Source organism: Gasterosteus aculeatus, chromosome 14 (genome assembly GCF_964276395.1).
Source record: "Gasterosteus aculeatus chromosome 14, fGasAcu3.hap1.1, whole genome shotgun sequence".
In the NCBI taxonomy this organism is placed as follows: Eukaryota; Metazoa; Chordata; class Actinopteri; order Perciformes; family Gasterosteidae; genus Gasterosteus; species Gasterosteus aculeatus.
The window spans coordinates 2253820-2533227 of record NC_135702.1 but is presented as its reverse complement, the minus strand read 5'-3'; the positions used below and the strand labels follow the sequence as shown (position 1 = coordinate 2533227).

Sequence of the window (279408 nt, the reverse complement as noted above, 5' to 3'; positions counted from 1 at the left end):
CACCTGCGGGAGCACTTTGGCGCTCTTGGGTGGATGGATTGAGGGGCGGGCGGCAAGACACAAACCCTGAATCACTTTTTTACCCACGCACACGCACGCACACGCACGCCACTCAGTCAAACAAAGTTGAAGTGTACCTTGCTGGTTTCAGTCCTCCGGTTTACAGATAACAACAGGGTCACAGGAATAATCGCCTACTCTGTAAATACACACAGATAAATACATGTACATTTCATACACGTGTTTACGTGAATGACCCGTGTGACAGTCCACACGCACACACACACACACACACACACACACACACACACACTGGACTGTCTGCGTGCCTCCTCCCAAGTTACTGCGTGCCTATTTTAAGTAAGCGACAAAAAGGCCCACTTAGATCTGGTTGGCTGGAAAGTCGGCCTCTTCCACAGAGCGCTTCTTGTTAAGTGAGGCCTGCTTCGAGTTTCTAAGGCCACTCTCACCCCACCCCACCCGTCCTCGTCCTCCCTGCCTCAAAGTGCCCAGCTCAGCAAATATTTGAAACTTTGCAAGTTAATCATATGACTGAACCCCCCCCCCCCTCCTCCTTTACAAACACAGAGAGAGAGAGAGAGAGAGAGAGTGACCAACAAAAAGAGGCGCACACCCACACACAGCTAACACGAGGGGCTGGTCTCAGAACAGGCAGCAGTGACACCAGCGCAGCAGCCGCTAATCATTAACTTCACAGAGCGAGACGCACACAGCAGGAAGTCAGTCAGACACCTGCCTCACGCCGAGCGGATTACCTGGATCTCTTTTTAAGGGGCACATAAAGCCGTTACCTTTTTTTAATTTTTCAAATCAACGATGACATGGAGCTTTACTGGAGGACTTGAAAGTGACTCTGTTGGATTTAATTCACATGTTGGGACTAAAACAGAAGCTACACGAAACATGCACAGCTTGCAACGTAAGTGAGATGTTCTGCATCTTTATTCACTCATTTCATTCGTCACACTGGCGCCTTTCTTCAAGACACAAAATACCACAGCTCACAGAAAGGCTGCTTTTTGTTTCCTCATACCGGGCGTGTTGTATTCTCACAGGCCAACTCTAAAACTGGGCGGGTTCTGCGCCGTTTAAGTGGGATTTATTTTTAGTGTGGACTTGAATGTGTCCGGCCTCTGTGCCAATAGGAGAGTTTCATCTGCTGGACCCTCAAGTGGATCCTTCAGGTCACTTTAACTGGAAATCACTGCATTTAGAGAAATAATCTGTTGCGTTGAATGCAGCACGCAGAGGCCGCCCCCGAGTTGAACCTAGAAAGGACTTTCACCTCTACCAAGAACCGCGTCCGTTCTAATTTCACTCAGGACGGGGGGAGCGTTATCTCCGTCACGCTGGGGGATTACCGGCGTATTTCGGAGCTCTGGGTGCCGCTGACCGGGGGCCAAGCATTAGAATTCAGCTGCGTACGTGCTGCTGCAGCAGAGCTGGCTTTGTCCTGAGTGCCAGCAGTGGGCCGGGCTAAAGCGCCGCACGACGAGGGGGAGGGGCCTGGCAACCTGCAGGGGGAGGGGGGGGGAGGGAGAGACGAGGGAGAGACGAGGGAGAGCAGCGCAGCTCGGCAGAGAGCGAGAGGACGACCGAGGAGAAGCATGGAAACAGACTGCAGGTGCTCTTCTTCTGCACGGACGCTTCTGGAATGGACGCCTGCTTGGACGCATCGCGTGACGCTGAGCTGCAGCGCGGTTAACAATTGAACGGGGGGGTTTAAAAAAAAAAAAGCGTTGAGAATGACCTCATCACTCTCGGGAAAGGAAAGATGCAGGAGTGGTTGGTGACGAAGCCCCCCTGCGATTGGCTGTGGTGAGTGATGTAACACGTTACTGAGCAGGCTTTTCAAATGGCTGTTTAGGCGGTTGTATCGGGAACTTCAGCACTTCTGTGGAACTGTTCAGAAGGAGCGTCCACGTATCGGGGGTTAAGAATCGCACATTTCTTGCAATCTGGAGAGGAAACGCGATGAGACTGGAAGGAAAGCTGCTGAGAAGTGCAGCGGAAACCGTGAGCTGTGGTCGAGACGGCAGTTTGCATTTTGCACAGATTGTGACGCTTTTGCATTTTCTTCTGCCGTGTAGCAACGTGGGACGCCGGCTGCGGTCTGATTGAGTCCGGCAGCGTCCGTTGTAGCAGAGAGGGTGGTCATGCAGGCGGGGGGGGGGGTGAACAAAGGCAGTGCAGATTTGTGGGTTAAAAATAGCCGGCGACCTGAGCTCTGCTACAGCTGCTGATCATCCACTGCAGATGTTAGATGACTATTTGAGGCGTCAAAATGTTCCATTTTCCACTTGACTTGCTTATCGGCTGGAAATTATCGTCGATGCAAATCTGAATGCAGCTTTGAGGCAGGACTAGGAAAAGGAGATCTGGTGGTCAGATTGTAAGTACGGAGCTGATGTTAGTTATCTAACAGAATGTGGTTATTCGGGATTAAAGCCGGCATTAGATCCATTTCCAACCCTTTTGATCCCTTCCAGTATTCACAGCGCAGCGTTTATTACGTGATCTTTTTATTCCTCCACAGAGAAATCTCCTTTCCCTGAATGAAATTCATTCCCCTGACTCATGCTTCATTTCCCCTCCCACCGGGGGCGGCGATTTTTCATTCCCATTTAATCAATGGGAGGCGGGGGCAGGGGGCGGGGCTTGTGTTCGTGATTCACGGCATCTGCAGGATGCCGGACTGAACTGGACTCAGTGGAGTCCAAAACCGGCCTCCGGTTGCTGCTGAGCTCGACTCGAAGCGTTTATTTACGTTCTCTGTTTATTCCTCTCACAGCTCTACCTCCAAAGCCCCCCAAGCCCGCCCCCGCCCCTGCGCCCGCGACTAACAACGGTATGAACAACAACATGGCGCTGCAGGACGCCGAGTGGTACTGGGGAGACATCTCCAGGGAGGAGGTCAACGAGAAGCTGAGGGACACGGCGGACGGCACTTTTCTGGTGCGAGACGCGTCTACGAAGATGCACGGCGACTACACGCTGACTCTGAGGTACGTGTGTGACATCGCTTCCTGTCGTCAAGGCGCTCTGCCGGCGGGGACGTGGTTTTAACGGGCTTCGCTTCCTTTTGGTCTGCAGGAAAGGAGGCAACAACAAGCTCATCAAGATATTCCACCGGGACGGGAAGTACGGCTTCTCGGACCCGCTGACCTTCAGCTCGGTGGTCGAGCTCATCAACCACTATCGCAACGAGTCACTGGCTCAGTACAACCCCAAGCTGGACGTCAAGCTGCAGTTCCCCGTCTCCAAGCACCAGCAGGTGAGACCTTCCCGCCCGCGGTCACCGCCGGCAACGCAAGCGCCCCGCTCACATTCCAGCGATTTAACCGCAACCGCGTTCCCATTTCTTTCCCCGCAGGATCAGGTGGTGAAGGAAGACAACATCGAGGCGGTGGGGAGGAAGCTGTGCGAGTACCACCAGCAGTTCCAGGAGAAGAACAAGGAGTACGACCGCCTGTATGAGGAGTACACCAGAACGTCACAGGTGAGTACCGGCCGAGAGGCCCGGCCGCCGCCCAGAGCCGCCCGCGCACGACACAATCTCACGCTGCGCTCTGCTTCCAGGAGATCCAAATGAAGAGGACGGCCATCGAGGCTTTTAACGAAACCATAAAGATATTTGAGGAGCAATGTCAGACGCAGGAGCGCTACAGCAAGGAGTACATCGAGAAGTTCAGGAGAGAAGGCAACGACAAGGAGATCCAGAGGTAACGACGCGCAAAAAAGAAAAGCGCCGTCAGCGGAGAGTGAAAACCGACGTGGAAACTAAACGTCTGTGTTGCGTTTCAGGATCATGGGCAACTACGAGAAGCTCAAGTCCCGGATCAGCGAGATCGTGGACAGCAAGCGGCGCCTGGAGGAAGACCTGAAGAAGCAGGCGGCCGACTACAGGGAGATCGACAAGAGGATGAACAGCATCAAGCCCGACCTCATCCAGCTCCGCAAGACCAGAGACCAGTACCTCACGTGAGTCCCAGAACCTAACGGGGGGGTTAAATCCGATTGGATCCGCCCTGGTTTCTAACGGCTGCTCTCCTGCAGGTGGTTGACCCAGAAGGGAGTCCGACAGAAGAAGCTCAACGAGTGGCTGGGAATCAAGAACGAGAACACCGAAGAGTGAGTATCTTCCTCCTATGAACCCTTCCAACAAATAAGCGCCCGTCCCCCCCCCCGTCCCCCATGACGCTAACGCCCGCGTTGCCTTTGTGCCTTCCAGTCAATATTCTATGGTGGACGATGACGAAGACCTCCCCCACCACGACGAGCGGTCCTGGAAACTGGGCAACATCAACCGGCCGCAGGCGGAGGCGCTGCTCCAGGGCAAGAGGGACGGAACATTCCTGGTCCGAGACAGCAGCAAAGCCGGCTGCTACGCCTGCAGCGTCGTGTACGTATCCGCCGACGTGGCGTCCGTCTCCCCGTCCAGTGTGACGGCACGGTGCGGTTTGCTGCGAGCGGCCCGTGACCCTTCTTCTTCTTCTCTCCTCTGCAGCGTGGAGGGCGAGGTGAAGCACTGCGTCATCAACAAGACCTCCTCGGGTTTGGGCTTCGCCGAGCCGTACAACCTGTACGGCTCCCTGAAGGAGCTGGTGCTCCACTACCAGCACACGTCTCTGGTGCAGCACAATGACTCTCTGAACGTGACGCTAGCGTACCCGGTGTACACCCAGCAGAGACGGTGAGCCCCCCCCCCACGCCCCCACGGCGCGTTTTCCTCCCCACGCGGACACAAAGGAAAAGGTCCTCCGACGCCACGATTACAGCGATGGGCGCCGTTTGTCGTCCCCCGCCCCCTCCCCCCCCACTGGGACTTTGAAGACGGAACATTTCAGTGACTTTGCCTGACCACGAGCCTGAATGTGCATCTTTCTCTTGCTTTTTGAGCGGAGGGGGGGTGAGTGAGGGGGGGGGGGAGGCTGCCGCAGTGGAGGACGTCAGAGGCCTTTTCCCAACGGTGCTCGTTCTTCGCCAAAGCTTTACCGGCCGGGAATGTTTAATCGCATCAGATTAAGTCTTCAAATGGAACTGTGCTCACCGGCCACAACGCTGTTCAAACCCCCCCCGCCCCTCTTAATGTGTTTCTGCACAAGTGTTTGTGTGTGTGTGTGTGTGTTTGTGTGAGAGAGTGTGAGCGAGAGATTGTCCATGTGACCAAAACCCATAGAATCAGGAAAATGTGAGATCTCTGGGCAGGTTGTGTAACACATCTGCTTGTGTTGACTGTTCAGTAGCAGACCATGGATCAGCTGATAAATGTAGCAAAATGGCACTTTTTAAGACAAAGTTTTAATTTCTTTTTTGGGGAAAAGACTTTTAAGAGAAAGGCAGAGACTTCCGCATCCTGCCTTCGTACTGTTGAGCATTAGAGTGCAGGTGAAACTATGAATGGACTCACTATTTCATGTACATATGTGAAAAATGTGCACCGTCAGGACTCAAAGTGCACCGTACCAAAAAGGATCCGTTCCTGTTTAGTTCTGATCTGCTATGCAATTCTGTTTCCTTCTGTTGCAACCCACAATATAAGCTTGTGTTATTGCTATTTCCTGTGTAAATATCCAAAAGGATACGGAGTCAAAATGCCACGAAACACGAAAAAAAATCAGATTTTTAAAAGTTAATAATAGCAACATACACTTTATTATAGATTACTTTAACAACTGGTATAAAGATGGAGATTTTTTTTTTTTTTTGCTTCAAACTAATGTTCTCAGGCGGAGCCTTTTGAGCTGCTTGTCACAAAAGTACTATTTTCCAGAGCTACATGCTACATGCTACACGCTACATGCGGCTCTCTGAGGGGAAGCGATGGTGGGATTGTGACTCATGTGTAGCGTCACCGTGGAAACCACAGGTATAGATTTATTTTGTTATAAAATATATACGTTCCCACAAGAATATATCAAAGCAGACCGATGTTTAACTGATGGATACTATTAAAAGAGCATTATCCTTTTTCCACTTAGTATTTTTCTGTATCAGAAATTCACTGTTCACGCAGGCGATCGGCTCATTTCAGTCTTTAATTTCACAATCCAACCGCAGCTCCACTTCTCCCACATCTTTTAACGGTACGAGTGTGAACATTTTAATAAAAGCCCATCATGCTTATCGAGTAATAATAACATACTTTGATCATAGATCAGCCTGTTGAACATTTAGATCTATTTTATTCCCAAACTAAAATGTAATCATGCTCAGCACAGCTGTTAAATATATCTTAGCATAACAAGTTAGTTGTAAAATGAAAACATTAACATGACTAAATATTGATTAGTTCTTTTCAAACTGGCCTCTGAAGTCTCTCCCTCTATTTGTGTTAAAACGATAATTGATCTTCTAGTCTAGTGCAGCTTGAGCGACCGACTAAGATGTTTTCAGATGTATTTGACCAGAATACTTAATCTGTCATGACGTTTATTTTATTAGGAGACTTTCACGCCCCATCAACTCCTTTTTAATAAATGTTTGACATCATGCACCATTATCTCTGCCCCGGGTTGTACGGTCTTTTTCCATTTGAAGCTCATTTTTGTGGGTGTCCCAGACATGATTAGATTGAGATCTACCAGTGTTCCCCAAATTATGCTTCAAATCTGTATTGGGCTTTTAAAAAAAAGAAATAAACACTTCTTTTTAAGCAATGAGTCTTTCTACTTGCTTTACGGTCTTTTATCCACTTATGAGGCTTCTACAATCACGACACGCTCGGTTTCTACATCCGAATGCGGATTATCAGCCTTCTGCTGTGAATCTTTTCGGGTTTTAAACGAAAAGTAGTTCCTTGCGCCTCTTAAGATTAGTTGGACTTTCGCTGCCTGCACACGGGAGACGGTACAACTGATACATAACCAGTTTTTTGAGTGACAGCTGGAAGCCCTCAACATCTTTAAAGTGTCGGATTTGCAACATAACAAACTTGTTTCCCTCCAGAGATCGTATTCACTGTGAAGAATTTATAATGGATGTATTGCTGTACATAACTTCTTTCCACTGGATTAATGAAGCAATAAGAGTTGGGGGGGAACCACATCTGCTCCGGACGCATTTGTGGTGAAAGGAGACCCTGCGGATCAATAAATAACACACGGTAAATTACAGCCCCATGAATATTTTGTATTTCCTGTAACGGATTATTGGGCGTAATCTGCAGGGATTATTTAATGGCGGGTTTGCATTAGTTTAGAGTTTAACTAAAAGGACAGAGCCAGTCGGTCGAGGTATTTAAACTGAATCATACAGGAAACAGTCGATTACAGTGAAGTCCAACAATTCCCATCACTGGAAAAGCACCTTTGTCTTTAACGCCTCGCTGCCGCTGGCGCTCGAAGAGGAGGAACTCGCCGTCCTCTGGGTCCACCGACTGTAATGCCGTCGGACCAGTTAAGAGCTGTGAGGGGAAGAGGTCTGAAGATAAGCGGTGAACTCGTTGCCTTATCTCCACCAAGATAGAGCCGGTTAATGTTCAACAGGTCTATCCGGAGCCTCTCGTGAAGAGGTTTCGGGGAACAAAGTCCGTCAAGTGTTGCCCTACAAAGAACCGACAGAAACAAACATAACACATGATGCTCTTCTGTCTGAGGGAACAATCCTGTCATTCTCAGGCACAGCGCTTTGATGGGGACGTTAGATTCGCGTGCCAGGACATTCTCGCATGAAACAAAAAGGTTTTACGCTGAATGCAATCTAATCTTTTTGGAAACTGACGGGTTCCAGGAAGCAGGTTTACGTAGCGATCCTGATAACCGCCACGAGGAACGCCAAGAGTCCCGCCTTAAATCTGGAACACCTGCTGATGTACAGAGACAGAAATAGGAGCAAGTAGCCTTTAAAGGAACGAGGGCAATTACAGGGAAAAACAAACTGGGAACATTCCAAGTAGGCCAGACAGCGCGAAACCTCCACGTGTGCATCTGAATGGAGATGCAACCTCTGAGAAAAAAAGAAAAACTACCTCAGCCTCCCCCACTCACAGGATGTCTCAAACTAAAGAAGAAGACCTGTGGTCACATGCTGCTGAGCGCACGCACCTGCATGCACCAGATGGTTAATCAATAAATCACAGCCTGCAGCCCGACGCAGCAGGTCTCCACAGTATGAGGCGTCTGCCATCAAGATGGACCCCCTGCTGTCATACATCAGTCATTTAAACTGTTTTAAATAAAGATTGCAGCAATTGATGTTGGATGAACAAGGAGTAGCGGTTTTCCGCGGCTGTGACCACAGGACGGTGAATCCAGCGCGCCGTCTCCGGTGTTCAGGCCCGATAACCTAATTGCTGATGTTTTAAGGGCCTGTCAATAATTGAAGAGGCGGCGTCCACTCGGCCCCGCGATGACATCAGCTGTGATCAGTAGACGTGTGCGGATCGAAGTCAAAGTGCTGAGGGAAGTGGGCTGTGATTCCATTACTGTGCGGCTTCATCTATGGACGCGGCCCAGCGAGGTCGCACGCGTCAACAACGGGATGACGAGACGCCGCCTCGACAACAGATGAAGAACAATGTACAACACCGGAATACAAAAATAAATTAGCGTCAAAATATGTTTATAATACAAAGTACATCTTCAGAATAATGTATGTTATTGAGTTATATATATTAATGTGCTCAGAGACGTTAATGTCACCACTACTATTTCACAAAGTGCTAATTCAAGTCTTTCGTCCTCGCTGTGTGTTTGACCTCCAGGGGGCGGAGCCTCCCTCGAGCCACTGAGGCCCCTTCAGCCGTCGCCGTGGAAACGCGTCGCCGCGCTGCAACGCTCGCTCGAGCGCGCCGCCGTTAACAAACTGCGGTTCGAGCAGTTTCAGAGAGGAAACCGGTGGGCGCAGGTCGGCGTTCTTTCTCTGAGCTCCTATTTTAAAACGCACTGCGCCGTCGTGCTTTTGTTTGTTTGTGTTCTGTATTTGTTTTATCACATCGGACCGCATGTTCTTTCCATCGACCTTTGACCCATTTATTTTTCGCAGTTCAAAGCTTCGGTTTTCATCAAAGACATTTGATCAAATCGTTGTCACTTAGTGTGATTTGCATTGAACGAGCGTCCGGCCCTTAAACTTCAGCGGAGATGTTAATAAAAGTTTGTGCACAAGGGAAGAGCTTTTTAAATAAGTTGGAATCATTATTACAGATATTAGAGGTGTGATGTTTATTTTTGCTCCTTCCTTCTCCACAGTTCCTCAGAGAACTTCGTCCAGTAGAAAAAGAAAAAAAAAGGAGCTCGAAATCTTTTCGTTTAACAACCAATCGAATGCGCGGCGCTGCAGCTGATGCGATGTTCAGCCGTCGCAACACAGACGGGGATTCAGAAACATTTCAAATGTCAAAGGGTCGCGGAGGAGCCGACCTCGGGGTCAGAAGGGGGGCGGGCTTCGTGGCGACGCTAATCCTGCTTCATCCATTCGGACCCTAAAATAAACCGAGCGCTCCGAAGAATGAGCCGTAATCCCCGTCACCTACGTGCTGCTGCGCTGAGCCGCTACGTCACAGCCGGTGCTGCAGAGCTGAAAGCATCATCAAATGGGGGGGGGGGGGGGGCAGATGTCATAGAGGTATTTATGCAACATAATTGAAATACGACTGCATGCACACACACACAAACCCACGGCAGCAGGAAAGCTTTCAAATGTAAAAAGGAACGGTGGAACATTGTGGGATGTGTGTTAATAACTTTCATACGGAGAATTATGCAATGCTACGCTTAGTTTAGCATAAAGTCGAGGGTGCAAACAGCTCGCCTACCTCTGTTGAAATGTAAAATAAATTCACCCGCCTTCACTTCTGCACCCAAATTAGGAGCTGGTTAATAATAATAATAATATTTAACGTGCAGCTCGTTTTGTGTGCAGATTAAATAAAGTGTAAAAACCAGAGCTAGGCTAGCAGTTTGCCTCTGTTTCCAGTCTCTATGCTAAGCTACGCTAACTGGCAAGGAGTTGATACAAATGTCATAAATGCAAAGGCAAAGACATATTTAGACTAAGCATGTTTCTAAATGAAATCAAGCAACATACATGTCATTTCGTTACAGGCTCTAATCAGGATTACGCCTCACAAATCTATGCAGACTATACCTTCACAAATGGGGTTTTTTGTGAGCTTTGGACCCAAAAATACCTGGAAAGTCCAGATGGCAACTTGATGAGGTAAAGAAACTGGGATTGGGTTCTGTGTGCGTGTTGTGGCAGCGATAAAGCAGTTTAAACCGGTCATGTGAGGTATCCGACATGCATGCTTTCAAACACGGCTGCAATCCTCTTAGGCCGACTCGACGTACATCTGCAGCGGCGTGATGAAATGTGCTTCTCCTTGATGCTCTGAATGCAGATCATTGAGGCGCCATCGCAGGAACAAAGAAACGCGTCTGTTGGCGATGAAGATGAAGCGACTCTCGGACGTCGGACATCCGGCTTCATGTGATCACGTCGACGCGTTTTGATCAAATCCCCAGTGATTAACTAAACCAGCGCTTCATGACACAGGGATCCATTAGAGGAGATTACTCGCCCTTTGGTAGCCCGTGAACCCACTGCACGTATGTGACACGCGTGTGCACGACGCGCCGGATGCCTGCAGCTGAAGGCCGCAGATGTCGGGAGATGATCACAATGATTAACGGGCATGATGGGAGATCGCTGACCGCCGTCCTGTGACACTCTGGAACAAACTTCTTCCAACCCAAACATATATTTTAAAAACATTTTACAAAACCATTTTAATTATTCCTATTAAATCCACGGGCTTGAATGCAATATTAAAAAGTGTAAATAATAAATATTCATAATAAGAGGAGCGGACGGGGATTTAAGGACGCCAATTCAAACATAGCACCGACTCTCGGGAGGAAGTTTCCTTGAAAACGACGAATGCAAACAGGGGTTTTCTTTTTAAGTAACGAAGAAGGTTTCGTATTTTGGCTCCCGTTTGACCTCAGCGCTGCTTTACACCCCCCCCCCCCACGACCCCCCCGTCATTCCAACGCTGATAAACGTATCTTTGGCTAATAAAATGTAATTTAGCTGAAGGGACATTGGAGGAGGCGCGTTGAGCAAACTGATAAAATGTTGTGCAAACACACGGTGTCGCAACGTGGAGCCGTTCACAGAACTGTTGGCTAATTTTGGTTCCCTTGTACTGAAGTGGGTCCGTGGTGACCCCCCCAGCGCCCCCCCCCCCCCCAGACAGGCAGCAGGCCTCTACCCTTAGTTACTCTCTAGTGAAGATACATGAAATGCTTCAGGGGCCACGGCTATGCTAACTGTTAGCAGCTAACAGTGAGGTTTTATTTACCTGTCATTTTATTTTATTATTTTCTAATAGAAACATTCATAAATATCCGTGTGTATGCTGGAACTTACTTCGTACTCACTTGTGTTGTAAAATCATAAATATTATGTATATTTAGTCATAAACCAAACGTAACAGCTTCCACTTGATAAAAGTGTTCCCAACGTCATCGGGGTCGATAAAACCTCCCAAGAACGTGATTGCAGTCCGTTCAGCAGATAAACATCTGGATTGGGGCTTATTTTGAGCCCAACAGAACGACGTTCTCGTTATCCGTCCTCCTGCCAACAGGAAAGAATTGTAGCGGGAAAATGTGAAGCTGCTGATTTTTTTTTTTGCCAAACAAAAACAAACAAAAAGGTGCCAGTCAACCGGATGAACGAATCCCCTCAAGATCGAGGGGCAGGATTTCACGGTTCCTCTCGGGCGTCACAACGGCACTCGCGTCGCGACCCCCCCCCCGAGGCCTCGTTCAAAAACATCTCGGGGAGAAATTCGAGCTCGGCACTTTGCATTTGTGGAAATCCAGTCGGAGAGTTCTTTCTAAAACGGGGAGAAGTCCCGGCTCTCTGCCAGCCGACGTCCAGCATCTCCTCGTTCCTCCGTGTAAACACTCGACCCTGGACAGCCGAGCCCAACAGCACGGAACGTTCTGAGAAACCTTCCGCCCGGCTCGACCTCGAGGAAGACCGGACGCACGAGGAGGCCGGAGCGTACTCGTTGACGAGGGCCTCAAAACTAAACACGCGGTACGAAGAAACATCACGCAGGGAGGTCACGGAGGTCGGTGACGCGGGGTCGGATCGGTGGAATGAACGACAGCTCAGGACCAGGACGTGCACGTACGTGCCTCACTTCAAAGCGTTATCTCCAAGAAGCTCGTTAGAGTTCACGGCTGGAAGCTCAGCTAATGGATCCCGCGACTCGTGCAGAGCGCATTGATTTGTGTAAACCTGCCGTGTGCACAAAAAGGCCCCGAAGGGCCACGGAACAAAGATATCGGCGCCTTCAGCCGGAGCGGCGGAACGTTTCTCCGATACATGAATAGGAGCCAGGAAGTGGCTTTAGTTTTTGTGGTTTTTATGTTAATAAAAGTCAAGTCAGCGTCAAGATGATTGACTATGAGCTTCATGACGCCACCTGCACCCGCAACTCTTTTAATAACCCTTTTAACCCCCATTAAAATATATACGGCTTTTCAAAACTAAAGGCCTTTTTACAGGAAATTAAAATGTATATTTTTCCATATTTTTTGACCAACTCTTTTTTTTTTAAATTACATTCTTCCGACTAAACATTTGGACTTTTTTTTCAAATATCTACTTTTTTTTTTTTTTTTACCAAATATTTGATGAAATGATTATTCTGAACATTTTTGATAGAAGTTCATCTCAGTTTCACATTCAGAGGCGACGCTGCCACCAAGTGGTACAAACGTGTACAACAACTAAACATCTGCTGACTTTTGTTACTTCTCTTAAAGAGCTCACACACAAATATCCAACTAATATCTTTTATTTGTATTGAAGGTTACAAAAAAAAAAATTAAAATAGGACTTCAGTGGCATTAGTGGTCTGCAAATGGCCTCTTTGTAAACACACTTCATGGAGTTATTTTATTATATCCATTAAAATGTGTCATTGTTTGAACATGAACACTGAATTAACTTTCACTTATTTTAGGGGGTGTGACGCCCTCTGACTATGTGCCCGTTGACATGTTACTGCTTCAGTGGATACACAATTCTACAAGGACCCCCCCCCCCCCCCCTGTATGACAGATGTTTGGCCCCAAAGACACTCGTGTCCACTTGGGCTCAAACTCTTAAATATACGAGTTCCAGATTGGGACGCTACACTGTTTCGTGTGTATTTGACAGAATCATTATTAGACGAGGGGAAACCGGAGGTTATTGATGGGCTGGGGGTGTGTTGGAGGTGGGGAGGGGTTTAAGGTGGGGGGGGGAGGGGGTTAAAGAGGGTTCACGGGTCTACGATCGCTTTTTTCTGCTTTCAAATTTTCCGAAGTCGGCCGGCCTGATCTTCATCTCGGCGAACGGGATGGAGTGCTCGTGGGCCTTCCAGTGGAACCAGTTGATCCCCTGAGGAGCAAACGGGGAGACATTCAGCTTCTCCCAAACGTCCCACAGACGCGCCGGGGGAGAGAGGGGGGATTCTGACGAGGGGGGTTTTTTAAGCAGCTAAACGGTAATCTTCTCTTCCCCCGACAAACGGCGCCGCGGCGGCGGACGTACGCACCTTGCTGTGGCTGTCGTCGCCGTATTTCCCCATGAGGTTGACGCGATGGCAGTTCTTGTACCAAAAGGCTCCTTTGTACGACAGCGCGCAGTTGGTGACGGCGATGTCGTTGTCGTTGTCGTAGGTGGAGAAGGGTCGGCCCTGGTGGTACGACATGGAGTCGCCTGGGGGGGGGGGGGAGACGTTCAGGAGGGACATTACGTCAAAAGGTCGACAGGTCGCGTTGATGCGGCTTTAAGTGCGCTTAGTGTTTAGCTAAAGCCGGGAGATAATTAGCTTAGCTTAGCTTAGCATGAACGGCTATCCCAACTCTACTAAAGCTCAGACGCGTCACCCCATCGAACGCCAAGGCGGCATAAAGGGAGACGCGTGTCGGCCTTGAAGGTCCCGTGAGTCCTACCGGCGGTCCCGCTGTACGAGCCCACGGAGACTTTGTAGCGCGTCTTCGGTTCGGCGACGGTGAACCGGTCGTACTGGGCGTAGGCCGACTCCCCGCTGTCCCTCAGGTCCACTCGCAGCTCGTAGTGGCCAGAATTGGTGATTTTATGGAGGTTGGAGAGACCTGAGGAGAGTCAACGTGTGTGTGTGTGAGTCGCCAGAGGAGATGACGGGAGGGAACAAAACAAAACGCCGTGGCGCTCTCACCCAGCCAGAACTCATCGTTCATGTTGCCGAAGCCGACCGTGTAGTTCTTCCAGTTCCTGAAGAAATCCAACTTTCCATTCTGCCGTCGGAGGAAAACCTGCAGAGCGCCGAGTGTCACCGATGGCCCGTCGCCTTTTTTTTATATGAGATGGACCTGAGGCGGCTCGATTCACTCACCATCCAACCCCCGCCGTCCGTGGTCATGTCACAGTACACCTGGACGGGCGGTCCCTGCTCCCCCCCCACGTACACGGTGTGCAGGCCGGAGCTCGTCTCGCCGTTCAGCAGGACCTGCGCGCAGTCCTTCGGCCGTCTGTGCAGCTGTCCGACTGGAAGCAAACGCCCGCAGTGAATAAGTGAAGCAGGGGGACGCGGCCTGCGGCGCCGCGCGCCGCGTCCTTACCGGTGGTGAAGGCGGCGTCCGCGTGGCGGCTCCTCTGCGCCCCGGCGATGGCCTGCAGTCTCACGCTGTACTCGGTGGAGCGGGTCAGCTCGGCCATGACGTAGGAGGACGCCGTGGGGCTGAGCACCACCTCCTGCATCCACCCACACGAGGCATTTACAAAACGCAGCCCCCCCATTTCATTTTAAATTTGGTATGAAGCACCACGGCCTTCGTACCCTGACTGCGGCGCCGGCCGGGTAGAAGCTGAGCGTGTAGCCGCTCACGGCCGCCTGCGGAGGTTTCCACGTGAGCGTCGCGCTGTCCGCTCCGATGTTTACCGCCGTGACATCACGGGGAGGATCCACGTCTGAAACAACAACAACAACAACAACAACACGCAGCTTTACCGATAACCAAACTGCAGAGAGGATCAGTAAACGCCGAGCATCTCTCCGTCCCGGCGAGCCTACCGGTGGTGAACTCCGTGCCGGCGGAGTCGCTCCTGCGAGATTCCTTCGTGGCGTGAACTCCGACGGTGTAGCGGGTTCCCGGAACCAAGGAGCCCATCTGGAACGCCGCCGTGTCCCCAGAAACGTGCTCCACCACGTGGGACACTGCGAGGTGAGGGCGAGGCCACATGTCACACTAGTTGCGCGTCAATCACACACACACACACACACACACTGGGGATGTTTTACCACCTGATGTTCTGTACGAACGCAGCGTCTCTACCTGCTTACATCTGGAGCGAGATCTTAAAGTGTAATCGATCAAATAAAGACACACCGGAATCCGCGCTGTAGGTGATGACGTAGCCATCGACGGTTGCCACGGAGGGTTGCCACAGCAACAGGGCCGAGGTGTCGGTGACATTGGCCACGCTCAGACCCCGAGGCCTGTCCAACGCTGGAGGACACGAGACATACAGACGAGGAGGATTACAGTCAGAAGTGTTGCGTGATGGAGGAAGAGGAGGAAGAGTGACGCCCACCTGTGATCACGTTGTCTGTGGTCGGGTCGCTCTCCTCGAGGCCCTTCACGGCGCTCACGGTCACTTGGTACGTTTTGCCGGGGATCATGTCGGGCAGCAGCGCCTCGAACACGTCTCCGTCCACGGTGACGGACAGGGGGCTTCCTGTGGGGGCGCAGAGGAGACGGTGGGTCCCATCACTGAAAAACTTACTTATCATCATCAATAATAATAAAGTAAAATAAATACAGATCATTACTCACGTCAGTGGAATATTGTTAGTGACAGTTGAATTAAACTAAACCGTATTGATCAAATCCACTGATTGACCTCCTACCTCCTTCAGAGGGCACGTAGGTGATGCGGTAGTTATCCACCGGAGAGCGCGGCGTGGACCAGTGAACCACGGCGGAGGAGCCCGTCACGTGGGAGAAGCGGAGTCCTCTCGGAGTGCTCAGGGCTGCGGGGCGAAGGAACATGCGCCGGGAAAAGAAAAAAAAGGTGAATTAAAGTGAGGAAAATATGTCCTGAAATATCCAGAGGACACGAGGCCCTCGGAGGCCCTGACGGGGCGGGCGAGGCCTGAAGCGGAGGGATGAGGAGGATTGGTTAGTTCACGGCTCACCTTGCCGCGTTGACCTTTGACACGCGAGCATGTACCTGTCTGAGCGACCCCACTGACCGGTTGGGAGCGCTGGTCCAGCGAGACGCCGTAAAGCTCGATTTCGTACTCTGTGCCGCTCGCGAGTCCCGTTAAGACTTTGGTGCGCTCGGCCCCCCCGGCGGCGTACTCCCGCGGGCGGGCCGCCCGCTTGGCGTCGCGTATCCGGATCACGTACCGGTCGAACAGATCGCCGTCGGCCGCCCACGACAGACGGAAACCGTCGGCCGTGACGTCCGAGACGAAGAGATGCTCCACCTCCGGCTCGGCCTCTGGTTAGACAAGGGGGACACAGCGGGGAGGGGAGGGGTTTGTCTCTTTGTCCCTCCCCCAGTCGGCAGGCTTCCAGGTGGAGGTCGGAGGTTGTTACGCTCAGGCGCCCGTTAGTGTCAATCAAGAGAGTCAAGATGCTTTTGTATTGTAAATGTTTATTGCACATTCTTTAGAAGAGGCTGGAAGGCCCCCATGCGTCCCACGAGGCATTCAGTGCATTCAGAGGCAATGAAACAAAGGAGGTTAGAGGTCAGATCGACGGACACGTCATGCTCAGAATGTCTGGTTGTTGTCAGTGTTTTCCAGCGTCTGATCGTTTAGGTTTTTTCTCCCCTTGACCCAGATTCATAATCCAGCACGAAGGGAAAACGAATGAGGAAGCAGCTTGGTGAGTAACTTTAAAAAAATATAAAAGAATCAGATCTGAAGGAAAACACATTTTAAAATATGAAAACAAACAAAAGACTGCTTGCTCATATTTTGGGGAGGTACAAGAGAAACATTCACATCTCGTCCTCGGCTTGAAAAGGAAAGATCGAAAGAAAGTGAGATCGTTCTGGAGAAAGAGCCGTAGTTTAAATCCGAGTTCGGGTCACAGAACCGAGCCTCACCATCCAAACGTGGCGGGGGCAAACTTTATTCCCGTTTATTTTAAATCACTAGACGAAGCATCAAAAGCCACCTATGGACCAGCCAGGTTGTGATGGTGAAACTTCAGTTGAGCGATGACGCATTCGGGGGGCCGCGAGCGGTACCTGTCGCAGCCACTGTGGTCAGAGGCCGAGAGAGGAGGCCCGACTCGGTCACGCCGGTCAGCCGGACCTCGTAGCCTATGCCGGTGATGAGGCCCCACACGTCCAGGTGGCTTTGGTTTCCTGGCACGGTGAACTCCTGAGGCTCCAGCAGCCAGCCGGAGTCAGTCACCGCTACGTGAAAGTGCCTGAAGCCGCCACTAGAGGGGGCCGATTCCTCCTCCTGCTCCTCCTGCCGCCGCTGCACCGCCCACGACACGCGGAAGCCGAACGGCGTTACGTTGGAAATAGTCAAGTTCTCCACTTTAGGCAAAGGTGCTGGAGAGGGTTTGATTGTGTTTTGTGTGGGAGGGGGGGACAAGAATCCGTCAGGAGGACAACGTGTGCAAAGACCGCAAAAGCAAATCCCAACTTGTGTGTTATGAGCAGCCCAAAGATCTGATTATCCACCGAATTTAAAAGGCCCAAAACACAATAAAGGGTAAGTTGCGCATGCATCCTCAAGTTCCGTAGAACTGTGGAAAATGGATGCAACCTCATATTTTGAAGCTTGGATTTAATATCTGGGTGAGAAAGAGGATGTGACGAATCCTTTGCGGCTGGGATTTATAACAATACGACTCCCAAGAAGAAAAGACTGAAAGATCTTGTACAAAAGTGACACTGTTTAAGTCATGAGCTGCATCTAGTGGCCATCAGTGGAACTGCAGCTTTTGGCCCGAATTATAAAAGTTTAATCAATATTTAGTAAAGTAATAAACAACATTTACTCAAGTAGGTTCAAGCTTGAACTTCTTCCACTTATTACACTTTTAATTTAGTCTAAATTGACAGAAAACTGCACGCAGTACCTGTGACGGCGTGGGCCAACACGGAGGGAGTGTGGCGCCCGTGAGAGATACCGTACAGTTCGATATCGTAGCCCGTGGCGTCCGCCAGGTCAGTGAGGGTAACGTTACGGGCTTCGCCGGGCAGTCTGAGCTCCAGCGGATCGGACCGCTGCTCGGCGTCGCTGACCCGGACAACAAAGCCGTCGAAGTGGCCCGACACGGCGCTCCAGGACAAGCTCAGGTTATGTGGGCTCACGGGGGACGCGGCTACGGGCCCCAACTGTGGGACGTCCTCTGAGCAGAAGATAAATAAAAGGGTTTGAATCACAACGTGGTCGGCGAATTAAAAAAAAACGAAAGTAAAGCGTGAGGTACCTGTCGTGGCCACGTCGAACAGGGGCCGCGTGCTCCGGCCGCCGGCGCTGGCGTAGAGCTTTATGTCGTAGCTCGTGCGCGCTTTGAGCCCGGCCATGACCGTGGAGCGCGCCCCCCCCGGCAGAGCGCGCCCCATCGCCTGCGAGGGCAAAGCGGACTCTCTGACTTCCACTATGAAGTTATCAAACGCCTTGGCGCCGGCCCGCCACGACAGGGAGAATCTGTCTGAGGTAACGTTAGATACGAGCAGCCCGGACAAATCGGGCTCTTCGGCTACAAGTGGGAGGGAGGGAGAGAAAAATATAAAATGCGTTTCATTCGTCGAGCCTGCAGGCCCGAGCCGGGTCCACGCTGCAGATGTTCCAATAAGTGACCCCACGCCTTGGAGATACCTGTTGATGCGACAATACTGACGGGGCTCGTCCGGGATCCCTTGTACGTCCCGGAGACGTAGGCTACGTAGTCGGTGCCGGGCCGCAGCCCCGTCACCTCGAGGGACTCCACGCCGCGGGACACGTTATATTCCTTCTGCTCCGTCAGCCAATCAGAATCAATTAGCTCCAGGGTAAAACCATCAAATTCTCCTTCAGTGCCGTTCCAGGAGATTGAAAAGCTCTCGGACGTTATGTTTGAAATATATAGTTCGCCAACCACTGGTTGACTCACTGAAGGGAGAAATCGTCGTTAGATTTTCATTAAAAAACAATTTGCAGAAGACATTCTTAAAGAGGTAATAAAAGACTGGATGCCGACTGGTTTGATTCATCACATTAAAACGTGTGACTCACCAGCACAAACTGCAAAATCCTGTCTGAGCAGCTTAAAATATTAATTTCATGCAGATGTTTTTGCATAGTTTTACATGTCGACTTGACTTTTAAAAAATTATACAAACTATAATAATATATGTGAAAAGAGTACTGGCCGGCAAGGGTTTATTTTAATGTGAAAGATGGGGCAAAGAAATATAACCCGTATATAAAATATCTCTTTCATGCTCGTCATGCAGTTGATCAGAGATAAATTCTGCAAACTGGTACAAAGCAGAAGAGCAAATAAACAGTTAATGCGAAACATGCAGATAAATTGAGCGTCACTCGGATGTAAAAACATCGTTTTTTACCTCGATAACGGAGATTTAATCATTTGTTAAAAAGGGAAAGGAGGATATTTTGAATCGGAATCGACAAACTGATCTCGGAGACTGACGGAGCTCAATTGTCACTGAACTCTGAGGCGTGCGAGCGCGTCGGCGAGCGAACGCTCCCTCGAGGTCAATCAATGACTCCTGAGCGAGTGGTGAAGGGATGAAATGAGACGGTCACGCTGTGAGTGATCGCTTTTGCTTCTGCAGTCGTTGCTGCACATCAGCGTCAAACCCCCGACCACGATGCGGGGGGGGGGTGTCGGGGGGCTTCATGCACTTCGTAACGCGTCCCCGTCACCCGGCCCTCTCTCAGCTGGACAGAAGCAGCGGCCGGAGGGTAAAAAAAACGGCTCGGGGCCAAACAGAAACGAGGTTATTATGTCGCTCTGGCTTTCATGCAGCGGCGCGCGGCGTGCTTGGCAGACACCGACTGAAAGTTACATTTTAAAGAAAGGGAGGCGGGGGGGGGGGGGGGGGGGTGGCAGGGAGGATAGAAGAGTTAAAAGGGGTCAAGAGCCCCCTCCTGCCCCCCCAAAGAGCAGCTGCAACGGTGCAAGTTGCAGGTACCTGTGGTGGCTTGGGTGTACACGGGCTGGAGGAGGGAGCCCCGGTACATCGCGTACAGGCCCACCAGGTAGCCGGTGTGGGGGCGGAGCCCGGAGAGGCCCAGGCTCCGAGCGTCCCCCGACAGGCTGAGGCTCCGGCTCTCCTCCGCGTTCTCCAGGTTCGTCACCTCAATGACGAAGCTTTCAAAGTCCCCCCCGGCGGGAAGCCAGGAGGCGGTGAAGCCGTCCCACGTGACGTCAGAGGTGGAGAGGTTCACCGCCAGGGGCCTCGGCTCCTCTGGTAGATAGACAGATCAGAGTGTGTGGGAGGGGGGGGGGGTCAACCGGGATGGACGGCAGACACGAGTCTGTTAACCTCGCGGTGAGTACGGCTGAGAAGTTGGGCCACAGTAAAAGGAAAAATAGCCACGGAATTTAGGATTAAAGTGTGAATAGCAACAACATAACGGGGAAAAAGTAACATTGAAGAAAAAAAACTAATATTTTAGGGTAAAACCCCCCCACTTTTGACTCTAATCTACATCCTTAATTTTGAAGAAATGATATTTTGACTTACAACTTTACAAAATGTTATAACGCAAACATCAAAGAACTATAAGAGATGAGAAAAGATCTTTTATGATGAAACCTCCTGAAATATGTAGAACATAAAGTAAAATGATGATGATGATGATGAGGACGTGTTGTGACGAAGGCCGACAAACAGGGGAAAGGAAACATCTGCTCCGTGTACCTGTGGTGGGAAACACTAAAGACCGCTCCCCTTGCACTGTGACATCATATCGCGTGGAGGGGGACAAACCCCCCACGCCCGGTAGTGAGTTCACATGATCCCCCAAAACGTCCACCGCGCCAGCGCTCTCGGGCTCGGCGCCCGAGCCCGTCACCCCGGAATCGGGGGGGTTTGGGAGAAGGGGGGGGTCTGGGCTTTGAGCTGCAGCCAGAGCAGCTGTTGTGGCATCTTCGATGCTCAGCATGAGAACATCTGGAGAGGTGGGCTCGGGTGCTGGTGTGAATAAAAAGTCAGGTTAAATTATTGAATCTGGTCGACTGGAAAGACGAGACCGGTGAAGAAGAAACTGGGTTAAAAAGAAGAACACGTCTTATGCTCAATCCAAATGACTCGGCCCTTAATAACCTCATTCTCTTATTTCCTCGCTCCGTTATTTCGGACTTTGACAACTTTGTCGTCAAGCGACAGCTCGGGCGTTAATGGCTCTGGAGTCAGCGCCATTAACTTTTGAAGCCTCTGGGTAGTCCGCCGGAGCGGAAGTACACCGTGCTCTTCAAATACATGTTGAAGCCATGCACAGCCGTTCTAGAGGCCCGAGTCACTTTTCCTTCATGCGAGCGACGTACGTGGTCCTCTTCTGCCGGACGACCGTTAATTCGGAAATGGAAATGCAGACGATGAACGATGCACATGGAATTGGCTTTAGGAGAACAAAGTGGTTGCTTTTAAACGCTCAGATGCGGGCGGAATTCTCGTATTTCGGGAGGCAACATTCTGCTGGTGAGACGAGCTCGGGTGAGTCGGTCTGTTAGGTTTGTCTTCATCACGTCATGCCAAATAGATAAAATACCCGCATGCAAATCATATCCAGAACACCCCCCCTCAAAAAGGGGACAAAGCGTCCCTAACCTAAAAGACGAGCTTATACCTGTGACTGCGACAGCTTCAAGTAGCGCAGATCTTTGGCTACCAGTGATCCCATAAAGTTTTATTTGATATTCTGTGGATGCATTCAGGCCCCGGATGCGAGAGCCAGCGGCATCTCCGGGCAGCTGGGCCTCTCTCGCATCCCGTAACGGCCGAGCGTCTTTATACGCCACTGTCAGACTATCGTAGACGCCGTGAGCCTTTAGCGTCCATGTGAGGTCAAATCCGTCAGGCGTGACGCCCGAGACTGTCAGCTCGTCCTCGGGCTCCGTCCCGACCGAGATCTGGGACTCGGAGGGGTCTAAGTGCGCGAAGCTAACGACATTGTCCTCCGAGCCTTTGGGAGACGGGAGCTCGCGGTCGTCTGAGTCAGCTAAATAAAACGTGAAAGAGGCTACAAGAAAAAACAAAGAGGCACAAATCAAGAGAGAGCGTCATTCAGACGGAGGCAGCTTTAAATCTCTGAATACGACGGAAGGCAGACTTACAAATAATATAAACTGTTGAGCAGTATTTTACAGAATAACTGAACGTCATTTTCGTTCATCTAAACCTCTGAAGAAGAGATTGTCTGCTTTCCTCCTTTGCGCGGCATGCGTTATTATTCCCACCAGCATAATGCGGGGGAATCGATCCGTACCCACCTGTGGACGCAGACACGGTGACCGGTGCGCTCCTGCTCAGCCCCCTCTCAGCGGACAGAGTCAGGGTGTAGCTCATTCCCGGGGTCAGGTCGGACAGGACGTAGCTGGTGGCCGCGCCCGGGATCTCCGCCTCGCCGACGCGGCCGTCCTCGGAGGAGTACTCCAGCCGGTAGGCGCCCACCCTGGCCCGAGGTCTCTGCCAGCTCAGGGCGAGGGAGGTCTCCGTGGACTCCGTTCCTTCCAGGTCTGTGGGGGGGTCGATATCTGACGAGAAAACACGTACGCGTGAGAACGTCCTGGTGTGTCTGCGTATGGAGGCGCGTGACGGAGGGGGGAGGGGCGGTTCTCACCGGTTGCGGCGTTTGTGGTGGCGGGGAGGCTCTGCCTCTCGTTCTTCGTGGCGGTCACGCCGATCCCGTACTCGGTGCCCGGGTGTAGCCCTGTGACGCAGAGGGATGGAAGGAGGGTTAGCGAGGCGGGGGTCGCCCCGTCGACGCGGCGAAGCCTTACCGGTGATGGTGGCTCTGGTGGTTTGCCCCGGGCCTCGTGGGAACAGCTCCTCTCCGTGGCTCGCTCCGGAGATGGGGCTGTACTTCACCAGATAGCCTCCGACGTCGGCTTGGCTGTTGGTCCACTCCAGTGTGACGCTGTCGTCAGTCTGGGACAGGCTCTGAAGGTCCAGGGGGGCGTCCAGGGCTACCGAGGGGAAATGCGTTCACTGTCACATCAGGGGATTTCGGGGTTCTGCCCAACCACGCATGTAGCTGCAGCTTTAAGGTAAATACGAATAAGCCCCGCCCAGCCTACCGGTGGTGAAGGTGGCCACGGCGGGGGCGCTGGCGAGCCCTCCGCTCCTGGAGACCAGCGACACCTTGTACTCGGTGTCGGGCCTCAGAGCGCCGAGGCTGTGCTGCTTGTCCGAGGGGGAGATGTCCACTCTGGTTTTGTCCGAGGGGTCGGCGCTGGGACCGTAGACCATGGAGAGTCCGTCCGTGGGAGACGCCGGCTGAAACCAGACGACCAGAGCGGAGGAGTCCGTCACGTCCTTCACCTCCAACTGCCGGGGGCCGTCGATCTCTGCGGGGGAGGGTGCACACGGTGATCGGGTGAGGGAATGAAAGTATAAACATCTTTAAAGTGCAGAGGAAATGATATCAGTATTAAGCAAGACAAATTCCTTGGATGTCGAAACGTCTTTTGGCAATAAATGTTGCTGATTCCTGAAGGTGATGATTTACGGATTAAGAAAAAGCAGCATTTCTTATCTGTTTTTTCTCTAGAAATAAAAGTATTCCAGCCTTGATGCTAAGCTAACCAGCTGCATATACAGCATAAAAGACACGAGTCCAGTCTAATTGTCAGCAAAGCGCTGCGCTTTCGTTCCGTTTTTCGACGGAAAAGTCTGCAACGGTTGTTTTTTTTAGCTGTAAATCGCTTTTTTCCCGTCTCTGAAGGAATGACGTAGTTTCTAAATAGTGACATTCACAAATCAAGAAAAGTCTCAGCCTGACATTAACTCTTCTGCCAGTTCTTTACCCTTTGTACATAGAAACAGCGCTCATAAGAGTCGCGTCTGCTCTCTCATAACAGAAAGCAATAACTTGCATCAACAAGGGAAATGCGATCATGAAATATAATGTGGGTTCCGCACGCACTCGTTCTCATGTGGAGGAGACACATTTTGTCCCTGTAAAAAGGACCTCTGAGGATCTAAAGGTCACGTAAGGTTCATAATCACCACCATCCTTCAAGGCCATGTCTAGTTTTCAACTTGGACAAATAAATTACACCAGCAATGAGAGCGGCTTAACGGCTTTTCCATGCACGATAAAACCGGTTTGTCCGACTGCAGAAGCAACTGGAGGCGATTCCGACACGGTAACGTGTGGTCACGCAGGAGAGAGTTGTTGCTCTTCTGTTGGATGGAGCTGTGGGGAGCCAGCAGAGATTTATCACTCTTCATTATGGAATTTCGTGGCATTGATTTTTTTTTTTTGTTTTAGTTTTTTAAATATCTGGCAAATGCAGCAGGAAAATAATGTAGCACCTGATCATCCAGGTAGAAACTGGGTCATTTTAAACACAATCTCACAGGTTCATTCTCAATAATACAAAGTGCTGAGAAAGTGTGAGACTCACTGGTAGTGACTCTTTTGGACGTTCGGGGACCTCTGGTGTCGTTCTTGATGATGTTGATGGAGACTTCGTACTCCTGACCCGGCCCCAGGCCCGACTGGACAAACCAGTTTTGAGATGGTGGAAGTGTGCTCACCACCTCTCCGTTTTCTTCTTTCTGCAAGAACACAAATGTAAAAATATCCAGTTGAGGACGTGAGAACACAAGACCAGATTAAAAAGGACAGAGGGCTTCATCAGCCCATTAGCACGAGGGTCCGCAAAGGACATTCATGAAGCCTCTGCAGTATAATTTTAAAAAGCCTCCCATTTATCAACTGGCAGAGTAATTTATTTCCTAAGCATGAATTCCAGACTTCGCCGTCACTGGGTTTTTTTTCTCCCCATGTCAAAGCAATTTGAAATGGTTAGCACTGAAATAAATCCATGTTTCCAATAAGCCGGCTCGGCTTTAACACTTCTCACTTTTTGCCGCATCGCTTAATAAAATCCCGGGCGAGCCTTCAGAAGAGACGATCAGACTGACCGGGTTGCGGAAATAGATCTCCCAGCCATCAAAGGGGATGTCCAGCTGGTCCCACATCACCCTCACCGAGCTCTCTCGCGGTTTGAATATCACTCCCTGCGGCTTGGGAAGCTCTGGGAGGAGGGAAACAGAAATAGCCGTCGTCAGCTGAGCCACGTCGACTCACGGTAATCAACATTGAACTGCGACGTACCCGTGGCCACCCTGGCGCCGACAGGCACGCTCGTCGCGTTGCTCAGAACGGCGTAGACGTTGATCTGGTACTCGATGCCGGGTTCCAGCTCTTTGACGGTGGCCGCCGCTTTGTCCCCCGACACGGTGAACTCCGCGTGGAGACCACCGGGGCTGGTGGGCACGTAGGTGACGAGGTACTCCGTCACCAGCATGTCGTTGCTCCACGACAGCTCCACCGTGTCAGGGGTCACCTCGCCAACGGTCAGGTCCTTTGGAGGAGACACTGGAGAGGAGGGTGGGGGGGCAAAGGGGCTGTTATCTTGGACGTGTCCTCGTGCCTTTAAACCACTACAGAGCGAATGCAAACTCCAGACACACATCTGGCAGCGGTGTGAAGAGCCGCCAAAACGGCGAAGCGGATGCGGCCTCGACTGACCTGGTTTCTCTCAAGATGAGTTTTGAGAAGAAATGACTTCACACCGCGTGAGATTTCTAGTGAACACATGGAACACGCTACCAGCCTCTCACCTCCTGAGCAGTCGTCGCCGATGAACCCTTCGTCGCAGACGCAGCGGCCGCTTTCGCAGCGGCCTTTGTCCCGGCAGCCGTTGAGGCAGCTGAGCGGCGCGCAGCTCTCTCCCTCGTGCCCGCTGTCACAGGCGCACCGCCCGTCCACGCAGCGGCCCCTGCCGTTGCAGTTCGCCGGGCAGGCGAGCGCCGAGCAGTCGTCTCCCGAGTAGCCGTCGCGGCAGACGCACGCGCCGTCGACGCAGCGGCCCCGCGCCAGGCAGTCGTTGGGACACGCCCTGCGGCCGCAGTCCTCGCCGGAGAAGCCCTCGTCGCAGACGCACTGCCCGTCCACGCAGCGGCCGCGGCTCCGGCAGTCGCCGGGGCAGCTCAGCTCGCCGCAGTCCAACCCGGCGAAGCCCACGCGGCACTCGCAGCGGCCCTCCACGCACTCGCCGCGGCCGTGGCAGTTGGAGGGGCAGGTCCTGCCGCCGCAGTCCTCCCCGACGAAGCCCTCCTCGCACACGCACTGCCCGTTGAGGCAGCGGCCCCGCCGCAGGCAGTCGCTGGGGCAGGAGAGCTCGGCGCAGTCGTCCCCCTGGAAGCCGACGTCGCAGGCGCAGCGCCCGTTGACGCACTGGCCTCGGCCGTTGCAGTCGTTCAGACACGCCAGCTGGCTGCAGTCGGCGCCCTGGTAGCCCGGTTGGCAGATGCACACGCCGTTGAAGCAGGCTCCCCGGTCGCTGCAGCCGTTGAGGCAGGTGAGCCGAGAGCAGTCGTCTCCGCTGAAGCCGGCGGCGCAGACGCACGCGCCGTCAGCGCAGAAGCCGTTGCCGTGGCAGTTGTTGGCGCAGGTGCGCCCGCCGCAGTCCTCCCCGGCGTAGCCCGCGTCGCAGCGGCAGGTGCCGTTCTGGCAGAGGCCGCGGCCGTGGCAGTCTTTGGGGCAGGGCAGCTCGGAGCAGTCGGAGCCCGTCCAGGGTCGGTCGCACACGCAGCTCCCGTCGACGCAGCGGCCTCGCTTCCGGCAGTTCCCGGGACACTCCGGTCTGGTGCAGTTGGGTCCCTTCCAGCCCGGCTCGCAGACGCAGCCGCAGGTTTCAGCGCTGTAGTTTCCGTGACCGTGGCAGTAAGGTTTGGTTGCCACCTCACCTTTGAGAAGATAAGAAATAACCAATTACATTTTTGTGTTGTATGTCAGTAATTATCTTTTCAAGAACCGCGCTTTCCACTGCAGCGGCAGAGAAACAAAAAAGGATTATTTAATGTGCCGAATACGAGACAATTGAGACCTACCGGTGACTTGAGCCCCGCAGCAGGCGCCGCCGCCGCCGCCGTGGCACTGATCTCTCAGCGCCGAAACCTCTCCCTCCAGCATCTCCAGGCGGCTCATGAGTTCCTTCAGGCCGGGCAGGTCCTCGCTGCAGCCACATGCCCGCCGGGGAACGTTGATGCGGTGGGTGAAGACGATCTGGTTCTCCCCGTCCACCGTGTGCTCGGCGGCGTGCTCGTCCGGAGGGACGCCCGCGTCCCGGGTTTGTAGCCTCGCGCTCTCCGGGGCGTCCAGGTCCACCGAGCACAGCGAGCTGGCGGGAACGTTGATGTTGTAGACGTGGCTGAAGACCACGGGGCGCTCGCCGCTCGGCAGCGTGAGGTTGTGTTCTTCGGCGGGTTGCGGAGTCTGTCGCCGGTGCCGTAGGATTTTCTTCACGAGCCCGGCGTCCGATGAGCTGAGCAAAGCGGCGAGGAGGAAGCAGCTCAGAGCGCGTTGCGTACCCATGCTAATAGATATCGGTTTGAACCTCTGACCGAAGGAGAGAGTTCTGGAAAACAGAATGAAAGGATTTCATCACTCACGCATGCAACGATTTGTTAATTCATCAATAAATAATTAATGAAACCAACCGTCCTGAGTCGATGTGAGAAATCCTTCCCAAAACCAAAGCTAAACCAAAGCCAGCCGTTTAGCTACGAAGCCATTGTGTTTTCTTTTACCTCACGGTTGCAAAGGTTTTACTGCAGTTTAACTCAACATCGCAGCAAATGACGTGTAACATTAACGGTGTTGGTTGGAACAAGAAGCAGAGCAGCTCTTCACACTCTGCAAACTGACTCCAGGCGTCTGCGGCCCACCCAAGTCTTTCCCTTCGTCTAATTATTATTTACAGTTTGTGCTACATTTCTAACTGACAACACCACAAGCCACCGTGGGTAAAGAGAAAAGCTGTTAAAACACAGGCATCCACAGCTGTGCTGGCACGTCCACGCTCCTTCATAGTGCACATACGTGTGGAGTCTCTGCCCGTGTATGAAGAGACTCGGCTGTTTAGCATGTGCACGGCATACAGGACGTATCGGACGGAGTGCATCCCGCCTCCAGCGCCCACCCCCCCCCCGATGAGGTCATCAGGTGGGCATTAAGAACGCTGTAATTTGCGGGAGCCGGAGGAGAACTAATGACAACCTTCTTGCTCGGCGTGGGAAAGCCTGCCTGGAGTCTCCTGGCGGTCTGAGGACGCATGCTGAAAATCAATTGAACAGACTGAGTGAGTGGGTCTGTGCCGCGGGTCCACATGCCTGCCAAATGTCTATAAAGAGGGGGAGTTTCTGTTCTGTCAATGATGCAGGATTTCCTTTGGATCTTAGTAGCATCTGACATGCTCAAGTTCTGAGACGATGACGGGTCCAAAAATATACACACTAGCCTCTCCATTCTCAATAATAAGCCCCCCCTTCCACCTCCGACCCCCAAACCGGCGTTTGTGTTATTGACTTATAGCCGCGTCAAATAAACCCAACTTCACGTGCAAACCGTCACCGTGAGAATCTCTACCATCCATCCCAAACAACCCAACACCTTCTAGAATACTCGAATAGAAAAATAGATTAATGTGCAGATTGCAGCCTGTGTGAAATCCCCTTTAGTTCCAAAATATGAAGGAGCTCTTCACAGGCAGTGATGCATTTCTCTGTTTTTTGGGGGCGAAAAGCAGCAGAAACAGAAGCAGGAAGACAAATACTTTCCTTCGCTGTCACCACAGTGTCTAAAGCCCTTCCCTCTGCTTTCCTTCCCTGACCTTTGAGCCAACCTTTCCTTCTCCTCTCCAGCGGTTCTGCACCCCGACACCAAAGACCCAGATGTAAACCTGAGCTTGAGTTTCACGAGTCCTCGCACATCTGGCCAGTGGTGGGATAAAAGGTGAGCCGGGGCTGGTGTTGTAAATCAGGAAACCGTTTGTATGTTTCTGATCTTCTAAAGGAACCTTACAAGACACCAGGAGACATAATTTGCAGTCTAGGAGGTCAAAGGTGAATGCTATAAAAACTGCTCAGCACCTTTCCGCTGAAGATGGTCTTCAAAGCGGCTTTTGTTGAAGTATGATTTACTTGCAACGTTTCATATTGTCGCCGTAATGTCTCCGGTAAACAGCCAGCTTAACATCTTTTGAAGTAGACTAGGGACAGAGGACGTCTCATGTGACTACGGAAAATGGGAAGACAAGAGAGATAAATTGAAATAAATATAAGCTGTTCTCTAAGCTATAATCCAGAATTGCTGTAGCTTTAAACCTCTTCCCGCATGCTGGCAGTCGGAGGGGAACTTTTCAGCGTGAAAAAGAGAAACTGGAAATGTTGGCTCCAGACTGAGGACATCTGCTCAGTCCAAGAAAAAATAATTCCTTCTTAGAAAACTGCACCGAGGTTCGTATTTGGTGTGCAGGTGAAAAGCGGAGGTGAGCCGCGCACGGACTCCGATCATCTCCGCCAGCTGAAGAAGAAGAAGCTGGCGCTTCTGGTGAGGGGGGGGGGGGGGGGACGTCGCCAGAAGCGTCCGCTCGTTTGTTCATCTGTGATATTTGAGCTTTTTTCTTACTGGTCTGGTGGTGACGGCACCTGGAGCAGCTACAAGGCTTCTTCTGAAGGAAAGTGAAGTAGTGCTGGGACGAGGACGGAAATGGCACCAGCTCACTGCGCTTTCAACAGATGAAGTGAGCGGTTCCTTTACGGTTAATAAACCGGAGCGTTATGCGAGTGAGCCGAGCGGGATGAAGACTTCACTTTCAATTAGCAATCACAGGGTCGCTCCTCCGTCGAGGACTAAAGTCATTAAAGATGTGGAAAAAGGAGACTGGTGTTCCTTTGGTACAGAAACAATATAAATGCAAAATTAAACAATTTCAATGGTGTTATTAAAGCCTCAAAACCAGCTGGTTCAGCTTTACAAATGTGATGATTTGCTTCTTTTCTTCATACAACTACTTTAATATGTCACCATTCGCACATTTTATTGACAAAACGATCAATTAAAAGTGACCTAAACAAAGGTCCTCGTCACATATTTGCAAGCCAGATTTTGTAAGTACTTTTAGTTGTTTACATCTGTGCTCACTAGCTTGTAGTCTTTTTTGGCACGTTGCCGCGTACTTCACCGTCTTACTACGGTTATCAATAGAGTGATGTAACACTAGAAGGGCAGCGCAGCGCGTTACCGCTCCAGACAGCTTCTACCGGCCTTAAACTCCACAGGGAACCTTCAATAGATTGTTTCATACATTTTCATTACATGAAAAACATTATGGAGTCACAGAATTAGTCAAATATATTTTATAGATCCACATGAAACTTGAGAAGAGGAACAGTCATGTATGATGGAGACAATAAGATATAGCGTATCGGAATGTCTGATATCATTCAAAATATTTGCAATCCGATACTTAGAAAACAGCCAAACTGATCAACACGCCTGATTCTAGACGCAGACCTGTTACATCATCCTCCAACATACTTATCCAGGATATTCTGTGAATAAACCTCGTGGCTCAGCCGATTGCACCGGAGATGGCGAGCGGAGCGGCGGCGCCGAGGTCACGCGGAGGGAAACGGAGGTTTTTGTTTCAGGCAGAGACCGATCTCGCTCGGAGCGGCGTGAACGCGGCCGCGATGAGAAGCTGCCGATGGGACACGATGTGCACGGAGATACCAAGACGAGAGAGGAACTAAAGGATTATCGTCCTCCTCAGCCGAGAAACATCCGCAGGCTAAAACCACCGAGAGCCCGGCTTGGATCGCCATTAAGCAGAGCTAATGGACTGCGTGGATGCCGCGGGTTTTTCCCTCCTTGCCCACAGCGCCGGTTGCCGCCATCCACTTTTCCCTTCAATCGAATCTCAGTGATGGAAAAAAACGACACGCGATGAAAACAGAACTGCATTGCAGAAGGTTAGTTGAAGCTGCACATCTGCACCAGAGAACGCAGACACACAGTTTGCCCTCAATACACAGGCACAGTATATTATTATTGACCCAAAACAGCAATTTGAGAGAATATATTTGGCTGCCGATTAAAGCTTCCACAAGTTCTCCTCCCTCAGCAGTCCTGCGTTGTCTGCTCTGTGTGAGGAGTCAGTTGCAGTACACACTAAGAATGTACTTCCAATAAGCACTAATCAATGCCTTATGGTGTCTTCGTAACCTGCAGAACCCTCCTAAACAAAAAGGTATGCAACCACTACTGAACACACCTCAATTAGGAAGTCAAGAAAATGGACTTTTTGTCACACGAAAGCCCAAAGAGATTATATGCACACATCTGTACATCCGCCCACCTGTCAGCAGCACGCGCAGCTCGGATGAGGCGTCCTCAAGAGTCGCCGCACACTCGTTGAAGTCAAGAAAAATAGATGTGACCGCAGCTTCTCCAGCGAGGAGGCAGCTCCCGTCAGTCAGCCAGCTGCCCTTATCTTCCCCTCACGGCTCGGACGGGAGTTCGGCTCTTTTACTGAGAGAGAAAGAGAGCGAGAAAGAGAGAAAATGTCTTTTAAAGTGTGTGCGGTAGTTTAGGTCAGACCCCCATTTGCTTTAACTCCAACCCTTAAATAGCCATCACTCTCCCTCCCTCCGCTGCTCCTCTTCCCTCCCTCTGCTGGAACTAATCAGGGCCGCCGCCTCCAAATGAGACGCCGCTTGTTACTGCGAGTCGTGACGCAGCGAGCAGCGGTTGGGCAGGAACATTAAAAGAGGCAAGCCGGGGGAATGAGAGGAAAGTCTGAATGCAGACAGACGGACATTTTCCTTCAATGGCTTTGCAAAAAAAGTGAGATATTTCATTTGAGGAAATCCCTAGTGAAGACTACTCCTCGTTTCCACACTTTGCAGGAATCCCTCCCGTGTCTCTGCAGCGCTGTCACAGTGATGGATGCCTACAGCGGAAACCACATTTTACCATCCTAGTGCATGGAAGCAATGTTAATCCAATGAATCTGTGGCGCATTCTCCCATTGAAGAGTTCCAGGGATCGTCCAGCTGGTGATGAGTTAATAAAAAGTGAACAAAAAGAAAAACACATGTACATTCTACAAGCTGTAGGGGAGTATGTGGATTCAGTTACTTTACCCTGGATGTAAACCTGCAGGAATCCAAGGAGCTCAGTGTGTGAAACGGGCACCATACGGAGGCCCTTTGCACACAGTTTACACTTAATACGATTAGGTGAGGATTTAATCTCCTGCGAGAGCTTAGGTGTACATGAATCCTTTTGATTGAGCAGAACAATTCAGATTAGGCAACTGATTCTATTTTTGTTGTTGAGTAACGCACCAATGTGTGTTCATTCAATTCCTACAAAATGCTACAATCTCAAAATGTATCGGCCTGCTTTTTCAATGCTTGTTTTGATCGGCCGAGTCTCAAACCCAAAGATTATTTGCTAGTTACCACATAAGAGGAAGATAAATGTGGAGAACTTAAATCTGACCTTAAACTTTGTAAATTTTGGTAAATAAACCACGGAAATAAGGTTGAAATGGGCCAAAAAAAAATCCCATCAGAAAAGTTCTGAGCTTGTTTTTGAACGGACAAAGCGGAGGATCATCAAACCAAAACAATAAGTCCAGACTAATCCCAGCAAAGTAGATTTGTCACTTTTCATTGCAGGACGTTCGGGTCGACCCGAAAGAAAACAAGCGTCTTTGCTTCCTTTACTGCGAACCAAGAACTCCTGAAATCTGCCCCCATCCATTAGTCCACCGACTCTTCCATCCGAACCCTGCGGACCTCGTGTGTGGAACCGAGTGAACGGCTCCACGTTGCCACAGCAACCAGAGACAAAATGTTCGACGCCTGCAGCAAAGCGTTGATGTTCGCCTTAGCGAGACGCCAACGCAGGAATCCTGAGCTACAGAAATGTATAAATCAAGCATCCACCAATTAAACTCAGGCACAACAAACACAAGTCCGACACCTTCGTGAGTAAATGTACCAACCGGACGTTTCTGGGGAGACTCGTCCTAATATTAGAATATATATATTAGAATATTAGAATATTTTTCCATATTTTCAAAATGTTTTTATTGATCAAAACGTTTATTAATGGAAAAAAATAATCCATAAATAAAAAGAAAAATGTTTGAGGCATTTAATTTCTTTTCATGAAAGTCAGAAATCACTTTTTCTTGCGTTCATGTGCACTAAAATCAAATTTACTCTCCAAAGAATAAACACAACGTGGAAGTTTATACGGTAGAATTCTTTCCTTAGAAATTAGGGCCAATCCAACAGTTGCCTTCGTGCTCCTCGGTCCAGACGTCTGTAATCTCAACAGGATGAAAGTGGCATAAAGAAAGCAAAGTGTCTCCAGTCTGCACGGGGCTGTAATAAACGGGCGCAAAGGCTCATGGGTAGTTTGGGCCCAACCGTGCAGTTAAAACGAAACACTAGGTCAGTAAATTGTTTATTTTTTCTCATTTATGGGAAAAATATGCCAAAACATGCAATGTTTATGTAAATAGTCAATATGCAACAACGTGGAAAATATCAGTCATTTTTTCATGCAGAAGTGGATCGAAATATTTGCATTTAAAGTTACATGTTGAATTATAAAGTTCTATAATTACAGAGTGTTTGCTGTAAGTGGGAGTAAATTAACGCTTTGATCTTTTCTTAGTTAAAGAGCGAAGAGAAGAAGAATGGAGACATGAAGCTGAAATGTTTTAACTCTATAAATAGTTATTTTTGTTTAGTGGTGAAAGTCGGTTTCAGGTTTTTCTCAAACGAATCGATAATTGATAATGGAGAATTGCACATGAGATTTCCTTTAGTGAACTTCGGGGCTACATGAGCGGTTTAGATGAACCATCACTTCCGTATAATTTATGTGATTGTACTTCGGGGAACGTCTTGTATCAACATCTCGCTCCGTTCTCATTCGGATATTTTTACAGTTGTTGGAAATGTTCCTCCGGCTCGACGGTGGAGGTTCTGTCTCTGTGTTAAACATATTTAAATCTTTGTAAAGATGTTATAGATGTTTTGTACTGCAATTAACTAAACACTGCACTCCTTGACATACACATTCTATTAGAAAGGAGGCGAGTTACGTGTTCTGACAGTTTGTAGACTAATTGAGTCTTTGTTAAATAATCAGTTTCCACATAAATGATGTTTGTGTTTGTTCAATGTTGTCACACAACTTGAAGACTACTCAGACTTAATCCTCCGTAAACAGTCGCGTTGCATCACGTCTCGTTCTCCAGACTTTTACATTGTGAGGTTTTTTTTCCCCAGATTTATTATCAACAAAGCGTCGGTGACGCAGCGAGAAGCTACTTGTCTGATGACCTCATTACTCTTATTGACCTCGTAAAGGTCGTGAAACCCGATCCGCCCGGCAGACACTTGGTTCCGTGACCACAGCTGCTGGTCGAATGCTCGCCGGGTCACGTGATGAAACAACAACAACAACAACGACGACAGAAGGCTGTTGTTGCAAACACACTTTAGCTTATCAAACACTTTTGAACGAATGAAGGACATTGCTGCAGAGAGCGAGCGTCCCGCAGGCGTCGTCTCCGGGACGCTGAGCAGACCTGCAGACGTCCCGGCTCACACAAACATGAACTAATATGGTCTCTGAAAGCGCACGGCGAGCCCCTCCCCCCAGGAGCGACCACGGACCCCCCCCGCCCGTGCAGGGACGTCCGTCGGGCCGACTCGGCTCTAATGAGCTGGTGCGCTCCGCAGATTAGAGGATTCAGCGCACGCCGGCATTCGTGGGAGGATTATGGCGAATGATACCGGACGGGAGCCTTTTGTTGAGGAGGATTACACAAATACTTCATATCATAAACGCATTAGACGGGACGATGTTTGGCCACAAGCATCAAAACTACACAGGCCGCATTGGCTTCAGAGCAAGTATTGTTATATAGGAGAATATATTCACCTTTGCACTGGGATGCCATCAATTAACTAACGGTTTGAGCAAAAAGAATTTGTCCGTCTCAGCTGCTTAACGGAGGCATTAACCACGATTGAATTTACCGCTTTTTTACTGACATCGACTGTCCGTGTTTAATAAGTCAGGCAGAGGAACGAGATGATTACACCCACATTTATTGTTCGGATTCAACGCTTTTGTGGGAGAACGTGATGGAGAGGAAGGAATAAGTCAGCGGGGTTCACCCTCTGGAGACCAAGAACCTCAGAGCAATAGACCCAAAAGCGGTGGAGATATTTCAGTGGAGAACAAAGTGGTGGACGAACCAACGTCCCTCCCAATAAATGAGCATGTTATCTTAATTCATATCGTATCCTTAATTAAACACAAGCCCCGGCTTTGAAGCTACAAAGGAGACGCATGTCTGGAGTTGTAGTCCAACGCGATCCAATTTGCAGAGTTTAATGGTTTCATTGAGTTGGAAGAAGTTATGATTGTCAATTAAAAAACAGACAAAGGAATATAAAAGACATGAAATCGAGCGCATCCGAAGTCTTTTGTCGGCGCTTTACGCTCCAGTGAGTCCAGTGTTGTAAAGGGAAGATGCTCCCTGACCACAATAATAAGAGCAGATAAAGAGTTTGGAACGAACCATTCATCTCTGTCTGCGCCACTCGATTATAAATGACCTCAAACCCCAAAACGAGCACGTAACTCCACAGCTCAGAGTCACAACGACGACGCTGCGGCGCTGGCGTCCGCTCAGACGCAGCCCAGTACCATGTGGACCGGTTGATGCCGCCGTCTGTCTGCGGTTTACATCTCTGCGCTGGACCAGAATCCTCCCCGACGGTGACATTCGGGCCGACGGCCGTCCTGCCGGGTGTCTGCTTGTGTTTGGGATATTTTCTATAAACAATAAAGCTTCTCGCTGATGAATAACAGCCCGGGCGGATTTCCAATATCCCCGGATTTATTTAGACTAAAGTGTTTTATTGCATTTTTTAATTGTGACACAGCGGTGCGACGGCCTTTGTGTGTCAGAAAGTTGCATAACCGTTTTAAATCCTTTTCATAGTACAAGTAATTATCTTTCCATCGATTTAAACGGCAACAAATGTGGATAGATGCACAAAAGTGAGTGAGTGACAAAGGTGTTGAGCTTTTATAGGATTCTATACTTTGTTTTTTTCTTTTCAATAACTTTAAATAACATTCGTGGCAATGTTTGGATCCCAAAGCCCCTGCTGGTAGAATTTAATTCTATAAATAATAACTACTAATAAGTGCAGCGTGATCTTTTTCTGCAGGGTTACGGTTATTTTTTATAGCGCCTGACTGTAAACGCTGAAACTGGTCCCGGGCGTGTTCGTGCATCACCGCCGCCGCCTGCTGAGCTGCAGCCTTCTACCTGGTTTCCAGGCAATCCCCTTATTCCATCCACCCCCCCATCCCCTCTCCTCCCTCTCTCCCCCCTCTCACTGTGGGCCATGGCTGGCCTTCAGAGGCTCCCCGGTCTGGCCCTAGTTAGCAGCTACTCAGAGCCTCCATGCACACAGCTGCAGGAACTCTGCGGTCTCGGGCCGGACGAGGACAAGTGGAAAATGTGTGGGAGCACGAAGCGACGTAGTTTTAGAGACTAATAATAAAAACCTCTGGAAATGTTAAAAACGTGTGACTAAACCCCGGTACTACTTCAATACTAAACCCCATATTGAATCTCTTTATCTCATTATTGATCTAAAGCTGGACTGAGGAACCACAGCGTGTCAGATTTTTTTATTAGAAGTTCTATCTTATATAAAGCTTTGGGTTTTTTAATCTGACCCGTTAAAAGTTACAGTATTAAAAAGACGCTTTGTAGCCCCGTAAAAAGAATTGGTTTGTATCTGAGATTCGACCCGTTGACTTGATCCCTGAACAAAAAACAAAAAAGTAGGAGCCGTGTTGCAGATCGTATGCACGCATCCGAGGGGAAGCTAACATATTTTGCTCGTGATTCTATTTGTATAAAACGTGGTAGGAAACGATAACGAATACACACAAGGCCCAACCAAATATTTACCACATGAGGTCATGTTATTTACAGGACTGTTTCGGACCAATTTGGAAAACGGGGTGAAAAGAAAATTAGGTGCGTTTCCATGGCAACCCCATCCAAAGGTTCGTCCCTCTAGTGAGGCTCGGTCCTCGTATTTTCTACAAAGAATGTTTGTGAGCTCCACAAAAAAGGCAAAAGCACAAGTTATTAACAATAATTCAATATTTCTAAGTAATTCTTAATGTGGAAACTAGACAAAATACCTAAATACTTGCTAATTAGCGATCCTTGCTTACTAACGGACGCATTTAATTCCATTCAAAAGCAACCCTGGGTGATGATGACCAAGAACGTGTGGAAAGGTCGTGACGGACAGATGAGCGGCTCGTTGACTGCGAGATGGAACGGTGCTCCCTGCTCTACACCAGATGGAACATCAGCTACTTGGCTACAACCTCCACTAATCCGTCTGAAAACGCTCCAAACAACTCCAACAAGTTAGCAAATGTGTTATGCAAATCAGTCCAGATAATTAGCATAAGATGTCTGTTTGTTAAATCTTTTTTTTTGGTTACGCGAGCATCGCGTCTCTTGAAGAGCGGATTCATGCACAAAACAAGCGGCGGCCAGACGCCTCCGATCCTTCCCGTCGCCAGACGTTGAGAGGAATCGGAGAGGAATCCACGGAGCTCAAGCAGCTGCTTCGTGATCCAAACAAGAGGAGAGGACGCGCTCATCGGGCTACCGGGAACATTAGTTCAAGTCAAACTACTGGATAAACATGTCCAAACACCACAGTGCCAAGGGTCCATTCATCGGAATCATTGCTGGAAATCAAATGGAATGTAATCAAAACTCAAAAACCCAGCAAATATCAAACTGCCGTCATTTAGAAGGATGGAATAAACATTTCTTATTTCACTTTGGAGTGATCCGTGTTCACTCTTCCCCTCCACGCCGGCCTTCTATCAAGCTGTTCCAGAGTATTAGACGTACAAAACCTGCTGTTATGAAGCCGCTCACATGGCTGAATTTCTGCTTTTCTTTTTCAATATCACTTCTAAAGTAAATATTTGGGTTTCAGACGTAGTACAAAATATTAAAATGTATATAATGCCCCTCAGAACTTGTTAAATACACTTTGATCAAAGCAGACTGTGGCGAGCCGCTGAGGCTGCAGCGTGATGGATGGAGTCATTTCACAGGTGATGGAGGCTGTATTGATGTACTATTTCTGCAACAATTACTAACCGGCAGTGATAAAAAGGTAATGCAGGATAACTGCTGCCGTCATTAAATACAGATGAAGCTGGTGGGAATGTCAATTATTTTTGCAGGTATTTTGTCTTCAACCAAAGTATTTGAAAAAAAACATTTTTTGACCCCGATGGAAGAACAGTTGATGTTGGCATTAACTACCAGAAGGAATCTACATCCTCGTGCTTCCTGCGTTGCATTTAGCGTCCGCTTGCGTTTGTTGAACTGCCCTCCCTCTGCAGGAGAAGGTGAGCGCAGTCTCTAAAACCATGGTGAGGGAGACACAAACATCGCAAACAGTGAGAGTGATGGGGGGGGGCTGTGTTAAACCAGATGTGCCAACACATCAGCCAACTGCTGTTTCCTCTAAACAGCAGAGTTAAATTACAGCTGTGGGCTTCCGAAGCAACTTTCCTTAATAGCGACGACAAAGTAAAATACGTTTTGTTTTCAATATCCCACTAAATCTTTAATAAACAGATATTTTAAATAATTACTGGTATTGGATAACATTGGGTTTCTTCTTTCCAGTCTTTGTTTCACAACTTGGTAATTTACTTACATTATTAAAAATTTGTGTATGTACTTTAAAACGTTGCTAAAGAACTGCTTTGAATGGAGCACTCAAAAATAAATACATTGCATTTCCAACCTCCAACCCAAGACAAATTGTGGTGAATGTCAACATATACAGGCTAAAAAGAAGGAATATGCAGAATACATTATAATTTATTAATCAATATATAGCACTTGAGTAAATGTACCGATATGTACTAGATATAAATATATACATACATGCATACATTATTTAATAATTTGTAAATACTCACCAAATGCATTCGCTCAGATCAATGACATGAACTGTGCCTATGATTGTGAATAAATAATGTCATTTGCACTAAAAGTCTTAACACTCACATAAAAAGACGTTTCGTCCACCGGTTCAAGTGGAGCGAACGAAATCAAGTCCTCGAGAAGCGTCCTCCTGCACGCAGGTTACCGTTACATCCCGGAGCATCACCGCACGCCATCCAGCGCCACCGCGTCCCAGTGCCCACCGATACTGAACACTAAAACAATTGGTGTCATGCAAAGCGCCGTTAAATGTGTGGCGTTCGTTGGCCGATACGTGCGCGGGTCATTTGCCTTCCCCGCAGGGAAAAATACAAAAGGAGCCAAAATCAATACCGGTAATAAGCCATCAAGCGAACAAAAGAGGTCAGTGCTTCCAGACGGAGACGAATTAGAGCTGGCGTGCTCCACTGCGCGCAGCGGCTCGCCGCCGCCTCCGTCCGGCACCGGGAGGGAAGTTTTACTACACGTCTTCTTTTATGGGACGTCTCCGTGAGCCGACCGACGCTCTGAAGAGACGCCACTATAAAATTAACGTCAAAGACATCGCGTGATCACGGTCAGCGGGCGAGAGGTACAGCTGACACCTCCGACTTCCTTGAGGACGAGACGAGGGAATTCTTGGAAAGTTGACCTTTGGCCCCTCAGATTTGTGTTTCTGGTTCGAAGAGTCAAAAACAACAACAACAACACAGCGTCTGAGATCCTCGGCTTGTTTTCCAGTTATGAAACTACCGGGACCCACAGTGAGAATCCTCCTCTCCTGTGCAATGATGCGTGTTACTCCACCTCGGGGGTCATTTGGAGTAAATCTTGTGTCACCGGTTCCTCTGTGAGGGTGTAAAGTGTTACCTCAGGAGTACCCGCAGTAGACTCAATCTCCCAAAAGGGGAGAGATTTAACTGCTTTTCCCTGTGCATGAGTCACAACGCCCACTACAGACGTCAATGACTCCTCCATCACCGCAGCGAATACCACGGAGGCCTAGAACGATCAGAGCCATCTGCTAAATCAGCACTAATTGCAGATGTTTATCGAGGCTCAGACAAAGAGCTGACAAACGCTTTTCTCTGCTTAGCACCTTCGTAAATTAAAGTCATTTGATTGTAAATTGGACAAAAGGAAAAACGCTAATTTGAAATCGTGACCCACATTTACAATAAGACAATCCGTACCAGTGCTGACAGGAGTTCTTACTCTTACAACAATAAATCTGCACGCTTTGGAAGAGATTAACGAACTGTACCAGATGACGCGGAGCCGTTTGCGATGGCCGTCAGTTTATTCTAATCCCACGTGCACAATTCATTGGCATCGCATTGCAGACGTGTACTTTGGCACTGAAATCAAACGCCTGTGATTTATAACGTGGGACCGGACAGAGACAACAGAGTAGACGAAGACAGATGGGTCAGCAGACTTTTAAGGAAGGTTGATGAGATTACATCATCGCTGCAGGACGACAGTGAGCCAATTCTGATGGATTACCAGTTACTCCTGGTGTTTTATAGATCAGCTATAAGCCATATCCAAGGACACAAATAAAACAAACCCGATCCGAGAAGCTTTTCTTGCTCCAGAGGCAGACGGCTACTGAGAGATACTGTGACTGATTAAGTAACATGTGAGTTACAATAAAATAAACTCCCCGTGAGCTTTAAAAGAACTGCTGATGTGAAGGTCATGATCTATTCGCAGGTTGTTCCTCTTAAACAGTTCAAAATAATCATCAGCTGAGTTTTTTCCGTATGTTTTGCAACACCTTTAAAAGAAGGGGGGTTTTCCCAAATGGAGTTTGGTTTATTTGATATAGCTGCTAGTTCTGGAAAACAAAAAGGATTTGACTTTTTAAGCAAATGAGTAGCAGATGGGGGCGGGGCTTAGCCGAGCCTAAATTAAACCACACTGGTAATTTAGCTGTGATGACCAACAGCATTTACTTGGCATTTGGGTCTCTACTAATATTTACTTTGATTAATAATATTAAAACATCTCAGTTTTCATTTAGAAAAAAGTGGCACAATACAAATGCGATCTAAAGCTTTTATACTTTTTACTTTTTAGATTTGATGGTCTAAAGAAAGATTATCTGAACATCTTGGACTGGTGAAGGGACCCATGTGTGGAGTCTTCAGACAAGATTACCTCTCCTACAGAGGCCTCCTGTCGGGCCACACAGAGGTTCACGAGGTGCAGAGCTCCACAGAGGCGTGACTGTGTCCTGCCTTTTTAATTACGTATTGACAAGACCCCGGGGAGTGACCTCATTTCAATGCTAACCAGTGTTCAGTCGGCCGATGTGGGGCAATAAGCTAGAACGTGATACAAACACACACATATATATATAAACCGTCATCAGAGCGCTCTTGATGATATGTGATTGTATTATAAGCAGCCCACTCGTCAAAATATAATTCCTTCAAGTATTGAAAGTTAAAGCATAATTGGATTAATGTGGCCTTCTAACCTTTGAGAAGAGTGTCCATGTGCATCGACTCCGCCACTGAGGGTCAATCGGCCCCCAACAGAACATAAAGCAAGTCCGTTTAAAGGGATTAAACCCGGCCTGCATCCCCGTGTTTGAAAAACCCAAAGCGAGCGCGTCCCTGAGCGCGTTCTTGGCACCTGCCGAGGATGAAGCCACCCACACTTTGGTAGTGTGGGACGCTGTTGTTCGTGGCTTGACTCTCACGCGAATGATCCGTCATTTTCACACATACGCAAATAGCAGCCCGGGCGTTTTTTCTTTGCCTGGATTCATGCCACTAAACTCCAGCCGCGGATCCCCCACCTGAAGCTCATCCAGAAGACGGAAATGGAAAATCCAGGCGGAACGGTTACACTGTGAACTCCCAACATATCACCATTTGACTTGGTTTTGTGTTTGTTGACTCAGCTGCTGTAGTTGCTGGGCCTCCACAGACACGTAGATGTGCAGTGGGGTCTGCAGTAACCCGACTGCGAGGCGGTTTCTCAGGGCTTCCTGGCAGCTACAGGCTGTCCCGTGATTTAAAGACGAGGTCTTGGAGTAGGACGTTCGAAAGTATGACGACTAAATAAACAGAGGAACTGCAGGTGTTCCTTCTAATCCGCTTTGACTAACCGCCAACAAACCGTCGAGACCAGGCATGCCATCACCATCGCCGCTATGAAGATACATCTCGATCTCGAAAGGGGGGGGGATACATCAGCCATGACAGCACAAGTAAATGTTTAGAATACAGAGGACAGTTAATACTGTCAACAAGGGCAGTGGAGTCTTATTTCAAAAGTGCATGCAATTGTGAGAAAAAACAAGACTGAAGCGTCTACAACCATGCTACCAAGAGGCATGCTAACGTGCTAACAAGAGGCGTGCTACCAAGAGGCATGCTAACGTGCTAACAAGAGGCATGTTAACGTGCTAACAAGAGGCATGCTGATGTGCTAACAAGAGGCATGCTGACATGTTGGTGCGTTTCAGCTTTAATGTTCAGCGTCGTAGTTTCCCCGTGTTAGCATACAGCCGTTGGCAGCAGAGAGGATGCAGCTTTAAAGGTACGTTCCATTGCAACAGAAAATTGGCAAACGTCCCCCCCTGCTGCCGCCTCTGGAGAAAATGTGATGACAAAGAGTATTCGGATTCATCCCGTGGGCACCATGAATATAAAAAGGCAGACGAAAACTCAACACGTCATCCACCATCCTCCCCTAAAATAGCCCGACTGCGCTCCTTCCTGCACAGCACCTCACTTTAAATGAATGCGCCTCATTAACTTTAACGTCAGTCTCCAGCCACAATCTTTCAAACAGACACATATCTGAGGAGTGAGACGAGCCGCTCGCATCGTGTATTCAACACGGTGACATCATCAGACCTCAGCTGTTAGTATGACCGAGTAGAGCGTTGCCTGCTTGACCTGAATCACTAAGAAGATCATAAAACTGAGCCGTTTATCAGGGGAAACAACTAATTCTGGCAAGCGAAGACTGAAAGTATTGTTGAGGATACCCTGTGTGCACTAAACAAACAGACGGACGCTGAGATGTAAAATGGCTTGTAAATGTTTAATGAGGAATGGAAATGGGTTTCATGAAGCACCGTTTTGGTGGGAAACTACATTTCAGTTCCTATTCAATATAAGAAGGAATTGAAAATGAGGTGTATTAAAAAAGTAATGTTTCTCCAAACATTTTGGGGTATTTCTGGAGATCATAGTGCATGGTTAGCATATTCTCAGTGTGACCTGACCGGAAACAGAAGGACAAGTGTAGATTTTCAGCCAGAAGTTCAGTGATCTCCTCGTACAGAGGAGGAATTTTAGGTGCTAAAACTACATTTTACAAAATATTTCCACCTTATGCATCAATGCAGGTGCAACTCATACCGTAATACAAGAAACAAAAGCCATGCAATGGACGCACAATTTATCTAAAAATAACACTGACGGAACGGCCGATCCAAACAACAGTCAACATCCTCCCGACAGAAAGGACCACAGTGGAAAACATCTGTGTAGATTCAACTGTGTGTTTATCTCCTGCTCCGCCGTGACGGCCTGTTTTAAGAGAGGAGCTCTACAAGAAAACAAGAACAGGGAGAGACAAAAAAGAAGAAACCTTTAGGAGAACGGAGGAGGGATCGCTCTACGAGGATGGACAGAAGTGAAACAGATGTGTAGAGAATGAAGAACATAACAGAGCTTCCGGAGAGAAGCCTTTGTATCTCAACTTGCATTCTCTGTAGCGACCAGCAGGGGGCGACTCCTTTTATCCCATGAGAGTCTATGAGAAAATGACTACTTCGCTCAAACAGACCATGACGCGGTGGATGCTTTAGGGCGGGGCTTACTTTGATTGACAGGTGTATAGAACTACTGTATGCAGCTTCTCCACATCACTCCGAAAGCAACAAATTGATCTCCAATTATATAACGTTAAATACTTGATCATCTCAAATTAACTTAATTTGGCCGGGCTCCATTAAAAGAATAAATGGACACCCACAAAAAAAGTACTTATCTTGATGAAGTGACGCAGTTCAGCTCCAGGTGTCCGCTTCAACATGGTGTCCGGTAGCAGCGATGCTACTAGCTAGCTCAGGCTAACGACCAACGGGCGGAGGGAAAATACGGGAGCCGGCGGCGCGCAGACGCGGTTATTCCGTCTTCATAACGGTCCTTCAAAGGTGTCTGAGGCGTTTGCTCTCGAGTTTAACTGTTTTATGAAACATGTATTCGAGGTAGCGGAAGCTGCGCGTCTCCTCCGGTGACACAACGCGCGGCAACAGGTGAGGCTTCAATTAGCCGCGCCGCGGAGAAGGGGGCGCTCGATTTTGAGAGGCGGAACGTGGAGTTCGGAGTCACGTGGGGGATACGCTAGCACCGCACTGACGTTTTTCTTTTTTGTAAAATAATAATAATGTAATATATATAAAACATATTTCTATAATAATGAGAATAAACGCTAAATAAATTAAAATTTAAATAAAATATTCTGCTTTCTGAAGCAGTTAAATAAATGAATGTTGACAGTTACAACTTACAACACTTACTATCTTTCCCACACATGGCATTTTTATGTTTTCTTTGAGTCAGCGTGTCTTTTAACCACCACCTTGTAATTATTTTACATCTGCAGATCTTATCATGAATACAATCTTCAGAAGTTGTCCAAATTTTGTTGTCAAAAACAAAGAGGTCATGGGAAAAGGTTTCTCACTCTCAGCTGAAAACATAGTGTTGTTTTGGGGCCCAAACTGCCCACTCTATCATTCCAGTAAATCAAAGGGCTTTTATTTTTTTAAATTGCAGATTAATCTAAATGACTCTGGACAGAGTAACTGCACTCAGATGCTGTTCATTTGGTGCCTTCCTGTGGGCACAGATGGAAAGTAACTGTGTACAACTTCGAGGTACTTTAGTTGATCCAATATTTCACCAAAGCAGCCGAGGATTAAAGATACACAAAAATAAATACCCATTTGTGTGACAGAAATGTTTTTTCCATTGTGCTGACGAGGGTCCGTTTCGATGCTTCAAGTACATTCAGCTGATAATACTTATAAATATTTAAATCAAGCTTTCTACAGAGAAATACATTGAAATTACTCAACAAGCTGAAACCAGCAAACTTTATTACATACTGCATGTCCTCTTTAAACCATAACACATCAATATTATCAACGCCAGAATATATATGTATGTATATATGGCATTGATTTCAAGGTACATAAATCATAATGAAATACCCTGTTTGTACAAACAACCGATACAAAGTGCACAAATAAAGTTGTTTCAAGTCGACTGCGTCACATTTACAGAACTGCTGTTTTGCGTTTAGAAAATAAAATAAATCTATGAAAGCTTACATTCAAAAACCTCATGGGGCGGTAATTGTTTTTTCAGAGAGGCGGTGACCCATGCATCTTATTAAAACGTAACACATATTTAAATATAAATATATTTGGCACCATATTTTAGCATAGAACATGAATATGACTTTTGAACGCAGTATAGTTAGTACACAGAGGTAATATTTGATTTTGGCACGATACAAGACCACTTTAAAAAATCACCCTAGTTATTACATGCTGTAACCATCATCACTGAAAAGTAGATTTTCGCTAAGAATAGAAACCACGCTTATAGCGCGAGTTCCTCACCATCAAAAACGTCTCTCTAAAACCTCACTTTTACCTCATGAATAAAAACTATGCTCAAAGCCGAGGGAATTTCTTCCCTTTGAAAAGTTCGGAATCGGAAGCAGTTCTTCGGCGCCGCGACGAGTGATGTGAACAAACAAGTCGAGTGCGACTTCTGTAAACTCTTAAAGCTGCCACGCTGTCGTCAAATCATAGCCGGCGTGATCATATAAATATAAATATTGCACTCAGAAAAGCAGAAAAAGTCCTTACTGCACAAAGGGGGGGTGGGGGGTCGGGGGTCCTGGCCTGTTCGAACCATCTTGACAAACAAAAGGCTGGTATATAGATATAGAATTAATAAGGTATTCAGTAATACTATGTTTATTATAACATCTCGCGTATATTAACATCGATATATAGACTATTTCAACATTATGATATGAAAGATACATATTTATAAATTGCTATGAATATAGGCGGCTGCTGCTGTTGAACAGACGCAGCGCCAGATATAACATAATAACTATTCTATGGTTATTTTGGTCCGAGCAAATCCCAAATAAACGCTTTGACACGTGGCCCCGTGGGTGGGGGGGAGCGGGGGAGGGGGGGGTGGGTGGGGTCACCCGGCCAAACTCCATAGTGAACGATGGACTGAAGCCTCCCATGCACAGAGAGGTTTCAATACAGGCCGAGACGGTCTCCAAACAGGCCAGCGGGGAACCTTAAAGGACCTCAGCATGCATGCTAAGTGAGCACAGCAATCTCTGGTGGACACGCGGAAGAGTTACACGTTGTGATGTGGATGCATGTGCAGGGAGAACACGCTGAAGAGTTAACTGGGGGGGGGGGGGGGGGTCTGAACGTTACTTCCATCTGCAGTAAACTACGTCAATCAATTGTGACGTAGTGTCACCATCACCTCAAACTAACGCACACACACGCACATCTAGATCCAATCTGAAGAGCAGCAGAAACACACACACACACACTCGTGTGGAACAGAAAAGCGTGACCGCGGCGTTCCCGTGTGGACCTCGTGTCTGTGGTGGGGGCACAGTACTATGTGTTGAGATGCGAGCTGGAGAGCGCGTCCCGCCAAGTGGGACCAAACTCCAGCCATGTGATGTTTTTTTGCAAGAGTTTTAATGCCTCGCGTTTGACCGGCAAGCTGCCCTGACTCCTTGGTAACTCCACTGTATCTTCCACAGATGTACCAAACCACCAATCAGAACCACCAGAAGCAGTTTAAAAAAAAGCCCTGACAGGAACAAATACGCGACACTGACGTTACATGTTAAAAAGTAGCCTGGCTCCAAAGGCGTGCAGGCAATGTCCACCATCACGGATGGCTAATTCACTTCAACAGGTTCAACAGCAGACGGGGAAGCTTTCGTAAAGCTCGGTCGGAAATGAGGAGCCATTTTATACTTAAAACGCCAGCGGCATGCCCAAAGAAATCAAATGAAAAGGGCAAAGAAATGCCTGAAATCTTATTCATAACATAACTCCACGTTTGTCTATGCAAATTCACTCAACACTGGAATTGAGAAGCTCACAATATCCACAATCTGCAAGGAAAACAAAGGCTGCAGGGACGCTCTAACTCTACTATAAGTCATCAGAATGATCACATCAAACATCTGTAATCTACAACCCGGTTCTCACAATCATCCCTTCAAAAGTAGGGGATTCAAAGGAGATGCTGACTCGCTCTTTTTCGTCAACTTTGACCTCTCTCACCTCGCTGCGCCGGTGCTCCTTTTTTAATCCTTTTAAGAAAAAGTAACGGATGAAACGTACTGTGCGCAACTGAAGCAGAACTCTGTGACGCCTTTAGGAAGAAAAGGAGAAGAGGCAAAACGGCTCTTCGCACCCCGGAATGCACGGCCACGCGCGGCGGTTCTCGCAGAAGTACGACGATGGCGGTGACGGCGGCCGGACGCAGCGGCCACACTGCGGCGGGCCCTTAAAGGACCACGATTGAGCCCAATGAAGCTTGATATTGGGGAGAAGAAGGAGGGTGAAGTGGGTGGGAGGGAGGGGGGCGTGGCGGTCGTCTAGAGGCCCGTGAGGTCCACGATGGCCTTGATGAAGATGGTGTCGTCGCGGATGTACGAGTTCTTGGCGTCCAGCTTGGAGAGCGGGCAGAAGAGCGGGCAGCCGCTGGCGATGTTCATCTCGCTCACCGGCCGCTGGAAGGAGGAGGAGGTGACGTCGGGCCGGAAGGCGTCGATGATGTGCTCCCGGTTGCTCTGGTCCAGCAGCATCAGGGTCACCTGAGGGGGGGGGAGGGGACACAGACCCCCGATGGGGAGGCGGCGTTGGAACGGCGACCACCACGTTTGTCGCCTCCGCGCCCCTGAATCTACGACGGGACTGAACGTACCTTCTGGTTGAAAGGCCACTTGAGCAGCGCGTCGCTGAGCCCCCTCATCACCACAAAGAACAGGGACAAGTGGCTGCCGCGCCCCGTCCCGTCTCCGTTCAGGTAGATGCGCAGACACATCTTATAGCCGTACTTACTGGTGTAGAAGGCTGGAGGGGAAGCAGGGGAAGCTTTATTAATAATAATAATAATAATAATTTTAGTTTTTCTATGACTTCCTAACTGTGTCAAAGGACCACGTCACCTGGCGAAAACATGGCGGGGGCTCGACCCGCGATCGCATCCTGCCTCTTTTTGGCGAAATCCGAGATCCGCCAGACGAAGACGCCGTCGAAGGTGGTGGCGGACATCTCCCTCAGGCGGCCCTCCATCTCCGCCACCGTCAGGTCCTTCAGCCCCACCGTCCTCTCCAGCTGTCGCACCTGCACAACCGGCGCACACTGTGCTCTCAACTCAACTCGTCAAATACACAGTCAACATCTGCCACATGCGACTGAAAGATGCTTCAAATAATAACTTCCTCATATATATATATATATATATATATATATTATTTTTTATGGCCGTTTATTCGTGATCTGTCTGTCAGCTGCAGCCCCGACCTTGTTGCTCAGCGCCTCGATCTTGTCCTGGTCCAGTTTGTGCTGCCGGTTGCTGGCCTCCATGGCGGTGGCGAACCTCTCCACCTCTCTGTTCAGCACACACACCACGTTCTCGAAGGTGCCGGCTTTGACCTCCAGCTCCGTGCACCTGCGACCCAGCTCCGCCACTTTGGTCTTCTCGCTGTGCAGCTGCAGCTCCAGCGCCGCGCCCACCGAGCTGGGCAGAGGCGTGAAGGAGGTGGACACGGACAGGGCGGGGGCCAGAGCGGGCGGCGGCGGGAGCGGGGCGGAGGCCGGCGGGCCGGCGGGGCCGGAGCTGGAGGATGAGGATGAGGAGGCGGCGGCGGCTCCCTGCACGGGAGGCCCAGAGGAGGTGGTGCTGAGCTGGGAGACTCTGGCCTCCAGCTCCCGCAGGGCCTGTTGGAGCTCCAGCAGCTTGTGGCCGGCGAGTTCCAGTCCCTGCGGCTGCAGGCCCTCCATGCTCACCTTCATGCCCATGATGTAGTGCAGCAGCAGGTTGAGGTGCTCGTAGGCGAAGGCGCGCTCGTGGTCGTGGATCTTTTCCTTCTCCACCTGCGGGGAAGGAGCGAGACGGGCGGTCAATGAAACGGAAACTAAATGCTTAAGGGTGAAAGTCATTGGGCGGCAAAAGAAAATGTAAATGTTCTGAAAGATGGTGACTTTTGAAGAAGAGGACACTCGGGCCACTCACAGACATATCACATCCCACGACGTGGAATCGACACGGAGTTCTGAATTTGCTGCAGAACTTAATATGGTCCACATACTGAAAAATACAACAATCGTTATTTGCAAAAACATTGACAGACATGTGAAGATTCTCTGTAAGGATGGCAAAATGTTCCCCACAAAAATACCCACCAAAGTGGATTTCTATTATAAACTTGTTTCATATTTTCATACAAAAATACCACATTTATAACAAGCAGCGAAACGTGTTGAAATCTTTTGTAATCTCTCCACCTGGACAGAATATCCCTACATGCACACTGAGGCAGTAAATAGCCTGGGGTGGTCTCGTCTACACACTCACCTTTTCTCTGGGTATTTTCTTCTTGGCGCAGCCTTCACAGATCATCGGGTACTTGGGGCAGATCTCATCGTGGGCCTGGAGTTTAAAGTATAAAAAAAAAACAGCAGTGTTGCTTTTTAAGACGGGCGGAGACGAGCCTCAGCGGCTCAGGCCGCGCCGACTTTAAATAAACCATTGCCGACCTTGATGTTTTTGAAGTGGAACGGCTCCTTGCAGTACTTGCAGTTGAGCGTTCTCTCCGGGCACTCGCGCTCGTTGTGGCGCTCCTGTTCGTTGAAGCGGATTCGCTCTTTGCAGGAAGGGCACGGGATGATCATGAACTCACACTTCCCCTCGTGGGTCAGCTGGGGAGGAAATGAATGAACAAAAAGCTTCAAAAAGCACCGAGAAGGACAAAGCAAAGACAAATACTATGGAGAACAACGCTCACCTCGTAGTCTTTAATGCTGCCCTTCCACGAGCAATGTTCATGGATGCAAACGGCCGAAAGGTTTTCCACTTCCCGGCGCACGGCGTTGTCAGGAAAAGCCTGAAAAAACAAGCCAAAACAAAAGGTTACGGCTTATTTTTTTTCTGCTCCTGGTCGGAGATGTCGGCTTGGAGCGAGACGGACGGGTTCATTCTCCAAACAAAATGGATCAAAATGTATTTATACTCACACATCCTGGTTTCAGAATGGATGTAGGATCCTCAAAGAGATCCTCTTTGATGCAGGCGCTGCATTTCTGAGGTCCATTGCTGCAATAATAAAATAAATGAGCAATTACACAGTGATTTAGAGGAACATTCAATAGTTTTTACTCCACTACATGTTGTAGTTATTCAGATTCACACTAAATGTATTTAGCTCATAAGTTGTTTTACTATTATTTTTAATATTGCTACTTTCCCCTCAAGTAAATAATCAGGGTACTTTTAGTAACTGCTGATACTCGCAAAAATACAACTACATATTAAACATCCTTACTTTGTTGTCATTGAGTGTATTTTCCATACTTTTATGAGAATAAAAGTGTAAATACGCACTGTGATATTACTATTTTTACTGCAGATACCCCCTAAAACCACATAACCCCTCTGAAATGCCCCCCCCCCGGCCTCCCCTCACCTCACGGTCCTGTTGAAGCAGTACGAGCAGAAGCGATGGCCGCACTGTGCCTGGAACGGCCTCCTGAGGATGTTGTGGCAGCAGTTGCACAGGTGTTTGTCCTCCAGCTGGTTGCCCAGGATCTTCTTGGGGAAGCCGGGCTTGTTGCTCTCCATGGAGGAGGGGGGGGACGGCTCCTGCGTGGCCATGGTGTCTTGTTTCACACGTCACACCTGGAGGGACACGGAGAGGACTTCATCTCGATGCAACAGTCGAGAGGAAATGAGTATTTCCTGTCTGTTTTTTTAATTTTTTAGCACTGACAGCTTTTAAAAAAACGGCAGCTTCTGAAAGCCGATCCTGCCTTAATACCCCCTCCCTGCCCCTGCCCCTCCCTCACTGCTTCCTTCCTCCCTCCTCCTCATCACAGGCCAGCTGGAAGGCCCACACCTTTTGTTTACATTTCGGGTATGCATCCTGCCTCCTTCCTGGGGCCCGACCCCCCCCCTCCTGCCCCCCACAAAAAAGCAACAACGTCCCAACAAATAGTCCGCCCAGCCTGCCCAGCAACGAGGCCGCCCGACACATCCGCCGTCGCTCCTCCGCGCTCCTCCTCCCTCCCCTCCTTGTTGCTAAGCTATCAGCATCCTTCTGGTCAGAAGTGGTACCCAGCGCGCCGCCACGCCCCTTTCAAACCCCGACGCCCCGGCAGGCAGGAAGCGAGGAAATTAAACATGAAAAAAAGGCTTATGTTGAAATGGCTAGTTTGCACTTACCAGCGTTTTATTTTGGGTTGTTTTTTTTTTCCAGTCTAAGCTGTCATCGCGCGCAGAGGCGGCGGGTCGCAGGTAGTCGCTCGCGCACCTTGCCGATGTCACCTGTGGTCTCGCGGCCCGGCTGGAAGGTGTCCTCCTCAGCCCGAGCCACATAATACAGACGCGCTGCCCCGGACGCGACGGCTGTTATTGTCCAATATCGCCATTGCACTCCCAGGCTGGCCGATGACGTCACGCGGAGGGCCGCGCGTGCCATTGGTTGAAAACCCCAAAGAGTGGGCGGGCTCTCTTTGACGTGAAATAAACATCCAGATAACGCTCCCTCTTTTCTCCCTCTTCCAAATGAATGTTCCTGATTTAATGAAACTATTCAGCTTTTGCCTGCAGCCCTCCGCAAATGTTAATTGATATGCATTTATTCATGTGTGTGTTGGTGTAATTTATATTAAATATAAATATATTTATATTAAATATAGACACACGCATTTATTCATGTGTGTTGTTACATATTTGAAATATTTTTTTAATATATATATAAAAGTGTGTGCATATATATATATATATATATATATATATATATATATATATATAGTGTGTGCTTTTATATATAAGTGTGTGCCTATATTTATATATAATAAATGGCTCAAATAAAATATATATATATAAATATAGGCACACACTTTTATGTATGAGTCACAGACACATAAATAAATGTGTGCTTGCATTAACATTCATTAGTGTGCGTTCAAACTCCCACATTCACTCTGACAGAAAGTGTATCACAGACGTTTATTGAAACCAGTTAAAGGCGGTTTGTGATCTAGATGTAAACAAAGCACAATCCTTTTCTTCTCCTTGCTCCTGAAATGATTGAGAGGTCTGTTGCTACACACTCGACAAAAAGAAGTTTCTGTTGAAAAGCACAGGACGATGAATTTTAAACTATCAGCTACTGAGACGCTCTGAAATAAACTAAGAGGATCAAACTAAAATTTACATGGTTAAAAAAACCATTTAAAATAAAAAACAACTATCACACGTTTCACCTAAGAAACTTCTACTCACACAAGCAGCTCACTTTCTATCTTCTGCTACAACACCCTGTAACAGGAAGTTGTCTTGAAATGTCATTCAAAGATATTGTACTATCATCCATATCGGAGTGATTTTTACACATGATATAAATATAATAGAATTGACCTTTTAAGACATGTTTGGAAAACATGGAAATGTGACCTTTGGACCTTAAAAAAAACCCACGTTGTGAAATACAAAATAAAAGGTCCCCTGATAAATACTGCACACATGCCTAGAGGTCCTCCTCACCAACGCGTGGACCCAGTTAACGCTTGCGCACAACATTGTGTTTTAAAAAAGTAATAAAATAGTCCTGAGTGGAACGAGGAATGAAGCTATTATTGCACAAAGTTAAAGTTCAATCTGTTTTAAGAAAGCTTTCTGAATCAGCCGGCCACCAAACGTGATCTCTGCTGATCTTCAGTGATAAACCAACATCTCTATCAGGAAAGAACAGACGGACACACGTCTTCTTTCAGGTCTCTTCAAGTAGCTTCCGAAGGTTTCTTTGAATCTAGGATTTAGAAAGAAAAACATTATAAAACAGCTCACATCAGTTTAGTGTAGAGTTCCGAATTTAGTTTCTTGCCGAGAGTTGGACGAGGAGATCAACACGACTCCCGCATCTGTCATCTGACACGGGATTAGCTTAGCTTAGCACAATGACTGATGACTTTACAAACTCTCTGGCACGCAATCGGTGAGGTACAATCCATGTTTTAAATATGGAGCAAGTAACACGGGCGAGTTACTGAAGTTGCACAAACCGTTTCTAGCTTGAGCAAGTTGGAGGACAGCTCTCCGTAGATCTCAGCGTTCACGTCCTCCGGAGGCCGCTGGCCCACCGCGTCCCTGCAACACGCACCAGAATCATTCACCCAAACCAATGTGAGACGTGGGTTGGGAAAAAAAAAGAAACGGGCCCGAGTGCATTGGTCCAACGTCCAGGTGGCCGTGACGCCTGCATCGCCGCGGTAACGGTCCGGCTCTTACGCGCCACGGACGTGCCGGCCCACAGAGACCAGGGAGTTCAGCCGGTGCTCCAGAGCCACGATCTTGAAAGCCATGTAACAGGAGGACAGGACGAGGACAGCGACCCTGTGAGGAGGCGAGACAGACACAGTCAGGACCACCGTAACAACTGTAACAACCGTAACGACGGTCGCCTGGTATCCATGGTGACCACGTCTACTGACAGAAACAAATAGAGGAGGAGGATGGCTTGCAGGGACGCTGGCTGCGAGGATTTGTCTTTGAGCTTCGTGGACCCTGCGAAGGGAAAATAAAGCAATATTCACTTGGAAATAGAAGAATAGAAGTAACGCAACTTAAAAAAAGGAGTATTTTTACATTTTTGGGGAAATATACCTCATGCATTTATCTCGCGTCTGTACAGTAAACCATTAAACTCCAGGAGACAGTTAGCGTAGCTTAGCATAAAGACCGGAAACGCGGGGATTGCGTGTAAACTTCTCATCATATTATTGACAACTAAAGATAATATATTTTTTGCCATTTATTTAAGTTATTTTCATCTATCATACTCCCTCCAATAAACAGGTTATCTTGTAATGACGCCTGGCAGAATCAGGCTAGCGGTTTGCTCCTGTTTCCAGTCATTATGCTAAGCTAAGCTAATCAGCTGTAGCTGGCACAGGCACGAGAGTGGTCTCCTTCTTTTCATGTAACGCTCAGCAGGACAGCAAATAAAGAGTATTCTCCATTATTACTGATGTGTTCGATCTGTATTTCCTCCTCAAAGGTAAGAAGCACCAAACTACCGTTGTTCAGGGCGGCTCCGTGTTTTTGGCTCGGAGTCTGAAGGTGAACGTCGGCGTGGACCGACACCTCGGCGCTCTTCACGGCACTCAGAAACGTGTCCGGGAAGTCTGCTCAAACACAATAAAAAGAGAACCCGTGACTGCGGCGCCCTGAGTCAATACTACTACGTTTACGTTTTAGCGGGTCGCCTGCGGGACGACCAAGTCTTAAGATGTCGTTCATCGTGCGAAGGGATAAAACCATGTGAAACCACGTGTTATAACACAAATAAAAGCCTCCGCGGCTCAAGTTTCACTCGGCTTCCCTCCAGCTATTTGTAAACCAAAGACTGTCCGAGCCACAGCGACACCCGACACCCAGAAGGGAGGGAACCGAACGCAGTTAAATGGAAAGAAGCGAGTGCGGTAGAATGAAGTATGTGTAGGGAACACGTGAGGACGGAAGAAAACGCACCAGATATTTTGTCATAATCTGGAGTCCGAGAGCCGGAGCTGCTGCTCTCCATCATCTCCTGTCGCCTCTGCTGCACCACTCCACCCAGGTGGGAGAAGTCTGCAGAAAAGTCCTGCGGTGCACACACAAAAACCAATGCAAAATGTAGGATGGGTGCCACACACCGAGGAGGTATTGTGCAACATGAGAACAAGGTTGTTTGCTAATACACAATGTGCATCCTGACTGACCAAAGGAAGCGACGTGGGGCATTTCCCCCTGAAGCTGTTCTCACAGGAGGAAATAAAGGAGCTGCTACAAGTCTTATCCACCTGGAAGGACACACATCAGCACGGAGAAGAAAACGTATTTATTTAAGGAGCACTAAAGGTTTCGCCGTTTCTGGTCTTCACAACCTGTTGAGGGAAACATCTGCCGGGTCAGCTGACAATCGCTCCACTATTTTCACCAGCTGGTCTGCTGTTTATTTTAAATGCAAGCGTGTTATTGATTTGATCTTTTGCTGGACCGTAAAATATCATAAAATGGTGCAAAACAGCGCATGACATCTTCTTAGAGGCCGAGGTGACGTCTTCAAACAGCATTTGGGGGAGAAAATCAGTCCTTTGATTGACACTGTTTCTCTCATCAATAACAACAATGAAGAATCTAAACCGAAACCATTGAGTTCTATCAGGACAAATAAAACAGAAAAGGGTCACTTACGTCCAGGTGAATGCAGATGGAATTCAGGAGTTTGTAGGTGTTGTTTCGTGAGAGGAAGGAAACAAACACATGCTGGAAAAACAGTATTTTCTCATTACAATCAAGTGACTACGTCATAAACGCTGAGCATGTGAACCTGCGTCTCCTCACCTGATCACTCATGGTTTCGATCACCAGCGCGTTCGGCACCAGCAGCGCCGTTTTCGTTTTCTTGATGAAGGTCACGGACGCCGCTGGGATGGAAATCTGGAATAAAAATATATCTTTATCTTCTTTTTTTTGTTGTTGTTTTTTTTTAAACCACGCGAAGCGCCGCGTAGTCGATGGGCGGGTTGCCGCGGTGACCGCTGTCCCAGCGCACCTTGGTATCTCTGCCGAAGACTTTGGAGTGGAAACAGATCCAGTTGTCGGAGACGAACATTTTTCCCTGGTACAAGATGTCTCTCTGCAGGGCGCAGGTGTAGCCTGGTGACACAAACAGCGCCTTCAGCGTCGCCACGGTAACAGCGCAGGCCGGAGCAGCGTTTAAACAAAACACTCACTTTGCTTGAGGAGCTCCTCTCGTCTGACCTCCTTGAACAACTTGTGATACTGGCCGTTGGTCTTCGATAACTACAACAACAACAAAAAAATGTGGGTTTGTTTTGTCGAGCAAGAGTGTGAGAGTGTGTTTGTCGTGTGTTGTGTTCGGACGTGGCCGTACGTGAGTGTGCTGGGATTTTTTCCTCTCGACCTTCGGACTCGGCAGCGGAGACGGTCGCTCGGCCGGTCTGGTTCTGACGGAGAGAGAGAGAGAGGGAGAGAGAGAGAAGGTGAGCCTCAGGGTTAAAGAACGCGAAGACGTCCTTCGTGTGACGGCGAGACGCCGGAGCAGCAGACGGGTCCGTAAACACCAGTCGGTCACGCGGGTGTGATTACAGAGCCGGTACGACTACTTCAGGGAAAACAATCCGGGTTTACACCAAATGTCTCTTCTATTGGTTAGATGTCTCCAAAACTATCATTTAAGTTTTTTACAATTTAAATAAATTTGAATTTATCAGCGTAATTGTTTAATTACTATTTTATTTATGTGTGAAATGACACAGTTGATAACAACGAAGCAAAGACAAGAAAGTTTGAATTTAGTTTGAAGTAGCGTTATTTTTCAGGCCACAGCTATTGTTTTGATTTTAAAAGGTCAATGCGCAACTTTAGTTTTTCTTAATAAGAAACTAGTGTGTAATGTTGTGAGTCTGTCCCTATTTATACTATTTTATTCTTGTACAACTTCAATGGGAAAAACAAAATAACAATAAATAAATAGAAAGTAAAAGAAAACTATAGTCATTTTTTAAATAATGACTCAATCACCGATGAATCGACGGTTATTCTACAGCCATCAGTAACCTTCCTCACCTCATGCCGCCTGGTTTCCTGAGGCCCTCCGGGGGGTCCGCCGCTGTGTCCAGACACAGCTGCAGGCCTCCAGGTGAGCCCCCCCGCCTCCTGTGCCTCCTCTCCCCCCCGGGATCCGCCTCCGACCTGCGGACGTCACACGTTCAGTCCGCGGAGCGTAGCGTTGTGGGGGATAAAACAGACCCATCGGCCCGCGGTCATATGACACGATTCTCCCCGCGCCACGTACGCGCCGCGCGCCGCGCTCCGCGGACAGCGGCGCGCGGCGCGCGTTATTGCCACGAAACAAACAAAAGCGCGACTTAAAAATGCAAATGAACCCGAGGTGCACGAGGCCTGGAGGGCCGGAGCCAGGGGCCCTTCGCTCTCCATCTTATCCGCACTTACCGGTTCCCTCGGGAGTCCCTGTTGGGGAGCTGCTCCGGGGCGGGGAGCGGGGTCACCGGTCGGTCCGCCTGCTCGGTCATCAGCACCATGTTGGGGTATAGTTCATATTCCACGCGGCTCCATCCGACACGACACAGAAGCTTCCCAGGAAGCCTTCGACAAAGAAAGTTTTCTTTCCCCCTTTTTTTTTTTTTTTTTTCTTTGGGAAGCTCCGAGCAGAGGAGGAGCCGGGAAAATGGGAGGAGGGAACAGCGGGGGAGCGCGAGCAGGGAACAAGAGTCTGGGTCGTTTTTATAAACATTGTAGAGGAACCTTATCTGCTTGTAACTAAAATACAGAGAAAAAAACTCTTTGCGTAAATTTCTTTTTAAAAAGTCCAAAACTTTTGGAGTTGCTGGTTCCAAACTGCCTCGTTGTCCCGCGTTAACGCTCCACCTGCGGGGGTCTACCGGCGGGGGGCAGCAGAGACCAGGTGAGCTCTGCTTTCAGGTATTTTAAAGGTTTCACGGTGTAAAAAAACCCAAATACAACTTAATTCAAACTACAAAGTTATAATCAGCAAAAGTACCGCACTTGGGTACTTTTTATAGGGATTGTACTTAATTAACTGTCTCCTGCTTTATACTTTTACTTCACTACATCTCAGAGAGAGAAATATTGTACTTTTTACCCCATTATATTAATTGTTACTTTGGAGCTTCAAATGAAAAGCTATAACAAAAAAATGATGGTGTATTATTAATATACAGCTACACATGCACCAGCAGTGAGTAAAACATCAATGCATCAATAACAATCATTACATAATATAATATATATCAATCCGTAATAACTACTATTATTTTACAAAAATGGTAATGCTTTTACTTAAAAGTATTTTTTACAGAGTGATGCGACTACTCAATGGAATTATTTTGAGTACTTCTTTCATCACTGTACTTGAGATCAGTTTTTTAGGTTTTCACTTACAGTTAAAGATGTAATTGATCATTTTCACTTTTGTTTGTTTTTTGTTTTTCTTGAAGCTAAAGGAGTTTTTACAGTCAGAACAGTTTGATTGTAGAAACGGCCAAATGTCAAAGACATCGACACATGTGTTATTCAGATGATGTGGCACATCTGTATGACCTCATAGGCTACGCGTGTCTCGGCTGTACTTCCTGTCTTTGACCTCCAGGCGTCGCTGTCGCAGCATGTAACGAAAAAAACTCAGCCTCTGGGAGGAAAACACTTCATATTATACGACAGGCACAGCCGGCAATTCAGGCTAGCAGCTAGTTAGCCTGCCATTGATCGTGGCTGACAGGGAACACACAGGGTCAGAGGTCAGAGAGCTGACAGAGGACTCGGTTACAAACAGCCAGCTTGTTCACAGCCGAGACAGAGCTGAGAGACACGAGAGAGTTTGTTGAAATGTGAAGCGTTGATGTAAAGCTGCATAAATACAACATGTTTTTCATAATTATTCTAATTCGCCGATTATAATTACAGTCAAAACACTCGTTACTGTTTGAATTAAATATGAATGTTCAACTGATCGTGGTAAATGTCAAAATAAAAGTTTAAATGCACCACAAAGGGAATCAAGTTTTCTGCCACTACCAACAGTGTTAATAGAGCAGGGGAGGTTAGCTTAGCTTAGCATAAAGACTGGAATCCGGGGGAAACACCTAGCCAGGACAAGAAGTTTAATCCACCTTTAGTAAAAGTAGAAGTAAAACATTTATACACATTGTATTATAACCCCATTATGGTATTATCAGAATTTTCTATTCAGTAATTACTCAATGTAGAATTTGGCATTTCAATCTGTATGTTGCAGTTCTTATTTTTGTTAGATTTTTTTTTTTAACATACAACAATTTATGTTTTCCAAAATGTTACCTAGAAAGTTAAATGTAATTTGGGTCTAACTAAAAAATAACAACAATCAAGTTTTTTGTCAGTAAAAATAAAAAATAAATAAAATATATTTTCTTTAAGGAGATTTCTCATTTGCTAATATTTAGTCCCAAATTAAGCACTTACACACTTATACACGTTCATTCCTAAGAAACTATTAGCAGATGACAAACCAACATACTAAAGATGCTGCCAAACACATTCATCTGTAAAATCAGGAATCAGGATCAGGAATCAGGAATCAGGAAACATTTATTAGCCAAAATATGTCAAACATACAAGGAATTTGTCTTGGCGGTTGGTGCGCGACAGTAGACAGACAAGACAACAGTGCACAGGTAATAAAATAAAGTGGAATGAAATGCTAATGCAATGGGTTAGTAAGAATAAGGCTAAGGCTATGGGTTAGTATAAAACAGGGGAATAAAGTTAAACAAATTTTAAATATTAAAAAGTTGAAAGTTGAAAAATATTAAGCATAAAGTGCACGTAAACACCGGTATCAAACAAACGTAGTGGAGTAAAGAGTGGAACATATTACTATTAAAATGTGATGGCATTAAAACTATAAAGTGCTAATCAACTAGCTTCCCCCCCCCTGCTCCCAGTCTTTATGCTAAGCTAAGCTAACCCTCTCGTGACTGCCTAGGCCTCTCTATTCGGAGCCGGTCGGATATTCCGGCGCAGGAAGACGAAGAGCGAGGCCGACGCGGAGGCAGCAGGGCGCCGCCGCTGTGTGCAGGCAGAGTGCACGAGAGAGAGAAGAAAAATTGGTGCTCGTGACGGGGGGAAGATTGAAGTCCTGTTAAGTGCTCTGCTTGAAAGCATGTCTGGCCTCATTAGCTGTCAGCTGTAACAATGGCGAACTGGCAGTGAAGACAGGTCGGAGTCTGGTGGTCATAAATCACTCCTCGACAGCCGCCCGACAAGCTGGGAACCAGTACACAGGCAACGGGCACCCTCTCGCCCCCTCTCGCCCCTCTCGCCCTCTCAGCCTGTCAAGGCGCCGCGCAGGCACCCTGCGGTCCCATCAGAATCATCAGAAATCACGCGGAGCAAGAACAAGAAAAGGGAAAAAGTCGTGTTTTGTCCGAAGGAAATTGCTTTTATTTCACATGCATGTGCACTCGCACTCACCCCCCCCACCCCCCTCCTTCCTCCTCGCCTGCATGACTGTTTCCATTAGCTAAATGAGTAGTGTGACTTCTGTGTGGAGGAGGTGGAGGTGGAGGAGGTGGGGGGGGGATAAAGAGCAAGGGCAGCAGGTCATTAATCACGGCCCCTGACATGCAGAGCAGGAGGCCAAGGCTCCCCTATGCATACAGCTGCTGGGCCACACTCAATGCACAGTGGTCACCCCCCCCCCACACACACACACACACACACAGACACACTAACACACACAAACACACACTCACAGCGCCTGTGGCTCTCATCTGTCCGACTCCCTCTCCGTTTGTGTCACTCATTCGAGCTGTCAGACGCCACCTCCTCTCGACCAACCGCAGCGCAGGTTTTTATTTCCTTTCACTTTTAGCTCGCGTGGGTGAAGGCAACTTCGTCCCGAACGTGGCGGCTCCGGCGCTTCTCGGGTCCAGATGATGATCTGGGAAAACGACGGAGCGGATCGCGGCGGACTCGGAACGCTCCCCGGGAGATTAGTCCTCGTGGCTTTTCCGGTGATCCCCTGACATTTCCTCCCGCTCCGCCACGAGGTTGACATTTGTGTTTCAAAGTGAAACGTCTCCACGATTCATTGGACGGATTGCCATGAAATTTGCTACGGGACTTTCGTGCCGCCCTCAGCGCGCGGCCTTCGTAGGTCAAAAGGAGGACTGCGTAGCCGGGGAATGTTCTGGGAAAGAGGCCGGGATTTACGGGATTAAAGTCGTCAGTTTACAAGAAATTAAACGCAGAGATTAAAGTCACAAATTCACAAGAAAACCAACTATTATCTTCTCCGAGATAAAAATGGCAGATATATACAAGAAAAGCACAGACGCAAAAAAAAGATGAAATGGCCCTTATATTACCTCCTATTAAATAACTATATCTTTATATAAATAATCAGCTTTATTTGAACATTTGAAAACATACATTTTTCTAATGTTTATCCACGAATATTTGTCCAATACTTTGGTTCATGAACAAATACCATCGATAATAACAATATTCCCATCAACCAAAGCTATATTAAAATAACACATGTTAGCACGCTAACACGCTAATCTAACATCCGCACGTGGGCGCTGCCGTTGTTAGCATTTGGCATTTCTCATTAATCATTTTGGATCTAAACCCGACTCATAATCCAGCGGTTGTGCTTCAGCTTTATTAGTTAAACATCTGGGACAGAGCGAGGTCAACCAGTAAAAGACACTGGGAACTAATTGTCCTGCTCAGAGGGAAGGGTGGAGGTGGTTCTTCACTATTCCCACCCACGTCCCCACCAGCTCGTCCGTCACGACACAACTGCGCTCCCGCTAATCTCTTGGTTTTCTTTACTTTATACGTATGTGTATGTATATATATCTTAAAAGGCCGGGGGTATTGTGGCTGGGGGTGAGGGCCGGGTCGGGTCGGTCCGAGTGAGCCTGACAGCTCCGGTGATTAATGATGACAAAGTGTGGAGCTGCTCCTTCATCACACAACAAGCCTTTAACCTCTCAATCGGCCCGAAACCGGCGCACGGAGAAGAGAAGCAGAAGAAGAAGAGGAACCAGGTGGACGGGCTCCCCGAGACGCCGGAATTGTTTCTTAAAATTAAAATCATCAAGTCGCAAGCCACAAACACGTGGTCTGAATTGTGTCTGTGCGTTAAAAACTGCTCTGCGTTGGTTTTGTCGTCTCTGCGTCTCTTCATCGTCCGAGCGTGAGCTCCAAAAATAAAGAGGACACAGATGTCAGCCGGCTTCACGCTGATGTTTCTAAAGAAAATACAAATAAACACCATAAGAGGGAGCAAACTCTCTTTCATGTGCTTAGTTGAAAGATTGAGATTGACAATATTTCACTGCAGTGTCCACGTGTCCTCGTGCAGCCTTTTCCCGAAGAAAAGTCCGGCAACGTGTGTCGATTTCCGTCGGTTAAATCACAGGAAACAACCACGTTATGATGAGGAAAAGATTTGTCGTCTGGGTTAAAATAACTCCAGATGTCAGATTCTTACGTAAAATATCTTATTCCACCGCGGTTTAAATATTCTTCGATCCTACGTTACTTTTTGAATGAGCCTCTCAGGTATTTCTATTACTTTTACGCGAGTAAAACACCCGCGAGCTGTTGGAGGGAGGTCAGCGGCGTGCGGAGGGCCCCAGCTGGTTTCGATCTGGCTCCCGAGGGCTCCTCGCTCAGTTGTCAGCTCTCATGCATCACAGGCACCGGCGCTCCGCGGAAAAAACGTGCTTTGGCAGCGACCGGCGGAGGCCTGGAGCCCAGCGGGTGCTGCTGGGTTTAGCCGCATGCAGAGGTGGGGGTGGAGGAGGTGGAGGGGCGGTGTGGAGGTGGGGCGGGAAGGGGGAGGGGGGGGTGTTGGTGACACCCGTCCTCTCCCTCCCACATGTGGATCCTCACGGTCACATTCCCTCATTCCTTTGGGGTTTCCGACCTCTCGGTGAATGACAATTGGCAGCCGTGACCCGGGAGGCAGACGCCCCCCGAAACGGAGAGAAAGACCCTCCGAAATACAAACACAAACACACACACACACACAAATGGACGGCAATGGAAAGAAAAGAAAAAAGCACAAAAAGAGGACAAACCAGAATGAGAAAGAGATGCCTGCATGGAAATAAGGAGGCATGATTACTCAAGCTCCGCCATTAAGAAGGAAATGTTGTTTTTCGGGCTGTCAGGATGATTAATGAGGGGCAGAAAATCCACTCAAATGCTGTTGTTTAGTCTAACCAGCAGACCCGATCTGTGCCGCTAACGTGGAGCAGACAGGATGTGTGTGTGTGTGTGTTTTACCAACCCTATGAGGACATCATTCTGATTACAAAGCAACATTGTGGGGACCCGCCCTCAATATGGGGGGAAATGACACGTGCCCATGACGTAAATAATGACATTATTAAGGTATGAAATTAAGGGTACGGTCAGGATCGGCCAAGTTCAGGGTTCTGATTTTGCAGAAGTCGATTGCTATCGAATGTTAGCATGCTTGGCTAAGCCTTCTGTCACACAAGATTAAAAAAAAGATTCATTCTGTTATTACAACATTGAGAAATACAATAGCAGGAAGAACCAGCTCTCTGCAATCGAAGATCAATCATTTTTTCCAGTTTGTTCCGATGGGCCAGAATGACGTGAGAAAGTCCAGATGTTAACCCCAAGAAACCAGGCTGGAAGGCTGATAAGGAATCAGCTTTCAGCAGATGCTTCGTTCCTCGGGACTCGTGATTGATGCTGAATGATGAAACACGGCGTCACCGCCTCTCAAAAGCCTTTCAGAATTAAGAGAGCAGCTGCGAGTTCAGGTGACGTCACGTCGGGACAAATGAGACGGCACATTCGTTTTCTGGCTGATGTGTTTGTTACAGTATGATATACAATCACTGGAGATAAGTAGGTGGCTGCAAATACAATATTATTAACTCAAGAAGTTAAAAATAAAGTTTATGAAACTAACATTTTCATTTTCTACTAATATGCCTTTTTTATTTTTCAGTTCATTGTAATTTGCTTGTTGTTTTCTGCGCTGTGGGATCTAGATGAACGCGCCAGGGAAAAGCAGGTATGTAAACCTTGAGTTTCTTAAAAAACTTTTGGGAGAAATTCAAAGATAGAATATTTAAATGAATGAATTGCATTTTCAAGGAATAAAAAAACATTTAAAAAAACGTAAATGCCTCAATGTAAATGCTAACATTATCTTATAGTTCATAAAAATGTTCCTGGAGAATAAACTTCTTTTAAATTTATAATACAATTTATCACATTTTTACAATCTATCCCGTAAAGTGTGAGTGCCACGAATGTATGACTTCAATAGTTCTTGTTCTTCGAGTCCAACAGCACAAACATACAAATCCATCCCCAAAATATCTCAAAATGATAAAACAGCATTGAGTTTGAGAATACGTGTCACCATTATTAACCAAAAGTGCACCATATTCTATATAAATTTTTTTAGATGTTTGTAGAAAAACAAGGAAATACTGATAAAAACCCAAAAAACACTCGGCTCCCTTCAGCAAAAAGACAAAAAATACATAACCGTCATTTCCATTACTTAACTTTACCGGTTCATTCATCGGGACAAAACACACAACACATTACGTGATGTTTGATCCGCACGGCGCTCCCTGTGATGACGTCACACATCAAGAGACCGTGACTCGTCACTGTGGAGCTTCCTCTGGATTCAAAAGGTGAGCGACAGGCGGCCTCCCTGTCCAACGCGATCCCTCCCGCTTGAGCGCGGTGAAAAACACACAACTTAAATCCATCATCAGATCCGCTAATCAGCTTAAGTGCACAGCGGTGAACGTCGGGGCCTGCGGGAGGATTTGAGGCCCCTGAAACCAGAGCGCCTTCTCTTGTTACAGCTGTGCGTTGATGTAGATTAAACTACACAACAGGATATGAGGGAGTCGCGATGCTGCACACACACATCTGTCAATGACAAGAGGCAAACAGGTGCAGAATAAAACGAGTGAAACGTACGAGAGGAATTATGTTAGAACAGGACTGAAGGAAATGAAGACAACAGAATTTACATCTTCAGTGTGATTTATTTAACAAAATATGACCTCCACTTTAACTGGACACCACCGCAGGGTGTTCAAGTTTTACATAAAAATATCACATCTCATTGTTATTGACTTTCTGTGGAAATAACAAAAACACTAAGGAGTTATGACAGAGAGAAGGAAGTTCTCAACATCTGTCACCCGGGCTTCAAACATGTCCGCTCACAGGATTGTAAAATGAGAATAGATTTATAAAGTAAACAAGGAAAGCCAGATCCCCAGTAAAAAATAAATACAACTTCTCAGTAGGAATAAACAAAACATAACAAACCCAAACAAGTCATTGCAAACCACCAGGCTGAATAAACAGTAAAAGAGCGTACGCTGCGTCGAACATGCATCTCTTTGCGGGGGGGGGCTGCAGGGTTCGCGCAGCGGCCGAGCATCAACCTGCAAGAAAAGGCCGCAGAAAAAAAGTCTCCCGAGGGCCAAAACGATGTCACGGGGGGGGGGCTGCTTAGAAACCGCCAAATCTCAAATATATAACGGGCGAAGAAAGTGTTCCACTTAATAAAACTAAAAGTTCGGCCTTTGGGAATCTTTTGCTGCTTTTTGGTGGATACACGAGACCCGTCCGATGAACGTGGAGCTACAGCTGGTTAGCTTAGCTTAGCACAAAGCCTTGAAATAGATGGAAGCGACTAGCTCTGTGCGGCGGCTCCCCGGAAGGTCACTTATGAAGACGTTACATCTCGTTTGTTTAATAGTTAAAAGTGTACTGAAGGGTACGATATTAATTTGTGGTTTATACGCTGGACTATTGCTCGACTTCCATCGTTGTCCATGGAAACAATTTCTCCGTTCATGTATCAAACAAAAACGAGGCTAGCAGTTTCCCCCTGCATCCAGTCTTTGTGCTAAGCTAAGCTAACCGGGCTGTGGTTAAGACTCCAGAGGATTATCAATCATCAATCTTCCAATCCGACTTGAATAAGTGCATTTCCCATAATCCCGATCGTCCCCTCTGAACATGTCAGTGTGGGGAGAGGGGAATGGGGGGGGGGGGGTATCACTGGTAGCCCAGAGCAGATGCAGATCCAAGTCTTTGACTGTAGAGAGCGTAGTGGGGGTAGTACGGGCCCGTGCTGGGCAGAGAGTGCAGGGAGATGGAGGACGGGCCGGGGGGCAGATGGACCTTGTTGTAGGGGTGATAGCGAGCTAAGCCCAGGCCCGGCGGCGCCCTGAGAGACAGGGAGCTGTGCATGGCGCCCGCGCCGCTCTGGTGGGGGAGGTGGAGGTGGCAGGAGGCCGGCCCGGAGGAGGAGACGGAGAGCATCTTACCGTCCATCCCCAGGGGCAGCGCCGTGTGAGTGCGCAGGTGAGCCAGCAGCTCGTCGGACGCGGCGAAGCGCTTGTCGCACGGCCCCCCCGCCGACACCCAGTTGCAGGCGTGCGGCAGGGGGTCGTTGGGGAGCATGAAGCCGTACGTGTAGAGCGGATGCGACAGGGACGAGGACACGCTGGACGACATGGAGCTTTGGTGGTGCAGGGAGTGCAGCGGGTGGGACGGGTACACCAGCGGGGGGTAGTTGGACTTGAGGGCGGGGGAGGGGTCGTGGATGCAGGAGTTGCAGTTGCCGCCGCCGCCGAGGTGGGACACGCCGGGGAAGCTGAGGCAGTAGGGGTCCCTGCATAAGCTCTGCATGAAGGACGGCGGGGAGGCGCCCGTGAGAGGGCTGGAGCTCGGGTGCTTTCCCGGCCCCCCCATGCCCAGGCCCGACTTGGTCGGATCCATCCCGGGGGCGAACGGAGACGGGTAGCCGGCGTACGCCCCCACCACGGAGCCGTGGTAGCCCATGCCGGAGGAGGGCAGGGGGAAGAGCTGGCCGGCCTTGTAGGGGGAAATGGGCGTGATGCGCCCGTGGGCCATGTTGGGGTGCGCCGACTCCGCTTTGCCCCCCACCTCCGGGTTGGAGCCCCCGTCGGAGCTGCCGTTGCTGCAGTTCGTGATGGCCCGGCCGTGGCCGGAGTTGGCGTCGTGCGGACTGTCCGGGCCGGCCTTGTCGCCGTCGGGCTCTTTTTTGGCAACGCTGTTACTGCTGCCGGTGGTGCTGGTGGGGCTGCCCTGCTCGTAAGCGCCCTCTCCCCCGGGGGTGCGAGTGCGCGGCTGTCCACCAGGGGACGGGCTCAGTTTGTGGCGGTGGTGCTGAGCGTGCCCTGGGGGGGTGCTGCTGCCGGCTCTGGAGCCGGGGGAGGCAGCGGGGGCCGGGTAGGACTGCTGGCCACCGGCGGGGTTTCCGACATTATTGCCGGGCACCCTGAACCCGACTTTATCGCCGCTGCTGGCGACTCCGTCTCTGCGACAGTCCCCCCCGCCTTTGCTGTAGGGCTTGAAGCTACACTTGTCCTCCGGGGAGGGGCGGAGCTCCCCGTGCTTCAGGCCGGAGCCGGACAGCCGGCCGCCGGGCTCCTTGTCGCCCTGGCTGCTGGAGGAGGCCGGCTTGGAGGAGGACGGAGGGTCTGGTTTACCGATCTGAGAGCAGGTCTGAGCCAGCAGGGCCAGCGGACTCTTCTTGGCATCCAGCTTGAACAAAACAAAGACTCTGATTAGCTGCTTTTAATGCGAAGAATAAATAAAAGGTGAGTCGTGGGTCTGTTAACGAGTTACTAGCAAGTAATTAGCTGTAAAATAATTGTCAATTCATCCCTTCACCATAAGATCACAGACGTTTCAGTGAAATTATCCGCTTCAAGCTTGTTAAATAAAACGCTTAAGTTTATACGAATCAATAATGAAAATAATTAACATTTACTTGTTAAATGACCAATTTGAATGAAGAAAAACCTAAAGAAATTTGACACAGAAACAAATCATCCCAATAAAGCAGCAAACACAACTGACTTGATTATTGATTTATTCTAATTGACTATTAGACTATTCGATCCTGCCCTTATTAAACCATAAGTTGTCATTACCTGAGAGTTGATATGATTAAAGACCAGCTAACGTGATCGGTCACAACACTGAGGCGGAGACGCGTTTTCTTTTGGATTTTATTCTCTTCTAGAATTTAAATTATTACGACCCAGCAGAGCAAATCCACCCAAAGGGAAACATTCCTTTCCAAGCGATGTGTTTTTTTTTCTTTCTCTTCTCTTCTTTTAACGACAAATAAATACCTCGATGCTCACGGGCGCGGGCGTCAGGGGCTGCAAATATTCCGGGTGCAGCAAGTGCGCGGTGTGCGCCGTCAGCATCTTGAGGACTCGGATGGGAAGCCGCTTCGCCTGCCGGAGTGGGTCCAGAGGGGCCAACAGAGACACCGCGGCACCGGGACGAGGCTCGGTTCTGTCGCTGGGGGTCGCGTGGAGCTCGAGGCGCGTGCTTGCTGATCCTGAAGGGAGATATTTCATTGGAGACGCCGCTGCGCTTTGGGTGGACGCGCGTCACGGCTCGACTTTTAGTCCCGGGTGGTGTTTACGGCTGGTGAATGTAATCCATGCAGTCACGGAAGTATGTAGAGGGGGCGGGTGGGGTGGAGGGGGGACAAAAAAGAGAAATGAGAAATCACACACACAGCTGGACGTCCTTAAATGTCCCGAGGGACGGAGGATCCTCTGAGCTGAGGCATCGCCGACGCGGCTCCGCTACTCCGATTTCAAACCCCCCGGGGACGAAAAGCCACAACGCGCCTCTGTGGGAATCGTGCGCAGGGATGGAGACGTGGGAAAAAAAGTTGATGTAGTCCGGGTGTTCCAGAAGAAACGTCCCACTGCGTGCCGTCGGTCCGGACTTCTGCTTCTCACTGATCAAAACGGGCAGGACTTCGGGGTGGGCGGGGCGAGGGGCGGGGCGAGGGGAGGGGAGGGGCTACGGCGTCCTCAAAGTGACAATTCTATCCGACCGTCCCATCGCTGAAGAACACAAATAAATACAAAGTGTTGATAATATATATATATTAAGTCCCTGAATCAAAAGGTAAGTGAAAGCATCAAAATGAAAACAATATGCATAACTTTTTATTTGAGATTAATTCATGTCATTGCATTACTGTGTTTGTCACTTGCAGGAGGTGAAAAGTGGATCTCATTTAAAGGACTTTACTGTAATAATAAGAACTCGTAATTTATTACATGATTTTTATTTCGTTTGAGTCTGAATTTGCAAAGTAGCAGCAAAGAAAACCACTCAAGCAAAGTACAAGTACCTCACAATTGTGCTTAAGTGTAGCACTTGAATACATTTACATTCCACCAGTCTTCGCATTCTGAGAAACAAAAGTTTATTCTCACGTAACTTATTTATAACTTATTTTGCCAAACACTTCAGCTTGTTATAGCATTAAATATGCAGCAGATTGGTTATGAACCGATAAGTGTCATGAACCCGCCTGTTACCAGCAGAACAATGTGATACTGTTTGTGGGGACTTTTGTTTTCTCTTTACTTCATTAATCATCCGTTTATCTGATCTCCATACTTGATGAGTCAAGGCCGAGTCAGGACACAGGACCAACTGTCCTAAAGAAAATTACCCATTTAATTCAATTTCACGCAGAGAACAAAATAATCACGTCCATCTTTTGTGCATGTATAAAGTTGTGTGGCCTCTTATCCTGGAGGATATCATCTGTAAGAGGTGTATTGTCTAGACGTTTTGGCTGATCAGGAGACGCGCGGATCAAATAAAGCATAAAATTGGTGGGTATAAGAAATTGTCGACCGTGACTAAGAGAAGCGATATGATCTCACATGAGGTTTCAGATCATACGGTTCAATCTCAAGGTACATTTTTAACATCTTTGACGTACAAACATTTAAACTCAAAGGATAGTTTGTATGGAAAAAAAAACTTGGCTCAAAATGTCACAAGGTATAATTTACAGCTCGTTAGACTTCTAAAAAGATCCAAAGTCTCGAGCGGGAACTTTCCCGCTGACAACTTGACGGAGAGGAATACCACGAGTGTCCTGGGCCGCATGCGGTGCCTGAACCCCGTATTAAAAACTAAAAATGCACTTTGTGAGTGTCATGGTGCAGGGAACAAAGTGAGCGAGCGGTGGAAATAAGTTGTGTGGTCACATAAGTCATCCTTCACTCAGCTGTGAAAGAAAGTTGTTTTTCAAGTGTTTTCTAGAGGCTTAACTCAGTCAAATGTGATCACAAAGAGGTGATATGAGTTATATATATATATATATATATATACAAGTATTGACTTGCACTTTTATTTATTTAACTTCCACTGAATCAAAGTCCTGCAGCGATCGCGGTCTGCACATCCGTGGGCTGCTTACAGCTAATTTGGCACGTTGTTGAGGGTATAAAACAATGATAATGTTAAAATATTTCATCAATTGGACCCCTGTGAGCAGCTATTACATTATATGATATTTTTTAAATGGCATGACCCACTCTATTAAGACATCAAAACAAGAAAGGGGAGAAGACAAAAATGTAATAAACAGGCAGGACATATTTTCTAAATCATTAATTCTCTTTACTTTGAAGTTGACACATCGGTTTGCGAGTCACGCTGAAAATCACAATTACTTTAAAGACATTTGCACTCATTTTCTTTTAATAAAAAAAGGTTCAGACATGTTTTGTGGAGTGGAGTGACGGATCGCTTGTGTTCCGGCTTTCGCTCCAAGCATAAAAAAAAAGGAAAATCAATAAAGCACGCAGAAAATGTCACTCGAGTCTTTATTCTTTTCTTTTTTTAATCAATGCCGTTTTTTACCGTGGAAGAAAAATGTGATAAAGACGGATCGCCTCAATATTAATGGTTCTATAAATCTGGAATGTTAATAACTTTATTGCATTATCTCCTGCCCACTGACTTTGCAATGAGCTAATTTTGTTAACCTAACTATACAATGAATTGGTTAAAGTACTTAAAAATTACGGCTGACAAGAGCTATTAGCAGCAGCCCAAAATAGTCTCAGTTGGAGAGTCTTTGAATCTCTCAATTCTTTGCAGCCTCAATTGAGTGCGAAATCATCCCTAATCCCTCGTAACCTGTAGCCAAAAGGCTGCATAATGTGAATTAGCTGATGGATATTTGTACATATCCTGCAGGGTCCTCCTTAATCTTCAAAAGGAAATGGTTCACATGTGAATGCAGGGGAACGGGTTATAAATGAATACTGTAAATGGGTTAGGATGTGGATTATTTGGAACATTGTCTTTCGGGACTTGTCGACTATGTGAAGTCAGCATTCGGTCACTGTTTAAAAAAAGAAAAGAGAAGAACTGAAGCAACTGTCGCCTTGACCTCGAGCCCCGAACAGCAGAAACAGCCCCTCTCAGCAATCCATCAATGTCCAATTTGTGATAAGAAGCAGAGACTGGGAGCAGCATCTCATCAGCAAACAAGGTCACAGTGCACCGCTGCAGAGGAGACAGCACTTGGGGGGGGGGGGGTTGTCCTCCCCAGGTGTTGGCTTAGTACATCACTCCATATATCGGTGAGTCAAGGATCTAAACGTTAAATCATTTGATGAATCGCTGAGTATTTTACCGGTGCTGCTCCTGCAGATTTCAGAGTCGAAGCGCGTTTTCTTACATTGCACAAAGCCAAAATTAATTAGTATTAATGCTCCGAAGAATAGAGATCCGGCTGGGGAGATGGACGCTGAAGCCTCAATGCATCAGTCGGTAAAATAAAGTGAGAAAGAAGAGAAGGCATAATTTGGTCACTTGTTGTGTGCAAAGGAAAACAGCCTCAAATGGGAACTGATCATTCTCGGTTTACGATCGATAATTCTGCAGTAGCTATTTGCTTGGCCACATGGGAGCACCGGCATATTAAGTTCTATGGAACATGAGCCAGAAAGTTTTCTCCAGCGTTTTATAACACAGGCAACCTGACAAAAGGAGTTGGTGAAAAGTATTATATTTTTATGAAATATTTTTTTATTTCTCAAGACTTTAAAAAAGTAAATCAATGCATCAAAATTGGGCTATTTTCTATTTTATTTCTCCCCGTCAAAACCTGCCGTCTACATTTACTACGACACAACTCTACATAGCTGGTTTGACTCAGAGAGGTGGTGTTGCTAAGCTACTAGCAGCTAACGTAGCATCAAGCCCCCCCCATCCAAAGGAGACACGATGTGCAGGTGCAGATCTCGTCAGATTGGAGGAATATTAGCTGGAGAAAAAGAGATAAACGAAGCAGCCGGTGGGGGAAAGAGGAGGTTCACTGCTGACAACGAGGCCTTCGGTAAACAAAGGGACTCTTCTCTTTAACTTCTCGTGACTCGCCTTGAAATCGGTCATTAGCTTTCCTCTCGTTCAAAGTGAGCTGTTTGCACCAGGTGAGGTGTTCGTACTGTGTTAAAAGTCAGATGGAGCACTTAGCGGCCAGCTGACTATTTTAACGCTTCCGGCTTTGTGCCTTAACAAGACGTCTGTAAAAGCGTCGTAAATAGTGATTACCGTATAAAAAGGTCACGTAGAAAAGGGCCTGCATTGTTTTTATGAATGCCATGTCCACCTGTCTAACCAGCGTTCTTAAAATCATCAGGCGGTGGGGTTTATTTCGGCACGCAGACATAAAAACACCCTCTTTGAGCAGCACGGATGCGTTCTGCGCGTCCTGTGGGCGGAACGATCCGGCTGCCAGAGGACGCCAGCCTGCGATCACGTTGTCCCGCGCTGCTCAGTTCAATTTCCTACGACATCAAAGATAGTTATTCACACCCCTGCTAGATCTGGCTTTTTGAGTAGGATCTCGTTCCAAATACTCAGAGCTGCCTGCTGGCAACCGGGTGGAAAAAAAAAACAGGGTTTTAAATGCCTTGATTAAGGGAAAGTATATAAAAAAGAAATTCAAAGCAATTTTTATTTAAATACATGCTAATAAAAAGGCGAGTGCTTTAGATTCAAAAGCATAATAAGGCTTGTGCCTTCTACTTTAATCAAACTTCTCCAAAATCCCAAAAACGAACAGATTTTGGGAGGTTTTCAGGTTAAATGGGGACAAAATAAAACCCCTTCTGGAGATCTGCTGTGTGAGAGCCAAGACGCCACAGCGACAGAGCTTAAAGGAACGTTAGCATCTATGCTAACAGGAGGCTAACAGGTAGGACGTGGACGTTGCCACCATGACGACAACCGTTTTGAAGCCTTTGCTTTGACGTTTTGTCCGTCGCCCTTTTTTTGGGAAGTGAAATGTTGGAATCAGCTTTAATGAACTAAAAAAAAAGCTGGCTAACTACAGCTGGAAAAAAACAAAACCCAACAGTGTCAGCAGATTGATGCCTCGAAACGCCGAAAGTCCGACACGCAAAATAAACACTTCACCCTTTATGGGGTCTTTTTTAATCATATTAAACTGTGTCTACTGTGATGGAAAGTTCGCCAGGCGTTTTAATAAAATACCTGAAATACTTTGCTGTTAATATACATTTACAGTCCCTTACATGTAAAGATATTTGACATCCAGTGGGGTGGAGAAAAAGTACTTTCTGCTTTTACCTTGGGGGGCGTTTGCGGGAGATCTAGTGGACCTTTGCTTGACTGCTGCAGGGAAATTGATTGTGACTGCGCAGCCCCGGAGGCGCTAAGCAAACCTTTCCACCGCTGCCTGCAGCCTTCACTCCACACGGTAGCCCGGCAATCATTTACCATCGATCTCCCCGCTGTTTGAAACACTTCGACGGATGCAAAGTGGAGGTCGGGCTTATCACATTTGTCAGGGCTCGTGCCACGGATTTATCCAAAGCCGACATCCATCTCACTCACATGGCTGCTACGCAATCGCACCGAGCTGCAGCGCGGCCTCCTCGGCGACGTGAAACCAATCAAATTACATCTTTTGGCCGGTAAAGAGGCCTTCTTCATAAGCCCCTATAAGCCCGTCCAAATCCTGGACGTTGCTCAATAACGAGTGACTTCAGCGATTGAGACGAGACAGCAGGTTCTGAGGATAAAGGGGAAAGGCAACACTTTCTGTATCATACATTGTTTCCCTATAATGTGCTCATCCAAACCCTCAACAGGCAGAAATGCAGTTGTTGTTGTTGTTGTTGTTGGGGAACTAAACCTCCCTCGGGAAGTGGAAAAGCGTATAAAAGCACTGTCAGAGACAGAGAACAATGGAGTTCTTTTTAAAGAGTAGAAAGAGCTCTTTAAAACGGCATGATCTCCGCCTGTAAATACACGGTACGCTGCCACACCGATAAAAGAACGCCAGCGACGTCCCACAGTCTGTCGCGAGCGAAACGTGGTGCTGCTTCGATGTCGATGTAGAGGAAGAGAAAGTCAATGGCTCCCTCCCGCCGGATCCCCCATTAATCCCGGGGCCTGTCTTTAAAATCAAAGAAGAAGAAGAAGAAGAAGAAGAAGAAGAAGAAGAAGAAGAAGAAGAAGAAGAAGAAGAAGAGGTCGGCTGTAACCGAGCGCTGGACCAGGAACCACGTCACGCATCGATTCCCCTCCCGTTCAATAAGTTACCCTGACAGAAAACCCCGTGGGTTTACTCAAACAGAGGCAGGGAAGGGCGGCGCGGGACCCCCACCTCCCCCGCTTTGATGGCTCTATTTACTTAACCCGCGGCACCACCCTCATCCGTAAGCGTCATGAGCTCCACGCACCAAAACCCCAAATAATGCAGCTCCGGACAAAACACAGGCTGCGTTGCTGCTCGGCTACAGCTGCATAATCAACGGTCAGCAGGCAACTACCCCCCCCAACAAAAACAACACACCATTTACAGAAGGAGAAGATGCGTTTCAGCGTTAGTCCCACATCTGTCATCGCTCAGCGCGCTCCACACGCCTCCGCCGCCGCCGCTCTCCCTCCAGACGAGCCAGCGGAGCAGACAGAGTCTGTCATAACACTCGACTTTGTGGTTTAACAGACTGAGGCAACACTGGAAGGTGGTAAATGAGATTGCTTTCTTTGTTTGTCTTTCTGTCTTTGCGAATAAATCCAACAAAAAAAAAAAAAAAAACCCCAGCGAGAGCGCGCACAGCGCCAAATGAGAAATGGAGCTGCCCGGCGGTGGCTCCGTGTAACCTCCTTGACTTCTAACTCCGTCGGGCGCGCGCGCCATGCGTCCCGGAGGCCGAAAAAAGGGTTTTCAGGGTGTGTGCCGTCGTGACAGTTGAGAGGAAGCGAGCGGGGGGGGGCGGCCATATTGGGCCCCCGTCAGTCACGGGAGGAAGGAGGAAGAAAGCGCCGTTGTCAAACCACTTGTCAGGCTTTGATGTAACAAAGGGCTGAAGAGCTCAATTAAAAGGCCATTATTGTGTAAGTAAATCAACGCCCTCCGACCGCCGTTGTCCCGTCAAACAAATGGTTCCCCCGCCCCGGCTGCACCGGCCTCATTTATTCCCTGCACGACGGTTGACTGCGGAGATCAAGATAGAGGACGCGGCCGCGCCGCTCGGCTGCGGCGTCCCGGGAGTCGGAGCCGATGAGGAATCGGTTCAAGTGAAAGCAGCACTTAGTCTTATTTACGGCGTGTGTGTGTGTTTTTTTTTTTTTCTTCCCCCGGCTAATTCTGAAGATCACGGCGTGGCACGCCGGGTTTTCTAATGCTCAGAAAGTCATGAATTACTCTGCTGATCACCCGACGTGCCTCTCTCCTCGTTTGCCGGTGACAAAGTGCTCTGTTTAGGAAGTCAGATTGAAATGTCGGGGGTTCTAATTTATCGCCCCGGGATGAATACATGAATGTGAAGCACCGCCATATTTCACACATGCCCCCCCCCCCCTCGCCCTCGTACTGAATATTATTACCGCTGCCCCAGAAAGTTGCTCGGGGAACCGTTTTTCACCTGAACAAGCATTACGGTGTCATGTTGGACATTAGTCACCGCGCCGAGCGGCCTGACGCGCCGTGAAATATTCCCCGAGCCGACCTCTGATTTCTGCTGAAGTGTAGAGTTTCCCCTTCAGCCCCAAATGCACGGCAAACTTTAGAGGGTGAGTTAATATCGTGCTTTTTTTCCCCACAGAATCATAAATAGAGATTTAGTCTCGATACCTCTGAGGCGTGGATTACTTTTTTTCCCCACTGTTCACTTCCTGCGGTTTTACTCCCACCTGCTCTCGTAACTCAGACCCCGAATGGGACACTGACAGAAACATCTGCTGGAAAGATCACATTTTAATGTAGTATTCTGTTGGTAAATAACATAAATATACTTTATATTAACACTAATATAGTTGATTTAGCTTGTTTAAGTCTAAATATGGATAGAAATAGTTATAGAAAGTTATAGCCAAAGCGTTTTTAGGCCTACATCATATCATGTGAATTAGCTAACTAGCTCCAGCTAAACAAATTGAAACCCCTCAAGAACGTTTGAGCAGGAAAATAACAAATAAATAAAGTATGAAGCGTGACACATGTGCCAAAAACGTATGTTAGTGTTAAAGCATGAGAAGTTATTTAGTAGCAACGAGTTTTCTCTTCCCCTGCAAAGGACGTAGCCTCTTTAGCACTTAGCGTGTGCATAGCCATGCTAACTAGCTCCAGCTAAATAAACTAAAACCCTTCAAGAACATTTCAACAGGAGAAATAACAAAGGCTGTCAAGTGGAAACGAGGAGCCTGACACATACAATGTTGAGGTGTTATTTCGTGGGTGAAGGAGGGAGATTTTCTCCTTCCTGTCGCTGTAAATCACTCGCAGCGCGCGGCGGCGGCGGTGGCGGCCACAGCCAGCGTCAGTTTTCAGCGCCTCGTGGGCGACGTCGGGCGAGAGGTTACCGCAGATTGTCACGAGGATAACAGAACTAAAAGCACTTTCCTCCGCTCTCAGCGGTGATGAATGGCTTTTCAGAACCAGGCCGAGCGTACATCATAATATCACCTGTGAGGCAACACACCGCCGCTGATGCCGTAACTCTCCTTCTGCACCAGAAAGAAAAGAGAAGCACGGCATTGTATATTTCACCCACGCGGCGCGTTTACAAGCGCTCCCCCCCCCGTTGAATAAACTCGGTGATTGGTATTTCAAAGCAGCTCGTCGGGCCGAGATGTGAGCGCTGCCAGCTGCCTCCAGCCGCCTCAGCAGACGGCGGGAGGCCTTTCGCAGCGAGAGAGTGAGACAGAGAGAGTTATGGCCTCGGCAGAGTCGAGTGCCTGTTAAAAAAAGAAAGCTCTCTGGTGACCGTAAATTTATAGTGTTTGTGCACAAAAAACCGTCGCCTGGACGGGGTCGTCCGTTCCACGGCCTTCGGCCTCGTTGCAGGAGAGCCGTGAGGGAAAAAAAACTACGACATCTTCTCGGGTAAAAAGGTGTTTTTCCGCGTTAACGTGGACTCGTGAGATTCATCGTCACGTCAAGGACGTCGTCACCGAGGCTGCGAGTGGATTTCTGGCCTCACGTCCGCGGCTTTTCTCGCCTTGTCACAGCCTGTTACAGTCTGTCTGGACGCTGGCACGTATTTTCGGTGAAGCTGGAGCCAGAGGGAATCGTTGTTGTGTAAATCTCGCTTGTTTTGAAGGATCACAGTAGTGGGCAACACGGCTTACAGTTTGTGACGCGCTGAACAGGATCAAACGAACAACGCGCGGGAAGAAGCGGGGATGTTTCAATGAGTCCAAACGTTATATCGCCCACGTGGTGCCTATTGAAGTTCACATCCGCCAGGAATGGAAAAGAAAACAGTTGATGCACGATCAGCATTTATGAAATACACGCGGTCAAGTTGATATTACGAGACAGTTAGTCAAAGGTCTGACTTTTATAGACAATTAGAGATCACTTACATCCACAGTTTGCATTGTTTTACTGTGGCAAGGACCGAAAACATCCCATAAAGAGTCAAAAAACAAAAGAGCAAAAAAATAAAGTCAAATACAGAACTGCTTTTCTATTTCCTCATTTTGTTATCAAATGATACTTTTTTTTCTTTGCTTCTAATAAGACTAATAAGATGCATATACAGTCATACATACTATAACTATGTGCTTGACACACGTTTCAATCATTTGTTTTTCTTTTTAACATTTTTTATTTTTTTTTATTATATATTGTATTACATTTTATTTTAAGAGCCAAACCTCTCTTTATATCTGTGAATCGCACTTATTATATTTGATTTATTTATTTGCATTTGTTCTTTTTTTGTTATTTAACTAACAACAAAGTTGGATTTAATCCACCCTAGAACAACGTGTAGATGCCTGCTATCATCAAATGGAGTTTTTATATTAGGCCGCCGCTGACAGCACAAACAGAGGAGTTTTATTTTGACGCTTCGTCACCCTCGGGGGGCTTTGGGGCGAGTGGGCGGGGGGGGGGGGGGGGACCCTTTTTGATGTGCGACCCGCCGAAGCTGGTAGATTTTATCGGCAAACGAGACAGGCTTCCAGACTAAATAAAGTGGGTGGATGATAAAAATGTCGAGGATTATCTTCACTTTGCGGGGCGCTGTGATGTCGTATCGAAATGGATTTTGTGGGAAGGATTCGTCAGAAGGAAGGGGCGGCCATCTTTACGGCGCAGTGACGAGCGTGGGGGAGAGGGGGGGCGTGGAGGCGCAAGTTTGAATTTTAATGAAAGGTTTAGACTTACTCCAAAAAAAAAATACCAGGCCGTGCGTATCCGAGCACCGTGTACATATATATACTTTATTTGTATGTTTCAGACGCTGAGTCGTTCATTTGACAATCTCATAACAAGAGTTGAGTGAGTCATTCATTTGAATTAATATATCTTAATTGTGATCAATAATAAAAATTTAACAAAGCACAACCTTTTCCGTCATGGTCTTGACTTTGCATCAGACACTTTGCACATGTAAATTATATTAAACGAATCTTTCATCTTGTTAACTCGTATTTGAGAAAAAGGCTTTTAGTGATAACTTTGTTTAATTTAAATAACAAACAGCTTTGATTCTTTCTCTTCTTCTGAGTCAGTTTTCTGAGATGCGACCGGTAAAGGGTGTGAACTGTGTGACTGTTGTTTTGCCACATCTGTGTGTGTGTGTGTGTGTTTCCTAAGAACTGTCATTATGCTGTCACCCTGCCACTTAACGCCCCCCCCTCTCATCTGTCAATCATGCAGGGAGGATTAGAGCTGTGGTTGTGCGCGTACATTTGAGACGAGGCCATTGTGAGTGCATGCGCGTGTGTCTGTGTGCGCGTGTGTGTCAGTGTGAGTCCGACCTTATCGTCTGTGCTCGGCTGCTCGTCGATTATCTCCGTCATCACCTGAGGGAAATGCAGCTCAGTCTGTCGTGTTCGCTGTTTTGATCTTTGAAGTGAGACGGGGACACAAAAACACACACTCACACACACACACACAGACACACACACACAGACAGAGCAGCGTCAGCGCAGACTCCATTTTGAATCCTTTTTAGGGACAGTGGAAGGTTTAATAACAGGTGGATTTGTTTGTCAGATCATCCACTTAAGTAAAAGTTTAAAAGAGCACGCGGAGGAAACACAAGTCAACGTCCTGCATTCAGAACTCAACTCGAGCAAATTAAAATATCAAAAGAAAACAGTAAGATGTCAGAGTTGCACGTTCCCGTGAGAACCTCGTATCTCTGAAAAGACGCTGAGCTTTGTGGCGTTGTATTCTCAGAGTGTGAATGTTCCTCCGCCCGCCGCCAAACGGGCCTCGAGCGAGCCCCGAACGAAAGGAGGAGGTGGAGTAATGAAAATAAACCTGAGAGCAGAAACCTGTTGACACACACACACACACACACAGCGAGCAGAGGTACGGCTCAAAACTGGAAAGCACATTTTTGAATAACACCTTTGATGTGGCGAGAGGAAGAAGAGTCACGGCGATCTCTCGCGGGGGGGCGCAGGCCTGGGTGCTGTTTACACTCATCAGAGACATCTGGAGAACACGTCCCTCTGCACTCTTTGTACTTTTGTGAGTGTGTGTGTGTGTGTGTTTTTTTAAAGAAACATTGTACGTCTGGCTGGAGATCACCGGCAGGCCTAAAGGCAAATATTTACCCCCAAATCTCTCGTTTCTTTCAGCTGTGTGTTGAAGAAGACGTGAGGACGGAATAGACGATTTAGATAACGAGAGGACGGGTGTGGAGGGAAGAGCTCACAGCTTTTTAAAGATGATGTTGAACTTGATCTATTTAAATTACGCAACATTTGCACATCTGCTCTACATCTCTCTACTCTATATGGGCATGTTGAACTTTTCATCTGTTGCACTCACTTGGAGGCCATCCGGTGCAATAATCGCTCTCTTTCAGCTCCATTTTTGGTCTCCACCAACTTCAAAAAGGGAAATATCTGTGTCTTTAGCTGCTGGATGCTACGCCAAGCTATCCGCCATGGTCACCGGCTAGTTCTTGGCCCGCTGCAGCCCGAACACGAGGGCAGTGAAGGTGAACCGATAAACAATTACCCCCCCCCCCCTGCTGTCCAGGCAGCACTTCAGTAAACAAAGCCCAGGCAGCAAACTGCTTTTGCGTGGATGCGTCCCGCTGGCAGGACCCCAGCCGGCTGTTTGTGGAGGAGCTCGTCAGCTGTTACCGCTGGGATGTCGCGGCATGTGAAAACAGCGGGAAGAATCGGCCTTTGAAGCACCCCCGACCCCCCCCCCCCGCCCCCCCGACAGGCCCGGTTCTCCCTCTGTTTCTTTGATGGAGTTCTGTGTGTTGTCCGTCGACGGGACGGGACGGGACGGGTCGACGCCCACGCAGGCGAACGCACATCTCACCGCACACCTGCTCAGCAGCTCCCGGGACGTTTACTTCATGCTTCTTTACACGTTCACTCTGCTAGTTTCACTGCAGATTAAGACAATAAAACTAATTATTATTATTGCATATAAACCGCATGTTTACCGGATGAACACGATTACATCACCAATTACGATCCAATAAAACACATCACTTCGCCAAATCTGGGTGCCATATGTGCAGATAGAAGTCCCACTTCATTGAGTTTAAATGCTTAATCGAAGAGCGAATCACCGCGTCAGCATCTGGACAATCACACGGTAGAACTAAATTCACATTACAAAGCCATCTACCAGGAAAAGGGACTTAATGCATGTTTGATCGTCCACTTGGCGCAGTGCTATTGCCCCGTTTAAATACCCATACTTGCCCCAGCTTGATTGCCTAGCTGGCAGCGACGCGCCGTGGGTGGTGTTTATAACTCACCTCATCTCAAGCGACAGCCTTTACAGGCCCTTCCATCGATTCCTCGGCTGCTTCCACGAGGCCTTGGCAGCAGAGTTGAGTAATAAACCGAGCCTCGTAGGTCTCACCAGGCCAGAGGACAACGCAGTCTCTCCTGGTCCCGGGTCGACCCCAGGGTCTCCTACAAGTTGGGCCTTTCACAATAAAAGCAGAGGGAAACGATGGAAGATGTTTTATCCGACTTTTCCACCACGGCGCTGCAGCACTCGAGTCAAACAAAGGGGAGCTCACCCTCCAGCGTGCCGTTGCAGGTATGATGGCAGCCGGTCAGCCTTGTAATCATATACCGATCAAACAAAAACAGGGCTAAGCTGTAATACAGTGGAGCACGGCGGCCCTTAGAAAACCCGAATCCGTGTGATGAATGAGACGTGACGGCAGCAGCTATTAGACAAAGTGCAGCGCGGAACAATAACAGCCCTCACGTGACATTAAGTGCTACAGACAAGGGTTTGATTGCTGTCTGAGCTGACCGACTTCCCCTCGTGAAGCCTCCATTATCTGCTCACGAGATGTTAAATTTATGGACACTTTCGATGCCAAGTGCAAAGAAAATTGTTCAGGAAGGAAAATCATGTCATAAAAAAGTGCAGTAAAAGACGGCTGAAAATGCCCTCGGTGGGGCGGTACAAGAGGGTCAACGCTGTCCTGTCCGCGGCACTCTCGCTTTTAATTTGACGCGTAAAAGCTGGTGCCAAGAGCTCGGGTCAAACGCGGAGCAGCTGCACTTCCTGCCACATGTTCTCAGCTTTTTGTAGAAGTCCATTGCTTCCAGCTCCTCTCATAAAAAAGCATTTAACGGGGCTTTGAAGGGAGAAACGCCGAGGGTGTTTATGAACTCGTCTCCCGGTTACGCCGTGAGACGTCACAAGCTACCCAGAAGCGTGAAATGTGATCGCAATCGGCGCCGCTAGCCGCGGCGATAAAGTCATCAATACACGAGTTCAGCTGCAAGGATCCAGCAACATAGTCCGCGGAGCCAATGACTTTCACTATAAGTGGATGCGGGACACTACTTGTATTCATTTTTTTGTTTTTCTCAAATATAAATGAGCTTCGGACGTGATTGCAGCTTTATGCTAAGCTAAGCTAACCATGTCCATTGTGCAGACTCCAGAGTGGCAACAATCCCCACCGCGAACTTCCCGCGAGAAAAAGAGAATAAACTTGTTTCCCGCGAAAATGTAAAATCATCAATCCCTTTAATTAAAAATCTAATCTCCAACAGGCGTCGGCTGCTCGTTTTGGCAAAGCAGTGGACGCAACGACGGCGCCCGGGGGAAACGCGGCCATGTGTTCCCCTTCACGACTGTTTGTACAGTCATTAATCACGCTCATCTGGATATACGTGCAAACTCAATTTGACTGAGTAAAGAACGGTTTTCTGTGCTCATAACGCACGAAAGTACACACGTGTACTGTGTGTGTGAGCCAGTCGTACATGTGCTAAACTCAAGGAAATCACGCGTGTTTTCGGCCCTTTGGGATGTGAACTTTTCCCCCGGATGGGAACTCAAAGCGGGGCTCACGTTCCGCATCGAGGGAAGCGCGTTTCCCCCCGAGATCCTCCGAGGACACAAATCAAGAACGAGTAAAACTGAGACGATGGTCAGCAGAGCGCTTTTGAAATGACTTTGAGTACCACGGCTGGAAAATGACCAAAACTTCTCATCAACGTCGGTCCTCAGCTGCAGAAATCTCATGAAAATCAACCAAACCAGAGACAATCCAAGATTTAGTTCCCATTTTATGCCACTTTAGTATTCTGCTCCACTGTCGACTGCACTGTTCTTTAGACTTTATCTTGTTATTTCCATCAAGGTCAATGAGTTTGTACCACAACTTAATTGATCCCTCGACGGGACCAACAGGCTCCGCGACACTGATCAGTGCTGTTTAGAGAACTAAAGATATGCCCTGCGGTTGGAATTTAGCCCTTCTGATTAAAATATCTGAATCCTTGTTCCACCGTCTGCACTTAACTACGACCTTGAAGTCTTGCGTTCTACTTTTTCATTCGCCGGCACGTTGAACCTTGTTGACCTTTGTGGGGGATTAAGCATGAACGCTGTTCACTTTCCCCCGGCGTCGGCGGCGTCGCTTCTCGGCGAGTCCTCCTGCTCTGCTGAAGGAGGGAGACGAGGGCAGAGAGCCGTCTAAATCATTAGGACAGCGCCGTCCCGGGGAAACCCTTGAAGCACGAGCTCCAGCTCCACACCTGACAGCGAGAGAGACAGACGATTTACCCCAGATTACCGAACAACGGGCACATTGTTCCCTCATCTTTCTCTCGCCCCGTTCATCCCCCTCAGCGGATCATTGATGCCATTCATGCCCCTGAAACGATACGCCGTTGTGATTTTCTTCCTTCTTCTTCTTCTTTTGTTTCTCCCCTCTCTCTCTCTCCCCCCCACCCTCCCCCCCCCGGAGCGCTCCCGGGGCGCTGGAGGCTCTGCTCTTTAAGATTTTTTTGCTTTCCGCACAGATTAAGTGTGACGGATTGGGCAAAAAAGAGCACATGACAGGAGTTCAGATGGCAGACAAGAATAAGATCAGACATGTGATGCGATATTAAGAGGTCACAAGAGCTGAAACACACACTCACACACACACACACACACACACACACACACACACACACACACACAGCAGGCTGATCTTAACCATATGATCCATGCAAAAAGTACATTTACTCCAGTACTACGATCTAAAGTACTTGTGCCGGAGTATTTCTCAGCAAGCACGTTGTACTTTTTTCCACTCATGCGTCTGCGTGACTCCTCAGATGAAAGTCTTCCATCAGTCCAGATAAAAACACGCTGCTCCAGATGTTGATGTTGAGAGATAAACCGAGTGATGAAGTGTTCACTTTTCCAGCCAAACAAAGCGCCTCAAAAAAGCCTCTCCAGCTGGAAAACGCGTGGTCACGAAGCTGAAAGCAGGCCGTGCTTCTCCCTGGGTGACCTGTGATGACCCCCACATGAATAACAACAACGGGAGCATCTCACTGAAGAATTGGTACTTTTACAGGTTTAAGATGCAGCGCTTTTTACTGTTGCTGGAGTACTTTGACGAGGTGGTATCAGTACCTTTACCTCAGTAACGGATCTGAATACCTTCTCCTCTGCTGACCGTCACCAAAGAGCTGCAACGCGAGCGCTCGTCCAGATTTTATCTCCACTTTATCGCAACGAAAAAGGGAGCAAAAAAGTGCACGGCGCGTCAGCGGAAAGGGGGGGGGCTAACATTTGTGTGACGGTTTGACATTTCGCCATAACCGCCATGATTTGATTAGACTTGGGTGACATTCTCTCACACAACTCAGGAGGGAGGACGGCATCTGCTACTGCCAAACGCATTAACTCCTGTGAACTCGGAGGCAGGAAGAGTGAAGTATTGTTTGAGTCGACTCTCTTTCCATTCGGTCAAACAACAGGCATTTTAATGCTTTCAAGACCCTGGTGACAGCTCAGCCGGGAAGATTTATAACGCTTAGGAATCGCGAACACATGTAAGTGAGGCGGGTTAGATATTAATACCGAGAGCAGATAGATGGGCAACGACAACCTTCCATAATACATATGCGGGGGATTTTTGCCCGTTATCAGCGCATGATGAAATGCGCTAATAATCTATCTTAATGTCTTTAAATAGACGGAAGAGGGGAGAAAACAATGGAAGAACAAGAGGAAATGCTTGGAGTTTAAATCCAGAGACGTTGCCTTCGAATTGGTTGGATTTAATGTTATAAATGTATGATTTAAAGCAACCTTTAATAGTGAATGTGCGGGGGGGTTTTCTGCACGCTGGGCTTTAGTTCGCTGCATTCACGGTGGTGATGATTACAATTAAAACACAGTACTTAGCGCATGATGAAACGATGCTTTGACACAACGGCTTTAAATAGACGAACAATGAAAGAAGAGCGAATCCTGTTTTCCTCCAACGGAGCCGCTCGTTTGATTCTCGGGGTGTTGTTTTGAATTAGCGAGAATAAGAAATAGTGTAATTCAAAGAACTTTAAATAGTTCATTTTCTATCTGGCTGTCTTTAATTAAGAAAACAAGTCAGATAGGAAGGAGTTTCACAGCAAAAAGCCCGGTGAGGAGAAATGGAGCCGGCAGCAAAGTCCGGCAGGAAATTCAATAAAAACTCTTCAAAAGGACCCTGACGCTGAAAAACGGCACAATTACAACATACAGCAGGGTAACGAAAGGCAGGAGTTATTGTGTTTGGCTCGGAATCGAGAGAAGAGCGAAGCCCAGGGCCGCCACGTGAAATGAGCCGTCGCTGACAAAGAGGGGGGCGAGGGGGGGTTAAGCCTTGTGTTGATTAAATAAAGGCCTCAAACCGGCAGACATGTTTGTGCACGGGCAGCAGAAAACAAAGAGAGAGAGAGAGAGCGAGAGAGAGAGAGGTTGTCGTATTGGGAGGAGAAGTGCATCAGCAGGGTCGCTGCTCGCAGATCAGAGTCAAGACGTCACGGAGGAATTCAGCCCGCGGGCGAAGAAATTAAAGCGATTTCTCAACGCGGACGAGGAGAAGAAGTCCTTTCATTTCAGCGCTTTGACTTCCGGGGATGCGGTTTCATCAGACTCCAGACGCACAGCTGGTTTATTCTGTGAATCATGTCTTCTTCTTTGTTTACGTGTCTTTATGTCATAATACAATATAAATATCTCACCCTGTTCAGTCTACAAATATGTGCATTACTCTCTTATGTTTTGATGGTCATGTATTTTGTTGTCTACTCCACTAAAGGCCGGCGTCTGTGTCTAAAAGTCTTTTTAGTGTGTGTTGCAGAGCGATTCACCTCCAGAACAACAGGCGGAGTGACGTGTTTTTGTTGAAGACGACCGAGAGAGTCACGTCTATTTATTTATTTGTATATTTATTTATCATATACTTTATTGCCCCGTGCGTCGCCACTGCTGCTTTTCATCGCGGACACATTTCCTCCACAACTTTGTGCACCTCTCGACCGGCAAACCGGCGTTTCCAACCCGCTTCTACAACCCGCCAACGACGGCTTGTGTAAGCGCTCATATTTGCGCATTTCCTCCGACAAAAGTTCTTAAATCTGCTCCGTTCTCTCGTAAACGTCCTTCGTTTTAATAATGGCGGCATCGGGCTGTGAAAGCGGAAATGTGAGACTCCGTAAAGGACGTAGTTAGCGGACCAATCGCAGCCTGGTGCGCTGCGGGAGGACACACGCAAGGACGCAAGGAGGTGTGAAAAGCGACGCAAGGGACACGCAAGGGGGGCTCTGAAAACGCAGAAGCATGAACCAGGCTTAAGTTGAATCTAAACTGATGATGATCCACTGGTTCTGATTACTACAATACCCATGAGCCTCTGCTGCCGTTGCCTGGAGAAAAGGGTAGAATTTTACCCTCTGATAGGGGCATTTCTTGCCGTGATGCATCTTGGGAGCCGTAGTTCGCAAAGCCACCAGGAGCAGAAATCGTGACTCTTTCCGCCGTCCCCGTTCAGAAGGACGGAGCCCTGAAGGCTCCACGTAACATTCAGCAGTGAACTCAAGTCAGCTTCATCAACATTCCGTTCCTGTGGAAAAATACAGACGGGGTATTTCCCTGCGCCGCCCGGAAACCCCCTTCAGGGGATCGACAAACTTTCCCTCGCATTCGGTCCGGACCGTCAGAGGCGGAGACGAGGTCGGGGCCTGAATTTCTCGTGGCTCCAAGTGACGCATCTTGGTCCACTGGAAACCGAACCAGCGGGGGGGGGGAAAACGCCACGAGTTAATTGCCCCGCTGATTGTGAGTCGAGGAGCGTTTGCGCGTATTTATGATCTATTCTTCCCGTGGTTCAGGGAGCGCCTCCTCCCGTCTCTTGAGGTGTGACGGAGGCCTCGGCTCAGCGGCTCAAGTTGAGAGACAGGCTTTAAATGGCCCCCGTCGCCCCCGGGCGCGTTCATGTGAGGATTCCGTTCAGGGCGTGACAATGAGGATCATCTGGCTCAAATCGGTCCAAACAGTCACGGTTCAGTTCCCCCGAGACGGGGAGACGAGTCGGCCCGGACGGACGCTGGCGGCGTCCCGGCCGGCCTTATCCGTCTTTACATTATAATCTCTTATAAAGAAAACGGCTTAAAGCGTCTCGCTGACAGGAAGACGCTCCTCCTCTTTTTCCTATCCTACCCTAAAAAAACAGGTTATCAAACCGGAGAATTCCCGGACAGGGATCGCTGGGAGAGACGAGGGGAAATAGATTTGAGGAGCTTTTGATGAGATGAAAGAAGCTTTCCCAGCACAAAGGGCTCCTCGGCTCCTGAGCTCCTCAGCTCGCCGCCGCCGCGCTCCGAGCGTGTGAACCCAAACTGGTGGATCCCGTCTCTTCCCGTCGCTTTCTTCTCCAATCATCTGACTGGACGTACACCAGCTCCAGGTACCCCCCGCCGGCCCGTTGACGCCGACACGACACGCAATGATCAAAGGGGAAAGAAAGCGAGACGTCATCTTTAATGTCAAACATTGTATTTTCGACCCTCCTCCTCGGCGCCGCCGTAACGTTAGCCGCGTCACTCGGAGCGACACGCTGTCAGGTGGAGCTTACAGACCCTGACACCGTATCCACTGACCCCCCGTCACTCCTCGTCCGGGCCGAGCGAGAGCCAGACGAGTCGAAAGAAGAGAGGCGATTGTTTGTGACAGTCGGGGAGCCGCTTCTGTCCCATGTGACCCACGTGGGATGACGCGACGCGGCCTTCCTGCGTCCCCGATGGCGTTTCTTCCTGTGGTACCGGCCCGCGGATCTCACAGAGGGGCTTCGGGGTGGTGACGTCGCTTTTCCAGTTAGCTCGCGGCTAATCATTTGTGCGCATTGGCCGTTGTTTCTGCGTCCCGTTCTGCCGGAGCCAAAGGCCGTGGTCGTAGTTGCCGTGACGACACCCAATGGTTTGCGGACTCACCTGCAACGTTTACATTGTTTGCAGGGTCTTTTCTTTTGTCATTTTCTCATAGAAATCAATGCAACCAGAGGACTCGGCCCCCCGGTGGGCTTTAGGCAGAATGCAGCTGATACAACGCCAACACAACGCCAACACAACGCAAACACAACGTACACCAACGCATCGTGCTGAGTGACATTTTCGTGACCCCACCCTCCCCAACCCTGTAGCCACGGTCGTTGTGCCGAAATTAAAGCATTTCATGAAGACAGCATGTCGTGTTTTTGCCTTCGTGGGTTTCATTACAGTTTTGATCAGGTTCAGGGAAAATTTGATTTAATTAAAATTATTACATTTGTGTTATTGCATTTCTGGGGAATCGCTTCAAGCCTTGAAGTTGTTTGGGATCAAAGCTCGTCCGCATTCCTTCCAAAAAACGAACCACTCCGAAGTTTGTTTTGTGGCCGAGACCCCCTCTGGGTTTTAAAGGGTCTCGGTTCCTCACATTAAGAATCGCGGTCACAGCTGTTCGAAAAACTAAGCGAACCCGATTGAACCGAGCCGAAGAACGCAGGCTTGAAAACGCCCTTCAACCCGTCTGGTTTTACCTCCACAGGTAAGACACCAAAGCCGCGTGAACACGCTCTTTGGTAATAACAATGTTATTTACACGTTACATGTTCAAAGCTCAAATTAAATAATTCAGTTGGCCCGTCTTCTTTATCAACGAGGCTTTCTTGGCATCGAAATCAAACAAAAGCATTGATCCGAATCCATCGTGCGGCTCCGCTTCAATCAGCTCGCGCCTCTCAGGCGCACACGCCGATGGGCGACGCCTCGCAACAGCTGCGCGTCGGCCGTAAATCACCCGCCGGCCCGCAGGATCCTCGACAAAAGCAGCAGTTAACGCCGTTTACCGCGCGGCTTGGAGCCGGTCAAAGGTGGCACCGAATCCACGAGACCTCACAGCCAGTCGGCAGGTGCTGCGAGGCCTTTGTCCTTCACCTCCGCGATGCATTCAAAGTGTCACTTAAATGCGCCGCGCGTGGTTGTGGGTGGTCAATCTAATATGTTTGATCTACTGTACGTAAAATCTAACTGGAGGAGAAAGAACAGCCGCGTTCGCCAAAAGGTCTTTTCTATTAAACCAAACTCCTCGTGCCATATTTATTTTTTTGTTCTCCGAACGGCCATTTGAGCAGAAAGGACGAGGTTTAATTGTCCCTCTCTCCCTCGTGGGGGAGGGCGGGGGCGGGCGGGGGGGGGTGGGGGGTATAATCTAATTGCACAAAGTGCGGAGGGGGGCGGGGGGCTTTGGGGGACTTTAGACAGCAAGTTAATCTGTATCTCCCTGATCTTACCGCCTGTCCGTCAATCCAAGTGAAACAACGTAGGTGTAATTTAGCATGACGGCCTTCTGGGGGCAGCCGGGGTGAAGAGTTCACCGAGTGTGCGTCTGTGTGTGTGTGTGTGTGTGTGTGTGTGTGTGTGACTGAGGTACAGCAGCAGTCGGACTCATAATATTTGTGGTGCATTTATGCATATTGGCAGAACTCGTCATGACGGTAAGGACAGCGTCTGAGAGTTTGCCAAACACAGCAGCGATTGTTCAGACTTGGGCATCGAGAGGTCAAGTAACCGGAGGCACAAGCATCTCCATTCAAAGCAACAGAACTTCTTTTATCCAGATCCAAAACCCCGTCACATTGGACCTACTGTCTCTTACTTACTGTGAGCTGACACTAAGAGAATGTCTTTTGACAACGGTGAACAGGACTAAAAGCAGGAGGATGACCTGGAGGGAGGGAGGGAGGGAGGGAGGGATGGGGGGATGGGAGGGGGGGGCAGAAAGGCAGAACAGAGCGAAGCCGCAGAGACTCGGGTGTGATAATGGATTCCCACATTAGGTCCTTGAAGGTCTGATGATGAATGGGACGTGGCAGCGCCGCATGGCCCCCAGAAGCAGAAGATCTCTGTGCTTGGCGGTGGGCGCTCGGTCAGGAGGGAGGAGAGCGGGGGGGGGGAGGGGAGGGAGGGGTTGTTGAGTTGGGAGGATTTGGGAGACAACCCCCCCCCCCCACACACAGATCACAGTGTGGAGTGGAAACACATGGTTTCAATGTGCAGCTCGTCGCGGCGGCGGCCACAATTTTGCAGCTCTGGAATTACTCAATGGTTGAAAATCACAAGATTTCAACATTTACTTCACACACCCTCCTTGTGTGTGTCTGTGTGTGCGTCTGTGTGTGCGTCTGTGTGTGTGTGCGTGAGCTGAATTCCTGTAGAGTTCATGAGCAACGATGACTAAGAGCCCCTCGGTTTGAAAACCCTAAATTACCTGCGAGGGGCGCGGAGACAGCAGCGACCTCGGAAGCTCTGCTGAGGACTTCAAACCAGCCGGGAGCTGCTTCATGCAGGGAGGGGGGCAGAGTGTGGGGGGGGGGGGGGGGGGCATTCAGACAGTAAATTAAACCATTTCACGAGCAAACAATGACACAATTTGTAAGTCAGTTTCTACCAAAGCCGACCGGTATGAGTTATGAGTTATTCACACACACACACACACACATGCACAGACACACACAACGTGCACAGACACACACAACGGCCACGCTAATGTGCGGGATGGAATCCAGGTGGACGCAGCGGTCCTCCTTCGCTCCCAGCAGGCCGTTGGGGTTGAAAAGGTGAAAACAAGCAAAGACCTTAAGACGAGAGACGTTGACCTTTGGATTGTGTTTGTTGGTCGACGCTCAGGCGTGAGCCCCAAGCCCCAGGGCATGCTGGGAGTTTAACCAGGGGCAGGAGGTCACTGGGACGGGCAGCAGAGCAACAGAGGGTTAGAATGGGGGGGCGTGGGGGGGGAGGCAAATTTTTTATTTGCCCCATGATAATTATTTTTCCATTTAAAACCAATTATGAATCTCAGCTTTTGATCCTCTGATGCAGGAAATGAGTCAATTTACACTCAAGTTCCTTCCTATTTTATTTTGTATTTATACTCCACTAAATCTAAGAGGTAAATATCGATCTCACGATGTTGATGCTGAATGTTTGTGATGAACTGAAGGATAAAGTCTGGAAACGTTTGTTCTTCTTAGAGAGCTCATAGAATCCGATGCATAGATGTAGAATAAACTAAACAAAGGAGGTCAAATGCTACATATTGATACATATTAATCCAGAAATATTTAACCTACGCTTTTAAAGGCAGGACTTCTACTAGCAGTACGTGTGGTATTCCTACTTTTACTCCACCAAAGCATCTGAATACTTCTCCCACCGCTGCTGGTCTCCCCACAGCGGTTCTACAATCCGGAGAAAACCTTCAGCTTCATCAGCTGAGCAGGTGGTGGGCGAGGACGGAGGACCGCTCCTCTTCTGGGCCGATCCGCCTCGAGAAGGGAGCCAGAAGGCGGCCTTTGACGCGCCGACAGCTCGCCGTGAGTGACGTGTGATCCGTACAAATTTCAGGACTAATAAATCCACCTGTCAGGGGAAGGAGACTTGAAAGGGCCGCCGCCCCGCGGCCGGGCTTAAACGCAACCGCTGTTGATGAAATTCTGCAGGCTTGCGGAATTACAGCTGTCAGGAGAAAACGCCCACGTCAGATCTGACGCCGGCTGCCTCCCTAACCTGTTCTCTGTCTCGCACTTCCTCCCCCCTCCCTCCCACCTACTTCCTCCCCTTTGTTTCTAATGCAGAATATGTGTGACATTAACTCGCCGTGGGAATCGTCATTTCACCGGCCGGGAAATATTCCTCTAAATCCCCCTGTTAGTTCTTTCTCTCTCGCCACGAAGCACGAGGTTAAATCACGTCGCACACAGCTGCTCTGCTTTTCCATTTCACGGCGCCTCTATTCCCTCCTCGCCGCTTTGAAGTTGAGGCTGGACTTTAGCCAGTGAGAGACATATTCACTGCCGCTGCGTGACAGCTATAAACACAGTCTGAGGAGAGAAAGGCATAAACCAGTCGAGCGTGTACTCGCCGTATTTACGGGTAAACGGGTGGAAAAGCCATCGCTCTCTGTAATCTGTCATAACGGGGATTTGCGGCGGTGCGACGCGAGGACCCCGTCCTCCCCGTCTCATGCAGACAGACTTCGTGGGGTCACGCGGCGATTCCACGTCATTGGACACGGGAATCAATGTGGAAAATGCTCACGGAAACTATTAATTTTAAAATTTTATTAATTCCTGCTTTTACCTGAATGAGAACCTGAATTCAGACGGCGCTTTTGGCTAAATGCTAACGACGCTTCGGCTAACAGGAAGTATACTGAAATAAAGGTAGAAATACTACAGCCAAGAGATACTCTGTTAGTTTTCCCTGTGCAGTTTATAATAACTTATATTGTAGTATTATTGATGCTAACGTGAGCTAATATTGACTTAGCACGGCTGAGGTTTATCGGCAGCTGAGCAGACGTTACGATATTTCTTTAAATGAAGTGGAACAACATCTTAAATTTAGTCTGCGTATCAGGCAGATCAAAGCTGGTGGCAGTTTGCAGTTTGCTTTATTTGACTGACTGCTTGGAATAACGTCTTGGAAGTTAAACTTAATGGAACATTTGTGCGGTCGGCTGTTTCATTCTTTCTGCAGAGCCCTTCGCATCCGATTTGTCACGGGCCGCGCTTTGTGAAGAGGCAACGCCACTTATTAAAAAAAACAAATAAAAAAAAAAACACCGACAGCGTCGAGTTCATCCAGTACAACAATTTACGTTCCACTCAAACAGCCTGTCGCGTTCCCACAGCTGAACGCCGGGACGGGACAAAGGGAAGAAGGGGGGAAAAAGTCCCGGGCAGCAGTTAGAAAAAAGGAGGGAGGGCGGCGGAGCGGGAGAGAGGGAGCGCTCCGGGGTCCGTCCTTCACTTCCACATCTGGCCCTGATATTTCAGAGTTAATTAGTCATGCAGGGGTTGTGTGTAGATAAATCTATCATCCCGCCCTGCGCAAACCATTTGAGAAATGAAAGGAAGTGAGCAGATACACGCAGTCCGAGCTCCTTCATAAATCACGGGCCCAGATTAAAAACAGGCACTGCGGTGACGAGGGGGGAGGGAACAGGAAGGGGCGGAGCCTGGACCGTCCCGCACAATAGCACACTGTCGTTCCGCCACATGCGCTTACCGGATGATGTATAAGTATATACATCTATATATATTTCTGGATGCTGGGTCTCCGACCTCAAAATCAATGGCGGCTTTGGTAAGATGCTTAACAACGTGTTACATTGTTGCAGTAATATATAAACAATAAGAAAACAGCCAAAAGCATATGGCACAGCATGGAGAGTATATACATACATATATATATAGATTTAACCCCCCGCGACCCCGGCGTTGTTGAATGTTTACGCGGTGAAGAACAAACTCACTGGCAGGCGCGTTACTTGTGAGCGGACGGCGGACGGCGTCTCACTCAGCGGAGGAAGGCGGAGGTCACGAGGAAGAGGAAGAAGAAGAGGACTTTGGAGTGAGAAGAAAGGCCGCTCTGGGTGTGTGTGAGTGTGTTGGGAGAGCCGAGGGAGCATCGCTCTGCTTACAGGACTAAAAGCAAATGGATTAAAAGATGTTTTTTGGTTCTTTATGTGAACGAGAGAAGGAATAATAATAATAATAATAAGTGCTGCAGGAGGTCACTGCTATTTAAAAAGAAGCTCCCTGCAGCTTTGAATTGTTTTAATTGGATTTTCTCAAAATGACACAGATGCGTAAACTACATGACAGTTGAGAGTCGATGGGCTGAACTTTAAATCACCTCCAGGTTTAATTTAGGGTTTAGGATTTATGGATTTAGAGGGTTTACGATGGGGTGAGGGTGAAGGTTATGAGAGGGACAAGGTCAGAGGTCAAGGCGGGGAAAGTGCTGAGTATTAGCAGGAATGTGTGTGTTCCAGGAGACGATACGGTCTCCAAAAGAGCTCGCAAACATCGAGAAATTTAATATAAAAAGGGCTTACAACTAAATACGTAAGGAGGAACAGTCCGATAGCTGCTGAGGGATCATAGATATGCACTTCATACTTCATACCACCAGATTAAAGACAATATATACATGTATAAATAACAGCTGCATCTACCTTCACCTCGTAAAATCCTGCTTGCACATTGATGTCAGAGTGTTGATCTAATATTGTATAATTTAATAACACATAATGTGTTTTAAAGATCATCGTTTTTTTTATCTCTGCTGCTTTGCAAAGTCCCGATCGCGTCGCGTTTTTGTTCCAACGCGGCGTCCAGACTGGACATGTGAGGCAGTCGATAGCCATCTGACCAGGAAACACTAAATCACAGATGAAACCGCAGGGGGGCTACAGGCAGGCAGGAGGGGGGGGGGCGGGTGGTGTAAATCACACATTACAAAGACCCTGCTGAAAGCTCAGGAACATCGGTCCACCACGACATCGTTCCTCGCAGGCTGCCTTCAAAGCCGGCTCGGACAGGAAGCCCTCATTCCCAGCTGAGAGGTGCAGCGGAAAAGTCCTGTTTGGATGTGTTCGTCCTTCCCAAGGACGTGTGACTCCATTGTGACGGCGCTCGGCGAGCTGATGAAAAGAGATCGCGGCGGCACAGGAACCGCATTCGCACCCGTGTGACCTCTGACCCGCACAAAGCTGTTGTCGTGGCGACAGCGATGATGGGTTTGTTGGTGTCAGGGTTGGTTTGGTTGCAAAGTAAAACAAAGGAAGACAAAGGAGTTTTTTCCAAACTATCAACAGCTCTCTTGTCACCAGGGTGTGTTCTAGTTTGTGCGTGTGTGTGACCTTATTGTGTATTCACTTGGTATTAAGGCAGCTGTAGTTCATATTTTATAACCATTTACAGGACCTTTCGTATCTAAAAACTCTTTTATCTTGTTATCTAATAAGACGAAGCGGCTCTACACACTGGTGCCTTGAGCTAAATGCAAACACTCAGTTCTCACGCTCAATATTCGCTAATTATTTCTTAAGTTACTCTGTTTATAACTTTGATTTGACCCCATGGGGTCGATAATCTGTTTTTTGCAACAACAACAACGCGTCAGATTGCCATGAATTTGGGTCTGAATCCCCCAGGAGGCTCTGTGAGACTGATCAACAGCAGGAGGAGGACCAAAATTACAGGTCATAGTTAGTGAGGTGTTTAAGTTTAAGGGAAGTTTAATCCATGTTAAAAAAGAGCTCGAGTCCTACAGGCTGATTTTTTTCTGGCAACGACCAGTCGAGTGTTGTCGAGGAGTCAGCCTCACCTGCTCCGCCTGTCACTCAGCGGTTGCCACAGCGAGTCGGCTGACACTTCGCCGATGCGGCGCTGCCAAAGTTCGCCCGCCGCGTCAATCATTCGCCTCTTCTTCCTCGGAGCGCCAAAGAAGTTGACGTCTCTGTAAGATATAAAAAAAAGCAAGCGTTGATTTGTTTCATTCAGGCTGTAATTTCAGACCAGTGCAGATTGCTGCGGATACCTGGTGGTGGTGGGGATGTTGGTGGATGTGGTGTAGGTGGTGGTGATGCTGGTGATGCTGGTGGATTTGGTGGAGGTGGTGGTGGTGGTGGTGGTGATCCTGGTGGAGGTGATGTTGGTGGATTTGTTGGAGGTAGTGATGGTGGTGGGGATGTTGGTGGATTTGGTTGAGGTGGTGGTGGTTTTGTTGGTGGAGGTGGTGGTGGTGCTGGTGGAGGTGATGTTGGTGGATTTGGTGGAGGTGGTGGTGGTGATGTTGGTGGTGGTGGTGGTGGTGATGCTGGTGGTGGTGATGCTGGTGGATTTGGTGGAGGTGGTGGTGGTTTTGTTGGTGGAGGTGGTGGTGATGCTGGTGGAGGTGATGTTGGTGGATTTGGTGGAGGTGGTGGTGGTGATGTTGGTGGTGGTGGTGATGCTGGTGGATTTGGTGGAGGTGGTGGTGGTGATGTTGGTGGAGGTGGTGGTGATGCTGGTGATGCTGGTGGAGGTGATGTTGGTGGATTTGGTGGCGGTGGTGATGCTGGTGGAGGCGATGGTGCTGGTGGTGATGCTCATTTGGGTGCGTTTGATTTGCCACCTCTCCGGGATGCATTAAGTGAACATGAACCCCATTAGCCCCGGATCACCGGACTTGTTAGCAGCAGCACCTTCTGCAATAACTTACAGCGCTTTCCTCTGGACAGAACGTGCTCCTTGTAGAGCGTAATGGAAGTAATCCATCCTCCCTGTCGGCGCTGGAAAACACTTTGTTTTCTGTACAAATGGTGTTTGGGTGGAAGTCGCTGGTTGGGGGTGGAGGTGTTTGGGAGGGGCAGGACATTCTTCTGCTGTGTATGTCTCACATGCGCAGGTTTTGAGGGCAGAGGGAGTGAACGCAGTGAAGTCTGTTCCATATATTCACCACGGCATTAAAGTACAGATAGAGAAGGTTAAACAGGATATATTAACAATGGGTATATAAAACGGAAATAATAATAATAAAATATAAAATATACATCTGCATTTGGCGACGATTAACAGATATGAAAGTATCATTATAAAATATAATTATGTTGTAGGAATCCCAAGAAACGTGTTGTAAAAGTGCTTAAAGACAACTTCACTTCCCTAACATGAGTCGAGCTCTCATTATACTGGATCCCATAATAACCCCGAGGGCATCATTACGTTTATGAGGAATTATAAGATCCCGGTTGACATTTCAATGTTTAATACTTAAAGTTTACCAAACCACATGAAAGAGGTGCTCAGCGCGGTCTGCTGCTTCACACTCTGCTGGTGAACAACAGCAGCTTTGATGCAAGACGAGCATCTGATAACTCCTCTCACGGTAAATACCCTTTTCTGCTGGTTGGGGCAGTTAACTCTATTAAACATCTGCTGAGTGTTATGGCGGCTCGTACCGATATCTGTGAATATATCCATTTAGCTCAAGCAGTAAACGTAATGGCGTTAATGTCCATATCTGCTGGTGCTTTTCTTCAGTCTATTTCCAAAGATATCGTTCATTCCGACCGTATTAAAGCTCTCAGTGTGGAGAACAGTTTGTACAGGAAATGATGAACTACCTCCTGGAAATTAAAGCAAGGCCAAATACCACATTTCAGCCTGGAATGTAATTTATAGTCAGTTAAACAACATTTGCTTACAAGAAAAACACCTTTTGATTCGTAGACTCTTTTGCCGTTGCTTTAATTTTAATTATTTTCGGCTAACTTTGTTTGTATTCCAACTTTCAAATCAAAGCACAACCAAAAAAACATAAATTTTTCTTCCATCCTTCTCCCACTTACCTCCTCCTCTTTCTCACATCTACCTACTCTCCCCCCTCATTCCTCCCAACTGCATCTCCCTCAGCCCCCACAGGCCCCTCCATAAATCCTGGGACAGCAGCGCTTTAATGGATAATTAATTGATGCCGCTGCAGCACTGTAATAAGACAATAAATTACGACACAGGGCGGTGTGCTGTGTCAGTGTGTGTTGCTAATGGCCCTTCAGGGCCGGGGCAGGAGGCTAATAAATTAGACAGGTATTAACTGTTGTGTGCTAAGTAGCCCTCCACCGCAGAATGCCATGAGCGCCGAACGGGGAAGCAAAAACAAGACGAGGATGAATTTAAAGTGAAATTAAAAACTGTTTTTGACAAGAAATCTGTACATTTTCAATTGTGTGATTTTGTTAAAAGTTTTCATTATTTTTCTGAAGCAGTGGAGCCACAAATTTGTAATTCGTCATTTGGTTCGGTTGGCAACGAGCACTAAAACCAATCCGTCACTTCAGGTGCAACGACCTCACACGTAGGAGCTAAATGCTAACGCCAGCATGCTAACACGCTCATAAATGACCATGGGTCAACTTTAGCGGTATTTTTGCGCGCTTGATGTTCACCACTTTGACCGCGCGGGTTTAGCTTGCTAGCATGTTAGCATTGGCTAATCAGCGCCAAACGCAAAAATTGGTTTCACAGGTATTCGAGTTACAAACAGGACATTTTGACCTGACCATAGCGATGCAAATTTAATGCAATAATTCTTCAATATGGCAACATGAATAAAAAAGAACGCTTCAGCAGTTTAGACCATCGACCTTCAGATCGGTTGGATAAAACGCCGCGGCCTCGCCGGTGTGAAGCTCTCACCGCGCTGAGCGTAAAGGATCGTGCCGCTTTCCCAAAGAGGGAAATCCCAGTTTAGCAAACGAGGCCAACGCCTCCCGCTCGGGAAACGTGGAATTTTCGGCAGATAGCCTCTAATCCCATTTTAATGGTTGTCTGATTAAGAGGTGAGAAGGATTAGGGCGCGAGTGTGTTGCGCGGTAAACATTCACCACGTACGCGCCGGCTTGCGAGGCGCCGATGGAAAATTACTTATACGGGAGAAACAAAGAGAAAGGGACAAATCTCAGGGATTAGGAGTGAGCATGAAGAGGAAGAGAAACGACGGCTCAGTTCTGTCGTTCCAATTAAAAATGCTGCAAATCTCTCATCTCCTAATGTTGGCCCTAACGAGCGTGACTCGCTGGCAGTTATGCAGATAAAAACTCCTCCTGATTGATTCCACCCGCACGTCCAAATTAGTTTCACTCCAGCTTATTGATCACAACCCGCCGGTTGCAAACCGTTGATTAATAACGATAATAAAAGTGCAATAGATTGTTGGAATCAACCACACAAGGCTGAACAACGTGAGAGTTTTCCCAGCTCGCATCTGAAAACGTGTAAATATTGATCTTGTAGTCTCTATTAAATCTTTCACTTCCGGTTCCCCTCAAAGTCGCAGGTGTTTTTGGGTCTGAAGATGTCTGAAAGGTGGCTGCTTGAGGCAAGCGTAAGAGATTTTAAAGTTTTATTCTAAACGATGGAAGCTTCAGTAAATCAAACGTTCAAGGATCATACGAGTTCGTTTGAGGGAAACAGGGAGACGCTGACGAAAATACTTTATCACTGCAGCACTCGATTGTGTGAACTAATTCAGCAGATAAATGTCCTCCCACACACACACACACACACACACACACTACATAATAATAATAATAATATCAATAATAACGCATTCGCAGTTTTCTGCCCACAATCATTCCCCCGATTGACGTGTTCATCCGTTAATCTCATTACATGTGTGTGATTGTTTTTTTATTGACACACGCGGTTCTCTGTCCGTCCTCTGAATGGTGCGTTCATGAATCGAAATGAGTTTATATCTGTTGTGAGCTAAAAGACTAAAGAGCAGGTGAAGGTGCGTTAAAAAAAACTCTCACCTTTACCTGACTTTGTCTTTTGTCCCTTTTATGTCGTTGCCCCACCCCCCTAAACTCTCCCCCCTTAGCCTCCACCTCGCTCCACGCTGGCACATCCAACCTTCCCTTGAATGCCACTGGGGGTGGGGGGACGTGGGGGGGACGTGGGAGGTGGGGGGCAAGTGACGGTGCATGATGACAGAGCCGTGTGACGGGGTCACAGCCACAGCCTCGCCTCTGCAGAGGAGCGCTTAATACATCATCCCCCGGACAACGGGTGACACCCCCCCCCCCCGGAAGACGGAGTGCCCGGTGCCGAGCTCTCGCAGCCCTGAGACATTCCTCCTTATTTTATTTATTTTTGCGTCAGGCCGTCTAATAAAGCGGGGGCGGGATGGAGGGACGGCGTATCGGAGCCGAGGGAGGATGAAGCATCTCGCACTGATGTAATATGGCTTATAAATCTAATTTAATTACCCAGCGTGGGGACAGGCCGGAGAAGCCATGACTGGATTTATTGTGTCTTAACTTGGCATCTTAACGACTTTGTGCTTTTAATATCATTACCCTGTAATTTATTCTCTTTCGTGCACACACACACACACACACAGTGCAGTGATAATCTTTTTAAGCAGGCAGCTTTACGGATCGTAGGACTCCAGAGCTGTGACAGCTATTGATCCATAAACTCCCGCTTTGACTCGTCCCACGCCGTCCCCCCAGCCATCAAGGTGAAGTCGCCGCGGCGGGCTCCTTTTAACGCTTTTTTTTAACGCTTTTTAACAGCTACATTTCCCCACCGATGTGGATTCAACGAGCTTATTGCGAAGAGGGCGAGTTAAAGTGCAATGTGCAAAAAAAAAAAAGGGTTGATTGACACTTCAGACCATTTTTAACCGCTTGCAATTGTCACTAAATTTCTTTTTAAAGTGTCCGTGAAACTTTGCATATCAAGTCTGTGTACGACCGGAGCACCAGGGGGGTCCGATTTTGTCGGAGGTTATTACTCTCGGTGAGTGCAGAGCTGCATCTGAAATCTCCTTCATGGCATCAGAATCGCACTTTTGCCAAAGACACAGAGGACCCATTCAGGATTTGTGCAAACAAGTGCCGCAAGGTTGGCGCCGCCGTCTTGATGCTGCGCCCGAGAACGATCTTGGACGTTGAGGATGCAGCAAGACGCCATGGGGAGGAGGCTGGGGGGGGGGGGGGGGGGGGACTTTTCTTTAATCCTAACGACACCTTCACCCCTACTTTAAAAGTGGAAAAATGGACAGAATAAAGAAACAGAAAACGAGGGATGCAAGGATGAAGGCGGCATCGCTCATCCACACGCCTCCCACCACGTAGAGCAAATAGTTTCCACAGGCCCGCTGTCCCACATTAGCTTAGCTCGCTATTCAGCTGAGCCACCGACTTGCAATCCACCACTGCCTCATCGACAGCGACATATTTGCTTTGCAGCTCTGTGCAATCCGACGTCTGCCACCGCGCTCAACGCTTGATTAATGCCTCTCTTCTCGAGCCCCTCAATTGGCTCCGACAGCCAAAGCGTCCCTCTCGCCCAGGCAAGGTGTCCAAAAGTTTAGATAAACTGCACTCTCCAAAGGCGTCAAACTACCAGTCCGTCATCCAAACCGAGCAACCGTAACGGGGCAAGCAAAAGAATGTGCGTTAACAATCCCAAGGGTGAGGTGAAACGGAAAAAAAACAACGTGTGGGAATGCATAAAACAGACGATGCGATGTGAGCCGCAGTTGTTAGCATATGGGGCTAACAGGCTAACAGTAGTAACAGAGCAACTCCCTCTTGTCAGAGTTTAAGCTAATATTCAAAACAGCAATAAAGTGCTCGTTTCAGACTCCGTTTGTTATTCTAAAATCATTCCACATGAAGCATTACGAGGTCAGCTGGAGTAACTTGTAGCTAACATTAGCTCAATTAGCCTGTTAGCATGGTAGCTCTGGCTTATAACACCCTTCAGCAACAGCTGTTCCTTCTCCTCCTCTCCATCGTCTGGAATCATCACGGCTTCTGCGTTACGCTTAAATCCTGCAGGCTGGAGGAAGCGGAGGAAACTGGGGAGGTGAAATCTTGCGTCTAATGAGAGTTGACCTCTCTGCCCCACATGCGGTCGAAGGGGGGAAACACAAACCCACGTTAAAGGGAGACAAACGAGGAGCAGGACGGGGGAGATTGAAAAGCAGAACATGTTCGATTATTCTGCACTTCAAGTCTTTCTGTGGTGTGGATTAATTCCTTCTCCACATCAAACGCTCACATATTTCCGTGAGAACATTTGTAGGAATAAAAAGGCCAAAGATGGATCACATGCGGTACAATTTACGAGGCTCTATCTTAAGACCCTGAAGCCGAAACAGGATTTATGCACAATAACGTTCTTCGGTCTCTTGAGATGCTGCTTGTTTTGTTCTTAATTACAGAGAAAACTTCTAAAACTTTTCTAACCTCAAGCTCACAGTTGTTGTGGCTGTTTAGTGTTTTTTTTTACACTTTATTGCCATCACGCACATACATGTGACGCTTACACGAACACGCAGGGCACAAAGCCCTCCGCTGTTTGGCAGCTAAGGAGTCACATTCGCTCTCTGGACATCTGACCCGACTCACGCGAGCGATTTACATCCCGCGTTACACAACGACGAGCGAGAGACTTTTACGGCGTCACAACAGCGGCTGCTGTCCGAGCTCGAGCTACACACTCGCGCACAAAGCCAAGCGCACACGTAAGTGCATTAAGTAGCAAGCGGGTGGGACAAACATCGCTCAAACATCTGCAGCAAATGAGCCATAATGGGTTTAATTTAACAAGCTTTGCACAGACGTTTCAGTTGTGACTTTATGTAAATCCACTAGCAGGTGTTACTGTAATAAATGACTTTTCCTCAATGTTGTTTCCTTCAAGAGGCTTTGAGATGAAGATTTTCATTCTACCTGTTTGGAAGAGAGGAAGTACCGTTCTACCATTTTATATATATATATGTATATATATATATATATATATATACATATATATATATAATGATATATATAGAACATCCCCCTGTGCAAACATGAGGGCGGCCACTCCCCGACCGGCCCCGGCGGCCGTGGTCAGCGTGTGGCCCGCTGTCAAAACACGGCGTGCACGGCGGCGCCGAGGTCACGGCCGGACGAAGAGGAACTGGCCCTGCTCTCCCCCCCACACTGGGCGGGGGAGGAGGGGAGGAGGGTGAGGGGGGAGGAGGGGGGGGCTTGTGACTGACGGAAGCCGCAGGGGGAGCGTGTGGATCGGTCACAGGGCGCCCGGCCTTGGACGGAGGAGGAAGAGCAACCGCCGCCAGACCAGTTTTTACTGGACGGGGAAAAGGAAAATCCAAAAGGTTGCCGGAATATTTGCTCCTCCACTGTGACGTGTGGCCGAAGCGAATGAAGTAAAGGCATGTAGAGATACACAGAAAGACGACGACGGGGCCAAGCGTCGACATTATTAAAGTAACTAATAGGAAAAGCAGCACTTCCTCACTCTTCAGACGCTGGAAACATTCAGTGTTTCCGCACGAAAAAACACCTAATGGACCATTAACGTAGTTGCCAATTAATTTTCTGGCAATTGACCAATCAATGAATCAACTAATCCTTCACGCTGTAGTCGCACAAACTGCTGTGTAGTTTGATTATCTTTTTGTGTTCAAATTGGTAAACCTTCCTCTTTAAAGTAAAGCTAAAACGTATTTCCGTCCGAGGAGATGAGTGATGTAAATGTAAGATACAAGTATCTTAAACGAGTACCTACATTACGCAGTACAGAGTACTTGTACTTAGATACTTTCCACCACTGAACAAAAGGGAAAACATCCCCAGATGGTCTGGATGAAAACAAAACCAAATGTAGACCTTTTTAAAATAAGCTGTAGGAGAGATGTGTGTTTTCTGTTCACATGTGGGTTTCTGTGCATGTGTGTGTGTGTGTGTGCGCGTGTGTGTGTGTGTGTGCGTGTGTGCGTGTGTGTGTGTGTGTGTGTGTGCTGAAAGTGATTTATGGGGCCTGTCTTCCTCTGCCAGCAGTTTGTCTCTTCTAGCATGGAGGATGAATGGCCTACTGTCAGGCCTGCCTCACCCTCTCCTACTGGTCTCCCCCCCCCTCTCTCTCTCTCTCCCGCCTCTCCCCCCTTCTCTCTCTCTCTCTCTCATTACCTTTCTTCCTCTCAGTCCTCCCCTCTCTTTACTATCTTATCTCCCCACATGCTCCATCCTCTGCAGGCACCTTGTCATCCTCACTTCCTTTCCCCTCCCGTCCGCTCACTCGGTTGATTTGATCCATTATTTCCCCTCGTTTCTCGCCCCCCCCCCCCCCCCCCTCCCATCCGTCACGTCTTCCTACGAAGTCGAAGCCCGAAGTCCTCGACCTCTAATCCCGTCTCTGATGTCAGGGACACTTCATTCGGAGGTGGTGCGTCCCCGTTCTGCTTCCTGCATTCCGCCTGGTGTCTCACTTGCGGTGAGCTGATAGCAAAGTGACACCTGACTTATTTCAGTGGTGGAGTGGGATACGTTTCAGCCTTAAAGTACATTTTAAGATGGTGAAAACTATTCACACAAGCAACGCAACACATTAAACAGTTGCATTGCCTGAACTACAGTAATCCGTTTCATTTAGTTTTTATTTTTGTGAAATACTAAATCCTCGATCTCGATTCGCAATCACACAGTTTATGTGTTTAAGGCTTTTATTGTGAAAGGTACAACCTTAGATTATGCATGTTTAAAATGCGTGATCTTTGATCCATTTATTCACTTTGCAACAACCAAATATATATGATAAGAATGACGCCACCTTTTCACTTATGTTCACAGGTGTAAAACACGACCCAGGAAATACTCCGGATTTAAATACAAAAAAATAGCCCTTTAACAGGCATGATTTAAGCATCCAGACCCGGATGGCTTGACCGCAAAAGGGCAGAGCAGCGTTCATGTTTTTTATTGTCATAATTTTAACCTTTAACAGCATCAGCAAACTGTGCATCTTCTAGCGGCTGCGGCGGGCCAAGAGGCTGAAGAACAATGTCTCCCAATGTCATTAATTGTGCTGTCATTATCATAATTTAACATCCGGCTCGCCCCTCTCCATCCTCATCACCGTCTCCTGCTGTTCGCTCGTTAATCCGAAAAAAGAAGGGAGGCGGGCAGACAGACGAAATAAAAAAAAAAAGACCTCTCTATCAATCCCATTTCCAACACATTAGCAAGGAAGCACTTTTTCTCCCGCTGGCTCGGAGCTCTGCGCCTCCCCGTGCTAATGGGAGATATACAGTGACGTGGTAATGATCTGAGGCCGTATTGATCCGCGGCTGATTTATTGCAGGTTTCGGCTGATTATTGGGCCATTAATCAGCCTAGGATTACCCCATCAATAAAACCGCCAGCGTCTGTTTGTAAAGTGCTGGCCGGGGCTCGAGGAAGGGCATCGGATGTCCCGGCATCAGTTACACACTGCGACTACTTAAAGTCAAAGATTAGCTATTTAAAGAGGGACATTCCTCACTGTACCCGCTGAATGAATGCTCACACTGTCTCTGGGCTACAAATACTCATACATGAATGAATAAACAGGTCCATGGTTACTGTTCAAAGTGCTTTGTTTCAACCTGCAATGACTGACTTTTTGGTTCTCTTTGGGTCACTGGAAACCGAGCACAGTGTTGATTTTTAACGTTTTTTGTCCACCTGATCAATCTAGGTCCAATAGTCCCTCTCTTCTAGCTCCATTTTGGGTCTCCACCATCTCCTAAAGGAATTATCTTTCTTTTGCTAATTGCTAAGCTATGTTCACTAGCTGGTTGCTAACTGTGCAGGCAGTGAACACCAGGTTTACTTCAGCATAAATGACGCGCTAGGAGCAAAATGCTCAACCTAAAGGTTTAAAAGTCTCAACCAATGGCGAACGATTAATGATCCAGAATTACATTTTGTGTCTCTAATAATCCGGTAACAAATATTGGGAAACCATTAATAAATGCTTCTTGATTTATTAATACACAGGCTTCAGTGCAGAAGAAGTTAGACAAAGGCTACAACTGATAATAAAGCATTAGTAAACAGTTAGTTAACTGCTAATACAACTTTAAAACTTTGCAAAGTGGTTCCTAATTATCAAGAAAATAATGAAAAATACGTTGGGACTAAGTGAAATGTGCTTATTAAAGCTGAGATTAAAAGAAATGAGAGCTTTGGAGAACAAAGACGAGTCGCTTTGTTCACCGGACTCGACTCGGACCGAACAAACACCAAGAAGGCGTCGCCAGGAATGTGATCTGCGACCTTAATCTCCTTCCTTTAATTAGCGGCCGGATAAAAAGATACTGCCGCTGTCGGCCTGCCAACAGCTTTACAGCCTGCCATAAAGCAGAAAGGTGCAGAGGGGGGAGGGGGGGGGGTGCTTAGCCCCCCCACCAGAACCCACCGCCAGCACCTGGAACACAACCTTTACAACATACAGCAAATTGAGAGTAGTGATTTTGCTGTAAAAGCCCCGTGGAGCCCCCCACATGAGGGGTGGTGTGAAGGGGAGGGAGGGGGGGGGCTGGATCCAGAGGGTTCAATGAGAGGGTTTGATGGCCCCCGCCAAGCTCTGCTCTCTCGCTTTATTTGTGAGTGTGTTCGAGTAACTGATTAAACATCCCAGAACCTCTCGCCCCCCCCCCCCCCCTGCTGCCTCCGAGCGCCACTCTCTTTAACCCGCACCCCTCACAGCCCCCCCCCTCCCCCACGGCCCCCCCACCGACTTGACAGTGGACTCGTAAAGCAGACATAATGCTGTCGTAAACATGTCACGACACCTGCCATAAACATTAATGACTGTTTATGAATGAAGATGATGCATTGGGGGCAGGGGGCTGAGTGTGGGGGGTTATGGGGGGTTATGAGGGGGGGGGGCAGCGTCTTAAACATCCTGGCTACTTGATGTATATTTAAGCTGATAACAATCACAAAAGGAAATCTCCTGGGAACCTTCTGAAAAGCCCCGAAATGGAACACAAAGGCTTTTCGTCCTGGTCGTCGGCGTGGAAGTCAAACACCTTCTGCACAGCGAGGAGCAGATAGCTGCCATGCCACTTTCCCGCCGGGCGGTCCGGCACGCCTGTCTGCGGCACTTAAGAGACAAACATCGGCGTGCACTCTGCGTGACCCGGCACACACCTGCCGAGACAAGCCGCCGCACACAAACACACACACACACACACCATGACACACAAAGACACACTCAGGCGAAAAGACAGCAGAGAGACAGCTTTGTGTTCTTTTGTCAACGCGTGAATTATGACACGCGGCTCGACGGTTCGCATTTAAGCGTTCGTCGGCTCATCAGGCGAGGCCTCGCGGAGCCGATGGCACGCGAGCTTTACCGCGCGTCCCCCGCGGGGGGTCTGAGACAAATGTGTTGGTAATTTACAAGTGTGCTTAAATAGCCATTATTCTTTTTCCTGTGCGATGCTCTCTCAGGATCCGCTGGGCTCGTTCATCATCAGCTACGCGGCAGACGCACGCACGCATGAGAAAAATGAGGCCGGGCGCCAAAGTCGTGGCTGTCGGGGGGGGAGAAGAAGGTTCGGAGGATTGTTTTTTGGGGATTTGGGTTTCAGCAATGCTGCACTGTAATGATGAGATCGAAGGCTACGAATAGCAAGCAAAGCGGAGCAATAAACGACATTTCATGCCACTATACATTTCCGAGACATTTACTTGTAAAAATAAAATAATCACTTTTCTAATCAACAGTTCAAGGCACGCAAATGGTATTCAGGTGAAGTCATGTTAAACTAAAGGTTCGAAGCGTGTTCACAGATAGTTTTGTTTTAGCGGGCTGCCAAAACTTTCCAGGTGATTTGTGCTCGACAATTCCTGTTCCACATGTGCGAGTATGACACACAAACAGCTGTTTGGTACAATGTGTGCTGCGCAGGGAACCGAACGTCCTGTAGCGAACAGTTCGGGAGAACAAACACATGCAGCATCCCACCCCGAAGGATAACATCTGCTCGCATTACACGCATGACATGTGTATACATGTCGGGGAATCCAAACTTCACTTTCTTGGTCAGAGTATTCAACCTGCTTTCCCTCTCGCGACCACCAGGGGGCGACTCCTCTGTTCCCATAGAAGTCTATGAGGAAATGACTCTTCTTCTCTCTTGATTTATTCCCTCAGTAAACATTGTAAACATGAGTTTATGGTCTCAGTCTCTAGTTTCAAGTCTTTTTCATCACAGCATGATGTTCATTTAGTAAACTATGGTCCATTTATCGTCAAACAGACCATAAAGCAGCAGATGCTTTAGGGCGGGGCTATAGACTGATTGACATGTCTCTACCAGAGGAAAAACTCAAATCAGTGCTGCTAACCGGCGCCGCGCCACTTTCATTGCAGCTTTGCAGCGTAGCGCAGCTGAAAAAATGAGCAAAGTGTATATTGTCCAACTTATTTGAGCAGCGACTCAAGACTTAAGATCCAGTATTCAACAGAGGCGGGTAACGGTAGCATAGGACGAGCTGCCCAGCTGTTTATGAAGGTGCTATGAAGGACATACGGAGCATCTCTATGACATCTGAAGGCTCTCCGTATGGCGAGGGGTTTGCAGCCAACGGTGCCGAAAGCGCTAACAGCGCTAACTGCAGAAAAGGTGCTGGCGAACGCGACAGTGTCTGGATGTGTCGCCCATTGAACGTCAATGGCATACTGCCTTTTGGTCCATGCGCACCTCGGGGCCTGTCTGCGCCACTTTCTTACTCTCAAAGTCAAACTTTGACCCTCCGGCACTTACGGAAAGGGAGAAAAGAAACCTTTATATTTCACTGGCGGTCGCGTGGCCATGAGGGAAACAGCCACGCGGGCCTCTGGTTGATCCGGTAGGTGCGTGTTTGGGGCCGTCGGGCCGGTTGATGTGGACAGCTGAGAGCCGCTGTAAGGAGATCTGCCGCCGATGACGGCGATGATAGTGCGGCTTATTGGCCTGTAACTCCGCTGTCGGCAGTAATAGCGGCGCTGACAGACACGGACCACCCACTCCCCCTCTGGCCAGAGCACATTCATCATACTCCGACTGGGAAACTTCTTTTTCTTTTTCGCTTCCCTCGCTCCAGCGTCTCAGCCCCCGAGGCGAGACAAATGTATATTCAGAACATGCACTCCGCACGCTCCGCTTTCTGACGCCAAGGGATGTTATAGATTTGCAGGATGGCCAGAATAATAAGTTGATTCCACATATCTGGTTCATGACGAGGACTCGACCGCAGCGCAACGCGCCCAGATTGGTGGTATGAAATGTGGCCAGAAGAGAAGAGTTACCCTCATCCCATTTCCTCCCTCTTTCCCCCATTTGCCTTAAAATATAAAGCCCAACTGCAATTAAATGACATGCTTCTTCCCTGCAACGTAACACATCTGCTGTGTAAACCAAAAAGACGTTTCATGAGGTTGCTCACCTCACATTAATTCATACCAATTAGCCGCCTGCGTGAACGCAGAAACTGTTTCCACTCAGCCAATCAAATCACTTAATGTGAAACCCTGTCTGCGTAACGTGAGCATTCGGCATGCGGCGGTCGGTTCACTCGTCATGAGAATAAACAGCAGGCTGCAGACGCTTCACTTTTCTTCTTCCGAGGAGAACTGAGGAAAAACACAGTTCACTGTGCAGCCAGATTTATTGTAATGAAAATACTTCAAATGTGTAAACTGTGCAATTATAGTAAATATATCTTTGTCCAAACATACATCCTTTCAACACGGCTTCCCCAACACTTCACAAAATACGTCCCCACATCTGTCGTCTATACATCTCAGATGAAAAGTTACTAAATGTAATTACAGTGCTATGAACTCTGTTGTGATATCTGGGCATTATAAGTAACACAAAGCTGACGTAGGTGCATTATTTGCGTTGTGCAGTCTGCATGCTGGAGCCCCCCCTCCCCCCCCACACACTCTCCTCCTTTATCTGTGCTCCCCATGCGTGTCCATGTCATCGTCGGGGTCGATAAGCTCCCACTGGAGCCTGAGAAACATTTCTGCTGTCCATAACTCAGCTGTGTCTCCGTGAGCTGCGAGACTGTAACTCAATGCACGATCCATATGTCGGTCGAGGCGGGATCGACCCCCCCCCCCCCCCCCCCGACACCCCCGACACCCCCTTTTTACTCGGGAGCTCAAGGAGGACGTGATGTCGCTGCCTCGTGTCACCAACAAAAGCGAGGGGCCCGCTCAACACTTTGATTCATCTCATCTCAGGAGAGCGGTTCTCCTGCCGTGTCGGCTGCGGCTCCTTCGCTCGCGTCTTTCATCCGCCGCCGTGACAGTGATTAATCACCTTCAGCTGCCATGTGCCTCCTCACTGACACCCCCATCTTTCTCTTTCCCCGCACTCCGTCACACTGGAGGAGGGATTAAAGTGGTGGAATCTACCCCCCCCCCCAAAAAAAAGAAAGGCAATTGATGCCACATGTTCACAATGGTGGACGGGGGGGCTGATGTTGGTCAATACTGAGGAAGTTACTACCAGGAACACAAAAAAGCGTTAATGTGCGATCACCGTCCTGAGCGTCGCGTCACCGCCGCCTGACACCACCGATCCCTCCGTCAGCGCGGGGCGCACAGCAGTTAGAAGGCACTGAATCCCGGCGTGATCCACGCTGAGGGGAAGCTCTGCTCCTGGAGGAGGAGGAGGAGGAGGTCTGTTATAGACGGGGAGTCGATACGTTCAAGGAGAACGATGTCTCCTCTTTAAAACACAGACAGGGTCCCATGGTTGTTTATGGAAACCCAGAGGAACTCTGCTGAGCTGCGTCTTTCGCTAAGTAGCTTTATGGTTCCAGCTGGTAAACATGCGGCTAATTTTAATCACACTCTGCTGTTCACAACGTTTTATTTGGTGATAATATTTTGTATTAATAGCCTGAACCTGTTATGTAAGAACCTATTGTCACCTAAATATAGTGTGAACTTTAGAGTAACATTAGATGTGCATAAACATGATGAACAGCAGCGAAACGGTCATTTGTTCCCATCGTATTTAGGCCCAATGGCGAGCGATGACAAATTTAAGAGGGGAGCGCCGCTCACCCACCTCACCCACCTCACCCACCTCACCCACCTCATCCACCTCACCCACCTCACCCACCTCACACCTCACCCACCTCACACACCTCACCCACCTCACCCACCTCACACCTCACCCACCTCATCCACCTCACCCAGCTCACCCACCTCATCCACCTCACCCAGCTCACCCACCTCACCCACCTCATCCACCTCACCCACCTCACCCACCTCATCCACCTCACCCACCTCACCCACCTCACACCTCACCCACCTCACACACCTCACCCACCTCACCCACCTCACACCTCACCCACCTCATCCACCTCACCCAGCTCACCCACCTCATCCACCTCACCCAGCTCACCCACCTCATCCACCTCACCCACCTCACCCAGCTCACCCAGCTCATCCGCCTCACCCACCTCACCCACCTCACCCACCTCACCCAGCTCACACCTCACCCACCTCACCCAGCTCACACCTCACCCACCTCACCCACCTCACCCAGCTCACACCTCACCCACCTCACCCAGCTCACACCTCACCCACCTCACCCACCTCACACCTCACCCAGCTCACCCACCTCACCCACCTCACCCAGCTCACCCAGCTCATCCGCCTCACCCCCCTCACCCAGCTCACACCTCACCCACCTCACCCAGCTCACACCTCACCCACCTCACCCACCTCACCCAGCTCACACCTCACCCAGCTCACCCACCTCACACCTCACACCTCACCCACCTCATCCACCTCACCCACCTCACCCACCTCACACCTCACCCTCCTCACCCACCTCATCCAGCTCACCTACCTCATCCACCTCACCCACCTCATCCACCTCACCCACCTCACCCACCTCATCCACCTGGCTGACTCTCTTCGTTTGGACTCGTCCCGCCTCTCATGTCTCACCTGCTAACGGTCAAACGGGAGGTTTCACTCACACAGGATGTGCCGGTGACGCTCTGTGTCAGTTCCTATTTCTCCGTCACTCTTATTTCTCTACCCCCCCCCCTCCCTCCGGATGCCTCCACCTGACCGGGTGCCGGGTGTTGGACAGGTGATGGACAGCAGTGGAGGAAGGGGGGTCACATCAGATTCAGATGCGTTGTTTTTTTTTCTTTGTGCAGATTCTACGGGTCACTGCCTGATTTGTATTTTAAATAAATAATCCTGCTTCAACCATGTAAAGTGCTGTAAAGTGCTGATTAAATATCATTACTATTGTTAAATCATTAAACATCACTTGAGCTTCCAGTGAAAACATCCGTGTGGAGACTTTTCCACATTAATACATTAATATTTCCCATCTGATGTCCACGTCACTATCAACCGTTTCAGGTTGACTAGCGCTCTTTTAATTGATTCCACAAGTGGGCTTCCATCCGTACATCCATGATCAGTAGTTAATAAATAATAACACTGTAACGTATATGAGGTTTTTATTAGTGAGTGTATCTGTCAACACGCAGGCTGGTGTGTGAACAAGTAATGAATGAGCATCGAAGTGCAATAATACCAAACGTGTCTTTGCTGAGATTTACTACACATTAATAAACATTTATTACGGTGTGTTATGAAGACTGCAAAGACAAACACGCTTAGAGATATTAAAGGTCTGCACACGGCCCATTTTAAATAAAATAAATTGAATTTTGGGGGACACACTCGGGCCAGAGTTTCCCGTTGCGTCAGCTAGATTTGGGCTTCACCGACCTCTTCAAGTCCAAGAGACGAATGTTGCACAAGCTGCAGACCTGAGCAGGAAAAAGGTGTTTTCTCGCGTGTGTTGTTGGGGGGGGGAAGCCTTGTATTAACACCATGTCACAATTTATTATTCCTTGTCAGATAAATGAGAAGGAGGGCAGAGGAGCGAATGTCAGCACCTGCGCATGAACCACGAATAAATCAGAGATAAGACGCGACCCCGGGATTATTCCAGCTTAAACGCTCACAATCAGTGTGAACAAGCAGGTTAGGGAGAGAAAAAGGGTCCAGAGGAGATTAACCCCCCCCCCCCCCCACCCCCGCCCTCAGTCACCCCAGCGCGGCTACAGAGATGGCGTCCGTGTGTTCGATGCCACTCGAGAGAATCCTCATTTCTGGCCCCACAGCCCGCTCAGCTGTTCAAACACAGCTCCTCTCTTGTATTAGCCTGAGAATATATATTTACTCAGCTCCAACGAAGCAGTCCAGTGGAAAAAAAGCACCAGTTTAGCTTGTCAAATTACCCATGGGCCCGTGCTGCGCCGCCTGCTAATGGCAGATAATTGAGCCGCTGGCAGGTTTCATGGGGAGGTCACGTCCCTCTGCAGCGCTGATGAATGTGTGTCAGTAGCGTGACGTTAGCTCCCTCAAACAAAACCAGTACAATAAAGTCAGAGGTATTTGTAGACTCTTGAAACCTCTCTTGATGGAAACATGTCAGATCTGCTGGAGAAACATGTTTTTCAAAGTGACTCTGTTTCTCCATCCAGACGGAAAGGAGAAGATGAAGCTTTGCTCAATAGTCCGAGATACAAATAACCATTTTCTGTGGCTTGATTATTTGAAGTAGCCATGTGGTTCTTTTTGGATGACCCCTCTGTTCCATCGCCATATTCTGAGCGGGAGTTTTGTAGTTTGTAGGAACGAAGTTACTCGGACCGAAGCGTTGAAAGGCTCCCCAGGTGTAAATGTTCCAACTGATGCTTTGTGGTAAGATGATAAAACATGACGGGTAACAAACTGAGTCCTGCTCATCCGCAGATTGTGTTCCCAGCGAGGGCGGCCGAGGCCAATTTATGCTTAGTTTGCCCAATACATCCAGTGTAATTGAATTCACCGCCGAGGAAACCTGTGAAAAAGTTTAATGGCGGTAGAGAGCGAAAATAATTGACGCTACCAAAAGGAGATTAGAGCGGCATTAGGATGTGGGAGGTGTAACGACTCGTCTGTCCTGAACAAATCAGTTTCACAAAGCAAAGCCGCTCTCAGCAGAATTACAGCCGCTGTTATCCGAGTCTTATTGCCTGGGCCCATTAACCGGGTCCTACCTGAAGAGGAATCGGTGGAACAACACCATCAGTTAAGGCCGCCCGCCAATGGAAGTCACTCCCACAAAGAGTCTCAACAGCAAAATGCCTTTTCTGGCTTTGTGTTTTGGGCTCGTATTTAGAGGGAGACGCACAGATCGCCATGAAATCAGATTCGATTAGATGCCACTTTACTGTCATTGCGCAGAGTACTGAGACAACAAAATGTGCAGAGTATATGTATGTAATAGCAAAGATATATCCAGTTTTGCGTACAGATGTTCATGCTCCCCAGTAGATGAACCTTAATGACTTTGGAGACCAGCCGACTTTTCCAGTAGCGTCGCCATGAGGTGGAAATTTGTGGTTTGTAGTGAAATAGTGGACGGATACCATGTAATCGGTGCAGATGGATTAGTTCCTTGTACCGTCTATGTCTGCTGTTCCTTTATGCTAAATGTTAGCATGCTAACACGCTAAACTAAGAGGACAACAGTGGTCAAATTGATGAACAGATTAATTTCAAATGTTGTGAAAGAATAACTGTAACTTACATTCCAGTGATAATTTATTCTGAAATGAGCCGTTAAGCATTATGAGAACTTATACCGAATGCTTTTATACTTAAAGAAGGCCTGTGGTACTTGTTCTAACTCCAGCAGATGATCTAACTACCAGAATGAGCATCTGAAGATATAAACTGAGTCTCGCGTCCGTGTCAAAGAGGATAACCCACCGACGCGTCGCTCGGTTTCGCGCTTCGGGTGCAGTTGTTCCTCCTAAAAAGACCCGACAAGTTTGCGCACACAGAGCTGGGCCGCAGAAAAAACCAGACGTGAGAGAAATAGGCTGCAAAGGAGGAGGAAATTGGCGGGGAGGGAATGTTGAGAGAAAGGAGCAAGGGGGTGAGGGAAGGGCTCGTATCGATCATCTGCCACGCGTGATGGATGGCGCAATAAGTGGCAGCGGCCAGCGGAGGAGAGGAGAGAGTGATTTCTGCTTTTCAACGTCCTGATGAATGAGAGCGTCTGAGAGGAGGCCGGTGTCCAGAGCCGGCCACGTGATGGACTGTCCTGTCAGCCGGACAGAAATTGAATGAGAAAAAGAGCGCTGAGAGGGGTGGTGGGGGAGGTGGGGGGCGGGGGGGGCAAGAGGGTAGACTTGGGAGGAAGAGCATGGACTGAGGGATGAGGATAGGACATCAAGGAATAATGTAAACAGGAAGGTAAGCCATGATAGGAAGAGGGGGGGGGGGGTCAATAAAGGGCAGAGGGAGACGGGTGGGAGACAGGAGGCGACAGTGGAGTGAGTTCATCTTTATTAATGTCCGAAGAGCAGAGAGGGAGTTATTAAAAAAGGAGAATGATGAATGGAAGGGAACGGAGGAGTGCGAACGAGGAGGGGGGGTGGTGGTGGTTGACGAGGGGAGATGTGATATATGCCCCCTCCCGGCTTTCTGAAATCCAATAATAACAGTGAGGAATGGGCCAGTTGGTGGACCTGGAGGGGGGTGGAGGGAAGGGCGCCACTAAAAGCCAGGCAGAGGCGACCGAGAAATTATTTTTATTTTTTCTATTATTGGCAAATTAAAGACAAAGTAAAATCAACAGCTTTGGGGAGTAACAAATAATTGGAATCCGGCAGCATTTTACAAATCATTTTTGTTTATTTCACACAGAGGCCCTGTGTTGGAAAGTTGCTAAGTTGGAACACCGACTGGCCAATCGTAGCGTAGCATTAGCCAACCAGGGTCCGGCAACCATCGGTCTCTGGACCATTGATTCTGGTGCAATCACTGCAATGAGTCATGGTGATTCTTCTTACCCGGAGGGCTTCAGGTTTCTTAAACATCACGTTTCTACATAAAAAAAAACAACATTAGCATATTACTTTAGCAGATCATTAACTAGCATTAGCACTTTTAAGCAACACAAGCTACTGAAGACATGTAGGAACCTTAACAGCTGGACGGGTGGCAGCAAGGCAGGGCCTAGCAAAGGCTCAATTATTGGGCTTTTCACGCATGCTACAACAAGCTTTAGTAGATGGGTCACCAGTAAACTCAACAGAAGATGTTGCAGGTTACCGATATTTGATAATTGTAAGTTTGCTTTTTTTTAAAAACTTTTTTGAGCTTAATATTTTGACCTTTTTTTAAGATATTTTCGAAACTATTGTTTATGACTTTATTTTGACAAAAGATTTTGACTAATTTTTCCAAGTCGTTTTTAAAACTTATGACCGGTTATTTATGACCAAATATATTTTGACTTTTTTTTCCCCATGACATTTTTAGACCAAAAATGTTTTTTTCCAAAAATTATTTTTTGACCTAATATATTTTTGTTTTTTTTGAACATTATTTCGCCAAATATTTTTTCACTTTTTTTCCCATGACATTTTTCAACCAAATATATTTTGACTTATCCATGACATAACAATCTTCGAGCAAATATTTTTTCAATTTTTAATCGATGACATTTTTTTTACTTTATTCCATGACAATTTTTGACCTGACACATTTTGATTGTTTTTCATAATATTTTTAGACCAAATATTTTGACTTTTTCTTCCATCGACATTTTCCCACCACAAATATTTTGAAATACTTTTTTTACTTTTTAAACAATTAAATTTTTAGACCTGACATATTTTGATTTTTTAAAACATGTTTATGACATTTTTCAACCAAATATTTTTTATACACTTTTCTCCATGACATTTTTAAGACATTTTTTTTACTTTCTTTCATGACATTTCAACATAATCGGGAGGGATTGGGACTAAAGTAAAAGTTTGTTAGAAACTTCAGCACCTCAGCTGGTCTCTTCCACAGCCGGGACTTATTAACTCGATCCGTCCCTTGGAGAGCTTATCTCCAAGTTACGCAGTGAAAAGTGAATTCCTGCACAAGCTCCACTTTCAGAAATGGCCTCAATCTCATAGAAGAAGCAGTGAAAGATGACAGCTTGTCCTCACGTTGCCAAGTACCGACAGGCAGCCCTGAATCACCTCCAATGCGGCGTGAACGATACTGGCAACGAAAAGACTGCTTAGTTTGGCAAAAAAAAGAAACAGAGAAGGTTTTACTGGTGATTTATGAAAATGGAGACGGAGCAGTGCATCACAAAAAGAAGAATTCCCTGAGCTTGTCTGCACGTTGAGGAGTCCGAAGTCTGCGGATGACTTCAGTCCACGTCACTTACAGACATCAAGTTTGAAAATTTAAAAACTAAAGTTTGAGAGAAATCGTCAGTCTGCTCCTAGTCTCTAACTGCTAGCTTAGCAGGTGAGGTGTTGAGATATACTTATGGAAAGTACAAGGAGTAAACATACTTTGTTACATTCCACTTCTGGTTACAGGAGTGAAAACATGTCAGTGCTCTCATTTAGTGATAGTACGTTTACTTTGGGATCTGAACACTTCTTCCATCACTGGAGGCCTCTGGTGGAGAAGATCTAAATCAAAATGTAGATGTCTCTAAAGAAGAAACCCTTGCTCTTCGTTTACAGGAACCTGACAACTGTGTTGGGTAATCTGTTAAATGTTATCAAACTATGCTGGAGGTATCTCAACAGGACATCACTTCCTGCAGACTTCGTGTGTGAAGATAAACACGCCAGTAAATATTAAATGAGGGCTCTGGGAAAACAAGTTATATCACCAATCGTTCTATTTCTGTAAAGAGAATTCTAATTAGCATCTTAGGATACATGTTCCCCTCGAGCCTCCCTCCTCTGCAGTGAGAGAATTTGGCATCCTGCTCCGCCGGTCTTTATGTATCTGTATCATCGTCCGTTATAGCTGCGATTTCCAGCCTTTGATTCCCTCGCACGTCTCACAAATCGCTGGAACTCGTTCTGTTGCTGGAATGACACCAACGCGTGAACACGACTAGCTGCGCCTACCCGGCACACCGGGTCGAGTCCCCGGGAAGTTTGAGTCCCACGATGCAACGCGAGGGAGTTTGTGTCGTCGACATCCCTCGACAATTTTGAACTGCAAAAGATGAATCATGTTTTTATAACATATCATCATGTGAGAACCAGGCATCTCTGAAACGACCAAACTGCCTTTTTCTAGCTGAATCTATTTAGCTGAAGAAGTAGGAGGATTTTCTTAACATATAAAAGGGACACTTCCTCCTTCATCACAAGTCAGGACTAAACTGAGAGGACCAGGACTAAGCTGAGGCTGGTCCTGAACCAGTTAAAAGTTCCTCACAGTGACTCTAAATAATGGGATGTGAAACATAGTGGTTGATAATCTCCTCCTATTATAAAGGCACACTACCTGGGGGGGTCGGGGGTGGGGGGGGGGGGGGGGGTTTATGGATGCAGGCGAGTCGAGTGAGAAGATGGAAGCAGTCAGCTGAACGAGGGATGAGAGGTGAGGAGGAAACAGAAGGAGGAGCTGAAGCCAGACAAGCTCATTAAAGAGAGGGCAGCGGTGTGACAAATGATGCATGGGGCCGCCGGCATTGATCCCCCCCCCTCCTTCATAAGGGGGTGGGTGGGTGTCTGGGCAGGGAGATGCATGTAGAAGTGTGTGTGTGTGTGTGTGTGTGTGGACTGAGAAATACTCAGGTGCTGCACCGCCCTAATGGAGAGGCCCTTTGACGGATGACTTTTCACAAGAGGGGAGGAGAAGGAGAAAAAAGAAAAAGAAAGGTGGAGGTAGTGATTAGATAGTTGTGCTAATGCTTGACCTCCTCCACCCGATGCCCGTCCTTCATCCCCACCCGAGGAAGAGGGGAGGAAGGAAAGAAGGAGAGAACAGAGGGGGAAAATAAGATTAGACAGATTAGATCATCACACGTCCTACGTCACATCCTGTCTCGTGCTTCTTGGACGTCGGGGATCTTTTAAGAATTCCGGTAGTTGGAGGATTGTTTTTCTTTGTTTTTTTTCCCCAAACAACGTCAGTTGAAAAGACAATGTTCTATTCTAGTCTTTAGATGTTTTACTGTGTGATGTTAATGTGAAATCAATTATTGTTAAATTGGCTGCAAAAGAAACGAACACATTCAAGTAGCATGCTACCCACAGAGCTAGCTAGCTATCATATTGTAAAACCATGGATAATATTTGTTAAATTATGTCTCCTGTATGTTCTGTATAGCACAGTTACGGGTGTTAACTGCAATGCATGAAAAGTGAAATAAAGAAATAAAACCTGCAACCAACCACATGTGCAGCTTCACATGTGATCGCAGAGGTGTCGCGTAAACTCACTTTGTATATCAGAAGCCTGAAAAAAGAGGGAATATGTGCAGCGACGTAGCGGGTGCAGCGACGTAGCGGGTGCAGCGACGTAGCGGGTGCAGTGACGTAGCGGGTGCAGCGACGTAGCGGGCGCGGCGCCGCGGCGGTTGGCTAAGCGGAAGGCGGAGAACTCTCCGTCACACATGAAACACAGCAGCGGGAATTGAGTTTACATGTTCACGTCAGAGTAGCTTCTATAAAACAAAGAAGTTTAAGTACACAAACCTAGAACAAAGTATTTGCTAACAAATACTTTGCAAACGAGGCCTTTTGTGTGTCTTTTTTGAATAATAAACCGCTTGTGAACAAACGCAGGGAAGAAGCTCAAGTTTACCTAAACGTACAGACAACTCGCCACCCAAGGAAACATGGCCGGTTTGTCTTTTTCATCACACTTTGCATTAATGGCGTTTTCCCGGCTCCGTGTATTTTGTGTGCGTATCATCGGGAGACGAGCCGAGACGACCGCAAGGACGAAGTGGAAAGATAACAGTTTGCAGAAGAGAAGGCGGCCAGCAATGGAAGCAGGCGGGAGAGGAGAGGAGGAAGAGAACAAATGAGCGGGTTTTGCTGGGATTCGGGCAGCCGGGGGGATCATTACCATACATCAGGACAACGAATGAGGCTTTCAGCGAGCGGTAATAGGAATTTGATGAATCACGAGCCGAGAATTAACTAGACGTCAAAACAATGAGAGCACTCTGATAGATGAAGAGGGGATGATGGCGTAGATTAGTCAGAGGAGGGAAGGAGGCCGAGGAGAGGGGGGGGTGAAAACGGGAGAGTCCAGACAAGGTCGGGGGAGAGCGAGAGTAACGGGGGGGGGAGACGTGACACACTAACCAGAACGATTCGTTCAAAATAGAGCATTCGTCCTTTGTAGTCCGCCTACATTGTCCACAATGCAACGCATCCACCAAAAGTCTCCTCGTGCTAGCAGCGGCTAATGCTAGCAGCAGCTAATGCCAGCAGCGGCTAATGCTAGCAGCGAGTAGTCGTCGCCTGCGAACACGCTCGAGGAAAAGTATCACACTTGACGCAGCTTCATCCCCCTGGAGCGACAACAAACAAGACTTATGCAGTACTCGCAAAGTTACACACTAGTACTCGCAAAGTTACACACTTTGAGGTTTTACTCCCTCCCATCAACCACTAGTGATGCTGCTTTCTGCATTTGCAGCTGATTTGACTTTGAATGGGAGTTTTTTTGTTAACATTCCACCTTATTGTCCATCTCGTCCTCTTCTTCTTCCCGCCCCGGTTCCTCGTCCTCGAGGACGAGGGGGGGTATGAAATCTAGCCTTAACACCATTAACAACCGGGGCTTATCAGCAGGACCCCCCCCACACACACAAACCTACGTTGAGAAATGAAAACATAAATAGAGAAACTGAGTCTGCTGCGATACTCGTTTGCTGATGGAGGCGGATGTCATCGAGGGGAGGAGGGCGGGTACGTGGGTGTCTGACAGGCAGGTATCAGCGTGTGGGAGGTGGTTGGTTTGTTACCTGACCACACAGACACACAATCGATGCCCCCCCCCCACTGCACTGCTGATGGACGGACTTCTCTCTCTCTCCACACAAAGTCGTAAGGCAACGCGTAAAGCTCGATCTTCTGAATGCATCCCATTCCGGTACATTCCCCCCCCCCCCTCCCCCCCTCGAATCGCACAATATTCAGTTAAAGGCTCATTTGCTGCGGAGCGCTACGCTGATGGCCCCTCAAACGCCACGTTAATGAGCTGTGAGAGAGGCCCATCAGTCGCCGCGGCAGATGCAACCTCCCGGTATTATTTATGGGCTGTAATTGGCGCGCGTTTCCTCGGGCGACGGCGGTGACTCCACTCCGCAATCCGGAGGACGAGGGGAGCACGTGGGAGGGCGGCGGGGGGCTCGTATACATGACGCGCCGTGGTTCTTTTAAGTCACAAGTTACATTTTCATTCAACAGCGGACGAATACCAGGATGTAAATACGGATTAATAAACACCGGCCTTTGTGATTTTGGGCCAAATAAGTGAAATGGAATATTAAATGAAAGTGTCCCAGTCTGGTGCGTCGACCAACTACTCGCCCGCCAGGTTCCGTGGCTTTCACAGTCTTACGGGAAGCTTAATTGTAAGCTTTTAATCAGGACGCCATCAGCGCTGAGCCGACAACCAACGACGAGCTTTGCTGCTAAAACCGACTGATTTGGGGTCAAAAATCCCCTTTTACATGTGCTGCAGCCACTGAGCCACAGTCGAGCCGCGCTTTAACCCGCCCGCCGCGTGCTTGTGTGCTCGGGAACCATCAAGAGAGCCCGCAAATGAGAGGTATGGATCGGCGTCGGATTCGGCCGGTCGCCTCGGGGGCATCGACGGGCGGGACTCAGGGGTCGTTGGGTCGTTGGGTCGATGGCGACCTCCTCGCCGCATCACTCGCTCTGGGCCTCGGCCAACGACTCCCGGCTGGATGCAGAAACGTTGCACGCCTGCGTTTGTCCTCGGCCGTCGCGGACGCGTCGACAGGTCCCGTCAGGCCGCCTCTCGCTCTTCCAGTTGGCAGGTAGACGACCTGTTGGCAGGTCTATTCCACCCCCCCGTCTCACAGCGAAGGGCGCCGCGTTAGATTAGCGTGTGCCTCGCTGAGTGCAGGTGCACATCTAGAATGTGGATCTCTGCCAGCGGCGCTCAGATAATGTGTTTCGCCTTGTTCACTTGGCTCGGAAAACGCTGACCTCTGAAACTGATGATCGTGTTTTTCCCCTTTTAATGTTTCAAGTTCTGCTGAAAGACACAAAACACGGAATCCACTCGCAGCGTGACGAATGGAGACACCTTTCTGACGGATTGCTGCGACACGGTCGTCTCTGGACACGAGCGACTGTATACATATATTTTGTTTTAATGTGGACAAAATTCAAAACTAACGACGTTCCCATCAGTCTCGGCTGTACTCTTGGTTTAGCATTAGCAGGCTAACGCGCTAAAGTAAGACGGCCAGCATGACAAAACATTGCAAGCCACAGATATGTTGACGCTGTGGTTGTTAGCGTGATAGCACGCTGACATTAGCATTGAGCTAAAAGCACCACTGTGCCACATGAAGCCGTTAGCACGCATGTAGCCGCTTGTCTAAAAACTGTCAGTCAAACATTAAAATTGGATTTACTGATTATATTCCCCCTTGTTAAGAGAGTAGGTCCAATATTTACTCCCTCGTGCTACGTTTTTGTTTCATCCAAGGGAAATATTTGTGTCTTTAGCTGCTAAATCCTGCACCTTGTTTGACAGCTATTCGTCTCCCTTCTGGTGCTGAGCAGCTATTTCGTTTGCAGAGCTCATGAGAGCATCCAAAATCTTCAAAAGTTACAAATATTATCACGGTACAAGAACGTTAATGTGCGAAACAACATCTATTTCCAGATAGTTGTGATAAATGAGAGGAGAGTCTCATCGCTGAAATAAAACATCTGCGGCGGGTTGTTTTAAAAATGATGTAACCTGCTCTAAACACCAAAATATGCTGTTGAAAAAAACCACGGGAAAAAACGCAGATCTCGGCCCGTGTGCCAGTGAGCGCAACGCACGTGATGTTGCAAAACATTTTGTGTGCAGATAATGCGGAGTGACGGAGCTGGAAGAGAGCTGTCGGCTCAGTGCGCGTCGGCTGCCTGGCGTCGACAGACACAAAGTTACACTCGACTTTGCTTTGGCTCCTTTTCGCTCATCAATCACTCACTGGGAGACGGAGCCGACTCGGCCACGAGCGCTGTCATATTCCGCCAGACGTGTGGTTGTAAGAATAGCTCCAACGGAGGGGGAATAAATAAATAAATGTAAAAGAAACTACGTCCAGTCTTAAATGCATCATAAAGCGAGAAAGGCTTGGTTAGCGGTTAGCGGTTAGCTCACCCACGTCACCAAGCCTCTCGGTCCAAAAGTATCTTGAATCATACTACTTTCTGATGTGGCCAGGCCATTTGTCTTTTTTAATAGTATAAAATTAAACTTTCCGTCCCCCCCCTCCCTCTGTTTCTGCCTCCGTCTGCAGCTCGTGTCTCTCTGTCGCGATGGGATTGATGCGTCTCTGTGACTGACGGAGTACACGAGCGGCTAAACGCGCGGCTCAGCGCTGTCTGGCAGCCATCCCCCCCCCCCGTGCAGGGCCTGTGAGGGAGGAAGGAGGCCGGGGGGGAGTAGTTGGCGCTGTTCTCATACGCCTACACCCCCGATGTAGATGCGCTATTTCTGAGAAGTGCATATCATTTGGCGCGGCGCTCTCGTGGTAATCTTAATTAATTCATGGACACTTTTGACGTGTACCTGGAAGCGCGCGAGGCCGGTGTCTCACAGCGAGTGTGTGATTGCTGCTTTGTGACGCCCAGAAGGGAGCGAGCCAGATCCAGACCCATTACAGAACGCCGTTTACTTTGCTTCTATATGTGTTGATTTTCCAACACAAACACGGTTTGAATGATCCTGTCGCGTCTTCCAGCTTCTCTACTTGCATCTGAGAAGCTTTACTCCTGCCAGCTGTCTGCTGACTGGAGGAAAGGCGGATGTCTCCATCTGCTGGTGGGGGCCTGGCGCGGAACTACTCCTCTCCACTAAAAAGGGGCTCCATCAGCAACCGGTTTGGTTTCCTCATTGGTAGGGAAACATATTGTTTTCTGCATCCATGTATGCAAAGGGAAACACTTTATTTAGGCAGGTAACAATACAAGAACAACAACAACACTATGTAGAAAAGCATATTTTCCTATTAATGAACTTTCCTCATCTAATGTCCTCTTCTGAATTGGTGCATCGTATATTGTACTTTATCTCCATCTGCTGGTGACATACGTTGCCTGGCCGAATAATAAATAATGAAAATAGTTGTAGCAGTCAGGTTTGTATGTGGATACTTTTAAATGTGATAAAGCTGAATATAAAATATGACCATCAAAGAGTAATTATTCAACATTTTCCATCCCAAGTCCACGGTTTCAAATGATAAACAGGAATCAGAGTCTACAGCAGCTCAGTGAGGCCAAATGAAGACTTGATGCTAAAGTTAGCTAGCATGCTAATGATTAGCTGGTTGATACGCGTTGATTTCTACTTCAACGTTTATTTGTGATCTTAAATCAATACATCTTTAAAAAATGTTAGAAATACTATAATTTTGGCTTAGTAGACTTAGATAAATATAGTATCACAATAGCGCTCCAACGTCTGTGGTTATGGCCGGTTGTTTGACACACATTATGTTATCAACACACACAACACACAGACTGAAGCACCACCAACACCCCGTTTAAAACATGTATATCACTTTGCTTTGATCCATAATTATATCATAACGTAACGTTCACCATACACATACATTACTTTGATTTACAGACATAGTGTTTGTTTTTAAATGTCTTTTTTTCCAACGGAAGCAACATCTTTTACCTGAAAAATAATATAAATATAAACCTGCGCACGTTTAAAAAGTTCTTATTTTGTTGTTACAAAATGTTTAAGCCAAATTCCCCAAATATGGTTCTTTTATAGTTGTTTTGTCTTTGTTTTGATGACTGTCATGTAAGAGCTATTGATTACGTCTCTGTACGTTTATCATAAATAAATAATCGAGTGCTGCACTACAGACTAGATCGGATAAGAATACTGATCAATATAACGAGTAATTCACATGGGAATTGATCCGTACCGTGTTTAACACCTCAGTCTGTCCCACGGACCGGCCGTCACTACACAACCACCTGAAGGATTTCCACGGCGTTCGCGTGCTTCGTGGGGTCCGACCCCCCCTGCTGGTGGCCGAACTCGAAGGCGATCCTGAGCTCCCCCATGCGGCAGCGAGGCAGAACGTCCGGGATCCACTCGATCACGAACGGGCCGGCCTCCGTCTGCTCCGCCGCCGGCCCTGCGGGACACAACGACGGAGTGCAAATGACGGCCCTCCCCTCCTCCGGCGCGGCGCTTCGCGGTGGGCCGGTCACTCACCGACTCTGAGGAAGGTGCGGAGCTCCATCGGCCGGATGGCCTGCGGCCGGTCCGTCCTCGGCCCCTCCGGCGGCTCCGGGTCGGGCGGCGGCTCCGGGCAGCGGAAGCGGGAATAAGAGCCGTCGGCGTTCTTCACAAAGCTCTGAGTGAGCTCCAGAGGCACCTGAGGGGGCCGGAGAAGGTCCAATGACACACGCGTCCTCTGTGCTTTGAGAAGGAAACCTCCGGACGCCACTGAAGTCAGAATACGCGTTTACCTCCGAGGTGTCAAAGACGCGTTTGACCTGCGTGAGGCTGGTGATGTGCCACGTGTGCTTGCAGAACGAGCCCAGAGGGAGTCCGTCGTTCCTCACCACCGCTGCCGACCACACAAACACAATTTCACCCCTTCATTTTTGGCTGCTGGTTAAAACTCACGAGTGCTCAAGAGCGTTCGCTTCAAATCAAATGAATGAAGTGCGAATGTTCCACCTGAGGTGAAGTTCGGCAGCCTCTTCTTCTTGGAGGCCAGCGACAGACGGTGCAGCAGAGCGCTGAAGAACTCCTGCGGGATGTGGTACACCAGAGGTTCTGGCTTCCCTGGCAAACAAAGAAACACCCAAAAACGTTCACCGAATGCAACTGAAGCCGGACATCCTGCAGAGATCAGCAACTAACGGAGCTTCCTGTCAACGCTTGATAACATTCTCATTCAACGCAGGTTAACACAGTACCTTTTATGGAAAGAAACCGCGGGTTAGCATAGCTTAGCATAAAGACCAGTCCAAATGGAAGCATTTCTCCAGATTTCAAATATTATTTTAATAATAATAATAACAACAAAAAATTGGTGGAAGGGTTTTAGAAATAATGAATAAAAAGGGTCTTCCACCCAGAATATCTTACTATTAATGGGTTACTATTGATTTAAAAAACGAATTATGTCATTCAGGAAGTATTTCTGCAAGAAGAAAGTGGAGAATTCCCCCAGAATATGGACGTAAATCTTCAGCCATGAAGGTGAAGGCCGTACGATCTTCCTCTTTACCATCAAACTGGTAGTGCATCGTCTGGTGGATCCTCTCTGTGACGCCGGCGAGCCACTGCTGGAAGCCCAACGTCAGCGCCCGCTCATCCACGACCTGCATACCCCCTGAGACACACACACACACACACACACACACACACAATAAACACCACAAGCAGCACTCCTTCATCATCTTCTTTAAGCCTCTAGATGGACCACCAGTCAGAGGTTTACTCTTTCAAGTCTGTCAAGTTGTTGCAAATGCTGTCAAATTAAATGTTAAAAATATGCCCACAGCAGTGCGACCCTGTTCTGTGGGATTAGCGCTGCGGGATTAGATGAGGGGGGGGAGGGGGTTATGATAAAGATAGAGACAGATGTCTAAGACGATGTAAGGCTCTTTGACACACAGATTTAGGCGGCAGAGAGATGGAGGGAAAGAAAAAAGGGCAGCGAAAGGAGGGCAGACAGGCGGAACCTGGAGGGGCGGGGCCTCTTCTAACGGGACCACAGGGGCCACTGAGGCCGAGGAGGAAGGACGGAGGAAGGGTGGGGGCGACATGCACCGGCGCGGTGGTCACAGGTAGAGCGGGAGGAGTTACGGTGAAACCACCAGAGAGAGATTCATCCAGGCGCAGCTTCTTTGTTTTCAGGAGGGGGCTGATCGGGTCGGCGGGGCGAGGCTTCCCGCCGGGACCGGGAGCGTTCTGCTGCACACCTGAGAAAGGCCAAACGCAGAGAGATGCACTTTAAAACTTAGAACTCAAAAGAATTTTGAGAGGTGTGAACATTTTCTCGAAGGGAGGAGAGCAACGACACAATTAGCTTAGCTTAGCTGTGGTTAGCGCTGCTCGCTGCAAGATGCCGACACAGCAACAGGAAAGCTCTGAACTCCATAAAAGAAAAACCTCTATAACACGTACACGACCTTTGATTTGGTCTGTTTTCATATTTATTAAGAGGGTGTTATTGATGCATTGCTAATGGAAGTCTACTAATAAAGAGGTGCTGCTAGTTTGTGTTGTTGAATTGTGTTAAAGTGTTTCTAATGTTTTCTTCATCTCATTTATATCAATAAGGACTTTGAATAAAAGCAGCACCTCTCTAAACTGAACTTTATGACCTTGACAATGCTTGGATTTATTGCAGGACTCTCATCTAACTCCAATCTAAACTAACGCTTTACCATTCGGCGTGTACTTGATGAAAGCGGCAAACTCCGACGCCAGTTTCTCGTCGCTTGCGAGGGCGCACACGCAGGCGTAGAAGTGCAGGCAGGGCTGCGACGGGTCCGGCCCGGAAGGCGGAGGGTGCAAGTCGGCGGATCCCCCCGCCGCATCGACGCCGGCTTTGCTCCTCCTGCCGCCGACCTGGCAGGCGCAGTGGAAGACGGCGTGCTGCTGCTCTCTGCCCTTCCTCTCGCTCTTCACACCCTCGGACAGCCCGCCCGCACCGACGGTGAGATGCAGCAGCCCCAGGGGATGCTGGGAATCCACGTGGCACTTCACCACCAGCGTGCCCTTGGCCACGCGCTGCACCAGGGGGCCCGGGGACTCCGTGGCGAGCCGCCACAGCTCCTTCCTGGCTTGGATGGAGGCCTGCAGGCCGTCCAGGACGGAGCTCTTCAGGGTCAGCGGCGTGGAGAAGGCGCTGCACTCGATCGCCTGCTTGATGTGGACGCACAGGCTGTCCGGGGGCTGTTTCGAAGCGGCCGTCCCGGACTCCGCCTCGCCCCGATGCGACCTTTGACCCTGCCTGCACGAGGGCAAAAAGCAGCGTCCCAGGTTGATGCGGGTCAGCAGGGTGGCGCCGTCACCCGTCGCTATGGCCGTGTCCGTGGGGACGAGCTCAACGAAGCCCAACTGCGTGGCGGTGGATCCTCTCCCTCTGTGACGCACCGAGAACACCTGCACTCCTCCGGCCGAGGCGCCGCCCGGGCCCCCTGCGCCATCTCCCCCTCTTCCTACACCGGCGCCCTCCTTCCCCCTCCTCTCCTCGCTGTCTACGATCACTCTCACCGCGTCCACCGCGCATTTCTTGCCGCTCCTGCCCGCCGCCGAGGAGGCGTTCCTGAGGGAAATCCCGCACGCTTTGTTCTTGCAGCTGAGCCCCCGGGTGCCGTTGTAGACGCCGCACTGCGGACACTTGCGGATCCCCCGCAGGGTGGCCCTCCCCAGGTTGGAGAGGAAGGCGGGGGCGGCGGACGGGGTCTTTCTGCCGTCCCTCTGCTTCGCCGCCAGGTGGGCCGGCGCGGGCGAAGTCTGGGGAGCGGAGGACGAGAGCGCGCCGGATGGCGAGGACGCCGTCACTTCCGGCTCCATTCTGCTACTAACAGTTGAGGTGGAAGAGACGGGATTCACACCTGGATGGAGACGGAAAAGAAGACGTTTCTGTGGGAACCATTTCATTATTATTCTTTTGGGGCCAAAGGTTTTTAAAACAGCTCAAATTTACCTCTTTCTTTTTTAGTAGTCATTTAGTAGTCAGGATGAGGGTATTCCAAACGTTTAAACAGTATTGTATGGATGATAAAATGAAACCAATAAAACACATAAATTGATATTTTGTATGATACTTCTTATTGTATCTATTATGCTACATTGTCTGTGGGAACTAAATAATAAATATAGTAAATCGTAATTTCATTACCAATAGTTTGTACTGGTTAGTAGAATATGTGCAGTAATTGCACAAGAATAAATCTTTTTTTATGCAAAAAGTAAACTTTATTTAAAACGACTTGGACTTGTAAAGTTTTGCACACGATTTGACACAAATAAATGCGTTATAATGCTCCATATTGTATCAAGTGAATGTTGAAATGCGGCTCCAGCTCGCTGTAAACACAGCAGCCGCGTCACGCACGAGCCACAAATGCCTAAAATACCTGAGTTCGGCTTCTGTTTGGTCCAAATTCATCTCAACTGTGGCCTCCAAAACCGTCTCGACCGTCGCCATTGCTCCTTACATCCTGACAACCGCATTGCGCCTGTAACGACTCCCCCCATTGGTCGGAGGCCATCACGTGGTGGGAGAAACGGGGGCGGCGCCTCCGGGAGCGCGGGCTCATGGGAAGTGTCGTTCATGTAGACTGACGGTCGGGTGTGAGTTCCGACTAGTTTATGGTCGATTTAAAAACATGAATATGTATGAATATAGGAATATAGGAAACTTGCTGGTGTTATCGGAGTTATTACCGGTGTGTTAAAGACACATAACAGGCTTTGCTTTAGCAAGTTAGCGAGATCACTGTGAGCACCGGTCAGCTGAAGACCTTTACCGACCCGGTTTACTCACAAAGCCAGATGTCAAAGCGATACTTCAGGAATAGTTTAAATATACGTACAGTGACCTTGTTGAATGGATTGACCAATTGCCTGGGAAATTATTCACTACTTTTGAAGTCTTTAGATGTATTTGGTTCCACCAAAAGTATAAAAATCCAAATAGAATTTGGAATGACATAGAATTTAAAACTAGTTGCCGATTTCCTTTTTTTGAATGAAAAAATTGCCATAATGACTATATAGTGTTGTGCAACCTCACACATACTGTACATATGCAGGTGATTATTTCATTATTACTCGTGCATTGTTTTATATTCAGAAAGAACTGATAAATGAATCAGCAAATCTAATTATTAAAAGAGAGAGCGATTTCATTTTTAAAGCATATAAGTTCTATGGCCCAACACAAAGGTTTTTAACTTTTGGTTGGGAAATCTAGAGACGTTTGAACATTTTTACATTGGAGAAAACCATTAGCTGAGAAAATTACTGGGTTGATCGCACATGAAAACAATCTACTTGTGTTACCAGAGAGTCTGCACACATTGAAAACCACACAAGCGTGAGACAAAATAAATAAAGTTCGGTCAAACTCCGGTTTTAAAGATAAGATGCAAACAGTGTGACTGGGACCTGTTTGAAGCGTCAGCATTTTAATGGGGACAAAGCAAAAACTCAAACCATGTTACTGAAGCATCGGCTGAACTTCCCTTCGCCAAAACATAGGTTGAAAACATTCTTAGGCACCGCCGACTCCTGGAGGATTTTTGGTTAAACTAAAAAAAAAAAAAAAAAAAAAAAAAAAAGTAACTCACAGATAAGGCAACACAATGGACCTCCCCCCTTATTAAAAACGATGGTGGCCACAGTGCAAAACTTGGATCCCCATTCGGTTGTTTCTTGTCCTATAATAACAATGACGTGGTTTTGAGCCAGAATAAGTTAAACGCTGTGTTGCTTGTGTTGGAGAGGCTCTTGCATGGCTGGCTTTGTCTCTGCTGTACACGGAGCGGCATGGGACGCTGCGGTCGGACGGCGGCGTGTGGAGTCCAACAGGAAGCAAGGGCGCTCCCTTAATTAACATGTTGTCTTTATACAGATTCAGTACAATTCAACAGACTGTTTGGTTATATACATAAAAACAGACAAAAGAATGTGGAATGCAAAGACATAAGAAAAGAAAAAACAACCTAGTATTTCAAATTTTGTGAAACGATAACCTTAAGTATTTGTGCAATATTTACCTGCCAATAAGTAAGATAAGAGTGGCAGTAATCCCTGCAATTGGTTCATTTGAGAGATTGAAAATCTAATTAAAAAATAAAGTTGACAGTTGACAGCCACCCAGTGTTTTATAAATAAACATGAAAAGGTTTCGCGTGTTGGATGATTTCGACGGTGTCCCTGCCACATTTTTCATAAGACAGTCCCGAAATGAAACACAAAAAAAAGGCAAAAGCTTTTTTATACAATGTCGTCGTTTTAAAGTTGCTCAAAACAAAAACAAAAGAACAGAAATGACACAATTTCATCAGTTGCAAAAAAGAAAAAAATGGCGTAGTCCTTTCTGTTTCAGGGGGGAGATGAACTGGACATTGTTCTTGTGTGTAAAAGCAGTTCATGCGCACACGCACACACACACACACACACACACACACACACAGAACACACACACACACACGCGCAAACACACACAGGATTCTCTTTAGTCTGTTCAGTTCGTCCCGGGAGATGAAAGCAAAGGATTTTTTCAATAGTTTTGTGTTGTTTTTCTCCACTCTTCCCCTCGACCGGCCTCCTCCGTCTGCTCAGCGATCTTCTATTTTCACAGAACGACCCGGACCCTGAGAACTGCCTCGGACTTGTTGTTCACGTCGGCGACAGGTGGACAGACCAGAAGCCAGAGCGAGAGGTTCCAATTGAGGAAAAGAAAAACAATTAAAACCCGACGGACTACGGATGAGCGAGCGCCGTCTCCTCCCCGTGTGATTGTTAAACACCGGTAGAAAACGCTGCCCTTGCTCTTTGGCTCTGAAAACAAAGCCCTGGTGTTTTTCTATAATTAGTTGGTGTTTCTCTTAACTTAAAATGTGGCTGTGCTAGAAATATCTACACACGGTTGTCTCATTTACATTTGGCCGGTTATCTGCAGGCATTACAAAAATACGCCAAACAAAAAAGATGGGCCCAGGAATGCGAGGTGCACGAGCGTCGAGCTGTTTTCACTGTGTTTACGTGTTCTGGGGTGGATCGCTTTTCTTTACACTTGCAGATTTGGGCAGTGGGTGAAGTTATGGGCTGGTAAAGTTTGATTAAAAAAAAAAAAAAAAAAAAAGAATAAAAAAATGGTACCAGCTCCTCTAACAGAATAACTGTGTGTGACAGAGAGAGAGCATCTAATGCTGCACCCCCCCTCCCCCCCGGCAGAGTATCATCCTCGTGGCCCTTACGGGCTATAGAGCGGCCTACTGTGACCGCTGATCAGTGGGTGTGGTAGCCGGCGGCGCTCATGCCGGCCGTGTTGGTGAGCACGGCCCCGTTGACTCCCTGGCCGGGCTCCACCATGGCCCCGTTGCTCACGGCCCCCACGCCGGTCCATCCGGCCCCGGCATGTAAATGACTGGAAGGGAAGACGGGAGACGTTCAGGACAAAAGGAAACGATCCCCCTGTGAACTCACGTCCGAGGGTTTTTTGGCTTTGTTATCACAGAACGTCTCCCACGACTTTTGATTGGAGACGGTTTGCAGATTTGTGATCCAGACTCAGCAAAAATCATCCCACTGCATTTAGACCTCATCCCACTAAAGAGAGATTTGTGGGAGTACTCAATAACATCCTGAGATACTTCTAGAATATTCTTATTTATAACGCACGCTTTAGTAACTTTGCAGATGCGTATATAAAATATAATGGGTATAATATACACTGTAGCATCGCCACTTTCACACAAGTAAAAAACTGCATAAGTTTATAAAAGGGCCAGCAAATCTGCTGCTGCCGCTAGTCATCGCCATTTAGTGTTGCCGTGGCAACGGCAGCCTGACAGCAAAAGCGCCCGAGACCGGCGTCGCCATCCCAGTACTCACTTGTAGCCCTGCTGATCCCAGGTCTGCCCGTAGACGCCGTAGCTTGGCACCTGCCATCCGTTGGGCACGTACTGCCCGAGCTGCTGGGCGGCCGTGTTGCTGTACCACTGACCCCACTGGCTGTAGGGCTGCGCCGCCGCGAAGCTCACCGTGCTCTGCTGCGGATTCAGGGCGGCATTTGAAGGAGGCGATCGAGCGCTGCAGCGACCATTTAAATGAATGCCACACAAACGGGGGTTGGTACGCACCTGTGGCATCTGTACCTGCTGGATGGGGCTGACCATGTCGGTGGTTTCTTTGCCCCAGTAACACTTGACCACGTAGCCCTCAATGGACGTGCCGTTGACCGACACGATGGCGTGAGCTGCCGCCTCGTGGGAGTTGAACCTGCACGCACACAAGAGCAGGACTGTTCAAACGGGACGTTCGTATCAAACGATGCACCCAACTCAATGCGGTTTGATTTACACACGTGTGTGTGTGTGTGTGTGTGTGTGTTCAATGTGGTACACTGAAATGTTTGTTTAATGCAAATAACAACTATAGATGACATTAACTAATTAAATTGATGACATTTAGAACTTTTCAGTACAATGAAAATGGGAATCGCTGAGTCGGCCAATCGGTGCCCCCGTAGTTCCCATGTGACCGTGAAAGCTTCTTAAATGTGTGACGCGTTCAATCGGGGGGTCGCCTCACCTCACAAACGAGTAGCCTTTGTCCGGGAAAACACGGATTTCCATTATTTGGCCGAAAGGTGAGAAAGTCTGTCTCATGATTTGCTCTGAAAAAGAAGAAAAAAAACATTAAAATTCCCGCGTTGAAAGAAGGACTTTTGAGCCCGGCGGCCTGAACCCGGTTGACCAACTCACCCGTGAGGCCGGTGGTGACCCCCCCGCAGTACACGGTGCAGTTGCTGGGGCTGGACTGGTTGACCACCTCGTCGAAGGATAGCTGCTTAGTGTTGGGTGCTGAACGAGTTGAGAGCAAACGTTTCTATTTTAACCTGAATGTCTTTTCTCAGAAATATATCAATACAACTGTGCGCCGGGTTAAAATATAGACATTTGATTCTTTTGGTTTATCATAAAAATGATCATTCATCGTGTGTGTGTGTGTGTGTGTGTCCTAGGAGAGCTGAGATCAACTCAACTATAATTATTCCTCTTTAATTCGCTCACAGTGAACTTACTCTCGTTTGTAGTTTTAGGCGCCGGCTTCCTCGTGGCCCAGTTAGTTCTGATCTGCCTCCCGCCCAGCCACTGTCCTCCCATCTGCTGTATGGCGTTCTCCGCATCCTGGAATGGGGGGGGGAGAGAACCCAAAGAAAAACAACTGCTCAGTCGCCGAACGCCTGCACGTAATAGCCGCTGAGCTTCGGCTACGCTAACAACCGGAGCCCGCTAATGTTGGCTCAGTCCTCTAACACATGGGCGTCAGCGGCACACTTACCCATTTGTTGAAGAAGGAGACAAAGCCATAGCCTTTAGATTTACCTGTGGCCATGTCTTTCACCACTCGACAATCCCTACGGGCAAAAGTAGCACTCGGTCACCAGAACGTCGATATCGACGGAGCGCCTCAACAGCGACGCATTCATCCGTTCATCGCTCACTAAAGGCCGTTTAAAGCTGCAGTCGAGTTCTATAGTTTTCTTTTTGTTAACGAATGTGAAAAGACCACAAGCAACAATGTATCTAGTAACAAGTAATGAGTGTGTTCCTCTGAGCCACACAGCGCCATTAAAAACTCATCAATGAGGCTCACTGTTGCCGAGGGCGACAAGTTCCTTCATTATGACACCACACACACACACGCACGAATAAAACATTAAATATCGATAAAGAAAGTTCTATGAAAGGATTTAAAGTATGCCGATGATGTGATATAAATTGAAAATGTAGAATATAATACATTTTAGAAATACACTTTGAACGATCATCAGAAGAGACTTACGATATTTTCCCAAACGGAGCGAAAGCTGCTTTTATGTCGTCTGTGGTGATTTCAGGACTTAAATCTCCAACAAAGACGTGGAAGTGACCTAAAAAAAAAAAAACATACATGAAATCAGTGTGTCAACATTGACATGTGAATAATAAGTGTGTATAGAAAGCGCTGATATTTTCTACCGCAACACCTGAGAACCAGAAGAAGAAGCAGCCATGTGACCTGGATGGAGGACTTACTACTTGTGTCTTTCTTTTGGCTGGTTGGCGTCGTGGCCCAGTTGACCTTGACCTCCTGCAGGACAGACAGTCGAGAGCGGAAGGAAGAGGTGAGAAGTGGAGCGGGCTCGCCGACGGGAGGCAGGTGCTTTCTCTTTGATTTGAGGTTTTGGTCACACACCAGTTTACTTTTATATCTTGCGATTGAGAATTGGTTTTCATAAGGTGGTCTCTGCAGGCCATACGTGGGTTCTTACACCACCACTACAAATGTATTCATCCATTGCTATCATCTCATGTTACATACCTTTGCATTAGTTAATAAAGAAAGTTCAAACAGTGGAGAATAAAAAGGGATATCAAGATTTCACCTTCATAATCAGGAACATTTCAGTCTCAGTCAAGTAAAAATTTGGAGCAAAACTGTAGGAAGTAAGGTCCAAATAACAAGGGACTTACAAACAAGTGATTTTTACGAACTTGTTATACTCCTCAAATGGTCCTTCAATACCTGTTGAGAATAAAATATTTTCAACTGAATGTATTTCTCTTGAAGTTGCTCTTACGTGGATTCTACGTGGAAATAACTTTGCAAAAGAACACATAGCAGTAAAGACGTGAGGGGACAGAAGAGCATCAATTCAAGTAGATCAAAGACATGTAGCACGGTTACGCAGCAGGGCCACGATCAATCAATCAAACAACCCCATGGCAAACTCACGCCCTTTAAAACAGACAACGGTGCATTATGGGACACGAAGTATTTCAAACAGCACGTTGTTCGCAGCTGTGTTTACACACAATGTACGTCGCCAGTTTATTGGGTATTATTGTCGTGACATATAATGCTAAGATCCTGCCTATGAGATGTAGTCAAGGATTTCATTGGGAAATTAGTCAAAAGTCAAGTTTATTTAAAAGATTAATGTGTAAAAAGGTATGATGTAGCAGTTTATATATGCATAGATTCTGTGCCTGCTCAGAGTCTCAATTGAAACCAAAAAATGTAACAAATGTTTCTATTAAGAGGAATAGGAATGTGACTTTCTTATTTTAAACTGAATCCATCATGGCTTATGAATATTGAATCCAATCACTTTATTAGACATCTACGGCTTTGGGTTAATACCACAAGAAAAGGCAAGAAACCATTAAAAAAAAACTAAAAACGAAAGCTCCCCTTGTCGAGTACGAGGACGTTTTTCTGAATTAAAAGCAGAGAAATTCCGTCTGCGGTTTCCACCGCAGCCATTTCAGATTGTGCTCAGAAGAATAATGTGGGCCGGCGACTAAAAACCAATGACGTGAGGAGGAGCAGAAACAACGAAGTGAGATTAAAATCTAAAAAGATACATCTTTTTTCCAGTTGCTTCATTTCAACCATGCGCCTCAGTCGACTCACCCAGGAGATATGATAGCTTACCTTACCCAGTATTTTCCGACCGTTCATGGCCGCGATTGTGGCAGTGGCATGTCTATACTCATAGAACTCCACAAAGCAGTACGGATCATGACCCGCCGTCTGGAGTGGACAACAAACACAAGCATCAAACACCATCAATTAACTCAAAATGTTCATTAAAATCCTCCCGTTGGTTTCTAATAAATGTACGTATTTGTTTGCTGCAGCAGATTTCTCTGTGGCTTTTATAGTCCAGTGTTAGTGAATATGACGACATCATTTAGGATTAGAGAGGTCAGAACAAGGCTAAACAATGAGGGTTGGCTCCTTGCTTTGGGTGTGGGGGGGTGGAGGGGGGTAGTAGAGTGCCACGGAGGGACTTAATCTAACAACTGAAACGCAGGATTAATATAATTAATTTGAATAAAGCTCAAACAAAACAATTATTTGATAACTGCGTATGAATAAAGTCATGGTTGAAGGTGTAAGAGCAGAGTAAACTCACATCTACTATCATTTTACAGCTCTTGCAGGGTCCAATCTGGCCAAACAACTCCAAGATGAGGGCCTCTGTCACGTCCCGGGACAGGTTCCCCACATACCTGCAACGGACAGAAGACAGATGTAACGTGGTGTACGGTGATGGTAACCGTAACCTGCTCACAGCTTTTGAACTGTTGTTATACACCAGAAAATAAATAGCTCCGATCACAATGTTGTTGAGCTTTCTAAATTTTTCTTTTTTAAGGTTAATATATTTTGAATCCAGATTCCCTGGAGACGGACGTTTGTCTCAAAAAAAAACAAAACCAACAACAACAAAAAAAACAGAATCTGCCAGCTGTGCATTTCCAGACAATCCAAGATCAAGACTGTTTATGAAGAATGATTCAACTGTATTTAATGATAATAATAAAAACAGAGTGCAACTAGGGATTGTTAACCCCATTAAAATATCTGCCCCCTGACCTCGTCTTACAACACCGCTGGCTTTAAATACATGTAAGATCATCTTACCCAGGAGAAAAGGGTAAATAGCCGTTTGAGAACAACATCATCATCATCATCGTTGTTTGGACATTTGCAAATATTCAACGGGGTCGCTGGTACCAGAAATACCCGTTCACATGATTCGATCCGAGGCCTGTGCATTGATGATTCTATAGGCCGACGTAATGGAGGTGACGGCGCACCAAACTCCGCACAAAAAAACAAGCCGGCTCAGTGTTCTCCTGCTCATCGTCAGAATCGCCGGCAGCCCACAGCAGCCCTTCACACGTGGCTAATCCGCGCGAGTCGGCCTTTAATTCGGCACACATCGGCCCGCGATTATTTCAATTTAAATTATATTTTCCTCCGCGAGCCAGTGTCAACCGACGCTTTAATTTGAGCTATTTCTGGAATTAGACAACGTTGGCTAGCAGTGACGAGTGAGGCCAATTCACCAGACCTCATCTCATTACGATGCGTCCGGGTACCATCGAGATTATCAGGTTAAAATACCTAATAACAACAGTTATGTTCATAATTGGGTTAAATGTCCACATATCAGCGGATAACAGGCTGCATCTGAGTGCTAGCTTAGCCACGTAACGGCTAGGAGCGGTTAGCTAGCGGTTACGCAGACGCACACACACACTTACAGGGTTTTGGGCTGGTCATCGTCCATTCTGTTTAACTTGCTGACCGAGAACAAGTCGCAACCCTGAGAGAAAGTCCACGACTGTCGCGGGCAGCTGCCTGTAACACCGTCAAGTTATTGCGCAGTATGAAGGGACTAACCGCCGCTGAGTGAACAATGGGGCAGCCGAGAAAGATGGCGGAGCGACGGCGGCCGAGGCGAAACGCGCATGCGCGTGGATTCAGCCAGAGGCAACATCACGTTACGAAATGCTGCCGTTTCCCTCCGTGTGTTTACCCCCAAATAATGCATTTTAATGTTTACCATAAAGTATATTATCGTTGTGTTATCCACTGTTATTTTCTTTTCCTTAGCTCTGTACCGTGTGTCATCATGTCATTTCATCTTGGTTAAGAATATTAAAGACAGAAAGATAAAAACACATGGTACAGTAGTTACTTTCCTTCACCCTCTAAATGCTTTTAACCAGATGCCAGATATCATGCAGTTCTACAGCTGTACATATGTAGCTCATATAAAAGTATTATATTTATCATTATATGTGGATAAACTCTAAAGATGGGGCTCACTTCAAGGACTCAATAAAAAACAATACATACAATGCAATTATTTCAACATTTCTGGAATTTATGTTTGGAAGATAAATCAAATGTTTTAAATGTATTATGTGCTGCCTCGTGTGTCAATTAACTTCTTCCAAAGAACATAACCTTTAATTTATCTTTACAGGTGGTGACTTGTAAACCTCTATACTTTGATCCGCAAACACATGACTTGGAAAAGTGTCCTTAAGCGCATGAATCATACTTACATCTAAAACGCACTTTACCCGCCAGATTTACAATTAATACGTTTGAGTCATTACATTACTTTCTCAGAAATAACTCAATAAATTTAGTATTCAGCAGTCCCAAAAGGCAAATATGAGACCTTGAATAAAATTAGAACATGTCTATTTTATTGTATAATTATATTATACACAAACATTATTTGTGTAATATTTTATTTTTAGAAATACATGTAAAATATCTTAAAAACATCACAGCTAAATTGATTTATTGGAAAGAGCTCACAGGCGTAGGAAACAATTGTCAATTTGCCCTTTCTCTCGTGCTGTAATGTTTTTGTGTAGTTTATTGAGTCATTTCAAATTTTCACACCCATGTGAATGAAGTGACCCCTTCCAGATGTGTAAAGTCAATCCAAACAGAACCATCACAGCATTGATAAAACCCAATGAAAATAACGTTTTTTGTTTTTAAAACAGTGAAAACTGATTTATTGTCACACCATGACATTTAAAACAACGCAACTCAAAAATGTACTTAGATCATTTTCTAAGGACAAATATATAAATTAAATTTACCAGATATGATCTAACCCCCCCAAAAAAAAAGGTTCCAGTGGTTTCCGAGTTTGTGTGCCCTGGTGATACAGTCCTGCTCGGATGAGTCCCTCCCCCCCCCTCGCTGCCTCATCTCGGGCAGACGTTGTGGTCGGTGACCAGCTTCTCCATCCTCTTTATCTTGCGTTTGTTCTTGGGCATGGGCTTGTCGTACATGCCGTTCTTCAGCAGGTGCTCCTTGCTGTGGTGGACCTGGGCGCCGTGCTGCAGCTGGAAGGAGCAGAGGGCTTTCAGGGGCCTCAGCAGGACCTGGACACACAGAGGGAGACGAGCACAGGAGTATGAACACAATACATCGATTATTTACACATCAACCTTGAAGCCAGTGAAAATAAGGACTGTCTATGGACTGTATATATTTGGCTCAACAGTGGGCCTCATCTTCAAACTTTACGTTCCTGTTTAGGTTCAGTCTATCTGCTCACATCAGACATCCAGACAGTGGCCGACGCTTTCAACTAGCTGCTGAACACAGTAGCGCATTTAGCTGCTTAAAAGCTAGATACTATTCTGAGGAGTTGGTGGAGACCAAAGCAGAGTGAAAAATTGGATTTACATTCATCGGGTGGACACATTTGACATTTGTAATGAATGCTTATGTTGCTCCTAACAACTTCACCAAAACACATTGATGATACAAATATGTCAGGGATGTGTTAACAGATTGTTTCTGCTTCGGTGTCCTTTTTTAAAATTTAGAGCAAAAGCCCTTAATGCATTTCCCCACGTCACCTCCTGGATGTGGTCGTTGTGCTCCAGGATGGATAAAGCCACGGCGGCGCATTCCAGCGTGGACAGACAGATGTTGGAGGGCTGTGTGCGGATCACGTACTGACTGGAAAGATTCCTGTTGAGCTGCACCTGGGAAGCAGAAGCACAAAGCGCGGTTTTGATACTAGAGTTTCAGTAATAACCTCTAGATAGTAGTTTTCGTTGTTGTGGAGGCCATGACCGTGCTCGTTTCATATTGCCTTTACACATGAAGCAAAGGAAGTAATTAATCCAGCTGCACTGTTTGAAATTATATCCAATCAGCCTCACGGTTCAGTTGAATCAAGTGACTGCGGATACATAACAAACGCCTCCTGCTGCTTCGCATTAAAGGCGTTCAATGTGACACCAACAGAGTATACTGCACAGTGCTCAGTCCTAACAAATCCCTATGTGTCAATTATAAACGGGAGGGAAAAGAGAAAAGGCTGAACAACTGCCCACGTTTGAGAAACTTTTTCATTTTGCTCAGTTCCAAATGGGACGTTTAGTGTGGGTGAAGCAGATCTCCCACCAGTGGGTGTCGTGGGAGAATGAAAAATGTCTCTGGTGGACAAGGCTCTCTTCTCCCTTCAATGAATACGAATATACAATCCTGCGTGGAACACCTGCACTCGGCCTCATAGTTGGAAGAAAAAAGGTTCTCCCTTTTCCCTTGAGACCCGACCCCATCCTCTTTAAAGTGACATCGCGGTTATACGCACCTGTTTGGGCAGGTGGAACAGGCTGTTTTTGAGGAACATGTTCTTGGCCTGGCTCCAGGTGCCGTCTATGATGATCACATTATGCTTGGCCGTTCCCACCTCCTGGTACTGCACCAACTCCTCCAGGCTCTGGGACGAGGGACCCGGGTACAGGATCAGCGTCCTGCTGTCCCGACACACCGCTGCCAGCTCCGGGTGCCTGCGAGACAAAAAACTAACGTATTAGAGAAATCCGTGGTGTGAAACCAGAGGGCTTGCATGAACTACAGCTTACTTTTCCTCATTGAATCTCCTTCCCACTATGACGTTGCATTTCCCTTGTGGCAGACAAGCGGCGAGCAGCGGCACTGTGCGGAGAACACGGCTCTCCTGGAAGCACAGCGGAGGTTAGAATGGAGGTAACCACGAGCTCCTGGTAAAGATGTTTGCGTTTTACTTTAGGTTGGATTAAAGTACCGGCACACCCAACGCGTGGTCTTCTTAGGCAAAACACTAAATAAACCGTATCATGAATGCAGTTTATTGAAATGTTCATATCACACCCGCAGATTGCCTGTCATAGATCTAAGAATGGAATAATAATCTTGTCTGTGTGTAACATAATAAACTAAGTTCATGTGGATTCTTTGTTTATTTATAAATATTTTGTCTTATTATTTTATCTTATGAAAAGAAAGGGTGCAAGCATAAGTTCTTATAGGTATGCGATCTCTGTCCCAACAGGAACAATGACTGCAGATTACCTGATTTTTTCCTTAAAACTGATCCGACCAAAGTCAAGTCAGCAGGCTGCGGTCTCTGGCGTGCATGTGTCACCTGTGACATGTGACAACTCACCTCCGCGGGATGCTGCACCACGTACAGACACGTGGAGACCTCCAGGGGTTGTGTTGGCAGAAAAGGACAGAGACACACCTTCTGAGGGCGACTACATGGGAGGAAAGTTGAAGACGTGAAGCTGTGATCGCCCCGTTACTTCCCAGCCTGTAGCCCCCAGTATCAGCTGATCTCGGGCTTTCGCGTAACGACATTGAATATATTCCCTCATTTAAGCATGCCAGTTACTCGAGGAAGAGGAGGAGGCGAGGGGAGCGGGAGAAGGGTTTCTTCCCCGCCATCCTGGTCCAATCACACTAACTTGTTAGCTAGCTAGCTAACTAGCATTAGCTTCACTTGAATTCAGCTCACCGGCACCGTAAACACGTCGGTCTTCTCTCGCCGACCTCGACCGGGAGAGCAGCCAGGTCGCCGAACGCGTCCACTAGTTCGTCGTCCGCCGACGAGCTGTCGCCGTTGGCTTCTCGGTTTTCTTCCGAAGAAATTGACGGGCAAAAGCCGGAGACACGGTCCATTGTGGAGTTAGCAGAAAGCTAACTGGTCCACTCAAAACACGGCGCCGAGGAAGACGTGTAGCATAGAAATACACCGAGTAGAAACACTGCTAATTAGATAACGTTAAATAAAAATAAATATTCCTAACCAGGCCTGGGGAGCGTGACTCTTTTGTCTAACTTGTATCTGCTGTATTTCTAAAGGGTTACTACAGTCACCCCCAACGAAACGTTAATTAGCAACGCTAACGTAGCAGCTAATGCTACATGCATTCGATGAGTTAACGGTATGTTGCGCTAGCTTGCTAGCCATAAATGTCAGTTAGCTTTCGAATCGGGCACACGAAAAATCTAAAAGTTGTCGAATGTACATTTAAATTATTAAATTGTTGACACTTGGATTAAAAAGCACATTTTCGTTGGGGAAATATGTGTTTATAACATATTCTATTTAGCATATCGTGTCTATCTACTGTAACTCTATGCCACTGATGATAAACTATCAACTCACAGCTGCCGCCTGTCGATGGATCGATCGTGGAGGACAAAAAGGTGCTAAAACAGGGAAACGCTCAGATGTAACACTGGGTTTCACCAGAGCGTATTTAAACTGATGAGAATGTCCTCAAAGCCTTTTAATACGCCCATCGAGCTGACAGAACAAAGATAATAATCTTGGACTGCACATTTGCTTCAGTTTATATCTAAATTTTGCTCATTAATGTAGGTATTTATGGATATCTGGGAGTTTCCTATTCAAGGGCAGCAAGCACTTCAGGGACCACTGCTGAGCTTCATATTGGTTACATAGTGGTAGTTTAGGAATATGCACATTTTTGCACGTATCACTCGTGTCTTTTGGTATTTCATAACTGTTTACAAGAGAGTCTATTAGACTGCCAGTTGAGACGAGGTGTCAGGTTAACAGCCAGGGAGGCTTATTAATAGCTGAAGATCCACACTGACGACACACACTCTCTCACGTCTCACCCTTTTTTATTCACACCCGTGACCCAAACTTTTCCCTTCAAAACACGAGCACACAAGCTATGATTCATGCGCCAGTCCTTCAAACCGCAGAGACTGGATATACAACCCAAAACAAGAAGTGATCCTCCTCTTCTGGATATTTGATCACTGACAGAGTAACGTGTGAGAACAGCCAGGTGCAAAGTGGTCACCAAAAAATTACCCATTAGGACCGTAGGTGTTAAAGTGTAAATAATTTTCCCTCGGTGGATTATAGGATACTGGGATTTTAAAAAAACTCAAACGATGACCCATCAGCAAGGCCCTTGACATTAAACCGGTTGAATCTCACCTAAAGTATTACACACTGTCCTTTGTCTTTTGCTGGCTCAGCTGAACCGTCGCCTCGTTTCTCCGGATGAACCAATTCCGTCGACTTAACATCTACTTCTTCCGGTTCGGTTTGTCTCTGAGCCGCTTCCCTCTCACTTGCTCCCATTGCCTCCAACATTCCCGAGTCCCTCTCCTGAGCTCCAGCCGGGTTTGTGTCCCGGACGCCTTCCACGCCTTTAGTTTGCGGGGTCTCCATCGCGTCCAGTGCGCTTTGAAGCAGGGCGGCGTTGGCGATGTCCTGCATCACTTCCTCTCCGTCGGCGGCCTCTGCCGGCGATGCCGTCTCTTTCTCCTCCACCCTGTGCTCCTTTCCACCAGCCTCTTCCTGCAGGATAACGTCAACGGGGGTCAAAGGTGTGAGGTCCAGACACGCCTTGGGAGAGGGCGTGACCTTTCTCCTCGGAGGTGCAACTGGCTTCGCCGTTTCCGAATCTGGCTCCCGCACTTCCTCAAGTGTGCCGACCTCTTTCTCGTCCGGAGCCGCGTGGTGTTCATCTGCGCTCCCCCAGTCGGGTTCCTCCGGGAGAAGCTCGAAGCTTGAGACGGCGAGTGGATCCGCCGGGATTTTAGCCACGTTTTCCAACACGACGGAGACCCTTTTTTTCATGTTTGCAGTTGTTTGGGGTTCGTCCTCTTCGAGAGATCGAGGGAAAGGCTCCACATCCAAGGGAGAAGCGTTGGCACTGGACCTGAAGAAGTCCGTGATTTCCTCCTCGGAATTTGGCATCTCACCGTCTTCAGGCGGGGAGAGCAAATCGCCAAAGTCGTACAAATCTTGGGCCAGTACCCGAGGACCTTCCTCCGGAGATTTGTCCTGGTCAGGCGGCTCCGCTTCCAGCGCAGGAGTCTCGTCCATGAGGACGTACTTCTCTAAATATCCTCGGGCCTCCCGGTCAGAATGCCTGCTGTGGAAGGACTTCTCCGACGTCACGCTTTCCGTGTCCTCTTCTTTCTTGCGACTGCCGACCGCCTCCTCGTACAGGTCGGTGTAGAGGAAAGCCATGGCTTTGGGCTCCTCCAGCAAGATCTGGTCGATGATCTTGGGAGGTCCGTCCGGCAGGAAGATCGGAGTCAGTACGTCTTCTTGGCTTCCGAACAAAGTGGAGCCGCTGGGCTTTGAGGGGAACCTCGAAGGCGCGCCGTGTCCGTCGGCTTTGTCCTGAGGTTCCATGGAGAAACTGCCCGTACCGCCGTAGAAGACCTCATCCAGAAGCTCGCTGGTGATTTCCGCCAGACTCATTGTGTCCGACATGTCATCATCCACGGTTGTTGCTGTTGTTGTTGGGGCGTTGTTGTCTCCTTCAGGTCGCGAATGACTCAAGGCATCCCGGACCTCGGAGACGACCTCCTCTCCTAGCTCCACCTGTGCGGCGGCCACAGCGGGACTCCCCGGCGCCTGGGCGTCAATCAGGGCAAACGCCTCGAAGTAGTCCACGTTGCCGGCGGCTCCTCCGGGCCTGGTCACTGGAGCGCCCGGTGGATCCGTTGCGTTTGTGCCCGCGACGGAAGAGGAGAACTCCACCGGATCCCCTCCCGCCGCACCGGATCCCGCGAACACCGGATCGCTGTCGTGACCCTCCCCGACGCCTTTGTGAACAACACTCTCCTCCAGATAAGAAAGGTTGTCCGCCATTTCTTTGCTCTCCTCCTCGTCCACGGTCGCCAGTTTTGGGGGAACGACGATGTTGAGGATTTCAGAGCCCTCGGAGACCAGGCAGAAGAGCCGCTGCTCTTTGTCCACCAGGGGATCGGAGGCCTCCTCTTTGTCCCCGTCCTCGGGCTTCACGTTCGGCCGCGACACTTCGACTAACTCCGGCCTCCCAGAGACGCTCTCGGAGCTTTCCCCGAGGAGCCCTATCTGTCCCGCTGCTTTGCTCTTCCGGTCGGCCCCCTCTTTGCTTTTCTTCCGTCTCGAAAGCAGCTCCTCGTCCATGACGAAGATGATCTTCCCCGCCGGCGCGGACCCCGGCGCGGCGGAGCCGGGGTCCGCGCCGTAGGTTCCGGCCTCGGACGCCCACGGCGTGGCGCAGCGGCCGGGGGTCGTCTCCCAGGCGATCCCGCTGTCCTCGCCTTGCATCGCCACCATGGAGAAGGAGGAGTCCATCATCAGGCACTGCATCTTGGGTCGGACGTTGTCGTCGTGGACGACCTTGCGTAAGCTGAAGGCAGGAAACAACGGCGTGAAAGTAACTGGTCCGAAAAACGTTTTCAGTCAAATCGATTGAAAGTAGCTTTAATTATTCTTTATTTAGGTCAAGTCATAAAGCCGCCTGAAGCATATTTGTGAATTCTGAAGTGAGGATGTTCTTATATTTAGCATGCACAGGCTGCCAGTGGTAATCAGCGTCACAATTGTAAAGCTGATGCAACGAATCCTCCACTTTTCTCATTTTTTCCAACTATTTTGCATGTTGATTCGTGTTAATGACCATTTTGGAGATTCTGTTGAACTGTATTTGATTTCGCTGACTGATTCAACGAAAACCTCCAAAACGAACATAAAGTTGTCTCTAAAATAGAAACCGGTGAAAGGGGGGGGTGCTGGTCTCCACCTGTTTCTGAGGGTCTCCACTTCATCGCCGGCCTCGAGGTCTTGTCCGAGGAGTTCTTCAGGCGTCATGGCCCTCATTTCGGAGTCCACGTCCACCCGCGACGCATCTTCTGCCGCGGCGTCCATTGTTATGCCACCTCGATGAGCCTGCTCTCACTCCTTCTCACCGCGACGCAGCGCTGCTCTGTGGATCCCATTCGGAGCCCGGCGTCTTCCAGCTGAGTCTTCGTGCTCAGCGTAATCTTGAAATAGAAACCAGCTCCTCCAGTGTTTCAACCCGAAGCATTTGCAGCATGCAGGGAGGTCCATTTGTCACCGGTTGGCTCCGGCTGAGCCTTTTCCTTTGACATGTACAATAAACAGGTTAATTAGTCAATTAGTTGTTGCTTGGGATCAATCAGAACGACAAAAATGCATCAGCATGCACTTGTGTTTTTTTAGCCAGGTCTAAATCTGTTCCGCTGGTGGTCTGTATCAAATGTCACTGTGTCTCTAACATCTGTCATACGCAGATCAGTGTTTACTTGTTTGTGGTTTTCAAGGGATCAAATCACTTAAATTCAAGGATATGAGAGCGAGGAGAAGAAAGTAGACAAATATACAGATACATATACATTTATACCACGATTAACCTAATAATACACATGTATGGGCTAATGTGCAGTTTTTACCTTCGGCCATTCGTATTTAAAAATCCGCTTTCTGTGACACCACACAACGCAAATGTCAATCTCGCACCTGTTTGCGTCCGTCTTCGTCGTATCCGGGTAAAAGTTGTCCTCATAGTTAACGGGTCTGGCACACTTTCAGTAGTTCAAAAAGCTTAAAGGATATGCTGGTATTAAATGTGAACTTTCTTCAAACAATGTTTGAGCACATTCAGCCCATGTGGATTACACGCAAGTAGCATCAACCAATCATTCAAGTACATCACAGTTAAGCACCTATTGGCATCTGATTATCACTCTGACTACTTCAACCGCCAGAGCAACATTAAGCACGTGTATCACTAACACGTGGTTTGATTATCAATAAAGCAATCGATCAATAAATCGGGACATAGAAGTGGAAAGAGTGATGTGTTCTTCTCTGCAGCCTATATCAACAACTGATGCCAAACAGCAGATCACGTGTTTCTGTGTCCTAACTGTGTGTTTATATATAGTCTCACTTTATTGTAAATAGAATATTATATTGTGTCCTGTATTGTTGTCCTTTGGCTCTTTTTTCTCACTGATTTCTCTTATGGGCCGAATGAGATTTATGACAAAATGAATGCAGGGCTGATGTTTACTACACATCTGTGGACTTTACACAACTTTTCTTTTTGTTTTGTATTTTCTTACAAAACGACCATCTGCGATGCTTGTTTAGACAACCGCGTTAAATCCGCACCGGCGCACATTTTGGACCCGTTCATCCCGCCGGATGTTTTCGTTCCCACAGGTGACGTAATGACGTCCCCGGCGGAGGACGTTAAACGAACGAGATGCGGCCCGGCGACGAGAGACCAGACGGGCGGATGGAGAGAGGATGAAGCGGCCGACGGAGCAACGGGATCACACATTAAATCCCAGTTTAACGCGCGGCTCGAATTGCGTGAACAAATCCGGCGAATAATAAGACAATAAGTGCATTAAACGCGCCGCCGCGTGAGTGCGGTTCACGCCTCGGTCGATCGGAGCGGCGGAGCTTATCTCCCCCCCGGGGAGGATGCGGCCGCTGAACCCCGCACTGAGCGCCGGGCGGTCTCGGTCTTTTCCACCAAACCAGCGGAGATGAAGCGCTCCCGTGACGGAAGACGGCCGCCATCGCACAGACGCGAAAAACGCCTCCGACGCCAAACTCGGTACAGGGGAATTTAATTTAATGGCACAGCGGACCGCGAGGAAGAGCCAGCGGCTGGGAGCGGGATTATCGAGCAGTCGGGGGTACGGTGGGTTTTTCGGCTGAGGGGGAAAAAAAAAAATCACATTTTACACGCACCGGTTTGTGGGATTTCTCGGTTTTAACGTTCCTGATTTCACACAGTGGAGCCCGCTAACGTAACGGCTCACGTCGCGCTGTTCGGGCGGCTTTTCCCTCCCCGTTCTCCGCCGTCTTTCGACGTGTTTTTGTATTTGTATGTAAGGCGGTTCCTTTTTATTTGGCCGTAAATCACAGAACCGTCTGTTCTGTTCTGAGTTCTGCGCCGCGCCGTTAATCCCCCGTTTGTGAAGGAGTTTGATTTAAGCTAACGGCTGCAGCTAGCGGCTAGCTTCTCCTCCTCCTCCTCCTCCTCCTCCTTCATCATGCTCGCACAGACACGTCTGTCCGGGTGAAACCGCCAAGCCGAAAGAATGCACCCAAGGGCATAACGACGACGACAACAACAACAACGAAGACAACAACGAAGACACCGCCCGATGTCCGCACTGAGAACGACACCGTGGCTCCGCCGGCCGTGAAGCCACAACTACCGGAGCGGCCGTAGCGGGACCCCCGGGGGGGAGAGAGAGCGAGAGAGAGAGAGAGAGAGAGAGGGGGGACCAGGAGCCCGAAGCTAGCCTCTCCAGCCCCGCCCGCCCGCCGAGAGGATCGGGTTCTACTCCACCGAAGGCACCGGAACCTCCCGCTGAAATGGGGTACGTGGGGCCGCTCTGCGCTTCGTGTAACCTGAGGTTCCCAGAAGGAACCCGAGCAGCTGTTAGCTTAGCCACCGCGGCTAACCGCGCCGTCGCCTCGCGGCAGGTGCGAAAGAATTGGCTTGTCCCCGTCGGAGACTGTCCCAGAGATGCGAGGACATAAGGAACACACACACACACACACACACACACTATATGTACTCACTGCACACTGACATTTTAGATTAGTGAAGATTATGCTGCAATGAAACGGGCCACTGTTGCACAAAGTATCAGAGCCAGTTGCTTGATTTGTTTCGTGGTGGAAAGAATGCAGGAAAATGACATGTGTGTTCCGTAGGGAAATGCAGCTGGGGAGAAGGACACTGCTTTCATGTATTGCAGCCAAAGCTATTTGAATTCCCCCAGCAGACAGCGCTGATGTCCCCCGTGTCCCCCTGCACTTGTCTCGGGTGGATGCGTGGAGATTCTCCTGGTCGGGAGCGACCTAGTTCTCTGATGAAAGCAGGCGATGTAGCCTGTGATTGGTTTGGTGTCATATTGTGGGGGTGGGGGAGAACATCCTCTGTAATTCTCAAGGCCAATGGTCCTAATCCACCCCCAACAATCAATTCCTCACACACACACACACACACACACACACACACACACCGTGATATTATCAATACTAATGAACAGCCCCGATCGATCCAACGTGAACTGGAGCTTCTGTTCTTTTACAGCGACGTAAACACGCCGCCCTCCTCAAACGTGGCACTTCTAAAAATAAACCGTGCACAGGAAATATTTCCTACTTAACCAGTGAGGCCAGTAATTCAACTTGGTCCCGGCTTGTCTTTAAGTCTCCGTGAAAGACGCTTTTCTTTGTTGTCCAGCAGGGTTTGTCGGGGTGACACGGTGGGATCTGGCAACGCGTGATGAGCTTTTCTTTGTGGCCGTTCGCTGACTTTCCCTTTTTCCTTCACTTCCTTTTATTCGTCGTCCTCATCTGGAGGTCGAGGGGAAGTAATCGGAAAGGAAACTTAGAAAAACCAACGTGGCGTGGCGTGGAAAGGGGAGGGCGAGCGAGTCTGCGTGTCTGCAGCTCGTGACCGGCCCCGAGTCGCATGGCCGTTTCCACGACGACGGCGACGCGGCTTCGTAGTTCATAATGCGTTATTTTCCCTTCAACCGGTGTCTGATGGGCGAGGGATGAATGTTCACTGTTTTATGACGTGAATTATTACGGCCTTGGATTTGTATTTGTAAGAGGAGCACTTTAAAAAGATTGAAACTATTTATCTATAGAATTTGGACTCCGTTAACAGTTTTGACAGTTAACTTTTTTTTTGACATTTTATGTCATAATTAGCACTGAAACGCGAGTTTTATGACTGATTTATTTTCTTAATCAGTGCTTCCGTAGAGTCCTATTTTAAACGATGGGACTCTTGATTAATAAGGACTGAGGATTCACAGGAAAATGCGTAATAAATGGGGATAATGTGGCTAATCCCTCCAGTGAGACTTGCTCCGAGGACAAACGTGGCATTAACGCGTCTCCGTGTCCCCGGCGCGTGATTTGCAACAGTCCTGATTAACAACACGCTGCAGAGACATAATCTCAACACGTTCACTTTTTTGTGCTCACACTGCGTGTTTTGTTCCCGCGGGATCGAGCTCGCCGGCGTCTGTGTGCGTCTTCTGTTCTCAGCGAAACGCTGATCTGATTGAATCGGCGGTCGGATTCCTCAGAACGTTCACTGCGGGGAGGGATTATGGACCAACAATCGTCTCTCACACACACACACACACACACACACACACTACGGACAGCTTTTGATCTGGGCCTCGCTGTCACACTAATGAATGAAATATAAAATGAACCGCTAAAAATGGGGCGTAAACTCTTTAAAAGCGCGAGTAATTGAGACTGAAGTGCAGTCGATTTCAAACCCGTTTGGCCTCCGAGTCATTTTCTCCTTTTCAAAATGATTTTAACGAAGTCAAAACCACAAGCGGTATTTCCTAGTTTGATTTAAAGTTCATTTCCAGTCTGCTGAAGAACGTTCACTGTTTAAATAATATACATTACTTCTTCTTCCGTTTGAGCTGGTGTGAATCCCGCGTCCTCCACTCGTCACCATCGCTCTCATTCTGTTAAACAACGCGAGGCGACTTTGATTAACAGGCTGAACGACGTCTTCGTCCCGGAGGAGACGCGAGACTCTTCTGTCCCTGAGGAGCGAGTCCACTTTAAATGAGGACGTACACGCATGTGGAGGATGTGGATCGTGGACCGTGCGGCGATCGTGTCTTCAGTGGATGAAGCTCCGCTTCAAACGATCACAAGAGGCCGACCCTCTGAACACCGGCCCCCGGTCGGAGCCCCCCGGTCATGTGACGCTGTGCGTTTCCATTAGCAGCAGGATTTACAGTTAGCTTGTAAAGCAACACGAGAGCCCTCGGTGGGAACGCGCCTCTGTTCTCTGCCACGTTCCTGCAGGATAAACATCACTCAGATTGTTTGCATGACATTATATTTTATCAGGCTCACACAGCCTTTGTTTTGGAACATTACTCTTTTTTTTAATGACTTCTTTACCCGCCGGCTGCAGAGGATCATTAACTGAGCAGCAGGGTGATCGTGGAATCATTCTCTTTAATTTGTGTTTGGGAACAATCCACATTATGAAGCACAATTTAATAACATTTATTCCTCTTTAACACAGAGTTTGTGTATTATTATCCGCGCTTGTGAAGCCCCCCCGTCCCCCCCCGTCCACTTACTGGCAGTGCATCCGCGACACAGCAGGCTGGTGAATTATGGATGTGAGGGGATCCGGGAAGTTGTTTCTCTCACCTTCCTCCTCCGATTCCTCCCGTTCCCCCGCGCTTCGCTTCCTCTGGAGCTTCACCCCGAGCCAACGCGTCCGCTAGGAACGTATTGAAGAATTGGGTCCATACGTTCGTGTTCTACTCCGGATGAACCCGCCCGACTTTTCATCTCGCGCCGCCACGCGGTTGAAACGTCAGTTCTTCAGGGAAACATCTCCACTGTTTGTGCCCATGAGCTCCTTTTTAAAAGTGTCCATGAAGTTTGTGGTCAGCAGATCCTTCATCTTCATCAAATTCATTTTTTTTTCCGCCGTGAGGTTTCTGTCTAATCGTGAAGTGTGAAGGCGACATGATAAATAAGTCATTTCTACTCCATCGGTTCGCTTGGCCGTAGAATCCTTTTTCTGCAGAGTTGTCGATGTGGCAGCAGTTACGCACAATTAAAGCCCCCCCTGCCCCCCCCCCCCCCCCCCCCCCCTTCTGTTTCACAGGGAGCAGCCCATCTTCAGCACCCGGGCCCACGTCTTCCAGATCGACCCGAACACCAAGAAGAACTGGGTCCCCACCAGCAAACACGCCGTCACCGTGTCCTACTTCTACGACAACACCAGGAACGTGTATCGAATCATCAGCCTCGACGGAACCAAGGTGTGTGTGCGTGCGTGTGTGCGTGCGTGCGCGAGAGTTGCGGCTGGAACAAAGTGCGTCTCTTTGTCGTCTCCAGGCCATCATCAACAGCACCATCACCCCCAACATGACCTTCACCAAGACGTCTCAGAAGTTCGGCCAGTGGGCCGACAGCCGGGCCAACACCGTCTACGGCCTCGGCTTCTCGTCCGAGAGCAACCTGGCCAAGGTGAGAGGCTTTGGGCTGCTGCAGGCGCCCCGTTGTTGTTGTTGTTGTCGTCGTGGTGCAGAACTTTCTCCTCCTGTCTCTAGTTTGCAGAAAAGTTTGCAGAGTTCAAGGAGGCCGCACGGCTAGCGAAGGAGAAGTCTCAGGAGAAGATGGAGCTCACCAGCTCTCCGTCTCAGGTGAGAGTCGCCCGTCTGTCAAAAGTTAAAGACGCGTTGAAGGTATATCTTGACTTCTTCTGCTTCTTCATCGCTCTGATGGCGAATCGAAGCTCCAGTACTTACGGCCACATTGATTAACATTTCTGAAATGATGTATGAATCTGAAGAGAAGGACGCTGATGTGTTCGTATCGTCGGTGTGTAGCAGCCTGTTAACCAACATACCAGAGATCCAACCAGCTCGCACATCTGGAGCCAGATGTGCTCATGGACCCAAACGGATGCTAACCGCTAATTCTGAGCAGCTCTGGTTTTGCATCCAGAATCCGTGTCAGTTCGATGTTAAGGCTTTAGGGTCGTTGGTGAAGTGACCCGACGGCCAAACCAGGAACATGGAAATGAATGTTTGTGATTCTCGACATTAAACGTGACTCTTTGGCTTGTTTGACCTCTGCTCTCCCTAACGGATCCTCAGGGGGGCGCTGTAAAAAGGAATGTGTTGTCAGTCAACAAACCTGGTAAAAAGGTAAAAAAATGGAAAGCATCATTGTCATGACTAACAACCCCCTCCCCCACTCCCCCCCCAACACACAACCTCCGAGCTGCAGCCTCCCAGCAGACAGACTTGAGTGAGCCCAGTGTTCGACTCCTGCGTCTGAATGAAGCCCGTCGTCTTTCACCGCAACCTCGTCTTTGTCAACTTATCCCACGAAACCTCCCGGTTCTGCTTTCGTGCTCTCAGAAACGACGGTCAGCGCCAGTCGGGGTGTTTCAGCAAACCACTAAAGTGAATATGTGAATATTTCTGAGACTCAATTGAGGCCCCAAAAAGCTCGAAGCGTCCCGGACTTTGTTTCAGCTGGACTTCCTGTTGGTTTGTTTGTTTGTTTGTTTGTGAGAGCACGGAATCATTCACTTATTATGGATTTGTCGTGTCTACGTTTAAAGGAAGAGTTCAGCCGGTGAGGAAATAAGATCTTCTTGCAGAGAGGCATCACTCTCACGCGAGTGTGATAGACGTGTAGCAGCAGCCGCTTAGCTTAGCATAAAGACTGTAACTGGGGGGAAACCGGTAGCGTGGCTCTTCAAAGGGAAATCCGTCTACCTGCAGCTCAATGACTCGTTTAATTTAGTCGGTTTGTTCCCTTTGGACAGAGCCAGGCTAGCCGTCTCTATGCTAAGCTAAGCTAACCACGCCGGGGCTTGAAGCCTCATACTAGAATGCTGACGGCATGAAAACAAATTATTTATTTTTTTCCCAAAACGTTGAACCATTGCTTGTTTATTTCCGGCTAACGTGTATTTTGTTCCGTTTCCCGCTTCGTGCAACCAGGAGTCGGCCCCAGGTGACCTGCTGTCACCTTTGACCCCGGAGAGCATCAACGGCACAGACGACGAGCGGGTCCGACCGGTCACACCTCAGCACGCGGAACCCAGAGCGGAGCCTTCCCAGAATGCACTGCTCTTCTCCCAGAGGTGAGCCACGTTGTCACAGGACGCTGAGCACTCCGTTTGTTCCTCCGTTCATTATTAATCTGGTCCCCCTCCGCACAGCAGAACATTAACACACTTCCTATTAATTATAAAGCACTCGATGAGTGGACATCGTTTTGTCCTCTTCAGGGACATTAGTGCAGCAGAGAAGCTTAAAGCAGCTTCCCAATGCTGCTCCCGTTGTTCCCTCAAATTTGACTTTACTTTACTTTTGGTTTATTTTAATGCAACCGGCTATTTCCAACAAAACGGCTGTTTTTGTCCCCTTCGCGTCCCCAGTTCCTCCAACATCAACAAGCACTGGGAGGCGGAGCTCGAGGCCCTGAAGGGGAACAACGCCAAGCTGACGGCGGCGCTGCTCGAGTCCACGGCCAACGTCAAGCAGTGGAAGCAGCAGCTGGCGGCCTATCAGGAGGAGGCGGAGCGGCTTCACAAACGGGTACGGCTGCGCGCCGCGCGCGGCGAGCCCGCCGACCATCCGACCGCGCCGTTGACGGAGGCTCGTTGTTTGTGTGTGTGTGTGTGTGTCCCAGGTGACGGAGCTGGAGTGCGTCAGCGGCCAAACCACAGTGATCAAGTCCCAGAAGACGGAACTCAACCAAACCATCGAGGAGCTGGAGTCGGCCCTGAGGGCCAAGGAGGAGGTACGTGGCCGCCGAGGAGGACCCCCCCTCCCCCCGCCCGTCTCACTCGTCTTCAGTAACGACCTTCTCTCTTCTTCTCGTCCAGGAGCTGGAGAGACTCAAGGCCGAGGTGGAGAGCACCAACGACTTTCGCTCTCAAAAAGACTTCCTGACTCAGAAACTACAGGTGAGCGACGCCGCTCATTAGCATATTGTTGCTAAGGCCTCGCGTCCGTCTGTTGCTATGAGCAACTCGTCCCCATATGCTTTGTTTGTGAAAAGCAGAAGCGACAAACGTCGCCTGGTTGAGCCGACAGGAGGAATGACGTTAAACGTCACAGTCGTTGTTTCTGTCTTCAGCACACGGAGTCGATGAACCAGGCGCTGGAGGCCCGGCTGAGCGACCTGGAGCGCCGGCTGCAGAGCAACCAGCAGGAGCGGGAGGCGTTCCGCCGGAGCCTCCGTCAGCTGCTGGAGCTGCTGGACGGGAAGCTGTTCGAGCTGACGGAGCTGCGCGACGCGCTGGGCAGGATCGTCGAGAGCAGCTAGAGCGACGAGGCGGCGCCGACGCGCCACTTGAATTCTGTTTGTTTGGGGGTTTTTTTTAAACATTTATACGTGTAAAAGTTTACACACGACTCAAAAAACGGAAAACGCTACGACACGTTTACAAAGAAAACCGAGTAAAGGCGGCGTTGCTTGGTCCATGCCTTCCCTCCACGCCACTCTGGAAGATTCTTACCAACGCAGCATTTTCTTCTTTCTTTAATATCGTGGCGTTTGCGGTGACATTTTTGTATTTCTTTGCCCCTCCATCATGGTGCGGACTTCTAGAGGCGCTCGGTTCGTCTTCTTCCGGTCGTCATCAGCCAAAACGAACAGTCAGACTCGGATTCAGTTCTACGTCCTCGTGCTCGGGAGCTCAGAAAGAGACAAAAGTTCCTCCCGTGAATGAAATCGACCGAGTGGCCGCCAAAACAACCGGACTAAGAAAGTACCGGTGAGGACTTTTGTCTTATATTCTTATACAATATATGAGCAATACTAAAAAAAAGGGAGCATCAGAGGGTAAATAAACACTTTCCACTCTCACTTTCAGGTACGTTTACTCCTCTCGGATGTGTTCAGACCACAAGCGAGATTTTATTCACTTTCTTTGACACTTTTTTTTTTTTAAAGAATATAAACCAATTCATAGTGCTCTTGAAAAAATGGAGTTTGTGTGAGTGAGTGAATCTTTCTCCTCGTTTCTGTTGCGACTTGAAGTGCAATGATTGACCCCTTTTTTTTGTCGTTAATTTATTACTGTTACTGAAGATGAAAGTTGTACACGAGCAAAGATCTTTATTTGCATCTTGTTTTCACATCTTTTTTTAAATGTCTGGTACGTGGGTTGTTGAGGTACTTTTGTTTCGGATAAACTGGCAATATTTTTGAACTATTTATGAGAATATAATGAAGGGAATCGCTGGTTGGATTTGCAGAGAATCTTTTTTTCTTTTGCCAAATAAGGTTTTCATGTGTAGACGAGTCGCTGCTGATGTCTTTGGTGCAGCGACGCACCACTGATGGCTGACGAGCGGAACTTTATTTTTTGTGGGATTTACTGTTGCCAAAAAGTCAATGACGTTCATAGGAATAGTACACACACACCTGGAGAACACTATTTAAGGGCTTGGTGTTGGTTCGGCTACATTTGGGAGACTTTATCATGTCAAAAATGATGTGTGTGTTTGTATACATACGCAGCTTGAAAGGAAAAAACATTGAATAAAGACTTAAATGTTGATTATACCACATGCTTAAAAACACATTGTAATTTTAAGTTTATAGTAAAAAAACAAATGCAACTTGTGTTGTCTTGTTGTTCTTTCACAATCTGTCATCACTGCACTTTGGTATTAATGTGATATACATGAGGAACCGTAGCAAAGCAACAGTGCAAAAGCACAATCCATCAAAACAGTTGACTCATATTGTGAGGCGAGCGGTTGAAGCTGTTGAATACACACATCGGATGTAAGCATCTGATAAATGTTTATTGAAAGACATGTTGGTGCTTAATTTTATTTTGAAAGGGAAAGAAAAGGATATAGAAAGCGAGGAGGAATGTCATGATAGGAACCAAAAAGAGCAACAAACTCTATAAAGAACATTTACATTTGTATGCTTTTTAAAAATCATTTAAAATATGAAGTTTCAATAAATACTTCAATACATTTAGGCATGCAGATATAATTTGACATTTCATTACAGTATTTAATTCATAAAAATGACTTTTACTTATTGCACTTAAGTTGTGATGGGTTTGTCCTCAAAACCAGTCACATGCATAAGGTCGTGAAAAGGTTAAACTGGTGTCGTGATGCAGATCTCAGTGGATGGAAGAAGCTCAGTTGGAATCACTGCACGTAAAATAAAAGCTCACCGTGACTTTTAACACTTGGCAACAGTTTCTCTATAAATGGCCGCTGTGATTCTTTACAGAGAAGTTTGACATTCTTGGTTAATACACTTTGCTCAACTTGCTGAGAGTTAGAGGACAATATTGACAACGTTCAGAGGTCTGTGCGGCTCATTTGAAAACAATTAGCTTAGCATAAAGACAGACGCTGGCTTGGGTCTTTCTGATGTCAACAGTTACTCACATCCGACCGATTCAAGCGGCAACTCCATGCTCACGATGCTAGGCTAAGCTAGCCGTTCCAGTCTTTATGCTAAGCTAACCATCGGCTATATTGTAGCTTCATATTTACCACTCAAACATGTTTTATTTAATCTTCTCCTCAAACTCTCGGCTGGAAATAAGATGATTGAATTTTACAGTCAAACTTATACTTGATGTAAAAAATGTAACCATGGATCTCAGTGCATTATTTGTTAAACACAGGAGAGTAAATGTGAGTTTCGGTGAAAGAAGTTTGACACAGTGTAATTATAATAATAGACAGGTATAAAAATCATACACACACACACACAGACACACAAACAAATCCAGTAAGTAAATAAAGTTGGAAAGCGACTGAAGGCCGTTCAAAGAGAGAGAGGACTCAATAGCATTAAGAAAATGACAACACAAATAAATAAAATGATCACACGTGATCTGTGACGGTCGTCCCGGGTCTAAACCAGCAGGGGGCGCTGGAGCCTCAGACTTCACTAATCCCTGCAGACAGGCTTCAGTGTGCTGCTGTTTAAAGTACAGTACACACATGAATAGGGGGCATCTTCAACATCTGTGAATGAATGGGTGATTTCATTCATTATTTTTTCCGGTAAATCGTAATTAATCGTTCAAATTTACAAAATAGGGAAAAATGGCGACTTTTTCCAAATGGCTTGTTTTTGTGCAAAGAAACTGACACACAGAAAGTGAAGAAAAACAGAGAAAGCAGCAAATCATCACTTTTTAAAAGCTACAACCAGAGAATTATTTGGGTTCCTTTTATTTAAACAAACTAAATAATTGTAGATTTGTTTTCTGCTGAATGTATTCAGCTCTAATTGTAGCATAAAAGCAGTGGAGAGGTTTCTTTGTTTCTGGGTCCAAAATTGTAGTTAAAAGTATCATTGATACAATGGAGGTTTTTATTGTTAATGAGGGAAAAACCAAATGACATATTAAAATGTTATTACCATCTCAAAGAGGACGTAGTACCAGTCAAACGTTTGGACACTTTCTCATTGAGCTGAATGAGAAAATGTGTCCAAACGTTTGGACTGGTACTGTGTATCTATATATAGATATATATATAATTTTGTCAAAATACTGAGCCGGTCAAACCAGCATCCTTTGGATGCAAAGGTCAACAGAAACAACTTCTTTATAAATATTGATCTAATAAAACTACAGGTGGTTGTGAGCTGATATTTCCAGCGTTGGTGTTTCTGAACCAGTGGCGCTTCTAAAAGTTGGATTCTTTGTAAAACCGGTTTATTTGGATCATATCTCAGCAGTAAAAAGTATGAACCAATACGGTGAAGATCGATGGTCTTGTTACGCTTATTCGCTGAGATTCTGGAATCCTGACAGACAGACGGACAGAATTATCCATCAGCATTTCCTGTTGATTTCAGAACAGACGAGTTTAAGTGGACTCTGATATCCCCTAAAATATTTACGCTCCTATAGATATAGAATTTGTTAAAAAAAAAAATAAAAAAAAAATTTGATTAGCTAAATACAATCAGAGCCAATATTTTTGAGATTCTTCCCACCCGGATGATAAAAATAACCTAAATTAGCAACTTAGTAGCAAGTAGATACATTTATTCTTCCTTTTTGCTCCCTAAATATGAAGCTCCGTCTCCCAGAATGTCAAACTATCACTTGGCGGCGGTGGGAAAGACTCGCCTCTGTGCAGTAAAGTGGTTGAATGTGAAAGTGAACAGCACACGTATGGAGGGAAGAGTCTCAAATGTTTTAACGTAAAAAAACAAAACGCTCACTTCCTAAAACAAACCCATCACAGCAAGCTACAGTACGACTCCGACATGTAGGCCGACACGACGAGAGGTCAGAGGTTGTATCCTCGCCAAGAACGCCACGGCAACCACATAACAAAGACCAAAAGGTTAGTGGTCCATCGTCAAACGACACACAGAAGTCTGAATGACAAAGACAAACGAACTTCTCAGCGGATTTCCGAAATATATAAAAAGAAGAAAATAAAAAAAGAATCAAGGTTTCTTTGTTCAAATTGCACCTCAGCGTGATGGAACGCCGCTGGCTGTCTCTTCGTTTTGGCTGCACGTATCCCCAAAAAATGAAAAGAACACCTCCCATCGGGCCGGGCTAGTTCTCCCAGTCGGTGCACGGGAGGCCCTCGTCCTCCGACTCGGACTCGGGCGACGCCTCCTTGATCCTCCTCAGGGCCTCGTGGATGCTGCGGGTCAGCGCGTCGGCCGAGTGCGTGAAGCTCCTGGCGCTGCGCTGCTGCTCCGGCCGGGCGCGCACCTTCTTCAGCCGGACGCCCTGCCGGATCTGGGCCAGGATGTTGTCGCCGTCGTCGTCCGGGTCGGGGGCCAGGACCCGCAGCTCCGCCTTCCTCAGGTGGAAGCAGCCGCGCTTCAGCGACGCCAGCACCTCGTCCATCGGGGAGCTCGCTGCGAAGACGCACAACGCGCCGATTAACGCCCGTCTCACGGCCCAACAAACGTTCAGCAATAATAAGACTTTGTTATGAAATGTTTCGTTGCCGTGGTGACAATCTTGCTTTTTTATACGCTGTACGTCTTTTATTATGACTAAAATAAACGCTTCTTATTGAAGACTTTTTTGTCAAATAGACCCCCCCCCTCTCCCGTCCCTCCCCCGTCCCCCCCCTTCCCCCCCTCCTCACCTCTCCTCCACTGCGACGAGTCCAGCGACGCCGTCTTCTTCAGCTTCTTCCTCGCCGTCTGCAGCTGACTGCTGTCGAAGAACCGAGGGGAAAACGCAGCCAGGGGCAGGGGGTCGGACTCGCATTGGGGGCGCCGCGCAGGGCGGGGACTGTTCTCCCCGCCCTGCTGCTGGTCCTCCGAGGGGGGAGGTGGAGGAGGCGGCGGAGGTGGTGGCGGTGGGAGAGGAGCAGCGGCACCCAGTGGCGGCGCAGACGGGGAGAGCGGAGGCAGCGAGAGGAAAGGGGGCGAAGAGTTGAGGTCGACCAGCTGAATTGTGGGTAAAGAGACGCCGTCGCAGCGGCAGGCGTCGGGCGCCGGTGGGGCGGAGAGCTCCGGGAGGTCGGAGATGCAGTCGGTCTGAACGCCGGCCGAGTGAGTGGCGTGCTGCTGACCGGGCCTCCTCCGGCCGGGAGGCTGACTCAGACGCAGCCGGCTGGACTTCAGAGTCACCTGGCCGGGGTAACACTGAAAGCAAAAGGTCGGCCAAAGGTTAAAAGGTCAAAAGGTGCTCCGCAGGAGGAGCAGAACATCAGAGGAGGACGCAGCTTCTCACCAGCTTGAGGCTGCGGAGTCGGTCCAGAGTCCTCTGCCTCTCCTGACTCACCCTGGCGTGGCTCTTGGCCTCGTCGTCCTCCTCGGCTTCGCCTCCCTTTAAAAAGGAACCACGGTTAGATGAGAAACACCTCCTAGTGTACTTACCTTTCACAATAAAAGCCCTGGATATAGTCAGTATCTGTTTGCCAAGTGGAACTCAATTTGTCACGCAGTCTACGCCATCAAAGTTCATAACGATGCTCACATTCAAACAGAAGTATTTAGTCGTTTTTACAGAAGAGCTCTCAGTCTAAGCTGCTTTCTGTCTCTTTTAAACAACGTGACCTCCTCAGGAAAAAGAAAACTTCACCCACAGACAAATAAAACGAGTCATGTCTCCAGTCTTGATCCGCTCAGTGGTAAACTCCCGCAGCATTAAAATACTGTTAAGTTCTAGACTGGATTCTGTATCCAGACAGTAAAAATAATTTAAGTAAAATAAACTTGTCAAGCTCTTAATGTTTACAAGAGCGCTTTAGTTTTAAAGCCTTTGGCCAGAACTGCCTGTCGGTTTCACCCAAGACCATAAAACCAAACGCGTCGGGGCGGCTCTCACCTGCTGGGGGGACACGTGGCTCCCTCGGCGCTGCTGGATCTTTTGGTTGTGATTGACGATACAGATTTCCTGTTGACGAAAAATCAAAAAGGACGTGAGAGGCGCTCTCCAAGCGCCGCGTGGAGACGCTGGACGGGACGTCCTCTCACCTTCTTGTTCTTGAGGTAGACTTTCTTGGCGGTGATGCGGCCCCTGCGGGCCTCCAGCTGCCGCGTCCTCTGCTGCAGGACGCCGAGGTCTTCTTCTCTGAGGGGGGGCGGCGGGGCGGCGGGATCTTCTTCTTCCCCCTTCATGGCGTCGGGGCTCTCGAAGGCGTCGTAGTAGACGACCTCATCCTGGCGCTCTGGTCGGAACAGATTGAACGGAACGCCGTTAGCTGGACCGGCTCCTTCGCTCACACACCTGGAGACATCGCGTGCGTTTGAAGGAGACGGGGTGATCGGGGACGTCCTCACCCGTCATCTGCCTGCGGAGACTCTGCAGCTGGGCGCTGAGCAGCAGCTCCTCGCAGCGCAGCACCTCCGCCTGGATGTCGTAGAGCTGCAGCTGCAGCTCGTAGTAGCGCTCCTCCAGCTGGTCCACGCGCAGCATGGCGTCCTCGCCGGCCTGCAGACTCTGCATCTACAGGGACGGACGCGCAGGGAATAATGCACCACAGGACGTTATTCCCTCTGAGCTCATGGTTCCACGTCGCTCAGGCTCCATGCGGTCAAGTTATCTACATATTACCACTTTATAGTAATTCATACTTATAATAAATAATGTTATTCTGACTTTTAAAGAAGCCACGCCTCCTCGTGAGGAGCGCCAGTGGTCTTTACCTCCTCCTTCAGGCCGTGCTTCCTCTGCTCCAGGCAGATCTCCTTGGCCCTCATCAGCTGCAGCGTTTCCTTGGAAACGGCGTACTGCAGCCGCTCCATGCGCTCCACCGCCGCCGCCCACGCCGACTTGCCGAACCTCTTCTGGTCGGCGCGCATCCGCTCGTGCAAAGCTGCAACACGCAGGGCGCCATCGTGAGGAGAGGACACGAGCTGATCAGTCATTTAGCCCAGAGAGACTATTTATTTTGGGTATTGGACAGAACCAAGAGGTTGAGGAGGTCACCTTTGTATTCAACTGGTTTTTACCATTTTCAAACTGAACCCGGAATCGACTGTCAGAGTAAAATAAATAGATCCATCAAAAGGAAATAATGAGTTAATATACAGCTGAACAGAAATGTCTTCAGGTGTTTCCCAGCAGTCCCACCGAGATGGTTTGAGGATTAAAGTACTTCTGGAGGACTCGAGCAGGTCCCTTGGGTGACACTGGCACAGCTGGTTTTAAACCCTCCTGACGTCGAGTACCAGTGGCACTTTGTCACAAAGTAAACACACAACACAATAGTTCAAAAGGTCACAGCGAAGACGAACGCCTCTTTGTGAGCGCACCTTTCTGCGCCCGAGTCGTGGTTTCAAAGAACTTGACGGTCAGGTCTTGAATGGAGAGCACGGCGGCGTGAGCCTTCCTCTGCCACTCCTCGTCCTCTTTCCTCAGGCCCTCCACTCGACGGGGACCCAGGCGCTCCGTCTCCAGGGAGATCTGAGGGGGTCAAAGCAGATCAGCATAAATAACAGAGGTCACCAACACACCGAGACACTCTGCAACATGACTCATATTTATAGTGACAGTTGTGTTTCCCTCCAATATCTATTCTATTATTAGTCTTTTGTTTATGGAATATAAAAGCGGGGCTGTGAACAGTGAAATGTGGCCGTGGGTTCAGCAGGTTATCTGTGGACATTCACCTTTCGGCAGAGACGCACCAACGTCACTTTAATAGATTCAGTACATTTACACTGATGTATACATTTGATCCCGGTCTCGTCTGCGCTGAATATACAGCGTATTAAATCAACACTGGATCTGATGATCCCCCAGTTTAAAGCACTGGCTCGGCTCAGCCCACTGAGCACAGAGCTCCGTGTAATACCAGCACACGGCGGCAGATGGCGATGACATCGCTGCCGGCCGTGCACCTTTCTGTTGAGAGCCACACGGACCCGGTGGCCTCCTGGAACAACAAATAAAGAAAAGTAACAAAGCTCTGATAACAGAAACAGAACATCACACGTCAACCGGAGCGCTCGCTTCACCAGGTCAGGCCACGTGGAAAGAGAGAGAGAGAGTAGTGCCACGTGGCCGCCCCCCCTCACCCCTCACCCCCCCTCACCCCTCCTCCAATAGAAGACCACACGGTACAAAATGTACAGAAGCAGATTAACTCCCTTTAAAGTCTCATGCGAATGTCTCAATGTAACCCAGATGCGTTTAGGTGCTTAAAAATAAACACCAACAAACCGCAAAGGCCGTGATTTATGTGTGCTAGTATACAGTGTGTGTGTGTGTGTGTGTGTGTTTGTCCATGTAATGCTCCACAACAGGGAGCGGTTTTTGGAGTGAAACCGGGAGTGAGAGGGGGGAGGAGAGATTACATCAGAGCAGACGGGAAAAAGAGTCTGAAAGTTTGGGAACGAGTGAGAAACTAAGTCAGTGAGCTCATCGAGCTTCAGACATGTGAACCAGAAGACAGAGACGTTTGTCCTCTGCAGGTGAGCGAGGCAGCAGGACATGTCACACCCGCGGGGACATTTACAAGCATCAGCGCGTTAGAAGCTGGAAGAATTAAAGGAATTAGGGGGAGGGGGGGCAGATACTCCTGGTGTCTGCGGTCTGTCTCCCCATTGTTAATGGGACGGTGTTTGTGGACACAAGAGACGGAGTGATTTCCTTCAACACCTCGAGGTGAGAAGACACACACACGTGTCAGACTCTCCAAAAATAGCGGCGAGGTCGTTTTCCCGCAGTAAAGAGCCTCGTCTCCTCTGGTGGGAACAGTGTGAGACTCTTGGCAGCTTAACAAAAAGTTAACACGATGGCCGGCAGATTTTCAAGAATATTCTCTCTCATTAAAGTCCAAAACACACAGTGGAGCTTTGTGTGCGTTTCCACCGGTGATGAATGAGCCACAGAGCGCCGTTGTTCTCCCAAAATGATTCCAGCACATGGACGAGCCTCACTGTTCCTCCGAGGGACATTTTCCATCAACACGGACACACGCTGTGGCTTATCTTTGCCTCCATCCCCCATCCGCCGCCCCGCTGCCGGTAATGCTAACAAGCATTAATCCGCCGCCGAAAGTAGTCCCCAACCAACCGTTTTGTCCTGTTTAAGTGACGATTCATAAAAGCTACGGGGTCCAACTTTTGGGATCTTTTTCAGGAATTTAAATACGCAATGTTAGAAGATTTTGACATTTATAAGCAAAAAGAAATGTATAGGAAAACTATAAACAAAAAACTAAGAGTGTTATGCTTTAAAGACAAGTGGAGGAAGTTAAAAACATGTTTCACCTCCAGTTCTGGTTCATTGAACCTTTGTATTTATTAGACAAACCTCTGCATCGAGTCCGCTTCATCTGCTGTAACTATTGTAGTACGCACTTTGATTTATTTTAACTATTTGATTGGAGCCGGAACAATAATCGTATTTCATCAAAATGTTTTTGGATTAAATCCGGCCAACCATTACCTTACAAGACATTATAAATGTCATTAAAGTTTTGACAGCTGGGCAGGTGCCGCGGCGACCGTCGCCGGGCAACAACTCGGCCGCAACAGTAACTGGAGCCCATTGTGATACAAAAGCATCCCAGACGCGTTACACAGGAGCCACATTTTTAATTCATGGCCGACCTCCAACGCCGCAGGCAACAGGACACCGACACTGCACCACCCAAACGCGCAACACATCCACCCGACAATGCCCCATTCAGCAGAATACACAGCCGTTGCTGTGCAGATCGCTCCACCTGCTCTTTTACGCTGCATTCCAGTGAAGGTGACAATGGAAGAGCGAATAAAAGGGTCATGTTTCACTGTTGATGAGCAGAAAAACCATGTGAGACTATTTTTAGGATTTCAGCTGTATGAGGATTTGCTGCATTTCTTTTATACATGTAAAAATAACAATATGGTCAGCACTTTTCTTATCGAGACATTATTATAACCCTCCTGACATTTCAGCAAACCCAACGCAAACTAAAGATGAAATAAAATGAGACCGCCTACAATAACATGTCCCACCGGTTTGTGGCCTTTTGAATATCATAATTCTTCACAATTCAGACGCTTGTTAGTAGTGAACCGCATTCACTGTGAACCTCCACAATACGATGAGTAAGGGAGACGTCCTCACACGTGCAGATCGGGTCGGGACGCCCTGCAAGTCCCCAGAACGATTTAACAGGATGCAAACTGTATGTAAATCACAGGGAGAAAAAGCAGAAGCTCTCCAGCATCCAGCCGCCTCCGCCGGCATCAGGCGCTCATTTGCATGCAGCTTTGTTTTCAGCCGTTGGATCGCCCCGAGGGGAGCAGCCGGTGGAGCCGGAAAGCTTTGCCCCCCCCCCCCCAGAGAGCGCGTCAGAGGGTTGCACACAGTAGGGCTGTGAATTGTGTTTGCAGCAGTTTAGCAAGGCAGTTCTTTAAGAGTTGGGAAACTCATGAGACACCGGACCTACACTACAGTTCCCACAATGCAATGTCAACAATGCTCTTTTTGACTCCCACAGTCTGTCTGTGCCCCGTAATCCTGAGCTCATTCATTCCAAGTGGCAAATCTCTACAAATATATAGTTTAGTAAAGAAATTAAAAAGGATAAATGATCTATTTAACAGCCGGTTCTGTAGTTTTTAGTAAATGACCCTCTAAAAGAAGGAACGCTCCCTTTATTGGGGCCAATTTGGTCCTCTGGGGAGTAATTGTGGCAGCATGAAAATAAACTACAGTGTGAGTTCAAGGTAGCGAAGGAACACGTCTGCCGGCGCGACATTGAAGCTCATTGATGTGGATTTAATAGCGATGGAGCTGCGCGGCAAACAGGAAGAAGTGGAAACTGATGTTTTGGGAGATTTCATGACGCATGTTGACGAGAACCAGAATGGTGACACCGCGCAGGGCGAGGAATGTCGTTAAGAGACGCAGCAGGACACAGGAGCGTCTTCATGGAGAGACAGAGACATGTCAAACAGAGACGGAGACGTGTCAAGCACAACCCGATACTGTAATCATCAACGACGTTGTTTCCCACTGAGATGAGAGGTTTTCTTTGCCTTTCTACCGCTAAACTTTTTGTGATGGGACTCCACCTTGGATGGACACCTGAACACAGCGGAGCTCAAACAGTGAGGGACGGACGCGACGTAACGACAGTGATCTGAAAACAACAGGAAGTGGTTTGGTCCTGACTGAGTCTAGTGAGAAAATACACACACACACACACACACAATTTCAGGTCAAGCTGAAGCAAAGGGAGGTACTCATTTCTTAATTATATTCAAAAATAGACTTATGGAGGCAATTGAAGCTCAGATTCATGCTGTGTCAGCATGGAACTGTAACTTCAAATCTGAGCACACAGACGTGAGTGTGTGTGTGTGTGGGGGGGGAGACTTTCTGAAGACATCATTAAGATGTGAATTGCAAATTAACATCCATAAATCTTCCCAGGAGTTATAGAAAGAAGACAACTTGCCAAATTGAAGCATCCTACTTTGTGTGGGAGCAAAGCGCTGTCTGATGCCTCTCATCGGAGGCGGCACGCTGGTGAATAACGCCGGTAGCAGCGAGAGTCGTTCCTCAGAGGACAGCAGCTGCTTTTCTATCAGCGGCTCGGCCTTGATGCTGTTCAGTGGAATGCGTTTCATATGTAACAGTTCATTCAAATGTGGGCAACTGAAGAAGTACGAGTGAGTTGTGACGACGTGTTGAATGGAGACAGCTGCGGTGGACCCCCCACCTCTGATGAAGAGAAAAACAACTAAAAGATGCAGCGTGCTGAGGCAGCAGGATTGCCGAGTGGTTTAGTGGCTGCTGTAATAATACTTATGCTGGTTGCTAAGCCGCTCTGGGAGGGGGGGGGGGGGGGGGGCACAAGCCTCTCTGGCTGATCCTCTGCCCTCCGCGCTGCCCCCACACGCAAAGCTACAGAGCGCCTACCACACCATCATCATCACCACCACTACCACATGCATCTTGGGAAATCTGATGTCATTGCAGGGGGGGCTTATGGGGCTTATGGGTCTCCGTGCAGGACGTCTCCGTGCAGGACGTCTCCGTGCAGGACGTCTCCGTGCAGCGGTCCGGGGCTCGTGACCCAGCGGCAGCATCGTAGCTGCTGGGGTACGGTGTCGTAGAGAGGCAGTCAGAGCGCTCGAGGACTGACTAGCTCGCCATGCACAGCTTAAAACAAGCCCCCAAACAGATGGCATTTGTATCCGTGTGCGTGTGCGAGCGTGCGTGCGTGTGCATTACCTTAATCTGCTGTCGGCGCAACATCGCCAGCTCCCTCATGTCCCTGAAAGGCTGCAGCAGGTAGTGGTAGAGCTGAGTGGTCGCCTCCAGCAGCTCTCCGTAGGCCTCGTCCTCCTCGGGGTAAACCTGCAGCAGCTCCACCATGCTGTCCGTGGCTTTGTGCTTGTCCAACACCTGGACACAAGCAGGAAACAGGAGGAGGTGAAGCGGGGATCCGCAGCATATTCCACTTCAATGGAGGCGTCATCATTTTTGTTATTGTGGACAAATCCCATAAAATGACCAAAAGCAACAATGCGTTCGTCTGGTCCAAAGTACTTTTGGCTCCGAGTGTTCGTGGCTGCTGGAGAGGAATGTTTTTAAAAAAAGAAAAAGAAAGCACAGCTTAAACCTTGTATTGTAAAAAAAAAAAAAATGGTTGTAAACTGAATATTTTTAGGATCTGGACTGTTGGTCGGACAAAAACAGGAAATTTGAAAACAGAAATTCAGGCTTCACTTTTTTCACATTTCATAACCTAGAAAAAATAAATAAATAATTCATTCTTTGTCAGAGAATGAAAATGTGTCAGCGCTGGTTGTTGTGGGTCCTTTCATGGGCTTTGTTGACAATAAGCCATCAGCAGAAAACACTGATGTCCAACACAGGAGTCCATTTAATAGCTACTGAACCAACCTATAAAAAAGGTGAGAAGTCAGTGTTGTCGTGCATGTGTGTGGTCAGTAATGACGGCACACAGACAAGCCCGGGGGGGGGGGGGGGGGGGGCGGGGTTCCCGGGCGTCCTGCTCTGCACAGACGGCTCATTGTCCGGGAGATAAACGCTGATGTGCACAAACACAAGTCCGACCCCACCCGGACACAATGCGTCGCCTTCACGTCTGCCTCACATAATATTGAAACGTGCCACCACCCGATATTCGTGCAAAGCGGCGGATAGAGTGCTCTTCTCCTCCCTGCGAGGGGGGGCAGATATGAATGGCGGCGCTTATATTTACTGCGAGCTGCTTCTCCAAAGCCCTCCAGGTTGGGCAGAGACACTGCACGATTCAGCTCCAAACACTGCTCCCTCTGTTTACCTTGGGGCCGCGTCGCCCTGGCAACCACGGGCCGACTCCCTGCCCCTGCAGTCGCCGCTCGCCAGGAAACCCCCCCATCCACGGGCTAAATGAGCCGGCTCCCACCCGGGCACCAGCTACCCAAAGCCACTAACTTCTGAGTCATTTGTACAGCTTTCCTTCACTGCTTCCGGTTCTTTCCTAGAAGCAACAGTTTGTGCTGCGGTCGTATTTACGTAGTCGGACGCATTTGTTCTTGAGAGCAGAGAAGGAGTGATTGCTGCAAAAGGCAGCAGCTATTAGAGCCCAAACTATTATTTTACTCATTGATGGAAGTCATCTCGACATGGGATCAAATGACCTCTTTGGATTAGAAGTTAAATCTAAATAGTCTTATTACTAAATCAACTTTCTCTACATGGCTGTGCACAGAGGGACACTTAAGCGCTGTCATCATTGTGAGGACTAACTCTTCCAGTTTGTCTCCTCTGAGTCCTTTTTAATTGAAGCGCCTCGCAGGAGGAAGTCGCCTCGACTGAGATCAGAGCGGACGCTCCTGGAACGAAGCGAACGCCTTTTCAGTAAACAACAGTTATCGTAAGCAACTCAACAGCACGGTTCTCCTCAATGGACTCTGACCCACAGCTAGAAATCGTTCAGATCTTCACGTTGAATGCTTTCATGCTCCGGGCGCACGATGTCACAGCCGTCAGCACTAGAGATAAGCAAACGTGTTGGCTATTTACACAAAACAAAAGAAGACCATCATGCCCAAACGTGTAAACAAAGCCCGTTTGAATGTCACCAACGGCCCCAACGGCTCATCGTGACTGAACACCGACTGGGGACACGAAGACACTTCACAGATCCTAATCAGCAGCGTGTTATCGCTTTCTGTCACAGTAGAACGCATCAAAGAGAGAAAGCTTGAGATCTTCTGGTCTGTTTCACATAACAAGTATATCAAATAAATAATACAAAATACCTGCTGCCGTCTTAATGTGCATTAGCAGATTTAAATGCCCGGGGGGCTCATTAGCAAAGTATTCATTAGTGCGTTAGGTCTCATCTCAGACTGGGTCCGAGCCCCCACCCATGTGGGTGGAGGAGATTAAAAGCCACCTAAAAATAGGGGGTTTTATCTTGATGATGATTAACCAGAGAATACATCATCTTGGCAGTTAATCATCACACAACAACTTCAACCACAACGCAAAGCCTTCCCAGTGGAACCGCTGTCTTGTAACGTGCGTGGTTGACTGTGTGCGAGCCGCAGAGAAGATAAGGAACACAAAAAGACAAAAGTCTCCGGTCAATGATTGACTGAATACATGCGCGACATCTGGAACCACTTTCCCCGGTAACCGCTATCACAGAAGGAACTGACTTCACATTGATTAACAAACCTCAGGGAGGTCGTGAACTTCCGCCTCCACAGCGCAGTGAATGAAACGGCCATCCTCACATTGCAGAAGCTGCAACAAGGAAAGTCTGCTGGAAAAAATCCCCGGTCAACGCCGAAGGTCCTTACAGCAGTCACATAAGACATAAAAAAGTGAATTACTGTAGGACACGGTGAAACTGACGGGGTCTTTTCCTTCTTTAACGACAGGTTGTTAAATGCAGACTACAAGCGTTTCAGTGCCGATCAGCACTCTGTTAAATGAATCACCTACAGTCAACATTTAGAAGGGAGGAAAATGCAAACACGTGCAATCCAATAAAACTGTGCAGGCTAGTTTTCACAGCGGGACTCGTTTAGAGTCTGTCTCTAATCTACTGTAGTGGAACAAAATAAGAACAACAACAACATGTGAAGGACACAAGAAACGAGGACGTATTTTTCTGCAACTGATGATTATTTCTCAATATTGATTACAAGCTGCAGGAAAAACCACATCCCGTACAAAACACAAGAGCAACCAGATTTTGAAGCTACTACGACGAGGCGAAGCAATAACGCATTCCATGTGTCGTACACAATACTAATCTTTGGGTTTTGGGTTGTTGGTCAGACAAAAGCAGACATTTTTCACAATTTTCTGACGTCACTGCAGCCGCACTGGATTTCAGACACCAAATCCGACCGCATCTCCTCCACAATTAAACAAGAATGACATTGAGCCTCATTAAAAAACTTCTTCCTGGTTGGGAACAAAACAGAGGAGGAAAGACTCTCCCAAGGCGTTGTCCCCTCTAAAAATAGTAACTGTGATCATGACTTTATCTAGACTCCAGTGGTTGCTGCAGTAATCAGGTTGGACTTGCATCATGTTGATTAGAACAGGCAGATGGAATTTAGGTAATACTTCATTTATTCCAGCACTGGCAGAACTTAAAGTAAGTAAGTAAAATACTGGCTGCTTTAGTCTAGATGTGTTTATGTTGAATGTTTAACTGGAAAAATGTATGACCTAAGTGGTTTGTTCTTTCTAGAAATACGTGGTTCCCACAGGACACCAACGCCGCAAACGTGATGACCTCATAGAGCACGATGACCTCATAGAGCACGATAGAGTGACGTAGACTGAAGTAGACGACAGGATGCAATGACCTCAGAGTCCGATGTAGTGATGTGGATTAAACTACACGACAGGATAAACACCGACATAGAACCACCGTATATTTGGCCCGGCCCCTGCAGACACACATGCTCCTCTTTCTGGACCGACAGCTGTGACTGGTGACGCATCACTTCTGTAGCTCCTCCCCCAGAGGTGCTGTTGTTTTTATTCTATGAGGCCCCCCCCAGCCAACTAGAGTGAGATGTCTGCTCACACCTGCTCATGTTACAAGGCCTGTGAAGGTGCAGCAACAGATGGTCGATCGCAGCAGGGGGACAAACCGACCAGCAAGGACAATTAAGCTGAGGAAAAACCACGTTCTCTGGGGGCTCCGGCTGTCCTTGAAAAACACCTTGCTGCACCTGATTTTAAGGCTATACAAATGTGCATTTAAATTAACCATATTAAATAGACGACAATCACACACGCACACAAAACCCTCAGTGGCACTTAAATCATACGTCGAGTCACCTCTTGCATGCTTCTCTTGGCCCTCCCCAGAGCATCCTCGTAGCCCTTCTGCCTCAGCTCGCTCAGGCTCTCGTAGTACTCCTCCGTGTCCTCGCTCTCGGAGAAGAGCACCTCCGACAGGATCTTCCAGCCGCAGGTGTCCAGGGCGTGACCCAGGTACACCTGCAGCTGGTAGCACAGGGCGTCCGTCTCCCGCTGCGACACGCCGGGGGCGCCGAAGAGCACCGACCACACGCCGGACTGCTCCTCGGGGAAGGGGGGCAGACACGGCTCCAGGTCCGAGTTGACGGCGCACAGCTGGAGGTGGGCCGCCCTCAGGTCCTGGAAGGAGAACAGCCCCGCCCAGCTGAAGTCCTCGCGGCCGCCGCCGCCGCCGTCCCCGTCCTCCGGGGAGGGCAGGACATCCACGGGGTCCAGGACCTCGATATCGATGGCTTTCGGCGTCACGACGTCCCAGGACGCCAGCGTGGGGCTGACACGCTCGGGTGTCTCCGAACCGCCGGGCCTCAGAGCGTTTCTGTCCCAGATAACGGTCTTCCCCTTGGAGGGAGAGTGCGGTCCAACTTTACCCGCCGGGATGACTTCATCTTTCGGACTTGTCGTGTGTTTTTCCGCCGCGGAGGGGCCCGGCGGAGGGAGCGAAGCGGCGCCGTCGACGACGGCGAGCGGGTCCAGCAGAAAAGTAGTCCGCCTCTGGACGGTTCTGTTGTGGCAGGTTATGGCGAACTTTCCCTCGACGACGTTCCAGGCCACGATGAAGACAAATTTGTGCCGTTCCTTTTCGTCGAAGACTCTCGGTCGGACGGACACCCACTCGGACTCCAAGTTGTCCTCCATCGTGAATGACATCTCATCCAGCCAGGAGAAATAAAAAGGAGAAGAAAAAAAAAAGATAATCGCTCGCTTGCTAAAAAAAAAAGAAAAATAATCTGACGTAAGTTAGAGGCTAACGGCCCCTGCTAGCTAGCTAACGTTAGCTGCGAAAGTACGTTTCAACGCGGCCGAAGCGAATCGACCGACCGAAGTAAGACGCGAAACAAAAGGCGGTCCGGCTTTTGTTTACCCGCCGCCAGCTGCGCCAGAGCCGGAGAACGTCGCAGCGGACGTCGGTCGTCCCTCCTCCTCCTCCTCCTCCCGACCGTCGGGTTCGGGCTGCGGGCAGAAAGACGGTTCAGGCGGCCGCACGCGCGCGGACACGGCGGCGGGGAGCGGGCTTCGAAACGTCGGCCGTTGTCATAGCGACACCTGCCCGGTCACCTGCGCTCCTCTCGTCCCGAACGCGCTCGTTCCTTTGTCCGCGTGTGAGCTTCTGTTTACAAGCAGCCACGGCGCGCGCGTGCGTGCGTGCGTGCTGTCGAATCCGGGGAGGGATTTAACTGGTGCAACACCCCCCCCCCCCCCCACAGTGCTGTGTTCACGGTTCAAGACGAGAATAGGAAATATTTCAGATCAATATACACTCAGAAATTTAAACGCCGTGAAAAGTAAAAGGGTAAATAATTGATTTTAGGGGGTGTTTATTATTTTATTAACAAAATAAATACCGATGGATTTTATGTTAAAATATAGTTTTTGATGCATTGATATTTTGTATGTTTAAGGCACGATGTGGAAGCACATTTTCCCCAGGTAACCTGAACGCAGCACACTTGTCCCTTTAACAGGAGAGTTTACCAAACAAAGAAGAAATGCAAACGCTTCAAATACATCTGCGTTTATTTGATTTCTTCAATTCTTCGATGTAATGTTTTTCATTTTCAAAGTTGTCCGTTTTCCTCAATCCTTGCCGCCTTTCAAAAATCGATCTCTGGGTTTGTCTTACACCAGACGTGCACGAGGAGCATAAACATCTGCACGTGGGCAAATCCATGACGCAAACTCGATATGTGACGTCATGTCTACTGGATGATGTACGGCGAGTCAAGTAGGTCAAAAAGAAATATGTTGTCAACAAACCCGAAAAATCGGTTTCAAAGCAGGATCGATGAAATCCAACTATTAAGAGGCTTTAAAGATGTACATCTTGTGTCCTTTTTCAGCGTCCTTTCAGAATCATCTCCCACGAGGATATTTTGTAACATTAACTTACATATTTGTATATTTCAGAGGTTGTAAATGTGGTTCACCGGGTATACATCTTGCAATAAATACATTAACAAAGTTATTAAAACCACGTCCTAATATTTCCCCATCACTGTGCAGACAAACACAGGGAAACACAACACACACACACACCTTTGTTAAATGTTCTCCGGTTTAATAATAGGAACACTGAGCAATGTCTGTTAAAAATCAGTTTTGAAAAAACTTGTTCAGTTTCTCCAAATACTGCTTGTTTTTAGTCCACTAGATGGCAGCAGCACATTGGAATTGTTATCATCGAGGGATATTAACGTTGCTATCATTAAAAAATGTGGTACTGAAGATGTTGGTACGATGGATCACCGGGGCCATTCCAAAGGGCGATTGTTGATTGTGTTGGATCCCCGAGGATCTGGTCAAATTATTTGTATTGTTTGGTCCGAAAGTCTTCTTGCTGATGATTTGTCACATGCATGTATGGGGGGGGTGGCGGGGGGTTACGTGCCAGGCCGGGGCAAGTCACCCGTGTGTGCATCCTTCCTTCCTTCCTTCCTGCCTTTTTTTCTGTGCCAACAAGGTGCTGGGTTTCCTCCAGTCCCGTTGCTGTGAATGCACATCGTTTAATTGTGTTTAAATGAGATTATTGGCTGGGATATGAAGCCTTTTAGTTTGTGTTGATTTCTATTTGTTTGGACCGACCACATTTGTCTCATCCTGTCCCACAATGTCTGAGGACATTTTCCATTCTTTGGTTGTCGTGTTACCGTCTCTCCTTTCACTCCCTCGACTGAGAAAGCGGATGCCACAATGATTAAATGTCATTATGCAACAACCAAATGCATTTGCTTCGTGTGAAACTCTCGTTTGGAGGAATTGCAACAGCAGCAAAGATACGACAGAATCTAAACATCAACAACTCTACAACTGGCAATCATTGTCAATCATTGGAGTAGACGGAGTCCACTTCCTCTTGGCCCACTAAGGTGCAGCTCGAGCTGGCATGTAACATTAGAGCCAGGTCTCCGTAAGTTGCATGCATGTAAAGTTAAAAGTACAATATCTGCCTCTGAAATAAAGCATTGAGCTGCAGTAAAGGCCTCAAGATAGCTCAGTTCTTACTTTCCACCAACGTATCTATAAACAAGAACTTTGATATCACAAAAACTAAGTAAATTGCATTACTGTTTTTCCCGGGGAACCATCCAGTTAAAGAATGAAAGTAATAACTCACTAAAAGTTTAGTCTGCATCTTTGTTAATATTTTACAGGTGATAATTCCTTTTTGCAGAATTAGAGGAGTAAAAACAAATGAAAAAGAACATAGCTCATAGAATTGGAAGTTTATTGCCATACATTTGCAGTGTTAAGTGTTAATTACTTGCATGCACAGCAGCCGCAATGATATATTTTTCGCCGGGCTCCATTGTTGCTTGAGGCTGCAAAGCTTTAGCACATGATGCTAATCTGCCACACAGACTAAAAATGGTCCTAAAAAGACAAACAGAACACTTTGTGTTATTTAAGATGTGTCTTCATGTCCATTGTCTCATTGTCTTACTGTCCAATGTTATGCAACAACCGCCATGTCAAATTCCTTGTATGTCTAACATATTTTGGCAATAAACGTCCCTGATTCCTGACTTCAGGGACTCGTCTTCACTGGTTTTTGTTGGCCTTGTCAAAGAGAGCCTTCAGCTGGTCCTGAGAGGTGGCCTCCTTCTGCTGCATCAGGTCAGCGTGACCTTTGGTGACCCCCCAGGCGTCGGGCGTGGCCATGGAGGGGCAGAGGGGACGGCCGGACGCGGGCTTCAGGTTCTCCCAGTAGTCACGACGGGCCCTGCGGACAGGAGAAGCTTACACACCAAACCGCAGGTCATGTTGAGAGAAGGAGGACGTCTCTGCCGTACCTGGCTCTGACCCAAGGCTTCGTGTGCATCTCCAGGCCGGCGCCCCAGGTGCCGTGCTTCTCGGAGCCGGCGGGCAGGCCGCCCCTCTCCGGCGCCAGCTCCTCAGCCAGGGCGCGGACGTGATAGGGCTCGAATCCACAGCAGCCCCCGATGTAGCGGATGCCGGCTTTGTAGGCCTCGCGGGCGTACTTCTGCATGTCCCACCTGGTCAGGACCCTCGGCTCCAGACCTGCCGGGGACAAAGTCCTCGTTAACGGTGTTTTCGTTTCCATGGAGACGTTGAGAAGCAGCTGTTTTTGGGTGTCTACGCGTGCCGAAAGGGAACTCTGGCAGATCGATGAAACCCTGGCAGTTGCAGTCGGGAGTGTGGTACGCCAGCGGCTGGCTCATGTAGTGAGCCTTCAGCCCGGCTTTCTCCACCGCCTCCTTCATCATCTTCACTGTCTTCACGCAGGTCTCCGGGTCAAAGTGGCAGTTGACGCCCACAACGTGAGCTCCTGCGGGGAGGAGACACGCAAACGTTGGAGAAATCTGCCCATCTGCTGACCAGAGCTTGTGTGCTCCGGTCTGCCACAGCGTTCTCCTTCCACTAGGTGGCCTCCGAGTCTAAGCACCGGCTTTGACGAGTCTGACCGCACAGTCCCCGGGGCGGACTCCGTTCAGGTCCCCCTCCGGGCCGATGCACAGGGTTGCAGCCACGGGCTTCCCGGTGCTCTTCAAAACCTGCACGGCCCACTCAGCCTCCTCCACGTGCTCAAAGTACTGCGAGTAAGAAGCACGATGAAGGAAATGTCAATTTTGCTCGTTGAAATGAGTGTTTAAGTTGAAATAAGCTAAGAATAAAATAATAGACGGTAACCCCATTACTGGACGTAGCTCTTTCCTCAGCTTTCTGATGTCTTTTTACCTCTGCAATCAAGAAGTCCACGTTCTTCTGGACAAAGACGTCGATCTGTTTCTTGAAGATGGCCTTCACGTCGTCCTCGCTCTTGCAGCTGAGGTAAGCGGGGGTCTGAGAGACTCCTCCCGCCACCAGAGCACCACCTTCATCGGCCACCTCCCTGGCCAGGTCACAAGCAGCCTCGTTGATCTGCTGCCCCTGAAGAGCGGAAAGAAAAGGAAAACACTTGAATGCGTCTCCTCGGGTGACGGGAGCACAGGGTTCTTGCGTCCGTTCTTCCGGGCCGGGGAGAACGCCAGCTCTGCCGCCGAGCTGCCGCCTCCTCCCCAGGACTGGAGGTGAGGCCTCGGAGCAGCTGCAGCTCCAACGATCCGAGCGACAAACTCACAGTGAAGCGCTGAGTGTGGCCCCTGTTCTCCAGTTTGTCGTCGCTGGCGTAGAAAGTGAACGTCTGCATGACATCGGAGCCCGCTCTCAGGAACTCTCTGTGCAGCTGCCGCACTGAAACGCCAAGAGGGCTCCATTCAGCGCGTGACGCTGGACGTGCGGGTCAGAACACAAGAATAGAAAAGGGATGATAAACGAGCAGTACCTGCTTCTGGGTGCTCGGCTGCGGCCTCGGGGGTCCACGGCCCTGCCTTGACGTAACCCCTCTTCTCCAGGGCGAAGACGAAGCCTCCGTCCCCGATGACGACCTCCCCCGCGTCCAGACGCGCCAGAATGCCCTGCGAGGAGACAAAGCGTGCCGGTGGCACAGAAATGCACGCGCGGGTTGTTACAGTTAACTGTCGGCGGGTTGTCAGTGTGCAGAACCGCTTCCTTTTTGCACAAAAAAACAAGCGGATCCTGAGTGACAAAGTGTCAAAGCTGCGACATGCAACGCGTTAAAATGAACACAAGCATGCGAGTTGTTTCGTGTGATGCACGATGTCTTGGTGCTCACCTTCCCTGCGCCTGGTGCCATGGTTATTGCTGCAGCGCCCGGCCCTCTCGAGTTCAGAACGGGCTCTGTGCAGACATCCCGCTGCATTTATAATCCATGGAGGGGGTCGGGGTCGGATGTCACTCAGGAGGAACCGCCTTTCTCTCGCACAGACCACCTTTTTTATCCACTTCTGGCAAGTTTGCCGTCGAAAAGCTTTCGTTCAGGAAACGAAAAAATGAAAACGAAATGCTTTAGTAATAACAACAAGGGGATTGTCTTTTGCAAACGATAATTTGACTCATGGACACCAAAGTAGAGTTTGGTTGAACTGCATTTTTCACCTTTTCAAAAGACAGAATCCATAACAATGCAGACGTTATGGAGATGAGTTTATTTAGAACGTATTCTGAAAGTATATGACGTCATGGCTTGTTGACAAAGGTGTTAAAGTTAGTGCAGTTCTACTGACACATGTGCACTTTGTGAAATACAGTGCTGTGATAAAGCCCCAAGTAAGAGGAAGACGACCTGATTGGTTTGGCATAATTTCTATCCTCAAGTCCCCCTTCGCTTAAAGTATTCTTTACATTTTGCTACTTCACTCGGATGTTTGAGCTCCTCTGTGCAGAACCGTGTTTGTGCAGAGTTTGACACCGGAGGGCCGTTTTCCTCGAGCTTCTCTTGTTTATTCACAGCTCGGCATTCTGACTTCACAAACAGCTCGCAGACGTTCCTGTGGAGCCAAAACTGAGAATAGACTTCACACTGACATGCCGGTGATTACAGCGCTGACCGGGTGTTGTGATCAGCAGTCCAACTTTTCATGTAATGCTCTCGATGCATTGATTATGCACAAACATGCAGGCATGGGAGAAGAGGCTCAGCATGCCGCCGTCCCACCGGAGATAGCGGCGGTATGTCGGGTAACGATTTCAGGTGGACACAGGTTTCACACCGGTGTTTATTTAAAGCAGCTGTGAAGATCAACATGCGGTTCCAGGTGGTTTGGAGGAAGCTGTGTTGCAACAAAAGGCTCAAGGGCCACTGAGAGATCAATGAGCCCGTATGGATCCGTCCGATTCCGTCCAATGGAGCCGACTCGTTTACGCTTTACTCAACTTACGTAACCCAGGAACAAATAAGCTCCTCTTGCTTTATGGTCGGTCCCATGAATATTTCCGTTAAACGTTAGCTAAAATAGAAGTCTCAATTTTTTGGAGTAGGATTCCCAATCCTTCTACAATCATTCTGCTATTAAATCCCTTTTACTTTACATCCCGTTGCTACTTAATCTGAAATAAAATTAACATAACACCCAACTTAAAAAAGGGGACGTTCACATATTTTGGGATGTGTGTAACGTCTGTTTGTGTTTTTGGCACTGGGAGTGTTTACGCGCTGCAGGGTGGAGGTGGAGGTGGAGGGTGGGTCTGGGTGAAGCTCCGTCCAGACATGTGGCCCCTGACCTGTGGGCGTGTCTGCGCGGCTGTCAGCGCCATAGAGGGAAACGTGTGACCACAGCGGGGGGAGAGAGAGGGAGAGAGAGAGAGAGAGAGAGAGGGGGGGCTGTGCTTTAAGTGTGTAGTTTAAACACGAAAATAATCACCTCAGTTATGTCGCGCGTCTTGAACCTGATCAAGATCCACGCGCGCAGAGATTTGGCCGCGTGCGCAGGAAGAGCTCGGCTTCCTTTGAGGACCATCTGCTGCACCTCGAGGAAACGCGCACAGGAGAGGTGAGATCCTGCGGGCGCGTTCACGTGTGCTGTGATTGACGTTGCGTTGAACACGCGTGTTATAAAAGAGGGTTTTAAATAGCGGGACTGGAGCTGCCGTGCGTAAAATGCGCGTAAAGCTGCAAGCAACATTGAATGCACTAAGGGGGGGTCAATATGTCCGCTCTGGTGGCAAGTGGCCCCCCACGCTGTAAACGAGTTGCGTGTTGTGAAGCTGCAGTGATTCATCTGTCTCTCTCTCTCTCTCGTAGCGATGCGTCCTCGGCTCTGCGAAAGAGGTGGAAGGACACCGCGGACACTGTGATCATAGGTGGGGGGTGTGTGGGGGTCAGCGTGGCCTATCACCTGGCCAAAGGCGGCGTGAAGGATGTGGTGCTGCTGGAGAAGTCTGAGCTGACGGCTGGCTCCACCTGGCACGCAGTACGTCTACCGGAGTGTGTCCAACACAGGGACTCGGGGACAAATTGTCACACAACATTGATATTTTCATTTTGGTTTTCAACCATTTTTTTCCTTTGTCAAAAAATCGTCCGAAATCGCCGTCAAAAATTATCTTAAATTTAAAATGGACTCAATGCTGTTTCCATTGACATAAAAAACGTTTTTTTTTAAACTTATTTAAAAATAATCTGTTTTTGGGATTGATAGATTTGATCATAAAAGTGAGCCCAAAGTGACATCCTTAGTAAAAAAATAAAAAATAAAAATCTGTTATTTTTAATTTTACAGCAAAGAAAAGTATCAAATCCTCATATATATTAACTAATTAATTAATCCTCCCAATTTGCAAAGCTTGAATGAGAGAATATTTTGTGTTAAATTACTGACACTCTTCATGAATGGAAATACTTGCAGATGAGTTTTGAATGAATCAAATGACCACAGCAAAATCCTACCAATTCAGTGGCTTCAACTAGGGAGCATGTGGTATTTAAATACTTAACTGGCTCATCGTTTCACAGGAAAGCTCTCTTCCTCGACAGCCTCATTCGGGGGAAGACGTTTACAGACATTTCAAGGTGCAGCTGTTCAAAGTTTTCAAGGCATCTGAGGCCTCGACCCACTTCCCTCCACTCGTTCACTTCACTGTGATGCTAATAATACACGTTTGACATGTCGGACAGGGGAACATTCTCTCATGTTCCTCTCTTTGCATCCCATCTGGCCATGAAGAAGAATGTTGGACTATCGTGAATGATGATGTTGGTCTTTGTCGTGCTGGAATAGATGCTTCAATAAGCGCCCGTTTCCAGCGGTGAGTGCGTGTATTTTCTTATCCTGTTTTTTTTTGTGTTATTCAGGCTGGTTTGACAACATATTACCATCCAGGCATCAACCTCAAAAAAGTCCACTATGACAGCATTAAATTATATGAGAGACTGGAGGCTGAAACCGGACAGGCGAGTTGTCCCGCTCACTTTTCTCGGATGCCGTGAGGTTCGGGTGTCTTCACTTTCGTCTTTCCACCTGCAGGCGGTGGGCTTCCACCAGCCGGGCAGCGTCCGTATCGCTGCGACGCAGGCCCGAGTGGACGAGATGAAGTACCAGATGACCCGCACACACTGGAACGTGACCGAGCAGCACATGATCGGGCCGGAGAAGGTCCACGAGCTCTTCCCCCTCCTCAATGTAGACAAGGTCCGTAGGAACCACGCATACGGTCGTCTATTTAACCGCAGAGGGAAAGTTTAAGGTCCCTCTCAAGACTGGAAGTAAATGTACGAATGAACATTCATTCTCACATGTGGATAAAAATAATTGGGAATTCGCTGATATGTTGTCGTTACCAACTGTGTTGGCATTTAAAATTCAGCTCCACGATCAATAACCCCCATGTCACTATTGTGATTAATGTTTGTAGTTTTCTGAAGGTTTCTCTTATTCTCCCCAGGTGTTGGCAGGTCTGTACACCCCAGGAGACGGACACATCGACCCCTACTCTCTGACCATGGCCCTGGCTGCCGGAGCTCGCATGTACGGCGCCCAGATCTACAACCCGGCCCCGGTCAGCGGCCTCCGCCCGACCGCCGACGGCAAGTGGGACGTCCAGACTCCTCACGGGACCATCCGCGCCAACCGCATCGTCAACGCGACGGGTACGTACCTGCACCCCAGCGGTCAGGGAGGACTGCGGGGGGGAGGGGTTCTGCTTTGGTCTTTGGTGCAAAATCACGCCTTAAATGTATTTTATTGCATCAATATAGAATTTTTATATCTTTATATTCGCGGTACCGTTGGGATTAAGGGCCAGTCGCTGCTGGGTGGTATCTGTGCACGCTGTGCAGACCTTTGCTCGCACGGACCACTGAGCTCAGAGTCATTTAATCTTTGGCTTGAACTGGGTGGCACCGGTTCTGGGGGGATTTCGTTGGCGAGGACTCCTTTCATCCCCGGTGCTGTTGTTTGTTTATCCGGCAACTTTCAGGAATTTGCTTAAGTGTGTCGTGCTCAATAGAAGAGATTGTGTAACATGAATACATAAAGATACAGTGTGTGTGTGTGTATATATATATATATATATATATATATATATATATATATATATATATATGGTGTCCTCTTCGCTGCAGTAGCAGTCATCTTAAAATTGCCCCCCCCCCCCCAAATTGAAATAGCATCTGCAGTCCATCTCTTTAAAATACAGTTAAAGTAATTAATGTATCAGATATGCATTCATGGTAAAACTATTTTACTATAACAGTTAAAAGCTTAATGTTATAGAATAATCCCCTCATACAAAAAGACCCTCATACAAAACCACTCACACAACCGCCGGCTGTCGGACTTTCACAGCGACCGACAGCGGGCACACGGGTCACGTTTCATCCAATCAGGAAGCAGCAGCACTTGCACACCTCCCGCGGGAACGTTTGTTTACCTCCAGTTTTTACCTTTTTTCTTTTTTTTTTGCATCCAGGGGATGGAATGAAAGACTGATATCAAACGTTGGCATTTATGATCTATTTATCTATTATATACCAATTGTCATTGAGATAAAGTTGTGTTGTTGAAGGCATTGTGCTCGTGGTGTCGTTTAAAAGCCCAAACCCCCACAAAGTGCTGCTTTGCTGAACTTGCATAAGAGCGACTATCCTCGGTTAACGCTCCGCTCTTTCTTACACACTTTATCTCTCCTACTCTTCACTGCCGCCGTCACTAATCCTCGTGCAGCACCAGCATTTTTATTTTTCCCCAAACACTGTCCGCTGTGGAGCAGTCTGGAGGGCTGGAATCCCTCCTCCCAGTTAGACATTTAGAGCCTAAATTAAGGTCAAAGGTCTTCATAATTTTAACCTATGGGATCTGTTTCAACATGTTGGCCTTGTTGTAAACATTGTGTGAAGAGTGAGCTACACTTTTTAAACCTCCAACGCATTTCTTGCTTTTTAAAATCCTGAATAACTTCACTTTACTATTACTTTAAACCATCCATTGATCTGTTGTTTTGAGCAAGACTTACTAACCACAGTTGCCCATAATGTGAGTTACAGCTCACTCCTTTTCATCAGGACTTTATTGAAAGGTTGTTTTATTTTGGGGGAGCTTGACCGTGTTCATTGCCGCTCCTGAGGCGAATCGGCCCGGTGTGCCGGCGTCTGGTAAACACGCTGCTCTGCAGCACGGCTCTTGCGTAACCTTTCTGGGGACCTTATCTGGCTGTTGTGTGCACGCACCACCCAACACCGTCCCATGTGAAAGAGTCCACATGTGGTGCGCGGGCGGAATTTAGAGAGATAAATGTTGCAGATTCCCGGTTTAAGCGATGCTGGTTATATCAGGAAGCGCAGCATGATAAATCGTTCATTTCTGCTTTAAAGTTGCACGTTTTACAAACGACTCTTTGTTGAACTGCACTTACTTACATTATATATATATACATACATATATATATAAAATCTAAAGCATGTTGAAAAGAGTAGCGCGGCGTTGTAGGGGCCGTTACTTCTTCATCCAAACTTTGTACGTCCACCGGGGGACATAAAGTTTTTATTCAAGATTCAATAAAACATCTGGATCAATATAGAACATTCTGCAACAGCTCTGACAACTACAGCGGAAGCAGTTCAGATTACTTTGGGGGTTTTCTTTCTTACTAAGAGTACAGGAGGAATATGGAACCAGCAGCTGCTTAGTGTAGCTTTGAACAAAGACTTGAAGCAGGAGGAAACGGCCAGTTTGGCTTCGTCCAAAAGCCAAAGAATGTGCCTGTGTCTTGTGTTTAATGCCTACTTTTCTTGGTGAGGAACCAAACTGCCCGTAAAAAAAGAATGAGATTTAGAACTGCTGGTCAGTAAATTATTGTTACCTGTGGACACAGCAAGGCCGGCTCTTTCCCCTTGCTTCTTGTCTTCATGCTAAGCTAACCGTCTCCTGGCTGTAACGTAATAGAGGAATGCAAGCGAGCGGCTGCCGCCTGAATAGGGAAAAACTGTACGTAATTCCTGTTCCTGTTTCTTTTTTTTAAGGTTTCTGGGCCCGGGAGGTTGGCAAGATGATCGGATTCGACCACCCCACCATCCCGGTGCACCACCAGTACGTAGTGACGGCAACGGTACCGCAGGTGAAGGCTCTGAAGAAGGAGCTGCCCGTCATCCGGGACCTGGAGGGCTCCTACTACCTGCGGCAGGAACGAGACGGCCTGTTGTTCGGCCCGTATGAAAAGATGGAGAAGATGGTGCTGCAGGACTCCTGGGTCAGAGACGGAGTGCCCCCGGGTCCGTCCGCCATTCACGCATTCCTCTTTCGTTTTTGTATTCATTTCAGCTAACTCCCTGTGCCTCTTTGTGGCCGCTGCAGGTTTCGGTAAGGAGCTGTTTGAGTCGGACCTGGACCGGATAATGGAGCATGTCGAGATGGCCATGGAGATGGTCCCCGTGCTGAAGGAGGCCGACATCATCAACATTGTGTCTGGACCCATCACGTACACCCCTGACCTGCTGCCCATGGTCGGACCGCACCAAGGAGCACGCAACTACTGGACTGCCATTGGCTTTGGGTGAGTGTTGGGGATGGGGATCGGTAAGTAGATGAAGACTGACTCCCAACGCTCAAAGCTCTGGAACGTTTCTTTCAGGTATGGTGTCATCCACGCTGGCGGGATCGGTAAGTTCCTGAGCGACTGGATCCGGAATGGGGAGCCTCCGTACGACCTGATCGAATGCGACACCAACCGCTACGGCAAATGGTCGGACGTGGCTTTCCTGTGCGCCAAAGCCCGAGAATCGTACGGCTTCAACAACGTGGGTAAGAACGAGACGGTTCGCACGCCCGTCGTACGAAACTGTCCCCTTTTCCCCCGTTCGATGAGCCCTCACTCTGTCCGTCTCGCCAGTCGGCTACCCAAAGGAGGAGCGATTCGCCGGCCGACCGACCCACCGACAGAGCGGCGTCTACGAGCTGCTGAAGGACAAAGCTTCCATGGGCTTTCACGCCGGCTGGGAACAACCGCACTGGTTCTACAAACCGGGAGACGACACCGGATACAAGTAAGGCCTCCGCTAGATAAATACGTTTAATTAAGACGGTGAACATTATACCTTCTAAACATGCGTGTGTTGCATTTAACTATTACGTCGGTTGACTTTTGTCAATGTGTTGCAACAAAGTTTCAACAGCACCGATACAAAGAGACGTTTTTGTGCTCAGGCCGAGTTTCCGACGCACCAACTGGTTCGGACCGGTTGGCAGGGAGTGCAAGCTGGTGATGGAGAAGGTGGGCGTGATCGACCTGACGCCTTTCGCCAAGTTCATCGTGAAGGGGAAGGACTCGCTCAAGCTGCTGGACCGCCTGTTCGCCAACAACATGCCAAAGGTGGTGCCAACGCGTGCGCTTCAGCAACACCCGCCTGAACTGACTTATTAACCTGTGTTTGTCGTCAGGTGGGACTCACCAACGTCAGCCACATGCTGACACCCAGCGGGAAAGTCTTTGCGGAGGTCACCATCACCCAGCTGGCACCAGGAGAGTTCCTGCTCATCACAGGCTCGGGGTCAGAGGGACATGACCTCAGGTGAAACTGTCCTCCATCTCGCATCCAACCGTTTTTTGGTTTGCTTCCTTTAATTGCCTAAATAATGAGCAACCTCACGTTATGAGAAGCGAAGCTACTGCAGAAGTTTATCACACTGCATTCTCTCTACTGACCAGGCGGGGGCGACTCTTCTCGTCGCAAAAAGAAGTCTGAGACTTCTCCCTTGATTTATTTATTGTTAGAGTCAACGTTCTTAACCTCTAGTTTCAAGTCTCCTTCCATGAAGCATGATGTTCATTTAGTAAATAGCCGCGAGCATCGGCCACCGTTCGCCAGAGTCGGAGGAAATTCGAAACGCCCTCTTGGTGACAGTTGTGAATAGCCCTTGCCTGCAGTTAGCGGCGTATGCAATGGAATTTTAAGCCGTGCGATCGGGTGTCTCGTGCCCAAATGCACCCGTGGAGTCGTAGTTACAATCTCGCATAATTTGTACACAGGTTTGTCATTTTTTAATTCTTAATTTTTTCAGAGACCCAGATACTTTCTTGCTGAAGGTGCTCCAACTCTTCTGCTGTTTTTACAAAAAAGAAGCATTTAATTCTGCTACCAGGGACGCTCAAACTAGCGCTCAAGGAATTTATTGTCACATCCTTTAAAAAAAAAAAAGAAGCTTTTTATACAATAAAAAACAGTAATTTATATAGTTCAGTAATAGCTCCTTGGATGAAACTCTCTCTCAGAGTGTTCTACACGGCAGAAACCTAAAACCTGTCGGCAGCTGTCAACACAACTCCCCTCCATTTGCTCCAATCAGGAGGCGCTGCATTAAAACTTTCTCTCTCACCAAGCACACGGTTCATGTTGAGTAGCGACCTCTTCTGGGATGAAGATGAAGAGTTGGTGTGAGGTCACATCTCCTCACGTGTGGCTGAGATGTGACAGAATGTGAAATAATAATAATGGAGTAAGTAATTCTGTATGTTTATGTCCTTGAGGTCAAACACATCTTATTTGTTTTAAAGGGACAGTGCGTCACCTTAGAACGACTAGTTTATATTTACATAGGTTTCTACGGCAGCCCAGAATGGTCAAACCACTCTGCAGCGTCAAAATAGGTCGACACTAGAAGGTCTAAAACTCCAACATTTAACCATTTATGACACATTTGTTCAACATGCAGCGAAGCAACAGTGATGCAAAGTAGTCCTGCTGAAAGTTGTCTCCATGTTGCTCCAGGTGGATCGAGGCAGAGGCTGCAGACGGAGGACACGACGTGGACATCAGCAACGTGACCGAAGACATGGGTGTGTTGGGCATCGCGGGACCAAACTCCCGCAAAGTTCTTCAGAAGCTGACGGACGAGGATTTGAGCGACGCCGCGTTCAAGTTTCTCCACTGCAAGTCCATCCGGTTGGCCGGCGTCCCCGTCCGGGCCATCAGGATCTCCTACACCGGTGCGCCGCACTTTGTGAATTCCGTCAGCAAAACCTGTCAAACGGGATTTTTCCAGAGCTGCATTTGACTTTGTATTTTGGACTCTTATTCTTAATTCTGTGTATTTGTGTGTGTGTGTGTGTGTGTGTGTAGGTGAGCTCGGCTGGGAGTTGTACATCGAGCAGAAGAACATGGCGACTGTGTACCAGGCCATGATGGAAGCGGGAAAAGACGAGGGTATCGACAATTTTGGGACGTACGCCATGTCTTCCCTCAGACTGGAAAAGGGCTTCAGAGGCTGGGGAGCAGAGGTACACACAGACAGCTACACACACACACACACACACACACACACACACAGGATTTAAAGTAAGAGTATCTCACAACTCTTCTTCTAACCGAACAAACCCAATGGAACATGTCTGATGGTACGCTGGTTAACTTTAAAAGGGCTATGCTAGCTGTTTCCAACCGTTTCAAGTCTTAATGCTAAGCTAGGCCTTGCTATTCCTTTAAGTAGCAAAGATTAAGCTTTTTCACCTCGCCGATCCCTACAGATGAACTGCGACACGAACCCTCTGGAGGCTGGATTGGATTATTTCATCAAATTGAACAAGGTGACCATCCATCTAATTTGTACACTTGCGTTTCTTAACACAATCGACCTGTTTTTGTATCCCCGTCTGTACGATGTCATTTCCTGTTTAACCAGGAGTAAATTTTTAACAACGGCGTTTTCCTTTCGCCCAGCCTGCTGACTTCATCGGCAAAGCCGCCCTTCAGGAGATCAAGGCCAAGGGCCTGAAGAGGAAGCTCTCCTACATCACGCTGGACACGGACGACATCGACCCCGAAGGCAACGAGACCGTCTGGCACAACGGCAAGGTCAGCGCCGCCGAAGCTCCACCGGTCGGGTGCACGTGGGGTAATCTTTGTGGTCGTTTCTCACGTGGGCGCGGCGCCCCCTCTCCCTCCTCCCGCCAGGTGGTCGGCAACACGACGTCCGGCGCCTACAGCTACAGCAGCCAGCAGAGCCTGGCGTTCGCCTACCTGCCTCCGGAGCTGTGCTCGGTGGGCCAGAAGGTGGAGGTGGAGCTGCTGGGCAGGAAGTACCGCGCCATGGTGATCCAGGAGCCCTTGGTCCTCACCGAACCCACGCGCACCCGGCTGCAGAAGAAAGCAAAGGGAAAAGCATGAGCTGTCCTCACCAGCCGATGAAGATCAACGAGTCTTATGTCCGTGTTCTGGACGGTTCGTGGTGAGAAACCTCTTCCTGTTTGGCTTCTTCTCGAGGGGGAAGTTGGAAACAGATTGAGGGCGTGCTTCATAAATGTGTTTTTGAGGGAAATAATGTTTAATGTTTACACAACAAAATGTCTTGAGTGCTGGAATTTGGTAATTTGTTGAAGGGATTTAAATGTTTATGCTTTGTGAATGATGCTTGATTCAGTATTTGAAGAAAAAAGAAAAAGTTCTGTGTTTTTTAGTAACTACTTTGTGATAAAGGTGACATAATATACAAACAACAAAACCAAAAGAAACAGGCGGCTCACCAACTTGTACAAAGATTGTTTTATAAATCTGTTTTTATAATTTTAATTTTAATTTTATTTTATTCTAATATGTAATTGAATTGTATATTAATTACCTTGATAATTAAATCAAATCGCTCTTCTGTGTTTCCTGAGTTGTGCAACTCTTCATTCATAGTATATTTTGTTGTTTTATTTTTTAAAAATACCATTTTTTTACCTATATACACTTAATGTAATTAACACTTAGTCCATGGCGGCTCCACACGACGCGAAGCGTGTTTATCTTGAACCAAGCGGGCTCCCGTACCTCCACGTGATTGGCTGTTTCTTTGCAATGATCTGATTGGCTGCCGCGGCCGAGGTTCATTTTCTAAGCAACATCCTGTTACCGCAGTTTACTTCTGTGGTAACGAGGAAGGGACGACGTTGCGAACTAAAAGCCTCCTCGCGTCTCACCTCGCGCGTCTTTTCGTTTCACGGACGGAACCGAAGCGATGGACTTTTCTCTTCTCTTCGCGGCTCTGCTGCTCGTCAGTTTCCGCTCAGCTTCGGCGGCCGCGCGCCCGCACGTCGTCTTCATCCTGGCGGACGACTTCGGCTGGAACGACGTTGGGTACCACGGCTCGGAGATCCGCACCCCGAACCTGGACCGGCTGTCCGCGGCGGGAGTCCGCCTGGAGAACTACTACGTCCAGCCGCTGTGCACGCCCTCCAGGAGCCAGCTGATGACCGGCAGGTACCAGGTGAGCCAATGGCAGGCCGGTACCGGGTGAGCCATTGGCAGGCCGGTACCGGGTGAGCCAATGGCAGGCCGGTACCGGGTGAGCCAATGGCAGGCCGGTACCAGGTGAGCCAATGGCAGGGCGGTACCGGGTGAGCCAATGGCAGGCAGGTACCAGGTGAGCCAATGGCAGGCCGGTACCGGGTGAGCCAATGGCAGGCCGGTACCGGGTGAGCCAATGGCAGGCCGGTACCGGGTGAGCCAATGGCAGGCAGGTACCAGGTGAGCCAATGGCAGGCAGGTACCGGGTGAGGGGTATTGTAACTTTTAACTAAATCTGAAGAGAAGTCAAAACTACAGTATTTCCCTCTATATAGAGAAGTACGAAGTTGTATAAAGTACTAAAGTACAAGTACCCTAAATTGTTTTAATTTGCCAGCTTGAGTAAATGTATTTAGGTAAATTCCACGGCAGTGTTTAATTCACTTTATGTAGATCATATTTAAGGAGCCTCCACTGCATCACGAGGACGGTTTGTTCACATTAAGAAGAACACTCCAGATACATCAAGAATCTAATTTCAACTTTGGTGGAAAAGAGGACAGAAGGACAAAGTCTTTATTTTGAAACTTCCTCTTGCCCCACTGAAGCGACTGGTTCCCGTTTCTACCCGAGGCGTCTTATTTGTCCTCCCCAGATCCACACGGGCATGCAGCACCAGATCATCTGGCCCTGTCAGCCCCACTGCGTGCCCCTGGACGAGAAGCTGCTGCCCCAGCTGATGAAGGAGGCGGGGTACGCCACGCACATGGTGGGCAAGTGGCACCTGGGGATGTACAGGAAGGACTGCCTGCCGACGCGCCGCGGCTTCGACACGTACTTCGGTACGTCCCACCGAGGAGCCTGCCGACGCCGCCGTGCAGGCGGTTTGATTGCTGTGGTGGCGCACCTCGATGAACGTACATTTGTTCAAATGTGTGGCGCAGGCTACCTGCTGGGCAGCGAGGACTACTTCACCCACGTCCGCTGTAGCAACATCGCCGCCCGGAACCTCACTCGCTGCGCGCTGGACCTGCGGGACGGAGAGGAGGTCGCCGCCGGATACGAAGGAGTTTATTCCACCGAGGCGTTCGGCCGCAGGGCCACCGGCATCATTGAAAAACACAACTCCGACGAGGTGACGCACACACACACACAAGGAAACAATGTAGGTCAGTCAGTCTTCTAATGAAGATAATTGCACATCTCACTGATAAAACACCTGTACTTTAGGGGTATAACTTCTAATGGAGTATTTATGACTGATGTATTTAACCGTTGGACCGCAGTAACAACCGGTGAGCTAATCTTCACATGTGCGTGGCCTCCATCTCGCAGCCGCTCTTCCTCTACGTGGCGCTGCAAGCCGTCCACGAGCCCCTGCAGGTGCCCGAGCGCTACCTGGCCCCCTACAGCTTCATCGAGGACCGCCGCCGCAGGCTGTACGCCGGCATGGCGTCGGCCATGGACGAGGCGGTGGGCAACATCACCCTGGCTCTGCGGCGGCGGGGGCTTTGGGACGACACCGTCCTGGTGTTCTCGACGGGTACGTTTTTTGGAGAAGACGACGCACCGGATCGTCTTACTTCGTTACGGGTTCACTTCAACGATGGAGGAGCTAGTTTTATTTACACACAAATGGGATAAACTCCTTTCGTCGCCCGTCTCTCACTGACTCCTTCAGAATGGAAAACCAGTGAGTCAGTAAGTGCAAAGTGAAGACCAATTAGGCCAAACTTTCCTTTGAGTTACAGCATCAGAGGGATTGATTGTGCATTTCATTAGACAAGAGGGAGGAACCCGTGGAACCCTTCGCCTGCGTGATGTTTGCAGAATTCCCCACTCTGGGTTCTCCGAGGGAAGATGTCCTGTGATACAGCAGATGTCCTCTAGGGGGCAGTGGTTTGTTGCATTTGACCTGTTGGGGTTCTCTGTCAGGCCAGATGTGGACATTCACAGACAGGAATCCCACTGGCACTTTGATGGGCTTCATACGCTGTCATCGTTACGGCGACGAGGCCGCACGGCGCCACCCAAACAAACTCAAGCACACCTTCCTTTTTGAGGGCTTTTTTTTTAAGGGTAATTAGCAGACGGGAACAATGCAGTGACAGTAAAGGTAGTCAGCTCCTCCCACACGTTGGGATTATTTCTTTATTTACATACTTTCTTCCCCAAAATACAAAATGTTTGTTTTCACGTTTGCATTCACTGATTTCCGACTCTCCTCCTGAAGATAACGGCGGTCAGACGCTGGCGGGCGGCAGCAACTGGCCCCTGCGCGGGAGGAAGTGGTCGCTGTGGGAGGGAGGGGTCCGGGGGGTCGGGTTCGTCGCCGGCCCTCTGCTGAAGCGACCCGGGACCGTCTGCCGGGAACTCGTCCACGTCTCCGACTGGCTGCCGACCCTCGTCGGCCTGGCGGGGGGGAACGTCAGCGGCACCAGGCCGCTGGACGGGTTCGACGTGTGGAACGCGATCAGGTGAGCGGCGTGGGGGCTTGGTGAGCTCTTTGTCGCCGCGGCGACGGGGGCTCAAAGAGGCGTCCGGCCGTCGGCCGTCGTCCTCGCGCCAATCTGCAAACCTTCACCTCCCTTTGTTTTCCTCTCCACTCGTCCTCCCTCCGTCCCGCCAAACGCCGCCTGCTGTCGGATGAGCGCTCAGTGGTTTCCGTGGCAACGGACCTGAGATGCCGATACGTTCAATTATCTCTCGGATTGCACTTTTCCACGCGCGGCTCGTCACACCATGGCTTTGTAAACTAAATGTGCACCCGGGGGGGGAGGAGGAGGTGAAATTGAGGGCTGCAAGCAGAGCAGAATCGGGCCTCGGCCCGGACCGCTAACTACCACTCGCAGCCTCCGCGCGACGCCATTGGCTGACGTGCGTCAGCTGACCGCGGCTGCCCGCCGTGCCGTGTCGTGCGAGCCGGGCACACGGTTGTTTTTTATTTTTTTATTGGCTCGCCTGTTAAAAGAAAAGAAAAAAAATCGTTGTGATATACAAGAAGCAGCAGAGAGAAGCTATTCTGGTTGTGTTATCAGACGCTGTGGTCGGGGAGAGCTGTGTATTCTCTGTGGTGCACTGCGGTCAGAGCACATGAGCAACGGCCAGCTGGTTTAGATTTACACATCCCCGAGGATTTCACAGTGCACGAGTCCGTGTGCGCGCGTGTGTGCGCGCGTGTGTGTGTGTGTGTGTGTGTCCAAACGTTGTGCCTTCTCATCCTACAGCGAAGGCTTCGCCTCACCCAGACTGGAGCTGCTGCACAACATCGACCCGCTGTACGTGGACGTGGCGAAATGTAAGTTCCCCCCCCGTGAATCAGAACACGGCGAGACCCGACCGTCGACTGGCGCGTTGAGCCCTTGAGCCTCACTGGGAGAGACCACTGGTCACCAGTCCGTCACGTGGGCGACAAATATAGACGAGCGTTGGCTCCCGAAGGCAGTTTGGTTAATTGTTGGTTTCTGGAGAACATTTGTTGAACCATTTCTCATGTGCGAGTGACAAGAATTCATTAGATACGGCGCGTTGAGGAGAAGGAAGCCTCCTCCTCTTCCTCTCGCTGCTCCCTTTGTCTTCCATTGCGCGGCCCTTCGTCGTCTGACCTTTCTTCCTAGTTTCCCACCGGCATCAAGCGGCTCATTGTTTGAGCCCGTGTTCTCCAACTCGTGGATCCAATTAACTGGAGTCAAAGCCGACTGAGAATAAACGTGGGACTGAACTCCCATCAGAGAGCCCCCTCGCGTTTGTTGTGAGGGTTTGAAATGTGTTTGAGTGGATTCAGAGTTTACAAGGAGTCGGACCCCCTTTGGAGGGGTCTCATTCTTGTCTAAAGCACTCAATAGTAGGTGGTGCTGGTTGGAGGCCTCGGTTTCTGACTCTTTGGTTACACATTCTGACGTTTCTCCGGCTGAAATGTTTCACAGATGTGCCGTGATGGGTCTTCGCGAGGACAGACGCTTACCGTCTCCTTCCTCTAGCGTGCAGGTGTGGTTAGAAGACTCGTTACTGATGATCCGTTCCGTATGTGGCGCTGCAGTCTCGCTCTGAGACCTGAATCCACAGGATGACCGTCGAGCATTACACAGATCTGGGTTCAGTTTCAGCCTCAAGCGGCTTTAATGGAGTTGCATCAACCCATCGTGTCTTTGTAAAGTCCAACGCTTCCACATTTACATATCGGGTTGAACACAAGTCCAATTCTCAGATTTTCGCTCCGTTTTGGTCTCCACCACCGTCGGGCTGAGACGAGGTTGACGGCAGCTGTGAGACCGAAACATTCTTTGTGGTCTGTATAAACAAAACAATGAGCTGAAAGGTGCTAAAACGCTCCGTAAAAAGAAAGGATCATCAAACACGTTTTTACTGCGGGCGACGCATTTCACGTCCCGTCCCTCATCTCAAAGAGGAGAAACAGAGAACCTCGGAACTCCTGGGAAAACACGCCGTTAAACAAACGCCTTTTATTTATAGTCCGCCCTGATTTATCTGATTCTCCGCTTACGCGGCTAAAAGCCGAGCGAGCGCCGGCGCCCCGCGAGGTTTACGGTCCGCGCCCTCTAACTTAAATCACCAGCGAACTGCTGCTTCACCAGCGAACTGCTGCTTCACCAACGAACTGCTGCTTCACCAACGAACTGCTGCTTCACCAGCGAACTGCTGCTTCACCAGCGAACTGCTGCTTCACCAGCGAACTGCTGCTTCACCAACGAACTGCTGCTTCACCAACGAACTGCTGCTTCACCAACGAACTGCTGCTTCACCAGCGAACTGCTGCTTCACCAGCGAACTGCTGCTTCACCAGCGAACTGCTGCTTCACCAGCGAACTGCTGCTTCACCAGCGAACTGCTGCTTCACCAACGAACTGCTGCTTCACCAACGAACTGCTGCTTCACCAACGAACTGCTGCTTCACCAGCGAACTGCTGCTTCACCAGCGAACTGCTGCTTCACCAGCGAACTGCTGCTTCACCAGCGAACTGCTGCTTCACCAGCGAACTGCTGCTTCACCAACGAACTGCTGCTTCACCAACGAACTGCTGCTTCACCAACGAACTGCTGCTTCACCAACGAACTGCTGCTTCACCAGCGAACTGCTGCTTCACTAATGAACTGCTGCTTCACCAGCGAACTGCTCGGGGAAGGTCAGCTGCTCCTCCAGGCTGAGGTTCCTCTCCTCACCCACTTCCTCCTCTCATGCCTTCTTTATTCCCGCTGTGTGACTAAACGGGTCACAGAGGGGTCCCTGAACGCCTCTGGGGGGTCGGAACCCCTGGACTGGGCCCGAGACTTAAATCAACCCCCAAATTTCCTCTCCTCGCCGGGCCTCTTCCCACCTCCTCCTCTTTCCTGAGCCCCTCTGTGGATCCTGCTGCTGTGGGTCCAGACGAGCTTTCAGGCACAGGCAACAATGAGCGTAAGACATGTTGGGGCCCCTTTTTCTTCCAGAAGCAAGTGGAACAAGTGGGAGAAATTCACTCCGCTCCACCAACTTGCACAAAGGGCTAAATCTGACATGTGGTCCATGGCTGCAGCTCGCCCCCCTCCTGCAGAGGACGCGAGCTCTGCACGCCCGCTTGTTGCCATGTGGGCCGTTAGGATGCCCGCAGAAACGCTGAGATCGGAAACCTTTTTAATTCTCCGGTCATGCCGCTGCGGTTGATCAGACAAAAGAAATGCTCTCGTCTGGGAGTGAAGATAAGCTATTGAGTTCCTCCCGACGGAGCCGGTGAGATGAAGCCAGTCGGTGACTCGTGACCGATGCTCCTTGTTTTTTCTCAGCGCTGCTCAAACGGCCGACCGCTCCATTGTGCTTGGCGGAGGAAGGGGAGACCGGTGCTGAGTTGACCACATTAGCGCCATGTTGGTTGAATTCCTGCAGCCCCGAAAGTTCCACGTGTTTTGAGGAAAATTCATACAAGCGATGATTTCTGTTCTGAAAGGAACCGATTGCGTCAAAGCGCTAAATTCCTGATTTAAAAGCACAAAAAGAGTGCGTTGTGTGTTTATTTTCACACCTTCACTCGATTCCCAGGTATGCGGCGCCGCTTGGTGCCAGTCTACCACCTGGTGCGGTTTAGACAGACGGCGTCTGTACCGGGGGGGGGGGTTTAATATCGTCCCAATCAGCGGTTTCTAGTTGTTGCACACATTTTTCGAAGACGTGCGACCTCCCTGATCAGCGGTCTCCCCCCCCCCCCCCCCTCCCCTCTGCAGGTCCCGGCACCGGGCGACGGTTCCCTTTGGCCGAGGGGGTCGTCTCCGGCTTCGACGTGTCCGTCCACGCGGCCATCCGATCCTCCAACTGGAAGCTGCTGACGGGCTACCCGGGTCGGTGCCGAAGCCCGCCAGTGCATTGAAGAGGAAACCGATTGTCCGAATGTGCTTTCCAACTCCCGTCTCGTTTCAATCCAGGTTGCGACGTTTGGTTCCCGCGGCCGGGCCACAACGACTCGGCGCCCGGGTCCGACCCGCCGAAGCCGCCGATGCTCTACGACATCGAGAAGGATCCCGAGGAGAGGAACGAGCTGTCCGCCGCCTTCCCCGCCGTGGTGGAGTATCTGCTCGGCCGGCTCCAGACGCACCGGCAGAGCTCCTCGCCAATCGACTTCCCCGACGACGACCCCCGCTGTGACCCGGGCCCCGCGGGGGCCTGGGGACCCTGGGCCTGAGTCTACATGAAACACGGCGGCGGGGGAATCTCGTCCGTGGAGACGGACGGGGACGTTTATTTTACTCTCTTTAACAGTTACAGAATGGACGTTACGGCTTTTGATGAACTTTCATAAGTGACCAAACAGATTCTTTATTTTTTTCGGGCAACCAATCGTTGACCGACGGATTCCCTCCTTATTATTGATTATTTTATTGATTGAAAGCTCTGTCAGCTACACGTGTTGCTGCTTCGTAAAGCTGCTGCTTCAAGTATTTGCACTTCATTTATCGACTGTCCGTCCTGTAGGACTCAAACGTGCTTTTAAACATTTCACCACTGTGTGTGTGTGTGTGTGTGTGTGTGTGTGTGTGTGTGTGTGTGTGTGTGTGTGTGTGTGTAAGCAGCTGTTTACTCCTCATATGTTGTAAACAATGTGTCGCTGCCTCTAAACACACGCTGTGTTAAAACGCTGCTTTAAATGAACCGAGCTGTATTTGTTCTCTTCCTGCGTGCCGACGTGTCAAAGCTCAAGGAGTGAAACCCGATACTCATTTGCTCTGAAAACTCCAAAAGAGAATAAAGAGGTTTGTAAAAGGGGCCGAAAAGGCCCCACGAGCCGCTGAAAGCTTCCTGCACGCCGCTTGTCTCCGTCCTCCGCGAGTCTAAATGGGCTCGCCGAGTATTTCTAGTTTCCAGGTGGAAACTGTGAGGAATTTCTCGTGTGCTTCACGTGTTCGCGCTCTCATGCCAGTCATTCACGGATGTACACGGCTCAAAGTTCAGAGGCACGTTGATGCGTCTTCAGGTGTCGCTGTCGAGCGAAACAAACGCACCAAATAAACAAAATCGGACACTTAAAAAAGGCGAAGTTTGCATATTTTGAATTTAAATGAGAGAAACTAATTTCCTTAATGCATCCAGCCTCTTTGACCTTTTGGCATCCTGGTGTTCGACCCCCCTGCTGGCAGCAGGAAATGCTCCCTGCAGAGAGAGGGGGGCGTGTCCTAACGCGGGCCGTGACCCTTCACCTGGCATGGGAATTGATTGGCAGCTGAGCGAGGCCAACAACAATGTGCAGAGTTTGAAGAGGAGATCAATGCCACGACTTTTCATTTGGACCTCTTATTTATTTAATATATAACATGCTGGTGGTTCTTTACCTTTATACAGAGTCGGCCTAGTTGCACCACTCTTTATGCTAAGCTAATTTAGCTTTATAATTAGCAGAGAGACTAGTTATCTAAATCCCATCAGGCATCATTGAGTGGTTTGACATTTCATCACTTCATTATTATAGTGTCAAACTGGTCGGATGGAACTTTGATGCTTAATTAATACATTATTCTCGTAGCGGCGGCGTGCTGCGTGTGTCCCGCCCGAGGCGACACCTTTTTTTTTTTTAAACCACTTTTTATCATCTTGCTTTTTTGTTTCAAGGCTGACGGGACTTTTCACCAGAATACCACGCGATGGTTTCACGTCTCGTCCTCGAGGTTTCGGCGCGTCTTTCCCACTCAATCGGCGGCCTCGCTCGGTGACAAACGCCGAGTCAACACTTTGCCCCCCCCGACTCTTCCACCTTTCTTGTGTTTTTTCAGCTGTGACGAAGCTGTGGGTGATGTCCCTGAGAGATATGACAGAAGATGTTTTTTAATGGTGAGCACATGTGGGACGCACACACACACACACACACACACACACACGGCTGCCATCTTTGATTCCCCCTCCGGCACACGTCCACAAGGAGACACCCAAGTGAGGAGGGACTGGAATTCCAAACCAGATTGTGTCCGTGTGCTGCCTGTGAAAACAGATTAAAACCCCACTGACCAGCGCAGGAATGTGTAGAACCTTGAGCCTCCGACATGCCAACATCACACCTAACGAGGACCAGGAGGAACAGGAGGACCAGGAGGACCAGGAGGACCACCGCGGGTAAAAGAGGCGTCATCGGGGCCGTTGGTTGGTTTGTGTTTGCAGCAGAAGGTGCAGCTTGTTGCACTTGTTGCCAAAGCATCTGATCGCTTTTAAGGGTAATGACGGACGGGTGGAAGCGGCACGCCCTTGTGTGCGTTTTCCCCGCATTCAAATCTCGTTTGACGGGCCAAGGTCCTGCCCCGTCCCCCCGTCCCCCCTGTCTCCCCCGGGACTTTCAGAATGTGAACAATCTGCATGGACCGGTGTGTCTTTAGCTCAGCTGTTAGCCCCCCAGCAAAGGTTAAGACGGAGATTTGGAGAGAATGTAACACGGAGACAAAGCAAATGTCCACGTTATAAGTGGAAGCTCGTATTCTGGGGGGGGGGGGGGGGGTAATCGGAGACAACAACTGCCATCTTCAATTTCCTCTTTAATACATTTAAGATTATTTATTCATCATTTAATGTATAGAATCTTAATCCTACATCATAAAAATCATCATTTTAAAAACTGAGCTTTTTCCCGCAACCTACAGTTTTGTTGGTTAAACCTTTAAAGCATTAAAGAATAAAGTCTTATTTGTCTCTGTAGAGTCTTTGTCGTGTTAGATGTTCAGTTGGTGACCTTTCACTTTAACATCACTTCTCATTTCCATTTTTATTCAGCTTTTCTTCTCTTATCTGAAAATGATACAAAAAGGCACAGCGGGGGTCCCTCACATAAAGGGACATTAAATAAACAACGTGGCCTCGTGAGGGGAGGGAGGAGGGAGGGGGGACGGGGGGGGGGGCAGTCACTCCCCATCCCATCGCTGGTCCGCCCGGGGGGAGGAGGAGGAGGAGGAGGAGGAGGAACCATTCATTCTTCTGCGGCTCCCGGAGAAAAACGTGGAGGATGAAGAGGAGAAACTGAAGAGGGGAAAAGACGAAGAAAGTCCGGATCAAACTACACAACGGAGACACACAACAAAGACACACAACGGAGACACACAACGGAGACACACAAAGCGACGCAGAGGCTCCGCGTGGCGGCTTCACGTAAGCAGCAAACGTCTCTTTGTAAAGCGAAGCGCGTGCGCGACGCCAGAGAGAGAGAGAGAAAGTCACGCGCGTGCGTGCGCGACTTTCTCCCTCTCTCGCGCGCGCGCGCGCGCCTCCGCGTTTTTATTGTTTTATTCATTTGTTCGTCTTTTCGCTCGCGGAGCTTCTTTTGAAGGGGAAACTCGTGGCGGGCGAAGCCGAGCGGAGGGATGCTTTCCCGGGCAGAGAAGCCCCGCAGTGTGACCCCCCCCCCCCCAAACCACCCCAACCCCCCCGGTGTTATTACAACACGCATCACATTAACGTTGTTCATTATGCAAGTTGTGAATAATGAGCGGAAATGGGGTTTAAGTGTGAAATGAAATAATCAATTTACCGTAATGACATCACATTTACGCGTTCGAGCATTGAAACAAAACAAAATAATGTCTGGGATTGTTTTACTTTACAGCTGTTAAAAGACACCTTATATGAAACATTAAAACTATAATGTTTCTGAAGTTGAAGATTCTCATTGTGTCTGAAAAACAGCAACACGTTCGGTTTCCGATCCAATAAGACGAGGAGAAGCAGGAACCGGGCACTGTTTTGTCAGTTGTCTTAGAAAACGAGTAAAATGACCTAAAATAAATCCCTTGATTTCCTCTGATCTACAAGCCCCATTGAAAGCACCACGCCCCCTGTCACCTGCCCCCCCCCTCCCAACACAGCGGAGGCCCACCGGGCCGCCCGGCAGATTCTGGCCCGTTTGTTTTATAGTGTTTGTGAACCGGAGGACGGGCGCACCTGTAAACCGCCGTTCATGCGGGAAAGAGGAAAGACGCAGTGACACGAAGTGAACAACACATGTTCTGCATTTTCTATTCAGAAAGCCCTACTTTGCGTTTCGCCAACAAGCAGTGATTTTTTTATTATTTCTTTCCACGTGTGAGGCTCTTTACTGCAACGGCGTTCATGAGGCGTGCGGCGTTTCTGTTCCAGACCCCAGTCGCTGATTCACTGTGGTAGGAAAGATCAGAGCCACGTTAACCGTCTCTAATACGTAGGAATTCGCCCTCTCTGCTAGATCGGCCTCCATAGTTTATACTTATCCCAAATTCACTGCTGTTTAAAAGTATTATTTGACTTTCTTAACCAGCCGTAAAGTAAGTAGTCGCGGTTGCTTGAGCCCTTTCTTTGTCATTTCATTTTTTTTGTCCCAACGAGCGGCTGGCGTTAAAGATGCCGGCCTGGCGGCGTCCCTCAGGGCCTCGTGTTGGGCCCATTAAAACAAGCCTGGACATTGGTCGTTACGACCTTCGGAGAAGTTCTTTTATCTATTTTTTTACTCTACTTTCCTAAACGTAATGTAAACCTTCAAAGCATTGAGACAAAATATTACCAGACTCACTTCTGCCCGGTGCAGATATTTTTAATGCACGTAAACCGAAAAAGGAAAAGTGGTTTAACCACCGGTTACTAGAAACCGCATCATCTGCCCTGCAAGCTTTTCTCGGGCTTTGATGGCGGTGCTTTTCGTCCTTAATCCGCGGCGCTGGCTGCAGTTTGAGGGCGAGGGGTCACTGGGTGGCGGCTATTCTCGGCGGAGGGTTTGGAGCCTGAACAAACAGTCGTACCCGCCGATGGAAATCAAACCCGGGCACTATCGGTGTGCGCTGGAAACCCAAGCCAGGGTGCGAAATCCACTAATCCAAACGGCTGCTCGCCGGGTCGGAGGTCAAAGTGGACGACTCCGGCCGGCTGGGACCAACATCTGGATTACAGTTCACAGGAAGTCCTCCGGCGTGGATGAATCCTGATAACAAGGCTGGCTTATTTCAGTCGTACTCCCCCAGACTACTACCCACTTTCAGTTGGGATATTCACTTTCCCAGATGTTTTTGACAATCAGCACTTTTTTTGTGTGTGTGTGTGTGTGGGGTGGGGTGGGGGGGGGGGGGGGGGGGGGTAATAAAACGATATACAGGAGCATCCAGGAAGCTGCTATAATGAAACCAGCACATCACAGAGGTTCGGATACGCGTCTCGTTGCCCTGAATATTGTTTATTTGGCCGTAAAAGTGATGTAATGCGAGGAAGACTGACTCAACTGGGTCACATTACGTTATTGGGTTTTCCGTTCCAAGCCTCTGGAAGGAGTCGAGGGGATTGAAAGCAGCCGTTTGTCCGAGTCCGTTTCTTTTTTCTCATAAAGCGCCGTCACAAACGGTCTCACCGGCGCTGGAAAAGTCTGTGTCACAGTCTGACTACACAGAGGAGGAGGAGGAGGAGGAGGAGCAGGAGGAAGAAGGCCTTGCTTGAGGTGCTTGTGACGTTAATGTCCAAACAAACCCGATCCAGCTGTTCCGGTCGGCACCGATCTCGATATCAATCGCTGCTCACGTGAGAGATTTAGTGAAGAAAAACGGTTCAGCAGAGAATCAAAGATCTAGAGAGTCGAGGACTTTACAATTAACACGTCACGTCCGTGTGAAACCGCAGCGTTTACCTGATGACTCCTCCCACGTTGCCCCCAGACCTGTGAATGACACAACCCCCCCCCCCCCACACACACACACACACACACACAGACACACACATACTGTGGTGCAGTCATGCACACTGATTAGATCGGGCAGTGCTGGAGCTATTCTCCCCCTTCTCTCTCTCTCTCTCCCTCCCGTCCTGCGGGCCCCCTGTGGCTCCCGGAGATGAGTCCCTCCCGGTGGGGGGGGGGGGGGGGGGGGGGTTGCTGCATCTACCTCCTGGTGTTTACTGGGAAACCAGTGGGGGTCCTCACAGCGACAAAGCCTATCACTCTATCTATTGAAGGTGGGCTAGCATGGAACATACACGCCCCCCCCCCCTATGGGAAAGACAGAGCCGTCCATAGAGTGACTTGTGGAGGGCCGGAGAGAGGAGGGGGGAGGGAGGGGGGGTGTATGTTCCTCCTGTCGGGGGTGAAATGAGGAGAAAGAATGAGGAGAATGAATCTGCAGGTTTTGTGTTCCTTTAGGCGGTGGTGGGGGGTCGGCCTCAGTGGGGGGGGGGGCTTTGCAGCTGCACGGCCTCCAGCCCTCGGCCTCGTTAAACTTCCCTCTGCCCCGACCCCCCCCCCCCCCCCCCCACCCCACTCAGCGGCCACATCGCCGTGTTTCCTCTCTCAGATAATATTGTGTCGGACGTGTTTGAATATTGATCGAGCCGGAGCCCCCAGCCCCCCCCCCCCCCGACCGGCCCTCACAGCTGTATGCTAATCAGGGAAAAGGTTACGACCTGCCACAATGGGCCTGTGTGCAACGTGCGATAACGGGGCGTCAGATGTTCATGGAAAAAGCTGCGTGAGCCGATCGCACGAGCTGAGATTTACAAACTGCTTTTGTGTTCCAACGATGACAAAGAGACGCAAATTCATCACTTTCCCACAAAAGGTTGCAGCTTGTTGTTATCGTTACAAATGTGTGATTGAACAAGTGTATTATACTTCTATTATAGCTAGAGCCCGTCCTTGGTTAGCTTAGCTTCACAGCTAGCAGGGCTCTGTCCGAAGGTCACAAATACATAAACAAAATTACAAAAAAACAACAACAACAATTTGCCTCTCGCTTCCCTAATAAACGGTGTGAGATCTCTACTTTTTTGTCAAACGTGTTGGAGCACTTTCTGTAAGTGTAGATATATGATTCTAACTTCCAGCGTCTTCCTGCATGAAAGCAGCCAGCTGATTGACTCCGCCCTCATTCCGTGGCGTTGCCGCGGCAACTCGAGTCCAGCTCAAACAAAGTGCTCGCCGCTGCCTCCGGCTGGAGTCCTTTCACTTTGACTCGCGCTTTACGCTCACACCCCCCTACCCTGCCCCCCCCGTGGAACTCTGGGGTAAAATGTTGTGTCACGTGTCCAGGTGGGGGTCAGCCCCCCCCCCCCCCCTCGGGGATTGAGGCATTTCTTTGTTTGCTGTCGACTGAGTGTTATTGTCACAAGGTCACAGAGGGAAAGAGGAGGCGACGCTTGTGTTCCACCATTAACTGGATCAGACATCTGTGATCCGCCTCCCAGGAGCCGGCGTCTGCCCCCCCCCCCCCCCCGACCCCCCCGCTGCACTTTTTCCTCTCGTTTCCACACCGCTTCGTAAACCCTGAACGGAGCGTTGAAGCCGGGTGGTTGGTTGAGTCCGTCCAAAAATGTGCGTCATGTAAACGGCTTGTTACATCTGACTTTTTTTTGTTTATATTGTCGCCGTCTGACGTTCCCAGAAGGCCGACGGCGGCGACCGCCTCTTTGCCACGTCCCTCCGATTCGTTTGGGGCGGGTGTCTCCGCTCAGGGCGCCGCCGTCCGGACAACGTGGACGAGGGGAGGGGGGGGGGGGGGACCTTTATCACAGTGGGTTCAAAGGTTCAGAGGCTAGACAGGAGATGATGCCTCTGAGACACGATTACAGACATGATTACGCTATTTGGCGAGACTGCAGCACAGAAACTGTGTGTGTGTGTGTGTGTGTGTGTGTGTGTGTTACGGCTGTCATCGTGTCTGGTAGAAACCTGGCTCTGATCCAACCCCTGAGAAATGACCCTCTCCGCATTAGAGCACCTACTGCACCTGCATTCCATCATGTGGCGAGGAAAGATGAAGTCACCACATCGGAAAGGAAAGGAAACAAGGAAGCAAAATCAGTCCGTTTTGATTGCTTGTAACATTTTAGAGGCACTTTACCTCCAGCGGGGGCAGCGAATGATCCCGCCAACGCACTGATCACCACCGGGTGATGTCATCGCTGTGTGCGGACTGTGGCTTTCGGGCCGGACACACACATGTGACTGTATGTGCATGTACGCAGGCACACACACACACACACACACACAAGAGAGGAAATTGGGTAGGATGGAGTGTGGATAATCATTGCATTAGTGCCCAGTGTGTAGTCAGCATGCGCCTGAGGGAGTCAAAACACACACCTTGTGTTCGGTGCACATTGTGAGTCCTTTTGGAAATGGCGCATTAAGTGTTTCTGTGGGGGGGGGGCGTGCGATCGCGTCAAAGGCCATCGGAGCCGGCGGAGGAGGGCGAGCTGGACGTTAGAGGCGTCCCCCGTCCACTTGTATCCGTGCAGATCGGCGTCTTCTGGGGGAAACGTTTTCTCCCTCCAAACTAAAGATAAGAGCTTTATGATGAGCCCTTGTTTGACCTTTGACCTTTTTTGAGAGGGGCCAGGAGAAGGGAGTTTGTCTGCTGCCCTAAAAACGTGAGTTTGAGCCCTTTGCAGAGGCGGTGTTGGAGAGAGGGTGGGGGCTGCTGTCCAACACCTGTGTTGTGTGTGTTGTGTGTGTTGTGTGTGTGTGTGTGTGTGTGTGTGTGTTGGCCCGAGGGGGAGAGCTGGTGCTTTTAATGAGAACGCTGTCTGTTCAGCCTCACATGCCTCCGACTGTTAAACAGACGCAGACGATGGTGTTTGAAACGCTGGAGCACGATGTGTCTTAACGAAGTCGACCTTTTGATTTAGATTAAACAACATCCGCCTCTCCCCCCTCCCCCTCAACCCTCCCCCTCCCCCTCCCCCATCGCATGTGCGGCTACTGAAACACGTAAAGGACTAGCGTGACATTTTGGGAAAGTACTTTCTTGGTGAGTCAGATTAGAGGAGCAACACATCTGTGTTGTCGAGAGGTGCTGGTGCCTGCAGCCTTATGCTAAGCTAATCGCTCAGGTGTCCATTTACTCACCCTGCCCTCGGCAGTGAAGCGACGAGGCAGATTTCCCGAATGTTCCTCTTACATTTGGACTAACCACACACTTCCTCTCCGCCCGGCTTCCTTTCCCAGAGCCCCCAAATTCCATAAGAAAGACCCTTTTGTGGTGGACCTGGTAGTAGTGAGCCCCCCCCCCCCCCCCCAGTCCCAATTTAATGGCTTGCCCCCAGCTGTGAAAGGGCTCCTAAAAAAGCACTTAAGTAAGAGGTATTCCCCCAGTTTCTGACGGGCGTTTTATCCACGTGTGTAATTCTATGAGGACAAAACAATCATCGTCTTATTCTTCATTCTGTCGTTTCTCTCACTTCACACTCCATGGACTCCATGTGTCTGTAGTCCGGTTCTGGTTCTCCTCTCCCCAGACGACGGCGTGAGAAGAAGGGAAGAGTCAGGTGTTTGAACAGCGTGCCGTCGCTGTTGATCGGGTTGTTTTTCTTGCCGGGCCGGAGGAATCGAAGAAACACAAAAGCCTTTCATTTGACGATTGAGCGGCCTGCTGTTTATTAGTGCAGGGATCCCAGTGAGGCTTATCGGCTTATTGTTTCAAGCTCCCCAGAGGTTTGGCGGCAAAATCTCTGCTCGTTTTTCCTGTGTTCAATCCCCCCGTTCCCCCCCCCCGACAATGTCGATTGTACGTTATTATCTTATCAGTGTCACGTTGCATCAAAAAAACAGTTAAAACTGTGTTTTACTGATTCTGAAAAAGATCCTAAATTAAACCAGGTATGTGACCTGTGTGTGTGTGTGTGCGTGTGTGCGTGTGTGCGCTGTGGAAAAAGCCCCGAGGACACTTGATTACTTGCATTGTCACAGAAACAATGTCCCTCGCTATCAGATGTCACCCGTCTGTTTGCGCGAGCCTCGACCTTTAGCCTCCTGTGAGAGGCCGCTGTGACCCGCGCGCGGTTAAAAAAGCCTTAACGGGCGCCGAGATAAGAGCGGGCGAGTCGGCCATGGGTTAATCGGCAGAAGCGGAATCTGCGGCTGACACCGGGAAGTGGTTGGAGTTGCCGGAGGTCCGACGGGGTTTTCCTCGCTTTGTTCTAAAGGCGAAGCTCCTTTCGTGCTCCGTGTACATTGATAAGACTGTTTCCAAGAGGTCGCCCACCGGAATGTTTAAAAGGAATGAACTGAAATACTAATAAGATTTTAGCGCCGGGATTTATTTTGTTTTGGCCTCACAGTTATTATTAACATTATTATTAATATTTGCCTATAAAAGCCGCTCTGCTTCCACATTTTGAACTAGTCTGTGTGGAAACGGGACGTTTTAAAAACACCTTTCACTTCAGATTTACGATTTAAATTAAATTAGATTATGTAATTTACACACATGTGTTTTGTTGTGCTGAACATTACGCCCCCCCCCCCAACAAGACCCGGCGCCACGTCGAATGAGCGACGCAGAAATCAGCCTTTTTTTAAACGGTTTTGTGAAGCAGTTTGACGTCCGAATGGAAAACACCAGCGAGCGAGAGGAGAGACGGGACGCTTTCGTCATTCTGAGAGGACTCCTCACCGGGGGGGGGGGGGGGGGGGGGGGTGGGCTTGAAGGAAGACCTGGTGCGCGGGAGGTTGGTGCCGTTGTTTGTTCCGTCCGCCCCGGGGGGGGGGGCCGGGGGGGGTAGCGGCCCTTTGGAGTCGCGTGGAGCGACCAAACAAACGTGCGTCCTGCTTCCTTTCCTCCCGTGTTATTGGCACCTGCTGCCCGCTGCCGGTGGAAAGCCCAGATGTTCCCCTATTGTTCCGCGCAGGTGTTACCCGACATCTCCGCTTCAATCACATCCGATGAATCCACGGGGACACGACGGAGGGGGGGGGGGTCACTGTGTGTTATACTTCACATTGATACTTCAGCCACTTTTTTAATTCAACCACGGATCTTCCGGATCTCCCGAGTTGTTTCTAATAAACTGTCAGATTGTATATTTTCCTCTTTTTACGCTGTGAATCAGAGGTTCACGCTGTACTTTCACTCTGGGTGTTTATCTGGAAGGAGGAGGAAGGTGTGGGGGCGGCCATGTTTTTCCAATGTGGAGGAAAACAACGGCGTGAGAGCTGATGAGCAGGGACCACCTGTGATGAAGGTCATTTCAAAGTGGGACCCCCCCCCCCGCTGAGATAATAAACAGAAGAATCGTTTGTCTGAAAACAGGAGACACTTCCTGTTATCTCACGCTTGTTTTTTTTCCCTGGTCCTCCTTTGTCTTCCTGCTCTATACTGGGACACACCAGTGTCCCCCCCCCCATTTTCAACGAATCCCAAATCAGACAGAAGTCGGCTGGAATCGGACATTCGTTTTGTTTCCAAAGAAGAAAAACTTCTTGGACAATCACGTCTTTGTCCTTCTCGTCTCGCTTTGCCCCCCCCCCCCCCCCCCCCCGGAACCGCTCTGACAAACGCAGCACGCTTCTTCACTTCTCTGCTTCGCCGCCCCCCCCGCGTCTCCTTTTTTCGCTCGACGCCCCCCCCCTCCTCATTTGTCTCCATCCCTCGTCTCTTCTGGCGTCGGTTCGCCGAAGGGCCTGCGAGCGGGGGGGGGGGCATTGTGTGTGTGTGTGTGTGTGTGTGCGGGGGGGTTCTTATCACTCGATACTTTTTATTATGCCGACCTCCAGAGAGTCCGGTGCCAACCTTCATTTCGGCGGTGCTTACTTTTGTTTTGGAGGAGGAGTATCAGGTTAAGCTTGGATTGCCCACAACAGCAAGGTCCCGCGCCCGGGGGGGGAGGGGGGGGGGTTGATAAAGCAGCGGGGGGGAGGTCTTGGCTGGCCTGTGTCGGAGCCACAGGGCAGTTGGGATTAAACTGCACCGTCCAAAGCACAAAACCCGGTGAGAACAATGCCTCCAAATCCCGTCCACCCGGCTCAGCACAGCGGCTGGTTTCCTGAGTCTGGCCCGGGAAACAAAAGCACGGGGATTTCAAGTGGAAGCCCCCCTCCCATGTACCCCCCCCCCCCACCACCACCAGTGTGTATGGTCCCCAAGGCTGTATACAGGGCCTGAGGTGGGGCTGGAAGTGGTTAAACATAATGGAGACCAGTGTTAGACCTGAGGGCCCCCAAACTCTGCAGCAACAGTGGGGGGACACTGGGGAAGTGTTGAGTCCCCCCCCCCCCCCCCCCCCAGTGCATCAGCAGTCAGAGGAAGTAGGTGTGAGGAATGCAGCTCAATATTTTTCCAATTGATATTTAAACATTTGTATATTTTAGCACCTAAATTGATGAAATGTACGAGACGTTAGCGTGTCGTTATTTCATCTCAGCACCGGCTGATATTAAGCCGCCCGTCTGACCCCCCCCCCCCCCCAAAAAGAATCTGTCCACTGTCGGCCACCCACTCAGAGGCCGCTGCGATGTGTCAGATGCTCTTTGTCCCCCCCCCCCAACCCCGCGGCGAGGCCTGCTCTGCTCAATACGAGAAGATGAGGGATCGTTGACCTCCTGCCCCCCCCCCCCCCCTCCCCCCTCCTCCCTCCTCCTCTTGCTCCTGGGGGGCACAGCTGTTCCTCCTACTGGAGTTACTCCTGCTCCTGCTCCTCCTACTCCGCTCCAGCCAGGGATTGCATGAACAGATGTTTTATGGGGGGGGGGGGGCAGGCGAGGTGGGACGGAGGTGTGAGTGTTTTGTGTGTTTTTGTTCCGTGTCCATCGACTCCAAAAGGACTGGAATCGTTTTCTTTTTCCCCTCGTATATTTACTGCGGCGTTCCCACGGAGGTGTTGCGTCTCTTTTCGCTCCGCGCCTCTTGCAGGTGTGCAGAACCCCCCCCCTCGGGATCTGTTCCCCCCCTCCTCTCTTTCCCACGCTCCTGTCTCCAGTGTTGGGACCCCCCCCCCCCCCTCCCCAAGAGAAGGTTGATAAATTAGCGATATAGGCGGCGTAGATTCCTCTCCAGCACCGCAGCGTGATGGATAACAACGATGTGGGGGAACATCTGCCTCCCCCCCCCCGTCAGCTGTCGTATTACACCAACGGCTCGGTGTTGAATGCATGAATGAGATGTGTGGGGGGGGGACGTGAGTAACGATGCGCTGCAGCAGAAAAACATTTAATGCAGCTTTACAGTGAAACGCGTCGCTCAGCGAGCTGCTCTCATTGGTATAAACGAGCTGTGAGCGAGATGTTTAACATCTGTCCGTGGACCAGACGTCAGTGGGAGCTCAGGCCCCTCTGATTGAATGGAGACCCCCACCCCCCCCCCACCTCTCAGGATGTGCCTCCAGGGCTGCGTGTTTTGTAGTGGGGGAGGGGCGGGCTGTTTGCACCCATCAGGTCCGTCCCCAGCGACCCCGGCGTGTCCTCTTCGGGCCGGACGCCGCTGACGTAAGACCCGGATTGAAAACACGTGGAGAACAAAAAACAGAAGAAAAAAAACACCGCCATTCAGACATCGGTGAAGCACATCTGGGAGTCATGTGTGGACACGCGAGCCAGAAATCAAGCGCTCGGGTTCGGCCGCGTGAAATCGCCGCCCTGGAAGTCGGGGGTCACGGGTTTGTGGACGCGGAGCGCTTTGCTGTTTCGTTGTGGTGTTCGTCGCTTTGTTTCACGATGACGAGGAGAGACGTGGTCTTCTCGCTCTTAGATGCGTCGATGGTCTTCTGTGAAAGCTTCCCTCTGTATATGGGGGTGCAGATAATACAGGAGGGACACTCCTTAAGCACTTAGGAACCATTGTGGCGAACGTTTGATTGAATCACCCGTTACTGTCACTAAGATTAGATTTAGATTTGTTTCAACCTCAAAAGGGTTCATCATACATGTGGCGTCTCCTGTTTTATTTCCAAAGTCAGAACGCATCAAGATGTTTCATGTTGCCCCCCAGCCGACTTGTTATCTGACTCTTATCATCTTTCACTCGGCTTCGCTTCACACTCGTCCCCTCTCCTCAGATCTACAGCACTATTGATCACCGCCTGTCAGGGACAGATGGCTCACAGGCCGAGTTCTGTTAGATCCGTGCAACCGATGGTTTAACCTGGACCCCCCCCCCCCCCCCCCCTCCTCCCTCCTCAGATCTTCCTGGTCTTTTGAAGCGAGTCGGTCTGCTATTCGTCGCGGCCCCTCCGAGGGCTGAACCATCGGGAATCTCCTGCAGCATCTTTTGCGCGCAGCGCCGGCGGCGGCTTCCCATTAGCCTTGTAAGGCGATACGCGGGCGGCCTGCGTCTGATCTGTGTGCGTGTTTCCACCGCCGCGTTGGCTTCAGACGTTCACTTGAGAGTCTGACACCAAAACGAGCTGCGAACGCAGTTCTTCCATGAGGAGATACTGATGGTAGAATGATGTCCTCCTGGGCCTGGAGGCTAACGTTAGCAGCTCCCTCCTGCAATTTAATGGATAAAGGAAAAGTGCTACGTCTCCCTCTTTGGCCCTTTTAAAGCGAGGAAATGTCTTGTTTGAATATAAAAGTTAAAAGCAGAGAAACAGGCTCACCTGCATACTGCGGCCTCTGGATGGATCGCTAACTTTTGCGTGCTACATGCTAGCATTAGCCTCAGTCTTTTAGCGCAACATCATTTAGCGTCATTCATCATAACTGGATGTTCAGAGGGAGGAAAATATAAGTCCATTGAAATGCTCCGGCGGGCAGAAGGTGCAGTAGGAGTCTGCTTTTGTTTACTTCTGTGTGACATCAAGCAGCCATTGTTTGAGGAAGGAGTCCGGGGTTGTTTTTCGACTGCCTTGACAACGGTATCCATGGACAGAGCTGCTCTGCAAACACCGCGTTCTTGTGATCCTGGACAGATTACGTGTGACTTTAAAAAGGTCCATTGACCTCGTCCCGTCCAACTCACAAAGGTGGAAAAAAAAAGGAACTATTTTTGGCTTTGACTTCCATTCAAACTGATAAGAAAGGCCCCTTTCCGCGCGCTGCCTTCCAATGCGTCGGCGTATCGGCCTCTCTTCCTGCCGGAGTCAGGCCCCCTTTTTTTCCGTCCTCATATGGAACTCATTTGTTCTGCGGACGCGGCAGCGGGACGAACGCTGTGGCCGGGCGCGGCGTCGGCTGAATGCCTCCCACTGCGGCTGGAAGCAGTCCTCCAACACTTTGCTGCCCTTCGTCAGTCGGGCAGAGAAGCTTCTGGTCCGGCAGTCGGTTAACGGGACACCCAGGCACAAGATGTGCCTACAAACCTTTTACTGAGAGCCGAGGAGCACTACGTGCTTTAATGGGATGTTAAACCAGCTGTAAATGATTAATAAAAAGGTATCTTTTCCAAAATGATCAATATGGTCTTAATCTATTTTAGTACGTGGTCGTTTATTGGTTTATTTATACTTTGTAACTCAAGATGTCGCTGGATTAAAAAGTAGAACACAGTGGAAATACACAGTTAAGTAACACTTTTTTAACACGGTAAAGATCTTTACTTGTAATTTGTATTAAAATAGCAATAGAGCACTTTCACTGTTCTTTGAAACGAGGCTCATTTACAGAAGTAAACTCAATGCTGTGGGGTTCAGGTCCGTATGTGTTTTCATCATTCGGGCTGATGAGACGCCGCAGAGAAAGTAATCCGACGCGAGCGAGAAGGTGAGAGACCCTCCCTGTTATTTTAACCCAGATCGAGCTCGCTAATATGGCCACCATGTGGACTCTCTCAAGAAGCGTGGCTCTGGGGATCGGGGCTCGGCCAATCAGAGGGGACGTGGTCGTCCGGGTGAGGGGGGGGAGGGTCCGGGGGGAGGGTCCGGCAGTCGCCAGCCTGAGGAGGCGGGAGAGCGAGTGGAGCATTGGACGTGTGTGAGCCGAGGAGGAGAGTCGAGGGGCAGCGGAGCCACTTCTCCAGGAGACGAATGGAGACCGGTTGGGCTGTTTGTTTTAATCCAATCGCCCTGTATTTTCTAACTAAGGGGTGAGTTTCATTCATTCACACTAACGGATGTGAACGGATGTAAATATTGTGTTTAGAGTCCACGAGCTCCAGGGTGCGCGTTTCGGAAAGACTGCTGTAATTCTCCTTTAATGACAGACTTGATCTGTCTTTTAACGCAAAAGAGCTGCGAAATTTAAACAAAATCAGATGGAGGTTTTGCCGCCCGTTGACATCCCGCCATGTGTTCCATGGTGGAGCGGAGGCGTTGTGTGACAGGAAGAGCAATTGTGGTCCTCCGTGACCAATCGCCTCCTGCACTCCCCCCCCTCTCAGTAGCTGCAGGCGCTTCCCATCCCGACAGATCCCCACAGATCATGAGCTCCCCGGGTGTGCAGATCGCTGCGCTTGTTGGCTCGCGTTAAGGCAGGAGAGGACAATGCGTAGGACGTGAAAGAACACAATGAAGGAAGCTCGTCATAAACTCGGTAAAAGCTGCCCCATCCGGCTGAGGACGCACGGTCTCCATGGTGACGCGTCGCTCGGCTGCCGCGCACACAACCGTTGGTGAGGAGGTGGGTTCGGACATCCGTGATCCCCAGAGGTTGAACCGTGAGGACTCCGGTGGACCACCAGAGCTCTCCTGCTGTGCCAGCCTTAAGTCACCGGTGGAGGGGGGGAAAAAAAAATCCCATTGGCCGTTTGATGTGGGGAAACGGGGCGATGCTGCATTCCGTCACCACAGCAGAACTCCGTTTGAAGAATCTCATTCGCAACAGACATTCATTTCCCCTGAGGATGAATTATAATAACTTTGCTGATCCCGTGGCTTTTCTTCAGAACATCTCTTCAAATGTTGAATGCTTTAGTTTTAAGACCAAATGCTGTACTTTCTGTCTATTAGCAGGGTGACGCGGTCGGCACGCTGAACATATCCGCCAAACGTTGGCAATTAGCATCGCATTTAGCATTAGAGTCTCCCTCTGGCATCTGCATGCATGGGGATCAGCGTTGCGGGTCAACGGGGTGGTGGGGGCACCCTGAAGCGTGTAAACTAATGATGCCCCCCCCCCCCAACTCCTCCCACTTGCGGAGTATAAAAGGCATCATAAACCCCCCCTTGCGTGGACTACCGTGTCGATGGATCTGTGTGGTACGTCACTAGAACCGGGATCATTGTGGTTTCACTAAACTGCATTCAGCCCCAAACTAACTGAGACCCCCCCCCATGCACCCCCCCCCCCCCCCCCCCCCCCAAGCATGTGACATCATAGGTTAGGTGTCCTCAAAGCTTCCAGCGGGTTCAAATTGCGTCCGCTTCCAAGTGTTTTCCAGCAGTCAGGTAGGATCTCTGGAACTCAACGGTCTTTCTGTGTGTGGGGGGGGGGGGGGGGGGTTACTGGGGAGATTTTACTGGAGGGGTTTACTGGAGGGGTTTACTGGGGGGGTTTGAAAATGTCCAATCAGTGAATGCGAGCCGGCATCTGTGAGGCGACGAGAACACTTTGTGATTCATGAAATTAGTTTTGGTTTCAATCCCACAGAGGCGGCTGTCTGCCTGACCCTGATGATGTCATCTGTGACACACACACACACACAGACACACACACACACACACAGACACACACACAAGAAGAAGGGGTGGAAAAAGAACCGTTGTTGATATCGCTGCAGGATCACAGGCTCCGCTTTGAGGGACCTCCCAGTGCGGACGGCACACGTGTCCACGGCGGCCGCCGGGTCCCTCTGGCGCCCGATGACTGAAGGAGTCCCGAGAAAAGAAAAGAATCGACTGTCCGCTCCGAGCCGCAGCTGCATTTCTAACACGGAGACCCGAGTTCCCAAATGTCTCTCGGAGATGAACGAGTACGAACGTAGAAGTCGTGTTTCCGGGGATCCTCAGGGCTCTTTTACCGGAATGTGTGTTTTCTTTATCGGGAAAAAGAGTATTTTCTTTAATGTCACAGAGTCTAAACCGAACTCTTGGTGGATTATCGGCCGCTTGGTAACAAACCGACGGCCTCCTCAGCCTTCGATGTCACCGAGGTCAGTGGCAGACAGCCGTGCGGGGGGGGCCGCCGTTGTTTTTCTGTCCGTCTGCATCCGCTTCTCCTGTCTTCCACCTCCACGCTGTTGTCCTTGCTTTCACCCTCGCGACCTCCTTGGAAGAGGAGCCCGCCGGGGGGGGGGGGGAGGGGGCGCGTCCGGGCGGGGTGATCGCAAATCCTCTAACGTAAACACGGCGGAGACAGAAGAGGACGCTTCAAACGAAAACAGCCCCCACACAACCCATTAAAACGTCCCTTCCTCCTCCTCCACACTTTCCTCATTCTGCTTTGTAGAAAGCGAGAGAGAAGAGCTTATTTTTCCTTTCTTTTGCACATGCAATTGCCTTTTCCAAACACGCAAATTAAAGCCCTGCCTGTTGTTCCGTGTCCCCGTGTCGTCTCTTAGGTGTGTCTGATGTGACGCCAGCGGGCTGGCCGAGGGAGCGCGACCTCAATACAATGTAGACGCCGAAAAGCCAACAGAACAAGAGCCTGAAGGAGGAAGAACATCCGCGGCCCGAACGTCACCAGAGATAAGAAGCCGACGAGAGAAGAGAAGAGAGAGGGAAGCCGCGGACTGTGAATCATTGACGTGAACCCGCTTGGCGCCACCCGCTCCTCCCCCCCTCACACGGAAAGTGCTCACTCGCCCTCGCGTCCTCGGCTCTGTCGGGCCTCCCGCTGTCCTCCGCCATGTGCCATGTCATCGTCACCTGCCGCTCCATGCTGTGGACCCTGCTGAGCATCGTGGCCGCCTTCGGGGAGCTCATCGCCTTCATGAGCACCGACTGGCTGGTCGGATTCCCTCGCACCCCCGACGCCGGCTTCGCTCCCCACGGGGCCACGGCGGCCGGAGAGGCCTACCGGCCCACGCTGGGCATCTACGGCCGCTGCGTCAAACTGCCCCACCTGAAGCGCCGGATACTGTGCGGGCCGTACGCCATACACTTTGGGGAGATCGCCAGCGGGTTCTGGCAGGCCACCTCCATCTTCCTGGCGGCGGGGATCCTGCTGCTGTGTGCCGTGGCGTTCATCTCGGTCTTCACCATGTGCTTCCAGAGCATCATGAAGAAGAGCATCTTCAACGTGTGCGGGCTGCTGCAAGGGATCGCAGGTGAGGACGCATCTCGTGTTTATGTCTCAGAGTTTCTACCACGGTGAAGCGTGCGCTTCGGGTAAAGAGGTTGAAAAATTGCCGAGGTTTGTGTGTTCGTCTGAGCTGCCTGTCAGGCGGTCAAACACCTTTATAAATGACCTTTCGATCCGACGTCCCGGTCCAACCTTTTAACTCTCTCCCTTCCAACCTTCATTTTGAGTATCTGTGAACCTTCAAGATTTTGTTTTCTTTGGAGCAACTGCCACCCAAATATTCAGCTGGAGCTCTTTTGCTCAATTGGCCTTAAAAACAGTTCGAAGTTAAAAGCGCCTGCGTATCTGTGTTTGTGTGCGAAGGGTGTGCGTCCTTTTGCTTGTGGCCACTTTGACTCAGCGCGGTGAGCCGTGGAAGGGAGGAGGCCATGAGATCATGACCGCCGATCCTCCTCCTGCCCCTCAAAACACTGCAGCTCTCGGCACTCGGGTGGTGCCGGTGGTGCTGGTGGTGGTAAGGACATGGCCGTCCTCCCCCCACAGCTGTTTGTCTGCTGCAGGCTCAAGCAGAGAAAGGTGGGCGTGTGGTGAAGGACGCGTCGATGTGAAGGCTCTTGCTGCTCCGTCGACCTGGAACGACAGGCAGAGGTCGGGTTTCGCCGATATGAATTTATAACTTCCCTTTTATGACCGTATCTCTGGTGCGTTAGGTATTCATGGGCGGTGTTGCGTGTCAATGAGCGGGACTCCTTTCAGGCAATATTAGATTTTTATATTAATTCCACATGCTGCTGAAGGATTGCTAAATATGCTACTTTGGGTTTAGCTTTGGAGCCGTAAGGAGGCAGAGGAGTTTGACACGAGCTCCATGAGGACAAACAGCAGGGGAGTGACTCATGTGGAGTTTCTTAGTGCTGTGACTGTGGGTTTCTATTGGGTTCTATTGTGACTGTGGGTTTCTATTGGGTTCTATTGTGACTGTGGGTTTCTATTGGGTTCTATTGTGACTGAGTTTCTATTAGGTTCTATGGGGACTGTGGGTTTCTATTGGGTTCTATGGTGACTGTGGGTTTCTATTGGGTTCTATTGTGACTGTGGGTTTCTATTGGGTTCTATGGTGACTGTGGGTTTCTATTGGGTTCTATGGTGACTGTGGGTTTCTATTGGGTTCTATTGTGACTGTGGGTTTCTATTGGGTTCTATGGTGACTGTGGGTTTCTATTGGGTTCTATTGTGACTGTGGGTTTCTATTGGGTTCTATTGTGACTGTGGGTTTCTATTGGGTTCTATTGTGACTGTGGGTTTCTATTGGGTTCTATTGTGACTGTGGGTTTCTATTGGGTTCTATTGTGACTGTGGGTTTCTATTGGGTTCTATGGTGACTGTGAGTTTCTATTGGGTTCTATTGTGACTGTGGGTTTCTATTGGGTTCTATTGTGACTGTGGGTTTCTATTGGGTTCTATTGTGACTGTGGGTTTCTATTGGGTTCTATTGTGACTGTGGGTTTCTATTGGGTTCTATTGTGACTGTGGGTTTCTATTGGGTTCTATTGTGACTGTGGGTTTCTATTGGGTTCTATTGTGACTGTGGGTTTCTATTGGGTTCTATTGTGACTGTGGGTTTCTATTGGGTTCTATTGTGACTGTGGGTTTCTATTGGGTTCTATTGTGACTGTGGGTTTCTATTGGGTTCTATGGTGACTGTGAGTTTCTATTGGGTTCTATTGTGACTGTGGGTTTCTATTGGGTTCTATTGTGACTGTGGGTTTCTATTGGGTTCTATTGTGACTGTGGGTTTCTATTGGGTTCTATTGTGACTGTGGGTTTCTATTGGGTTCTATTGTGACTGTGGGTTTCTATTGGGTTCTATTGGGACCTCTCAGTATAGTGTAGAGTAGCAGTAGTAGCGTATTTGGTTCTTACTCAGTCCCCATTAAACTCTTGTAGTTACATCAGTAAACGTTATTCACAAAATTTGACAGCTACATTGTTTGACATTATTTATTAAAGTTTCGGTCTCCAGAGAAAAATACATCGTAAAAATTGGAAAGGGCGACACGCCACAAACATCCGAATTAAGCCAACGAAAGCTAGCATTCGAACCAGGAAGCAGTGACGCAGTTTGAATTGCTAGTGTTTATATGTGAAAAGCTGCTCATAGTGAAAGTACCGGTCATAAATTGACCTTTGTGTAATACTGGGAAAACAAAATACTTGTTGGTGTTAGAAATAACGCTTACTGCTGTAGACTTTTAAGCTAGTTAGCTGGGCAAGCTAACGTTAGCAGAAGACAAATACACTGTGTAAACTTTCGGTCTATCTGCAATAACAAAAGCCTCTATCAATAAGCATCGGGTCACATGACCTACATCTGTATTTACCATGTAAAGCTCTGGGAGTCTGGCGTCTGGAATGAAAGTGGGGAAAGTCTCCTCGTTGTGAGGAGGATACGGAGGAGGAAAAGGGGGCGAGAGGAGCTTCAAAGAGGCGGCGGTGGGGAGGAGGGGGGGAGGCCTTCCTTCCTTCCTTCGTGTTTGTGGAACACGTGGAACCTTTCACTCATTTCCACCGCAGGAAGAGACAAGACGGAGAACCAGAATCCAGCCGTCCATCTGAGTGGTATCAGCAGGTCCTACCGCCTTGGATGGAGGGAAATATCATCATATTCTGAATTAAGGTGTGCGTGTAGACGTAGTCAATCAATGGGGGGGGCGACCGCACCACACCGACTCCCCGCTAATCAATATTTCCGCTCCTCGTGCCGACCCCCCCCCCCCCCCCCCCCCACCCTCCGGTAATGGGAAAACCAAAGCCAGACTGCAGATGTTTGGAGGGGAAGGGGATGACCTCAGATGGGAAGATTGTGATGCCGTTGCCAGGGACGATCACGTCATTGCACGCGCAGCCTCCGAAGCCCATTAAGCTAATGTTCACTCGCACTGATGTCACACTTTCCGTCGTCCCGGTGTCTCCGATGTCGTTAAAGTGGACTCCGTTTCAGATGGTTTTAAGATTTCAGCCGATGGGGCGATTGCCTCCGCTTTACGTAATCCGATGGATAAAACAGACGTTCCTGCGCGGAGGGTCACGCCGCCCCTCCCGTCCCCCCGAAGGCTCCTCGTGGACTTCCTCATTCTATGTGAGGTCATCGGGACGCCGTCGTCCTCACTCATCGTCATTCGCGTTAAACTTCGACCCCCCCCCCCCCCAAAAAAAGGGATTAGAGACGAGGCGGCGAGCAAGCTCGGCCGTAAAACTGTTTCCTTTTCTTGTGGCCTTCGGGTGGCAAAAAGCTTTTTATTACCTGCCTTAAACTTTCCCCCCCGGCCTCGATCACAGAGTGACTCAGCTCCAGGCTGGAAACCAGGGCAAATAAAAACAAAATGTTTTACAGGAAGGACTGACCTGAGATAAGACGTGTGAGGGAAACACAGCTGCTGAGAACAGTGTGGGATTCCAATGCCCCCCCCCCCCCAGCTTTGACTGGATATGTGTGCGCACAATGAGGTGCAAATGTGCTGAGTTGACGGTCTCCATCCATCCAAAGTTACGCACGTGCAGAGTTTTGAACCTAAAGGATCAACGTGCAATGACTGTTGTTTCAGGAGAGCACATGAATGTTTTAAGCGCTAATTCTTTATTATAATTGACCTCATCTCTTTTGCTTTTATTAAATATGTATTTACTGCAACGCTCCAGAGCTGGTGGAGACTAAAAACCGAGCTAAAAGGGAGAGACTATATGTTAATTAATGATGTTGTCTGAAATGCATCCCTGTTTGGTAACAAAGGTCACAACACTCACTAAAATAAAAGTATTTCAGCCTGAAATGTTCAAAAACACAGAGGTATCATCGGGAGAATGAGTTTAAAGGTAAAAGGAGGAGTGTCCTTCGGTCGGGGGGGTTGTTACCTGTTACCTGGCGAGACTCCGCCCCCCCCCTCCCCGAGGCTTAAACGCCGTGTCCCGCCCTCCCTCGCTGGTTAGAGGGTGGTTTGATCTGTGAACAGGTGACTTTGCCGACATGGTGCCATGACAACTTCAGAAGGCCGTCGCAATAAAAAGTCAATAAATGCAGCGAGACTGGAAAGTCAGTCACCTGACGCACGCGGCTGCAGCTCGGCTCACGTGTTACGCACGCCGCTCGGCGACCAGCCAACAGATTACCGCCCGCGTAACGCTCACCGCGCGGAATCGACGCCTCTCGGTAACTGAACTTTGTGACCTTCGTGAAAGGAGGATTTATTGCCGGGCTGTTTAGCTTTCAGCCCAAAACAAACCGGCTGTTTCCTGTATGAATCCAAACTCTGTTTTCACAAGAAATGTTTAATGCGCCGCTCGAAAAGAGCTGCTGTAATAATTAATCAATCCATTATTTGTTTGACATTATTTTGACTATAAATGAAGTCGCTACAGCTGATGATTTCCTGCTTTTCACGTTGGAATTAATCAAACATGTTTCAATTGGAGACTTTGTTGGACAAAACAAGCCATTTGAGGACCGAGCTGCTCGCGGGTTTATAAACCAAATAATAATACATGTTTATTAAGAAGTCAGTAGGACGCCGCTGTCACTTCTCCTTATTTCACTTCATCGGTTTCCTGGAAAAGAAAACGGGCGGCCAGATTTGTTTGGAGCTGAGCGCCGACCTGCTGTGCTGTATTGAAGGGTGGAGGCTGGAAGGGGGGGGGTCACGGGGGGGGGGGGGTTGTGGCAGGCAGGCAGGGATGGATTGATGGTGGAAATTGACAGTTTGGAAGTTAACGGAGACAAGAGCCAGTGCAGATGGAGCAGTGAGGAGGGTGTGTAGAGGGGTATTAGGTTAGAAGGTCCAGCTTGGGGGTGGTCGGGGGGGTTGTGAAATGTTTGTGTGTGTGTGTGTGTGTGTTGAGGGAGGTGGGGGGGGGCTGTGAATTAAAACCATGCCTTCGATCCATCACTGGAGTCGGTCTGGACGTCAAAGCAATGCAGCAACATGTGGAAAGAATTTATGACCTAGTTTTCATTTCCTTGTTTAAATGATATTTGGTCCTTGAAGAGGGAGAGCAGGAGGAAGCAGAGCGAGGGGGGGGGGGGGGGGGATTAGGAGAGGAGACAGTTTGGCTTTTTAGTGAAGCGAAGCAGAGAGACTAAACGTTAAAGACTGGCTCATTTATTGTCTGTAATTGCATTATTGAAAGCGGTTCCTCCTGCGCTCTGATTGGTCGAGCCCGGCGAGCGAGGTCACGCCGAGCAGAGCAGAAACCTCGAGACATTGATTTGAAGAGGTGGTTTATGTGTAATCTATAAGGAGAGCAGTTTGTGTAGAAATACTCCTGCAGAGTATCAGCATAAAATGTACTGAAAGCACCCAAATGATGCAGAAGGTAAATTACATTACTGGATTCTAATCATTGATGCACGTGCTCATCACTTAGTTTGAATTCCTTCATTATTGCATGAGTCATTTCCCTCGTGGTAATAATTATTGGCTTTGGATAAAAGCGACATACAGTAATGAAAAGTATTGTTTGATTTGATCTTTATCTTGACGTTATATTATATCTTATTTGTTAATCTCAAATAACACCAAATCAATCCGGAGGAGCAGAAGAAGAAAGTAGCAGAGGAATGTGCCGAGTTGCTTTCCACTGGTCCCGGAGGGACAGGAAGTGACTCCGTCTTCCCCCGGAGGGTCAGCCGGTGACCGGAGCGCTCCAGCAGACCTCTTTCCTGTTGTTGTGCAGCGACCCGGCAGGCGGGGGGGGGTGGCGGCGGCGGGGGGGCGGGTTTGGCTTTCGGGGTCTCTGCTTCCTGGCTTTACTCGTGGTGGTTTCACTCTTTGACGAGGATCGGTCGCTTCCATTGGTTGATAGCGAGACCTTTGACCTTTTAACCTCACACGTGTTGAACATAGATTTACATATCACATCTCAACGCCCCCCCTCCTCACAGGTCTGTTCCTGATCCTGGGTCTGATGCTGTACCCCGCCGGCTGGGGTTCAGAGAAGGTGCAGCTGTACTGCGGCGCCGACGCGTCCCCGTACCGGGCCGGGCTCTGCTCCATGGGCTGGGCCTTCTACACCGCCATGGGGGGCACCGTGCTCACCTTCGTCTGCGCCGTCTTCTCCGCGCAGGCCGAGATCGCCACGTCCAGCGACAAGGTCCAGGAGGAGATCGAGGAGGGGAAGAGCCTCATCTGCCTGCTCTGAGGCCCAGGAACTTTAGCCCCGCGGGGGGCGAAGAGGGAGCGGGAGAGGAGCCTCCGGCCCTTCTGACTTTAATAAGGCCGGGCTGTGAAACGGAGGCCTGCGTTGTTTACCACTAATACCGACTTTTTGTTTGTCTCCGTTTTGTGTTCACGTGGGAGAGAAATCCACAAGTGCCAAGTGTTGATTCTTTTGTTTTAGTTTTTTCTCAGTGTCGTCGTGTTTAACTGTGTACGTCTGCCACAAAACCTTCTGTAAATAAGTGTGATTATATATAATTTGTACATAGTGATGATCGCAGAATGATTGGCTGGGCTGATGATGTCACTCTTGCCTTTTAGAAGAAAAAAAACAACGTTTTTATGCCACCAGACCACGAGCTGCCGACCCGTTAACTCGACAAGGGAACCACTACTCAGTCCGAATGAACCTCCTTCACGTGGTCGAGTGTATCGACGGATGGAGGATACTTCTGTCAGGGTGACGAAGGGAGCTGCGCCCGCAGCGTTGCTATTGGTTGTGACGTCTGGGTTCAGGTGCCACAGGTGGAGTCACAGGTGGAGTCAAACGAATAAAGAGAACGGAGGAGAAAAAGACTGTTTCAGTTCTTTGTGCCGGGGAAGCATTAATTGTGGGGAGGAAAGGAGGGAAGGAAAGAAGGAGGGAGGAGACGCTGAGACCTCGGTTTGGCCCTCAAGGTGGGGGCGGCTACTTTTTCCAGCCAGCGGATGATCAGTTCTTTTCCACTGATGCAGAACTGAACTCTGTGTGTGTGTGTGTGTGTGTGTCACATTTAACTAAGTCAAAGTATCTGACGAAAAGGTCACACGTTGCAAAAGGTCGAGAAGCATCGTGTCCACGTCTCGTTACCTGCAGACAAGTCTTCAAAAAACGTCTGTCTGCACAGGCAGCGAAATATGTGAACGGATTTAGTGCAACACAACATTCCACTTGTTTGTTTACATTTAAACACATTGTTATTTATAAAACCAGCAGTCATTTAGAGTCAGACGACAGAGCAGGGGCGGGGCTTACTGTGATTGACAGGTCGCTATCACAGCATGTCCATGTTCTCATCTTACAACTATCACTTCACTTTGTGAAGAATATAGTTTTTCTTTTAGTCTCTATAAGCTTAGTTCCACCCGCTCGGATCACCTGCTTCCTAAAGGAAACCTCATGTATGCGCTGCAGCTCCTGACGCGGTTCTCGTTGTGGCGTTGGACTACTACGACGAGCATATTGATTATAACAACTCTACAAAATGTGGAAACCTGTCCGTGTGGCAGGCGGGAGAAACGCGGCCCACCGAGGAGCCTCAGGCGTCCCGTCCCTCCACCAGCACCCTGGAACCCAAACGGGGCTGTGATGACTTCCAGACCCGCCACGTGACCAGCGGGGCCGACGCGAGCGCCATTCAAATGGCACAAGCAACTTTTCCCGTATGAAAAGATGATGTAATCGTTTAGAAAGTGACTCGCTCACGTTAGCATTACAGTCGCTAGTTGCACGCTAGCTGGATACTTAATGCTAGTGTTCATCATCAGGACTCATCTTTATTAGTGTCTTCTCAGCTTTTCATTTCCTGGCTGAATTATTATCTTGATGTAAATAAATGATTTGCCTCCTTTTGGCCACGACGAAACATGAGAAGTGACCTTTGCTTCGTATTCTTTGAGCAGCTGTGGTCTTAATCTCACATCCTTTGCGGACCGCTGACCCCACCTGGCCTCCGTCGGCTGGTGCAGCCCCACTGAAAGCACACTTTAATGTACCGCGTGCTCCACATACACCACGCGTTTAACTACATACAGAAGAAGGCTTTTATTCAGTGTTAATACAATAAATACACAAAACTACAACATGCGACTGAAGGTCGAAGCAGAGCTCATCTTTGAAACACGCGATTTCAGAGAAAGTCTGCGAGTCGTACAAATATACAAACATCCCTCACTATTTGATTTAGTGTCTTAGTTAGAGATGCTATTGAATCAATGGTCATTCTACTAGAATCATGTTGATCATGAAGCACGTCACAGTTCCCATGGCAACCCAACGTCCTCGCCACATGTAACACGTTGGATATTTTGTCAAAGAGATAACGAGTAAATACTCGGTTTGATTGGTTTGAAGGATTATTCTCCAGTTGTTTTGTACACGATAGACTCAGAGCAAAACGAGGCTTTAAAAAAGAATAATTCAAGAATGATCCCAAACTCTGATTACGACTTAAAGGCCCAAATTGGCTCCATTTACACTCCTCCACATCCGAAACCCGCCAAGGCTCCACTGGCTTTAAACAGGACAAAGAACACATTCAGAGACATCTCAGCAGGGGAAAATGCACTTGACATTTTCTTTTCTCTAATGAGCACAAACTGGAAATGAACTCGACCCAATAAAAGAATCACCTTCAGATTTGATGCTTTTGATTGCTGGAGTTCAGTGACCCTCAATCCACACAAACGCTGAATATGCAAACGGTTATCAGACCACCACGCGACATACCCACCCATTTAGTGTCGCCTTTATATATATATATATATATATATATAGATTTACAGCACATGTATTTAAAAACCAGGGGGGCAGTCGGGGGTCCAATTCTATCCAATCGCATATCACCTTTAACCTGATCATGCACATGAATGAAGAGCACATCCTGAGAAAAGCTGGAGACGAGTGACACTTTCCCCTGCAGAATAAAAGCCGTATAAACATCTGCATGAACGGAGCAGCAGATGTCTTCACTGCATGACAGTCACTCACAAACTTACTTCTCAGGAAATGACGAAGAAGAGAGACTACGCGGGTCGTTATAAATATACTTCCATATCCACCGATTGGGTCGTCAGACAAGAGAGTTAAAGTGCAACTTGGCAAAACTCCACAACAACAATACAGCAAAGCAAACATTAGAGTGATACCTCAACCAAAAAATCCCCAATAATCAGAATTCACAAGCGCATCAAATCAAACGGCGTTTGTTAAAATGTCGTCAGGGCTCAAATTGCGTTGCTTTGAGCTGAATGCTAACGGCAGCGCGCGGACATGCTCACCGCTAAGACACATTCTCATCTTACAGCTGGGAAGGCGTTAAAAAGGGAAAGGATTCATCCTCTGGGGATCATGAACACACGCACAAGTTTTCGGGACCGCGGGCGTCGCTTTCAGGAAGTAAGACGACGCGCTTTCTAAAAACAATCCGACAGCATTCACCTTGATTGAATCTGTTTCACGCTGCTTGTTTTCTTGCTGGCTGGATATTGTCTCAAGGGGGGGTGAGGGGGAGTGGGGGCTCTCCATGTGTTCAAACAGCAGCTGGCTCAAGTGGATGAGGAGGAGGAGGAGGAGGAAGAGGAGATGAGCCAATCAGATCTGCTCCTTGAAGCCTCCCTGCGCGGCCCTGGAGGCGGCGGTAGCGGCGGCCGTCTGGACCGTCTTGTTGGTCATGACGCCCGTGGCGAACTCCTGCTGGGCCTTTGCAAAGCTGGCGCCGGTGGTGCGGTACATCCCGTGGACCTGAGGAGGAGGAGGAGGCGCGTTACGGTTCCATCAAACAAACCAGAGAGCCGTACCTGCTGCTGACGTCGACTCTTTTGTTGACACTGTACTTGCTTCTATCGTTTTTAAAAAGCCGCTGTACAAATCAACGTGTCGTTATTGATACTCTTGGTCGTGCGTCTACCTTTTTGAGCATGATGAGCGACAGGACGGCCTCTGCGGTGAAGAGGGCGGCGATGAGGATCATTATGATGCCCACCGGGACGCTGCGATTCAGAGCAATCAGAGCCGAGATCCACCCGCTGCAGACCAGGAAGTCATTAGAAGGACAAAGAGTGGAGGGGGAGGGGCTTAACATGTGACTTCATCCCGCGGGCGAAAATACTACACGGATCAATCAGGCGTGTATTCTTCCGCGGCTGAAAGTAGTCCCCAACAAATACACAGTTACACGTACACAAACCTCTTTGAAAAAAGTCCAGATGTTTGAGGAAATGACTGACTTGCTTTTCATAATAAAATAAAATAAAATAATAAATAAAATAAAATAGTTGCCACTTTAGGGGAAGACCACCAAATTGTTGGTTTCGGTCTTTTCATTTTGAACAGATGTCATGAAAAACAGCAATAAAAACGATTTTGAAAATACATTTTTCCCGCCTCCTCACCTGGTGCCCCAGCTGGAGATGCCGATGCACTGGATCACGTAGATGCCCACCTGACAGATGTACACGAAGAAGAAAGCAAAGAACCTGAATGAGCTGTCGCTCCTGCAGGAGAAAAGAAACACACGCACACACATAAGCAACACAGCGGCAGGTCCTCCACTTGCCGCCCCGAGGGTGCGAACGCGCCGCGTGGCGTTTACCTGAAGGCGCCGTAGAGCGGTCGGTACCAGCAGACGAAGGAGCAGGGCGTGAAGAGCAGGAACCACAGGATGGACAGGCCGAAGTCCACGCCGCGCTCCGAGGACACGCAGAACCAGGCCAGGCAGCCGAACACGTTGGCCAGCAGCGTCCCCGTGTGGACTGCCGCAGGAGAGACAGGAAGTGGTCACACGTTAGAATCATCGGGAACGTCCACGGTGACACCTCGTCTTTGACGGCAAATTTTTAAAAAAAGGTCTTAAAACTAAACACGCGACAGGTTGAGGAGACGACGTGGTGATGCCCCCCCAAGTAGGGTTGGGAGGGGCCGGGTGACCTTATTTGTGCGTGCGCAGCCAAAGGGGATTTTACGCCTGTGTGTGGAATATGACACGAGCCCGCTGACATACCACAGGGGGGGGGGGGGGGGGGGGCTGCAGACCCCTTTCTACGTTTACTTGAGATTCTTTGCTTTTTATCCGTGAGGGAAAACTAGAAGAGAGAGTGTGTTCTGCTCTAATGCTGCAGCCTTTAAGCAATCATCCGACCCCCCTCCAGCAGGGTCACATGACTGCAGCACGCCCCCGTCATGTGACCGCCGAGCGCCACTCGCTCCCTGTCGTTATCGCTCTTAGGTGGCCGGGGGGGAGGAAGAGCATCGCTCCCATTCAGAGGGTTAATAATATGGAGAAAATAAATAATTAACTACTGAATAATCAACGTTTTCTCGCATTGAACCCAGTTAAAGGCCACATGTTTTCATCTGTAACTTCCTCTACGAGTTATAAAGGCCGACATCGCCGGGTGGATAAAGTAGTCGAGGAACTCGTTCAAAAACAAAGTTTGGAAACAACAGAATTTCTCTCATTCTGGTTAAAAGTTAAAGATTTGACGTCATAATCCTTCATGCAGTGTTTCCGGTTTTACGTTGACACAGAAACAAAGGCTCATGGGTATAAAACGGCCCTCTGGTGCTTCATAAGTGGATCACTGCAAGTGTTCCAGGAGGATGAACGCTGATTAATAATAATAATAATGGAATTACAAACAGTTTGAACTGTTAGAACATCGCACACATCGATCCAACAGAGCTGAAGAGCAGGAGGCCACTCACGCATCCACAGGTAGTACATGATCTTCACCGTCTTCTGGAACTCTACAGGAATGTCCACCGCGATGTCGTGATAGAAACAGGGGCCCACGGGGAACTTCTCCGGGAGGGGGGGCCAGTTGTTGTTCCTGCCTGAGAGCAGACGAGTTAACATGGAGAGTAAACGCATGTCAGCAGAAACCTTTAAATGCCATAAAGTCTTCAACCTGCACAGAAGGGGACTTGTTTTAAACATGAGGAAGTTCTACGCTGTGAGGAGACGCTTCAAAGGAGCTGCTCTGGGTTTGGGGAAATATGCTCATTTTTGTTTCTTCACAACGGTTAAATGAGGACATCGACTCTCGTGTCTCAACGTGACGATAGAGTCAAATCACGAGGAAGTAATTTCCTAAAGTGAAGATAATTCACTAGACCTTCTCGTCTACATCATTTAGTCACTCAGAGCCCGTCCATCGTTCCTCTCGTCTGACCTCCTGAAGCGCTCAGCGACTGCATTTCCCTCTCCCGGCGGTCCAGCTCGGCAGCTTTCCTCTCCAGCTCCTCCTGCCTCCTCAGCAGCTCAGCAGCTGCTCCCGACTGCTCCTACACAAAAACACACGCATGTATATAAGGACACGCCCACTACGGGACCGTGGAGCAAGTCACCCTTTGCTTTGTGGAATGCGGTTTGAAGCCTCGAGTCGCCATCTTGGTTTTTGAAACCACTGAAAAGAAGTGACCATGTTAGGTAGACGCCTGTCACTCAGCGCGTAGTCCCGCCCCAAAGCATACCGGGCTTCACGCTCTGGTTGACTCTATTAAAGAGCTCATTTATTATTCCATGAATCCAAATATCCTGGGGGGGGGGCAGCAGGGTGAGAGACTGTGTGAAGTGAGTGAGGGTCAGTTGAGGGTCAGGTGAGGGTCAGGTGAGGTCCAGGTGAGGGCCAGGTGAGGGCCAGGTGAGGGCCAGGTGAGGGCCAGGTGAGGGCCAGGTGAGGGCCAGTCGTACCTGCGACTGCGTGTAGGCCGGCGGCTCGTCTGTGGGCTTCATGATGGCGGGTTGCGTGCTGACGGCGGCCTTGGGCGCCATCCCAGGGGGCACCTACGGGGGGAACGTACACGCTGCTGTTACCGTGCTGAGTGACACCTTAAGGGGGGCTTTAGAACAGCAGCAATGCTAACGGGGGAAACAGAGCTGACACTGGCAACAGGAAGGAAGAATCTACATCCAATTAATATCAATGTAAAAAGCTCATTTTAAAAGGGGGATAAAACCAAGAAAGATGGAAAAATGGAAACAGAATCGGGTTACTGTTGATGAGATCTATGGGATGTACAAACTGGTGGCGGTTGGAGCGCTGAGGACTCACTGGTTTGGCATCTGTGAAGGGATTGTAGTCCTCCAAGCCGCGAGGAGCCGCCTGTCGTACTTGCGTCACCGATGGATCCTGAGAAAAGAACAAAAGAGTCGATCACCCCGACGTCACGAGGACGAGAGCTCCTCAAATACCAAGAACAGCAGTGGAAACGTCTCATGTGAGCGTAAGAAGCCTCCATTATTCTGTCAGCAGACGGCCAACAACCCTCTTTATTCAAAACGCAGCAGGCCTGTAATTCCACCCTGGCAAAGACGGGATGATTCCAATAATTTTCACGGGATGACGTCTATAAATAACCGAGTGAGTGAGTTTAAGGAGGTGGGGGATGCGGGGGGGGGGGGGGGGGGACGACAGAAATATAAAAGAGAGTCTTTGTGTTTTTCCAGCGCGCTTAGCACAAAGACGGCAAAATCACTCTCAGATGCTTCTGGGCTCATTCTTAATTTCGCAGGACGAACAACTATGATCTCAAAGTCCCGTGAGAGACGGTTTCACTTCTCAATAGTTAAACACACACACACACACACACACACACACACACACACACACACACACACACACACACACACGGTGGAATAAAGGTCGTCACTAAGACATTCAGAAAACCCCGGCATTGTTCAGCCTCTTCCGCGGTGACTCACGGCGCTGCGATGTTTACTCACGGCGTGTTCTCCACTTTTACATTACGTAGCTTAGCATTGAAACTAACATTCCTGCCGGCGTCAGATGAGCGACAATACGACACGTCGGTTTGTTTATCCAAAGCTTACCATCACGGACAAGTTTCATTCAAAGCGCCGCTCGAGAGTCGCATCCAATCGGCAGTGCAGTCGGTATCGTGCTCAGCGCTTCGCGTCGTCTGACTCTTGTGTTTCTGATCTGAGAGCATCTCTTCTGCTCCACACACACACACACACACACACACACACACACACACACACACACACACACACACACACACACACACACACACACACACACACACACACACACACACACACACACACACACACACACAGCAACTTGTCACCAGACCAGGGTGATGAATATTTCAGCGTATCTCAATGTTTAATGTCGCCCTATTGCACAGCCAAACAAGCGCATTCAAGTTTTCCTCTTGAAATCTGCGGTTAAACCCAAAAGCGTCCTCCTGTTGTACGTCTGCCTCGTCGCTTTGCCTCGTGCACGGTGTCGGATGGCGTTGCGGGGGTCGCGTGGACGTCCGTGGCTTCATGACGTCCACGGGTTCCATCGACCCCGGAACGCCGAGCCAGACAAGAGCTCCGACCTGCAGCCACACGCAACATGCTCTCCCCAAAGTTCAACCCACTCATTAAGAGGGCAGAACAACGCCGTTAGGCCGACGCGTCCAGCAGCGTGCGAGACGAGCTGTGGACAGACAAGAGACGCACACACCACCCAGTGCATCATCTCCAGCCGAGATTACCGTCTCATCACAATGATGCGTGAATGTGAGTGATTAAATTTAGCGGCAAAGACGCCGCCGGCGGTCCTAGCGCCACATGCCGCCACGACGGCACCATATGACTTCATGAAGTATTGACGATAGCTCAGAGAAGGGAACAGAGCTCCGTTTCTCCTCGGGGGGAAACTAAAAGAAGCGTCAGCCAACAAACGGCAGGAAGATGGTTCACGAGTCACGTCAGTATGTTAATGAGACACCATGAATAATTCACTGCCTGCATCTGGACGGCGGCATCTTCCAGCGTCACACGCGCGGCGAGCAAGATGGTGGACACCTTTTAGGTTTCTGTGAGACATTGATGCTTCTGAAAGGGGAGAGATGCAGAAGGTCTTCAAGACAATTCACCCTAACTCAATCAAAAGGAGAGGAATTGGTTGAACGATGCTATATATTTATTTTTATGTTAAGAATGCCAGTTGTGTCTGGTGTGTCTTTTTTATTTTCCGAAAATGACCCGCGATAAGTGAAATCCGCGAAATAGAAAACTTTTTTTTTTTTTACAATTAGCAACTATTACATGTATACAAATACAGTGACTCGCGTGTAGGCCGTTTCACTGCTCTTCAGACTGGGCCGCTGCATCCTGACTGCGCTCTGCAGTGTTCTCTTCTTCTGAAGCCCGCGGTGCAGGTGTGTTTGTTCGGGAGAAGAACATAGTGATAGGCAGCTGTTGTCGCTCTTTTTTCTTCTTTGCAAAAAGATCCTTGTACACCGACATGCCACCATCGATTACGTTGGAGAACTGTAATGAACGGCTCGGGAGTGAGAATATCAGAATGCAGAGCACAATGCACCAAAAAAAAAAAAAATGCATTATGAAAATCCGCGAAATAGCGAATCCGCGATAAGTGAACCGCGAAGTGGCGAGGGATCACTGTACATCTTTATGAAATAATGAAGTCTGGCACAGTCTTTATAAATAAGTTCTGTAAGGATATCATTGAAGAACTGAAAAACAATTATTGTTTCTGTTGTGAGTCCCCAACTCATATAAGTAGTAGATCATTGTTGCATTTGAGAACATGGAATACTCAAATGTTGTGAAGGTTAATCACACAAATAGTAAATTATCAAACCGAATAATACCAACTCTAATGACACCGCCCGGGAGCTGCTGTCACTGTGGCCACGGCTAATACACCAGATGTGATGGAGGAAACGGGGAGGAAGCCCCATCACAGGGAGCCAGATGTGCGGCGCTTTGACCACATGATCCAAAGCACGCTTCGCATTTCCTTTGCCATGACAGGACACCACGAGCACTCCGTTGGTCCGTGCTAAACTAAAGCAGCATAAAGAGGTGTGGAACGTGCATCTTCTGCTCTCATTTATTTATCCATTTCGTAGAGATTAAACAAAATGGGTGTTTTAATCGCAGATGTTAAACGTATCCACTGAATGTCCATTGTGGAAACCTGATCCAATGATCACATGTATGTAATGTCCAATCAATAGAGAAGAGGAACATTTAAACTGCGGTTTAGTGGATCTAAAACACATACAGTGGCTCCGGCTGTGACGTCAGGCGGAACGTCGAAAGTTAAAAGGTCCAAGTAGCAGAAGCTTTTCTAATAGCGCCGTACACCTTGCGGTCTCGCGAGGACGGCTAGCACAAGCTAAGCCAACGCACCTCTCCAGGTACCCTTTCGTGATGTCACACCAGAGCGAGCCGAAACTGACCGACAGACTGTACCGGAAGCCTCCCAACGAGTCAACTGACGGGGCCTCTCCTGGTTACTCCTGGTTGCTCCTGGTTGCTCGCGCTACAGCCGAGGGGCGTTCGGTTTTTATCACCAGCTGAGCCGGACGAAGGGCGACGGTGTCGACGTGAAATAGCGGTGACGCTAACGCTAGCGCGGCTAACGCAGCTAGCTGACGTTACCTGGAACGGGTGGTCGATCTCCGGGTCCGCGAACGGATTGCTGTCGAAATCTGACATTCTCTCCAACGCGTAGGGGCGGACGTTCCCAAGACAACAAAACAAAATGAATTACAAACAAAGTTGGAGCTAGATACTCCTGCCACCCGCCTCCTCCCAAAGAGACGCAGCCCGACTCGCCGTGAGATCGATGACACACAACCGGCCGGAGGAGTCGAGCGCTGTCGGTGACCAGACAGGCGGTCGGGATTGGTCGCGAGCGGCAGATCACGTGTGGGGCGAACGCGACGTCAGGCGGAAGTACAGACACGTCCCCTTACAAGTCCAGACGTAAATACACCTACGGTGCGAGACATACTAATCACATTATTGCATTTTAATTGTTTTTTTTTCATTCATTTTGATGATTTATTAATTTTAGATTAAAAGCTAAATATACTACATTAAGCTGCAATTGTCATGCGCCATACTGAGCCGTTTTTGGTACTTACAGTATATTTTTTGTAAAGAACAAATTTTACTTTTAAAACTTTTAATGTCTTACAACCCGGCAGGAAAATTTGTTTTTTCTTTGGTTGTTTTACGTAGAAAACGTTAGACACGTACGCAAATTCGCTTTCTGTCTTCTCTGACATGAGCCGTTGTTGCCCTGGCAACGCAGAGACTCAGTATAGACCTATGCATTCTAGACGCCCTTTACAGGCGCTGCGTGGATTAACTAAACAGTTTGGTTCTAGCCATGCTAGATCTATGTCCCGTCATATCATGTGACACCGACTTGTCCAGCTCACACTTCCGGTACTGTGTGCGCGAGGAAAAAAAAAAAGAAAAAGTTGGTTGAAATCTCGGAGAAGTTTTGGGGGGGTTTGCAGGAATTTGATGCGCCACAACTCGGAAACCGTCTACGTCCATTGCGAAGTCCTAAAAGCCGAAGATAACGTAACACACCTGGGAGGCTTTTTGTTTTGTTTAAACGCCGCCAGCATGTCGACGACCGCCTTGTACAACGACCATGGAGGAGCGGAGGCTGCCGTGGAAGCGGGGCTGGAGAGCACCCCGACCTCCTCCGGCAGCACCGGAGCAGCCTTCGGACTTTTCAGCGCTGACTTTAAAAAGTAAGCTAGCTTTAGCATGTCTTCCGCCCGCCGTCTAACGTCAGCTAGTCGTCCGTCCGGGGGAGATAGACGAGCCGGGCGGTGATGCGGCCGTTAGCCGTCGGTCTGAGCACAGCTAACTGACAATAACGGTCCTTGTTTCAGCCTTTTCTTGGCCACAGGTTCGTGTCGGTTAACGTCACGCCGACAGGTCGGTACCAAGTCACGTGACCGATTATTAGGTCAAACTAGCTTAAAGGAATGATCAACAACATTACTGCAACTAATCATATGAAGGTAATAATGGCCATTTTCTTTTCAACAAGGAGGTTGATAAACCATGATCATCATCATGTTGACACGTTTATCTAACATTTTGCCCTCCCAATTTACTGCATATAAATGAGATTTAACAAAGGTGCATCTTTGAATTACCTCAAAGGTATAAAAATCAAATAATCATAATAAATCAAATTGTTTATAAAATAGTTCAGCAGCAGCACGAAGTGACATCTTGAAAATGAGGATTTATTGTATGACATAATAACTGGAAACTGAGTTCATCTTAAACTATTAAATATTAACATGTTAACTCTCAGAGCTGGTATTGGTATCCAGGTTCAAAAAAATTCCCCATTGAAAACAGCTGATGTGAGCTTTTGTCTCTTGCTTGGATGGATTTATGTTGCCTTGCAAGCCCTCATGACACAATAATACAACCATCGTGATGCAGACCTGCATACACTCTGCAGCAGTGAGTACACTATGAATAGATGACATAATGTAACCACTATAAAAGATTAGTTCTCTAGTAGATGACTGTCAGCAGTGGCGTGTCTCTGCGTGTGATCAGTGTTTTATGATGTTTAGTGTCATGTGTTGTTGGCAGGCTTTGTGCATAAGAGTTGTATTAGCAGCCTGGTGACTTCGATATAAGATTAATTCAATTCATTCAGATTCCTTATTCATTTACAACCTGTGACAAAACTGATCATTACGTTTTGAAATGACAATATCTTTGTTATAGTGTTTTATATAGAACAGCTACAAGGCATTGAATCCTTATTAACTGTTTTAACTTTTGTGTAATCTCTTTATTTTATAGTCACCGTTTTATAGATCTGTTTCTCTGGCGCTTTTTCAGGTGAAACTGAAATGCTTTAGAAAGAAAACATCTCTTAGTTCCTATATTCACGTCCCGGTTAGCTGGTCAGAACCATGTTAAATTCATTTTTTGCTAGTTTAAAGCTGCAACCAGGTTGTCGGCACGTTATTTTTAGTTTCATCTCAGAAACCCCCCACTGGAGGGCAGCCAACCATCAGCGCAACCACCACTCTTCTAAAATCAGGTTTTATGCAGCTTCGCCTCTCTGTGTTTAGAGAAGGCAGCCGACCACATGAGCTGCACAGGGTGAGGTTTTAGGTGCCAGGTCAGTATCGCGGCTTCTATTTAGTAATCCTAACCCAGGAACACGGGTAATAAAAATATCCTTACAAAGGTGAGTGTGAGGTCACACTGCAGCCTGTGATTTAGTTTCGGAGGGATCTCTGCAGCAGGATCTCGTGTGCTAAAGGGACCCTCTCAATCCGTCTCACATGAGCATCTACTCACTTAGCTTGGTCATATGTTGTCCTGCATCTAGGCCCAACTGGGTTGACCAGAGACAATATATATAAGGACATGAATGATGCTTCTGTTTGTCTGTCCAACACAATTCACAAAGCCTGTTAAAAAAAAGATTGTGTACCCCACACAGGCTTTAATTTGCTGCATATTTGTTCATTAAAGTGTCAAATCAAGCTTTTGTTATTTGAAACTCCTGATCGTTTGTCACACGGCGGCATTCCTGCACTTTATTTGTGTCAAAGGCTTCTTCTTGCTGGCGCAGAGCTCCACGCCAGGACTTGTCACCAGGCATGAGAACATGTGACTGATTTATTATCCGAGCCTAAAGGGACGTTTCACTGTGGCTGAGTGGTTTAGTTTCATTTGTGCAGCATTAAAAGTTAGGATTTTGAAGCTGAATCTTGGCTCGGCCGAACCTCAGCGACATTTTCACCTGTCATGTAAGATGATTCAGGTGATCTGTGTGAGGTATTCCTTCCCAGACATGAGCAGTTATGCACTTATTAGTTTCACACTTTCCCCTTTAAAACCTCTGGCTTTTTTTAAGAGGGTACATTGTCATTTTCATGTATTTAAAAAAATCCTCAATCTGTTGGTTTAATTTATGGTATATTAAACCAACTATTCATACAGTTTGTTATATTTATACTATTTTCTATGTGCTCGGGCTAAAAGAGGGGCTAGATGGCCATGACAATAACACATTTCATAACGTCTGAAAATATTGACCGTGTGATGTCTTTATCCGCCTCGTGAAGCGGCCGGAGACTCCCAGAGAAAGGGAGGGAAGCAAACTGCCCCCCCTGCAGCACTCCCTCTCCCGGGTACTTCCTGACATTCAGCCCGGGCGGTTATCTGGGCTGGAGGCCCGTCCTGTCGGCCCAGCTCGTTTTTTTGTGCGGCGGAGGTGATGAAAAGTTTCTCTGTTTACAGTTGTAGATAAGGGCCCTCCTTCTCTCTTTTTTTTTCTTTCCCCTCGAGGAAAGTGACCACAGTCGCACACAAAGAGACTGAGTCACAATCGCAGCGGCGAGGCCGGTGACATATCCGCGTTTCCAGAGAGAAGATCTCCACGTACGGGAAGATCAGAGCAGCGACAGGCGACAAACATCTGCTTCAGATGTTTCAGAGGCAACGTGGGACCCCAGCAGAGAGAGAGCGAGCAGGAGTATGACACGCCATTAGCGCAGCTGTCTGGGCATCTTGTGACTCTTATTCTTTTTCGCCCATGAGAAGAGGAAGGCAGCAGTGAATGACGGGCAGGAAGCCGCTGTTTTCTCTCTGTCTCCCTCAGCGGCGACGGCTTTCTGAAGAAGAACTGAGTCGAGAAGACAACTTGTAAATAAGAGCCGAGAGAACAGGGCACACAGCCTGACGGAAAGTAATTATCTGTTTCACTCTTGAGTTCCTCCAAGTACAGCCAGTGCGCTTTGTGGACTCTATTCTTGAGACAGCGAACACACACACACACACAGACACACACACACACACACACAGCGTGGGGGAAGGCCGGCATGGATGTCGGTTTCTGTCTGCGCTCGGAGGCGGCGGGAGCCATGAGGACGGCGCTGATGTCCGCCGAGAACTTACAGCTCACTCTGAAGGCCGAGCCGAGTCAGGAAGAGCGGGCCCTCACGCACACCAAGAGGGGCCCCGAGGAGACGCACAAAGCCGGGTACTGTAGCGAGGTCCCACAGCACTGTGACGGGGCCCCCGGACCTTTTCGGTTCAGCTCGTAATGTTGGTCAGCTCGGTTGGTTGTCGTTTAAAAAAGAAGCTGGGACTCGTTAGGACTCTTTGTGGACACATTTAGACGTGACCGAATGTAAAAGCATGTTTCAGTAGGATTTGTAGTGCAAATGATTTACTCTAATCTCTCATTTTTATCTGAATTCATTGCTCTGGTTATTTTCTAATGGTTAATATGTTTTGTATTAAATGGATCAGGAGCTTTGTGGCAGATCCCAGATTTCTTGAACAATATCTAGTTGAAGCGTATAAATAGATTTATAAGTATATTCTTATTGAAGTTTTAAAATATCTTTTATCTAATGGCAGGACTAAATCCCACACTCTTCACCTCTTACTCTGTGGCGCTTCAGTGCTAACGGCAGCGTGCTAACATGCTCAAAGCAACAATGCTAACACGCTGTTTCCTCGCCGCGGTAATGTAACTGAAAGTACAGCAGAGGCTGGAATTCCGGTACAAAAATTCACGGGAACCGATGCGACGGTGGAATAAAGTGTCTAAAACAGGCTTCTAATACAACAACAACGTTTCTTTGCTCTGCTGCTCAGCCGCTGCGTGCTAGCATTAGCCGGCCAATCGGCGCGGCCTGCTGCTGCTGACCCGGGAGGCGGGACCTTCCCGCTCTTTCACCGGGCGCATGGTCAGCGTGCCGTTTGGCGCCCACGATGGCGTTTGTGGGGCGGGGGGTGTTAGCGCGGCGCTTTCACTCCACCTCTGGTCGAGCTGCTGGTGGCGAGCGTGATGAGTGACGAGTTCCCCCCCGTCTTCTGTCCTCAGGAATGAAGACCTCAAAGAGATGCTGGAGAGCAACAAGGAGTCGCTCAAACTGGAGGCCATGAAAAGGGTTGTCGGGGTGAGTCCTCACGCGGCGTCCGAACAAACAAGCGTACGGTTTGGAGGAGGTGATGGAAGCCGATGGGTGACATGTCCTGTTGTTTTGGTTTTCAGCTGATCGCCAAAGGGAAGAATGCGTCCGAGCTGTTTCCTGCTGTAGTGAAGAACGTGGCGAGTAAGAACATCGAGGTACGGCAGCGTTACGGCGGTTATGATTCATTCGGATCTCGCGTGTCTCCTCGTGACTTTACACGGAACTTCCTCATCCGAAACAATGGAAAGCTTCCTCTTCATTTAGTTTTTATTTATTTATGTTTTGTTAAGAAAGAAAAAAATATATATATATTAAATAATCCCCCATCCTTATTGTTGGACATTTCCTATTTCTACAGTATATTTTGATAAATATAAATATAATAAATATTTTCTTTTTCTAATATGGATGCTCCATGGCTAAAAAAAAGAATAAATAAATAAAAAATCCATAGAGAGAAAACTATAAAATTATGTACAAGCAAGTAATCAGAGGAACAAAATAAATATTGTCTGAAATCACAAATTTACACTTTCATACTTTTTTTTTTTTAATCCTATAATCCACTTCCTGTGTTCCTAATCTCTTCTAAGGGAATGTGACTGATGACTTTTACTGTATCATTAAATATCACATATACGTCCTCGTACATTGGTGGCTTCATATTATATATAAATAAACTGGTAGATGTAAAGGGATTTCTGTAACAAAGTTTAAAATAAGTCCGTTAAATCGGTTCCCACTAGGAACTATTACAAGAATGAAGTCGCTTCCATGGCCAGAGCCTGTGAATATTGATCAGGGGCCTCAGGATAATCAGGCAGCGTGGGGGGGGGGGGGGGTGTAAGGCATGCAGCTCATGGCGGGTCGGGGGATGTAATTGGCAGCAGAGATCCTACGGTCACGTCTCCTCTCCCCCGCCTCGTGCACACCAGCTGCTGAGGTGGTGCCAGCCGCCCCCCCCTCGCTCTACACTTTACTCTCCTTCAGTACATCTCTGAAAATGGCCTCTCCTCCTCGCTCAGCGTGAGCCGCCATTGATCCCCGCTCGTTACCAAACGGCACACGAGCCCGCGCTGTTTGTGTGATTTAATGTCGCCGTGCTTTATTTTCTTCGATTGCCGTGAACAAGAAGACGGGACAAGGAGGGAGAATATGTTGTGAATAAAAGCTCATTTGACGCGAGCCAGCGGCAGAGCCCTTAATCGCCCGCTTCAGAGCGAAATGAGTCGCTGGTTTAAAGGCGGCGGGCCCTCGAGGGCCGCGCCGCCCCGCGTGCGGCGAGTAATGCCATTAACTCCGCCGGTAATGACCAGGACGGTGATGGAGAACGGCGGCGTGCCGCTGCGGGTCAATACTCGCTGCATTCAAAAGCACGCTGCTGATTACTCAACTAAACCCCTGCTGATTGTACCCGAGACGTGACCACACCCCTGACCTCCACCCGGAGGGACGTTTCGAACGGTTCCTCGAGTAAATCATCACTTCTCATAAGCACTTTTTATTACACTTCCATCATGTATTAACCCAGGGTCTTCTAGACGTATCGGCTCGGTTAATTCTGCTTCTTTCCCTTCATGGATCACTGATGGGAATCAGACCTTCGGCCTCCGGTTAAACTTAACGCCAAACTAATATTATCTCAGGCTTTCCTGTGAGAAGAGAGCAGGCAAATAAAGCACCGCCCCCACCGACAAAATGAAATAACAAACCCAGAGAAACGTCCTGCTGTTCCGTTGCTTATTGTTCATTTTAGTCCTTTTCACCGCTGCAGTCTTTGAAGCCCGGTGAACTTTTAAAACACAGCTGCTTTTCCTACGTACGCCCCCCCCCTCTCCCCCCTCCCCTATGAGCTGCTTGGCTTCCCCCTCAACACTCTGCTGTGTGATGCGACTGTCCTCCGCAGCTGAAGAAGCTGGTGTACGTGTACCTGGTGAGGTACGCAGAGGAGCAGCAGGACCTGGCGTTGCTGTCCATCAGCACCTTCCAGCGGGCCCTCAAGGTGACCTCTCCACATCCGGGTCCTCACGCGTTCCTTCTTCCGTTCATCTACACAGGCACTGTCTAATGCGCGTGTGTGTGTGTGTGTGTGTGTGTGTGTGTGATGTATCTTCGTCGCAGGAGCCGAACCAGTTCATCCGGGCCAGCGCACTGAGGGTTCTGTCCAGCATCCGGGTGCCCATCATCGTCCCCATCATGATGCTGGCCATCAAGGAGGCGGCGGCCGACATGTCCCCGTACGTCAGGAAGACGTCGGCCCACGCCATCCAGAAGCTCTACAGGTAACGGGTGGAGGCGGGTTGGTGCGTTGACTCAAGGCGTGTGACCCCGCAGCTCTGTGGCTCTTATCAGCCGGGTCTCACTCGGACGCCACGGATCAAAGAGCAAAAACATGCATGAAGAAATGTGTGAATTATTAACCGTCTCTCCCTGCAGCCTGGATCCCGACCAGAAAGAGCAGCTGATCGAAGTGATAGAGAAACTCCTGAAAGACAAAAGCACGGTGAGTGACTGGCCGAGTGACTCTGTGGCGCCGCCGCCACCGGAGGGCGCCGCAGTCAAGCGCTCGTCCCCTCGGCGCTGCGTCGCACAGCTCATTCGCCGATGCCATGGTTTGTTAACACTCACTTAAACCCACACATCTTCAGATGCTCCTGGTTAAGTGTCCATTTGGAAGGAATTTTTGCACTGATGCCAGTGTCAGTTTAATTTTCTCAAAGGCCAACCTCCTCCTCCTCCTCCTCCTCCTCCTCCTCCTTCGTCTTCTTCTTCTTCTGCTCAGCTGGACGGTGAATGAGTTGGATTCTCACGTTCGGGCCCAGTCAGACACAAACAGCCCATCAGCAGCCTGCAGGCAGCGCAGTAATATGAGGAGGTCACAGTGAATACCAAAGGATGTTTAAAGGCCACATTGCTAATCTGTAGACGCAGAGGACGGCGTGTTTGTCGTCGTTGCGTATTCACAGCGTAACGCTTTCATAATGCAAACGGAACAAAGCCAGAGAGGCGAGCGGGTGGGGTTGGAAATCCCAGTACCAGATGCATAGCATATTTAGCCTCAAGCGCTAACGAAGACAGATGACTCCCCCTATTGGAGCTCACGTCGTGGGGCTGGGGATGGAGGAGGGGGGGGCGGGGCAAACTATCATCACATGGACGCAGGAGCAAGATCAGTCAGTGATGAATGGTGAAAAAACCCAAACATGGTGGAGAGCGATGATTTCTTTTCTCTGTCCTGAAGCCGTGTAGCATTTAGAAGGCGGTTTAATGTGTGAGGATTCAGTGATGTCATCATGCAGCACAAAGGGGGACACAAAGGTCAGTTTACTGGTGCGTTCTGTTGGCTCTGAGAGAGTGACCCCTGATGATGTCATCAGGGTTAAACGTTCCAATGTCATGCTGGCTGTTGAGTTATACTTCTTACTATTCATGTTTGCACATTTATTTGTCTGTATTTTTCACATATCGGCTATATTTTTTCTAATTCTATTGAACATTTTCGTATCATTTTTTATGTTCGACTTGACTTTTTTGATATTTTCCTCTTGGTCAGTTTACTGTTATTTTCCAAAGCACATAGGGAATATCTGTATTTAAGGAAAAATAGTCAGCGATTAAATCGGCTTCTGATTTTTAAAAAAAATTACTACAGTAAACACAACAAACGCAAATATAAATAAATGTATATATTTCTATCTATAGTTCCTTATAAAGGAACACACACTGGCATTTAGAGGTTCCTCTTTGCGCCGTGTGACTTCACCTACGGATCTCTGTGCGATATTCAGAGCATTAACAAGCTATTTACTATGTGGTGTCCACCTGAGAACAGAAGGGAGCCTGTCGCCATGTTGAGAGCCGTGTGGAGGCAAAAGATTTACTCCGAATTTCCAATTGAACACCTTCTCCGTTCCATCAAGTTTCCGATGTTGGAAGTTGCGTGCTACGTAGCGCATACTAACTAGTCAATCAGTGCGGCACGACGCCTCCGTTAAGGACTAATGCTTCAATCCATCGTACTCGCAACTGGGAGGAAGGTAGAAAAACGCGGTGGAGCCGTCAAAGATTAAAAAACAGGCAGAAGATTTATCGAGCCTGAGTTTGCCAAAATCTTTTTCTTTTTTTTTCATACCGACGGTCTCAAGGGCCACAATCGGGCATTTCATACAGACACAATATATCTTCACAACGTGCAGTTCCAACGCGCGGCTAACTCGTGTCACAAAATTGTTAATTTTATTATTTTAAAATGTGATTTGAAACAAAGCCGGTCCTGATGTTTTTAATCGCACCCAAACCTAAAGGCATGCAGTTGACCGGCACTTTGCCGCCTTCCCGACGTCGTTCACCGTATCGGATGCTAACGAGTGTTTTAACTGCAGAGCAGTGAACTCCAGCTCGTTACCTGCTGTCACCACGCAGCCTGCAGGAGGAGGAAACATTTGGTTATTGTTCCAGTCGGTGTCACCGACCGGGCCCTCCCCCCCGACATTTACCTTTACAGATGTGCCTGTTTGGTTAAATGGCTGTGACATATGGCGAGCTGCTTTATATGGGGGGGGGGTGTTTAAAGGGGAAATGGGAAGGCCTGATGACAGAGACAACGTAGGAGTTTGTGCAGCTGTTTTACGGTGATGGATCTATTATCCAGCCATTACAAGATAAATGATCGATCCCTCCCTCCGCCCGCCACCTTCTGCAAAATTGAAATGAGAACAGAGAGGAGGGGCGCGTGGTGGGTTGGGGGGGGGGGGTAGTATGATCAGAGGGGCTAGGTGAGCTGCCCATTAATTTAAGAGGAAAAGGAGGAGGAGGAGAGGCGGAGCGAGCGGCGGATAGGCCGACCCCGCGCGGCGCCATCAATCAGAGAGGCGTGCGTTGTCTGTGGCGTGATGACCCAGCACTCTCTGCCTCTCCGGCGCCCTAATTAGAATTCATAGCAAAATAGATGCAAGGAAACGCTTTGCCCCTTCATAATTTTATAGGAAATTTATTGTTATTAGAAGACCCATTTGCTTAGTGTGATTTTTCCATTACCGGCTTGTCACGCGGGGTAGATAATGTGGTCGGGACGGGGGGGGGGCGGTTATGAACCCCGTAGATTGGGGTGTCAGTTTTGTTGATGGTGCATGTAGTTTACCTTGGAGCTGTGTCTAATGGGGGAAGTTGGTTGGAGAATGCACAAAGCCTCGGCAGCAGGAACAGCGGTGCCTGTAATAACCCCAGAGACAGCCGAGGCCGAAGTACACGCTGAATATACACAGTTTGTGTATTAGAATTGACTTCTTTAAGTGTGTTTGTCTCCAGCTCCAAGCTGCTGTGCAGCTACTTTCACATCTGTACCATTCTATTTACATTAAAGTACTTTGGTCCCCTTTCGGTCCCTAATAAAGGCGGCGTGAATCGTGTTCTTTGGTTGTGATCACAGTGATTATCCAGATGAAACTTGAATTTGGCTTTGTGGTCGGCGCCATCTTGGCTTTTTGCAACCAGGAAACGTGAGTGACCGTATTTCACAAAGGAGGAGTGACGTGGAGATGCTCTGATAGCGACCTGTCAATCAAGAAGACTTGAAACTAGATGTTTGAACGGGAACAAATCTAATAGGAACAGAGGAGTCGCCCCCTGGTGGTCACTACAGAGAACGCCGCTTTAAGACCGATTAGGCTTCACTCTGCCTCCTGGTTTGGGTTCAGAGTCCCAAAGTACCAATAGATCTTTCGCAGTATTTGGACGTTTCATGGCAGGAAAAGCACTTGACGATAATATTTAATTCACGGCAGTGCGACATATTTTTTAAAACAAAGACCATTTCTTTCCCTCAGAAACACGAGTTATCCGACGAGAGAAAAATAGAACAGATAAAAGACTCGACAATCATATGCAGCTTTAAAATGTGGTGATGTTTGTTCTCATCTGACACAATCTGTACGTCCTCACATTAATATCACTAATGTATGCAGAGACATGCCACCATACGCACATGAGAATCCGCTGTCAGAAGGTAACCAGTTTTAGCGAGTTGTACATAACGCATTAAAACTAAAAGTGTTCATTCAACGTGTCGATCATTTTGGAAGACGTATTCAGAGATGTGTTTGTTATTTAGCCGTTGGACATTACAAGCACACCTCACTGAGATGCATCATCGTTTAACAAAATGCATCTGCACCTCTCTCAACCTCTGGTGTGATAACGAGCCCTGCTGGATGTGTCGTCGCTGAGATGTAACTTTCAGTGGGTCACCGGATGAATGACCCCCTCTCACGTCACAGTGAAACCACAAGATGCAGTTATTTAACCCCCCCAGGGACCCACGGCCAGCATTAGTGTGCCAACGTCACTCAGCTTTAAGCTGCACGTCCCTCAAAGAATCTACAGCCGCACACACACACACACACACACACACACTCTCAATGCAGGCTCACGGCGAAGCTGATTGGTAGATGCACCGGGGCCCCACAGGGCCACTGGGGGCCGGGAGGCTTTAATTGAGAAGACCAGATTCTGCTGCCTCCTCCTCTTCTTCACCCTGGCCTGCCCATGATCACGGTGTTTGCATATTAATACGCCGCCGTGTAACTCAGTCGATCTCCAACACAGTCAAGCGCCTGCGTGTGTGTGTGTGCGCGCGTGTGTGTGCGTGTGTGTGTCTGTGTGTGTGTGTGTGTGTGTGTAAATACTTTGCAAAAAAAACAGACTGAGAACCTCTCGTTGCTGGATATTTTTTTTAATCGGGTAGAATAATTGAGTTAAGACTTTAAGCGCTTCCTTCTCATTATCAACTAACCGCCTGCAGGCTGAACTGTGGATGTCGTAATCAAAGTGGTAAATTGGTATTGTGTGTTTTTTAAGAGCAGTGGCGGAGTTTCTCTCTTATCTGTTAACCAGCTTATTTCTCCACAGTCGTTATTTTAGAGACAAAGTAGTTGTGCAGAAACTTCTTCACATTAAGTCCGGTGTTGATGCTGCAGCCAAACAAATACTGAACCGCTGCCCCCCCCCCATCCCCCCTTCTGTTCTTCTTCGTTGGTCCCGGTAGCTGGTGGCGGGCAGCGTGGTGGTGGCCTTCGAGGAGGTGTGTCCCGATCGAATCGACCTGATCCACAAGAACTACCGGAAGCTGTGCAACCTGCTGGTGGACGTGGAGGAGTGGGGCCAGGTGGTCATCATCTCCATGCTGACGCGCTACGCCAGGACGCAGTTCACCAGCCCCTGGAAGGAGGTGAGGGTGGTTCTATTCCTCCGCCGACTCAGATACACACTCGTGGATTAATCCGCCACTGAAAATAGTCCCCAGTAAATGCACCTTCCCTCCTGTTTTCTTGGATGAGACAACATTGATTATTTTATTATTATTTATATTATTTAGCTTAAAAAACATTTTTATAAATAATTTATTGGTCTAAATATGATCTTTATTTTCATCCTGTTTGAGGGAACTACTGAGCCTTCTTTCTTAATTTTCCCCTCTTGACCCGCGCTCTCAGGGCGCCTCGTTCGAGGAGAACAACGAGAAGGCGTTCTACGCCTCCGACTCGGAGGAGAAGAGCGAGAGGACGGAGGCGGAGGCCTACGTCATGGATCCCGACCACCGGCTGCTGCTCCGGAACACAAAGCCTCTGCTGCAGAGCAGGAACACGGCCGTGAGTCTGAGCCGCACTGCAACCAGTTTAGTCCCGTACGGACGTGTAAACACATTATACACACGCACACACGCACACACACACACACCTGCTGTACGACACCCCGGTAACAAACCCATCGAGTGCAGATGTCCATCACCCGGGAGCCTCAAGGTCTCTGTCGCTGTGCGGCAGCGGGAGGAAAAATGCTCCCGAATGAAAGCGTTGATTAAAATGTGACGCTCGACAACCGGATGACGTCCTCCATCTTCATCGAGAAGCCTTTCATTCGCCGTTCACTCCCTCCCGCTGCGACGGGGGCCGGCTGCTGAGAGATCACCTCCACAGGGCCGGCGCCTTGGTAGAGAAACGCACGCGGGGGCGTAACGTTTCAGCGGGGAGGACAGGTGGCGGTGTAATAATAATAATGGTACCAATAAATGGAGCACTTTAAAGCGTTTTAAAGAACATCAAGTCAAGGAAAAAGTTTACTGAAGGCAAAAGCACGACGTGTGAGCGGCGCTGAATGTGACTACGTACATTTAGCTGTAGCTTCCTCCCGCAGGTTTTTTTTCATTGAATGTTTGTGATGAGTTTGAAGTATTTCCTCCTTGGCAGTAATAGTATCTGCATCTACTGTGTCTCAGGTGGTGATGTCCGTCGCTCAGCTCTACTGGCATTTGGCCCCGAGGCACGAAGTCAACCTGGTCACCAAGTCGCTGGTCCGACTGCTCCGGAGCCACAGGTGATGCGCAGAAAGAATGAGTGTGCGTTTTGTACAAGCGGCTGCGACGACTCGCCGCCTCTTCACCGTCGTGCCGTTTCCTCTTCTCTCCCGCGCACAGGGAGGTGCAGTACATCGTGCTCCAGAACATCGCCACCATGTCCATTCAGAGGAAGGTGAGTGTGTGCGTGTGGGCGGCGGCGGCGGCGCGGCGCCGGTGCCCAGAAGGTTCCTTATAATCACGTCATCTCCACACAGGGGATGTTTGAGCCCTACATGAAGAGCTTCTACGTGAGGTCTACGGACGCCACACACATCAAGACACTGAAGGTAGAGACGTAAAGACGCAGCGCATCACCGCGTCATGTTGTGTTTAACGTTAGACCCCCCCCTGTGATTGTTGTAGCTGGAGATCCTGACCAACCTGGCCAATGAAGCCAACATCTCCACTATCCTGAGGGAGTTTCAGGTTTGTGCTGTTTATCTTTAGTGACATCAGAAGTCAACCCGTGAGCATTACTCCTCTCCTCACTCTCCTTCCCTCGTCTTTTTTTCTTCAGACCTACGTGAAGAGCCAGGACAAGGCGTTCGCCGCGGCCACCATTCAGGCCATCGGCCGCTGCGCCACCAACATCTCCGAGGTGACGGACACTTGTCTCAACGGCCTGGTGCTGCTGCTGTCCAACAGAGACGGTAACAAGCCTTCCTCTGGGCGTCACGGGGGGGGGGGGGTCAGCGGGCCTCGTCCTCATACCTACGTCAAACCCCCGCCGCGCTGTCTTCACAGAGACGGTGGTGGCCGAGAGCGTGGTGGTGATCAAGAAGCTGCTGCAGACTCAGCCCACCCAGCACAGCGAGATCATCAAGCACATGGCCAAGCTGTTTGACAACATCACCGTGCGTCCTCACCGTCCCGTTGTCGTTCCCTCGGCCGGACGGGGACCAGGCGCTCACCTCTTTTTTTGTTTTGTCCTCGGACCCTGCAGGTGTCCATGGCCCGGGCCAGCATCCTGTGGCTGATGGGCGAGTACTGCGACAGGGTGCCAAAAATTGCACCCGACGTACTGCGCAAGATGGCAAAGTCCTTCACGGCAGAGGAGGACATCGTCAAGCTGCAGACGGTCAACCTGGCGGCCAAACTCTACCTGACCAACTCCAAGCAGGTGGAGACGTGCTCCTTCAACCCGAGCCGCGAGCCTACGTGGGGGAGAGGATTCAGAATCCTATTATGAGGATAAAAATGTGATTCTCCTCCCACGAGAGACGCCGGCGTCTCGCCGTAAATTGAACTCTACCCCGCTAAATGAATGTGGGGCCGTGAATGAGACGTCGTGAATGTAATGGCGACTATCGGACCGATGGGGGGGGGGGTGATTCTGGCCCCCGAGCCGGGTTTATGAGCCCAGACGCTGCCTCCTTAAACGAGCGCATCATCACACCTCCTGCTACTTATCCATAATGCTGTATAGCAATAATCCAGACAGATCAGTTCAGTGTTAGAATGCATTATGGACGAGACCATTTCTCCCCCCGCAGACTAAGCTGCTGACCCAGTACATCCTGAACCTCGGCAAATACGACCAGAGCTACGACATCAGAGACCGAACCCGCTTCATCCGGCAGCTCATCGTGCCCAACGAGAAGAGCGGCGCCCTCAACAAGTACGCTCGGCGCATCCTGCTGGCCCCCAAGCCGGCCCCGGTGCTCGAGTCCGCCTTCAAAGGTTCCTCTTCCTTTTAAATCCTTTTAAGTGGCGTAAATACCTCTCGTCTTTTGTTTGGCGACCGTTGGATCCGCATGAACTGGACCTCTATTTCCAGTCGTATGCAAAGTGCATCCCGGCAGTGGTTTTGTTATTCAGCCGCGTCGGTCTCTCCCCTTTACCTTGAGCTAATGAGATGGGTAAATTATTGAGCCAACGCTAACCTTTTTTCAGACACTCGGAGGGAGAAAAAGAGCCTCCCTCGTTTATCCGTCTCTCCCCTTGACAAAGGGGACACAAACGGCCTCCTTCCCCATTAGGATTCAGCGGCGGTTTGCGCCTCCTGGATGTTTATGGAAAGCGTTAACCAGCCCTGTCATTCTTAATATCCACTCAAGTCTATTTTTTCCCCCCTCTTTTTGGTTTGCAAAGCACAGCTTTCCCAGCCCACCTCCCGGGCACAGGCTCTGATTATCAGCGGTGGAGGGAGGGGCGGGGGGGACACAATGTGTGTTTGTGTGCACGCTGAGATTCTGTTAAACACCTGTGAGCGGTGACTTTGAGCGTCTTGGAGGGCGGACTGCAGTGACTTTGTCCGCTCTCGTTGTTTTCTGTCCGTGCTTTCAGATCGGGACCGTTACCAGCTGGGAACTCTCTCCCACAGCCTCAACAGCAAAGCCAGCGGGTACCAGGAGCTCTCCGACTGGCCGGCCGTCGCGCCCGACCAGTCTGTGAGGAACGTGGAGGTCGTTGAGCCCGTAAGAGCGCGTTCATCACAGCGGTTCTCCCTCAGCGGCCCGGCGGTTCTCTTAACGAGGCTTCACCAAACATCCGTTTATATCGTAGTGCTTCTTGAGCAACTTTGCCAAAACCGCCCAGATGTTTCACTGCTTCAGTAAAGACACTGAGAATGGACTAATGCATTGTGGGATGCGTTGACGTAAGAAAAACTATAAAATAACCAACGCCATCTTTTTCCAACCTTTCATGTGCTTCATCAGTTTGTGTTGAATACATTTTAATTCCTTCCTCTGTTCCATTCGGCCCAAACACAGAAAGCTTTTGTTCCTCGTTTAACGTTAAGAACAAAAAATGAAAGAACATTTAGATGAGAGGTTAATTCAACAGACACAAACCTGTTTACTTGAAGTGGACAAAACAAAAGACCCGCAGAAACTGACTTAATTGAGTTATTCCGTCATCATTCCTCGGTGAAGCCGAGCAGAGGTTTGCGTGTTTGCTGTAACGTCCACACGCGTTACTCTGTAATTTGTGTGAATAGTTGCAAATTGAACCAAATTAGTTTTTTCTTCTTCACACGAGCCCCTTAAAGCGACAACAGTTTGAGAACGCTGCAGGATAACTCGCTTCCTACATTAACCCCTCACCTGCCTCCGCCGTCTCTGATCAGGTGCAAGAGTGGGCGCCGTCGGTCGGGAAGACCAAGAAACCCAAATCCGATGACAAGTTCTACTCGGACAACGAAGAGGAGAAAGCTGAGGAAGAATCTGAGAGCAGTGAAGGAAGCAGCAGCAGCAGCAGCAGCAGTGGAGGTTCGTCTGACAAATGTCACTGTCTTAGCTGTAATCCACAGCAGAGGTCTTCAACAGGGGGTCCGCGACCCACAGGGGGCCCGCCGAGGTACTTCAGGGGGGGTCGCGAAATTATATATATATATATATATATATTTTTTTTTTTTTCAACCAATTTTTTTTCCACAAATTTAAATGTCTGAATCAGAATTGTATTTGTCTTTAAATACACATTAACATGGATCAAACATATTGTAGCGAACGGATAAATTGAAAGAGAAGACGTCATCTTTCAGTCCACAACACACACACTCATCTTCCCACAGCAGCTCTCTCAAGCTGGACGCCGGTTCACTCACTGCTCTTTTCATGCTGATACGACATCACAGGCAACCAGCCAATCAGATCCATTCATGCTCACGTCTAAAGAGCACCAAGCTCAAAAATAAAAGATGGCGTACCAAACTCCGTAGTATAGGTGGTCCCTGCTCCATCTCACCATCAGTTTGGGGGACTTTGGCCTGGAAAAGGTTGAAGACCCCTGAGCCAGGGGGTGGATTTGGTGGATTTGGCGACCCCTGTGGCCACAGGTGGTAACGGCAGGTGCAGCTTAACACTCTGCAGCAAACCCTCCTTTAGCAGCTGCTCTGCTCGGGAGTCTTTCTGCAGCCAAACAAACCTTTGACTCAGATGTCAGAAGATGGTGGCTGATTTTTGGTGTGTTGGGTGTCGTGATGGATTGTGCGTATGAGAATGGCGTACTGAGACCAATAAAATAAACTACCAGAAGCAATGACGGGATGTAAATACAGTTAATGGCTTTTGCTGTAGAAATACAGGGTCAAAAATCGGGGTGGGATTTGATGAATTCACCGTTGGTGTTCGACGTCTCCACAGAGTCGAGCAGCGAGAGCGAGGAGCAAAGCAGCGAGGAGTCGGACAAGACGTCCAGCGACTCGGGGAAGAGCTCCAGTGGATCTGAGGAGACCTCCAGTGGATCAGACTCCCAACAGAAGAAGAAGAAGAAGACCAAGAAGGCGCCGCAGAAGAAAAGCAAGACGGCCGCTGCTTCCAGGTACAGTTAAACTCCCCCAGACGTGTCCAGATGCTACCTGTTCCTCCGTCTTCTTACCTCCTTAACTAATTAGACGTGTGTGAGATCACAACAAATGTGATCGGTGCTCTGCTGCAGCAATAACGACCATCTGTTCTCAGACGTTTTTATCAACAACCTTCTGGCACGTTACTTCTTCTATATACTGATATTAAAAACTTTACCAACCCACTTAAAAAGAATCCAACGATGTCCTTCAACTTCAGTATTTCAAGGGAATGGACCTAGTTACTTGAGATAATACCAAAAGTACATCTTAATAAAGGCAAAAAATACTCAAAATAATGGAAAATAAGACAGAAAAACTGTTTTGCAACTAGAAATAACTATCGAATAAAAGCTTTTCTTGAACGGGGGCTTGTGAGCCATACACACCCCTTGTTCTATTTATGTAAGTGTGTGTGTGTGTGTGTATAAACCCACACAAACACACACGCAGAGAGGCGTCAGGCTGGCAGAGCTGCCAGAATATCGTTAGTGTGAGTTCCATTAACGAGCTCATCAAGGAGAATTCTCCTCCGGTAGCGTAACCCCCATTTACATGGCTAATGGATAATGACTTCTGATTGGTCATTTAGCCGCCTGGTGTTGCCAATGAATGAGATCTGAGTCATTACTGCCGAATATGCTCGCGACACGCCGGCGGATTTTAGCTCCTCGCGCGCCGGCCTCGCGGACGCACACAAACTCACCTGATGGGGCCGCGTGACAGGCCGCCGGCTGACCCCCGTCCTCTCCATTAGAGGGGGGTAATTAGAGCGACTCACCCCGGCCCTGCGACGCCCAACACACACACACACACGCGCTCACGCACGCGCGGGGTAATTAGAGCAGCTCACCCCGGTGCTTCCACAACAAACACAGCATAATGCCCTCATTACGGCCCAGTCGCCGCGGGCGGAGCCTAATCAGGCCCACAGTGATTTATATCACTTTTTCCTGTTCGCAGCAAATGAAATCTGTAGGCCAAATTAATACTGGCTTTTCATCATCGCCCAAGTTAAGAAGCCAGTTACCGTCACAATTCCCCTCATTAATTTAACTGGTGAAAATCCCAGGCAGGCGGAGTAAACACTCATTATCGGGACAAATTGAAGAGGGACGGAGGCGAGTGGAAGAGAGGGGAGCAAGACGAGGAAAATCTTTCTGAATGAATGCAAACATTGAATTAACTTCAGAGAGCAAAACAAAAACAGATTGATCGCTGTTGTTGTGACCGGGGGGGGGGGAGGAGTGTGGGTGGGGGAGGGTCTTGTGGGGCTTCAGCTCTCAGTCCGGGTGGAGAAAAGGAGAACTAATGAATACAAGGTTGTACGTCTGATGTCTTCCAGAGATCAGTGGAAGCTGTAGATGTGTTGAAGCAAAGTAAAAGTGGTATTTTCCAAATATAAATATTATATATATATATATAAAACATACATATATAATATGTATATATTATATATATATATATATATATATGATTTAGATTTATATATATATGTGTATAAATGTATATGTATTCATGTGTTCTTATGTGTTCTCAGTGACTCGGATGAAAACGGAAACGGACCCGTAGTTAAAGACAGCAGCTCGTCAGATGAAAGCTCCTCCGGCTCCGAGGACGACTCCGACTCGGACGCCGCCGCCGCCCCCACGACGCAGCAGCAGAAGAAGAGCGACAGGAAGCCCGGCCCTAAGGTGAGCTGAGATGTAGTCGGGTCCGTTTGGATCTCAGATCTAGTACCGAGGGGGGGGGCTCCAGCCTGATGATCAGTTAGGTTGTTCTTAACACACAGACACACACACAGGAGACAATCACATTTATTCAGCGGGATTTGATCCCCTCCTGATTTATTTTCTGCACTATGAAATTCTCATTTTGTACAGTTTGTCGTGTCGTTTTATGAATTATGCATCTTTCTGTTACCGGCAGCGATCGGAGATTTTTTGTTTGTTTTCACCTGCTGGTGGCGCGTGGTGAAAGGAGGGGGGGGGGGGGATAAGAATCGTCTAGATGCTTGTTCTCCCGGCGGCCCGCGTTGTAATTCCCAGAACGCAGCGGCTGACAAGCGGCGCGGCGGTCGCGTGTATCGTCAGCGTGAATGACCGGCCGCTCGAAATTCCAGACGCGTGACGCGAGGGCGTCGCGTCTCCAGACACACGACGGCAGCACGATTGAAACGCTTGTTACGTTTGTTTCAAAGTGCTTTTCTCTTGTTTCTGTTTGATTTCCAGGTGAAGTCCGAGGTGGAGGTCTCCTTACTGGATCTAGTTGACTGTGAGTTTATCGCCACTTTTAATGCTATAAATCACATCAACTTTTGTTTTTTGTTGGGTTCCTTTTTTACTTTGAATGATCCCCAAAACAGCTGCGATCAAGTAAACGTGTTCTACCTGCCAAACGTTTGTGTGGAGCTGAAGATGAGGACGAGAGTGAATATTGGGCTGTAAATGTTTGGTGGTGGTCTAATCCAAATGAATTTAAAGTGAAATCTTAAATCCCTGATTGCAACGTGGACGCTTGAGTCGACGTGAGCCCCCGAAAACAAACAAACAACAGCGTTAAAGACACCACAAGCAGGCTGACATCGTTCTCGTCTCTAGCTCCTCCCCCACGGCGCCACGCGGGCCTCAACGAGCTTCTCTTTGCGTCCCTTTCAGTTTCTCCTGCACCCACAAACGCACCAAAGGGCCCGGTCGTCTCCCCGTCCCTTCTGTCCGACCTGGAGGGCCTGTCCCTGTCCAACACCTCCTCCACCATGCAGGTAGGTGCGCGCGTGTGTGTGTGTGTGTGTGTGTGGTTCCTTTCCCCCTACGTGGGCCTACGAGATGCTGAAATGAGCCGCCCTCCCTCGTGGAACCCTTTCGTCTCCCAGCAGGCGACCTTTGACCTTTCCTGCCGCCTTCTATTTATCGGCGGGCAGGACGGCGCTGCTGCTCTTCCCGTTTCCTGTATCTCTTATGGTCCCCCCCTCTCCCTCCCCCCCCCCACACCCTTGAACTCTATTTTCTGTGTCTCATCTACGACCCCCACCCCCCCCTCCTCTGTCACCTCCCATCTCTCTCTGTCACTCGCTGTGTCCCTTGTGTGTCTGCGTTGTGTATATCTGATGGTTGACCTTTCCTAGTGTGACGGCTCCTTTCTCTCCTCCGTATGTGAGCGACTCCTCACGTCGGTGTGTTTTTTCTCTGCTCTTTCTTCATTTGTTCCCTCGGGGGGGGGGGGGCGCATCTCCAGTTTATTGTTTCTGCTGCTGCTGTCTATTTAGTGTACGTGGTAACTCTGCACTTTGGAGCCTTTATTTTGAAATGTGCAGTTTTATTACTGGTGGTTTGTTGCGTGGCTATTAAAGCTTCATGTAGCGATTCGTTTACTTTAGAATTAATCCATGGAAACATTTTCATGTTATCAATTGGGAATAAAAAGCCCAGAGCGCAAAATTTGGTTTTAGGAAAGATTAAAAAACCAAATGTATTAAATTTGCAATGAATTAAGTTAATCATGTTGTCTGCACTCACAAAGATTTAGTGGAGGGGATTTTATTTTGGAGGTCTGAACTTGACCACCTCGTGTTTTCCTTTTATTTAGTGGCTGTGTAATTTATATTATATATTTATATATTTTTACATATACCAGCTACCATTTGTTATATCAGTGTTCCATTTAGGAGCTTTTATTGTTGTTTGAGTAGAGCGGGTGCGTTGGTTCGAACCCCGGCTGCTCCGTGTCCCTGAGCAAGACACCCAACCGTGGGTTAAAAATGTAATGTGAGTCGCTTTGGATAAAAGCATCAGCTAAGTGACGTGTAGTGAAATGTAGAAGTCTTTTGCATCACGTGAGCCTCATTGGGTCGGATGTGCACCAACAGGTGAGAACTCACGACAACTTTGCGTTAAAGATGCTTTTAGTCCACTTTTTAGTTCTCCTGCATGCAGACGGTTCCACGCTGAGTCGCTCTGTATTCTCAGCGTGCCCGCCTGCCTGTCAGTGTGATTGACAGCTGCTCTCAGACCAGCGTGCGAGTCTTGTTACCCCCCCCCCCCCCGCCCCTCAGGTGAAGGCCGTGGAGTAATGGAGAATAGAAATGCAGATTAGAAAACAGGGAACTTTTCGCACATCAACATCTGATTTAGAGTCAATTCTATGCATAAATACATGATGGGCATCGGGATTCATAGACCGGGGTAAATAACCTCCCCTTTATTCACACTCGCCCCTCCCACGCGCACGCACGCACACACACACACACACACACACTCTCTCTGGCCCCTGTGTCATTTCTATTTCTCAGCAATCTGCCCTCAGAGGCGGCTTGTGTGTCTCAGCTGAGCGCTCGGGCCTTTTAGAGAATTACTGCATGGTTATCAAAGGCATTTAGATTAACCCTGGTGCCTGTCTCTGACCCCCCCTCCGTCTCCTCCCCGGCCCCCAATGCTACCGCTCTCTCTAATAACATTTTGACATTAGGATCTCTCACAAATGCCTCTTAAATCCCCCCCCAACGCGCCCCAAAACCTCTTCCGACCGCTGTCCGTGTGCGCGGGGGGGGGGGGCAGATAACTTTTCATTCATAATTAGCAGTCGGCGAATGGGGCTGCTTTGGGGGGAAATTGAACTGTCAGCGGCGGGGCGCGCGGCGTTTGACCCCATCACGCCCAGAGGGGGCCATCATAATTTGTTCATTTGGTGTCCATCAGGCGGCCCCTCCTCCTCGCTCCTCACTCCCGTGACCCCCCCGGCGGCGAGAGCTCCGGGGTTCACGTCTAATTATGAATCAGCAGAAGGACCCCCGAGCGCCTCCAATACAGCGGCCTGCCCCCCCCCGTCACCCCACCCGTCACCCCACCCGGCCTACCGCTGCCACTCAAACGGAGGAGATTGCCTCTTAAGCGGGAATAAATGGCCACACGGAGGCAACCGGGTGGATACTTTGTTTTAATGCAGCTGTTGCAGCATTTCTTTGCATCGCCGTGCGTGCGCGTGTGCGTGTGCGTGTGTGTGTGTGTGTGTGTGTGTGTGTGTGTGTGTTCAGTCTTTTCTGTCTTGTGGCGTTTGTTTGTTTCGAGGTCACTTCGAGTCCCTCTTCTCATCCGTACGCCGTCATTTAACCGCTGTAGGCGGAGTTTAGGGGTTTTGACGTAAATATGACGTCACGTGACGCCGTTGGTTTGTGTTTTCCACTGAGGACGTAAAAGTACCAACAAATACTCACAAGGTTGTTGCATTAAAGCGTCTTGTGTGCGAGATTGTTGGAATAGAACAGAAAATTTAACCTAATTATTTATTTAATTATATTATAACTATATTGTTTTATATATATTCTAGTATCTTATCCTTTTGCAATGTAGTAGAAGTAGAGTAGAAGTATAAAGTAGACTCATGTGAAGTGAATAGTTATCTACGATAGTTTCGATAAGCCGATTAGTCAACAAAAGTTTGATAGTAATAGTTCATTTTAATCAGATATCTCCGGAAGATACATATTTAATGTATATATATATATTTTAAACATGTTCATATCTTTGGGTTTTTCAGTATTTTCTAACATTTAATTGACAGACAGACAATGAATCATTTCTGAAAAACCCTCCTGAGTTTCATCCTTTTTGTTCTATGAAATATTCTTTTCTACATTAAATATCTTGCTCATACAAAGAAACCGTTCTCTCACAATACTTGCAAAGCCAAATGAAGGACAATACTGTTTCTGAATAACACTCTATTATTGCTAATCTTCTTTAATGGAAAATTTCAAAAATTAATGATTTTAAAACCGTAATTCACTGACAAATTGGCCTAAATGAAGTAACCTCTGTCTGCGTGCGCCGGAGAGACTTCATGTTGCACTGAAGTAGTTCTAGACGGCCGTAGTAACATTTATTTAATCCAATTTGAAGTCAAGGTCTTTGTGACGCCCCTCAATTAATTGTCATCTCCTGACTGAAGGAACAATTAGGCGCTAAAGTCGAACACACGTCCCTCACCTCCATCCTCACAACTCTTGTCGCGCGTAATGAAACCCTGTCTCTGCCGTCGAAAAACAGAAATGGATTTTCAATATGCGCCCATACGTCTCTCTGCTCCCCCCACGCCGCGGATGCCCCTCGTATGCACGCGGCACAAGGCTACCCGGCTCCCGCTAAGCCCGCTTATTCTTTCTGTTTGAGCGCGTCAGCGGGATTTTCAGGTCATTTGCCAGAGAGGATGCTGGGAGCGTGGCGTCCGGGCCGCTCTGAAGGTGACTGGGTGTCTTGTGCCATCCATCACGGGGGCTTCCTTTAAGTTGATGCATAATGGGGCCTCTCGATCAACTTCCCTCGCTCATTGTCGCCGCCCTCCTTGGGGGGCGAAAGAAAAGAAGGGGAGACTTGAGGGAGAAGTCAAGGTCACCCCCCCCCCCGCCTCCCCCCCTGTTCTTATTTACACTTCGCATGACAGGACAACAACGGATTGACGAGGTGCGCGCCGGCGTCGGACTTTTAAGCGTCCACTCGTGTCAAATCGGCAATAATAAGCCGTTTGAAGCCTGCGTCCCGTCGCCGGGGACGACGAGGCGGGACCTTGGAGCCGGATGTGTCTGTCAGGGAGGTAAATCTCCGGCAAACATTACAGCCGGCTTTATCGACGCCGGCGCGCTCAGAAAGCGGCCCCCGGTAAACATGCGGGCCCCCGCGACTCGTGAGGGGGCGGGGCGCCGTCACGGCGCGCCGGCCCCGTGTTTGTTTTGACCTCCTCCGCCGCGGCGAGGGCACAGTTTATCCCGCCACGTCTGCAGGGGATTGTTTTCAGAGAGCTTTGATCGGCGGGGCCAAAGACTTCAATCCCTCCAGAAGTCACACAGGAGCCTCCGCTCTGCAGGTCCTGGTGCCTCGTGGGTAATCAGAGGGCAGGTCTGCGTGCACTTCGGTCACATGGGTGCGGTTGGATCAGCGTGCACGTGCAGCAGGTCAGCGTCCAGACTTCTGGCCTGGAAGGTTTCGGGCGTTGCTGTTTACGTCCTCATGAGTGTCCTTCTCCTCCGACGTGACGCGTGCGCCAACTAACAGCCGCCTGATGGAAGTGGCTTCACCTTTTATTCCAACGTTCCGCTTCCCGCCTCGGAGCTTCCGGCCGCACGTCAAAGCGATTCTTCATCCTCGCGACGCGCTCCGGACGCGTCCGGCTTTCCCGCCGCCTGCATGTTTCCACCGTGCTTCTTCACATCATATTACCAGTCGTCTTCAATTAGCTCCATTAGATCGCAGCTTTAAGTCGCGTGGGGTCGTGTTTCCCGCTGCCTCGCTGCTGCGGCGTCTCTGAGGAGCCACATTCGTTATTTGTTTCTCGTTCTGAGGCGGTAAAGAGACGTTTTTCTGCCCCTGAAGTGCTCCAGGTGAGCAGTTTATTCACGTTAACGCTGCCGCGGTCGACCCTGAACAATGTTCCCCTGAGTAACGAGATGTTAATTTTTTTAGAGATAAAGAAAACACCAGCCCCCCCCTTCCCTTATTTTCCCTCACTCCCAAAGGTAATGTGATTTCCTGCCTCTGAAAAGGTAAAAGCCCCCACAGGCACTTGTGTTTCTATTCATTAGAGGTTGTTTTTATTCAGCCCGGTTTGACCGAGCATGCAGCCCATTTCCTCCTAACTGGGCTGATTGAGAACATTTCTTAAATGGGCTCGTCTTTAATGAAGGGAGGGTTGGGGGGGGGAGTTAACGGCCAACCCTTGGTCCCACTTCATTCAGGAGGGAAGCTGATTGGACGCGATGAAGAGAGCGGAGCTTCTTGTATTAATCTGTCCTTTTGTGTGGCTGCATTGGCCCTGTAATGCACAAGGCGTCCCTGGATATTGTGTTGATTTGTAGTGCCTGAGGCTTCTGGGTAATGTTGTGCATGTTCTTTTTAGTTCTTTTTTTCTCCTCATCTTCCCTCTCTGCTTCTACTCTCCTTTGATGGAGCACTAAAGCCCCACTCCCACCACACAAGATGCCCACCAGCACCTGGCCCTCGTCTCCAGGCGCCATTTATTTAAGTAATGATCAGAAACCAAATAAAACTCAACTAAACCATCATGTTATTTAGTTTTTCCAACTTTGATTGATTGGGTTTGAAAGCAACCAGAGCAACACTGTCACTCTGCTGATGTTTATTGACATATCAACACATTTCTCTGGTAGGAGGGAAGATGGTTGCTGATGTTTACTCCCGTCCCTCCCTCCAGGTCACCGCTCCGTCCTTTGGCCCCGTGAAGACCTACGAGCTGCTTCACCACATGACCGGAAAAGGTCTGTCCGCCAAGTACCACTTCCCCAGGCAGCCGTGTCTGCACCAGCCCGGCATGGTGGCCGTCCAGGTCACGCTGAGCAACGGCTCGGACCGCAGCCTGGAGGAGATCCACGTGGGCGACCGGAGCCCGGCGAGCCTCAACATCCACTGCTTCAACACCATCGGTGAGTACGAGGCCAGCAGCTGGTGTGAACGCCTCTACCTGAACAAGCTCCTCCCTCTACCTGAACAAGCTCCTCCCTCTCCCGGAACAAGCCCCTCCCTCTCCCTGAACAAGCTCCTCCCTCTCCCTGAACAAGCTCCTCTTTCTACCTGAACAAGCCTCTCCCTGAACAAGCTCCTCCCTCTACCTGAACAAGCTCCTCCCTCTACCTGAACAAGCCCCTCCCTCTCCCTGAACAAGCTCCTCCCTCTACCTGAACAAGCCCCTCCTTATATCTGAACAAGCCCCTCCTTCTACCTGAACAAGCTCCTCCTTCTACCTGAACAAGCTCCTCCCTCTACCTGAACAAGCCCCTCCCTCTACCTGAACAAGCTCCTCCTTCTACCCGACCAGGCTCCTCCCTCTGTACACGTTACAGGCCATTCAAATAGGCCATTTACTCTCATTAGACTCTAGGAGCATCATCCAACATGTGATCCAACACGTTCAAAATTATTCATTTTATTCATTGTCAAATAACCGTCTGGAGTCTTCTGATTTTATTGTAATTTTATTCCATTTTCCAGTTTCACAATAAAGTCAGTTTTAGGAATGCATTATTATAAATTGCAGTATGTGGCCTGAAATCTTCTCCGTAATCGAGTTTTATTTTCTTTATATTGACGCTAGTCGCCTCTGAACTTTAAGAATTCAAGACGCAGAAGTGGATTTTCTTTCTCCCCTCTGATGTAAACAATCACATTTATTACAATCGGTGCAACACGTGTCGTCTCTCATTCGTTCATGACGACTCTCTGGGATTTCTCAAGCCCCATGATTGTTTTCTCAGACGGATATTAAATGGTCATTTTAAGCCTGTTTGCCATCAACTCAACAAATAACCCCCCCCCCCACCACCACCACCAGCCAATACTACTTTGGCTAATCCCTGTTTATTAGTATCGATCAGGCCAAGAAAACATGCACCATCTCCATATCTCTGCCACTCGTGCATGATTGCTGCACTCTGTACAATACAAGGCCCCTGAATCCCCGTGCACACACACCTACGCACACACACAGACAGAGACACAGACGGGCGGGGGAGCACGTTAAAGCTGTCGATTGCAGGCCATTGATTGGCCATTGAAGGAGCTCCAGCAGCCAAGCAGTGTGTAATTTGGATCGATGGAGGTGCAGTCGGTTTGGAGAAGTTTCAGATTTAATATGATGCTGTTTTGTGTTTGTTTGTCAACGGATGATGAATAACGGGGCTCGTATTTAGTGAGAAATGTGGCACACGGCCTCGACGAGTCGCTTTACTCCAAACTGGCCATTTAAATGTTTAAACAATTTACCCGTAGATTGTTGTATACATTTATACGGTTTTATAGGTAGGATATGTATACTGAATATACAGTTCTGGATTTAAGGGAGTCCTTGATGACTCTGTTCTCTTTTTCCTCTGGAGTCTGGAAAGAGTTCTACAGTAAAAGGAGGCGGATTCTGTCTGTGTTCCTTTCATCCAAAACCTCCACCTCCTCCACCTCCCCATCCTTTTCCTCTACGCATCATCATCCTCCTCATCCTCCTCCACCCCATCATCCCCATCATCCTCCTCCACCCCGTCATCCTCCTCCACCTCTCATTCAGCTGTCCAGACGTTCTCTTCAACCATTTTTCTGTGGCTTTACTTTGCTCTTCCTCCCTCACCTCGTCTCCTCCTGATGCTCTCTTTGACAAGCCTGTTGTTTGAAAGTGTGTGTGTGTGTGTGTGTTCCCTGGTGTGGGGGGGTCCGGGTGGGTTGGGGGGAGATTGAAGGATAGATTTCTCACACACTGTGGCCTTGCTTTGTGAAGTAGAAAACACAAGTGGTGTGGATGCCTGTCTGTTCCACTCTGCTGCCCCCCCCCCCCTCTCCTCCTCCTCCCTCCCCCCCTTGCTCCATCCCTCCTCACGTTGCACACTGTGCCCTTGTCACTCACGATTCCCTTTCTACCCCCCCTCAGAGCGGCTGGAGCCGGAGGCCTCGGTGACGGTTTCCATGGGTATTGACTTCAGCGACTCGACGCAAGCGGCCAACTTCCAGCTGTGGTAAGACGCCGTGACATCCGCTCACATCACGTCTCTCCTTGTTTCCTTTCCTCTGCGACCTTCGGCTGCACATCTTTTTCACTCCCTCTCACGGCGAGTCTCACGGAGTCACATCTCTGTTCTGTTCTCCTCCTCCTCCTCCTCCTCGCCGCTCTGTGGCGGCCCCCCAGGTGAGACATCAGCCGCCATTGATCCGGGTTCTCTGGGATAACAATTATTCGCCAGTAATCAGCCTGCTGAATGCCATCGGCTCAGCTGGTCGATAACCTGATCAGAAAGTCTGTTCAGGATGGGGGGGTGGGATCAATCCAACCTAAAATGACTTGTGAATGACATTCAGAGAAACATTTAATACACAAGCAAAGCATGAATAGACAGGTGCACAAAACAAACGCACACTGAGTCGCACGTGGTCGTCCGTTTCCTCGCCGCCGTCACGCAGGAACTGATGAGATTCTATTTATTTCTCAGTGATCAACACTGTCCAACATCATCAATGCAATAAAGTCACCGACAAAAACAACGAGTAACGTAGTTTGAGTGGAGAGGAAGAGCGTTACGCTGGCGTGACGTCAGATTCCTGCTCCATCCTGTGAAAAGATTGGTGGTTTGACCCCCTCCTCCTTCTCCTCCCCCCAGCACCAAGGAGGACGGGTTCAGCGTGTCCATCCAGCCGGCGGTGGGCGAGCTGCTGATGCCGAGCAGCTTGAGCGAGCAGGACTTCAGCCGGGAGCAAGGTGAGAAAAAGATCCACCAAGCGCCTCTGGTGCAGCTTCAAGCCAAATGTGCACGTGGATCTATAAAAGGAAGCAGTGTTTGTTATTAAAAGTAGCAAAGGTGAGTTTGTTAGTGACAAAGTAACTGTTTCCTTTGCTTTTATTTTCTTTGTAAATACACAATACTGTTCAATACTTATAAAAGATCTGCCCTGTATTAAGTAACCTAATATTTTCTAAAAATTCAAAATGATAAATCATGTCCAGTATTTTCTGTGGTTTTCCCCCAAGTGTCCATTTCTACATAAGATAAAAATAAGGACTATTTTCACCTGCGGATTAATGCAGAGTGAAAACTAGTGCGTCATCATAAAATAAATGAGACCAGACGCTTTCTCTAAAGTTATTAGTGACACAATCTTTAAATTAGCGTTCTCTTGTATGCAGCATTCATCAGTAATGTTTAAACAGTGAAATGAATCCTAGAGGCCTCTGATGAACGTTTTCTCCTCTGTGGTCACAAAGCTTTCTTCTTATAAAGCACTTATCGGTGCCCCCCCCCACACACCCACACACACACACACACACCTGTAGAGCTGAGGGCCCTCGGCATGTGTCGCAGCTTTTAAGTGCACGCTTAAGGCTCTGACGCGTCACCGCGTGGAACAACTCTGCTGCAAATTGATGCTTTGTACCAATTGAGTGAAGCCAATTAATTTCGTTTTTTATTATATTTGCCTTTGAGACTCTCTTATTTCCACCTGACTCGTCGTGCACATTGATTTTTATTCTTTTCCCTTAAGTCTTCTTTCTTAGTGAGTGCACATCAACTGCCTTCAATTCCTCATTTTAATAACCAACAGAAGCAGTTTAGTCCTACTGTGTGTCTTTAATATCCGTCGGTAGTGTAGACGCACTGAATCCACAGCGGAGCTACAACGAAGCTCCTGTCTGATCAGCCGAACGTTTCGCGTCCCATCAGGTAAGCTCCTGGGCATGAACGAGACCTCGGCAACCGTCGCCATGGCAACAGCAAACGCCTCCAGCCAGGCCGTCAAGCAGCGCGTCCTGTCGGTGGCCAACGTTGGAGAGGTTCCCTCCGGGCAGGACGTCGCCCACAGGTGAATGTTCTCTCCGTGCTGTTTTATCAGCGCGAATAAACACTAACATGATTCATTCATTTTAAATCTTAGATCATATTTATTTATTGCTTATTTTCTCCACCGTACAATTTGATTCGATCATTTTATGTTTGTCAACTGAAGTCGCTGTGAGTCTCGTTGTTGTCTAACTGAAAAAGTCTCTGACCATTCCACACACAAACGACCAATCAGATGAACTGACATCGGGTGGTAATCCTCGTTTCTTTCTAAGCGTGGGTAACGTGGCCGTGCAGCGCGTCGTCGTGCAGCGCGTCGTCGTGCAGCGCGCCGTCGTGCAGCGCGCCGTCGTGCAGCGCGTCGCCGTGCAGCGCGCCGTCGTGCAGCGCGTCGCCTTGCAGCGCGCCGTCGTGCAGCACGCCGTCGTGCAGCGCGCCGTCGTGCAGCGCGTCGCCTTGCAGCGCGCCGTCGTGCAGCGCGTCGTCGTGCAGCGCGCCGTCGTGCAGCGCGTCGTCGTGCAGCGCGTCGCCGTGCAGCGCGCCGTCGTGCAGCGCGTCGTCGTGCAGCGCGCCGTCGTGCAGCGCGCTGTGTAGCAGGTGTGTACTTTTAGGAAGGGGCCTGGTGCACACATGCCAGGGGAATGCCCCGAGACGCCTGGCTGTGTAATTGGTGTACACAGAGTGTGCTAATGAGCTTCCTCGTCTGTCACGCACACCCGAACACCTGATAGATAATTACACCTCCCTCTGTCCCTCTGTTTCCTGCTCTCCCCCCCCCCCCCCCCCCAAACCCCCCAAGCCCCCCCGCTGCTGTCTCTCTTTCGCTTCCTCTTTGTCTCTCACGCCGTCCTCGTCCCTCTCTCTCTCTCCTCCGTCCGGTCGTCCTTTTGAGTGATCTCGTGTTTTATTCTAGAATAGAGGAAACGTGCAGGAATAAGGAAAGGACGGGGAGGAAGCAGGAGAGGAGGGGTGAGGAGGCGGCACAAGGACACGGCGAGCCGGAGCCGGTGAGGGGAAATCGATGTCCAATAAACCCGCGTGCTTCATTCACAATAACCGATAGCTCAAAGCGCGCCATCAATCTCCCGCCGTGACGTCCCCCCTGGTCCTCTGGTAATGAAGACACTGTCCTCCGTGTTGACGACGGGTTCCTGCCGGCCGTCCCCGCGAGCTCCGTTTATTAGAGACGATGGGAAAAGAAGCCGTGCTGAGACGTAGCAGGTCTGACAGCCTCGTCTCTCAGGTGCCGTCGCTGGAGCTCTGAATCTGACGCAGATGTTCAAATGATGACCTCGTTGTTCAGGGAGGAGCTGGTGCCGTTATTGGATTAGACAATAAAGTTAATCCGAGCCAGTTCAGCTCATCTATAAAGCATTTAGGACATTTTAAAAACGTTTCAGCTTCTTAAACTAAATATTTCTGGTTTTACATTAAACTGATTATCAGCGTTTTGGACAAAAGGAGTGAAAATGTCGCCACAGCTTGTCGTTATTTTAACCTTTTAACCTTTATTCACTTATTACTCTATAGATCACCTTTTTGATGAAGTCTCTGCCAGTCGGACACTCGTTTTAGTGTCAGTCATCTCACACACACACACACACACACACACACACACACACACACACACACAGGGATCGATGTGATCTGATGCTCCCACTGAGGGTTCGTTATGGAGATCCTACGTCACGAGGGACTAAATAGGTGGTGGTGTTAATGTGAGAACGCTGCGCTCCTCCCGTCCGTCAGCAGGGTGCAGCACTGCGTCTCCCAAACAGCCGTCGAGGCCGAGTGGGTTGGGGGGGCGTGAGGGGGGGGGGGATATGCCACTGAAACACAGAAATTGATTGCTGGAAAGGAGGATGGCAATAAATCAAGCAGGAAAGCAAATGTAGAAAACGCTGTTCTTGTTTATGTCTAAACAGGCGGAATAGAATAAATGTGCTCTATTTTTCAGTCCGTTTGAAAGCAAATTTGATGGAATTTTGCACGCGTTGCCAATTCTTCTGCTTAGAGCCTGATTTAAGAAAGCGAGAAAACCCAACCTTTGATTTATAAGCCATGCTTTCTCTTTACTTTACACTTTGATATAATTGATCATTCCTGAAATACTGTATTTTCCCTTTTGTTTCTGGTGAGGTTGAATTGTTGTTAATTTAATTGACTATCGTTTATAAACCGACCAATGAGACGTCTGTTCCCTTATTTGTGGCTTAAGATCCGTCCTCAGGATACAGAGACGCTCCGTTTACGCGTCAAGCTCGGTCACGTTGTTCCTCGTGGAAGCCAGTTCTCGTCCCCCGTCCCCCGTCCCCCCCCCCCCCATCAGCCCTGGACCCGCTCGTCCTGCTCGCAGGTCCGTCCGTATGGCCGAGCTGTGGAGGGCTGCTGGTTGTAATTGGGTGTGATGGCGGCGGCCATCTGCCCGCTGTGGGTCCGTCCGCTCGGCCTCACTGACCACTCAGCTGAAGGACACTTGTCCACCTGGCCGGGGACGCCGGACCGCACCAGCCGGCCGGATTCTGCGAGAACAAACGATTCAGGAATAATGTTCCCGAGTCAAAGCCGCGGGGGGGGGGGCAGCAGTGTAAAGGTGGAACCCCCCCCCCGCGTTGAGGAGACCCTCGGATAATTGGAGAGCGATGCTTAGCCGATCGATGCCAGTCCGAGTTACGCTTTGCTTTTCTTTCCATACGCTGCATAAATCCGCTGTTTAGGCCGGCGTGTGAAGAGCGCCGCGGAATACCAATGACCCGTTTAAGGCCCGCCCCTAATCCGGCCCCTTCCGGCGCCCCGAAGTGCCCCCGTGTGGAGGTGGAAGTGTCGCCGATCCGCCAGTCCCTCAGAACCACAAAGTGCGACTGTTGAAAGCAAAACGGCGTCCGAGCGCTTGTTTCTCTTCACATGAAGGAAAAAGCCCCCCAGCGGCGTCTCCCGAGACGCCATGAGAGCCGCCTCGGGGGTGTTAACCGGCCCAGTAAATGATAGACTTATATCCTAAATCCATTAGCAAAGCCGCAGGGGCCACAGGGACAGCGTAAGCTGCCGGGGGGCTCGTGCATGTTTACACTCTCGTGTTCCGTGTTCGGGATAAATGGGAATTAAACATTTTTAGCATCAATGGGATTATTTGGGGATTAAGTGACGGAGGACTCGTCTTTAATCCGTGATCAGGAATCGATACACAAGCTGAATTATTCAGTTTTTCAGGGAAACGAATCGTCTTCTCCGGCGTTTCCTGCTGAAGTGGCTAATATTTTAATTAAGGCCGAGAGGACTCGCTGATAAACTCGCTCCTCTGTTGATGGTAATTTAGCGGCTCCCCAGAGACGAACACACAGCCACTTCCCCCCCCCCCTCATTCTTTAACACGTGCGTGCTAATTGGTGGACGTGCTAGCCGCTCTGCCCACAGGCCGTCCTGCGGGTGGGGGGCGCGGGTGGGGTGGGGGGCTCTTCACAGGCTTTAGTCGGGCCTAAGTGGGGCTCTTTGTGGGCTGTTTGTCAGGCCTAAGCAGGCTGCCACGGGGGGGTCTTTGTTGCCGGGATGTAGTGCTAAATGGAGGCAGATGGCTGGGAGTTGGACCGGTGAGGCTCCGCGAGGCTCCGGCGCTCCTCAAAGGGGGGGGGGTCACGCCGGGTCATAGCCCCTGTCTGCCTCTTGTTAGCGCCCTCAATGGGGACCATGTGGGCTCCGATTCGCCCCCAAGTCTGCAGGGACGGTATCCAAGGAAACGCTGGACCAGGAATCCTCCCCGTGGTCCGGTGGGACGTGGGGGCGAGGGGGGGTCCAGAGGCTTCCCACACGCTCATAGACACCCACAGTCCATAAAAACAGAGGATCGGCTCAGTTTGAGTGACATGGGGGGGGCGTGTCCCGCCCCTCATGGCCCTCTAGTCAGCTGGAATAATGGACTGTCCGTCTTCTCCTCCGCATCATTCAGTCATTACAAGGTGGGTGGTGGTGGGGGGGGGGGGGGTGGAGGCTTTGGAGCCTCATGTTTGGCTAAACAAAACAAATATATATATATATATATTTCATATTCTGTATAACAGGAATAGAATCAAATGGAAATAATTAGCTCAGTGTATAAATGCAAAATCAAACCATCAAGGTTTCACCTTTCTAGTTTCTGCAGGTAACTAAAACTCAGAAACTCAGATTTGTTTGACGGGTGGAAGGAAACGTTTTAGATGCGAAGGCTTCAATGCTTCCTTTCCTATCTCCTTCAGCATAGGAGACACCAGAGCAGCTTTACGAAAGGACACTCGCTGCGAGGAGCCTCCTGTTGGTTTAGTGAGAGCGCCACCGAACCGAAGAGTAGACGCTATTTGACCTGGTTTGGTGAAGCTAACCCCCCCCCCCCCCCCCCACTCCTCTCCCCCAGGTTTGCCGGGCGGACGGTCAGCAGCGGCGCTCTGGTCCTGGTCTCGCTGGAGCTGAAGGAGTCCTCCAGCGCCCTGCTCACCATCAACACCGAGAAGAGCGTCATGGCGTCCATGTTGCTCCGGGACCTCAAACAGGCCCTCGCCCTGGCGTAGGACCCCCCCCCCCCCCACAGACACACACACTCCTCCCTTTAGTAAAGGTAAAGGGGAACCACACTGCATTCAAGACTTCACATATTTCATCTCTGCTTGAGGACAATTTAGAGTTTGTCGAGTTGTGAATCAGAGACAAACTGTAAAGTGTAGATCTCCTTTAAAAACACAGAGAGTCGATTTTAAAATGTGACCTTTAACCTTCTCCTTTTGTAAGTCGCTCGCCATCCGGTCACTCTGCACTCTGCCTTTACGCCCCCCCCCCCTCCATCTCATTAAAGTGCCTTCTACGGGAAAATAATGTTATTTAGAAAACCAAATCATAAATGTTACTTAAATCAACAAGGTCTTTTTATCTGTGCCGCTTTGTCTGAACAATAAAGAGTGAATTTATTAAAACACATAAATATTTGCCTTTATTCATATAAATATTTTACACGTGGCAGAAACGCCGCTGATGGTTAAACGAACGACATCATTATTTAAAATAACCGCCTGTGTTTAGTGAGAAGGCTGCTTTCTGTGCAGCGTGTTTCATCTCCAACGAAGACAAAGCGGGAACCTCCAAAGAGCCGCCCGAAGCCGCCCCCCCCCCCCCCCCCTCGCCGCCCCCCCCCCTCACCGCTCTGCGTCCGGCTGTCTCCTGCGGCTCACGAGCGGCGAGGTGAACACCTGTTAGCTCGTCTGTCACAGGAGCTCCACTCGCATCCATCACCTCTTCCTCTGTACTCATTCCCTCAGCCAGCTGTTCCCCTCACACACACACACACACACACACACACACACACACACACACACACACACACACACACGGAAGCTTTTCAAACTCAGTTTTAAACATTAAACCTTTTACTTTACAAATGGAGGAGAGAAACTGCTACACACAGCTAACAGTTTAAAACATTTGATGCAGAAAACATCTGGACTCTTCAGTAACAAACGCACACCTTGTGTTCTCTACGTTACAATGAACCAATGAGAGACACGCAGGCGTCAAATATGATACTGGAATAAAATACTGTTTTTTGTTTTTTTTAGTTCTCACAAAAGGCTTTTATCGGACACCTCATTTCATCTAATGAGAAAGAAGGTCCAGACTTTAGACTGGACCTTGTGTGTGTGTGTGTAATATATATATAATCTGTACCGAGCCGGCGTGAGACCACCTAAGCGGCGTTGCCGTGGCGACGTGTCTGTTAGCATGCGGCCTCTTGGAGCTTTGGGCCTCGGCTGTGAGTCGAGTTCTCAGAGTGTCGACGAGACAAAGAGTTTAAAGTTTAAAGTCAACGCTCACATACCGGCAGATACACTCAGAGTGTGTGTGTGTGTGTGTGTGTGTGTGTGTGTGTGATCCATCTCCTGGTGTTGGCACCTGTCATAATAGGCTCTGGGGGAGTGGGTGCTGCGCCCCCCCCCCCCCCTCACCCTCCCGCTGACAGCTGGATTTCTCTCCTCTGGGCTGACGACATGACGCACCTGTTCACCTGTTTCGGGGGGGGGGGGGGGGGGGGGGGATTGATCCCCAGCTGAGGAAACGCCTGCCTGACCCCCCCCCCCCCCCCCCGCTGAGAGCATCGTTTTCTTGCAGATTTGAGAGGAGACGACGCGTTCTTAGTTTCTAGTAAACTGAGTTTGGTGGACGGACACTTTTTTTCTGGACGCTTCAGACTTTATTATCACACTGAGTGATAAACGGAGGACGTGTTGTTTTAAACGCCGCGTGACGTCTGAGGGAAAAGTGTCATGGCGGCACCAACGCGACCTCTTCCCCCCCCCCAAACCCCCCCATGTGACTCCAGCAGACCCGTGGGAGCAGTAATTGTGGTGATTATGCTTTGGATTGATGCTTCACAGCTATTCCTGTTGCCCCCGTATTGTAATTACATTCTCCACTGAAGTTTCTCTCTAAACGCTTCTTGGCGGCGTTGGAGACTAATGGCTCCATGTTTCCCCTCTGAAATGTTCAATCAGCGGCTCGTTACCGGGGACACACACATTCAGCGCCGCTGATTTGATTTTTCACTTTCCTTTTCTTATTTATTTATCTCCCCCCCCCGTCGTCGTCCGGAGGAGACCAGCTTCTTCTGCACGCCGGGACCTCTGGACGTTTTCCTCATGAGGACCACCAGCTTCAGAGGTGACGTCACGCAAACACGAATCCCCGCCGACCCTTTCGAGAGGCTTTCATCGCCTTGTTCACCTTTTTTGTTTTTTATCCTCGCAGGTGCATTTAACACTTGACTCGTGCTCGCGTTTCTCCCACAGTGGAAGCACAAAAGAGCATTTATGGTCAACACCCACCGCCAGGCTCCAATTAGCGCTCGGCGGCACTTTAAAAAACACTCGGCGCATTAAAAAGTGATGGCGGCGTCCCGAAGGAAGAAGAGGCCTGGGGGGGGGGGGGCTTCACCCCCGCTGCCATTTATTTGTGATACAGATGCAGAGCTGTTGACGGCTCGGAGCGACTTAATGTAAGTTAATAAGTTAAAAGGGGTGAGGGAGGGTGAGGGTGAGGGTGAGGGGGGGGGGTGAGTGCAGGTAAAGTGCTCCGCCGGCCATCCGCCACCAATTTGGTCCCATAAAGCGTCGCACTAAAAACAGGCTCCTTCTGATGTAGCGTCAAGGGGAAGAAAAGACACATAAACCTCAGTGCCCCCCCTCACCCCCCCTCTTACCCCCCGTCCCCCCCTCCCACTGAGAGTCGCTGCTAATGAAGACCTGCATGTGAGTGCCGGGGGCCACAAACACTTTGCATCCCCGCGATGATCATAAAAGCCAGAATGGAGTCAGAAGTGCTTCTCTCTCTCTCCCCCCTCCCTCTCTCTCTCTCTCTCTCTCTCTCTCTCTCTCTCTCTCTCCCCCCTCCCTCTCTCTCTCTCTCTCTCTCTCTCTCTCCCCCTTCAGTTGTATTTCCTCTCATTGTATTATAATACTATACGTATTGGTGGTAATTGCCAGTGAATTTTACTTTCATTTCAAATTTAACACAAGTGAAATGTAAAATACTTCCAGCAGTTGATGCTGCATGAAGCTGAACGGCTCACCAGCGACGTCTCGAGTTGATTTATAGATATTTTCACATCGATCGATGCGTTCAGATAGTCAAGGTTTTTGAAGCCATTTGGACTGTTTGTCGTATATTGATAATCGTTTGATTGGTTCCGTCATTAAACACTTTGTGTCTTTTGTGACATTATATCTCATATTTGGTATCTGGTGCTTTGGCAGCTTGTGATACGTGTTCATGATTTCTTTAACTGTTTAATCTGCAGATACAATGAAAACAATCAATAGTTTCAGTCCTCCAGAGATTTGAGATTTGCTGGAAGGAGAACTCGGACAGAATGAATGTTACATTCCATCACTCACTACCCCGCTCGACTCTTTCTCTGTAACCATTAAAAAGTAGACTTAATTTCTGTTTACGGCACATTTACAGCCTGCAAAATACTCCGTTATGGTCCCGCTGCACTTAAATGATGATCTATCTCGTTCTTCCCGCAGTCAGTGAACGCAGCATCTTTAACACCGTTGAACACTTTGTTCAACTTCAGTAAATCAGCATCATGCGGACGTGAAGACGAAGACTGTCACGTGTCTCCGTCTCTCATCTGAATGCTAATCTGATCTTTAAAAATCCTCCCTCACGCGAGGAGGAGGAGGAGGAGGAGGAGGAGGAGGAGGAGGAGGAATTTGCTAGAAATCACAGATGTAGAGAGCATCAAACCCTCCCTCTCTCGTTGCTTAATTAACCCGGTGGGGGGGGGGGGGGGTTCGGCCACCACACAGGCGCTCCCAGATTTAAATGCGCATCTCATTTCCACGGTGCCGCGCACGCACTCCCCTTTAGCGCACGGGAGAAAAGAAACGGAGGGCCCAAATCACCCCCCCTCCCCAAATCTAATCCCCCGGGGACCGGCCGCCTTTGGGGGGGTGAGGGGTGGGAGGGGGGGCTGGGTCGAGCCGCAGTCACTTTCGGGGAGTTAAATGCTGCGGAACGATCCTTTTGTTTGCGCCACGCACGCGGCAGCGCCTCAAAGGGAGGCGCGCGCGGCCCTTAATTGGAGCAGTTGTCATATGGAGGATATTTGAATAGAGATCGCGAGCAGCACTTCACCCAAATCCACTGGCGGCTTCTGGAGGAGAGGCCGTGGGATTAGATAAATGGACTCAATCAACCAATTAGCACTCCGGTTAACATTTGAAAGGACTGCGAGACCTTTTGTCACGTGTGTTAATAACGGACGCGTCATAATCCGGAGGGGATTACCCAGAGGAGGCTGTAATCCCGTCGGGCTCAACGCCGCGATCCGCTTTGAATATTTGGCCTCCATTGTTCCCCTTTTTTTGGTTTGGTCTCTCATTGAATGAGAACCAGAGTCCGCTTTATTCGACATGTTTGCCTGGAATTGGACGAATTGGATTCCAAAAACAACAATAATTTACAAAAGACATGAATAAAATGGAATGAAAACAATGAAATATACAATACAAATATCAATATATATTCAAAAGATATGTATGTATATTTCCATCACTGTACACCAAAAAGGTGTACAGTGCTGTAATCTGACTCTGGAGGTGTGCAGGTCCAGGATGGAGGTGTTCAGGATAGAGGTGTGCACGTAGGATGGAGGTGCAGGTCCAGGATGGAGTTGTGCAGGTTCAGGATGGAGGTGTTCAGGATGGAGGTGTGCACGTAGGATGGAGGTGCAGTTCCAGGATGGAGGTGTTCAGGATGGAGGTGTGCACGTAGGATGGAGGTGCAGTTCCAGGATGGAGGTGTGCAGGTTCAGGATGGAGGTGTGCAGGTCCAGGATGGAGACCCGGCTGGGGCTCCTGATGGAGGTTGAGCTTCCTGAACTGGTGCAGGAAGTTCAAGCTCTGCTGCTTCTCCTTCCTGGTGTCCATGTTGGAGGCCCAGTGTGGATCCCAGAAACCTGAAGGTCTCCACAGCAGAGGCTGTTTAGTATGGTGAGTGTTGGGGGGCTTGAAGCCCCCCCCCCCCGGCTGTCAGGCTGACAAGGTTACACGCTGCATTTGTGTTTTTTATTTCGGGGTCCCTCATCATCGCGTTTCCAATCGGGTGATTTATGTTCGCTGTCCAGGCGCGGGTTGTGATTACGAGTTTCAGTGTTTGTGTGTCTGCAGCGAGGAGGAGGGAGTGTGTGTGTGTGTGTGTGTGAGGGGGGGGGGGGGGGGCAGGCCTTTATTTATCACCAGCGACACAGACCCCCAGAGCGGAAGAGCGCGCACCCAAATTGAAATATAGCAGTTTACTCTGCTGATTAGGACTCTCTCTCTTTCACATTAATGCAGCCAACATTAATCGAGATATTGTGATAAATCCAATGAGAAATTTATAATCACTCTTCAAAAGATTTCAAATTTGAAGATATAATATATAGATAAAGTATTTATTCTACGGACCAAAATTCCTTTTTCATGTTGTTGACGCATGAGTCATTTGTCAAAAGATGAAGGAACTTTCGTCACATTAACATTAACACTTTGTTTAAACATGCAAATGAGGCCTCGTGTAATGTTTGGATGAACGGACACAAAGCAGAAAAAAAACACCTGATTGTCTTTTTTTGGTCTGAAAGAAAACATTGAAACCGATGCGTCTGCCTCGGCGTTCCTCTGCGCACTAGAGGCTCATGGGAAGTTAGGGCCGGATTACCCGCTAATGCACAGTTGTGTTGTAAAATAAAAGAAGGGGTCCGTGAAGCAGCGGCGGCCTGCGACCTTTCCCATAATTCATCACGCGGCGCGTTGACATCGGGGCCCTTCACACGCCGATAATTTGATTACTACAACATCTGTAACATCAATAATGTCCAGTGAGATTGTTTTGCGCAACCAAACATGCAGAGGCCATAAAGGACGGAGGAGGAGGAAGAGGAGGAGGAGGAGGAGATGGCATGTCATGACTGACTGACTTATTGTGCATGTGTGAAGTTCAGAATCAGCAAAGCAAAATGACGTGATGTAACTGCGTGCGTGTGTGTGTGTGAGAGAGAAAGTGAGAGAGGGGCATTGTGGGATATAAATGTTTTGCTTAACCAGAGGAAACACTGAGCTCGTGCTAACCGATTGTTGAATCCATTTAGGCTAATTTATTAAATGCAATTTGCCGTGTGTCATTGAGCTGAGTAATGCCCGGGGCTGGGGGGGCCGGGGGGGGTTGGGGGGGGGTTAAAGAGGCGTCAAAGGGCGGGAGAGCGGTTGCACGCGGGCCGACACGTGGAGCAGGAGACTCATTGGAGAGCTGGTTCTAAACGGAGAAGCACGAGGCCCCTCGGTGGGCTTCGGTCGAGTTGCTTGTTAAATATTCATGTTAATAATAAAAGTCTATGTTTAGTTTTTAGTATTCCCACGCAGCTCTTTTCTCCACGAGATAATTACTTAGAAGTTGTATCCTGTTAAATCTTCCTGCAGGTTGCTTCATTCTGCAGGTGCCACCGTGAGGCGTTCAAGGACCCGCCGTAACGCACAGCTTCGGCCTTTTGGAAACTGCAGGCTGTAGTTGCTAATTCTCTCACTAAATACTAACACGCGAATGTTACACTCAAAAAGATCTCATCACTCTGACCGCAAATATTAAATATCAAAACGCGGAGGAGCGGATAAAAATAAAAGCGCCACCGTCTTTAACTCCGGCAATTTATTTGTGTGTCAGGAGACAAGAAATAAAAGAATGTGTAGGCTTTATTTTCCATTACCAAACATTACAACCGTATTTCCATCACTGCACCGTTAAGTAATTTGCGGGGGGGGGGCAGAGAATCTGGCGGCATTCTCGGTGCGTGTGTTTCAACCCATTACTTTGCCTTTTAATCAAACCGCGCGCGGGTGTCAAAGACCCCCCCCCCTTCCGTTCCAGCTCACCGGGTGACCTTGAAGATGTTTGCTCTCCTAAACGCCGCGTTCCCGACCCTCGTCCCCATTTGTTTTCGGCTGGTTCCGGTGTGTGTGTGGGGGGGGTTCTAATGATCGTAAAAGGTAAAAAACAAAAAACAAAATAGTATTTTCCTGCCCGATGGGTTTGATTTATATCGACTGCTCATCCGTGATAATCACAGGAAGTGACAGCCGGGCCTCCGTGCTGCGTTCACTGTCACATTCAGAGAGAAGTAAAACCCATTGAAAGCGCCTCGTCCGGCAGCAGGCTGCTGTTTATTGTCTCTAAATGAATATTAGAGGCTAATTGTTTCGCTGTCGGGCTCAGATAATGGACTATTGCTTCAATTACACCGCTGATCAATTGGTTTAACCCGCAGGTGGGAAAGGTGGGAGGGAAGCGCGTCATGGTGGGAGTAAACATACGTGTGTGGGGGGGGGGCCTCTAACGGCCGTGATTCATCGCAACGGGAACGCAGCTCCACTTTTTGGGACCCTCGGCTGTCCGGACGCATCAGCTCTGATTAAACACCTGCTGGAGCGTCGGGGGGGGGGGGACAAAGCGCACTAATCCAATATGTATTTCTGACATCTTAAATATCACCCAATCCCCTGTGACATCACAGGCTGCTTCCCCCCCCCGCGGCATGGAATTCCACAACATATTTCTCTAATTTATGGACGGACTATAAATCAAAATTAAGCCCGCGGACAACGAAATATACATCAATGCAAAACGGAGCCACATGCTCACACACAGGACTGTGTCTCTGTGTCTCTCTCTCTGTGTCTCTGTGTCTCTCTCTGTCTCTCTCTCTCTGTGTCTCTCCTATTCTCTGTTTGTTTGGATCGAGGCGTCGGGCCGTATTGCTGAGCCCATCCAAGACCAGGACCCGAACCTGGACCAGGACCTGGACCAGGACTGCAGGTAGCAGAGGGTTTCACATGAAACACATTAAAATATCATGTGAGAAAACACAACAAGCATTTTCATTTTCACAGCAATCATCAGAATTCTTCTTCCGTAAATCGTTTCGTCCGCGAACGTATTTGAAATACTGAATAAACACGTCAAAGAGCGTCATGTCTTCAAACCCCAAAACACTGCACTTAATAGCAAAGAACGATTCCCTTGATTGGCTGGAGAACGTTGATCGGATTTATAGAGACGAAGGACAAAACAATCGATCCGCGTGTGACTTTATCTCCATGCTCTTATTCTGAAATCAGCCTCTTGGTTCATTTCATATTACATTTAGTGACACTTTTCTGCTGTTTGGTTCAAAGTTGCTGCAGTGTTTTAGAAGACCCCCCCCCCATACGACCCCCCCCCCCCTCATACGACCCCCCCGAGGTGACACTCATTGTTTGTGACTCTTCAATTCCGCTGCTTCCGCGCATTTACAGCACATTCCTGCCGCTGTGTTCTATGAACTATCCGGACAACCGGTGTTTGCAGGTAATAGATGGCCTTTATTTATTTATAGTTTCTCCTCTGCAGGTGTGCAGACCCCCCACCACCCCCCCTAAAAGACCAAGCTGTGCTCTGTTTGTCCACCTTCTCTCCTCCGCTCCGTCCTAAGTGGCGATGTAGGAATTCGTCTCACTGCGCTGTTGATTCTCCAACAATGACCCGCTGCAGGAGAACTGAAGAACTAACGCAGATAATTGTTTATAGTGGCTTCAATTAATGCACTAATGTCCGCATTTCATGCCTCCTAATGAAAATAAAGTATATTTTCAAGCATGTAAAGTTTGTGGCCGACAGGGCGGGTAATTGTCATAATGCCTCCTTATTGATATTTATGTAAATACGCGAGTTCCTTTAATCAAACCATTTGAGGAGGTTACACCGCGCGTGCGCAGGATCGGCCCACTTGCATCCAGGAGGACTCTGTCACGCGCGTTTTGGTGCGTCTCTGAATGTTATTCAGGCCTTAGAGCCGCGGGGTATTAAGGTGCATTATTTGCCCTCACGGCGGCGTGTTGCTGTATCAGCGCCTGCAGGCTGTAACTCTGACTAAATGCCCCCACGTGGCCCCCGAACCACGCGTCCGTCTCCGGTCGGAGCTTCGTTGGCGCGCGGCGTTAATCGGGGAAAAGGGTGAAACTTCGCTGTCGCACTATTTCTAATCAGTAAAACCAGATTATATTATAACTTTTTATTATTATTATTATAACTAGATTTAATACCCCCCCTCCTCCCAACAGCGATCCGCTGCTCGTTTACCACGTTTCTAAACTCTTCATGCGCGCGCACGCGTCTGTGTGCATGAGCAATGAGATGTGCGGGGGGGGAGATGATTTTCATTCCGTGTTTCGCTCCAGCTCTGCCCCCCACTCCCCCCCCTCCCCCCTACAGAGGATCCAATCAATCTGCCAGCTATTAAGTCTCTTAATTGATAATGCATACTAATTAGGCTGAGCGCGTTACTTTGGAGACTCTGAGGAGGTAATTGTAGGCACGAGTCCAAATGGAGTTTAAAACAGTCTGTGCCAGGTAAAAATTCATTAGGCAGATAGATTGGAGAGGATGAGGAGAGGGAGGAGAGGGAGGGCTGAACAGGTGGAGGTGTGAGGGGGGAGGAGGGGGGAGGGGGGGGGGGGGGGGGGGGGGGTCGATGTCAGTCCATGGAGAAATTTCCCTCTGTGATCCAATCTTTACCGCGCAAAGACTTTGTTGTTGTTCTGTAAACTTGAGTGAAAGTTTCGTCTTTATTTTCCTCTTCCTCCTCCTCCTCTTCCTCCTCCTCCTCCATGTTGTCACCCTGAGGCTCACGCGATTGACACGCGTGTAACATGATGGGATCTCCGGGTGCGACGGCAGTGAATCCAAAGCTGTCCGAAGGGCCGCTAATTAGGGTGGACCCCCCCCGTGTCCACCCTGCGCCCCCCCCCCCCCCGCTGTGTCAGCCCCACAACCCTTTGAACCGACTGTCAGTCTCCCAGACACATGGACGTGTCCCTCACTGTGAGAGACACGCCGGAGGTCATGTCACAGAGCATGTTCTACAGCTCGCCTCGGGCGCAGGGACGGAGAGATTAGTGTTAAGACGTTGTGTTATTGTTGTGTTACAGTGGAATGAGACGTTGTGTTATTGTTGTGTTACAGTGGAAAGGACGGTTGTGTTATTGTTGTGTTACAGTGGAATGAGACGTTGTGTTATTGTTGTGTTACAGTGGAATGAGACGTTGTGTTATTGTTGTGTTACAGTGGAAAGGACGGTTGTGTTATTGTTGTGTTACAGTGGAATGAGACGTTGTGTTATTGTTGTGTTACAGTGGAATGAGACGTTGTGTTATTGTTGTGTTACAGTGGAATGGACGGTTGTGTTATTGTTGTGTTACAGTGGAAAGGACGGTTGTGTTACAGTGGAATGAGACGTTGTGTTATTGTTGTGTTACAGTGGAAAGGACGGTTGTGTTACAGTGGAATGAGACGTTGTGTTATTGTTGTGTTACAGTGGAAAGGACGGTTGTGTTATTGTTGTGTTACAGTGGAAAGGACGGTTGTGTTACAGTGGAATGAGACGTTGTGTTATTGTTGTGTTACAGTGGAAAGGACGGTTGTGTTATTGTTGTGTTACAGTGGAATGGACGGTTGTGTTATTGTTGTGTTACAGTGGAATGAGACGTTGTCTTAATGTTGTGTTATTGTTGTGTTACAGTGGAAAGGGCGGTTGTGTTATTGTTGTGTTACAGTGGCTAATGTTGTGTTATTGTTGTGTTACAGTGGCTAATGTTGTGTTATTGTTGTGTTACAGTGGCTAATGTTGTGTTATTGTTGTGTTACAGTGGCTAATGTTGTGTTATTGTTGTGTTACAGTGGAATGAGACGTTGTCTTAATGTTGTGTTACAGTGGCTAATGTTGTGTTATTGTTGTGTTACAGTGGCTAATGTTGTGTTATTGTTGTGTTACAGTGGCTAATGTTGTGTTATTGTTGTGTTACAGTGGAAAGGACGGTTGTGTTACAGTGGAATGAGACGTTGTCTTAATGTTGTGTTATTGTTGTGTTACAGTGGCTAATGTTGTGTTATTGTTGTGTTACAGTGGCTAATGTTGTGTTATTGTTGTGTTACAGTGGCTCAGTGCTCTTTTGTCCTCCTCGTGTTGCTGACACAGTGAATTAGTTGTGATGCTGCGAGATGTTCTTCACCCTTTGGAGAGAAACCGTAAACTCCACAAATCGCCGTGACGTTTTCTCGCTGTCACATCATTCATCCCGTCCTCCATCGTGGAACATCGCCGCCCCTTTTGTTGAATTAATAATAATTTATAGTGAGAGATTTCACTTTGCGTTGTGTGCTATCCTTCACTCGCTCTCCTCATGGTCACCCCCCCCATCTCCCCCCCGTCCCCCCCCGTCCCCCGTCCCCCCTTCAGGTCTCATTCTTCGTCTCTGGGTTTTGTTTGTCTCCCGCTCCCCTCGTGGGACACAGAGACCGACAGCCTTGCCACATTCATTTTCTGATCAAAGCTGTTTGATTTGGTCAATTTTGCCACGTTGGAGACGTTCTCTATTACTGAGATAAATAGCCTCCAGCTAACTGTCAACCAAAACTTGTAAGCTAATAAATTATTCCAATTTCTTGCAGCTGGATTTCTCCCGGGAGTCGGCCTCTAGGAAATACACTTTTTGATTAGTAAATTTCTGCCTGTGCGAGTGTGTGTGTGTGTCTGTGTGTGCGCAGGTCTGGACATCGGGATGTGTCGTTTTCGATTAGCGGGCGAGCTGCCGGAGTGGAAGGCGGCAGAGGGGGCTGTCAGGGGGGGGGGGGGGCTCGGGCTCTAATGCATTATGCATTGACAAGGCTTTGGATGCTGCCACCTCCGCTGGCACGCCGGGGAGAAGCCGGCCCAGTCGGGCCTCACCTGAGGGGCCTCCGCCCCCCCCCCCCCCCACCACCATTCTCCTCAGACGACCCTCACACACACACACACACACACACACACACACACACACCTCGACTTCTCTGCACGCTCTTGGCCTGGAAACGGGCCGGTGGGCAGAGAAAGTGTGTCATCAGCAGAAACGGACGGAGTGAGAGGACATGACTGATAGGGCGGAGGGGGGAAATTGATCGACTCCACCCGGGCCGGGCGGTCTGTCCTCTTTCCACCGCTCCATCCCTCCCCCCTCTCCCTCCCCCTCCCCCTCCCCTGGCCCCGCCTCTCCCCGCTCAGCTGGGCCTGGCGACTCAATAAGGCCTCGGCGTGCTCCGCGTCTCCAGCTCGCAGCAGATAAATAGGTGTGAGCGTGCGTACGAGCACCAAAGCCACACACGCCATCCATCAACGCACCAAAACTGTCCCTAGATGATTACCTCTTCCAAGCCCCCCCGGAGGAGGGAGATACTAGTGGGAGGGAGGGGGGGGGGGGCTGGGTCGGTAAATGAAACTTTTGAGGGGTCAGTGGTTTTTGTACTTTGGCTATTCATCTTCTCGCTCACCTCGCGGCAGCGGCAGCAGTGCTGCTGGGTAATTACCTCTCAGCGCGCCGCACTGCTTCATTATGTCCTGCAGCTCTAATCCACTGAAACATTTGTAATTTAGTCTGGGAAGCTGCACGCAGGCCGTGCTGAGAGCAGTGTGTGTGTGTGTGTGTGTGTGTTATTGGTGGGGATCATCTCTATCTCTACTGAGTCCGTTCAGGAAATGAATAGAGATTTAATTCATCAGCGGCAGAGATTGCCCATTATTTTCAATAAGTATTGTTTTCCAAATCAGGGACTGGATTTTGATTCACTGACCTCGGGTTCACCGGCGTGCTCCGGACGCGCGCAGAGTTCGGATGGATTTTGGCGCCCAGATCTGGATTCAGTTTTTATGTGAAATGAAATGAGACCCTGAGTCTAGTTTTTTATTTATCCGCGTAATTTTTGTCTCTGTTTTTTCGTTATGCATCTTTAACTTTGATGTCAGAGCATTTAGCGGCAGCAGCTGTCGTCGTCCTGACGTGTCCAGTTGCCGTGGTTACAGGTGTCGTTCTCGTTGATCCCAGGGTAAATAGAACGGTTTAATAGTTTACTCTGCACTTCAGACTTTATCCGCTTCAAAGCCGCTCCTCCCCGCTCACTTAGCATTAGCATTAGCTTTAGCATTAGCTTTAGTAATAATATACTTTGAAAACAAAGTTCCGTCTTCAGAGGACGCGACTCATTTGATGACACATCTGCTGGTTGGGTTTGGGGAAGGACCCTCGCTTGTTCCGAACCTTCTTGTGTGGTTTCCAACGAGCGGAAGATGAATTTGGCCCAATGATGTGTTCGCTGCACGAACATCACGGACTGACGCCGCGCTTCTTCTTGGAGATGTTTTGTATCGTGCAGGTCGTTGAACTTGACTCATCTGTTCACGTCTGACGTCCCGGCGTCTCGTCCTCACGCTTTAGTGGTGAAGCGGCTCCGCCCCCCCCCGTTGACCTTTATCTAAACCTTCTCGGCCAATGACGTTGCAGTGAAGCGGAGCCACGAACGAGCCCAAGAGACGTGGCGGTCCGGAGCCCCCCTCTACCTCCTCCCTCCGAGGCCTCCTTCTCTCATGTGGACTCGGAGGACGGATGGATGAGCCGTCCTTTGTTTTGACAGATCTTGAGGGACTGTGTGTGTGTGTGTGCGTGTGTGTGTGTGTGTGTGTGTGTGTGTTCATCTGCAGGGGGCCCAAAGGATAATCATCATTTAACAGGCGTTTACTCTTTAAAAGGTTTTTTCATCAGCTGTCGTTTTGATTCTATTTTACTTTTAAAAGGAAGAACTGGTGCGTTCGATGGACTATTTTTAGCAGCGGATTAATCTGCGCTCGGTGCTGCGACTATTTGTAGCCGCAGAGCGGCGTATGTGGGATTGAGACCAAATAAACTAATGCGCCCACACTCATTATAAGAAATGAGTATTTCTACCAGTGAAACCGTCTTGTATTTTGGGGATTTGTTGGCAATAAGGAAAAAAAATCAGTAAAAATCTATCGTCTATCGTGAAAGAAATCTACAACTTTGTTACAATAAGTTGAAGATGTTTCATCATAAAGTATTTAAATATAATTTTACATTACATTCTATAATTTAGTATGTTATATTTATTATTTTTTTTAGAACTTAACCTGCTTTATTTTGGTCAGTTGTTTGATATTTAATTTCTTTAATGTGAATTGAGACATTTTCTTATATTTCAAATAACTGGAAACCTTTAACAATGACTTGTTCTTCGTCCCCTCATCGGTGTCCCTTCCTCGTCCTCCTCATCCACACTTCTAGAGTCTGACCCCCCCTTGGTGTCACCTGAGAGCTCTTCCTAACTAAGCACCTCCCAGACAAGTTCCTATTAGAGACGCTTGGCCTGTAATCCGCTAATCAGAAAACTCATTTCCCCCCCAAACTGCCCTTCCCTCCCCATCCCCGAAGTCCCGCCAGCCGCGAGCACACAATGCATGTTTACACACACACACACACACGTGAGAGGGGGGCTTACAGTAGGAAGGAGCCCCCCCCCCCTCGGTGGAGCGAGTGTAGGGAGGGCAGGAGCAGCCAGCTGGGTTGCAGGAGTAATAAAGAAGGAGAATCAATAGGGCATGCAATGGAGCCAAGGTGCTGCCATTCATCACGCCGCCTCCCTGACTCCCATCATTCATCATGCTCAATGAGGCAGCAAATAGGAAAATGACTATTTGTATCAA

General features: G+C 48.9%; 16 protein-coding genes across 35 annotated transcripts in view; 6 read left to right on the top strand and 10 right to left on the bottom strand.

Annotated features, from left to right (window-relative positions):
* pik3r1 (phosphoinositide-3-kinase, regulatory subunit 1 (alpha)) overlaps positions 1 to 6683 on the top strand; it is an 18302-nt gene extending 11619 nt beyond the window's left edge. The window contains exons 1-9 of one of the 3 annotated variants that reach the window (XM_078088827.1): positions 606 to 940; positions 2813 to 3026; positions 3115 to 3295; positions 3395 to 3520; positions 3601 to 3743; positions 3826 to 4002; positions 4078 to 4152; positions 4253 to 4423; positions 4529 to 6683. In XM_078088827.1, the coding sequence (XP_077944953.1) occupies positions 838 to 940; positions 2813 to 3026; positions 3115 to 3295; positions 3395 to 3520; positions 3601 to 3743; positions 3826 to 4002; positions 4078 to 4152; positions 4253 to 4423; positions 4529 to 4718 (1380 nt within the window). In that variant the 5' untranslated portion in view covers positions 606 to 837 and the 3' untranslated portion in view covers positions 4719 to 6683. Of the gene's footprint in view, positions 1 to 605; positions 941 to 1168; positions 1840 to 2812; positions 3027 to 3114; positions 3296 to 3394; positions 3521 to 3600; positions 3744 to 3825; positions 4003 to 4077; positions 4153 to 4252; positions 4424 to 4528 lie in introns of those variants that run through there. The other 2 variants (XM_078088828.1, XM_078088826.1) reach the window with 2 other exon arrangements.
* A 6139-nt stretch (positions 6684 to 12822) lies between these two features.
* On the bottom strand, positions 12823 to 44482 carry LOC120831560 (tenascin-like). 6 transcript variants are annotated; one of them, XM_078088820.1, is made up of 30 exons: positions 39261 to 44482; positions 31437 to 31609; positions 27127 to 27653; positions 25855 to 26982; positions 25346 to 25609; positions 25153 to 25265; positions 24630 to 24783; positions 23298 to 23567; positions 23001 to 23186; positions 22841 to 22930; positions 22491 to 22754; positions 21848 to 22240; positions 20920 to 21192; positions 20188 to 20463; positions 18866 to 19138; positions 18474 to 18746; positions 18120 to 18392; positions 17272 to 17586; positions 16243 to 16515; positions 15920 to 16042; positions 15604 to 15747; positions 15399 to 15518; positions 15083 to 15226; positions 14849 to 14979; positions 14631 to 14763; positions 14405 to 14556; positions 14228 to 14324; positions 13983 to 14144; positions 13583 to 13746; positions 12823 to 13425 (listed from the first exon to the last, which is right to left on the bottom strand). In XM_078088820.1, the coding sequence occupies exons 3-30, from the start codon at positions 27608 to 27610 to the stop codon at positions 13315 to 13317; spliced, it is 6783 nt and encodes a 2260-aa protein (XP_077944946.1). In that variant the 5' UTR covers positions 27611 to 27653; positions 31437 to 31609; positions 39261 to 44482; the 3' UTR covers positions 12823 to 13314. The 6 variants fall into 6 exon arrangements, with proteins under 6 accessions (XP_077944946.1, XP_077944947.1, XP_077944948.1 ...); XM_078088821.1 differs by lacking the exons at positions 21848 to 22240; positions 39261 to 44482 and having other exon boundaries at positions 31437 to 36456; XM_078088822.1 differs by lacking the exons at positions 16243 to 16515; positions 17272 to 17586; positions 39261 to 44482 and having other exon boundaries at positions 31437 to 36456.
* An 816-nt stretch (positions 44483 to 45298) lies between these two features.
* On the bottom strand, positions 45299 to 57773 carry LOC120831563 (uncharacterized). Its single transcript, XM_078088495.1, has 25 exons — positions 57530 to 57773; positions 57143 to 57268; positions 56448 to 56520; positions 56287 to 56356; positions 56106 to 56209; positions 55895 to 55990; positions 55745 to 55816; positions 55270 to 55350; positions 55040 to 55151; positions 54586 to 54693; positions 54001 to 54073; positions 53798 to 53902; positions 53572 to 53656; positions 53295 to 53318; positions 51413 to 51461; positions 50968 to 51184; positions 50524 to 50620; positions 50295 to 50393; positions 50047 to 50208; positions 49865 to 49939; positions 49523 to 49597; positions 48811 to 49383; positions 48453 to 48630; positions 48209 to 48357; positions 45299 to 48098 (listed from the first exon to the last, which is right to left on the bottom strand). Exons 1-25 carry the CDS (start codon positions 57616 to 57618, stop codon positions 47880 to 47882), a joined length of 3111 nt encoding a protein of 1036 aa, XP_077944621.1. The 5' UTR covers positions 57619 to 57773; the 3' UTR covers positions 45299 to 47879.
* Positions 57774 to 65146: 7373 nt separating this feature from the next.
* Positions 65147 to 68995, bottom strand: LOC120831562 (zinc finger protein 703-like). The gene is made up of 2 exons (XM_040197084.2): positions 68305 to 68995; positions 65147 to 67708 (listed from the first exon to the last, which is right to left on the bottom strand). The coding sequence occupies exons 1-2, from the start codon at positions 68536 to 68538 to the stop codon at positions 66194 to 66196; spliced, it is 1749 nt and encodes a 582-aa protein (XP_040053018.2). The 5' UTR covers positions 68539 to 68995; the 3' UTR covers positions 65147 to 66193.
* Positions 68996 to 123430: 54435 nt separating this feature from the next.
* Positions 123431 to 128743, bottom strand: c14h2orf42 (chromosome 14 C2orf42 homolog). Of its 2 annotated transcripts, none has more exons than XM_040198008.2 (8): positions 128637 to 128743; positions 126936 to 128111; positions 126228 to 126467; positions 125771 to 125875; positions 125215 to 125322; positions 125001 to 125101; positions 124744 to 124906; positions 123431 to 124663 (listed from the first exon to the last, which is right to left on the bottom strand). In XM_040198008.2, exons 2-8 carry the CDS (start codon positions 128068 to 128070, stop codon positions 124488 to 124490), a joined length of 2028 nt encoding a protein of 675 aa, XP_040053942.2. In that variant the 5' UTR covers positions 128071 to 128111; positions 128637 to 128743; the 3' UTR covers positions 123431 to 124487. The 2 variants fall into 2 exon arrangements, with proteins under 2 accessions (XP_040053942.2, XP_040053943.2); XM_040198009.2 differs by having other exon boundaries at positions 126363 to 126467; positions 128637 to 128742.
* A 929-nt stretch (positions 128744 to 129672) lies between these two features.
* Positions 129673 to 137586, bottom strand: LOC120832009 (cytotoxic granule associated RNA binding protein TIA1). 3 transcript variants are annotated; one of them, XM_040198010.2, is made up of 12 exons: positions 137337 to 137586; positions 136199 to 136295; positions 135715 to 135813; positions 134313 to 134367; positions 134080 to 134167; positions 133576 to 133651; positions 133316 to 133421; positions 132996 to 133094; positions 132823 to 132907; positions 132372 to 132510; positions 132124 to 132281; positions 129673 to 131656 (listed from the first exon to the last, which is right to left on the bottom strand). In XM_040198010.2, the coding sequence occupies exons 1-12, from the start codon at positions 137360 to 137362 to the stop codon at positions 131518 to 131520; spliced, it is 1167 nt and encodes a 388-aa protein (XP_040053944.1). In that variant the 5' UTR covers positions 137363 to 137586; the 3' UTR covers positions 129673 to 131517. The 3 variants fall into 3 exon arrangements, with proteins under 3 accessions (XP_040053944.1, XP_040053945.1, XP_077944943.1); XM_040198011.2 differs by having other exon boundaries at positions 132124 to 132278; XM_078088817.1 differs by having other exon boundaries at positions 132124 to 132510.
* Positions 137587 to 138583: 997 nt separating this feature from the next.
* dtwd2 (DTW motif tRNA-uridine aminocarboxypropyltransferase 2) lies at positions 138584 to 142514 on the bottom strand. The gene is made up of 6 exons (XM_040198014.2): positions 141404 to 142514; positions 141053 to 141143; positions 140490 to 140584; positions 140216 to 140414; positions 139473 to 139601; positions 138584 to 138989 (listed from the first exon to the last, which is right to left on the bottom strand). The coding sequence occupies exons 1-6, from the start codon at positions 141565 to 141567 to the stop codon at positions 138810 to 138812; spliced, it is 858 nt and encodes a 285-aa protein (XP_040053948.2). The 5' UTR covers positions 141568 to 142514; the 3' UTR covers positions 138584 to 138809.
* An 11-nt stretch (positions 142515 to 142525) lies between these two features.
* Positions 142526 to 147904, bottom strand: LOC120832007 (uncharacterized). Of its 2 annotated transcripts, none has more exons than XM_078088815.1 (3): positions 146131 to 147904; positions 145461 to 145800; positions 142526 to 145067 (listed from the first exon to the last, which is right to left on the bottom strand). In XM_078088815.1, the coding sequence occupies exons 2-3, from the start codon at positions 145583 to 145585 to the stop codon at positions 142868 to 142870; spliced, it is 2325 nt and encodes a 774-aa protein (XP_077944941.1). In that variant the 5' UTR covers positions 145586 to 145800; positions 146131 to 147904; the 3' UTR covers positions 142526 to 142867. The 2 variants fall into 2 exon arrangements, with proteins under 2 accessions (XP_077944941.1, XP_040053940.2); XM_040198006.2 differs by having other exon boundaries at positions 146198 to 146924.
* Positions 146928 to 155880, top strand: homer1 (homer scaffold protein 1). Of its 4 annotated transcripts, XR_005714142.2 has the most exons (11): positions 147897 to 148083; positions 151392 to 151548; positions 151625 to 151756; positions 151840 to 151932; positions 152389 to 152439; positions 153247 to 153389; positions 153687 to 153846; positions 153941 to 154051; positions 154137 to 154217; positions 154391 to 155030; positions 155130 to 155880. XR_005714142.2 is itself a non-coding variant. In XM_040198012.2 (10 exons), the coding sequence occupies exons 1-10, from the start codon at positions 148079 to 148081 to the stop codon at positions 154577 to 154579; spliced, it is 1122 nt and encodes a 373-aa protein (XP_040053946.1). In that variant the 5' UTR covers positions 147897 to 148078; the 3' UTR covers positions 154580 to 155880. The 4 variants fall into 4 exon arrangements, 2 of the variants coding, with proteins under 2 accessions (XP_040053947.1, XP_040053946.1); XR_013452631.1 differs by lacking the exon at positions 152389 to 152439 and having other exon boundaries at positions 146964 to 148083; XM_040198012.2 differs by having other exon boundaries at positions 154391 to 155880.
* A 170-nt stretch (positions 155881 to 156050) lies between these two features.
* Positions 156051 to 173172, bottom strand: jmy (junction mediating and regulatory protein, p53 cofactor). The gene is made up of 10 exons (XM_078088814.1): positions 171009 to 173172; positions 166917 to 167090; positions 161993 to 162143; positions 161384 to 161553; positions 161018 to 161183; positions 160712 to 160905; positions 160563 to 160631; positions 159966 to 160061; positions 159373 to 159877; positions 156051 to 159136 (listed from the first exon to the last, which is right to left on the bottom strand). Exons 1-10 carry the CDS (start codon positions 171855 to 171857, stop codon positions 158826 to 158828), a joined length of 2685 nt encoding a protein of 894 aa, XP_077944940.1. The 5' UTR covers positions 171858 to 173172; the 3' UTR covers positions 156051 to 158825.
* Positions 173173 to 174411: 1239 nt separating this feature from the next.
* bhmt (betaine-homocysteine methyltransferase) lies at positions 174412 to 176987 on the bottom strand. Its single transcript, XM_040198003.2, has 8 exons — positions 176842 to 176987; positions 176491 to 176623; positions 176287 to 176399; positions 175905 to 176096; positions 175612 to 175759; positions 175312 to 175494; positions 174998 to 175226; positions 174412 to 174927 (listed from the first exon to the last, which is right to left on the bottom strand). The coding sequence occupies exons 1-8, from the start codon at positions 176926 to 176928 to the stop codon at positions 174747 to 174749; spliced, it is 1266 nt and encodes a 421-aa protein (XP_040053937.2). The 5' UTR covers positions 176929 to 176987; the 3' UTR covers positions 174412 to 174746.
* A 1240-nt stretch (positions 176988 to 178227) lies between these two features.
* On the top strand, positions 178228 to 187643 carry dmgdh (dimethylglycine dehydrogenase). Its single transcript, XM_040198258.2, has 16 exons — positions 178228 to 178558; positions 178810 to 178978; positions 179860 to 179958; positions 180032 to 180196; positions 180450 to 180654; positions 183025 to 183273; positions 183356 to 183554; positions 183633 to 183802; positions 183891 to 184044; positions 184205 to 184370; positions 184439 to 184569; positions 185767 to 185984; positions 186118 to 186275; positions 186522 to 186581; positions 186715 to 186849; positions 186949 to 187643. Exons 1-16 carry the CDS (start codon positions 178437 to 178439, stop codon positions 187159 to 187161), a joined length of 2613 nt encoding a protein of 870 aa, XP_040054192.2. The 5' UTR covers positions 178228 to 178436; the 3' UTR covers positions 187162 to 187643.
* Positions 187644 to 187826: 183 nt separating this feature from the next.
* arsb (arylsulfatase B) lies at positions 187827 to 195779 on the top strand. Of its 2 annotated transcripts, none has more exons than XM_040196962.2 (8): positions 187827 to 188242; positions 188918 to 189104; positions 189207 to 189397; positions 189598 to 189805; positions 190496 to 190739; positions 191490 to 191560; positions 194479 to 194592; positions 194677 to 195779. In XM_040196962.2, exons 1-8 carry the CDS (start codon positions 187994 to 187996, stop codon positions 194931 to 194933), a joined length of 1521 nt encoding a protein of 506 aa, XP_040052896.2. In that variant the 5' UTR covers positions 187827 to 187993; the 3' UTR covers positions 194934 to 195779. The 2 variants fall into 2 exon arrangements, with proteins under 2 accessions (XP_040052896.2, XP_077944942.1); XM_078088816.1 differs by having other exon boundaries at positions 187857 to 188257.
* A 1773-nt stretch (positions 195780 to 197552) lies between these two features.
* lhfpl2a (LHFPL tetraspan subfamily member 2a) lies at positions 197553 to 220340 on the top strand. 2 transcript variants are annotated; one of them, XM_040196966.2, is made up of 3 exons: positions 197553 to 197872; positions 212875 to 213582; positions 219493 to 220340. In XM_040196966.2, the coding sequence occupies exons 2-3, from the start codon at positions 213162 to 213164 to the stop codon at positions 219747 to 219749; spliced, it is 678 nt and encodes a 225-aa protein (XP_040052900.1). In that variant the 5' UTR covers positions 197553 to 197872; positions 212875 to 213161; the 3' UTR covers positions 219750 to 220340. The 2 variants fall into 2 exon arrangements, with proteins under 2 accessions (XP_040052900.1, XP_040052901.1); XM_040196967.2 differs by lacking the exon at positions 197553 to 197872 and adding an exon at positions 210216 to 210462.
* A 1215-nt stretch (positions 220341 to 221555) lies between these two features.
* On the bottom strand, positions 221556 to 230349 carry LOC120831502 (secretory carrier-associated membrane protein 1). 3 transcript variants are annotated; one of them, XM_040196964.2, is made up of 9 exons: positions 229957 to 230349; positions 226580 to 226657; positions 226219 to 226311; positions 225698 to 225809; positions 225231 to 225359; positions 224119 to 224278; positions 223919 to 224020; positions 223435 to 223552; positions 221556 to 223268 (listed from the first exon to the last, which is right to left on the bottom strand). In XM_040196964.2, exons 1-9 carry the CDS (start codon positions 230011 to 230013, stop codon positions 223119 to 223121), a joined length of 999 nt encoding a protein of 332 aa, XP_040052898.1. In that variant the 5' UTR covers positions 230014 to 230349; the 3' UTR covers positions 221556 to 223118. The 3 variants fall into 3 exon arrangements, with proteins under 3 accessions (XP_040052898.1, XP_077944945.1, XP_040052899.1); XM_078088819.1 differs by lacking the exon at positions 229957 to 230349 and adding an exon at positions 229755 to 229831; XM_040196965.2 differs by lacking the exon at positions 229957 to 230349 and adding an exon at positions 227359 to 227805.
* A 260-nt stretch (positions 230350 to 230609) lies between these two features.
* On the top strand, positions 230610 to 265239 carry ap3b1a (adaptor related protein complex 3 subunit beta 1a). Of its 2 annotated transcripts, XM_078088813.1 has the most exons (28): positions 230765 to 231068; positions 233656 to 234349; positions 235202 to 235277; positions 235373 to 235447; positions 237199 to 237294; positions 237414 to 237574; positions 237729 to 237795; positions 242335 to 242517; positions 242783 to 242938; positions 243565 to 243662; positions 243763 to 243817; positions 243900 to 243971; positions 244048 to 244110; positions 244202 to 244334; positions 244429 to 244538; positions 244628 to 244804; positions 245178 to 245364; positions 245971 to 246101; positions 246755 to 246896; positions 247773 to 247950; positions 249516 to 249669; positions 250207 to 250249; positions 250633 to 250736; positions 256175 to 256403; positions 258392 to 258476; positions 259116 to 259213; positions 260175 to 260313; positions 264679 to 265239. In XM_078088813.1, exons 2-28 carry the CDS (start codon positions 234189 to 234191, stop codon positions 264830 to 264832), a joined length of 3327 nt encoding a protein of 1108 aa, XP_077944939.1. In that variant the 5' UTR covers positions 230765 to 231068; positions 233656 to 234188; the 3' UTR covers positions 264833 to 265239. The 2 variants fall into 2 exon arrangements, with proteins under 2 accessions (XP_077944938.1, XP_077944939.1); XM_078088812.1 differs by lacking the exon at positions 233656 to 234349 and having other exon boundaries at positions 230610 to 231068.
* The last annotated feature ends 14169 nt before the right edge of the window (positions 265240 to 279408 follow it).

What these genes read in the sequence shown, in the direction of transcription:
- LOC120831562 (XM_040197084.2), bottom strand. Translation starts at nt 68,538, where the DNA reads ATGAAATATCTCCCTTCAGGATCAGCAAGCACGCGCCTCGAGCTCCAC. An exon ending in CCGCGCCCGTGAGCATCGAG is followed by an intron (nt 67,709 to 68,304) that starts GTATTTATTTGT and finishes GTTTTGTTCAAG; the next exon opens with CTGGATGCCAAGAAGAGTCC.
- lhfpl2a (XM_040196966.2), top strand. Translation starts at nt 213,162, where the DNA reads ATGTGCCATGTCATCGTCACCTGCCGCTCCATGCTGTGGACCCTGCTG. An exon ending in GCTGCTGCAAGGGATCGCAG is followed by an intron (nt 213,583 to 219,492) that starts GTGAGGACGCAT and finishes CCCTCCTCACAG; the next exon opens with GTCTGTTCCTGATCCTGGGT.
- LOC120831560 (XM_078088820.1), bottom strand. Translation starts at nt 27,610, where the DNA reads ATGGGTACGCAACGCGCTCTGAGCTGCTTCCTCCTCGCCGCTTTGCTC. An exon ending in CACCAGAGCCACCATCACCG is followed by an intron (nt 22,931 to 23,000) that starts GTAAGGCTTCGC and finishes TCTGCGTCACAG; the next exon opens with GGCTACACCCGGGCACCGAG. An exon ending in CTCGTACAGCGGGACCGCCG is followed by an intron (nt 13,747 to 13,982) that starts GTAGGACTCACG and finishes CCCCCCCCCCAG; the next exon opens with GCGACTCCATGTCGTACCAC.
- ap3b1a (XM_078088812.1), top strand. Translation starts at nt 230,833, where the DNA reads ATGCGCCACAACTCGGAAACCGTCTACGTCCATTGCGAAGTCCTAAAA. An exon ending in CCATGAAAAGGGTTGTCGGG is followed by an intron (nt 235,278 to 235,372) that starts GTGAGTCCTCAC and finishes TTTGGTTTTCAG; the next exon opens with CTGATCGCCAAAGGGAAGAA. An exon ending in ACAGGAAGCCCGGCCCTAAG is followed by an intron (nt 249,670 to 250,206) that starts GTGAGCTGAGAT and finishes TTTGATTTCCAG; the next exon opens with GTGAAGTCCGAGGTGGAGGT.
- homer1 (XM_040198012.2), top strand. An exon ending in TCACCAGCTCTCCGTCTCAG is followed by an intron (nt 151,933 to 152,388) that starts GTGAGAGTCGCC and finishes ACGGATCCTCAG; the next exon opens with GGGGGCGCTGTAAAAAGGAA. An exon ending in GCACTGCTCTTCTCCCAGAG is followed by an intron (nt 153,390 to 153,686) that starts GTGAGCCACGTT and finishes TCGCGTCCCCAG; the next exon opens with TTCCTCCAACATCAACAAGC.
- LOC120832007 (XM_078088815.1), bottom strand. Translation starts at nt 145,585, where the DNA reads ATGGACGCCGCGGCAGAAGATGCGTCGCGGGTGGACGTGGACTCCGAA. An exon ending in GTGGAGACCCTCAGAAACAG is followed by an intron (nt 145,068 to 145,460) that starts GTGGAGACCAGC and finishes TCCTGCCTTCAG; the next exon opens with CTTACGCAAGGTCGTCCACG.
- LOC120831502 (XM_040196964.2), bottom strand. Translation starts at nt 230,013, where the DNA reads ATGTCAGATTTCGACAGCAATCCGTTCGCGGACCCGGAGATCGACCAC. An exon ending in GTCGCTGAGCGCTTCAGGAG is followed by an intron (nt 225,360 to 225,697) that starts GTCAGACGAGAG and finishes GTCTGCTCTCAG; the next exon opens with GCAGGAACAACAACTGGCCC. An exon ending in CGCTCATCATGCTCAAAAAG is followed by an intron (nt 223,269 to 223,434) that starts GTAGACGCACGA and finishes CCTCCTCCTCAG; the next exon opens with GTCCACGGGATGTACCGCAC.
- jmy (XM_078088814.1), bottom strand. Translation starts at nt 171,857, where the DNA reads ATGTCATTCACGATGGAGGACAACTTGGAGTCCGAGTGGGTGTCCGTC. An exon ending in TCTCCGCAGGCAGATGACGG is followed by an intron (nt 160,906 to 161,017) that starts GTGAGGACGTCC and finishes TGTTCCGACCAG; the next exon opens with AGCGCCAGGATGAGGTCGTC. An exon ending in CTCGTCGCAGTGGAGGAGAG is followed by an intron (nt 159,137 to 159,372) that starts GTGAGGAGGGGG and finishes GCGTCTTCGCAG; the next exon opens with CGAGCTCCCCGATGGACGAG.
- dmgdh (XM_040198258.2), top strand. Translation starts at nt 178,437, where the DNA reads ATGTCGCGCGTCTTGAACCTGATCAAGATCCACGCGCGCAGAGATTTG. An exon ending in CCGCATCGTCAACGCGACGG is followed by an intron (nt 180,655 to 183,024) that starts GTACGTACCTGC and finishes CTTTTTTTTAAG; the next exon opens with GTTTCTGGGCCCGGGAGGTT. An exon ending in GTACGGCTTCAACAACGTGG is followed by an intron (nt 183,803 to 183,890) that starts GTAAGAACGAGA and finishes CCGTCTCGCCAG; the next exon opens with TCGGCTACCCAAAGGAGGAG.
- LOC120831563 (XM_078088495.1), bottom strand. Translation starts at nt 57,618, where the DNA reads ATGGTGCTGATGACCGAGCAGGCGGACCGACCGGTGACCCCGCTCCCC. An exon ending in AGGAAACCAGGCGGCATGAG is followed by an intron (nt 56,521 to 57,142) that starts GTGAGGAAGGTT and finishes TCTCTCCGTCAG; the next exon opens with AACCAGACCGGCCGAGCGAC. An exon ending in CGGAGCCGCCCTGAACAACG is followed by an intron (nt 54,074 to 54,585) that starts GTAGTTTGGTGC and finishes TTCCCTTCGCAG; the next exon opens with GGTCCACGAAGCTCAAAGAC.
- bhmt (XM_040198003.2), bottom strand. Translation starts at nt 176,928, where the DNA reads ATGCAGCGGGATGTCTGCACAGAGCCCGTTCTGAACTCGAGAGGGCCG. An exon ending in AGCCGAGCACCCAGAAGCAG is followed by an intron (nt 176,400 to 176,490) that starts GTACTGCTCGTT and finishes TTGGCGTTTCAG; the next exon opens with TGCGGCAGCTGCACAGAGAG. An exon ending in AAGCCTTGGGTCAGAGCCAG is followed by an intron (nt 174,928 to 174,997) that starts GTACGGCAGAGA and finishes TCCTGTCCGCAG; the next exon opens with GGCCCGTCGTGACTACTGGG.
- dtwd2 (XM_040198014.2), bottom strand. Translation starts at nt 141,567, where the DNA reads ATGGACCGTGTCTCCGGCTTTTGCCCGTCAATTTCTTCGGAAGAAAAC. An exon ending in TGGTGCAGCATCCCGCGGAG is followed by an intron (nt 140,585 to 141,052) that starts GTGAGTTGTCAC and finishes CTGTGCTTCCAG; the next exon opens with GAGAGCCGTGTTCTCCGCAC. An exon ending in TGTTCCACCTGCCCAAACAG is followed by an intron (nt 139,602 to 140,215) that starts GTGCGTATAACC and finishes TCTGCTTCCCAG; the next exon opens with GTGCAGCTCAACAGGAATCT.
- LOC120832009 (XM_078088817.1), bottom strand. Translation starts at nt 137,362, where the DNA reads ATGGACGATGACCAGCCCAAAACCCT. An exon ending in GTCGGAAAATACTGGGTAAG is followed by an intron (nt 134,368 to 135,714) that starts GTAAGCTATCAT and finishes TCTGTCCTGCAG; the next exon opens with GAGGTCAAGGTCAACTGGGC. An exon ending in GGTCACCACCGGCCTCACGG is followed by an intron (nt 132,908 to 132,995) that starts GTGAGTTGGTCA and finishes CTTCTTTTTCAG; the next exon opens with AGCAAATCATGAGACAGACT.
- arsb (XM_078088816.1), top strand. Translation starts at nt 187,994, where the DNA reads ATGGACTTTTCTCTTCTCTTCGCGGCTCTGCTGCTCGTCAGTTTCCGC. An exon ending in AAAAACACAACTCCGACGAG is followed by an intron (nt 189,398 to 189,597) that starts GTGACGCACACA and finishes TCCATCTCGCAG; the next exon opens with CCGCTCTTCCTCTACGTGGC. An exon ending in GACGTGTGGAACGCGATCAG is followed by an intron (nt 190,740 to 191,489) that starts GTGAGCGGCGTG and finishes CTCATCCTACAG; the next exon opens with CGAAGGCTTCGCCTCACCCA.
- c14h2orf42 (XM_040198008.2), bottom strand. Translation starts at nt 128,070, where the DNA reads ATGGAGCCGGAAGTGACGGCGTCCTCGCCATCCGGCGCGCTCTCGTCC. An exon ending in GATGCACTACCAGTTTGATG is followed by an intron (nt 125,323 to 125,770) that starts GTAAAGAGGAAG and finishes TTTGTTTGCCAG; the next exon opens with GGAAGCCAGAACCTCTGGTG. An exon ending in CCGCACCTTCCTCAGAGTCG is followed by an intron (nt 124,664 to 124,743) that starts GTGAGTGACCGG and finishes TGTGTCCCGCAG; the next exon opens with GGCCGGCGGCGGAGCAGACG.